The 278,788-nt window shown below is 44.8% G+C and overlaps 3 protein-coding genes across 3 annotated transcripts; all 3 read left to right on the top strand.

Annotated features, from left to right (window-relative positions):
* Positions 1-18,490: 18,490 nt before the first annotated feature.
* Positions 18,491-72,467, top strand: LOC141047804 (cytochrome P450 2K1-like). The gene is made up of 9 exons (XM_073543121.1): positions 18,491-18,887; positions 31,154-31,316; positions 42,189-42,338; positions 42,664-42,824; positions 44,162-44,335; positions 53,351-53,492; positions 54,733-54,920; positions 55,087-55,228; positions 71,263-72,467. Exons 1-9 carry the CDS (start codon positions 18,693-18,695, stop codon positions 71,448-71,450), a joined length of 1,503 nt encoding a protein of 500 aa, XP_073399222.1. The 5' UTR covers positions 18,491-18,692; the 3' UTR covers positions 71,451-72,467.
* Positions 72,468-98,137: 25,670 nt separating this feature from the next.
* On the top strand, positions 98,138-198,636 carry LOC141047806 (cytochrome P450 2K1-like). The gene is made up of 12 exons (XM_073543123.1): positions 98,138-98,388; positions 113,213-113,375; positions 118,798-118,947; positions 119,276-119,436; positions 176,628-176,790; positions 181,766-181,915; positions 182,231-182,391; positions 189,586-189,759; positions 193,253-193,394; positions 194,633-194,820; positions 194,983-195,124; positions 196,918-198,636. Exons 1-12 carry the CDS (start codon positions 98,194-98,196, stop codon positions 197,103-197,105), a joined length of 1,977 nt encoding a protein of 658 aa, XP_073399224.1. The 5' UTR covers positions 98,138-98,193; the 3' UTR covers positions 197,106-198,636.
* A 16,554-nt stretch (positions 198,637-215,190) lies between these two features.
* Positions 215,191-266,907, top strand: LOC141047805 (cytochrome P450 2K4-like). The gene is made up of 9 exons (XM_073543122.1): positions 215,191-215,581; positions 227,215-227,377; positions 253,889-254,038; positions 254,364-254,524; positions 255,858-256,031; positions 261,525-261,666; positions 262,905-263,092; positions 263,255-263,396; positions 265,189-266,907. Exons 1-9 carry the CDS (start codon positions 215,387-215,389, stop codon positions 265,374-265,376), a joined length of 1,503 nt encoding a protein of 500 aa, XP_073399223.1. The 5' UTR covers positions 215,191-215,386; the 3' UTR covers positions 265,377-266,907.
* Positions 266,908-278,788: the final 11,881 nt, after the last annotated feature.

The following is a 278,788-nucleotide window of genomic DNA, read 5'->3' on the forward strand; positions in this document are numbered from 1 at the left end:
CGTTCCCCAGAGCGGACAGAGACTCTTCGATGCGGGGCAGTGGATACGAATCCATGATGGTGCAGGTGTTTAACTTCCGGTAGTCCATGCAAAAACGCAGCGTGCCATCTTTCTTCCGAACCAGGACTATAGCGGCCGCCCAGGGGCTTTGGCTCTCCCGTATGACCCACTTCCAGAGCATTTGGGCTAATAGTCTTTACTTCCTGATATAGCTGCGGTGGTATTTGCCGATACTGCTTCCGGATGGGGGCTGCTCCTGCCGTGGGGATCCCGTGCGTGATGGCTGTGGTACATCCGAAGTCGTCCTCGTGGCTGGCGAAGACGCTGTGAAATTGCCCAATAAGTGTCTCTACTTGGAGAAGCTGGGCCAGTACTAGGCCGGAGAGTTCGGCCCGCATTCTTTCCAGGATGACCCGACCTTTTTCTTGGGACGAGGGTGTGGCAGCTTATGGATCCGTACCGCTACTGTCCAGGGGTCTTCGGGTTGCGCCCTCAGCTGGACAGCGGGGTCCGGCAGCATCTCCTCCAATGGCCTCACCAGCTTGGCCATTTCGGCCCGGGGCTTCAGGGTGACATCTTGATCTTCCAGGTTGACACAACGTACCAAGACAGTTCCTTCCCGCACGGTGGCCAGGGAGCGAGCCACCAGGATGCCAGGGTGTAGGCGCTCCGAGTAACATGGCTCCACCTGTACCTCCACGCCCTCCAGTGGTATCGGGGCACGGATCGGCAGAGCCACCACTGTCTGCCCGGAGGGAGCAGAAGCGGAGGGGCCGCCGGTGCGATTACCTTGCCCAGCGCCTCGCCCTCCTGACATTCCTGGAGAACTTGCGCCTCCCGCACCAACCGCTGGAAGACCTGCCCCTGGGCCGTGCGAGAACCCCACTGACTTAGGGTCTCCTGCGTGGAATCGTTGAGGAGCAGATTACCGAACTCCTGCAGTACGTTCATGCCCAAGATGACCGGATGACGGTCATTAGTCTCTCCTTGGGTCAGGACCACTCCCCGGCGGCCGAGGGGTTTACCGCATAAGGTAATTTGCAGCCACACCACTCCAGCGACCGGTACTGACAGTTGGTTTGCTGCCTCTAGTCGTGTCATGGGCCCCCACTGGGGCCTGGCCGCTTCTGGGAAATGCTGCCGGAAGTACGCTGCCAGCATGGCCGTCACCTGCGACCCCGTGTCCACCAGGCATCGCACCGCACGACCCTCAACTTCGACCCATACTATTGGGCACGTAGCGACCAGTTCTTTGGGACTTCCACCACCCCTTGTTGCGGCTTCTGGCTCCGAACGGCGTCCCCCATGCCCGGAGCCCTCTAGTTTAATGCCCGCCAAGGTGGGTATTACACTCGCTGTGGACACTCCCGGGCAAAGTGACCGAATTTCCCGCACTCATAGCATCGGGGCGGGGAGGCTCGGCCACCCCGGGTATTACGAGGCCCCCCGGGCCTGGGTTTGTAGCTGGGCCGACCGGGTGCAGGCTCCGTTCTCTTCTTTACTTCGGCCAGCTCGCCCCGGATGCTTTTCAGCTCTTGTCTCATTTCCGCAATCCATTGGGGTTCTTCGACAACACTTACGGAAGACTCCATGCTCCGGACCTTTCCCACAGGAGCCGTCATCCCCTGCTCTCGCTCTCGCACCCGGGCCTGACTCCCCACCTCTGAGAAGGCTAAACGTGGGTTCACTCGGATCTGCTCCCGCAACGCCTGCTTGATTAGCGGGTCCCGGAGTCCAGTCACTAGCGGGTTACGCAGGGTAATGTCGATGGGCCCCACCCCCATTCCATCCTTCCTTTCTATGGCGGTGTGTAACTCCTGGAGGGCGTTCATGTACTGAGTGATGGTCTCCCCCTCCCCCTGCATCCGACTAAACAACCGGGTCCTCAACTCCCCCACGTCTGTTGGGTCCCGTGGGTCTCTTCCAGAATCTGCAAGACCCTGGCGAAGGTATTACTATGCTCCGGGGGTCTCAACATTACTGACTTCCGGGCTTCTCCATCCAGCGCCATAAGGGCTACCTCAGCCTCTAAATCGGGGGTCATGGGGTGCATGCGGAAAAGGCCCCGCATCCGTTCTGTCCAGCTCCACAACAGCGCATCGGTGCCAGTAAACCGGGGCAGGTTACTTAGCATGGCCCCCAGAGAGATACTGGAGCGGGGTCCCCCGCCATCGGCAGCGGCCGCAACCCCACTCTGATCAGGCGCACCGCCGTCTGCGCTCGGAGACTGCATCCTGCCGACTACGCCAAATGTGGTACTAGCAGGTACGGAAGATGCAGCGTTGAGTCACGAGACAACTACGGTGCTTTTTAAAGATTCGTTTATGGGACTTGAGGGGACTTCCCTCAGTCACGGCCTGATCACCAAAACAGGGGTAACACAGGTTGCCCACGCAGGGGCTCTAAACAAGCAAACACGGTAATGTAGAACACAACTACTCCCGGCAATGGCCGGTCACTATAGGGCCGCGGTGTGGCCGACTACGAGTCCTTAAGTCTAAAGTCTACTTAGCTGTCCCAACGTCCTTCGCCGTTCTGCTGACCTTTCGACGGAAGAGTTGCTGGGCCCAGTTGTTGAGGCGTTGACGAAAGCTTCGCGCGTTCCGGCACATTGACACAGGGGCCCCGTGGGCCTCGGCGGAGTCTTTGGCTGGATAGGCCGCAGTCCCCGGACTGGGGCAAGCAGCGGCGGTGAGGGGTGGAAAATGGCAGGCCACCTGCGCAGCTAACGGCTGCGACGGGGAGTTCGCGATCAGCAGAGGACCGACCCCTGGTGTGGACCGGGGCGGGGCAGTGGCCGCCAACAGCATTGTACCAGCTGCGGCCACTGGTGGGAGCAGGGCGGCTGCGGTGGGCTGGAGCGTGGAGGCAGCAGCCGTGGGTGACCGCGGGTAGGCTGCAGCCGCTGGCTGAAGTGGGGAGGCGGCAGCGGCCACGGGCTGGAGCGTGGAGGCAGCGGCCGCGGGTGACCGCGGATAGGCTGCTGCCGCTGGCTGAAGTATGGAGGCGGCAGCGGCCACGGGCTGGAGCGTGGAGGCAGGTCTTGGCTGCTTGTCTTGGTGCCGTCCCCCTGAAGTCCTCGGTAAGCGTCTCGTCTCGCCCTGGTAATCTACACTTGCTGACAGTCGCTCCCACCGTCTCCAGCTGCCTCCGTGTCTGTCTGCTGACTCATTGTCCCGGGAATTCCCCTTCTGGGTTCCTATCTCTAAGTTGCTGTTGAGTCCTGAACTACTCCCCCCCTGCCATCTTGTGGTTATTTCTAGGTACTGCATCCTCTTGTCTATCCCAGCTATTACCCTTCTGTCCCTGACAGTCTCCATTCCTAGTGCACCAACCGCCGACCTGGACACTCCACGGGGACCCGTTCTCCCACATAACCGCACTGGTAAGGGCATGGGTGCTGTGCCTGGACATGTGATGTTGCAAGGAGAGGAGACCACAACGGGAGAAATAGTGGTGGCTGGGGACCGAGTACCGAGGGACCAAATTTGTACACCTGTAGTAGGACAATTTTTGTCCCAGGCTCGTTCATTTCTCAAGAATGGTTCATCATGCTCCCTTTCTTCTCAGATCACACCGATGATGTTGGCCATCCATTCTGAGAAACATAACCTTGATTCCAGTCGTCATCTTTTGCAGCTTTCGAGGCAGGTGTTTTATCTCTGCTGCCCGCTGGTGAGCGATATGTGATGACGGTTCCCAAACTCTACTATGGACCCCCATCTCCGCTGCCAGTTATATTTAACAACCTCTCACTGGGATGACAACTGTTGGTACCTTGTAGTTAGTGGGCCCACCTGCATTTCTCCAGTCCTGGTCCTGGCTCGCCTCATTCTCTCTTACGACCAGCCTAGGCCCGCATTCTGCTCACTAGTTGCTGGATCCTGGCTTTCCCATCTGCAGTCACAAGAGCCCCAGTAGTGAAGGCTGCGACCTGATTTTGGGCCTTGGTGGTTCTGAGAAATCATCCAGTTCCGGACCACATGCTACTGCCACCTCTACTGTCGGCCCAGCTTGGTCTGGCTCCAATATTCCTCTGGTCACTCCCTCTGGAGTCTCGCAGTATTCTGCCATCTTTGTCACCTTATTGCCCACTAAGCACGATACACTCTATAGATTACTCATTCAATCCAGAAAAATTTTTTGAAAACTTTTTTAGATTGTTATATACCACTGAAATGTACCCCAGAGCACATGATACTCTATTTATGAGTGATTGAATAGCAAACATTTTTCAATGCTCTTTTGGATTGTTGTATACCACAGAAATGTAACAGAAAGCACATAATACTCGTAGATGAGTAATATAATACCCAAAAAAGTCAACATTTTTTTGAGTGTTACATTCCACTGACATGTACCCCAGAGCATTTAATACTATATGGATGAGTAATTGAATGCAGAAAATTTTTGAAAAAATTTTCCACAGTTTTTTTTAAGTGTTATATACCATCGAAATGTATCAGAAAGCACATAATACACTATGGATGAGTAATTAAATACAGAAAAAAGTTTCAATGCTTTTTTGGTCTGTTATATGCCATAGAAATGTACCACAGAACATGTAATAGTATGTGGATAAATAATTGTACACAGAAACATTTATCAATTCTTTTTTGGACTGTTATAACTCCGATATGTACCACAGACCATGTAATAGTATATGGATGAGTCATTGAATATTTAAAATTGTTTCATCGCTTATTTTGAGTCTTATACAATACAGAAATGTACCACAAAGCGCCTAATACTCTATGGATAACAATATAGTCAATTTTTTCACCAAGAAAATGAAAATGTGGTCAAGTGCCGCAGCTAGCTATATATTTAGCAACAGACTGCAAAGCCCTAATCCCCGCCTAGAGACTATATTCAGCCATTATCTCTGCTTCTGCAAATCTCTGTCCCTCCCTAGGTTAAATGCAGATTGTATCTTATACAAACAGCAAAGCACAAAATTAGCCCTTGCAAAGACTGTTAGTATGATGGTTCAGCTTCAGCACCAGTATCAACCCTACAGGACTCTGATTCGTTAAACAGTGCACACACATCTGGACAAGCACTCTTTCCATCCAATAACAATTGTCACAGAACTGTGCAAAGGCATCAGTGTGCCAGGCCTGGTGGCGACTATCCTTTAATAACCCTTGATGATGTTACGCGGCTGGCCAATCACAGTAATGTCACCACCACTACCAAGATGGCTACAGCATTAAATTGATGAGCACGCAATCCCTGCATGCTAATTGGCTGTGTAACAGGCACCAAACATGCGGGGCTGAGATTCAAGTTTGAAATTGAGCACCGGCTAATGTTCGCTGCGTGACGAGCATATCCGAGCACCCAGATACTCAAGTCATATCCAAGTATGACCGCGCACGTTTGTTCATCCCTAATAGTAACCCGAAACTTATCAAAGAGCACAACACGTTATTAACGTAGGCATATATCACAAAATCTTATAAGTTATGGATTGTTACATGTGTACAGGATCAGAGAGAATAACAGCACAAGAATATATCACCATGACCATCATCAGTACAGAAACACATCACCAGAATCACTTCAAGTACAGGAGTACATCATTAAAACCTCAAACAGTACAGAAACACAACTTGACAACCCTCATCACAACAGAAATACATCACCAGAACCACCAACAGGATATGGTACATTAATTTTATTGTCAGGTCAGACCCTTGTAGAAGGGAGGACCAGGCTGCGAATGCTGCTGAAGAGCCGGGTCCAGAACTGTTGGGGCCAACCTTCGGTTGCAGGGTGAAACATATTAAGGACAAGACCCATGACCTGCAGAGAGGGGGAGTGGTGAGTCCAGAGAGTATAAAGAGGTTTGCGTGGGAAGAGAGAGGGGCTTCCTGCCAGAGGGATTAGTGAGGGAGGACCTGCACCGCTCCATGAGCAGTGACAGGCCGTGCAGCAGAGATAAGGGGCAGGGGCAGTAAGGACCCAGGGAGCATCACCGAGCACGCAGGTCAGAGTATGCCGAGCGGGAGTTTGTTGAGAAAAGCTCCCGGCAACAGAGCACAGATCCAGGACAGCTGCGTGAGAGACTTACTGGTATCGGTGGACACGCAGAGCAGCATGTGCCAGGCAGAGCATTGCAGCGCGGGCATCCGGGTGTCGGCTGGCACACTGAGGAGCACACACCGAGCAGAGCCGTGCAGAGCAGCCATTCAGGTGACGGCAGCTGCTGAGAGAGACACGTGCCACATGGAACTTTGCGGAGAGCTTTACTCTTTTGCTCTGCAATTAAATGGACTAGGGACTCAGCGGGAAAAACCGGTGACCACCCGCTACCACCAGAAGCAAGACCATGTGTTCGGCTGGGAAGCCTGCAGATGCAGTGTCGGACTCCGCTGGCAGTACGTCCTTCATTGGACCGCCAGCGACTAAAGGACTGCGGAGTAACGATAAGTTGCATTTGATAGCAAGACTGTTGTGTGGTATCACAATTACACTGTTTTCACCTGATTTTCCCCCTTCCTGTTATATTCCCTGTTATATCCCTGCGAGGAGTTTATTACTGTAAATTAAACCGCACTCTTGTTAACCCCTATTCTGCGCCTCTGTGTTATTGCATCAGTTTAACCTGCTTAATTAACTTGGACACTTTGCTTCCAGATTCCTTACCGAGAAGGATTGGTACTACTTGAAAAAAGTTTTATGGTTATGGACTGTCACGCTTGCCACTCAGTGACCATTAACCAAGCAGGGTTGGATCTACACAAGGAAGAAGACATCGGGACCAGCATTCAGTCTGATGTTTCATAATGTTTTATAGAGTTTTATAATGTCTTATCTCTGCACTACCTCTTCTTTTAAGGTCTGACATGGTCGGAGAAAAAACATAATTAAAGTGTAGGGGAATATAGGAGTGGTGCAGCTGACACTCTAAAGGGTGAAATGTATTGATGTTCATGTATGTTATAAAAGGGTAACAACTGGCTAAGACGATGGTGCAGACAACAAGGATTCGGATTCCTGGACCACGGTGTGAATTACCTGTACGGTGGACTCCTCGCCAGAGACGGACTACACCTCAACAAACCTGGGAAACACACATTCGCCAGAAGACTCGCTGCACTCATCAGGAGAGCGTTAAACTAGAAGAAGAGGGGATGGGAAGAAAAACGTTAGACACGAACATGAAACCAGATATTATACTGATGAATGATATGAGGTGTGGCAAAGAAGATCCAAGACAACATACTCAGAAGGGAGGTAAGAAAATTTCTAAAACAATCAACAGGGAGGAGATTAGAACAAAGCAAAATTCTCTAAAATGCATGCTCGCAAACGGCAGAAGCCTGACAAACAAGATGGAAGAACTAGAAGCAGAAATATCTACAGTTAACTATGACATAGTGGGAATAACCGAGACATGGTTAGATGAAAGCTATGACTGGGCAGTTAACTTACAGGATTACAGTCTGTTTAGAAAGGATCGTAAAAATCAGAGAGGAGGAGGGGTTTGTCTTTATGTAAAGTCTTGTCTAAAGCCCACTTTAAGGGAAGATATTAGCGAAGGGAATGAGGATGTCGATTCCATATGGGTCGAAATACGTGGAGAGAAAAATAGTAACAAAATTCTCTTTGGGGTCTGTTACAAACCCCCAAATCTAACAGAAATCATGGAAAGTTTACTACTAAGGCAGATAGATGAAGCTGCAACCCATAATGAGGTCCTTGTTATGACGGACTTTAACTACCCGGATATTAACTGGGAAACAGAGACCTGCGAAACCCATAAAGGCAACAGGTTTCTGCTAATAGCCAAGAATAATTATCTTTCACAATTGGTGCAGAATCCAACCAGAGGAGCAGCACTGTTAGACCTTATACTATCTAACAGACCTTACAGAATAACAAATCTGCAGGTTGTTAGGCATCTATGAAATAGCGACCTACAGTTTCACTTGTCTTTCGCTAGGGGGACATGTCAGGGAGTCACAAAAACACTGAACTTTAGGAAGGCAAAGTTTGACCAGCTTAGAGATGCCCTTAATCTGGTTGACTGGGGCAATGTCCTCAGAAATAAGAATACAGAAAATAAATGGGAAATGTTTAAGAACATCCTTAATAGGCACTGTAAGCTGTTTATACCTTGTGGGAATAAAAGGACAAGAAATAGGCAAAAACCCAATGTGGCTAAACAAAGAAGTAAGAGGGGGAATTAACAGTAAAAAGAAAGCATTTAAACTACTAAAGCAGGATGGCACCGTTGAAGCTCTAAAAAACTATAAGGAGAAAAATTCTTTATCTAAAAAAATAATTAAAGCTGCCAAAAAGGAAACAGATAAGCACATTGCTAAGGAGAGTAAAACTAATCCCAAGCTGTTCTTCAACTATATCAATAGTAAAAGAATCAAAAGTGAAAGTGTAGGCCCAATTAAAAATTGTGAGGAAAGTATGGTTGTAGATGAGGAAAAAGCTAATATATTAAACACCTTCTTCTCCACGGTATTCACGATGGAAAATGAAATGCTAGGTGAAATGCTGAGAGACAAAGAAAACCCTATATTAAGGGTCACCAATCTAACCCAAGAAGAGGTGCAAATCCAGCTAAATAAGATTAAAATGGATAAATCTCCGGATCCGGATGGCATACACCCACGAGTACTAAGAGAACTAAATAATGTAATAGACAAACCATTATTTATTATATTTAGAGACTCTATAGCGACGGGGTCTGTTCCACAGGACTGGCGCATAGCAAATGTGGTACCAATATTCAAAAAGGGCTCTAAAAGTGAACCTGGAAATTATAGGCCAGTAAGTCTAACCTCTATTGTTGGTAAAATATTTGAAGGGTTTCTGAGGGATGTTATTCTGGATTATCTCAATGAGAATAACTGTTTAACGCCATATGAGCATGGGTTTATGAGGAATCGCTCCTGTAAAACCAATCTAATCAGTTTTTATGAAGAGGTAAGCTATAGACTGGACCAAGGTGAGTCATTGGATGTGGTATATCTTGATTTTTCCAAAGCGTTTGATACCGTGCCACACAAGATGTTGGTACACAAAATGAGAATGCTGGGTCTGGGGGAAAATGTGTGTAAATGGGTAAGTAACTGGCTTAGTGATAGATAGCAGAGGTGTTTATAAATGGTATATTCTCTAACTGGGTCGCTGTGACCAGTGGGGTACCGCAGGGGTCGGTGTTGGGGCCTATTCTCTTCAACATATTTATTAACAATCTGGTGGAAGGTTTGCACAGTAAAATATCGATATTTGCAGATGATACAAAACTATGTAAAGCAGTCAATACAAGAGAAGATAGTATTCTGCTACAGATGGATCTGGATAAGTTGGGAACTTGGGCCGAAAGGTGGCAGATGCAGTTTAAAAATGATAAATGTAAGGTTATACACATGGGAAGAAGGTATCAATATCACCATTACACACTGAACGGTAAACCACTGGGTAAATCTGACATGGAGAAGGACTTGGGGATCCTAGTTAATGATAAACTTACCTGGAGCAGCCAGTGCCAGGCAGCGGCTTCCAAGGCAAACAGGATCTGGATACACATGATGAGAGCATTATACTGCCTCTGTACAAATCTCTGGTTAGACCGCACATGGAGTACTGTGTACAGTTTTGGGCACTGGTGCTCAGGAAGGATATAATGGAACTAGAGCGGGTACAAAGGAGGGCAACAAAATTAATAATGGGGATGGGGGAACTACAATACCCAGAGAGATTAGCAAAATTAGGATTATTTAGTCTAGAAAAAAGACGACTGAGGGGCGATCTATTAACCATGTATAAGTATATAAGGAGACAAAACAAATATCTCTCCGAGGATCTGTTTATACCAAGGAAGGTGATGGTCACAAGGGGGCATTCTCTGCGTCTGGAGGAGAAAAGGTTTTTCCACCAACATAGAAGAAGAGGATTCTTTACAGTTAGGGCAGTGAGAATCTGGAATTCCCTGCCTGAGGAGGTGGTGATGGCGAACTCAGTCGAAGGGTTCAAGAGAGGCCTGGGTGTCTTCCTGGAGCGTAACAATATTGTATCTTACAGTTATTGTTAGGTTCTTTAGAAGGACGTAGATCTGGGGATTTATTCTGACAGAATTTTATAGGCTGAACTGGATGGACTAATGTCTTTTTTCGGCCTTACTAACTATGTTACTATGTTACTCACAGGGGCTGCAGTTAGCTTAGACAGGGTTAACTTTAACCCCTTCCTGACATCCGACGTACTATCCCGTCCACGGTACCCGGGCCCGTATGACCGTGGACGGGATAGTACGTCAGGCCCTTTAATGCGATACCGCGACTAAAGTCGCGGTGATCGCATTAAAATTCCGACGCCATCTCACCTTACAAAAGATGGCGTCGGCATCCCGGGCTGCGATCCCGCCCCCTCGGCATCCAGAGAGCTGTGATTGGCTGTTCAATTCTGAACAGCCAATCGCAGCGTTTCTCATTGTTTCAGCCAATCAGCTTGGCTGAAACAATGATGTCCTAGGCTGGGATCGAGTACTGATGTACTCGATCCTAGAGCTGGTGCCTGGCAACAAGCACCCGGATTGGCGAGATCGCCGATCTGATCGATCGCGCCAATCGCAGTGCACAGCGGCGCTATATCGCCGCTGGGCCCTGCCAGTACCGGCCAGGATCGGTGCTATATTAGCACCGATCCTAGGCTGGAGCCTTATGCAGGCCCAGCAGGGCCTGCAGGAGTTGGCTGGCGCGATCGATTAGATCGGCGATCGCGCCAACCACAGGGCACAGCTGCGGTCACCATGTGACCGCTCTGTGCCCTGCTGGTGACCTGGGCATGACCTGCCTAGTAATCGGAGCTGTGAGCTCCGATTCTAGGCAGTTGCCATGGTCACCAGGCAGATCAAGGATTGGTGGGATCGATGTAATCATTCGATCCCACCAATGACAGGTCACAGCAGGGATGTGACCGCTCTGTGACCTGCCCCCTGACCTGCCTCTGACCTGTCTGCAGGGGTCCTCACTCTAGCTGAGGATTCCTGCAGAGAGGTCGGACGCAGCAAGAGCTCCTGTGCTGGGTATTGTGGTGCCACAGCTTGTAGCATCACAATCCCTGCAGAATGAAGAAAGAAGAAAGAAAACTACAACTGTAAGTGTTAATTGATCCCTGATCCCCTGCCCAATCTATCTTCACCCCCAATCTATCTTCACCCCCCCAATCTATCTTCATCCCCCATCCCCCCCTCCACCCCCCTCTTACCCCTTCACCCCCCTTTTACCCCCCTCCACCCCACTTTTGCGCCACCTCCGTGCGCAGCCTGCGAGCGTTGATCGGTGACGCAGTTCACCGATCAACACTCGAGCTCGCTTTTTTTTCCTTAGCCCCCTTTGCGCCACTTCCGTACACCCATCCCGCAGCCGCAAAAGTTGGATAAGTGACACACGTCACTTATCCAAGCTTGTGCCTGCCGTTTTTCATTTTTTTCACCCCCTTTGTGCCACCTAACTACAACCCTAACTGTTGATCCCTGCCCAATCTCTCTTCATCCACCCCAATCCCCCCATCCCCCTTCCCCCTATTTTTACCCCCCTCCACCCCACTTTTGCGCCACCTCCGTGCGCAGCTGCCGAGCGTTGATTGGTGACGCAGTTCACCGATCAACACTCGAGCTCGCTTTTTTTTCCTTAGCCCCCTTTGCGCCACTTCCGTACACACATCCCGCAGCCGCAAAAGTTGGATAAGTGACACACGTCACTTATCCAAGCTTGTGCCTGCCGTTTTTCATTTTTTTCACCCCCCTTTGTGCCACCTAACTACAACCCTAACTGTTGATCCCTGCCCAATCTCTCTTCATCCACCCCAATCCCCCCATCCCCCTTCCCCCTATTTTTACCCCCCTCCACCCCACTTTTGCGCCACCTCCGTGCGCAGCCGGCGAGCGTTGATTGGTGACGCAGTTCACCGATCAACACTCGAGCTCGCTTTTTTTCCTTAGCCCCTCCGTACACACATCCCGCAGCTGCGAAACTTGGATAAGTGACACAGTTCACTTATCAGAGTTTGTGCCTGCCGTTTTCCTTTTTTTTTTTTTTTTTTTTCCACCCCCCCCCCCCTGCGCCACCCCGTGCGCACATCCAGCAGCCTAGTTTTGATAAGTGACACTTATCAGCTAGGGCCTGCTGTTTTAGACTTTTTTCCACAGCTGTTTCTTTACAGAAAGTTTACACCAATCACTCCCCCCCCCTCACGTACACATACAGTTTTCAATAAAGTGTACACCCAAGCACCATATTTACACAAAAATGTCATCAAATTCATCCCAACAGCGCTATTCAGTGGAGGAGGCATATGCTTTACTTGCCTCCGACACTGATAGCGATTTGGATGACGATCCGACTTTTCTTTATTTTTCGGATTCTTCATCCTCTTCTTCCTCTTCCCCCTCCTCATCTTCCTCCTCAGGTCCTGCGGAACCGCCATGCAGACGCTCCAGGACAGGAGATGAGGCAGCGCCCACCATGCCCGCAGCTGACCCAGTGCTCCCCGTATGGACCTCGCCCCCCGAAAATTACGAGCCACTGATTCCTGATTTTGTGGCAGAATCAGGAATCAAGTTTGACACCACCGGCCTCACAGAAATTGACTTTTTCAAAGTCTTTTTCTCTGAGGATTTTGTTAACCTCATGGTGGAGCAAACTAATTTGTACGCTCGTCAATTTTTGGAGCAAAACCCGCGTTCAACATTTTCAAACTGGTCTCCTGTAGACGCAGTTGAAATGACGCAGTTTTGGGGCCTGGTCCTCCATATGGGGATACTGAAGAAGCCGGAAATTTGGCAATATTGGAGTGTTGATATTTTATACAACACTCCAGTGTTCCGAATGGTCATGGCCCGGACGCGTTTTGAGGCCATCCACAAGTTTCTGCATTATACTGATAATGCAGTGTCCCGCACAAGATGAACCCAACTTTGACCGTCTGTTCAAAGTTCGGCCGGTCATCGAACACTTCAACAAAAAGTTTGCTGAAGTGTACGTGCCCCAAAGGGACATCTACGTGGATGAGTCCTTGGTTCACTTCAAGGGAAGGCTGCGATTCCGTCAATACTTGCCCAGTAAGAGGGCCAGGTACGGAATCAAACTCTATAAGTTGTGTGAGAGTACCTCAGGGTACATCCACAAGTTTAGATTTTACGAAGGGAAGGACACCCGAATTGAACCCCCTGAGTGTCCTCCTTTCCTGGGAGTGAGTGGGAAAATTGTGTGGGATTTGGTGCACCCACTGCTGGATAAAGGTTATCACCTCTACACTGATAACTTTTATACCAGCATCCCACTCTACAAATCCCTCTCTGAGCGACGTACCGCAGCCTGCGGTACTGTCCGCAAAAATCAGAGAGGCCTCCCGAAGACGCTACTTGGGCAGATGCTCCGAAAAGGTGAGAGCAGAGCCCAATGTAGCGACCACCTGCTGGTGGTCAAGTACAAGGACAAGAGAGATGTCCATCTCTTGACCACCATACGCGGTGATGGCAGTACCCTCTGCACTGTACGGGGTACCTCTACACAGGTCCTCAAACCGACATGTGTAGTGGGGTATAACAAAAACATGGGGGGAGTTGATCTCTCCGATCAACTCCTCCAACCTTACAATGCATTGAGGAAGGCCAAGGCGTGGTACAAAAAGCTGGCCGTGCACATCGTCCAAATGGCAATGCTCAACGCATTCCTGCTGTCACAATGTGCATGCCCCAGCGATACGACGTACCTTCATTTCCAGGAGGTAGTGGTTAAGGCCCTGATGTTTGGCGCTCAGGAAGGAGCGGGCCCCAGTACTTCTGGTACTGAAGGTGCTCGTATTGTCCCAGGTCAGCATTTTCCGGGGGTGGTCCCGCCAACCCCAAGAAAAGGTAAGCCACAAAAAAGGTGTCTAGTGTGTTACAAAAAAGGAATACGCAGGGACACCACTTATCAATGCGACACCTGCCCCGAAAAACCTGGCCTGTGCATGAAGGATTGCTTCAAATTGTACCACACCTCCATGCACTACTAATTTACATTAGATTAGTTGGGGGCACATCTAGATTTGTTCCTTGGGGGTCTAGTATCCAAAATGATGTCATATGTGGGTTTTTTTTCCTGTTTAGGCACATCAGGGACTCTGCAAATGGAACATGACGCCAGCAGACCATCAAAGTCTGCATTCCAAAACAACACTACTTCCCTTTCGAGCCCCGACGTGTGCCTAAACAGTTTTTTCCCACATGTGGGGTACCAGAGTACCCAGGACTAATTGGACAACGACTTTTGGGGTCCAATTTCTCCTGTTACTCTTGGGAAAATTAAAAATTGGGGACTAAATGATCATTTATGTGGGAACAAAACAGGATTTTATATTTTCACGCCTGGGCATTATAATCTTTAGTGAAACACTTGGGGGTTCAAAGTGCTCACCACACATCTAGATAAGTTCCTTAGGGGGTCTAGTTTCCAAAATGGGGTCACTTGTGGGGGGTTTCCACTGTTTAGGCACATCAGACGCTCGTCAAACGTGACATGGCGTCCGATCTCAATTCCAGCCAATTTTAGGTTGAAAAAGTCAAACAGGGCTCCTTCCCTTCTGAGCCCTGCCATGTGCCCAAACAGTGGTTCCCCCCCACATATTGGGTATCAGCATACTCAGGACAAATTTGACAACAACCTTTGGGGTCCAAATTCTCCTGTTACCCTTGGGAAAACAAAATATTGGGGCCTAAATGATCATTTTTGTGGAAAAAATATGATTTTTTTATTTTCACGCCCGGGCGTTATAAACTTCTGTGAAGCCCTTGGGGGTTCAAAGTGGTCACCACACATCTAGATAAGTTCCTTAGGGGGTCTAGTTTCCAAAATGGGGTCACTTGTGGGGGGTTTCCACTGTTTAGGCACATCAGACGCTTGTCAAACCCGACATGGCGTCCGATCTCAATTCCAGCCAATTTTAGGTTGAAAAAGTCAAACGGGGCTCATTCCCTTCTGAGCCCTGCCATGTGCCCAAACAGTTGTTCCCCCCACATATTGGGTATCAGCGTACTCAGGACAAATTTGACAACAACTTTTGGGGTCCAATTTCTCCTGTTACCCTTGGGAAAATAAAAAAATTGTTGCTAAAATATTATTTTTGTGACTAAAAAGTTAAATGTTCATTTTTTCCTTCCACGTTGCTTCTGCTCCAGTGAAGCGCCTGAAGGGTTAATAATCTTCTTGAATGCGGTTTTGAGTAGCTTCAGGGGTGCAGTTTTTAGAATGGTGTCACTTTTGGGTATTTTCTGCCATATAGACCCCTCAAAGTGACTTCAAATGTGAGGTGGTCCCTAAAAAAATGGTTTTGTAAGTTTTGTTGTAAAAATTAGAAATCGCTGGTCAAATTTTAACCCTTATAACTTCCTAACAAAAAAAATGTTGTTTTCCAAATTGTGCTGATGTAAAGTAGACATGTGGAAATGTTATTTAGTAACTATTTTGTGTCACATATTTCTCTGTTTTAAGGGCATACAAATTCAAAGTTTGAAAATTGCAAAATTTTCAAAATTTTCGCCATATTTCTGTTTTTTTCATAAATAAACGCAAGTTATAGCGAAAAATTTTTACCACTAAAGTGAAGTACAATATGTCACAAGAAAACAATCTCAGAATCGCCTAGATCCGTTGAAGCGTTCCAGAGTTATAACCTCATAAAGGGACAGTGGTCAGAATTGTAAAAATTGGCTCGGTCATGAACGTGCAAACCACCCTTGGGGGTGAAGGGGTTAATGGCCGGCCCTGTTTGCGAGTGGGGAACTGAGAGTTAGTGTCAAGGGCAGGAAGTGACAAGGCCAGTGAGTGATGAGCAATGACAAGTAATAGGAGCAAGTCATAGGCTGCTAGGGACAGCATGAGCCTAGAACCTCAGGGCAGTGGATTGCCAGAGAACCCCTATGTACAAGTCCCCTTGCCAGCCTGGGAACCTCAAGATAGATGTCGGTGTCTGGGGGCACACTCCTGCGAAGCTGCAGTAGAAATTGGACTCAAACTATAAGAGGCAGAGTGAGATGGAATTCAGATATATGCTAGAAGAAGAGAGGATCCTCTAAGACTAGAGAAAATGGTAAGGCTATGTGCACATGCTGCGGATTGGTCTGCGGATTTGTATCTGCGGAACCGCAGGTAAAATGACCTGCGGTTTTACCAGCGGATTGGCCTGCGGTTTTGCCCTGCGTTTTATCACCTCTACAATGGAGGAGATGGTAAACCGCAGCAGAATCCGCAGTAAAGAAGTGACATGTCATTTCTTTCTGCGGATTCAAAACCGCAGCTTTTCCGCAGTTAAAAATCTGCAGCACGTGCACAGCAGATTGCAAATCACATAGATGTACATGCTACTGTACACTATTTGCAGAACTGCTGCAGATCCGCTGCAGCCAAAACCGCAGCGGATCCGCAGCAAAAAACGCAGTGTGTGCACATAGCCTAAAAGGGATTTTCTACCTATACTGAAAACCAGGGTTGAAGTTGTGTTTGGAAAATGCGTGAAAGGTGTCAACCCCTTGGGCCTTATCCTCTACACCTGCCTTTAAATTTACAGGAAGTTAGGTAAAAATGAAGGCATCAAATCAAAAAACCAAGATCCGATGTGTCAAAAAATTCTAATAAAGTGCCAAGCTAAAAGGACATATATAAGGTTCAGTACAATATAAAAGAGAAGCAAGAAGCGAAACGCGCGTAGGGGTCCCGCTGTTCACATATAATATAGGTTGGTACTTCTTATTATGAACTTTAGGCATTTGTTTATATATCTGACTATCTCTCCCCTTCACTAATTCATGCTATTCTTATACCAGCTGACAGTCTCTCACACTGGTGGTTATTAGACCCCTATTTGATGATTATAATATATTTTGTATCATATGCACTATGCACTTTATGGGAGATGTTATTTACTGTTGCATCTAAAAGATAATTGAGAGAAAGCCTATAATATCACTGTTATCTGCCTGTACTTAAGGATTAATATTTGTGCCATGACCTTCATTAATATGTGGTGATTGGATGTCACTGATTCCCTTATTTGTATTTATTGATACTTCTCTATCTACATATTGAATTTTATTCTACTGAGTATAAATAAAAAGATTTTATATTTTATACATTGCTCTTGATTCCATTTTTTTCTCTTTGGTTTGGCTATAGCTTTTATGGATGAGCCCTAGTATTGACAGCCGTTTTTGTGGTATCAATATAATAGAAGCAGAAGAACCCATAATAATAAAAAGTACAAAATTTTATTTACCAAAAAACAACAAAAAAAACAAAAAGTTATTAAGAAGTGGGAAACCAAAACGATGGCACCAACTACCCACCACACGTTATACAGAGGTTGTACATAAGAATTGATGGGATAAAATATTTCACAGGGTAATACATACAAGGAAAAAAAAAAAAAATTCCTAGTGGAAAAATGTTCTCCTGAAGGAGTGTGAAGAGCTATTAAAGGAGGTCAAGATGGTACAAACATTACCTCTGGTGGGTGAGGGTGCCTGCCCCTACGCACGTTTCAGCTATTGCCTTCTTTTGTACTTTTTATTATTATTGGCTCTTGCGTACATTTTTTTCTTTCTGAACCTGCCTGTAAATATTGTAAATACTGCCAATAACCAAGTAAAAGTTTGGTTGTTTTTATGAACCTCGTTTCTCCTTGATTTATTACTGCCCTGGTTCTGGAAGAGGAATTCCTGGAGTCAGAAAAGGATTGCGGCCCTGAAGTAAGTGTCATGTACCTGGCACAGAGCAGTACATCAGGACTGGGACACATGTTGTTTGTAGTATGCCAAAGCGAGTGGGAACAGAGCTTCGCCCACGAATACCTTGCTTGGGCATCTTACAGGAACACAATAAAAGTATTCAATTTGCCTATGGCGCCACTGCTGGGAATACAATTTTACACAAATTCAATTGAAAAAAAAATTGAGCTACCCCTAAAATACATTAACTTGATTGGTCCTATAGAATGAGAAACTGTCCATCTAATACTGTAGATGAGGGGGAACCTCAAATTATACTGGGCTAATTCTCTAAGTCATGTCCTACAAGGCAAAACCTGGCACAATTGTTGCGAAGGGGACCCATTTTTCCTGTGTAGACCAATGTTGGAGATGGTAATTTCTAGGCTTCCATAGATGTAATTGTCAGACTTGTCATAAAATGGAAAATCTTTTCAGCCTCTTGCCCACCAAGTTCTGTTTAGCTGATTACATTGGTAATTTAGTAAAACCTTCAATACACAAAATTTAATGCAAAAAAGCACAATAGATGTAAAGTTCATCCTGCTATAACTGCAAATCAATTCGTTTGTGTCCCCAAACATTAGTATGTGAACTCTACCCCTTGGCACTGGTACAGCTGCAGAACAAATAAGATAAAAAAATTGCAAAGCATATTCCTTTATCCCATTGTACACATCACATTATAATACACTTGGCAAATTAATTTGGATGAAATACATAATGTTATGTATGTAAAAATAAGATTGTGCAATCTAAGCAAAGATTGTCTGACCAAGGTAAATGGCAGTGAGCCAATCAGTTTTTTATAGGTTATTTGTGCCCTAGTAACGATTAACACATGTAGGAAAAATAAGTCCATGTGTATAAATATAAGGACAGCAGCACAATCAGAACAGACTCCTACCAGTACTTTGCTATGGCGTTTATTGCCTACTTTTTGGCTAGAGCCGATGTGTTGCTATACTTTTCAATTTTCATTGCACTATTCATCTATTGGATAAATGGAATTAAGAAGAGCACAGCAAAGATGCCCCCTGGACCTATGCCTCTGCCTGTCATTGGAAATCTCCACCTGGTGGACCTGAAGAGACCCCACGAATCTCTGATGCAGGTAGGATGCTGTACTTGCTGTATAGTCAAGAAGGGTTCAACAGTATTTAGTTGGGGGCAAAGGAATTGTGGGTGGTTTCTGAATGAGACAGGTACAGTTGGATTCATGTTGGGCATTAAGGGTCTGGAGGTCTTTTTCTTGGCTGCATTATACACAAACTATTGATGTGAATGGGCACCATTTCCCTGTGGTGGTGAGGCAGAGACAATGAATACTTACTGTCAGATTTCCCTGAAATAATAGCTTACCACTGGAGCTGTCTGCAGGTGGACAATTTATGATCAACCAATTGTCAAGATACCATCTAATAAAATATAGATGGTTCAAAGTCAAGATCCCCCTTGAAGAGACTTGTCATGTTCAGTGGCGCACCACCAATATGAAAATATCAAAGAATAACTAAATTTTTATGCATTTTTTTATATTTCGCAGGCACTTTTAATGTTTGTAGATTGGTAGGGGATTACAGTCCTGAGATCTTCTCAAAGCAGTGAAAAGTTGGCAGAGAAGTGTGCAGAGTTGAAGGCAGGAATGCAAAGCTCCTGCCCTAGTGAGCACACAGAACACAGTACGGATACATTAGAAAATGATAGGCTTTCTATTATATCCATACTCCATTTTGGGTACTCTTGTGAGCAAGAGTTGTGCACTTCTCCCTCTTGTATGGCCCACTTCTCTGCTGTGTTTTGAGCGATCGGTGAGGGTCTCAGGATCCAGGCTCCCACCGTACAGTGAAAACAAAAAGCAAAAAACACAAATATCCTGAACTAAGAGTAAAAAATATACTGCAAGTAATGCATAAAGGTAATAATAATAATAAGGGTGTTTAGTAAACATAATTTTGATCAAAATAATGTACAAGCCATCCCGCCACGTCACGGCAACCCTTGTGGGACAGTCCCTACTCTAGTATTTAAAACCTTTTCACTTGCCAAGTGGCGTGAATGTGAATAAGGGTCGAGCGGCTGAACCACTAGTAACAGCTTAGGCCAGACTGGATGGCTTTCCCAGCTCAGAAAGAGGGCGGTCACACCCATATATGCACTGAATGCACAATGAAATGAATAAAAAAACAAATCTGAACTGAGAAAAGTAAGTTAATGTGTATGCACAATGTAAGTGCATATTATCACATGACCATTAACCAGAGAAAACAAAAAGCAAAAAACACAAATATCCTGAACTAAGAGTAAAAAATATACTGCAAGTAATGCATAAAGGTAATAATAATAATAAGGGTGTTTAGTAAACATAATTTTGATCAAAATAATGTACAAGCCATCCCGCCACGTCACGGCAACCCTTTTTTTTTTTTTTTTTTTTTTTCCCACCGTACAGTGTCTACAAAATATTAAAAAATGCATAAAAGTTATGAGACTCTTTAAATAGTTGATTATCAGGATCGCTGATTACAGTTTTGACCGCAACTGAACTCAGAACAAATTGGTCTAAACTCAATACTCAATGAATGTGCTGATTCATCATGAGCCGCTAAACTGAGTTTCATGAGATACAGTTTTGTAATCTACTCAATAAAGTGTGGTTTGGACTGTATTAATGAATAAATATGTACGTTGGCCAGCAGTTGTGGGTGTCTTTGTCCTTAAACATGACTTCCGGGATGGTGCAATTATGGACACAGCAGGGTAAACTTACAACTTACTCAGTATGAGGCCGGCCAGTGTAGCACTTACAGTCTCTGAGAGCACAAGCTGAATGAATACAACACAATATGTAGTCACAACTTGTAATAACTGCGTGTTATTGAGGCACTAATCTAGGTGGTTGCACTTTGAAAATGAGGCAGAAAGTTTGGTGGTTGTGGAATAATAACACAGAGCTTCCTAGGGCTAGACAACAGTGAGCGAGGGAGGCAGTTTTGCATGGTGTATCTAGAGTGCCGACCTCCGTGGACAGGTAGGGTTGTTGAGAGTGCATTGCTTGACCTATCCAGTCCTGTAGTTCACTTGGAACTATAGTGGATATTCAAACCACTTGAGCCAATATATATTTTTATACTTTTAATTGTGAAAAATCAAGGTTATCTTTTATTGGGGGAGGATTGTTTTGACTAGTCATACCTCGTAGAGTAAATGGAAATATTTTTTTCTCTCAAATATCTGTCCACTAACAACCACAGCCCAACTACTCAGGAGTTCCAAACATCTCTCAGAGCATGCCTTGCACTGTTCTACCTATGCAAGGGACAACTGCTTCTGGAGACACATATTGTCCCTCTGCTCCAGGTGTAGGCCACAATTTCTCACCACTGCCTCAAGTCATAGAGACTCCCAGTTTAGGCGACAACTCCCCTCCATCCACAGTCCCTCAAGCTGTCTTAGACTATAGTACCATTTAATGCTCAGAACAGGAATTAAGGCGCTAAGCTTCGTTGTTGCACATTGACATCGAAGCAGAGAGCTTAATTCTTTTTCACTCTAACATCTTAACACTTACATTCACAGGCAGACTAGACTACTCTGGGGTTCCAGGCAACTATTACAGCAAACCGTGCACTATCTTACCTATGCAGGGTGCAACTACTTTAGAGCCACATATTGTTTTCTCAGGTCTACTGGTGGACACCACAGTTTCTTGTAAGACTTCCAGTTCAGGCCACTGCTTACCTCCAGCCACAGTTTCTCAAACTGTCTCTAATTGTACAGTCATATGTAAAAGTTTGGGCACCCCTATTAATGTTAACCTTTTTTCTTTATAACAATTTTGGTTTTTGCAACAGGTATTTCAGTTTCATATGTCTAATAACTGATGGACTCGGTTATATTTCTGGATTCAAATGAGGTTTATTGTACTAACAGAAAATGTGCAATCTGCATTTAAACAAAATTTGACCGGTGCAAAAGTATGGGCACCCTTATCATTTTCTTGATTTGAACACTCCTAACTACTTTTTACTGACTTCCTGAAGCACTAAATTGGTTTTGCAACCTCACTGAGCTTTGAACTTCATAGCCAGGTGTATCAAATCATGAGAAAAGGTATTTAACCCCTTCACCCCCAAGGGTGGTTTGCACGTTCATGACCGGGCCAATTTTTACAATTCTGACCACTGTACCTTTATGAGGTCATAACTCTGGAACGCTTCCATGGATCCCAGTGATTCTGACATTGTTTTCTCGTGACATATTGTACTTCATGTTAGTGGTAAAATTTCATTCAAATAACTTGCGTTTATTTGTGAGAAAAACGGAAATTTGGCGAAAATTTTGAAAATTTCGCAATTTTCCAACTTTGAATTTTTATGCCCTTAAATCACAGAGATACGGCACACAAAAAACTTGATATCTAACATTTCGCACATGTTTACTTTACATCAGCACAATTTTGGAACCAAAATTTTTTTTTGTTAGGAAGTTATAAGGGTTAAAAGTTGACCAGCGATTTCTCATTTTTACAACACCATTTTATTTTTAGGACCACATCACATTTGAAGCCACTTTGAGGGGTCTATATGATAGAAAATACCCAAAAGTGACACCATTCTAAAAACTGCACCCCTTAAAGTGCTCAAAACCACATTCAAGAAGTTTATTAACCCTTTAGGTGCGTCACAGGAATTTTTTTCAATATTTAAAAAAAAATGAACATCTAACTTTTTTTCATAAAAAAATACTTCAGGTTCAATTTTTTTTATTTTACCAAGGGTAACAGGAGAAATTGGACTGCAAAAGTTATTGTGCAATTTGTCCTGAGTACGCAGATAGCTGATATGTGGGGGGGAACCACTGTTTCGGTGCATGGCAGAGCTCAGAATGGAAGGAGCGCCGTTTGACTTTTTCAATGCAAAATTGGCTGGAATTCAGATTGGACGACATGTCACGTTTGGAGAGTCCCTGATGTACCTAAACAGTGGAAACCCCCTACAAGTGACCCCATTTTGGAAACTAGCCCCCCAAGGAACTTATCTAGATATGTGGTGAGAACTTTGAACCCACAAGGGCTTTACAGAAGTTTATAACGTACAGCGGTACAATTAAAAAATCATATTTTTTCCACAAAAATGATCTTTTCACCCCAATTTTTATTTTCCCAAGGGTAACAGGACCCTAAAAGTTATTGTGCAATTTGTTCTGAGTACGCTGATACCCCACATGTGGGGGTAAACCACTATTTGGGCGCATGGCAGAGCTCGGAAGGGAAGCAGCGCCATTTGACGTTTTTGGCTGGAATTGAGATCGGACACCATGTCGCGTTTGGAAAACCCCTGATGTACCAAAACAGTGGAAACCCCCCACAAATGACACCATTTTGGAAACTAGACCCCCTAAGGAACTTATCTAGATGTGTGGTGAGAACTTTGAACCCCCATGGGCTTCACAGAAGTTTATAACATAAAGCCATGCAATTAAAAAATCATATTTTTTCCACAAAAATGATCTTTTCACCCTCAATTCTTATTTTTCCAAGGGTAACAGGACCGTAAAAGTTATTGTGCAATTTTGTTCTGAGTACGCTGATACCCCACATGTGGGGGTAAACCACTATTTGGGCGCATGGCAGAGCTTGGAAGGGAAGCAGCGCCATTTGACGTTTTTGGCTGGAATTGAGATCGGACACCATGTCGCGTTTGGAAAACTCCTGATGTACCAAAACAGTGGAAACCCCCCACAAATGACACCATTTTGGAAACTAGACCCCCAAAGGAACTTATCTAGATGTGTGGTGAGCACTTTGACCCCCCCAGTGCTTCACAGAAGTTTATAACGCCCGGGCGTGAAAATAAAAAATTCGTATTTTTTCCACAAACATGATCTTTTAGTCACCATTTTTTTATTTTCCCAAGGGTACCAGGAGAAATTGGACCCGAAAAGTTGTTGTCCAATTTGTCCTGAGTATGCTGATACCCCATATGTGGGAGAAAACTACTGTATGGGCACACGTCGGGGCTCGGAAGGGAAGTAGTGACGTTTTGGAATGCAGACTTTGATGGAATGGTCTGCGGGTGTCATGTTGCCTTTGGAGAGCCCCTAATGTACCTAAACAGTGGAAACCCCCCACAAATGACCCCATTTTGAAAACTAGACCCACTAAGGAACTTATCTAGATGTGAGGTGAGCACTTTGAACCCCCAAGGGCTTCACTGAAGTTTATAATGCCAGGGCATGAAAATAAAAAAATCGTATTTTTTCCAGAAACATGATCAATTAGTCCCCAATTTTTTCATTTTCCCAAGGGTAACAGGAGAAATTGGACCCCCAAAAGTTGTTGTCCAATTTGGCCTGAGTACGCTGACACCCCATATGTGGGAGAAAACTACTGTATGGACACACGTCGGGGCTCGGAAGGGAAGCAGTGACGTTTTGGAATGCAGACTTTGATGGAATGGTCTGCGGGTGTCATGTGCGTTTGGAGAGCCCCTGATGTACCTAAACTATTGAAACTCCCCACAAGTGACCCCATTTTGGACACTAGACCCCCCACGGAACTTATCTAGATGTGTGGTGAGCACTTTGAACCCCCAAGTGCTTCACAGAAGTTTATAACACTCGGACGTGAAAATAAAAAAATCATTTTTTTCCACAAAAATGATATTTTTGCCCCCAATTTTTTATTTTCCTAAGGGTAACAGGAGAAATTGGACCCCAAAAATTGTTTTGCAATTTGTCCTGAGTAGGCTGATACCCTACATGTGGGTTTAAAACACTGTTTGGGCGCATGGCAGAGCTTGGAAGGGAAGGAGCACCATTTGACTTTTTCAACTCAGAATTGGCTGGAATTGAGATCAGACGCCATGTTGCATTTGGAGAGCCCCTGGTGTGCCCAAACAGTGGAAACCCCCAATTATAACTCCAACCCTAACCCCAACACACCCCTAGCCCTAACCCTAGCCCTAACCCTAGCCCTAACCCTAGCCCTAACCCTAAGGCTGTGTGCACACGCTGCGGATTTTGCTGCAGTTCCGCAGCGGTTTTGGCTGCTGCGGACCCGCAGCAGTTTCTGCTGCGGTGTACAGTACCATGATTCCCTATGGGAATCAAAACCGCAGTGCAGACGGTGCGGAATTTTCCGCGCGGATTATCTGCGGTTTTCAATCCGCAGAAAGAATTGACATGTCAATTCTTTCTGCGGATTCTCCTTCCGGTTTGCCATCTCCTATATTGAGGAGATGAAAAACCGCAGGACAAAACCGCAGAGCAATCCGCAGGTAAAACCGCAGGTCTTTTGATCTGCGGTTTCACCTGCGGATTTTACAAAATCCGCGCGGATGAATCCGCACCTAATCCGCAGCGTGTGCACACAGCCTTACCCTAACGGGAAAATGGAGATAAATACTTTTTTTTAATTTTATTATTTTTCCCTACCTAAGGGGGTGATAACGGGGGGGTTTGATTTACTATTTATGGCGGTTTTTATATTTGGCAGCTGTCATACGCTAAAAGACGCTTTTTATTGTAAAATAGTTTTTGCATCACCACATTTTGAGAGCTATAATTTTTCCGTATTTTGACCCACTGAGTCATGTGAGGTCTTATTTTTTGCGGGACGAGTTGACGTTTTTATTGGTACCATTTTCGGGCACGTGACATTTTTTGATCGCTTTTTATTCCTATTTTTGGGACGCAGAATGAACAAAAACCAGCGTTTCATGAATTTCTTTTGGGGGGGGTGCGTTTACACCGTTCCGCGTGTGGTAAAATTGATAAAGCTGTTTTATTCTTCGGGTCAGTACGGTTACAGCGATACCTCACTTAGGTCGTTTTTTTATGTTTTTGTCGGTTTTATGCAATGAAAACTATTTTATATAAAAAATAATTATTTTTGCATCGCTTTATTCTGCGAGCTATAACTTTTTTATTTTTTCGCTGATGATGCTGTGTGGCGGCTCGTTTTTTGCGGGACAAGATGACGTTTTCAGCGGTACCATGGATATTTATATGCGTCTTTTTGATCGCGCGTTATTACACTTTTTGTTTGGCGGTATGATAATAAATCATTATTTCTTGCTTCGTTTTTTATTTTTATTTTTTAAGGGGTTCGCTAAAGGGGTTAACTAATGGGACAGTTTTATAGGGCGGGTCGCTACGGACGTGGCGATACCTAATATGTGTACTTTTATTGTTTTTTTTTTTTAATTTCCAAAAAATGGATTTATTGGGGGAATATTTTTTATTTTTTTTCTAATTTATTTGGCGATTTTTTTTTTTTTAAATTATTTTAACACTTTTTTTTTTTTTTTTTTACTTTATTAAATAGTCCCAGGTGGGACATCACTGTCCTGTGACAGATCGCTGATCTGTCACATCACAGATCACTGTGACAGATCAGCGATCTAACACAGGCACTGCAAAAGGCTTCCTCATGCCTGCGCTTTGCAGGCACTGAGGAAGCCAGCTTCCTCAGGCCCCCGAAGGCCCCCGTCGCCATCTTGGATTCGGGGGCCTGGAGGAAAGGAGCCCCCCGCAGCAGCGCTGCACATTGCGCTGCCGTGGGGGGCTCAGGGAAGCACGGAGGGAGCCCCCTCCCTGCCGATGCTTCCCTTTAACCCCCGGTACACCGCGATCATGTTTGATCGCGGTGTGCAAGGGATTAACGTGTCGGGGGCGGTCCGTGACCGCCCCTGACACATTGTGCCGGGTGTCAGCTGTGATAATCAGCTGACACCCGGCCGCGATCAGCAGCGCTCACCACGTGGGCGCCGCTAATCACGGTAGACGTACTATCCCATCCACGGTCATACGGGCCCGGGTACCGTGGACGGGATAGTACGTCGGATGTCAGGAAGGGGTTAAGGTGGCCACTTGCAAGTAGTTCTCCTATTTGATTCTCCTATGAAGAGTGGCATCATGGGCTCCTCAAAACAACTCTCAAATGATCTGAAAACAAAGATTATTCAACATAGCTTTTCAGGGGAAGGATACAAAAAGTTGTCTCAGAGATTTAACCAGTCAGTTTCCACTGTGAGGAACATAGTAAGGAAATGGAAGAACACAGGTACAGTTCTTGTTAAGCCCAGAAGTGGCAGGCCAAGAAAAATATCAGAAAGGCAGAGAAGAAGAATGGTGAGAACAGTCAAGGACAATCCACAGACCACCTCCAAAGACCTGCAGCATCATCTTGCTGCAGATGGTGTCACTGTGCATCGGTCAACAATACAGCGCATGCATAACGCCTTTTTGTATGACCAAACAACTCAATCTTTGTTTCATCAGTCCACAGGATCTTCTTCCAAAATGTAACTGGCTTGTCCAAATGTGCTTTTGCATACCTCAGGCGACTCTGTTTGTGGCGTGCTTGCAGAAACGGCTTCTTTCGCATCACTCTCCCATACAGCTTCTCCTTGTGCAAAGTGCGCTGTATTGTTGACCGATGCACAGTGATACCATCTGCAGCAAGATGGTGCTGCAGGTCTTTGGAGGTGGTCTGTGGATTGTCCTTGACTGTTCTCACCATTCTTCTTCTCTGCCTTTCTGATATTTTTCTTGGCCTGCCACTTCTGGGCTTAACAAGAACTGAACCTGTGTTCTTCCATTTCCTTACTATATTCCTCACAGTGGAAACTGACAGGTTAAATCTCTGAGACAACTTTTTGTATCCTTCCCCTGAAAAGCTATGCTGAATAATCTTTGTTTTCAGATCATTTGAGAGTTGTTTTGAGGAGCCCATGATGCCACTCTTCATAGGAGAATCAAATAGGAGAACTACTTGCAAGTGGCCACTTTAAATACCTTTTCTCATGATTTGATACACCTGGCTATGAAGTTCAAAGCTCAATGAGGTTACAAAACCAATTTAGTGCTTCAGAAAGTCAGTAAAAAGTAGTTAGGAGTGTTCAAATCAAGAAAATGATAAGGGTGCCCATACTTTTGCACCGGTCAAATTTTGTTTAAATGCAGATTGCACATTTTCTGTTAGTACAATAAACCTCATTTGAATCCAGAAATATAACGGAGTCCATCAGTTATTAGATATATGAAACTGAAATACCTGTTACAAAAACCAAAATTGTTATAAAGAAAAAAGGTTAACATTAATAGGGGTGCCCAAACTTTTACATATGACTGTATTACCGCTTAGCGTCCAAGCTATGGCTCCTCTCTTACTGTCTCAGCAGCCGTTTCAAAGCAGGCAGACCTATGCATTCAATTTCCTAAGGTCACCATTGAACTTCTAAGTCCAGGTTCCATCCTTAGGTCAGGGAATCACTCCAGTTAGCTTTGATCCTTCAAACACTAGCTATTTCTAACGATCTACTGTCAGGCTTACATTTTTTGCTGTTCCGATCAAGTCTTTAGGCCTCTTGATCTCTAACTTTAGTGTTAAGGCAACATCCATCCTCCCAGTGAACGGACATGGAGCAAGGAGATTGAACAGGATTCTACAGGGGAACAACTGGCTACGTTGATGGTGCTGTCAGCAACATTTTGGGTTTCTTGACCATATGGAGTGAATTACCTGGATGAAGGAATCCTTGCTAGAGATGGGTTGCGAAAACTGGAAAATATTTATTTGGTACATGCCTTGCTACACTATTCAATAGAGCTTTAAACTAAGGCAATATGGGATAGGAAAAACTATGCAGCTAATGATTTCTAATGAGAAACCTGCTATTAAAAGTGGAAATAAAGAACAAAGACAACAAATTCTGAATGAAAATAGAGGAGCAAGTAAAAACGACTGCAAACTAAAATGTGTCTATTCAAATGCACAGAGCATGGAAAACAAACAAGCAGAATTGGAGCTGCTAACACAGGAAGAGAGATACAATGTAATAGGCATCACTGAAACTTGGTGGGATGATGCTCATGATTGGAACACAAACCTTGAAGACTACAACTTATTTATAAGAAAGAGGCTTAAAAAGGGGGAGGAGGTGATTCATTGTGTATTAGGAAAGTATATTTCTCTACAGAGATTCAAACTTCAGAGAATGGTAGCTCTGTGGAAACTGGGAAAGAATACTAGGAGAGAAGAACAGAAAGGACACTATTGTAGGTTTTTACTATAGGCCACCTGGACAGACTGAAGAATAGATGAACTCTTTTTACATCAGATGTCTTTGTTCTAAAAAAAAATGACATACTGATTGTCTGAAATTTTAACTGTCCAGATATTTGTTGGAATCTCAGGAAAAGCAATAGGTTCAGAAAATTTTTATCTTCACTCACTGACAAATTTATCTTTCAAAAGGTAGAAGAGAAAACAAGGGTATATGACATCGTGGACCTAATTCTTTTCAACAGGGAGGAAATGGTTGAGGAAGTAAAGGTCGCTTGGAATTTAAGAGGTAGCTATCATGCTATTCTCGAATTTTGAATTACAAGAGGAGGAAGACCTGCGGCTTCAAGGACTTAGACTTTAAGGTTGAACTTCAGAAAGGCCGATTTTAATAAACTCAGAAAGAGGATAGGAAAGGTCCAATGGCTGGATGTTCTAAAGGTCAGAAATTTTCAATAAGGATGGGAGATTTTGCTAAGTGAAATTTTCACTGCACAATCCGTAACAATCCCAAAAAGAAGGGAGAATTGGAAGCATTTATAGAGACCAGGATGGATGAACACAAAAGTCAAACACATGCCGAAAAGGAAAAAATAAATGTATATACAATGGAAAAAGTGGGTAATATCTAAAGAAGAACATAATGCTGTCTGCAGGGAATACAGGGCAAGCATAAGATGAGCCACAGCCAGTAATGAATTGAGGCTTGCAAGGGTGACCAAAAGCAATTTTGAGGGTATGTCAAAAGTAAAAGAAAAGTCAAAGATGCTATAGTACTTTTGCGGAATGAAAAGGTTGAAGTGATCAAAAATGTTGCGGAGAAGGCCCAACTTTTAACTTCTTATTTTGTATTTGTGTTCTCTAAGAAAGCAAATGTATCTGATCTTCATTGTGCTATGGATGAAATAAAAGAATTTGTATAAAGTTTGTATAAACAGAGAGATGATAAGGGAACACAGCTAATTTAAATTAATTCAAATCTCCTGGTCCAGATGAATTACATCCCAGGATACTCAGACTGTAAAAGGAGTTAGTGGACAATTTCAATTGATACATGTGAATTTCCTGATGAAGAAGTAACTATGTACTTCGAAACGCGTGTTACAATAAACCACCACCTTATTTTACCATACTGAGATATATGTCTCAATTCTGTCGGCAGCGCAAAATTGTCCACTAACTCCTTTTACAGCCTGATGTCTGATGGTCATTTGCTGACCCATGGATCTGCTGCCACTGACTCTCTACATTATTGAACAGTTTATTATTGAACAATTTAGTGAGATTCACATCCAATTAGAAGAGTGTTTCAAGTGGGGTACCACAAGTCTCTCTGTCCTGGCCCCAGTGTTATTCAACATTTTTTATAAATTATCTAGATAAGGGAACTGAAGGTAAACTAATCAAATTTGCAGATGATGCAAAGCTAGGAGGCATAGCTAGCACTAAAGAAGACAGAGATACGATTCAGAATGACCTAAATAAGCTTGAACAATGGGCAGCAACTAATAGATTCAACATCTAGGCAAGTAAAATGAAAATTACATCTACAGAATGGGAGGACTAGAACTAAGCAACAGCATCTGTGAAAAGGACTTGTGCAGTCTGTGATCTATGAGTATACACATCAGTCAACAGTGTAAAACAGCAGCAAAAAAGGCAAACACACTTCTGTGATGGATTAAGACAAGCATAGAGTCTAGAAGACGTGAAGTAATTATCCACTATAAAATCACATCCATACCACATAGTTTATCATTGTGGTTTGCCCAGATGAAGAGGTAGGATAACTTCAAAACGCATTGACAAATAAAAACAGCATCTTGTCTCCTTTTGTATATTGGATTCTCTGCAGCGTAGTTATACACCCACTTTCATCTCCAAGTTTGTCTATTATCTGTTTGTTAGATCTGCCGCAACCGTCATTGCTTAAAACTAACAAAGGGGTTGTGACTTTCACATCTCCCCTAGTTGAGCAAATCCAATTTTCTCTTTTTGTAATCTGGATAAGACTCTGTTGTTCTTATTGTCATTCCAGTTTTTATCTAGACACATAAGATGGTTTAGTGAATCCTACATTGAGTTGTGGGCTGGACACGATGACCTATGATTCTATGATGCCGTGACTGTGATCATTTCAAACTTTTTGCATATTTCCCCAGCTTTATGGTCTCAACAGCAACTGTGGCTTGTTGGAAGCTTATCTTTATTAGTTCTGTTTGAGTGACATTGTGGTATACAATTTTTGTCTCTACAGAAGTACTATTCAAATGAATGTTTTATATAACTAAAAAATTTATATTTTGCAGCTTTCTGAGAAGTATGGTGAAATATATACTTTGCACTTTGGACCGAAGAAAATGGTGATACTTTCTGGATATAAGATAATAAAAGAAGCACTTGTTACGCGAGCTGACGATTTTGGAGAACGAGCGATTGCTCCAATCTTCTATATTTTCTCTAATGAGCATGGTATTTATAGAACTATAATATTGTGCATTCTATGAATTGTAAAATTCAGCATAATGAACTGTTAGGGGAGCAAAATACTTTGAAGTCCAGTAACAATAGTTGATTCTGCTAATTGAATATTGACTAACAACATCAATAAATGTCATTTATGAGCAAAATATTATTAATTGAAGAACACTTAAACATCTATGCCAACTCTTAGAGGTTGTGTAATGACTGCAGAAAGTCGTACTGGGCGGCTAGTGTCCATAATGAATTTTACACAACACATTAGAATGAAGCTGCTTATATTTACTTGAACAAATCCAGGGGAACAAACATTCAAACATTTTTTTATCAGTCAAGTGTGAACATTAATAAGAAAGACACAAAAGAAAAAGGGAAGGGAGGGAAGCGCTCAGGTTATTCCTAGAAAGTAGCCAGCAGTCCCGTTTTTAACTTTTATCTACCTTTTTCTTCATCTCCTTCTTTAGCCTGTGCCCACTGCTAAAGAGAAATGAATATTCACTGCACTGGCAGTGAATATTCATTTCTCTTATAGTGTGCCCAGTTGCAGCCACAGCCGCCATCTTCCAGCAGCAGCTAGGCTAGCATGGGTATCCACTCAATAAAGTAATGAATATTCACCCCTCTCCACTCCCATAGGCATGGAGTGAATATTCATTGCCTTAATGAGCAGGGACATGTGATCACTCGGCTGGAAGAGCTGTTGGCACCAGAGCAAGATGCAGCGAGGGCGCGCAGGGAAGGTAAGTAGGATGTTTTTTTTATAGGACCCATGCATACAAAGACAGGGTCGGGAAGCCATGCATACAAAGACAGGGAGCCATGCGTACAAGGATGGGGCCGGGGAGACCTGCATACAATGACAGGGATGGGGAGCCATGCATATGGGGACGGGGAGACCTGCGTACAAGGATGGGGACCGGGAGCCATCCATACAAGGACAGGGATGGGGAGCCATGCATACCAGGTTAGAGATGAGGCTACAATGCATACTCGGCTTATACTCGAGTCAATAAGTTTTCCCAATTTTTCATGGCAAAATTAGGTGCCTCGGCTTATACTCGGGTTGACATACTCAAGTATATATGGTATGCATATTGCCATCTCTTATTACACAGTGCCCGCTCTTGTTATGTACACCTCTGTCCCTTACATATCGCATTATATAGAGCCCTGTCTTTCTTACATACCATCCTCTCTTGTTACACATATAATGCAATGACGGCTGATGTACCACTGTAAAGCTTCTTTTCTAATGGAGGAGCTGATGGACTGGTCGTCTGGTCACCGGCTGCTCCATCAGCAGTCATTTTATATCTAAAAGAGATGACTATGTAATAAAAGAGGGTGCTGTGAATAACAAGAATAGACTATGTAAGAGACAGTACTGTACTTTACAGCAAAGGAAGCTATATAATTAGGAACGGCACCATATATAACTAGAGAGGATGGTACGTAATAACAGACAATGTTATACATAATAAAAGAGGAAACTATGTAACTAAGGACAGCGCTATACATAATAAGTGAGTACACGATATACAAAGGGACTGTGCTATACATAAGTGAGTACACTCTATACTAAGGGACTGTGCTATACATAATAAGTGAGTACACTATATAATAAGGGACTGTGTTATACTTAATAAGTGAGTACACTATATACTAAAGGACTGTGTTATACATAATAAGTGAGTACACTATACACTAAGGGATTGTGCTATTAATAATAAGGCTACATTCCTGTATCCGCGTGCCTTGTCGGTGTGCTGGGCGCTTTTACAGACGCATTGAGCATGCCGTATGCTGATCCTTCAAATCGGATCAGAACAAAACATTCTTTGATCTGTGATTTTCATCTATGTTGGATGGACCTATAAAAACTGAGTCCATGTACAGTCAGATAAAAAAATTTGGAAGCACACAGACATTTCACACAAATATGAGAATGTAGAAAAAGGGATATTACAGATAACATTATTACTCCAAGTCACACAGAACAGATACAGAATAATATCCAGGCACTTACCGCTGACATCTCGTCTGATTAGAGCCGCTTTCTGCTGTTTCTTCTCCATTTGGTCAGACCTTCATGTCGACATCTCCCGGCCATGACTCGTCTTGTCACAATGATCATCGCAGCCCTGAAATTAACAAGGTCACTTATATTGTATATATACTTGTGTCTCTCCCCTCAATACAGATACTGTATGTACCCCAACATTAAAAATATAAAGTGTTAAGCAGCACTGTGTCCCCAATTAACTTTAATCCATGCCACCCAATAATATAAATTATTGTGTCTGTGACTCTATTCAATTACCTGTAAGGCTATGTGCACATGGAATATATGCAAGATTTTACAGTACAGGAAAAGTGATTGAGATCCCTGAAGTCTCAAGTACACGCTGCTTATTTTTTCCTTGCAGATTTGCAGAAAATTTAAATCTGCATAATGTCAATTCTTGCAGCTTATGTCACCCATACTATTAGGGGAAAAACATAACAAAAGCTTGGTAAAAACATTGGCAAAAAATAAATGTATTTTGCGCAGCGTCCTTCCTGCCAACACATCAGGATATGCAGCAGAATTTTCTCCTGCAAATCTTGAACGGGTGCACATAGCCTTATTCCCTGTCCTGTGCCCCCCCATTCATTATAAGTCCTTTATAGCATCATAACAAATTTGGGGTGGGAGAAGACATTATCAGGTACTGAGCATTCTCTGCCACCTCCCATTTTATTACAAGTCCCTGAAAGAGTCTTCTCTCACCCTTCAGTTCATTATAAAATGTCCTATGCACCTTATCACCTCCTCTCCCCAATAAATTTTAAGTCCCCGACAGCATCACAATGAATTGTGAGATGGGGGAGAACGCTATCAGAGGCTTAGCAGCCTCCTCCACTAACCAATTCATTTCACATCCATATCTTATATCTTATGTCCTTCTCCCCCTCCTCCTGTTCATAAGTCCATTATAAGTCCCCCTTATTCCCATCCCAATCCACCCAATATTGCCCGCTCCACCACCTCCATCACTGTCCTCTCCACCACCCCAATCATTGTTCTCCCCCACCACCTCCATCATTGCACTCTCCAACATCCCATTGTTCTCCCCCAATCCCATCATTGTCCTCTCCCCATCCCCATAACTTCAATCTCCACCACCCCATCATTGCCCTCCCCATCACCCCCATCATTTCCTCTCCACCACCCCAATCATTGTTCTCCCCCACCACTTCCATAATTGCCCTCCCCAGCATCCCATCATTATCCTCTCCATCACCTCCATCATTGCCTTCTCCCCTACCACCACATCAATGCCCTTTCCACCACCTCTCTCAATGCCTTCTCCCCCACCACTGCCATCATTGCCCTCTCCAGCACCCCAATCATTGTTCTTCCCCACCACTTTCATCATCATACTCTCCCCACCCCATCATTGTTCTCCCCACTACCCCATCATTGTCCTTTCCACCACCTCCATCATTGCCTTCTCCTGCACCACCCCCATCATTGCCCTTTCCACCTCCATCATTGCCTTCTCCCCCACTACCCCCATCATTGCCCTTTACACCACCACCATCATTGCCTTCTCCCCACCACCCCATCATTGCCCTTTCCACCACCTCTATCATTGCCTTCTCGCCCACCACCCCATCATTGCCCTTACTACCACCACCATCATTGCCTTCTCCCCCACCACCCCATCATTGCTCTTTCTACCACCATCATTGCCTTCTCCCCCACCACCCCCATCATTGCTCTTTCCTTCACCTACATCACTGCATGTTCCTCATCCACCCTATCATTGCCCATTAAACCACCTCCATCATTGCCTCCTCCCCCACCACCAACATTGCCCTCTTCACCACCTTCATCATTTCCTTTCCACCAACCCAATCATTGTTCTCTCCCACCACTCCCATAATTGTGCTCTCCACCACCCAATCATTGTCCTTTTCATCACCTCCATCATTGCTTTCTCCCGTACCACCCTGTTATGACTGAGTCACCGTAGGAGGCAAAAATAGAAATACTAGCTAAGTCCAGAAAACCAGAGAAGTTGGCAGCTATCAGATTGCAGACCCCTGAACCTATCAACAACAACTAGCAGTAGCCGTGGGGGGTTCCTACGGTGCCCCTTGATCACAGCCGGAGAACTAAATAGCCTAAAGACAGAAAGGGAAATCTAAACTTCCCCAGAGCAGACCCCAAAGCAATAGGCAGCCCCCAACATATAATGACGGTGAAGCAAGATAGGCTGAGCAAATGATGGGGCCCAAGCTAACTAAATAGGACAGGATAGAAAAGCTGCTGTCTGCAATCCGCAAAAACCCTATCAAAACAAGAGCCAACAGACTGATCGGAAAAAAGCCCTGAAGACGCTAGGCTTCAAAAAGACTAAATCAGTACTCAGGTATTTTCTGAAGACAGAGCAAAAAGGAATTCAGCTCACCCCAGCAGGGAATGGCAGAAATCCAGAAAAACAAGGCAAAACAAAACACAAATGCAAAAAGCAGAGCAGAAAACTTAGCTTTTGAGGAGCAGGAATCAGACTGGTGTCCTAGAATCCCTCAGAGAAATCACCAGCAAGGCAGAAGGGCGTCGGCTGCTTTATATCCAGTCAGCAATTCCCGTCACCCAGTCATCATCATCCTGCTCAGGTGCTTGGTAATCAGCCTCACTACTTTCCTTCACCAGAAGAGGGAGTTCATCAGACCTCAATGGGGAAGGGGAAAATGAACTCACAACAGTACCTCCCCCTTGAGGAGGGGTCACCGAACCCTCATCCACGCCACCAGGGTGATAAGGGTGAGCCCAATGAAAGGCACGCACCAATCTTTTGGCATGAATATCAGAGGCAGAGACCCAGGAATTCTCCTCCTGACCATAACCCTTCCACTTAACCAAATACTGGAGTCTCTGTCTAGCCAGATGGGAATCCAGTATCTTCTCTACCTCATATTCCATGTTACCTTCAACCAATACAGGGTCCGGAGGTGCCACCCCAGGAACTACTGGTTCAACAAACCTCTTCAACAAGGACTTATGAAACACATTATGGATTTTAAATGTGACAGGAAGAGCCAACCGAAAAGAGACCGGATTAATAATCTCCAAAATCTTGTAAGGTCCAATAAATCTAGGCTTAAACTTAGGAGAAGCCACCTTCATAGCGATATTTTTTGATGATAACCAAACCATATCACCAACCTTAAACTGGGGACCAATGGTCCTATGTCGGTTGGAAAACCGTTGGGCCTTTTCCTGGGAGAGAGAGAACTTATCCACCACTTGGTCCCAGATCTGGTGCATTCTCTCCACCACAGTGTCAACACTTGGGCAGGCAGAAGGCTCCACCTGCCCTGAAGAAAATCGAGGATGAAACCCAAAGTTACAAAAAAAAAGGTGACATCAAAGTGGCAGAACTAGCTCTATTATTTAAAGCAAATTCGGCCAAGGGCAAAAATGAAACCCAATCATCCTGATCAGCGGAAATAAAACATCTCAAATATGACTCCAAGGTCTGGTTTGTTCTCTCCGTCTGCCCATTGGTCTGAGGGTGAAAAGCAGAGGAGAAGGACAACTGAATTCCCAGCTTGGAACAGAAAGTCCTCCAAAATCTAGACACAAACTGAACTCCTCTGTCAGATACAATGTTCTCAGGAATCCCGTGCAAGCGAACCACCTGTTGCAAAAACAAGGGCACCAACTCTGAGGAAGATGGCAACTTAGGGAGTGGTACAAGATGAACCATCTTAGAGAACCTATCACAAATCACCCAAATAACAGTCATTCTCTGAGAGACAGGCATATCAGAGATGAAATCCATTGAAATATGGGTCCATGGCCTCCTGGGGACCGGCAAAGGCATCAACAACCCACTAGAGCGAGAACAAGATTTAGACCGGGAGCAAGTCCCACAGGACTGCACAAAATTCCTGACATCACGAGACAAGGCGGGCCACCAAAAAGACCGACTCACCAGATCTCTAGTACCAAAAATACCTGGATGACCAGCCAAAGCAGAGCAATGAACTTCAGACATCACTCTCTTCCACTGGTCAGGAACATACAACTTTCCACTGGGACAACGCTCAGGTTTGTCCTCCTGGAACTCTTCCAGAGCACGTCTCAAATCGGGCGAGATGGCAGAAAGAACTACCCCTTCGCCTAAGATGGTAGCAGGCTTGGTCACCACAGGAGAATCAGCAAAGAAGCTCCTAGAGAGAGCGTCAGCCTTGACATTCATAGTGCCAGGAAGAAAAGAGACCACAAAATCAAAACGTGTAAAAAACAAGGCCCACCTAGCCTGTCTAGGGTTCAAGCGTTTGGCCCACTCCAGGTAAATCAAATTCTTGTGGTCAGTGAGGACCACGACTTGATGTTTAGCTCCCTCCAACCAATGTCTCCACTCCTCAAATGCCTATTTGATGGCTAACAGTTCCCGATTCCCCACGTCATAGTTACGTTCAGATGGGGAGAACATTCGGGAAAAGAAAGCACAGGGATTCATTTTAGATGTTACAGGATCCTTTTGGGACAAAACGGCTCCTGCACCAATCTCAGAAGCGTCCACCTCTACCTGGAACGGGAGTGAGACATCAGGTTGCCGCAAAACCGGGGAAGAAGTGAAACTTCGCTTCAGCTCCTGAAAGGAAGAAACAGCCTCCGGAGACCAATTCAACACATCAGCACCCTTCTTAGTCAGATCAGTCAATGGCTTGGTAATACTAGAAAATTTTGCTATAAATTTCCGATAAAAATTAGCAAAACCCAAAAACTTCTGGAGGGCCTTCAAAGAAGTGGGCTGAACCCAATCATAAATGGCCCGTACCTTGGCCGGGTCCATTTCAATAGTTGACGGAGACAAAATAAATCCCAAAAATGAAATCCTCTGTACCCCAAAAAGTCATTTCGATCCTTTGACATACAGGGAATTCTCCCTCAAGATCCGGGACACAGTCCGAACATGTTCCACATGAGAATCACAATCCTTGGAGAAGATCAAAATATCATCCAGATAGATAATCAAAAATTTATCCACAAAGTCTCGGAAAATGTCGTTCATGAAGCACTGGAAGACAGAAGGGGCATTAGTGAGCCCAAAAGGCATCACCAGGTACTCAAAATGTCCCTCCGGAGTATTAAACGCCGTCTTCCATTCATCCCCATGCTTAATGCGGATAAGATTATACGCCCCCCTGAGGTCAAGCTTGGTAAACCAGCAAGCACCTTTAACTCTGGAGAATAGATCCGAAATCAGGGGTAACGGATACTGATATTTAATAGTAATTTTGTTGAGGGCACGATAATCAATACAAGGTCTTAATGATCCATCCTTTTTGGCCATGAAAAAAACCCAGCACCTAAGGGTGAAGAGGATGGTCTAATATGACCCTTCTCCAACACCTCCTTAATATAGGATCGCATAGCCTTGTGCTCGGGTACAGATAAATTGAAGAGCCGACCCTTGGGAAATTTACACCCCGGGCTCAGTTCAATTACACAGTCATAACTCCCATGAGGAGGCAAAGACGCATACTCATTCTCACTAAATACATCATAAAAGTCCGCCAAATAGTCAGGAACATCATGCGACTGAGGAGAGGTGGAAAAAACCGGAGCCTCACTAAGGGCACACCGACAACTGGATTATGAATTTGCAACCAGGGAAACCCCAGAACAATGGTATCATGCAAATTATGCAACACCAAAAATCTGCAATTTTCTTGATGTCTGGGGCGACCCGCATTACCACCTGGGTCCAAAACTGAGGTTTATTTTTCGCCAAAGGAGTAGCATCAATCCCCCTCAAAGGGATAGGCGTCCTCAGAGGTGTCATAGGAAATCCACAACGTTTAGCAAAATCCAAGTCCATTAGATTCAGTGCTGCTCCCGAATCCACAAAAGCCTTGGCGGAAAATGTGGACAGGGAGCAGATCAGAGTAATTGCCAGAAGAAACTTGGGTTGAACACCACCCACAGAAAACGTGTGTGCAAAGCGTTTCTCTCGTTTAGGACAGACAGAAATAATATGCGAGGCATCTCCACAAAAAAACACAGCTTATTACGCCTTCTGAACTCCTGACGTTGCTCCCTGGACAAAACTCTATCACATTGCATAGGTTCAGACACTTGTTCAACAGGTGGCAACACCTCTCGTGCAGTACTGCGTTCACGTAAACGCCAATCAACCTGAATGACTAATGACAGAATCGTCAAGACCAGAGGGAACAGGAAATCCCACCATAGTATCATTTATGGCTTCTGACAAACCCTTCCGAAAGAGAGCTGCCAAGGCATTATCATTCCAGGTAGTAAGGACCGCCCACTTTCGGAATTTTTGACAGTACAATTCTGCAGAATCTCGACCCTGGCTCAATGCCAACAGGGTCTTTTCAGCCTGATCAATAGCATTAGGTTCGTCATACAACAACCCCAAGGCTTGAAAAAATGCATTCACATTAGTCAGAATAGGATCATCTGGTTTCAAAGAAAACGCCCAATCCTGGGGATCGCCACGCAGCAATGAGATGACAATTTTAACCTGCTGCACGGAGCTCCCTGACGAGTTAGGCTTCAAGGCAAAAAATAATGTACAATTATTTTTGAAATTCAAAAATTTAGACCGATCCCCAAAAAACACATCACGAGTAGGGATCTTTGGTTCAGCAGCATGTGAATGAGCAAGGTAGGCGGAAATTCCCCGCACTTCCGCAGCGAGCTGCTCCACACGATCAGACAATTGCTTTATCTCCATTGAGAGAAAAAAAAAATTCCCCCTACGGCCTCAGAGATATAGAGGAAAAAATATACACACTTTTTTTTTTTAACAATTCTTTCCTGCTATTGAGTACCCTAGGATCTGCGGTATGGCTGGTGATTCTGTTATGAATGAGTCACCGTAGGAGGCAAAAACAGAAATACTAGCTAAGTCCAGAAAACCAGAGAAGTTGGCAGCCATCGGATTGCAGACCCCTGAACCTATCAACAACAACTAGCAGTAGCCGTGGGGGGTTCCTACGGTGCCCTAGACCCCTCGATCACAGCCGGAGAACTAAATAGCCTAAAGACAGAAAGGGAAATCTAAACTGCCCCAGAGCAGACCCCAAAGCAATAGGCAGCCCCAACATATAATGACGGTGAAGCAAGATGAAAAAACACTAACACAGATAGAAAGATAGGCTGAGCAAATGATGGGGCCCAAGCTAACTAAATAGGACAGGATAGAAAAGCTGCTGTCTGCAATCCGCAAAAACCCTATCAAAACAAGAGCCAACAGACTGATTGGAAAAAAGCCCTGAAGACGCTAGGCTTCAAAAAGACTAAATCAGTACTCAGGTATTTTCTGAAGACAGAGCAAAAAGGAATTCAGCTCACCCCAGCAGGGAATGGTAGAAATCCAGAAAAACAAGGCAAAACAAAACCAAAACACAAATGCAAAAAGCAGAGCAGAAAACTTAGCTTTTGAGGAGCAGGAATCAGACTGGTCTCCTAGAATCCCTCAGAGAAATCACCAGCAAGGCAGAAGGGCGTCGGCTGCCTTACATCCTGTCAGCAATTCCCGTCACCCAGTCATAATCAGCCTGCTCAGGTGCTTGGTAATCAGCCCCACTACCTTCCTTCACCAGAAGAGGGAGTTCATCAGACCTCATTGGTGAAGGGGAAAATGAACTCACAACACACCCCATCATTGCTCTTTCCACCACCTCTATCATTGCCTTCTCCCCCACCACCCCATCATTGCCCATTCAACCACATCCATCATTGCCTAATCCTTTACCACCCCCATAATTGCCTCCACCTCCACCACCATCATTGCCCTTTCCACCATCCCCCATCATTGCCCTCTCCTCCACCTACACACACACAATCACTGCTCACCTCTGCACACATACACAAAGTTAGAGCATCACTCACCTCTCTGCACACCCGGCAGCTGCAGCGCACACACACTCACAGACAGCACTATTCAACTATACACACGCATGCATACACATACACACACACTCACTCACACAGAGCACCACTCACCTCTTGGCATGTTTGCCACAGCCGCAGCATCACTGTCGCCAGCAGCCTCCTCTCTCTGGCACAGCCTCACGAATGATGATGTCATCCAGCCACGCGACTGTGACAGGAAGTGCGAGCGGGAAGCAGGACGGATCCCTGCAGCTCCACTCTGCTGCCATTTTCTTCTATAGGCAGCAGAGCTGCAGGGATTGCTCCCTGCTCACCGCACATGGGGGCAATCTGGCCAGGGCCCCCCAGAGCCTCGGGGCCGGAGAAACAGTCCAGATTGCTCTCATTATTAGCCCCCTCCAGGGACCCCCTTCCACCTCCGGGCCCCGATGCAGCCGCTCTAGCTGCACATGCGGTATGTCTGCCCATGCTTCCTTCACCTTTTTCTTCTCCATCCTTTATCATTATCATCTTCATTTTACTTTTCTTCTTCCATTTCTTCTTCCTCATTCATCAGCTTCTTCTACTTTTTTTTCCTTCATCTTTATCATAATTTTCTTAATTCTTTATTTTCCTGTTTTGTTTCCTTCTATTTAGATTTCTTTTTTTTTTGTAACCATCACATTTTTCTTTCTTATTATACTATTCTTCTTTCCTCTTAATTTTGCATAATTTTCTTCTTTCTCATTATTAGTTTAATTATTATTGTGTATGGCAACTTCAATTGTCAATTTATATGCATTTTCTTATCTGTGCTTTTCTTTTTAATCCAGTTTTTAAGTCACAGAATTAAACTACTTCATCTTACTAAAAAAACCACTTGCTGGATTGCTATTATCTATTCAGTATGATTAATTAATACTTACCAAAGTTTTTCATATTTAACTATATTTTAGGTATAATATTTGCTAATGGAGAGACATGGAAATCCATGAGGAGATTCACGATATCAACACTTCGAGACTTTGGAATGGGGAAGAAAAGTGTGGAAGCCAGAATTCAAGATGAATTAATGCCCCTTATAGAAAGTTTTAGATCTCACAATGGTAAGATACATCATTCACATTTATGGCATAGCTTTCATATACTCTTAACTTCTTGTCTGTTGCTTTCTACAACCCGGTCTACAGAATCCACATTGTCAATCTGCAACATAGTTAAACTAAAATGTTATTCAGAGGGGTTTTGCAAATCCACATTCACATATAGTAGCGGGTACGCCACAGTGTTGTTGTTTTAGTGATCTACTGTCATTACTCAAGGTAGTTTTAATCTAGGGTTACAAATGACCTTTAACATTGAGTAATTTTGTAATATTATTTAGGTTTTTTATTCGAATATTTTATTGTATATATATTTTTATTATTTTAGGAAAACCATTCGATACTCACATGCTGATAAACAGTGCAGTTTCCAATGTAATCTGCTCTATTATCTTTGGGAAAAGGTTTGAGTATGATGACCCAATGTTTCAAAAATTAATCAAAATGCTAGATGAAAATGCCAAACTGGCCGGTACACCCGCAGTGCTGGTAAGAAATCCTTCAGATCTTATATCTAACCTTTTTAGTGAATTCTCAGAAGAGTAGTTTCAGGGTCACCTTTAGGACTAATTGTAGTGCAATCATGAACTCAGGCAAATGGACCCAAACTTATCTCTTCGTTCTCACCCAATACCCTCCTGTTGTTTCATTTATGAAATAAAAGTGCCCTGTATAATAGATGATGATGCACAAACCTAGATCCCTAAAATGTTTCCTTACAATTCATGTATAATATCCAATTAGTATTCTGTTTCCCCTTTCTCAAATTTAATGGTTTACTGTACTGGAGCAGACCAGTCCTTTTCAGACATTCACCAGATATATACAGTTGGTACAAGATGAACATAATAGGGAGTTTATGGGAACTGGCCACTTTGCCCATTGGGGCGTAAAAATACCGTAATATTCTACAGCGCTCCTCAAAGACTGCAATTTCTCTTATCAGTTCTTGTTCCCAATGAGGTTCACAACCTAAATCTGTTTCTCATTCACATACACACTAGGACCAATGAGCCTACCCGTATGGTTTTTAGAGTATGGAAAGAAAGTAGAAACCCTAGAGCAGTGTTTCTCAACTCCAGTCCTCAAGACCCACCAACAGTTCAAGTTTTCAGGATATCCTTAGAATTGCACAGGTGATTTCAACACCTGCTCAATCATTAATTCCATCACCTGTGCAATACTAAGGAAATCCTGAAAACATGACCTGTTGGTGGGTCTTGAGGACTCGAGTTGAGAAACACTGCCCTAGAGGAAACTCAGGCAAACCTACAAGGAGAACATACCAACTTAGGTCCCATTTACAAAAGCTTTGCATACTGTATATGTTTTGTGTTTTTTTTATTTGCTTGTTTTATTTGCAGATAGAACACATACCTATTATAGTCTATGACCTTTATCACATACCCAAAGTTATATCTGATTTTGATCCAATTTGCGAATAAAACTTATCCATTTCAGTGAATTTGCGCACTGTCCTTTTTTAACTGACTAATGATGGTAGAAACTTATGAAACCTGAATCTGTTCTTTTTTTCTCTTATGAGAAAAATGGACAACACACATGAATGGTTGACAAAAAACATCCACAATGACCAAAAATGGAATACAAATTGGATCCACTAAACTGACAAAACTTATATAGAAAAAAAAACTGAACGGGGCCCATTTCAACGAATACACTTGGCTGGGTTCTATCCTAGGCTCCTATTGATGTAGGTTGGAGCACCGCTGACTGGTCGAACAGCTTCCATTTTGCACCATTATTGAACTGGTCTGTACTTTTTGTTGCAAGAAAAGCTAAAGAGGAATTGTTGATTTCCACAGCTGTATAACTATTATCCCTTCCTCGGACCACTCCTTGGTCTACATAAGAAAGTACAGCAGAACATACAAGATCTGAAGAATTTTATTTCCTATTGTTCGATGAATCGACGATCGGATTTTGATGCAAATGACATCACAGGATTTATCGATGCATATCTTCTAAAACAGGAACAGGTGCGTTAATATGTTACCTTCATTTTCATTTATGTAGTCAAAAGGGTGTGATAAGAATTATTTTGGGAACATCTGAGGATTTTAATATCTATTTTGTCACGGTTGGTTTTAGGCAACATGTGACCTTGTGGCTGAATGAAAAAGTAAGCTGGTAAATGTTGCACTACTACTCCCAGGAGCGGACACTGACAGCATGGGTCCCCTGTGCACGAAATGTGTCCGGGCCTCCCTCCTTTTATGGCGACAAAGCTATATATATATTTTATATATATATATATATATATATATATATATATATATATTGTGTATATGTGTGTATATATATATATATATATATGTGTATATATTGTGATAAAACACTCCGGGATCGCCTTTGCTGGGTTCAAAGGTCACGTGCGTTCAGCATGAAACTCAGGCGCACAGCCGGAGTCCGGGTATAACTGACACTGGGTCAGGTTTATTAAAGGTGAAAGCAATGCATAAAGAAAAAAAACGTAAAACAATTCCTTGCCTGTCCGGCACTAACTAAACAAAGTACAACCTAGCTACTAACTGGCGGGCTTCTCCCGTCCAACCAAACCACAGATGCAGTGGGCACTGCTTTCACTCACGTGTGTCTCTCACACAGGCAAGCTCTCTATGTTCCCAGGCTGAGACACTCACACACCCACCTGGCATCCTTTTATATCCGCCCTCCCATTATTCATTAGTAACCAGGTGAGATACTGACCAGACTAGGCCACATGGGAAAGGTATCTGGGCGAGATATACCTGCCCTCATCAACTATTCCCACATGATTCTCACATATCCCCCCCTCTGCTCAGACCACTCCGGTCGAGCAATGACACCCGCCAAACAGTGCACTCGGGACAGGGCATCTGCATGCCCCATCTGTGCCCCTGGGCGGTGCTCCACCGTAAAAGTGTAGGCCTGCAGGGCAAGGAACCACCGGGTCACCCGGCTATTCCGTTCCTTGTGCAAGTGCATCCACTTGAGAGGGGCATGGTCAGTGATCAGCCTGAACTTTCGGTCCACCAGGTAATATTTGAGGGCCTCTAGAGCCCACTTAATGGCTAGGCACTCTTTTTCTACGACTGCATACCTTTGCTCATGTTTATTCAGCTTCCTGCTGAGATAGAGGACTGGGTGTTCCACTCCGTCCCTCACTTGTGAGAGTACGGCCCCGATACCGGTATCAGAGGCATCCGTTTGTACCACAAACTCGCTGCAGAAGTCCGGAGTCACCAGTACAGGTTGAGAGCAAAGTGCCCGTTTTAGGCTATGGAAGGCTTCTTCAGCCGCTAAACTCCATTTAATCATGATGGAGTCTTTCCCTTTTGTAAGATTCGTCAGGGGGGTAGCGATGGATGCAAAATTGGGTATGAACCGGCGATCCCCAGGAAGGCTTGCACCTGCTTCTTGTTGACAGGTTGCGGCCAGTCCTGAACCACCTGAATCTTATGGAGCTGGGGTTTAACAATACCCCTCCCAATTACATACCCCATTTACCGGGCTTCTTCTAGCCCGATATGACATTTCCTGGGGTTTGCGGTTAGACCTGCCTCCCACAGGTCGTCAATCACAGCTTGTACTTTCTGAAGATGAGTCTCCCAGTCCAAGCTGTAAATGACAATGTCATCCAAATAGGCCGAAGTGTACTGCATATGTGGCCTCAGGACTCGATCCATCAGTCTCTGGAAGGTCGCCGGTGCCCCGTGCAGTCCAAACGGCATATACACATACTGAAATAAACTTTCCGGCGTAGCAAATGCCGTCTTTTCTCTGGCGGCCTCCGCCAGAGGGATCTGTCAATACCCCTTTGTTAGATCTAGGGTCGTAATATACCAGGCTTTTCCTAACCGATCTATTAACTCGTTGACCCGGGGCATAGGGTAGGCATCAAATTTTGAGACCACATTCAGTTTCCTGAAGTCATTGCAGAACCGGATGGTGCCGTCCGGTTTAGGAATTAACACAATCGGGCTGGACCAAGCACTGTGCGATTCCTCAATGACACCTAACTCTATCATTGCCTTCACTTCTCGGGAAATGGCTTCACGGCGCGCTTCCTGAATTCTGTAGGGTTTCACGTGAACTGTGACACCAGGTTCCGTTACAATGTCATGTTTCATTAGCGTAGTCTGCCCGGGTTTTTCTGAGAAAAACTTTGGGTTGTGAAGTAGAAACTGCCTGACCTCAGTCTTTTGCCGCTCCGAGAGTCTCTGCAACCCGTACCTCTGGTATGGTATGCGAGCAGACGGGACGGGCCAGGTCCGCTGACAAGGCAGACCGATCTTTCCAGGGTTTTATCAGATTTACATGATAAACCTGTTCAGGTTTCCGTTTACCTGCCTGGTATACTTTGTAGTTTACTTCACCAACTCTTTCCTTTATCTCAAAGGGGTTCTGCCACTTTGCTAGGAACTTACTGTCCACCGTGGGAACCAGGATCAACACCCTATCCCCGGGTGCAAACGTATGGATCTTGGCACCCCTATCATAGATTCTTTTTTGGGCTCCTTGAGCCTGCATCATGTGTTCTCTGACGATAGGCATAACAGCCGCAATCCGGTCCTGCATTTGGGATACGTGATCTATCACCGTTTTAAACAGAGTGACCTGACCCTCCCAGGTTTCTTTTGCGACGTCTAACAGTCCGCGAAGACGTCGGACGTACAATAACTCGAAAGGCGAGAATCCCGTGGAAGACTGGGGTACTTCCCTGATGGCAAAAAGCAAATACGGAAGTAAATAGTCCCAGTTCTTCCCATCCTTGTCTATCACCTTTCTCAGCATCTGCTTCAGAGTTTTATTGAACCGTTCGACCAACCCGTCTGTTTGAGGGTGATACACGGATGTGCGTAACGGTTCGATTTGTAACAACCGGCAGAGCTTCTTGATTACCCTGGACATAAAGGGGGTACCCTGGTCGGTGAGTATCTGTTTTGGTATACCGACCCAACTAAACACATGCACCAGTTCCTTGGCAAACGTCTTGGTGGCCGTGTTACGCAAAGGGATGGCCTCCGGGTAACGAGTGGCATAATTCAAGATGACCAGGATATGTTGGTGTCCACGTGCAGACCGTGGAAGGGGCCAACTAAATCCATCCCAATCCTCTCAAACAGGACCTTAATAATAGGTAGGGGTACCAAAGGGCTACAGAACCGGGGCTTAGGCGCAGTGGCTTGGCAGTCAGGACAAGACTCACAATATACACGAATATCGTGATGCATGCCTGGCCAAACAAAACAGTGTAATATCCTTTCGGTGGTTTTCTGGACTCCCAGGTGACCTCCCATCACATGTCCGTGGGCCAGGTCCAGCACCTGCCGCCGGTAGGGTTTTTGCACGACTAATAGTTGCACCGTGTCTTCCCCCTTTTTCTCTATCTGATAGAGTAAATCATTCTCCAGGACCATGTAAGGATATGCCAGCCTAGAGCCAGGTTCTACGGGTACCCCATTTATCACTTTTACATTTGTCCTAGCCTGAGAAAGGGTAGGATCCTTGATTTGCTCGCTTTGGAAGGCATCTTTCTGAACTTCCAAATCCGGCAAACGGGGAGGTGGGCGGCTGTCGGCCTCCTCCTCTTCCCCGGTCTCCTCCGTATCACCCGCCATGACTGAAAACGGGAACTGCAGGTCATTTCCAGCAGACTCTTCCCCCGAGTCTTCCGGGGAGACCTCTTCCAGGGGTTCGGGACCCACACGCGCCCTGGGAGAAGAATCATGTACACTTTTACCCTGGGGTATCAACTGATTCTCCCACAATTGCCAGAAGTGGGGAAAATCCTGGCCCAAGATAACATCATGCAATAACGCAGGGACGAGTCCCACTTTATGTTGCACAGACCCATAGGAAGTAGTAATGCATATGACCGTGGTGAGGTATGAGCAGGTGTCTCCATGCACACACGTTACAGAAAATTTGTCTGATGGTCCAGTCGGGCTGACACCAGACTGGCCTTCACCAGAGTCCCCACACTACCCGAGTCTAACAATGCCACCACATTTTTTCCATGAATAGTTAAATCACACAAGTGTTTTTCCACATCCTTCTGACCAGCATTCACACTCACTACCCGTGCAACCATAGACATGCGGTTTTTAGAGTCTGTGACGTCGCACTGCATGGGTTCAGTAGTGACCGAACAGTTCACAGCAATGTGTCCCATCTCTTGGCAGCGGAAACACCTAACGGGCCCCTTGCTTAGACCATAGTTCGTTACTCTCGGCCTTGCAGTGCGGGCAGTCCCGTTTTCCTCCCCCACTGTCTTAGGGATTTTTCCTTCTCCCCTACTCCCTGGAACAGTCTTACCGGTTCCACGTGGAGATGATGAAGAACGAGGTGGGGTAGCGTCGTCTCGGAGTCCTTCCGCCATGGAGTAACGTTCAACCAGATCCACCAGTTGATCTGCCGTCGTAGGATTTCCATGGCTTACCCACTTCCTCAGGGCTGGCGGTAGAGCTCTCAGGTACTTGTCCATGACAACTCTCTGGATTATCTCTGGCACTGTCAACACCTCGGGTTGTAGCCACTTCTTCGTCACGTGGATCAGGTCGAACATCTGTGACCGCGGTGGTTTGTCTGGCTGATAAGTCCATTGATGCACTCTCTGTGTACGGACAGCGGTCATCACTCCCAGCCGGGCCAAGATCTCGGCTTTCAGTTTGTCAAAGTCCTGCGCGGCTTCAGGTTCTAAGTCATAATAAGCCTTTTGGGCCTCACCGAAAAGAAACGGGGCAATCAGGCCAGCCCATCGTGCCTTCGGCCATTTTTCTCGCACCGCCGTCCGTTCAAACGTGGTCAGGTATGCCTCGACGTCCTCTTCGGTCGTCATCTTCTGCCAGTACCGACTCGCGTGAATCACTCTTGACTCGGCTTCCAGGTTAACCTCAGGTAAGCTTGCCAGACGCTGCGCCACCTGCTGGAGAAGCGAACGATCGGTAGCTGTCATGTCCATCAACTCCTTCAGCTGGGCCATCATCACCCGATTAGCTTCTTGCTGGACGGCGGTGGACTGTACCAGCGCTTTCACCACGTCCTCCATGCTCATGCTTCCCACGTGATGCCCGCGTCCTCCATCACAATGTGATAAAACACTCCGGGATCGCCTTTGCTGGGGTCAAAGGTCACGTGCGTTCAGCATGAAACTCAGGCGCACAGCCGGGGACCAGGTATAACTGACACTGGGTCAGGTTTATTAAAGGTGAAAGCAATGCATAAAGAAAAAAAACTTAAAACAAATCCTTGCCTGTCCGGCACTAACTAAACAAAATACAACCTAGCTACCAACTGGCGGGCTTCTCCCGTCCAGCCAATACAACAGATGCAGTGGGCACTGCTTTCACTCACATGTATCTCTCACACAGACAAGCTCTCTGTGTTCCCAGGCTGAGACACTCACACACCCACCTGGCATCCTTTTTTATCCGCCCTTCCATTATTCATTAGTAACCAGGTGAGATACTGACCAGACTAGGCCACATAGGAAAGGTATCTGGGCGAGATATACGTGCCCTCATCCACTATTCCCACATGATTCTCAATATATATATATATATATATATATATATATATATATATATATATATATATATCTACAGTCTATATATATATATATATATCTGATCCAGGTTCTGATATAATGGAATTGATATCCATAATGAACACTAAGTTGGGAAAATGGATACAGCAGATATCTATACCGTCCTCTTTTGTTAGATGTACAGCTGGTACAGAAAGTACTCATACCCCTTTAAATCTTTCACTCTTTGTTTCGTTGCAGCCATTTGGTAAATTCAAAAAAGTTCATTTTTTTCTCATTAATGTACACTCTGCACCCCATCCAGACTGAAAAAAACAGAAATGTAGAAATTTTTGTAAATTTATTAAAAAAGAAAAACTGAAATATCACATGGTCATATGCTCAGTATTGAGTAGAAGCACCCTTTTGAGCTAGTAAAGCCATGAGTCGTCTTGGGAATTCTGCAACAAGCTTTTCACACCTGGATTTGGGGATCCTCTGCCATTCTTGCAGATCCCTTCTAGTTCCGTCAGGTTGAATGGTGAACGTTGGTGGACAGCCATTTTCAGGTCTCTTCAGAGATGCTCAATTGGGTTTAGGTCAAGGCTCTGGCTGAGCCAGTGAAGAATGGTCACAGAGTTGTTCTGAAGCCACTCTTTTGTTATTTTAGCTGTGTGCATAGGGTCATTGTCTTGTTGGAAGGTGAGTCTTTGGCCAAGTCTGAGGTCCAGAGCACTCTGGAAGAGTTTTTCATCCAGGATATCTCTCTACCTGGCCGAATTCATGTTTCCTTCAATTGCAACCAGTCATCCTGTCTCTGCAGCTGAAAAACATCCCCAATAGCTTGATGCTGCCACCGCCATATTTCACTGTTGGGATTGTATTGGGCAGGTGATGAGCAGTGCCTGGTTTTCTCCACAGATACCGCTTAGAATTATCACCAAAAAGTTCTGTTTTTGTCTCATTACACCAGAGAATCTTATTTCTCATAGTCTGGGAGTCCTTCATGTGTTTTTTTTAACAAACTCTATGTGGGCTTTCAAATGTTTGGCACTGAGGAGAGGCTTCCGTCGGGCCACTCTGCCATAAAGGCCCGACTGGAGGAGAGCTGCAGTGATAGTTGACTTTGTGGAACTTTCTCCCATCTCCCTACTGCATCTTTGGAGCTCAGCCACGGTGATCTTGGGGTTCTTCTTTACCTTTCTCACCAAGGCTCTTCTCCCACGATTGCTCAGTTTGGCTGGATGGCCAGGTCTAAGTAGACTTCTGGTGGTCCAAAACTTCTTCCAGTTAAGGATTATGGAGGCCACTGTGCTCTTAGGAACCTTGAGTACTGCAGAAATTCTTTTGTAACCTTGGTGCAGTGCCTCCACCCGAATCTTGCTGCAAGCTGTAGTGGGATGCAGGAGGATCTTCCTATTCTGCCAGTTGTTAACTCTGGAAACCCCTGTCCATGCTCCGTACACACTCACAAGAGATGGTGTTGAAATAATTAGCAGGTTTATTTACAGAAGAATAAATACTGGTAAATTCAGAGGGCATAACAAGGCACAGTAAAGCATATACGTATCATCACACTATCTATGAAAGAGGTTCAAAATGTACTTTGTAGTAGGTTTGAATGTTAATGACAAGCAAAGTTGCACTCTGTAGTGCTACAGCATGTAAACTTAAAATATATGAAACTTGAATTTCTTTATTGCTGTATATAATAAGAGACGTTTAGCACATAATTTGGCCAATTCATGCATGCCCAGCAACCAACGACAATGCGATCCAATTGTGGAGCTTATTTTTATTACAAGATCTGTTGATTAAACTATACTCTGTTTGATAACCCTTTAAGTAACACAACTTTCATGACAAAGGCCCTAAAGTAACACTACAGTTAAACAAGTAAGAAATTCTTTTGTGATTTTTCATAGTTTTTCTTACGTAACAGAAGTGTACTTAAGAAACCTGAGGTACTATAGAAAAGGGCAGGGAAACACTTTTTCAGAGATACCTTGCTGTCATTACCTGATGCTCTGTTACAAAAAAACTCATGTTGTATTCATATGTAAATTAAACTTACAAGTTCAGTGGTAGGCGTATCAGTGCACTTGCAGTCCTTGACTCCTCTTTGCGTCTCTGCGCCAGCTCTACCCCTGCTTCTTGAATGATTAACAGTAGAGACATGCTCTGCTGCCGGATGTCACCTCTGCTCTCCACTCAGGGGTGGCACCAGCAGAAAGAATCAAGGAGGAACCAAGGACTGCAAGTGCAATGATACGCCCACTGATGCACTTGTGAGCCCAATTTGCATATAAATAAAACATGAATTTTGACAAAACAGGGCACCAGATAAGGACAGAATAGGTAAAGTTGGAAATGTATTTCCCTGCACTGTCCTCCAATGTGGGAATACCAGCTGGTTTGACCACTTGGTTTGAAATGTGTAACTGCCGCTGGTTTCTCTCCTTTTTTTTTTCCTTTATGTGAGGTGGTTTCTAAGACACAATACTAGAAACATCCAGAGAACAGTTAATCTGGATATTAAGTTGTGTGTTTAAAAATTATGTGTAAATCAGTATCTTTAGTTACTCATTATGTGCTGTTTACGTCGTATTTGCTGTTTTTATTTTTTTGCTCCAATCTATTATTTCACAGTCATGATCAGTGACTACTTGCAAGGAGAGTCTGAAATTCAGTGCCAACCTTGGCAGGAACATGTCGCTACTTTGTCCTTCCTCTTTTTTTTTCTGGTAGCTCTCCGGCCTTGATTGACCTCAGGGGAACAGCAGAGTCCATGTTGAGGTGAAAGTAGGTCACAGTCCCCTGTTGCTGAATTTCTTTGCTTAACAGCCTTTTAACAGCTCCCATGTTCTATGCTAACAATGGGTCCTCCTTGAGAAAGCCACGGTAGGCGAAACGTACGTTGGAGGGAGCTGGAGACGCATGTAGCCATTGATCACGGGTATCTTTGATCTTATTACATTTCCTATGCACTTTATTTGAGTTTTTATACTCTTTACCCGCTCATTATATGCACTTTGTTGCGGATGCAATTTTTATGATCACTATATTTACTTATGGCTTATGTGTTTACTATGTAACTACCTTCATACATTACGACATTTTATGGTATTGTATTATGTCTTTTTTGTCTGGTTTTGCTTTTATTGTGTAATTAATAAAACATTTTTTAAGTCTTCATAATTTGGACTTTAATTTAATTTGGTTTATTCATTTGTTGAGTAGGTTTTTTTTTTATGCACTTAGTTGTCAAATATGGCCTGCTTCAATGATATCACAAATTGCCTTAGCACTTCCCATTCAGACAGCTATAGTCATGAAAACATTTCTGTGACAACCTGTTTCAGGTTAAAAAAATATTAAGCAAAACAGGAAGGTGCCTACCATATAAGAAACAGAAGAAGGCTATAATTGCCGAGATGCAGCTGATTAAAGTAACATGGGGAATATTTGTGTTTTTTACTTTTAGGAGTCAACAAAAGATCATACATTATTTGATGAAGAAAATCTACTTGTTACTGTCCTGGATCTCTTCGCTGCTGGAACTGAAACTACATCTACAACGATCCGCTGGGGACTTTTATTGATGATGAAGTATCCGGAGATTCAAAGTAATTCCTTACTTTATTTCTAAAAGTTACATAAAACTGTAGGTGAAAAGCCACAGTCTATAAAGACCACCAGATCATGTCTTCATGAAGGCTATCACTTTACCCAGATTTTCTGTTATTTTTTTACTTTTGCATCATATTCCTTATACTGTATAATGGCCGCCTTTTTGGTGACCGAACCTTGTAGAAGTCAATTTTTAAATGCAATTTTACTATTTGTATAAACAAATCAATTAAGTTGAAGTAATTCTAGTATACGTTTTTTAGCATTTATTGCATGTTTTATATTTTCTAATGTTTTAGCATGATGCTACCACCAACACTAGATAGGGATATGTGATTTTTGATAGAGTGTGACATTTAGATTTCACCGAAAATACCTTTTTTCATAGCCAATAAAAATCCACGTTTTAGCCTCTTCAAGCCTTAGAACTTTGTTATATTAAGGAGTATACCAGGAATTCTTGATGTAATCTCCAGCCGTACAATAGAGAATGAATGGAGCCGCAGTGCCCATGCTTGATCTTCACTCCATTTAAAGAGAACCTGTCATGTTCCCAGATGCTATTAACCTGCAGATATAAGGTTAATCTGCAGGTTAATAGGATTCCAAAGTAAATTTTTAAGTGCAATTTTGGGTGGTTCTTTCAAATAGGTTTCACTATTATTTTTTACCCAAATTATCAAATAAGTTAAAGTAATTCTAGTATATATTTTTTTGCATTTATTATTTTGTATTTTCCAATGTTTTAGCACGATGCTGCCACCCACCCTAGACAAAGGGGACATGTGATTTTTGGTGGAGTATGACATTTAGATTTAAACTAAAATAACTTTTTTCATATCTAATAAAAATCCATGTTTTAGTCTAATCAAACTTTAGAACTTTCTTATACGAAGGAGTATACTGAAATTCTAGATATAATCTCCAACAGTCCAACAAAGAATGAATGGAGCGGCAGTGCCCATGCTTGATCCCGGCTCCATTTAAAGAGAACCTTTTATGTTCACAAATGCTATTAATCTGCAGATATAAGGTTAATCTGCAGGTTAATAGATCTCCAAAGCTGACCGGCCGCTGCACTGAAAGCTCTTCTACTGGGAGGAAAAGAAGTTTATTCCTCTCAGCAGCCTCTGGCTTTCAGTCATAGAGTCGCATCCTATAATCTGTTAAGTAAATGCATTGGTATTGTTGTGCTAGTGCAAAATGTAGCAAAATATATTTTCTTTTGCTTTATAGAGAAGGTACAGGAGGAAATTAAAACACATATTAAACCAGGACAGCTGCCGACAGCTGAAGATCGGAAGAAAATGCCTTATACTGATGCAGTAATACATGAAATACAAAGGTTTGGCAATATTGTGCCATTGAACCTGTCACACTCAACTCCAACTGATGTGTATTTGCGGGGTTACCTTATCCCAAAAGTAAGTTTATACATAAAAAAAGTCCTTAAACTCAAGTACTGTCTGTGTTTACTTATTAGTAAAAAGTACTGCTATGGGGTCTAAAGCCACCCAGTAATCTCATTTTTTTTTTTTAAATGAAATGTATGCAATAAATAAAAGATATCTGGTTATTTATTGTTCACAGGGTACAGAGGTTATTCCATCCCTGACATCAGTACTCTATGACAAGACTCAGTGGAAAACTCCCAATGATTTCAATCCCAATCACTTCTTGGATGAAAATGGGAAATTTGTTCGACATGATGCATTTATGCCGTTCTCAGCAGGTAAGTAATGAGGATCATTTAGATGAAAAAAATAAATAATTTTACATGTCACTCAACTGACAAAACACTGTATAACAGAATGACTATATTTTACCAGGAATAATATGTTTTCTAAATCTCATATTTTTCCTTCAAAAAGTTAAAAAATGTTCTATGATCTTTTTTAAGATGTTCAGCATATGCATGAACACGTTGTAATTTTCTTTTTGCAATATACCCTAGTAAAGTGGTCCCCAACCTTTTTTGCACCAGGGACCGGCTTCAAGCAAGACATGGCCCGGCAGGGAGAGGATGGAGGTGTGACAGGGGCGGGGCTTTGGTCATAAGGAGGTGGGGCTATGGACGAGGTTGTAGTTTAGCAGTGCATACTTATCATTTAATTATAACATTTAGAATGTGACTCAACTCACCATAGGTTTTGAATGAGTGGGAGTACCTGGCTTGTTTCACTGGTTCAGTGGGAGCACTGGGCTACTTCTACTGATGACCGTCACTGCTAATGATGATTGGAACCTACAAGGAAATGGAGCATTGAGCACTTAAGAAAAATTGTACTGGAGTATTGTACATGCTGATTATTTTCTAATCATCAGAAAATGTATGTGTGGCTCCCCCTGTTGTATGCATGGCTCCCCTGTCCCATCCTTGTATACATGGCTCTGCTCCCATTCTCCCATCCTTGCATTCATGGCTCCGCTCCCACTCTCCCATCCTGTATGCATGGCTCTGCTCCCACTCTCCCATCCTGTATACATGGCTTCCCTGTCCCATCCTGTATACATGGCTCCCCTCCCACTCTCCCTCCCTTGTATATATGGCTCTGCTCCCACTCTCCCTCCCTTGTATATATGGCTCCGCTCCAACTCTCCCTCCCCTGCATATATGGCTCCGCTCCCACCCTCCCTCCCCTGTATATATGGCTCCGCTCCCACTGTCCATCCCCTGTATGTATGGCTCCGCTCCCACTCTCCCTCCCATATATATATATATATATATATATATATATATATATATATATATATATATATGGCTCCGCTCCCACTCTCCCTCCCCTGTATATGGCTCCGCTCCCACTCTCCCTCCCTTGTATGCATGGCTCCGCTCCCACTCTCCCTCCCCTGTATATATGGCTCCGCTCCCACTCTCCCTCCCTTGTGTGCATGACTCCGCTCCCACTCTCCCTCCCCTGTATATATGGCTCTGCTCCCACTCTCCCTCCCTTGTATATATGGCTCCGCTCCCACTCTCCCTCCCCTGTATATATGGCTCTGCTCCCACTCTCCCTCCCCTGTATATATGGCTCTGCTCCCACTCTCCCTATCTTGTATATATGGCTCTGCTCCCACTCTCCCTCCCTTGTATATATGGCTCCGCTCCCATTCTCCCTTGTATTGTATATATGGCTCCGCTCCCACTCTCCATCCCCTGTATATATGGCTCCGCTCTCACTCTCCCTCCCTTGTATATATGGCTCCGCTCCCACTCTCCCTCCCTTGTATATATGGCTCCATTCCCACTCTCCCTCCCCTGTATATATGGCTCCGCTCCCACCCTCCCTCCCTTGTATATATGGCTCTGCTCCCACCCTTCCTCCCTTGTATATATGGCTCCGCTCCCACTCTCCCTCTCCTGTATATATGGCTCCGCTCCCACTCTCCCTCCCCTGTATATATGGCTCCGCTCCCACTCTCCCTCCCCTGTATATATGGCTCCGCTCCCACCCTCCCTCCCTTGTATATATGGCTTCGCTCCCACTCTCCCTCCCTTGTATATATGGCTCTGCTCCCATCCTCCCATCCTTGTATTCATGGCTCTGCTCCCACCCTCCCATCCCGTATACATGGCTCCCCTGTCCCATCCTGTATGCATGGCTCCCCTGTCCCATCCTGTATGCATGGCTCCGCTCCCACCCTCCCTCCCTTGTATATATGGCTCCACTCCCACCCTCCCTCCCTTGTATATATGGCTCCGCTCCCACCCTCCCTTGTATATATGGCTCTGCTCCCACTCTCCCTCCCTTGTATATATGGCTCTGCTCCCACTCTTCCTCCCTTGTATATATGGCTCTGCTCCCACTCTCCCTCCCTTGTATATATGGCTCCGCTCCCACTCTCACTCCCCTGTATATATGGCTCTGCTCCCACTCTCCCTCCCTTGTATATATGGCTCCGCTCCCACTCTCCCTCCCCTGTATATATGGCTCCGCTCCCACTCTCCCTCCCCTGTATATATGGCTCTGCTCCCACTCTCCCTCCCCTGTATATATGGCTCCGCTCCCACTCTCCCTCCCCTGTATATATGGCTCCGCTCCCACCCTCCCTCCCTTGTATATATGGCTCCACTCCCACCCTCCCTCCCTTGTATATATGGCTCCGCTCCCACCCTCCCTTGTATATATGGCTCTACTCCCACTCTCCCTACCTTGTATATATGGCTCTGCTCCCACTCTTCCTCCCTTGTATATATGGCTCTGCTCCCACCCTCCCTCCCTTGTATATATGGCTCCGCTCCCACCCTCCCTTGTATATATGGCTCTGCTCCCACTCTCCCTACCTTGTATATATGGCTCTGCTCCCACTCTTCCTCCCTTGTATATATGGCTCTGCTCCCACTCTCCCTCCCCTGTATATATGGCTCCGCTCCCACTCTCCCTCCCCTGTATATATGGCTCCGCTCCCACCCTCCCTCCCTTGTATATATGGCTTCGCTCCCACTCTCCCTCCCTTGTATATATGGCTCTGCTCCCATCCTCCCATCCTTGTATTCATGGCTCTGCTCCCACCCTCCCATCCCGTATGCATGGCTCCCCTGTCCCATCCTGTATGCATGGCTCCCCTGTCCCATCCTGTATGCATGGCTCCACTCCCACCCTCCCTCCCTTGTATATATGGCTCCACTCCCACCCTCCCTCCCTTGTATATATGGCTCCGCTCCCACCCTCCCTTGTATATATGGCTCTGCTCCCACTCTCCCTCCCTTGTATATATGGCTCTGCTCCCACTCTTCCTCCCTTGTATATATGGCTCTGCTCCCACTCTCCCTCCCTTGTATATATGGCTCCGCTCCCACTCTCACTCCCCTGTATATATGGCTCTGCTCCCACTCTCCCTCCCTTGTATATATGGCTCCGCTCCCACTCTCCCTCCCCTGTATATATGGCTCTGCTCCCACTCTCCCTCCCCTGTATATATGGCTCTGCTCCCACTCTCCCTATCTTTATATATGGCTCTGCTCCCACTCTCCCTCCCTTTTATATATATATATGGCTCCGCTCCCATTCTCCCTTGTATTGTATATTTGGCTCCGCTCCCACTCTCCCTCCCCTGTATATATGGCTCCGCTCCCACTCTCCCTCCCCTGTATATATGGCTCCGCTCCCACCCTCCCTCCCTTGTATATATGGCTCCACTCCCACCCTCCCTCCCTTGTATATATGGCTCCGCTCCCACCCTCCCTTGTATATATGGCTCTGCTCCCACTCTCCCTACCTTGTATATATGGCTCTGCTCCCACTCTTCCTCCCTTGTATATATGGCTCTGCTCCCACCCTCCCTCCCTTGTATATATGGCTCCGCTCCCACCCTCCCTTGTATATATGGCTCTGCTCCCACTCTCCCTACCTTGTATATATGGCTCTGCTCCCACTCTTCCTCCCTTGTATATATGGCTCTGCTCCCACTCTCCCTCCCCTGTATACTGTATATGGCTCCGCTCCCACTCTCCCTCCCCTGTATATATGGCTCCGCTCCCACTCTCCCTCTATTGTATATATGGCTCCGCTCGGCTCCCCCATCCTCCCCCATCATACTTACCCTCACATCGCTGACCTTCCTTCCCGTCGCTGAACTTCCCTCCCTGCATCTCGTAGCGCTTCAGCTCCTGTGCGGAGCGGTCATGTGCTACCGCTCATTAAGGTCTATGAATATGGACGCCACGCCTATGGGAGGTGAATGGCGTCCATATTCATGACCTTAAATGAGCGGTACACTTGACCGTTCAGCGCTGGATGAAGCCACAGCGCCGACAGGGACCGCTAGGTGAGTATCAGCTGCTGCACCGCAGCTGGCTCCCCTTGTGTCCGCGGACCGGCAAGGGCACTGCAACGGCCCAGTGGTTGGGGACCCCTGCCCTAGCATAATAATAATAATAATAATAGTAATAATTTCATTTATATAGCGCCAACATATTCTGCAGCACTTTACAATTATGCGGGGATGTGTACAGACAATAAAAACAATACAAAGTAATACATAGTTCAACAGTTACAGGAGGAGTGAGGGCCTTGTTAGCAAGTTTACAATGAGGAGATAGAGGGGACATAATAGGTAGTACGTGCCTGTTTTTTATGATCCAGCCATCATTATAATAAATAAGGCTTTTCATATAAAGCTGAATGATGCAGTCATCAGCCAGTATCTGTTTAAGTGCAGTTACCATGTGCTATTGGGTGTATGGAGGATATGGAGACAGCTGAATAGTAGGGAGCAGATTATGATTAACATTTAGAAGGAGGGAACAGGGGAGAGTTAGGTTGGTGAGTTGAGGTAATAGGCCTGTCTAGAGAGATTTTCTTTTAAAGCATGTTTAAAAATATGGGGGCTAGATATTAGTCGAATTGTTTAGGGTAGCGCATTCAAGAACACTGTTGCAGCATGAGAGAAGTCTTGGAAATGGAGGTGCAAGGTTTGGATTATGGCGAATGTTAGCCTTAGATCAGTTGCAGAATGGAGGGCATGGGTAGGGTGATAGACAGAAATGAGTGATGAGATGAAGGGTGGTGCAGAACTGTGGAAAGTTTTGAGGGGAAGAGAATTAAGTTTTTATTGTACTCTGTAGCGAATGGGTAAATAGTGCACAAGGCGGAGGCATTGTTGGAAGTGGCTGGATTGAAATATGACCCTGGCTGTCGCATTCAGGATGGATTATAGAGGAGGAAATTTAGTTAGAGGGAGACCAATCAGCGCAGAGTTGCAGTAGTCCAGAGGAGAATGAATACGAGCGACAGTAACTGTTTTTGCCGTTTCATTGGTGAGGAAAGGTCGAATTATAGAGATGTTTTTAAGATACACGTACCATTAGCGAGTGAGTGACTGAATATAGGGGATAAAGGGAAGTTCTGTGTTAAATATGACAGCGAGTACATTTCCCAAAATCTTCATTGTGTTTTTGTTCACCTGGGGCAAAAATTCAGTTTGTTTCTCTGACCCCTTGATAAAATACCATGACCAAGGCAGAGTTGTTTGACTGAGATCCTCCAAACATATAAAAGAGTAGGAACCGGTGGTTAAAAATGTCATGACTCATGATTAGTGTTGAGCATTCCGATACCGCAAGTATCGGGTATCGGCCGATATTAGCTGTATCGGAATTCTGATACTTAGTTCCGATACTTTTTTCATATCGAATACCGGAATCGGAAGTTTCCATAATGCTAGGAGCCCGCTCGATTTGATTCAGCCAATGGGGATCCTCAGAAGTGTGGGCATATCCTGTTAGGCATGTAGGCATGTTAACTACTGGCATGGCTGTGATTGGCTGCTGAAATGATGTCATGATGCACTATAAAAAGCGCTGCAGCCGCCATTTCTGGTCACTCTGCTGTGAATTCAGTTAGGGACAGGCTGCTGTTGAAGACTGTGAGGGACAGTTAGAAATAGCGATTCCAAAAAACAATATTGTGCTTTATCCAGGCTACATAAACCACCACTGTAGCTTGCTTTTCCCTAGCAGCGCTGTTTTCACAGCTGTCTGCAAGGGCTGTGTGAGTGCAGACCCACGCTGTGTAGTGTGTCCTGCAGGCACGTCTGCTTGTAGGCCGGCCAGCGTGTGTCTCTGCCTCATACACATTTTTCTTTTATTGCTGCTTTTTTTTTCTCCTGTATAGTGTGCTTCCATACGTATCCATATACGTTGGTTGCAAACACTAAAGGAGTGGACAGCGGAGCCTTTCAGCAGCCTTTCAGTGCTATAGCCCATTTCTCTGCACTGTTTTTGGCTGTCTGATAGGTCTCTCTGTGTGTGAGTGCAGCTCACATTGCAGTGTGTTCTACAGCCACCGCTAGCTGTAGTCCGCTCAGCGTGCGTCACTGCCTCATACATAGTCCTTTTTTTGCAGCAAATTTAGCCAGATTTTTGCTCCTATATTAGTGTGCTTCCAACCGCATCCATTGTCATTGGTTGGTTGCAAACACTATATAGGATTAGATAGAGGAGCCTTTTTGCTGGCTTGTGCCCTTCAGGGCCAGCCAGGCTAGTATCACCCTATTTTTTGGAGCCTCATCAATTGCATTGTAGGTTAGCTTCCTGCATTGTAATCGCTCCAAAAAGTTTGTGATACTATAGCTTTCAAACTTTGGTCACATCCTTTCCTTTCCCCCCACCCAAAAAAAAAAAAAAGGAAATAAAGTTCACCAAACACTCCACTTTACAGTTGTCTAGGCCACATTAGATCATATTAAAGTGTAGTACACACACTCTTAGCCAAATTAGTGTTTCTTATACTGGTTAGCAGGTGTTCAGGAATAAGAACACTAAGCCACCCCTTTTTTACTTTTCTGCCTATCTTTATCAGTCTACCAAGATGAAGAAGGCAGGGAGTAAGGCACGTGGTCGTGGCCGTGGAGTTTCAGCAGGGAGAGGACGGGGGGATTCAGCAGGGAGAGGACGTGGGGATTCGGTATCTGCTGTGGCCACCAGTGACCCGGCATCCCCCACTTTTACCAGGCAACAGTCCTTCATGCGCAGCTTTGTAGGACCTCGCCGTACCCCACTGCTGCGTGACGAACAAATTGAAGCCGTTGTCGGATAGATGGCAGCTAACGCATCCACTTCAATGACTTCCGCATCCTCCCAAGGCCAGAGCACTGAAGAGCAACCATCTGTCTCTTCACCACCTGCCAAATTGCCCAGGCAGTCTGAGAGCCCTGGACAGGAGCCATCTCAATCTTTACTTCTGTTCTCAGAATCTGTTGGCTTGGAAAGAGGTGGCCAGCCAAGCAGCATTCTAGAGCGTGAAGAAGAGGGAGTATGCAGTGATGCGCAACTGCTTTGTCCCTCTGAATCTGAAGAGGCGGGTGGGCCAGTGCCTATGGTCAGCACACCTCAGTATGCATCAGATGATGATGAGACTCAGTTGCCAATTTCTGGTGCGTACGGTGCTGGCAAGACAACCCAGGACCAGCCGGTGCTTGAAGAGGGGAGTGGAGATGATGAGGTCCTTGACCCATCATGGCGTCAGCCACAGGAAGGTGGTGGGAGCAGCTCTGAGGAAGAGATTCCCCGAACGGCCAAAAGAGGAGGGAGAGGGCGGGGGCAGACTTGGTTGCCTGTAGCCTCCACTTTGGCACCCGTGAGGAGCAATCCTCTTCCAAAACACAAGACGGGCGCTCCCAGGACTTGCAGTGCGTGGTCTTTTTTTGACACAGTTGCAGATGACATTTGCTTTGTCAAATGCAAGCTGTGTCATCAGAAAGTGAAACGAGGCAAAAATGTGACCAACCTCAATACCACAAATATGTGGAAACATGTGCGTACCAAGCACGAGGTGGAGTTACACAGACACACTGAAGATGTAGGCCAACCTTCAGCAGCACCTACCACCTCTTCAGCTCGTGTTGGGGCCTCTTCCTCCAGCTCACACACAGCTGGTTCAGCTTCCTCACTGGAATGCCATGGAAGAACCACTGCCACTGTTGTCCAGAGACCCAGTGAAATTCCACCCACTGAACCACGTTCGCAGTCATCAGCACCCTCCCAGGCCACTCACCAGCAATCGGTAGCACAGGCATGGGAGAAAAAGCGGCCATACTCGGCAAACCATCCCCGAGCACTGGCTCTGAATGCCGGCATTGCCAAACTACTGGCCCTTGAGATGCTGTCATTCAGGCTGGTGGAGACTGACACATTCCGGAACTTTATGTCATTGGCAGTTCCACAATACAATGTGCCCAGCCGCTTTTATTTCAGCAGGCAAGCTGTCCCTGCCCTGCAAAAGCATGTGGAGGGAAAAATTAAAAATGCGCTACTAAATGCCGTCAGTAGCAAGGTCCACCTGACCACCGATGCGTGGACCAGTAGCCATGGACAGGGACGATACCTTTCCCTCACTGCCCATTGGGTCAATGTTGTGGAGCCGGGTACAGATCTGGAGAGTGGCTCTGTACGTATTCTGCCAACTCCAAGGATTGCAGGAATGCAGTCTGTACATATTGAGTCCTCCTCCTACTCTAGTTCCTCGGAATCAGCACTGCGTGAGCCTGTTAGGCCAGATATGAGCACAGGTGTGGCCAAACGTCAACAGGCCGTACTTAAATTAATTTCTTTGGGGAATCGGAGCCACACAGCACAGGAGCTCTGGAATGCCATCAAGCAGGAGAGCGATGTGTGGTTTGTGCCAGCGAATCTCCAGCCAGGTTTGGTAGTGAGTGACAATGGCCGAAATCTAGTGGCAGCTCTGGGCCTAGGCAACCTCACTCACATACCATGTCTGGCACACGTGCTCAATTTGGTCGTGCAGAGCTTTCTGAGGGACTATCCGGATCTTGATGCACTGCTGCACAAGGTTCGCCTAGAGTGTGCTCACTTGCGGCGTTCCAGCATGGCAACATCGCGCATTGCATCTCTGCAACACCGATTCCGCCTGCCAGAACATCGCATCATATGTGACCTCCCCACCAGGTGGAATTCAACGTTACATATGTTGGAGCGGTTGTGTGAGCAGCAGGCAGCAGTAATGGAGTACCAGCTGCATCAGGCGCAAACAAGTCGCACTGTGCGCCGGACACACTTCACCACCACTGAGTGGGCCACTATGAGGGACATCTGCCAAGTTTTGCGTGCCTTCGATGACTCCAAGCGGATGGCCAGTGCAGATGATGCACTAATCAGCATGACTGTCCCCCTCATCTGTCTGCTTCAAAAAACCTTACAAGCACTAAGTGAGGAGGTTTTTGAAGAGGTCGAGGATGAGCAGTCAGAAATGCCATCTGCTTCTGGCAAGTCTGCGCAACGTGCTTCCACACAAAGGCCCAGGCAGGGGACACTTAGTGAGGAGGATGACGAGGAGTCAATGGAGGAGGAGGAACACATCTCTCCAGAGGAGGGAGGTACACAAGGCTCTAGTAGTCAGTGTGTACAGCGAGGGTGGGGTGATGCTGAGCAGGCAGAGATGCTGCCTCAAGCTGGGGACAGCGTTTCCGGTCCAGTTGGCAGTCTGCAGCACATGGTTGATTTCATGCTGCAGTGCTTGTTAAATGACCGCCGCATCGCCAACATTCTCCACACGGCTGATTATTGGGTGTACACCCTCCTAGATCCTCGCTACCGGGACAACTTACAAAGCCTCATACCAGAGTTGAACCGGCAGCGAAAAATGCGGGAGTACCAAGAAACACTTGTGCAGGCCATCATGTTCTCCATTCCCCCCACAAGTGTTGCTGGTAGTGCTTTTCAAAGCAGCCATGTGGGTAGAGGCAGTGGAGGAAGCTCTGCACAAAGAGGTAGCAGAGGCAGTGCCGCAGGACAAGGCAAGGCCAGTATGGCCCAAATGTGGAAAGTTTTGTGGGACCGCCACAAACGGCTACACCATCACAGACGGCTCCAGTCAGCAGGAGGCAACGTTTCCGTCAGATGGTGACAGACTACTTGTCGTGCCCTGTTAGTGTTCTCCCAGACGGCTCTTCCCCGTTCAAGTATTGGGTCTCTAAGCTGGATACATGGCCAGAGCTTAGCCAGTATGCATTGGAGGTGCTGGCTTGCCCTGCTGCCAGTGTATTATCGGAACGTGTCTTTAGTGCTGCAGGTGGTGTGGTAACAGACCGTCGCACGCGACTATCCGCTGATAATGTTGACCGGCTTACTTTTGTGAAAATGAACAAGGCCTGGATCTCACCTGAATTTGCCAATCCTCTTCCAGAATAAATAATTGGCTGGCAACAGGATCCAGGTCTCCTGTTGTGTTCATGTTTCTATGACCTGAACTTTATTTCCTGGGCTACAGCAACGCCCGTTGTTGCTCAGAAGTGCTGTCCGCACAGACAAAACACTCGCTCATGTGTAAGTGGGGTTCGGTAACGTCAGCTGATCCCCTGCTGTGTGTACGGCAAACTCTCCTGCTGCCTACAACTTCTGACTACCTCTGATTTAATATGTTCTCTGATTTGCCCTCTGTCTCCACTCTGTTTTGAGTATTTCCTCCGGCCTACAACACCGCCTGTTTCTGCTCTCAAGTGCCGTCTGCACAATCCACACTTGATCCTGTGGTACCTGGGTCCTGTAACATCTGCTCATCTCCAGAGTTGAGCACGGCAATGTCTCCTGCTTTGTCTACATTCCCACTACTTGTAGTGGAAATGTGGACAGAGCAGGAGACATTGCCTGACTCCCCTCTAGGGAGAAGCTGCTGTTACAGAACCCCAGTAACACAGGAACAAGTGTGGGTTGTGCAGACGGCATTTCAGAGCAGCAACTGGCGTGGTTGGAAGCCAGCGGAAATACTCGAAACAGAGTGAAGACAGAGGCCTAATTGGAGTACGTTGACAGTTAGTAGTAGTCTAGAAACAATCGCAAACTGCCACCAAGTAGGCCTCGGCCTACTACCTGATTTTCCCTGGGCTCCGACACCGCCAGTTGGTGCTCAGAAGTGCTGTCCGCACAGACAAAACACTCGCTCATGTGTAAGTGGGGTTAGGTAACGTCAGCTGATCCCCTGCTGTGTGTATGGCAAAGTGTCCTGCTCCCTCCACAGTCAAACAAACTCAGATTTACACCTGGCTCCAAGTAGGCCTCGGCCTACTACCTGATTTTCCCTGGGCTCCGACACCGCCAGTTGGTGCTCGGAAGTGCTGTCCACACAGAAAAACACACTCGTTCATGTGAAAGTGGGGTTCGGTAACGTCAGCTGATCCCCTGCTGTGTGGCAGGCAAACTGCTGCTGCCTCCAAATTTTAGCTACTTCAGATTTAAACATTCTCTGATTTGGCCTCTGTCTCCACTCTGTCTCTAGTATTTCCCCTGACCTCCAACACCGCCAGTTCCTGCTCACAGTTGCCATCCACGCATTCCACACGTGTTCCTGTGTTACTGGGGTTCTGTTACGTCAGCAGATCCCCCAATGTGTGTCTGCCACTGTCTCCTGCGCTGTCCACCTTCCCACTGCAAGCGGTGGGAATGTGGACAGAGCAGGAGACATTGGCAGACAAACATCAGGGGATCTGCTGACATTACAGAACACCAGTAACACAGGAACACGTGTGGATCGGGCAGACGGCTACTGTACGCATAAACTGGCGGTGTTGGTAGTCACGTGAAATCCTGGAAACAGAGTGGAGACAGATGCCTAATTGGAGCACGTTGACAGTCTGTTGTAGCCTACAAACAATCTAAAACTACCACCAAGTAGGCCTCGGCCTACACCATGATTGTCCCTGGGCTCCAACAACGCCAGTTGGTGCTCGGCAGTGTCTTTGGCACGGGGACTCCCTGTTGCCCAGCCTGGTTCCAGCACACCTGCTGTTTCCGGGTAGTGTCAAGGTCACTATGCCACCAATCCGTTGTCCTGTCGTCTTGCGGCCGGGTTAGCTGACTCTACGGTGCCTGCAGTTTAGGTGACTCCTATGTGGGCTGCGGGAACTGGCACTGAAGGCTGGATCCGTAGTGCCAATGGGACATGGACCCCCTGTAGGACTGTGGGTTTCGGTAACTGCGGCCGGCTTGCGGCCTGGCTACTTTGCTTTCAATGGGTACCTTCTGCTACCCACCCGGGTTCCAGCACTGTCTGCTGGTTCTCGCCAGAGCCTTTGGCCTAGGTGCCTCCATCTCGGTATCCGAGGTCCAGCACCGTCATCTGGTCCTTGGTAGTGCTTTCTAGCACAGATACCTCCTGCCTAGTAACCGTGGTCCAGCACCGTCAGCTGTTCCTCGGTAGTGCCATTGGCACTTGTAGCTTTTGCTACCCATCTGGGTTCCAGCACCGTCAGCTGGTTCTCGGCAGTGTCTTTGGCATGGGGACTCCCTGTTGCCCAGCCTGGTTCCAGCACGCCTACTGTTTCCGGGTAGTGTCAAGGTCACTATGCCACCAATCCGTTGTCCTGTCGTCTTGTGGACGGGTTAGCCGACTCTACGGTGCCTGCAGTTTAGGTGACTCCTATGTGGGCTGCGGGAACTGGCACTGAAGGCTGGATCCGTAGTGCCAATGGGACATGGACCCCCTGTAGGACTGTGGGTTTCGGTAACTGCGGCCGGCTTGCGGCCTGGCTACTTTGCTTTCAATGGGTACCTTCTGCTACCCACCCGGGTTCCAGCACTGTCTGCTGGTTCTCGCCAGAGCCTTTGGCCTAGGTGCCTCCATCTCGGTATCCGAGGTCCAGCACCGTCAGCTGGTCCTTGGTAGTGCTTTCTAGCACAGGTACCTCCTGCCTAGTAACCGTGGTCCAGCACCGTCAGCTGTTCCTCGGTAGTGCCATTGGCTCTTGTAGCTTTTGCTACCCATCTGGGTTCCAGCACCGTCAGCTGGTTCTCGGCAGTGTCTTTGGCACGGGGACTCCCTGTTGCCCAGCCTGGTTCCAGCACGCCTGCTGTTTCCGGGTAGTGTCAAGGTCACTATGCCACCAATCCGTTGTCCTGTCGTCTTGCGGCCGGGTTAGCCGACTCTACGGTGCCTGCAGTTTAGGTGACTCCTATGTGGGCTGCGGGAACTGGCACTGAAGGCTGGATCCGTAGTGCCAATGGGACATGGACCCCCTGTAGGACTGTGGGTTTCGGTAACTGCGGCCGGCTTGCGGCCTGGCTACTTTGCTTTCAATGGGTACCTTCTGCTACCCACCCGGGTTCCAGCACTGTCTGCTGGTTCTCGCCAGAGCCTTTGGCCTAGGTGCCTCCATCTCGGTATCCGAGGTCCAGCACCGTCAGCTGGTCCTTGGTAGTGCTTTCTAGCACAGGTACCTCCTGCCTAGTAACCGTGGTCCAGCACCGTCAGCTGTTCCTCGGTAGTGCCATTGGCTCTTGTAGCTTTTGCTACCCATCTGGGTTCTAGCACCGTCAGCTGGTTCTCGGCAGTGTCTTTGGTACGGGGACTCCCTGTTGCCCAGCCTGGTTCCAGCACGCCTGCTGTTTCCGGGTAGTGTCAAGGTCACTATGCCACCAATCCGTTGTCCTGTCGTCTTGCGGCCGGGTTAGCCGACTCTACGGTGCCTGCAGTTTAGGTGACTCCTATGTGGGCTGCGGGAACTGGCACTGAAGGCTGGATCCGTAGTGCCAATGGGACATGGACCCCCTGTAGGACTGTGGGTTTCGGTAACTGCGGCCGGCTTGCGGCCTGGCTACTTTGCTTTCAATGGGTACCTTCTGCTACCCACCCGGGTTCCAGCACTGTCTGCTGGTTCTCGCCAGAGCCTTTGGCCTAGGTGCCTCCATCTCGGTATCCGAGGTCCAGCACCGTCAGCAGGTCCTTGGTAGTGCTTTTTAGCACAGGTACCTTCTGCTTAGTAACCGTGGTCCAGCACCGTCAGCTGTTCCTCGGTAGTGCCATTGGCTCTTGTTCCTTCTGCTACCAATCCGGGTGCCAGCACTGTCTGCTGGTTCTCGCCACAGCCTTTGGCCTAGGTGCCTCCATCTCGGTATCCGAGGTCCAGCACCGTCAGCTGGTCCTTGGTAGTGCTTTTTAGCACAGGTACCTCCTGCCTAGTAACCGTGGTCCAGCACCGTCAGCTGTTCCTCGGTAGTGCCATTGGCTCTTGTAGCTTTTGCTACCCATCTGGGTTCTAGCACCGTCAGCTGGTTCTCGGCAGTGTCTTTGGTACGGGGACTCCCTGTTGCCCAGCCTGGTTCCAGCACGCCTGCTGTTTCCGGGTAGTGTCAAGGTCACTATGCCACCAATCCGTTGTCCTGTCGTCTTGCGGCCGGGTTAGCCGACTCTACGGTGCCTGCAGTTTAGGTGACTCCTATGTGGGCTGCGGGAACTGGCACTGAAGGCTGGATCCGTAGTGCCAATGGGACATGGACCCCCTGTAGGACTGTGGGTTTCGGTAACTGCGGCCGGCTTGCGGCCTGGCTACTTTGCTTTCAATGGGTACCTTCTGCTACCCACCCGGGTTCCAGCACTGTCTGCTGGTTCTCGCCAGAGCCTTTGGCCTAGGTGCCTCCATCTCGGTATCCGAGGTCCAGCACCGTCAGCAGGTCCTTGGTAGTGCTTTTTAGCACAGGTACCTTCTGCTTAGTAACCGTGGTCCAGCACCGTCAGCTGTTCCTCGGTAGTGCCATTGGCTCTTGTTCCTTCTGCTACCAATCCGGGTGCCAGCACTGTCTGCTGGTTCTCGCCACAGCCTTTGGCCTAGGTGCCTCCATCTCGGTATCCGAGGTCCAGCACCGTCAGCTGGTCCTTGGTAGTGCTTTTTAGCACAGGTACCTTCTGCTTAGTAACCGTGGTCCAGCACCGTCAGTTGGTCCTCGGTAGTGCCATTGGCTCTTGTTCCTTCTGCAACCCATCCGGGTGTCAGCACTGTCTGCTGGTTCTCGCCAGTTTCTCAGCCTTCTTGTACCTTCTGCTACATTTCCAAGATCAAGCTTTTTGAAATTGTCTTTGGTAATCCTTATTGATCTCCATGACGATGACCCTGATGATGACGACCCTGAAGACCACACCAAAGAAGACCAGAAATATGACCCTAAATAATAAGACCAAGAGGACAAAGAACATGAAGACAACCACCAAGATACAGAACAAAAGACAGAAGAACAAGAAGCAAAAGCAGAAGAACAGAAAGCAGAAGAACATTAAGCATAAGACAAAAAATCAGCATAGAAGAAATCAAAATTATAAGCAGAAGAAGACTAAGCAGTAAATGGGGGTGAGTCCGTTCCTCCTCGTGGTACCCCTGGAAAATGCCTGCTGCTGCAGGCCAAACTGAACGTGGACAAATCCTGTTGTAAATCTTTTGTGACAGGAAGAACGTAAGGTGTAATCTTATAACTTTTATAGATAAGTACTACAGGAATGCCTGTCACCATAAGAAAATGAAGAAAAAGAATAATAGGAAGAAGATGAAGAAATAGCATATGAAAATTAATAATAGCTGAATAAGAAGAATATGAAGAATGGAAAAAAAAAATTAATGGGAAGAAGGTGAAGAAGAAGATGAATAAGGTGAAGAAAAAGTTGATGAAAAAAATGCTACTGCTGCGGATCATGAAGGAGAAAGTGTGGGAGAAGTACAAAAGAAGGTGAAGAGCATGGAAGTTGCGAAACACATATCTGACTAAATATAAAAAAGTTAACATAGTCAATATCTTTTTAACACCGAACGTCTTGAAAAAAAAATTGGAATTAATGCTATGCCATGTGATTTGAATAAACCACTATGCTTTTAATGTCTCCTCCACCTCCCACAATACATTCTACATGATTCTTATTTGTTTTCAATTATGTAGAATTAGCCAACAAGGAAATAAAGGCCTTTTTTTAATTCTGATACCGGAAGTCCCATTGACTTGAATGGGACTTCCGGTATCGGAATCGGCGATACCCGATATTTTTTTTCGTATCGGGCGATACCATCCGATACGATATTTTTGGGTATCGAACGGTATCGCTCAACACTTCTCATGATATGTTGATTGTTCATGCTCTCAGGTACTTTAGCTCATGAAGATCAACATTCATTTCTAAATAGCATAACCATATCTGGGGCAAAGAAAGGGAGCAAAGTCAAACTTTTCATCCCTTTTCAAGAACTTGCTCTTCAATTGGCATCCTTGTGGAGGATGAAGTATTGTCGTAATATTCTATGTAAGCTGGGGCATGGTCTAGATATGAAACATCTTGGAGTAATGAACAAGAAACAATCAGTCAACAATGCTTTCCAGGGGGTTCTAGTAAACTTATGTGACTTCGTGGAGGTTTCCTTTTTTTATAGGCTTGTAGTCATTTAGAGAAAGTTAGAAAGTATGAATTATGTCTAATTTATTTAATTACTACAAGTGTTGGAGTCAAAATCTACTTTCAACATGATATTGTTAACTCACTTATCCAATTTCTGCAGGAAGAAGAGCTTGCGCTGGGGAAAGTTTGGCCAAGATGGAACTTTTCCTGTTTTTTACTGGACTTCTTCAAGCATTTACTCTCTATCCGCCTCCAGGAGTTTCCAGAGAAGACCTCAATCTCAAGCCTCGTGTTGGATTCACATTAGTTCCGACACCATTCATGACTTGTGCAAAGCCAAACGATTAGTTTGGTGTGAAACAGAGACAACACAGAGACTGATGTTTTTGCTTGATTATATTTTAATATATTTAATGTTGTACTTTCTTTTAAAGCTATCAAACCTTAGTAGAGTAAATCTTTCAATGATCTCTTATTATCTTAATGGTCGATTTAAACTAATGAAATCTTGTTTAGTTTTAGTAAACGCTTATAGGATTTTTTTTAGATTAGGGGTATCTTCTGGCACAAATCTAAATGTTTATGCGCTGTAACTGCGCATAGTTTATATTTTGTAAGATTTTTTTTTTGCTTTTTCCTGACTTTTTTTCTGGGACACAAAATAGAACTTTTAGGATCCCCATACACATTAGGTTAAAGTTGGACAAACATATAATCCTTAAAGGGGTCTTCGTTACCGTAAAATGATGTCAGGAGATAAAAAGTATGGTCGTAATCAAGGTAAATGCTGTAAGCCCTTCTCGTCTGTTTCCATTAAAAAGTTAAACACCAAACATACAGTACATATATTTTGGGACAACAGGAGAGATAGTTGTTGGTCGATTGAGTGTTGTCTGACCTTTTTCTAGGTTTATCGGCACTTGTAGATCACTAATCAGGGTCTTTGGGCTGTTCCCCATCCCCTTGACTAATAATAATGCAAATATTCAGGAAAGTGAAGTCCTGCAAATGGTCATTATACCCAATGGCATAAGACATAAGACAGAGGAAAGTTCTCTAAGGTGCCTCCAACTATAGGAACATATTGTAATTGCTGCTGTTATTATTGCTCAAACATGCAGGGCAATAATGTAGATATATAGAAATGTATCTCCTCATATCAGAATATTATTGTATGTAAAAAATAATAATACTATTAAGGTCTATAGCTAGAGAAAATTCTCTTATACATTATAGTTGAATCCTGGGAAAGACATTACTAAAAAATTAATTATTTAAAGGGAGTCTATCAGCCCAAACTGACATTATAAAGTAAGCATATAGCTTTGTAAAGGATATAACCCCCTATAAAAAAAATATCAAACATTTATTGTTCTAATAGCTGCTTCTGTTCTGTAGAACCTAAAGCATAAGCAATTGGGGGGCTTACTGAACCATTACACCCACTAGTTTTGCATGCTCCTGTTACTGGTGATCAATAGCGCTGGCTACATTGTCAGCAGTGAAAGCTCAAGAAAGCCTGTGCTGTAATTCAGCAGTGACAGAGGTGGGAGCATATGTAAGGTTAGTTTCACACTAGCGTTTGGCAGGGCTGCGGATGGCATCCTAATTCCTTCTTGCTGCCTCCGTTAAACGCCGCCCACTGCCGCACCTCTTCATTTTGCTCCGCCTACATCTGCATGCGTCCTGCGTACCCTATCTTTATCATTGGGTGCGCAGGCCATGCGAATGTATGCTGATGCTGTCGCATCCGCAAGCATCGTTTTGACGCATCAGCCGACCGCAACAAAATGCAGCTTGCTGCGTTCGGCGCAGCATCAAAACGACGCATGCTGATGCGTTAACATACATCCGCATGGCCTTCGTACCCATTGTTAAAGATAGGGTATGCATGACGCATGCAGATGTAGGCAAAGCTAAAGGAAGAGGTGCGGCAGTGGGCAGGGCTTAACGGAGGAAGTAGGCTGCCATCCGCAGCGCTACAAAATGCTAGTGTGAATTCAGCCTAAAGCAGGTAAACGGATGCAGTAACGCAGAGGCACAGATCAAGGGTTAACAAGAGTGCGGTTTAATTGACAATAATGAACTCCTCGCAGGGAGATAACAGGAAGGGGGAAACAGGTTAAACAGTGTAATTGTGGTTCAACACAACAGTCTTTCTATCGACTTTAACTTATCGTGACTCCGCTGTCCTTTATTTGCTTGCAGTCCGATGGATGATGGGTTGCCAGCAGAGGCCGACACTGCATCTTCAGGCTTCCCCGCCCAACACACAGTCTCGCTTCTGGCGGCAGCGGGGGTAGTCACTGGTTTTGCCCTTTGAGACCCTAGTCCACTGATCTGCAGAGCCGAAGTGTGAAGCTCTGTACAAGTCTCTGCTTGGCGTGTGCTCCCCTGCGCACTCACCGATAACTGGATGCACGCACCCCGGTGTTTCACTTGGCGCTCGTCCCTCAATACACCCGTGGGTACCTGAAAACCCACACCGCGCTGCTTCACTCGGCGCCCATCTCTCTGTGCACCCACTGGTAGCTGGGAGTCCTCCTTGAACCCTTACCGGATCTCTGCTCTGCGTTTCAACTTGCTATGCAGTGCGCAGCTGGTCCCTACTCTCTATTCCCTCCGGTAGCAACTCTCTGCCTTTTCCTGTGCTCGACTCTCCTTCCCCTTGCTTACCACACCCCTTCTCTCAAGGTCATGGGTACTGCCGGCTCACATTTCCTTCCCCCTGCAACACTGGACACGGCCTCGGCAGTTCCGGACCCCGTGTCTCATAGGTACCCACAGACTGCTCTTCTTCCTTACGCATATAAAACCAGTGGGTGGAATGGTGAACTTGGCCTCTTGGCCAAGCCACTGGTGCACTAGTCTAATCCTCGTATGTGATTGAACTTTACCACTCTATCACAACACTTGTTGCGGTAGCCTACAAGGGACATTCACAGGTTTTGCCTTATAAATATTGATAGAGACAAAAATAATGATATGCACATAAGGCCTTATTCTTAGCTCCACCTAGACCCTCTGGCTTACCATCTTCACAGTGTCAGTCTTTACTATCGCCCACTCTCCAGATAGGGTTAAGATTGCTTCCCAAAGGTGAACATATCCATCCCAGCCTAAGAACTGCACAGGCACTAAGCACGAAGTTAGCTACAAAAGTGCCAAATCGCATCAAAATTTTGGCTCAACCAAATACACGAACCAAGGGGTGGCATTAGGAAGGGGAAACTGTTTATCATGTGCAGCAAGTTTCTCTAAGTCTATCACAGGGCACAAATCAGATTATCTAAAGCTGACAATGAATTGAGGCTTGCAAAAGACGTCAAAAGCAATAATAAAGGATTTTGGGGATATGTCAAAAGTAAAAGAAAAGTCAAAGATGCTATAGGATTTTTACAGGATGAAAATGATGAAATGGTAAGACAGGATGTTGAGAAGGCCGAACTTTTAAATTCCTATTTTGCATCTGTTTTCTCTCAGAAAGGAAATGTAACAGTAACTGTTCTTCACTGTCCTATTAAGGGAATAGAAGAATCCAGGATATCTATAAACAGAAAGATAGTGAGGAAGCACTTAGCTAACCTAAATGAATTCAAGTCTCCAGGTCCAGATGAATTACACCCCAGAGTACTGAAGGAGATGGCAGAAGAAATTTTTGAACAACCTCTCCATAATCTTTGAAAATTCTTGGAGAACAGAAGTCCCAGAAGACTGGAGAAGAGCAAATGTTGTTCCTATCTTCAAAAAGGGGAAGAAGGTTGACCCAGGCAACTATAGGCTGGTGAGTCTGACTTCTATACCAGGAAAGATCTTTGAACAAATTATTAAACAACATGTATGTCAGTACCTGGATAAGAATGAAGTGATTAACCCTAGAACGCATAACCATAGAAATCTACACTTTCACTTACCTGGGGCCTTTTAGGTCTGTGTGCAAATAACATGGAATAACTCAAATAAAAATACTTTTCAAAGTTTATTTGAAAACTAGCTGAAGAGCCCGGCGCTGCCCGGGCATAGTAACTAACTGTGGTTAGTTATAACTAATTATAATTATCCTCCATCCCATAGGACCGTGCCCATATACTCATCGTACATATCCTCCATCCCATAGTCGAGTGCCCATATACCCATCACACATCCTCCATCCCATAGTCCCATGTCCATATACCCATCACACATCCTCCATCCCATAGTCACATGCCCATATACCCATCATACATATTCTCCATCCCATAGTCCCATGCCCATATACCCATCATACATATTCTCCATCCCATAGTCCCATGCCCATATACCCATCATACATATTCGCCATCCCATAGTCGAGTGCCCATATACCCATCACACATCCTTCATCTCATAGTCCCATGCCCATATACCCATCATACATATCTGCCATCCCATAGTCCCGTGCCCATATACCCATAATACATATCCTTCATCCCATAGTCGAGTGTCCATATACCCATCATACATCCTTCATCTCATAGTCCCATGCCCATATACCCATCATACATATGCTCCATCCCATAGTCCCATGCCTATATACCCATCACACATCCTCCATCCCATAGTCCCGTGCCCGTATACCCATCATACATATGCTCCATCCCATAGGCCTGTGCCCATATACCCATCATACATATCCTCCATTCCATAGTCGAGTGTCCATATACCCATCAGATATCCGCCATCCCATAGTCCCGTGCCCATATACCCGTCATGCATATCCTCCATCCCATAGTCCCGTGCCTATATACCCATCATACATATCCTCCATCCCATAGTCCCGTGCCCATATACCCATCATAGATATCCGCCATCCCATAGTCCCGTGCCCATATGCAGTACCCATCACACATCCTCCATTCCATAGTCAACCATTTTGACATCATAATGAGCGGCGGGGCTTGCAACCTATGATGAATCAGCATTGCCAAGGCAACCATTGTGACATCATAATGAGGGGCGGGGCTTGATACGCACACACTGTTTCCCCATTATGTAGATAGGGGCATTATGACATCATAATGAGGGGCGGGGCTTGACGCACACACACTTTTTCCCCAGTATGTAGACGGGGCAAAATCGTTTGGTGAATTGGAACGCGCGGGGTTAAAATTTCACCTCACAACATAGCTTAGGACGCTCTCGGGGTCCAGATGTGTGACTGTGCCAAATTTTGTGCCTGTAGCTGCGACGGTGCGGATGCCTATCCCGGACATACGGACATACATACACACACACACACACACACACACACACACACACACACACACACACACACACACATATATATACATACACACTTTGAGCTTTATATATTAGATTGCAAAGTAAGGATGCATTCCCACTAGCGCTGGAGTGACCCCAACTAAGGCTGGCGGAATCCCGGCATTCTGGCAGCCTTAACTGGAGTTACCAGGAGGTCAGATCCATTATGGATCCCCTCCTGGCGGACCCCAGCGCCAGTGGGAACACAGCCTAAGATGTGAATATTTCAAAACATTATAATTATGTGCAAAAAACAACAAAAAAGTAAGTACATGGGCTTAAAACGCCCAATATATGGATTCTATATAATTCTTTATAATAACGATTTTTTTGTCTAAACGCTTTTTATATAAAAATTGTAGTAAACATGGTGCAGGAATGTTTCTTTTCAAACTTTCCATTTCAACTTTACTGATGACCCCAACAATTTTCACATGTTATCTGTTCGAAAGAATGTTCCTTGTAGACATTTTGGCCACAAGTAGTACAGATGCGCTCAGATTTCCATTCCTTCTTTGTTGGACAAATATAACAACGCTTTCTTTTTTTCTCTCTTGGCTCTGGATGTTCCTGAAAATGTATACCACATCGGATCATAGCTTCCGTAGTTTGCCTTAGCAAGCATTTTGTGTTGCTTCGCTCCAGCATGGTAGGCATTAAAAGTTCATAGCAAAGTTCTGTCAAGAATAGACGTCTCTTGTCCTTCCTGTTGGCATGGAATTCTGGATGAGTTTCACTATAAACAATATAGGTATTGAAGACTGACACATCAAGCATATTAGAAAAAATGACTACAGGCCAACGTTTTGTCTGCCTCTTGCACGAATACTCTCTAATCATTTCGTCCATCTTGTCCACACCTCCTTTAGTTTTATTATAGTGCAGGATGATTTCTGGTTTCTGTTTCCTGTCATTGGTGTCAATACTTCCATCATGATGCATGGTACTCAGTAATATCAATGATTTTTCTTTCTTCGCTTTATAAGACACCATTGTCGCTTGATTGCAGAAACCAAAAACACTCTCAGAAAGTGTTCGCTGTGGATTGTGCTTCATGATTGGAGGAATTTCTCGGTGGTCTGGCTTCATAGTACCAACAAGTGTAAGTTGTTTCTGAAGCAAAAATTTGCCCAGTTCAAGACTGGTAAAGTAGTTGTCCATTGTTATATTTTTTCCAGAATTGAAAATTGGTACAGCAAGTGTTTTTACTCTGTCAGAACATAGGTCTTTCTGGACCGGAGCATGAACTTCTTTGCCACAGTAAATCAGACCATTCATCCCATAATAGCTTTTGAGGGAGCCTCCTTCTCAAGATCACATGACCATGTAGTCAGGCAGAATCCACACACTTCACAGCAACAGCAGAGCCATAAAGACTGAGTCGTAAAGACAAAGTCTTCCCCAGCAACAGTAAAGACAAAAAGACTGCGGATCACATGTAAACCTAGTACAGGCCTAAAAGGCCCCAGGTATGTGAATATGGGGTATTCCCAAAAAAGAGTTGTTGCACCAAAATGTCTGTAACATAAAAATATATTAACAACTGGAAATTACTAACAACTATATATCTGAGGAATACCTAGAGTTTGAGAATTCTAACTAAAGTAATCTTGCAGAAAAGAGAAAACAATTAGCCTAGCAGGCCTGTGAGGCCCCAGGTATGCGTTCTAGGGGTTAAACAGAGTCAGCATGGGTTTGTAACTAATAAGTCATGTCAGACTAACTTAATTTCCTTCTATGATGGAATCACTGATTGGGTGGATCAGGGAAATGCTGTAGATATAGTATATCTTGACTTCTGCAAAGCATCTGACAAAGTATCTCACACAATCCTTATTGAAAAAATGACTAGGTATGGAATGGACAAGGCAACTGTTAGGTGGATTCATAACTGGCTTAGCGATCGGACCCAAAGAGTGGTCGTAAATGGCTGCACATCCAGTTGGAAGAATGTCTCAAGTGGGGTACCACAGGGCTTTATCCTGGGCCCTGTATTGTTCAACATCTTTATCAACAATTTAGATGAAGGAATTGAGGGTAAACTGATTAAATTTGCTGATGACACAAAGCTAGGAGGGATAGCTAATACTAGAGAAGAGAGAGAGAGGATTCAAAAAGATATAAATAAACTGGAGCAGTGGGCAGCAACTAACAGAATGGTTTATAACAGGGAAAAATGCAAAGTACTACATCTGGGCAATAAAAATGAAAAAAGCATATACAGAATGGGAGGAATAGGGCTAAGCCACAGCACATGTGAAAAAGACTTGGGTATACTAATAGATCACAGACTGAATATGAGTCAACAGTGTGATGCAGCAGCAAAAAAGGAAAATGCAATTCTAGGATGTATTAACAGAAGCATACAGTCTAGATCACGTGAAGTCACTATTGCCCTCTACTCCTTTTTGTTCAGACCTCATCTGGAATACTGTGTCCAGTTTTGGGCGCCACATTTTAAAAAAGACATCAACAAACTGGAGCAAGTTCAGAAAAGAGCGACCAGAATGGTGACTGGTCTGCAAACCCTGTCTTATGAGGAAAGGTTGCATGATTTGGGAATGTTTAGCTTGCAAAAGAGAAGACTGAGAGGAGACTTAATAGCTGTCTACAAATATCTCAAGGGCTGTCACATTGTAGAAGGATCATATTCATTCTCATTTGCACAGGGAAAGACTGGAAGCAATGGGATGAAACTGAATAGGAGGAGACACAGATTAGATATTAGAAAAAACTTTTTGACAGTTAGAGTGATCAATGAGTGGAACAGGCTGCCACGAGAAGTGGTGAGTTCTCATTCAATGGAAGTCTTCAAACAGAGGCTGGACAGACATCTGTCTGGGATGATTTAGCGAATCCTGCTTTGAGCAGGGGGTTGGACCAGATGGCCCAGGAGGTCCCTTCCAACTCTACGATTCTATGATTCTATGATTCTACTTAGTGTAGGCCTTTGTGGTGTATTTAGCTCATAATCTGCTTCGATTGGTTTCATGCTAAGTTTAAGTCAGAAGGAATAATAAATCTGCCCCAATATATAATGATTACAAAATAAAATATAAATATTAATTTCTAATTTAAGGAGTCAACCATTTTTTTTGGTAGAAAAGTTCCCCTATTATGATCTATTCATAGTCTATGTAACTGTTGAGCTTGCAATCTGTGAACAACAATAAAAAAAATTTCCTATGATGTCACAGCTAGGAATAAAACTTAACATACTTTCAATTAAAAAAATAAATGGCCTACCACGAAAATGTATTAAAATGATTGGTGCTTCTCAAAGACAATACTGCTACTAGTGTAAAGAGGAGGAACATCAATTAATACTGGACTAATCTGTGTTAGGCGTCGGGTTCCTGCAGCTGCACAACAGGAATCCAGAGCCATGCAGCCAGCGGTCTCCCATTCCCCTCCGACCTCTCAGGGACCTGCACAGCAATCTCTGTGATCCAGACGCCCTGCTCAGACCAGTTCTCTGGGTCTGGTTGTTGTTGCTGCCACCTCTGGACCAGCAATAGTAGCGCAGCCTGCTCTGCAGCAAGCTACTCCAGAGGCTGTCCTCTCGCCGCGCTACTGGGCATGCTCACGAGATGATATCCCAGTGGATATCGGGAGTCACGTGCTCAGGTCCTCCTGATCTGATTGGTCCATCTCAGAGATCTGGAAGGTCCTGAAAGCGTACGGCTATAAAAGGCCTGCATGGCCGCTCGGCCATGCGCTAGTATAGACACTAGATGCTAAATGTGTGTATGATGATGGATGTATGGACTTGCGAATGACTCATTATGATTCCCTTCCCTCTGATATTATGTATGTGGACAGGGAACTAGTGTTAGAGTCAGGGCCAATCAGTGGCACGTTACAGGCCACGGTCTCCATCTTCACAGTGCTAGCGTCCGACGGTGTGCCTGTCCGGGCATTGTCGTATTGCGGCTAGTTTAGTCGCCGCGCTGCAGTCAGCAGCAGTAGGGGCGTTCGCGGTAGCGACGCCGCACGCACGGTAGGTCAAGACGGTCTTTGACCCAGAGTCTAGGGCCTAGTCCTGTGACCGATTATCGTGTGTGCACACCACTGAGTCCTGTGAGGTCAACAGGCTCGGTATTCACGTTTATGTTCCAAGCGTCTCTGTGGAGATAACAGAGTACGCATTCAACTCGTGTGCGATATACCGCCATATTGTGCGTCTGCCATTATCTAGCAGCGGTGTAACACCTACTATACGGTGGACCCCGGGTGGCGAACGCACTTATTATTTATTTATTAGTGCGTTCCACTGTCCCTAACATTATACTAGCGCCAGGGTCTGGCTAGTAATGGAGGACCTGCAGCAGCTACAGTGGTACATTCGGCAGCTGGAGAGCAGGTTGGCGGCTATTGAGAGCTCCACCTCAGCTGCGAATGCTACAGTGGCCGCTGCTCAGGCAGTCGCAGAGGCTGTCTCACGCGTGTCCACACCCATGCCTATGCCGACAATAACCCGCCTCCTGTTGCCCGATAAGTTTTCCGGTGACAGCACCGCCTGCAGAGGTTTCGTGAGTCAGTGCTCTATCCAGCTTGAGTTACTGGCCATGAGATTTCGTACAGAGCGGGCTAAGGTGGGGTTTATTGTTTCTCTCCTATCAGGCAGGGCGTTAGAGTGGGCTATGCCTTTATGAGAGCGTGATGATCCCGTGGTTTAGGGCGCTGCTCAGTTCCTCACGGCCCTGAAGCAGGTCTTTTTGGGACCACAGATCACGCACGACACCTCTCTTCAATTATTGGCCCTAACACAGGGGTCTCTCTCGGTCAGCCATTATGCTGTCCGATTCCGAACATTGGCTTCCGAACTGGACTGGCCTGATAAAGCTCTCGTCCCTGTGTTTTGGATAGGGTTAGCGGAGCATGTCAAAGATGCTCTAGCAACCAGAGAGGTCCCCGCAAGCCTGGAGGAATTGATTGCCATCTCCACCCACATTGATCTCCGGTTTACGGAGCGTGGGCTGGAACGTGTGCAATCCAGACCAAGGGTTAACTTGGCTCCCACCTTCTCCGAGCCACTAAGATTTCCCGCTCAGGAGCTTACACCTTCTGAACCTATGGAGGTGTCTCGCGCCGACCCAAGCCACATCTGGTGCGAAGCTCCGCATGTTGTTACTAGTGCCGGCAGTTTGGTCACTCGGCTAGCACATGTCCTCTGCGGTCGAAAAAACGATCACGTCCAGTGGTCGTAGGTGGTGGTCTAACTAATATGAAACCCTTTTCTCCCAAACCAGTATTCCGAGGGACCTTAGATAGCAGGGCTTCCACCTGGGAAGTAGAGGTCACGGTGGATTCTGGGGCAGAGGGGAAATTTATGTCCTCGACCTTCGCCCTAAAGCACGCTATTCCTCTGGTGTTACTGCCCCAACCCCTGACCATCAGGGTGGTTAATGGTGCACCTTTACCATCTCAGGTGACCCACCAGACAGCACCACTCGGTCTCTCAATCTCACCATCCCACCGTGAGATTTTGTCCTTGTTCATTTTGCCTGATGGCATCGACCAGGTGCTTCTCGGAGTTCCCTGGCTCCGTTGCCATTCCCCTCATATTGATTGGGCTTCAGGGAATATACTGGGTTGGAGCAAGGATTGCGAGGGAAGGTGCCTGAGGGGTAGTGTTCAGGTAGCTTCCACTGAAGTACCCGCGGATCTCTCCGCGCTTCCCAAACCGTAACATCAGTACGCGAACGTTTTCTCTAAAAAATCTGCGGAGACGCTTCCGCCGCACCGTCCTTACGATTGTCCGATAGATCTATTGCCAGGCACGGAACTTCCTAGAGGCTGCGTGTATCCGCTATCACTCCCCGAGACGGAGGCTATGTCTCAATATATCCAGGAGAACCTGGCAAGAGGTTTTATCAGAAAGTCGGCGTCGCCGGCTGGTGCAGGGTTCTTCTTCGTGCAGAAGAAGAGCGGAGAGTTACGTCCCTGCATTGACTACAGAGGTCTCAACGCCGTAATGGTTAAAAATAAGTACCCTCTTCCGTTGATCTCTGAGTTATTTGACAGGTTGCGAGGGGCCCAGATCTTTACAAAATTAGATCTACGGGGGGCGTACAACCTTATCTGCATTCGCGAAGGAGACGATTGGAAGACAGCATTTAACACCAGGGACGGCCATTATGAATATCTGGTCATGCCCTTCGGCCTCTGTAATGCGCCTGCTGTCTTCCAGGATTTTGTTAACGACGTCTTCCGCGATATGCTCACTACCTCGGTAGTGGTCTATCTGGATGACATCCTCATCTTTTCGCCAGATTTGACCTCCCACCGGAGAGACGTCTGCAGGGTCTTCGAACGTCTGCGGGCGAACTCTCTTTTCGCCAAGCTGGAGAAGTGCCAGTTTGAGCAGGAGTCCTTGCCGTTCCTGGGCTACATCATCTCGGCCCAGGGGTTGGCTATGGATCCGGCCAAACTGCAAGCGGTAATGGACTGGCAGGAACCACATTCACTCAAAGTGGTGTAGCACTTTTTGGGGTTCGTCAACTATTATCGCCAGTTCATCCCCCACTTCTCCACACTGGTAGCTCCTCTGGTTGCGCTCACAAAGAAAGGAGCTAATCCTAAGGCTTGGTCTGAACAAGACTCCAAGGACTTCTCGTCTCTAAAATCCCATTTTGCTGGCGCTCCCATCTTACACCGTCCCGATGTGGATAAACCTTTTATCCTAGAGGTAGATGCTTCTTACGTCGGTGCAGGAGCAGTCCTTTTCCAGAAGGATGCTCAAGGTCGGAAGTTTTAGGAACGGCGGAAAGCACTAAATAAAAATATAAATAAAGTGTGTTCGCCGAAAAGTTTTAGGAACGGCGGAAAGCACTAAATAAAAATATAAATAAAGTGTGTTCGCCACTCGAGGTCCACCGTGCGGTAGGTGGTATAACCGCTGCTAGACGGTGGCAGAGCAATATGGCGGAGGTGCGCACGGGGTTAGCCTTCACCCTGGTGCGCAGAGCAATCGCTGTTTAGTCACAGAGATGGCAAAAACATAAAGTACTGAGCCTGTTAGGGGCACAGGAGCTCAGAGCAATAACACACACGGTAAGCGGTCACAGGAATATCCCAAGATGGCGGCACTAAGTCCTTCTAGACCTACCGTGTGTCCGAGTATATAGCGTCGCAGCCGCGAACGCTCAAGTGGGCTGCTACTGCAGCGCGGCGTGAATACTGCCGCTCAACAACACTGCTATGGCACAGGCGCAATGTCGGACGCTAGCAGCTGAGTATGGAGCAATAGCGCGCTGGCACTGGTAGTAACTCAATCCCTCACACAAGCATATTATCAAAGGGAAGGGGTTTCAAATGAGTCATTCACCAGATCATGCATCCATCAAACATTCACTCAGCAGCAAGTATGTCTATACTAGCGCATGGCGGAACAGCCATGCGCGCCTTTTATAACAGCCGGGACCTTCCGCACGCCTCCAGATCTCTGAGATGGACAAATGAGATTTGGAGCAGGACCTGAGCACATGACTCCCGGGAGATCGTCCCATGAGCATGCTCAGTAAGAGGACAGAAGGACTTAGCCTCAGGAGAGATTTGAGGGTCTGGATTCCTGCATAGCGACCGCAGAAACCTGACTCTTAACAGGAAGCATCCCTGCTTCTTTTTCTCTAAGACCTTCTCACCGGCGGAAAAGAACTCCATCGGGGACAGGGAGCTGCTGGCAATGAAGTTGAGCTCTACTTGACCCGGCTTCAGGTAGTGCCAGAGCGCCCGACAAGTAGAAAATGGGTGACAGCCCCCTGTGTCACCTGCACCATTGTCTGCTCCTGCATAGGAGGTGGGGAACCCCAAGGACAGTACGATCTCTCGGGAGTTGTAGCCCCATCTTAAGCCTGCCTAGAGGTGCCTCTCCCAGGCTCGTTCATTTCTCAAGCAGGGTTCATCCTGCTCCCTTCCTTCTCAGATCACACCGATGATGTTGGCCATCCAATTTTGAGAAATATAACCTTGATTCCAGTCGTCAGCTCTTGCAGCTTTCGAGGCAAGTGTTTTATCTCTGCTGCCCGCTGGTGAGCGATATGTGATGACGGGTCCCAAACTCTACTATGGACCCCCATCTCCGCTGCTGGTCATATTTAACAACCTCCCACTGGGATGACAACTGTTGGTACCTTGTAGTTAGTGGGCCCACCTGCATTTCTCCAGCCCTGGTCCTGGCTCGCCTCGTTCTCTCTTACGACCAGCCTAGGCCCGCATTCTGCTCACTAGTTGCTGGATCCTGGCTTTCCCATCTGCAGTCACAAGAGCCCCAGTGGTTAAGGCTGCGACCTGATTTTGGGCCTTGGTGGTTCTGAGAAATCATCCAGTTCCGGACCACGTGCTACTGCCACCTCTACTGTCGGCCCAGCTTGGTCTGGCTCCAATATTCCTCTTGTCACTCCCTCTGGAGTCTCACAGTATTCTGCCATCTTTGTCGCCTTATTGCCCACTAAGCACGCTACACTCTATAGATTACTCATTCAATCCAGAAAAAAATATTTGAACTTTTTTTAGATTGTTATATACCACTGAAATGTACCCCAGAGCACATGATACTCTATTTATGAGTGATTGAATAGCAAACATTTTTCAATGCTCTTTTGGATTGTTGTATACCACAGAAATGTAACAGAAAGCACATAATACTCGATAGATGAGTAATATAATACCCAAAAAAGTCAACATTTTTTTGAGTGTTACATTCCACTGAAATGTACCCCAGAGCATTTAATACTATATGGATGAGTAATTGAATGCAGAAAATTTTTTTAAAAATTTTCAGCGCTTTTTTTTAAGTGTTATATACCATCAAAATGTAACAGAAAGCACATAATACACTTTGGATGAGTAATTAATTACAGAAAAAAGTTTCAATGATTTTTTGGTCTGTTATATGCCATAGAAATGTACCACAGAACATGTAATAGTATGTGGATAAAAAATTGTACATAAAAACATTTATCAATTCTTTTTTGGACTGTTATAACTCCGATATGTACCACAGACCACGTAATAGTATATGGATGAGTCATTGAATATTTAAAAATGTTTCAACGCTTATTTTGAGTCTTATACAATACAGAAATGTACCATGAAGCGCCTAATACTCTATGGATAACAAATGTTAGGGACGGCAGAACGCACTAAATAAAATAAATAATAAAGTGCGTTCGCCGCTCGGGGTCCACCGTGCAGAAGGTGTTATAACTGCTGCTGAGTAATGGCAGACGTGCTATATGGCGGTATAATGCGCATGGGTTCAACTTCACCCGAAGTGCGCAAAGCGGACTCTGTTAACTCACAGAGGCGCTGCAACATAAACATACAAAAGCTGAGCCTGTTAGTGTCACAGGCCTCAGGTAAATGCACACACGGTATCTGGTCACAGGAGCAGGACCCAAGGCAGAGAAGCTGTGTCCGTCTCGACCTACCGTGCGTGCGGCGTCGCTACTGCGGATGCCAAGGAGGGCTGCAACTGCAGCGCAGCGTAGGACACTGCCGCTAGTCGACAAAGCAAAGAAGCAGGCGCAATGTCGGACGCTAGCACTCTGGATGATGGTGTAGTGGCTTGAGGCGTGCCACGCGCTGGCGCTGACTCTAATCTAAGTCCCTGTACACATTCGTAATATCAGAGGGAGGGGATCTTAATGAATCATTCACAGGTTCCTACATCCATCATCATTCACACAGTAGCAACTAGAGACTATACTAGCGCATGGCCGAACGGTCATGCGTGCTTTTTATAGCCGGGACCTTCCGGAAGCTTCCAGATCTCCAAGATGGACCAATGAGATCTGGAGCAGGACCTGGGCACATGACTCCCGATCTCCAATGGGAGATCGTCTCGTGAGCATGCCCAGTAGGAGAACAGAGGGACTTAGTCTCTGGAGAGATTTGCTGCAGAGCAATCTCCTCTGCTGTAGATAAACAGTAGGAGACTGCAGAATGTGAGGCTCTGGATTCCTGCAGAGCAGATGCAGAGACCCGACGCTAAACAACAATATAGTCAATTTTTTTGCCAAAAAAATGAAAATGTGGTCAAGTGCCGCAGCTAGCTATATATTTAGCAACGGACTGCAAAGCCCTAATCCCCGCCTAGAGACTGTATTCAGCCATTATCTCTGCTTCTGCAACTCTCTGTCCCTCCCTAGGTTAAATGCAGATTGTATCTTATACAAACAGCAAAGCACAAAATTAGCCCTTGCAAAGACTGTTAGTATGATGGTTCAGCTTCAGCACCAGTATCAACCCTACAGGACTCTGATTCGTTAAACCGTGCACACACGTCTGGACAAGCACTCTTTCCATCCAATAACAATTGTCACAGCACTGTGCAATGGCATCAGTGTGCCAGGCCTGGTGGCGACTACCCTTTAATAACCCTTGATGATGTTACATGGCTGGCCAATCACAGTAATGTCACCACCACTACCAAGATGGCTATAGCATTAAATTGATGATCACGCAATCCCTGCATGCTTATTGGCTGTGTAACAGGCACCAAACATGCGGGGCTGAGATTCAAGTTTGAAATTGTGCACCGGCTAATGTTCGATGAGTGACGAGCACATCTGAGCACCCAGATACTCAAGTCATATCCAAGTATCACCGCGCACGTTTGTTCATCCCTAATAGTAACCCGAAACTTATCAGAGAGCACAACACGTTATTAACGTAGGCATGTATCACAAAATCTTACAAGTTATAGATTGTTACATGTGTACAGGATCAGAGAGAATAACAACACAAGAATATATCACCATGACCATCATCAGTACAGAAACACATCACCAGAGTCACTTCAAGTAAAGAAGTACATCATCAAAACCTCCAACAGTACAGAAACACAACCTGACAACCCTCATCACAATACATACACCAGAACCACCAACAGGATATGGTACATTAATTGTATCATCAGGTCAGACCCTTGTAGAAGGGAGGACCAGGCTGCGAATGCTGCTGAAGAGCCGGGTCCAGAACTGTTGGGGCCAACCTTCGGTTGCAGGGCGAAGCATATTAAGGACGAGACCCAAAGAAGTGACATGTCATTTCTTTCTGCGGATTCAAAACCGCAGCTTTTCCGCAGTTAAAAATCCGCAGCATGTGCACAGCAGATTGCAAATCACATAGATGTACATGCTACTGTACACTGTCTGCAGAACTGCTGCAGATCAGCTGCAGCCAAAACCGCAGCGGATCCGCAGCAAAAACCGCAGCGTGTGCACATAGCCTAAAAGGGATTTTCTACCTATACCGAAAACCAGGGGTGAAGTTGTGTTTGGAAAATGTGTGAAAGGTGACAACCCCTTGGGCCTTATCCTCTACACCTGCCTTTAAATTTACAGGAAGTTAGGTAAAAATGAAGGCATCAAATCAAAATAACCAAGATCCGATGTGTCAAAAAATACTAATAAAGTGCCAAGCTAAAAGGACATCTATAAGGTTCAGTACCATATAATAGAAGCAGAAAGAAAAAAATGTACCCAAGAACCAATAATAATAAAAAGTTCAAAATTTTATTTACCAAAAAACAACAAAAAACAGAAAAAGTTATTAAGAAGTGGGAAACCAAAACAATGGCACCAACTACCCACCACACGTTATACAGAGGTTGTACATAAGAATTGATGGGATAAAATACTTCACAAGGTAATACATACAAGGAAAAAAAAAAAAATTCCTAGTGGAAAAATGTTCTCCTGAAGGAGTGTGAAGAGCTATTAAAGAAGGTCAAGATGGTACAAACATTACCTCTGGTGGGTGAGGGTGCCTGCCCCTACGCACGTTTCAGCTATTGCCTTCTTTTGTACTTTTTATTATTATTGGCTCTTGCGTACATTTTTTTCTTTCTGAACCTGCCTTTAAATATTGTAAATACTGGCAATAACCAAGTAATAGTTTGGTTGTTTTTATGAACCTCGTTTCTCCTTGATTTATTACTTCCCTGGTTCTGGAAGAGGAATTCCTGGAGTCAGAAAAAGATTGCGGCCCTGAAGTAAGTGTCATGTACCTAGCACAGAGCAGTACATCGGGACTGGGACACATGTTGTCTGTAGTATGCCAAAGCGAGTGGGAACAGAGCCTCGTCCACGAATACCTTGCTTGGCCATCTTACAGGAACACAATAAAAGTATTCAATTTGCCTATGGTGCCACTGCTGGGAATACAATTTTACACAAATTCAATTGAAAAAAAAATTGAGCTACCCCTAAAATACATTAACTTGATTGGTCCTCTAGAATGAGAAAATGCCTCGGAGCTGTGTGCCGATCTCCGCCAATGAGCCCTGCGCCAATCACAGCGCAGGAACCATGGGCCAGCTGACGTCATCCATAGCCTCTGATTGTTCCTGCGCTGTGATTGGCCCAGGGCTCCTGCGTTCTGATTGGCTCAAGGCTCCTGCACCACCAAAGCACTGAAAGCAGCACCACGGAGGAAACCAGTAAGAAAGTGAAAGTGTGTGTGTGTGTGTCTGTGTATGGGTGTGTGTGTCTGTGTAAGGGTGTGTGTCTGTGTATGGGTGTGTGTGTGTCTGTGTAAGGGTGTGTGTGTGTGTGTGTACAGAACACACATGGGAGGCTGCAGTGGGATACCGTGATAATGGGAGGCTGCAGTGGGATACCGGGATGATGGGAGACTGCAGTGGGATGATGTGGGATGATGGGAGGCTGCAGTACTGTACTGTAGAATGATGGGGGCTGTAATGGAATGATGGGGGTGCTGTATTGGGGACTGTAAAGGGATGATGAGGGCTGCAATGGGATGATGGGAATATTTGGGGCTGCAAAATGATGATAGGGCTGCTACGGTAAAGGAACTGCTATGGGTGATTGTTACGGTAGCTGTACAGTGTCCGGTGTCAATTATTTTTCTTGAGAAAATAAGACACCCCCCCCCCCCCCCCCGAAAATGAGACATGGTGCAACTTTTGGAGCAAAAATTATTATAAGACGGTGTCTTATTTTTGGGGAAACAGGGTAGATGAGGGGGAACCTCAAATTATACTGGGCTAATTCTCTAAGTCATGTCCTACAAGGCAAAACCTGGCACAATTGTTGCGAAGGGGACCCATTTTTCCTGTGTAGACCAATGTTGGAGATGGTAATTTCTAGGCTTCCATAGATGTAATTGTCAGACTTGTCATAAAATGGAAAATCTTTTCAGTCTCTTGCCCACCAAGTTCTGTTTAGATGATTACATTGGTAATTTATTAAAACCTTCAATACACAAAATTTAATGCAAAAAAGCACAATAGATGTAAAGTTCATCCTGCTATAACTGCAAATCAATTTGTTTGTGTCCCCAAACATTAGTATGTGAACTTTACACCATGGCACTTGTACAGCTGCAGAACAAATAAGATAAAAATTGCAAAGGATATTCCTTTACCCCACTGTGCACATCACATTATAATACACTTGGCTAGAGATGAGCGACTTTGCCTTTTTTCGGGTCGAGTCGGGTTTCATGAAACCCGACTTTCTTAAAAGTCGGGTCGATCGAAATCGGCCTACTATAGGGAAAAGTCGGGGGTCGTTCCGACTGAAACACGAAACCCAATATAAGTCAATGTGGAAGAAAAGTCGGCAGTGAGAAGAGGACAGGAAACACACTTACAGTGCCCATTTGAATGTCAAAAGCATAAATTCTTATTACTGAAGCTTGTCACCCTTTATTTACTTCATAATACTAGTTACGCATTGAAAAATGGGGGTTATTTGGCTAAAGTTGTGGGGGAGTAGGGCTGGCTCCAGGTTTTCATGTGCCCTGGGCCAAAGAGCGCCCCTTTAACACATACCACAACTCATGATGCTCCGATACGGCAGAGAAATAGTGGTATACTACAATGAAAAATACTTCACTTTTTACATCTCATGACTGATATCCATTTTAAATTCTCCAATAGCTCCAAAAACGGACAATATATTACTCCATACAGTATTATGGCCAAGGCATAGTGCGCTATACAGAGTAATGAGGCCCATCTATTTCTCCATACAGAATCATTGGTGCCATATAATGTTTGAAACAGTATATGATGAGCTCCACATAATGCTACATTATATGTTGGTCCCCATGGATGACGCTCCACTGTCTTATGGGCCCAAATAATGCTCCATACATAATGGGCCCCATTTCTAATGCTCTAGTGTATAATGTGCACTGTAAATGCTGCTCCAGTGTCTGATGTCCACCTTTGGAATGTTCCAGTGTATTGTGGGCCCCATCTATCATTCTCCAGAGTATAGTGCTCCCCAAAAATTGCTGTCCCAACCTTGAAAACAATGAAATAAGTCTCCTCGCTAGGGAATCCCTGTACTAGTCTGGACTCCTCGTCGTCCCCATCTTCCATCTCACTGCACTTGGCTGTTTAGGCAGAGGGCGTACAGATGTGATGTCATTGCGCTCTCTGATCAGAATATTAGTGTCAGGAAACGCAGAAGACGTCATGGCGGTGGAGCAGGGAGAGGTAAGTATTTCAACCTTGCAAGTGCTGTGATCCTGATCAACCAGGGGGGGCCCACTCGTTGGCGACGGCACTGGCACAGGGCCCCTGATAGTACGGCGGTGTGTCTGACGGCGGGTGGGCCGAACCTGCACTTTCATCTGCAGCTTCCTCTTTGTCACCGTGTAAGGTGGAACAGTATATGGGAAGGGTAACCTGAGTTTCATCAGGGTCAGATTCAGGCTGTGTAGAGTGCGAGGGGAATGAAGTGGTCTGGGTCACTGTACCAGCAGAATCATCGAGCAGTGGCTGGGCATCAGTGCACTTGTGGCGCCCTCAGGAGTACGGTCGCCACAGTGGCATTACCTTCCTCCTAGGGAGTGTGATGTCATGCTTGGGAGCAACGAAGGATCTCTCTGGCAGGTTAACTGATTGGGCGGCGTTATTCCCACGAGTCACGACCCTCCAAACAGCGTCTATGAAGGCAAAGTGTTTGTTTTAAGTGGGCAGTATGGTTGCAAAGCTGAACCTTAAAGGAATGTCCAGAAGGGCACCACCAGGAGTGGAGCCTGCGGTGTAATTAGACTCAACACGGGCAACCTCAACCATCCAGCCACCGAAAAGATGCACACATTGCAAGCTTAATTCCGTTAACGAACTAGCCTCCGTCATGCCCCCGCGGTCCACGTCCAGCTTACTAGAGGGACACACGAGGCTCTGGCACGCGAGATTGGCCAATAACTGGTGTGTCAAGGCCTTACATGTCCGTGGCTGCATGCGCGCTACACTGAAAGGGCCAGCATGTGTCGCTTACAGGTGCAGATAACCCGCTGAACACCGTTAGTGATGGGGATCTGGGATTACAATTATTACCTGCGAATGATGATTTCCCAGGAAGTGCAGGTCAACCGCAGTTCCGGAATTAGGCCTAACCGTCCTTCCTGAAAAAATGAAAAACTTACGTGAGCAAACCACAGGTGCTGTAGCTTGCTTAACAGCTCGCCAGGCCCAGTATGGATTACACGTGATTGCACAAAGGTGAGAAAGGGTACCGTATCACCGGATAACATGTATAGATAGTATAGTTTACACATTAAAAATATATGTCTATAGATCAGGAGGCAGGCTCAGACGGTGTCAGGCCCAGTATGGATGATTTGACAGCCCAGACTACACAGCGGAGGAGCAGTGAGAGGTAAAGATTGCAAATGCTGGGGCCCTGCCCAAGCAAAGGGGGCCCACTCGTGGGCGTTGGTACTGGCACTGGGCCCCTCATAGTACGGCGGTGTGTCTGATGGTGGGTGTGCACCACCACCGTCAGAGACACTTGATTGCACTATGAGAGACCCTGTGCCAGTGCCCGCGCCCAAGAGTCGGCCTACCCACCTGTCCAGGGCAACGGCACTCGCACGGTTGTGTGCGCTAGGTGGTGACCCCGGCCATAAGGGGGAGGCAGCCCAGTTAGGGAGGTTTACAAAGTGGCATATGTTGATGTTGGACATTCAGCTGATGCAAAAGGCGAAATTGGTCAATTCCCAGGAAGAGGAGGACCAAAGCAAGCCATTTTTCTGTCAAACTATGTGTCATCAGGGGAAGGTGGGACAAAATCCTTGGAAACCCATGCATGGTTCATTTTAATGAAGGTTAGATCATCCACATTTTGGGTCGACAGACGGGTCCTTTTTTCTGTCAGGATTTATCCAGCAGCACTGAAGACTCTTTCCGACAGCACACTTGCAGCTGGGCAAGCAAGCTCCTGTAACGCATATTGTGCCAATTCAGGCCAGGTGTCCAGTTTAGCGGCCCAATAGTCAAAGGGGAATGACCTGTGTGGGAGAACATCGACATGGGAGGAAAAGTAGTTTGTAACCATAGTTGACAAGTGCTGTCTCCTGTCACTTTACATCGCTGCAGTATTACCAGTCGTTTGAGCGGGACTTGAAAAATCAGTCCACAACATGGTCATGAAACCCCTTTCTCCAACGCCACTTCTGATGTGTGCACCACAAACACCTCTTCCAAGCTGCCCCCGGCCCCTACGGCTCGTCTGAGAACCATCATCGCTGCTGTGTGCTGGGAATGCCTCAACCAACTTGTTTACCAGAGTTGCTTGTTTGTTAGCCAATATTAGGTCAAGGTTCTCCTGTGTGTTTTGGAATTTGACTTTAGAGCGTGGATCCAGGATGCTGGCCAACCAGTAGTCGTCATCGGTCATAATTTTGCCAATGCGGGGGTCCCTTTTTAGGATCTGCAAGGCATAATCTGACATGTGGGCCAATGTTCCCGGTGTCAATGATGCAGTACGACTGCAGGGTGGAGGAGCACTTTCTGGCAAATCCACATCCCTCCAGTCACGCACAAACCCTGTACCAGACCTTGCCACGCCAACATTTTCTTTTGCTCCACGAGAAGCATCCTCCTCCCCTAAATAATCATCCCCATCATCATCCTCCTCCTCTTCCTCTTCTTCCACCACCTCATCCACGACAGTTCCCTGACCAGACAATGGCTGACTGTCATCAAGGCTTCCCTCCTCCTCTTCCTCCTCTTCAACCTCGGCTGCAGACGCCTGCTCCTTAACGTGCGTCAAAGTTTGCAAGAGCAGATGCATAAGTGGGATGCTCATGCTTATGATGGCGTCGTCTGCGCTTACCAGCCGTGTGCATTCCTCAAAACACTGAAGGACTTTACAGAGGTCTTTCAGCTTCGACCACTGCACACCTGTCAACTCCATGTCTGCCCTCAAAGTGCCTGCCCGTGTATCCTCCCACAAATGCATTACGGCCTGCCTCTGTTCGCACAGCCGCTCAACCATGTGCAGGGTGGAGTTCCACCTTGTTGTAATGTTGATAATTAGCCGGTGCTTGGGAAGGTGTAGCAATCGCTGCAGCTTCTGCATACGACTGGAGTGTACGGGCGACCGGCGGATGTGCGAGCACAGTTTTCGAACCTTCTGGAGCAGCCCTGTTAACTCCGGATAATTATTGAGGAAGCACTGCACCACCAGGTTCAAGATGCGAGCCAAGCAAGGTATGTGTCTGAGTTTTGAAAGGGCTATGGCAGCCACAAAATTACAGCCGTTTTCACTAACTACCTTGCCTGCCTCAAGATGTAGACTGCCCAGCCATGACTCAGTTTGTTGCTGAAAGTAATCGGCCAGTACCTCCGCAGTGTGTCTGTCGCCCAAACTCATCATCTTCAACACAGCCTGCTGACACTTTCCACTAGCTGATTGATAGGGGGACACCTCGTGTGCAACACTGGCAGCTGCGGATGGAGTGCTACTGCGACTGCGCTCTGGGGACGAGCTTTCGCTTCTGGAGGAGTAGGAGGAGGAGGGTCAAATGCCTACAGCCAACTGTTTCCTATACCGTGGGCTAGGCAGCACTGTCCCACCACCGCTGTCCCCTGTGGGCCCTGCATCCACCACATTAACCCAGTGCGCAGTGATGGACACGTAACGGCCCTGGCCATGCCGACTGGACCATGCATCAGTTGTGAGGTGCACCTTTCCACTCACTGACTGCTTGAGTGCATGGACAATGCGGTCTTTCACATGATGGTGGAGGGCTGGGATGGCTTTGCGAGAGAAGAAGTGGCGACTGGGTAGGTCATAGCGTGGTACTGCATAGGCCATGAGTTCGCGGAAAGCTGCGCTTTCCACCAACCGATAGGGCATCATCTCTAACGAGATTAGTTTGGCTATGTAGGCGTTCAAACACAGTGTACGCGGATGAGTGGATGAGTCCAGCTCACCCTGCCAGAGACTATGAGTAGGACAAGAAAGTTTGTCCTACTCATAGTCTCTGGCAGGGTGAGCTGGACTTGAGAGCTGCCTATGGTGGAACTAGCGGTGGACAGGGCGGACTGAGAGAGAGTTGATGATGGTGATGGAGTTGGTGTTGTTTCTGATGGCCTAGATTCAGTCTTTCCTTGATATAACATTGTGATTCCCTGACAGCTTTGGCCTTGCAACGACAACATTTGCTGCTGTGCTAACCGGTGTGCTTACAGTGGGGGAAGCAATGTAGCGTTGCTGACTACCTTCTTTGGGAGCAGTTGCACATGTGGTACGTGAGGTTTGGTGTTCCGTCCACGCTTGCAAGTGCATGGTGGTTAAATGTCTAAGCATGCAACTGGTATTCAAATTTTTCAGATTTTTCCCTCGGCTAAAGATCTTTGCGCACTTCTTACAGATAACGTTGGCCTGATCATTAGGATTTTGTTCAAAAAAGTGCCACACTGCACTCTTCCTACTATGGAAGACATTTTGCGTCCTTGCACGCTGTGCTATTTTGACCGTCTGGCCAAGCAGTCCAGCAACTTTTTGCCTTTTTGTAACCCGCTTTTGGACTGCTCCGTGCCTGCCAGATAACAGCTGTTGCGATGTCGATGCCTGCTGCGGATGCTCCTCCTCCTCTTCTGAGCTATTGGCAGCGGCACCCTCTTCCCCAATGGATGCCAATCTGGGTCAACAGCTGGGTCATCCATCACCTCCTCTTCAATGTCATGTGCACCTTCCTCTGTGTCACTGTGTATGGTGGTATTGTATGCGGGAAGGGGCACCTGAGTTTCATCAGGGTCAGAATCTGGCTCAGTACACTGCGAGGACAATGTCGTGCTCTGAGTGAATGTACCAGCAGAATCATCTATCAGTGGCTGTGCATCAGTGCACTCCATGTCAGATTCATCTTGGCCTGGGTAATTCACCATTTCACTTGATAACCCAGGCATGGTATGTGAAAACAGCTCCATGGAGTAATCTGTAGTGTGGCCTGCCGCATCCTTCAATTTTGGTTGTGGTGAAGGACACAAAGAAAGGTGTGGTTCATGACCATGAGCCTCCAAAGACGACTCAGTTCTTTTATTTTTTAAAAGTTCAGAAGAGGAGGCGATAGAGCTGGAGGCCGAGTCAGCAATGTAGGTCAAAACTTGTTCCTGAAGCTCCGGCTTTAAAAGCGGTTTACCTACTCCCAGAAAATGGAGCCTTCGAGGCCTTGTGGAGCCAGACGATGACGCATGCTCAACACCTCCTGAATTAGGTGTTATTTTGCTTTTGCCACTACCAGCAGATCCAACACCAACACCATCATTACCAGCTGGCAACCGCCGCCCACTAACACGGCCTCTTACACCACACTTCCTCATTTTTTTGAAAAATGTACCCACAAGTCCACCAACGATATGGAACTGCAAAATAAGGTACAAGGTGTATATAGGACAGGGGAGAATTTAATTCTCCTACCACTTCTGGACACTGATGTATTGTGTCAGGCCCAGTGTATATCACACCGCTGTATCACAGGCTGAATTTGGCTGGTGTGAAAAAAGTTATATAGGACGGGAGAAATGGTATGTCCTTACACACTTCTGGACACTGATGTATTGTTTCAGGCCCAGTGTATATCACACCACTGGATCACAGGCTGAATTTGGCTGGTGTGAAAAATGTTATATAGGATGGGAGAAATGGTATGTCCTTACACACTTCTGGACACTGATGTATTGTGTCAGGCCCAGTGTATATCACACCGCTGTCACAGGCTGAATTTGGCTGGTGTGAAAAATGTTATATAGGACTGGACAGGATTGGAATCTCCCTAGAGTGTAGGTCTGTAAGAACGGAACAACTTCTCGACTTATCCTTACAGAGTCACACACAGCTAGCTTCACTGTGGCTGTGATAACAGCCGTTACACGGTACTGAGAGATGAGTGTGCACGTACACCGCTGTCCGGTGTATGTAAAATTGTCAAGCTCCATGTTTTTTAAGTATACGGACTGACACACGCTGTCTCTCTATAGTTTTGAATGTAATCAAACAGCAAATATACTAAACTGTTTGAAAACCAGACAAAACTATAAGGTGGAGGTCTGTAAGAACGGAACAACTCCTCGATTTATCCTTACAGAGTCACACACAGCTTCACTGTGGCCGTGATAACAGCCGTTACACGGTACTGAGAGAGGAGCGTGCACGTAAACCGCTGTCCGGTGTATGTAAAATTGTCAAGCTCCATGTTTTTTAAGTATACGGACTGACACACGCTGTCTCTCTATACTTTTGAATGTAATCAAACAGCAAATATACTAAACTGTTTGAAAACCAGACAAAACTATAAGGTGGAGGTCTGTAAGAACGGAATAACTCCTCGACTTATCCTTACAGAGTCACACACAGATAGCTTCACTGTGGCCGTGATAACAGCCGTTACACGGTACTGAGAGAGGAGCGTGCACGTAAACCGCTGTCCGGTGTATGTAAAATTGTCAAGCTCCGTGTTTTTTAAGTATACGGACTGACACACGCTGTCTCTCTATAGTTTTGAATGTAATCAAACAGCAAATATACTAAACTATTTGAAAACCAGACAAAACTATAAGGTGGAGGTCTGTAAGAACGGAACAACTCCTCGACTTATCCTTACAGAGTCACACACAGATAGCTTCACTGTGGCCGTGATAACAGCTGTTACACGGTACTGAGAGAGGAGCGTACACCGCTGTACGGTGTGTGAAAAATCAACGCTCAGTAACTCACAAGGACAAAACAATAAAATCTGGATTGCTTTGAAAAAAGCAGTTTGCTCAGCAGTGTGCACACAGCAATGCAGCTACCAGGTAGCATTAAAAGGCAGCCTAATAACCAACAGAGCTGATGCACCAAAATATAGCCTCCGCTTGCACTGCACAGTGACTGGTGTGTTGTACAGGTAAAATCGCTAGCAGCAGAATCAGTTTTGGGTATCTTCTTCCCTGCCTAACGCTCTCCCTACAGAATCAGCAGCAGCAGCAGCTCTCCCTATTCTGAGATCAGCATGAGTAACATGGCGGTCGGCATCCCCGCCCTTTTATACCCCCTGTGACACCCCACAAAGCAAGCCAATCACTTGCATGCCCTTCTCCAAGATGGTGGTGACCGCTGCCTATGTCATCACATTGCCCACAGTGTCCGTTCTTCCTGATTGGCTGCAAAAAGGGCGCTCAAGCATCTTTTGAAACGCGACTTTGGCGCTAAAGTCGCCGACCTCGTGGCTGACCTTACGCTAAGGTCGGGTTTCGTTTCATGAAACCCGACTTTGGCGAAAGTCGGCGACTTTTGAATTTTTTCGACCCGTTTCGCTCACCTCTACACTTGGCAAATTAATTTGGATGAATACATAATTTTATGTATGTAAAAACAAGATTGTGCAATCTAAGCAAAGATTGTCTGACCAAGGTAAATGGCAGTGAGCCAATCAGATTATTATAGGTTATTTGTGCCCTAGTAACGATTAACACATGTAGGAAAAATAAGTCCATGTGTATAAATATAAGGACAGCAGCACAATCAGAACAGACTCTTACCAGTACTTTGCTATGGCATTTATTGCCTACTTTTTGGCTAGAGCCGATGTGTTGGTATACTTTTCAATTTTCATTGCACTATTCATCTATTGGATAAATGGAATTAAGAAGAGCACAGCAAAGATGCCCCCTGGACCTATGCCTCTGCCTGTCATTGGAAATCTCCACCTGGTGGACCTGAATAGGCCCCACGAATCTCTGATGCAGGTAGGATACTGTACTTGCTGTATAGTCAAGAAGGGTTCAACAGTATTTAGTTAGGGGCAAAGGAATTGGGGGTGGTTTCTGAATGAGACAGGTAAAGTTGGATTCATGTTGGGCATTAAGGGTCTGGAGGTCTTTTTCTTGGCTGCATTATACACAAACTATTGATGTGAATGGGCAACATTTCCCCTGTGGTGGTGAGGCAGAGACAATGAATACTTACTGTCAGATTTCCCTGAAATAATAGCTTATCACTGGAGCTGTCTGCAGGTGGACAGTTTATGATCAACCAATTGTCAAGAGACCATCTAATAAAATATAGATGGTTCAAAGTCAAGAACCCCCTTGAAGAGACTTGTCATGTTTAGTGGCGCACCACCAATATCAGTAGACCACACGGCCTCTATGGGGCTCGTGAGTTGGGGAGCTTGGTGCCAGCATCGGACCCACCCCACCCAGCATCATACTTTCAACTGTATTTGCGATGACGATGCTGTTGTAAACAATGATGGGAGAGGGAGCCGTCCCCTGATGCTCGCTCTCCCATCATTCCCCCTTTGCGTCTGAGCTCCGTGACATCTCAGCACAGAGGGCTCTAATGATGTCACTTCAGCGTGCCCTCTGTAATGAGTCAGAAGGCCAGAGATTGCAGAGACCAAAGCAGCAGGGGAACTGGGAGAGGCGAGTATTTATTTTTTATGTATCGAGCGCTATGTGGGGCCTATTATACTGAATGAAGGAATGTATGGGCCCACAATAGTGTATGGAGCACTATGTGGAGCCTATTATCTGTATGGAGCACTATGTGGGAATTATTATATTGTATCTAGCATTATGTGGTGCCCATTATACTGTATTGAGCACTTTGTAGTGCCCATTATTCTGTATGGAGAACTATGTGGTGCCCATAATACTTTATGGTGAACTATGTAGTGGCCATAATACTGTATCAAGGACTATATGCGGCCCTTAATACTGTATTGAGGCTACATGGGGCCCATAAGACACTATGGAATGCTATGTGGTGCCCATAACACTGTATGAAGATGAAGGGCTATGTGGTGCCTATAGTACTGTATGAAAGGCTATGTGGGGCAAATAATACTGTATGAAGGGCAATGTGGGGACCTTAATAATGTATGAAGGGTTAGGTGGGGCCCATAATACTGTAAGGAGGGCTATGTGGAGTCCATTATATTGTTTGAAGGGCTATGTGGGAGCTGTTATACTGTATGTAAGCAATTATACAGTGTGAAGGTTTTTTTGGGGATCCATAATACTGTGTAGGGGGCTACGTGTGGGTCAATATTTTGTTTGTAGGGCTGGGTGAGGGCCATTATGCTATTTGGAGGGCAAGAGGGGCCATTATACAGTGTGGATTGTTGTATTGGGGCCATTATACTGTATGGAGGGCTGTGTGACGATCACCATTGAGACATCATACTGTGTGTTGGAGTCACCATATTTTATCGAGGGTCAGTAGGGTCATCATACTGTGTATGTACTGTGGAAGAATTCACTGTAAGGTATCATACTGTGTTTCAGAAGGACACTATAGTTGGCATCATACTTTATGGAAGCAATGACCACCATAAATTAGAAAAGCCAAATCTGCCCTGATCAACTTATCACTGAACCAGATTATTTGGGGTGTGCATCCTTTTTAATAAAGTTCATTGTTGGAATCAGGGTTTTTTGTTTGGTTCTTTTGCATGACACTTTGCAAAAAACTATTTTATCAGTTCCTAGAAGCTGTGGGAAATGTAATTTGTATAGATGGCGGAGGTCTTCATTGGTAGCAGGACCCTGCCTTCTGCACAAGTGGTATGTCTTCTGCTAATAGCAGAGCTTCAAAGTTCAGCTTAATTAACTTTTTCTTTCATGAGTGGCTATGCTAGTACATTTTATTGGTTAACATCTGAAAAAGTGCAAAATACGTGGCCATATGAAATTATCAAAGAATAACTCAATTTTTATGCATTTTTTATATTTCGCAGGCACTTTTCATGTTTGTAGATTGGTAGGGGATTACAGTCCTGAGATCTTCTCAAAGCAGTGAAAAGTTGGCAGAGAAGTGTGCAGAGTTGAAGGCAGGAATATATAGATAGGCATAGATTGTAAGCTTGCGAGCAGGGTCCTCATTCCTCTTGGTATCTGTTATGATCTATGTGATTATTGTTATGCTGTAATGTCTATGGTCTGTACAAGTCCCCTCTGAAATGTAAAGTGCTGCAGAATATGTCGGCGCTAAAGAAATAAAATTTATTATTATTATTATTAAAGGAATGCAAAGCTCCTGCCCGAGTGAGCACACAGAACAGAGTACGGATACATTAGAAAGCGATAGGCTTTCTATTATATCCATACTCCATTTTGGGTACTCTTGTGAGCAAGAATTGGGCACTTCTCCCTCTCGTACGGCCCACTTCTCTACTGTGTTTTGAGCGATCGGTGAGGGTCTTAGGATCCGGGCTCCCATCGTACAGTGTCTACAAAATATTAAAAAATGCATAAAAGTTATGAGACTGTTAGGAACGGCGGAACGCACTAAGTAAATATAAATAAAGTGCGTTAGCCGCTCGGGGTCCACCGTCCGGTAGATGGAAAAACCGCAGCTAGATGGTGGCAGAGCAATAAGGCGGTAGTGTGCACAGGGTTTAGACGACACCCAGGTGCACAGAGCAGCCTCTGTTGAACTCACAGAGCTGCAACCACAAAAGGAAACACAATAACGCTGAGCCTGTTAGAATCACAGGAGCTCAGCGAAACACACGCGGTAAATGGTCACAGGCGGTACTACATCTGACTAGACCTACCGTGACAACCGTGTGAATAGCGTCGCAACCGCGTATGCACAAAAGGCTGCTACTGCAGCGCAGCGTGGATAGTGCCGCAGAGTGACACCGCTGTAATGCAGGTGCGATTTAAGACGCTAGCAAGTGTGCCTGAGGAGCAATAGCGCGCTGGTACTGGCTTTAACTCAGTCCCTCACACAATCGTAATATCCAAGGAAAGGGGTTTCAAATGATTCATTCACCAGATCATGCATCCATCAACATACACACAGCAGCAAGTATGACTATACTAGCGCATGGCGGAATAGCCATGCGCGCTTTTTATAGCAAACGGGACCTTCCGGAAGTCTCCAGATCTCTGAGCTGGACCAATGGAATCTGGAGCAGGCACATGACTCCCAAACTCCAATGGAAGATCGTCCCATGAGCATGCTCAGAGGATGGAAAGAAGGACTTAGCCTCCGGAAAGAGTTGCTGCAAGGCAATCTCCTCTGCAATCTCCTCTGCAGTAGACAATGAGCAGGAGACTGCAGAATGTGAGGGTCTTGCTTCTTGCCTAGTAATGGCAGAAATATGACTCCTAACATTCCCCCCCCTCCTAGGGCCCCCACCTCCCTGAACCTTCCGACCCACCAGCCTGTGCCCGACAGTGGCATAGGCCTCAGACTCGTCCGAAGGCGAGCCTGATGTCCTGGTAGGTGACACAGAAAACCGGGACACACGGAAGGCATCAGAGGAGGCAAGGTTGCCAGGTTTCAGAAGGGACACCTGGGAGACGATGGGGGTGGGAGTTACAGTGGAACGCCGCCGTGTGTCGGCGGCCTTCGCCACACTCCGTCTGGGAAGGCTATCTCGAGCACATGAGGTGCATGCCCGAATAAATCTTTTAACGTCCCGAGCCCTGTGCGGCCACCAATACGACCCAGCCAGAAGCTTCGTGGTCTGCATATAGCCACGGTGGCCATCCGCATTGGACGCGTGTGCCCACGTGAGAATCTTAGGCCTAAGGCGAGGAGGAGCAAAGGTCTCGCCGACCGGCTCAAAATCTGACCATTGCGGGGCACTGTCATCCTGAGAAGCAGTAGGTGGTTGCACTTTGAAAATGAGGCAGAAAGTTTGGTGGTTGTGGAATAATAACACAGAGCATCCTAGGGCTAGACAACAGTGAGCGAGGGCGGCAGTTTTGCATGGTGTATCTAGAGTGCCGACCTCCGTGGACAGGTAGGGTTGTTGAGAGTGCATTGCTTGACCTATCCAGTCCTGTAGTTCACTTGGAACTATAGTGGATATTCAAACCACTTGAGCCAATATATATTTTTATACTTTTAATTGTGAAAAATCAAGGTTATCTTTTATTGGGGGAAGATTGTTTTGACTAGTCATACTTCGTAGAGTAAATGGAAATATTTTTTTCTCTCAAATATCTGTCCACTAACAACCACAGCCCAACTACTCAGGAGTTCCAAACATCTCTCAGAGCATGCCTTGCACTGTTCTACTTATGCAAGGGACAACTGCTTCTGGAGACACATATTGTCCCTTTGCTCCTGGTGCAGGCCACAATTTCTCGCCACTGCCTCAAATCACAGAGACTCCCAGTTTAGGCAACAACTCCCCTCCATCCACAGTCCCTCAAGCTGTCTTAGGGGCCTGTTACACATAGCGATATCGCTAGCAATATCGCTGTAAAGTCACCGATTTTGTGACGTAGCAGCGATATTGCTAGCGATATCGCTATGTCTGATACTTACCTCCTACCGGCTCCCCCGCTGCTCATCACTGGTCATGCGAAACGTCCTGGACCATTTCTCGTCGGGCGCTTCCTGCTGGGCTTCCTGTGGCGCCGACGAGCAACGCGTGGACGCGGGCGGGAGGACGTCAGGATCGCCGCGCCTGACAGGTAAGTAGCGACCCCCGACCCCTGCTGTGTCGCTGGTGAGATCTGCCTGTGTGGCAGCTCACTAGCGACCACTTAGCGATGCACCAGTGATCCATATCGTTGTTGGGATCGCTGGTGCATCGCTAAGTGTAACGGTACCCTTAGTCTATAGTACCATTTAGTGCTCAGAACAGGAATTTAGGCGCTAAGCTTCATTGTTGCACATTGACATTGAAGCAGAGAGCTTAATTCTTTTTCACTCTAACATCTGAACACTTGCATTCACAGGCAGACTACTCTGGGGTTCCAGGCAACTATTACAGCATGCCTTGCACTATCTTACCTATGCAGGGTGCAACTACTTTAGAGCCACACATTGTCTGTTTGCTGAGGTCTACTGGTGGAGGCCACAGTTTCTCGTAAGACTTCCAGTTCAGGCCAATGCTTACCTCCAGCCACAGTTTCTCAAACTGTCTCTAACTGTATTACCGCTTAGCGTCCAAGCTATGGCTCCTCTCTTACTGTCTCAGTAGCCGTTTCAAGGCAGGCAGACCTATACATTCAATTCCCTAAGGTCACCATTGAACTTCTATGTCCAGGTTCCATCCTTAGGTCAGAGAATCACTCCAGTTAGCTTTGATCCTTCAAACACTAGCTATTTCTAACTATCTACTGTCAGGCTTACTTTTTTGCTGTTCCGATCAAGTATTTAGGCCTCTTGATCTCTAACTTTAGTGTTAAGGCAACATCCATCCTCCCAGTGAACGGACATGGAGCAAGGAGATTGAACAGGATTCTACAGGGGAACAACTGGCTACGTTGATGGTGCTGTCAGCAACATTTTGGGTTTCTTGACCATATGGAGTGAATTACCTGGATGAAGGAATCCTTGCTAGAGATGGGTTGCGAAAACAGGAAAATATATATTTGGTACATGCCTTGCTACACTATTCAATAGAGCTTTAAACTAAGGCAATATGGGATGGGAAAAACTATGCAGCTAATGATTTCTAATGAGAACCCTGCTATTAAAAGTGGAAATAAAGAACAAAGACAACAAATTCTGAATGAAAATAGAGGAGCAAGTAAAAACGACTGCAAACTAAAATGTGTCTATTCAAATGCACAGAGCATGGGAAACAAACAAGCAGAATTGGAGTTGCTAACACAGGAAGAGAGATACAATGTTATAGGCATCACTGAAACTACGTGGGATGATGCACATGATTGGAATACAAACCTTGAAGACTACAACTTATTTATAAGAAAGAGGCTTAAAAAGGGGGAGGAGGTGTTTCATTGTATATTAGGAAAGCATATTTCTCCACAGAGATTCAAGCTTCAGAGAATGGTAGCTCTGTGGAAACTGGGTAAGAATACAAGGAGAGAAGAAAAGAAAGGACACTATTGCAGGTTTTTACTATAGGCCACCTGGACAGACTGAAGAATAGATGAACTCCTTTTACATCAGATGTCTTTGTTCTAAAAAAAAATGACATAGTGATCGTCTGAGATTTTAACTATCCAGATATTTGTTGGAATCTCTCAGGAAAAGCGATAGGTTCAGAAAATTTTTATCTTCACTCACGACAAATTTATTTTTCAAAAGGTAGAAGAGAGAACCCAAGGGTATATGACATTGTGGACCTAATTCTTTTCAACAGGGAGGAAATGGTTGAGGAAGTAAAGGTGGCTTGGAATTTAAGAGGTAGCTATCATGTTATTATTGAATTTTGAATTACAAGAGGAGGAAGACCGTCGGCTTCAAGGACTTAGACTTTAACCCCTTCACCCCCAAGGGTGGTTTGCACGTTCATGACCGGGCCAATTTTTACAATTCTGACCACTGTACCTTTATGAGGTCATAACTCTCGAACGCTTCCATGGATCCCGGTGATTCTGACATTGTTTTCTCGTGACATATTGTACTTCATGTTAGTGGTAAAATTTCATTCAAATAACTTGCGTTTATTTGTGAGAAAAACGGAAATTTGGCGAAAATTTTGAAAATTTCGCAATTTTCCAACTTTGAATTTTTATGCCCTTAAATCACAGAGATAAGGCACACAAAAAACTTGATAACTAACATTTCCCACATGTTTACTTTACATCAGCACAATTTTGGAACCAAAATTTTTTTTTGTTAGGAAGTTATAAGGGTTAAAAGTTGACCAGCGATTTCTCATTTTTACAACACCATTTTATTTTTAGGACCACATCACATTTGAAGCCACTTTGAGGGGTCTATATGATAGAAAATACACAAAAGTGACACCATTCTAAAAACTGCACCCCTTAAGGTGCTCAAAACCACATTCAAGAAGTTTATTAACCCTTTAGGTGCGTCACAGGAATTTTTTTGAATATTTAAAAAAAAATGAACATCTAACTTTTTTTCATAAAAAAAATACTTCAGGTTCAATTTTTTTTATTTTACCAAGGGTAACAGGAGAAATTGAACTGCAAAAGTTATTGTGCAATTTGTCCTGAGTACGCAGATACCTGATATGTGGGGGGGAACGACTGTTTCGGCGCATGGCAGAGCTCAGAATGGAAGGAGCGCCGTTTGACTTTTTCAATGCAAAATTGGCTGGAATTCAGATTGGACGCCATGTCACGTTTGGAGAGTCCCTGATGTACCTAAACAGTGGAAACCCCCTACAAGTGACCCCATTTTGGAAACTAGACCCCCCAAGGAACTTATCTAGATATGTGGTGAGAACTTTGAACCCACAAGGGCTTTACAGAAGTTTATAACGTACAGCGGTACAATTAAAAAATCATATTTTTTCCACAAAAATGATCTTTTCACCCCAATTTTTATTTTCCCAAGGGTAACAGGACCCTAAAAGTTATTGTGCAATTTGTCCTGAGTACGCTGATACCCCACATGTGGGGGTAAACCACTATTTGGGCGCATGGCAGAGCTCGGAAGGGAAGCAGCGCCATTTGACGTTTTTGGCTGGAATTGAGATCGGACACCATGTCGCGTTTGGAAAACCCCTGATGTACCAAAACAGTGGAAACCCCCCACAAATGACACCATTTTGGAAACTAGACCCCCTAAGGAACTTATCTAGATGTGTGGTGAGAACTTTGAACCCCCATGGGCTTCACAGAAGTTTATAACATAAAGCCATACAATTAAAAAATCATATTTTTTAAACAAAAATGATCTTTTCACCCTCAATTCTTATTTTTCCAAGGGTAACAGGACCCTAAAAGTTATTGTGCAATTTGTCCTGAGTACGCTGATACCCCACATGTGGGGGTAAACCACTATTTGGGCGCATGGCAGAGCTCGGAAGGGAAGCAGCGCCATTTGACGTTTTTGGCTGGAATTGAGATCGGACACCATGTCGCGTTTGGAAAACCCCTGATGTACCAAAACAGTGGAAACCCCCACAAATGACACCATTTTGGAAACTAGACACCCTAAGGAACTTATCTAGATGTGTGGTGAGAACTTTGAACCCCCATGGGCTTCACAGAAGTTTATAACATAAAGCCATACAATTAAAAAATCATATTTTTTCCACAAAAATGATCTTTTCACCCTCAATTCTTATTTTTCCAAGGGTAACAGGACCCTAAAAGTTATTGTGCAATTTGTCCTGAGTACGCTGATACCCCACATGTGGGGGTAAACCACTATTTGGGGGCATGGCAGAGCTCGGAAGGGAAGCAGCGCCATTTGACGTTTTTGGCTGGAATTGAGATCGGACACCATGTCGCGTTTGGAAAACTCCTGATGTACCAAAACAGTGGAACCCCCCACAAATGACACCATTTTGGAAACTAGACCCCCCATGGAACTTATCTAGATGTGTGGTGAGCACTTTGACCCCCCCAGTGCTTCACAGAAGTTTACAACGCCCGGGCGTGAAAATAAAAAATTCGTATTTTTTCCACAAACATGATCTTTTAGTCACCATTTTTTTATTTTCCCAAGGGTACCAGGAGAAATTGGACCCCAAAAGTTGTTGTCCAATTTGTCCTGAGTATGCTGATACCCCATATGTGGGAGAAAACTACTGTATGGGCACACGTCGGGGCTCGGAAGGGAAGTAGTGACGTTTTGGAATGCAGACTTTGATGGAATGGTCTGCGGGTGTGATATTGCCTTTGGAGAGCCCCTAATGTACCTAAACAGTGGAAACCCCCCACAAATGACACCATTTTGTAAACTAGACCCCCCAAGGAACTTATCTAGATGTGTGGTGAGCACTTTGACCCCCCCAGTGCTTCACAGAAGTTTACAACGCCCGGGCGTGAAAATAAAAAATTCGTATTTTTTCCACAAACATGATCTTTTAGTCACCATTTTTTTATTTTCCCAAGGGTACCAGGAGAAATTGGACCCCAAAAGTTGTTTTCCAATTTGTCCTGAGTACGCTGCTACCCCATATGTGGGAGAAAACTACTGTATGGGCACACGTCAGGGCTCGGAAGGGAAGTAGTGACGTTTTGGAATGCAGACTTTGATGGAATGGTCTGCGGGTGTCATGTTGCCTTTGGAGAGCCCCTAATGTACCTAAACAGTGGAAACCCCCCACAAATGACACCATTTTGTAAACTAGACCCCCCAAGGAACTTATCTAGATGTGTGGTGAGCACTTTGACCCCCCCAGTGCTTCACAGAAGTTTACAACGCCCGGGCGTGAAAATAAAAAATTCGTATTTTTTCCACAAACATGATCTTTTAGTCACCATTTTTTTATTTTCCCAAGGGTACCAGGAGAAATTGGACCCCAAAAGTTGTTGTCCAATTTGTCCTGAGTATGCTGATACCCCATATGTGGGAGAAAACTACTGTATGGGCACACGTCGGGGCTCGGAAGGGAAGTAGTGACGTTTTGGAATGCAGACTTTGATGGAATGGTCTGCGGGTGTGATATTGCCTTTGGAGAGCCCCTAATGTACCTAAACAGTGGAAACCCCCCACAAATGACACCATTTTGTAAACTAGACCCCCCAAGGAACTTATCTAGATGTGTGGTGAGCACTTTGACCCCCCCAGTGCTTCACAGAAGTTTACAACGCCCGGGCGTGAAAATAAAAAATTCGTATTTTTTCCACAAACATGATCTTTTAGTCACCATTTTTTTATTTTCCCAAGGGTACCAGGAGAAATTGGACCCCAAAAGTTGTTTTCCAATTTGTCCTGAGTACGCTGCTACCCCATATGTGGGAGAAAACTACTGTATGGGCACACGTCAGGGCTCGGAAGGGAAGTAGTGACGTTTTGGAATGCAGACTTTGATGGAATGGTCTGCGGGTGTCATGTTGCCTTTGGAGAGCCCCTAATGTACCTAAACAGTGGAAACCCCCCACAAATGACACCATTTTGTAAACTAGACCCCCCAAGGAACTTATCTAGATGTGTGGTGAGCACTTTGACCCCCCCAGTGCTTCACAGAAGTTTACAACGCCCGGGCGTGAAAATAAAAAATTCGTATTTTTTCCACAAACATGATCTTTTAGTCACCATTTTTTTTATTTTCCCAAGGGTACCAGGAGAAATTGGACCCCAAAAGTTGTTTTCCAATTTGTCCTGAGTACGCTGCTACCCCATATGTGGGAGAAAACTACTGTATGGGCACACGTCAGGGCTCGGAAGGGAAGTAGTGACGTTTTGGAATGCAGACTTTGATGGAATGGTCTGCGGGTGTCATGTTGCCTTTGGAGAGCCCCTAATGTACCTAAACAGTGGAAACCCCCCACAAATGACACCATTTTGTAAACTAGACCCCCCAAGGAACTTATCTAGATGTGTGGTGAGCACTTTGACCCCCCCAGTGCTTCACAGAAGTTTACAACGCCCGGGCGTGAAAATAAAAAATTCGTATTTTTTCCACAAACATGATCTTTTAGTCACCATTTTTTTTATTTTCCCAAGGGTACCAGGAGAAATTGGACCCCAAAAGTTGTTGTCCAATTTGTCCTGAGTACGCTGACACCCCATATGTGGGAGAAAACTACTGTATGGACACACGTCGGGGCTCGGAAGGGAAGCAGTGACGTTTTGGAACGCAGACTTTGATGGAATGGTCTGCGGTTGTCATGTGCGTTTGGAGAGCCCCTGATGTACCTAAACTATTGAAACTCCCCACAAGTGACCCCATTTTGGACACTAGACCCCCCACGGAACTTATCTAGATGTGTGGTGAGCACTTTGAACCCCCAAGTGCTTCACAGAAGTTTATAACACTCGGACGTGAAAATAAAAAAATCATTTTTTTTCCACAAAAATGATATTTTTGCCCCCAATTTTTTATTTTCCTAAGGGTAACAGGAGAAATTGGACCCCAAAAATTGTTTTGCAATTTGTCCTGAGTAGGCTGATACCCTACATGAGGGGGTAAAACACTGTTTGGGCGCATAGCAGAGCTTGGAAGGGAAGGAGCACCATTTGACTTTTTCAACTCAGAATTGGCTGGAATTGAGATCAGACGCCATGTTGCATTTGGAGAGCCCCTGATGTGCCCAAACAGTGGAAACCCCCAATTCTAACTCCAACCCGAACCCCAACACGCCCCTAACCCTAGCCCTAACCCTAGCCCTAACCCTAGCCCTAGCCCTAACCCTAGCCCTAGCCCTAACCCTAGCCCTAGCCCTAGCCCTAACCCTAGCCCTAACCCTAACCCTAGCCCTAACCCTACCCCAACACACCCCTAGCCCTAACCCTAGCCCTAACCCTAATGGAAAAATGGAAATAAATACATTTTTTTTATTTTATTATTTTTCCCTAACTAAAGGGGTGATAACGGGGGGTTTGATTTACTATTTATGGCGGTTTTTATGTTTGGCGGCTGTCGCACGCTAAAAGACGCTTTTTATTGTAAAAATAGTTTTTGCATCACCACATATTGAGAGCTATAATTTTTCCGTATTTTGACCCACCGAGTCATGTGAGGTCTTATTTTTTGCGGGACGAGTTGACGTTTTTATTGGTACCATTTTCGGGCACGTGAAATTTTTTGATCGCTTTTTATTCCGATTTTTGGGACGCAGAATGAACAAAAACCAGCGTTTCATGAATTTCTTTTGGGGGGGGTGCGTTTACACCGTTCCGCGTGCGGTAAAATTGATAAAGCGCTTTTATTCTTCGGGTCAGTACGGTTACAGCGATACCTCATTTAGGTCATTTTTTTATGTTTTTGTCGGTTTTATGCAATGAAAACTATTTTATATAAAAAATAATTATTTTTGCATCGCTTTATTCTGCGAGTTATAACTTTTTTATTTTTTTGCTGATGATGCTGTGTGGCGGCTTGTTTTTTGCGGGACAAGATGACGTTTTCAGCGGTACCATGGATATTTATATGCGTCTTTTTGATCTCGCGTTATTGCACTTTTTGTTTGGCGGTATGATAATAAATCATTATTTTTTGCTTCGTTTTTTATTTTTATTTTTTAAGGGGTTCGCTAAAGGGGTTAACTAATGGGACAGTTTTATAGGGCAGGTCGTTACGGACGCGGCGATACCTAATATGTGTACATTTATTGTTTTTTTTTTTTATTATTTTAAAAAAATGAATTTATTGGGGAATATTTTTTTTTTTTTTTACTAATTTATTTGGCGATTTTTTTTAATTTATTTTTACACTTTTTTTTAAATTTTTTTTTACTTTATTACATAGTCCCAGGTGGGACATCACTGTCCTGTGACAGATCGCTGATCTGTCACATCACAGATCACTGTGACAGATCAGCAATCTGTCACAGGCAGTGCACAAGGCTTCCTCATGCCTGCGCTTTGCAGGCACTGAGGAAGCCAGCTTCCCCAGGCCCCCGAAGGCCCCCGTCGCCATCTTGGATTCGGGGGCCTGGAGGATAGGAGTCCCCCGCAGCAGCGCTGCACATTGCGCTGCCGTGGGGGGCTCAGGGAAGCACGGAGGGAGCCCCCTCCCTGCCGATGCTTCCCTTTAACTCCCGGTACACCGCGATCGCGTTTGATCGCGGTGTGCAAGGGGTTAATGTGTCGGGGGCGGTCCGTGACCGCCCCTGACACATAGTGCCGGGTGTCAGCTGTGATAATCAGCTGACACCCGGCCGCGATCAGCGGCGCTCACCACGTGGGCGCCGCTGATCGCGGTAGACGTACTATCCCGTCCCCGGTCATACGGGCCCGGGTACCGTGGACGGGATAGTACGTCTCATGTCAGGAAGGGGTTAAGGTTGAACTTCAGAAAGGCCGATTTTAATAAACTCAGAAAGAGGATAGGAAAGGTCCAATGGCTGGATGTTCTAAAGGTCAGAAATTTTCAATAAGGATGGGAGATTTTGCTAAGTGAAATTTTCACTGCACAATCAGTAACAATCCCAAAAAGAAGGGAGAATTGGAAGCATTTAAAGAGACCAGGATGGATGCACACAAAAGTTAAACACATGCTGAAAAGGAAAAAATAAAAAAATAAATGTATATACAATGGAAAAAGTGGGTAATATCTAAAGAAGAACATAATGCTGTCTGCAGGGAATACAGGGCAAGCGTTAGATAAGCCACAGCCAGTAATGAAGTGAGGCTTGCAAGGGTGACCAAAAGCAATAAAAAGCAATTTTGAGGGTATGTCAAAAGTAAAAGAAAAGTCAAAGATGCTATAGGACTTTTGCGGAATGAAAAGTTTGAAGTGATCAAAAATGATGTGGAGAAGGCCCAACTTTTAAATTCTTATTTTGTATTTGTGTTCTCTAACAAAGCAAATGTAACTGATCTTCATTGTGCTATTAATGAAATAAAAGAATTTGTATAAACTTTGTATAAACAGAGAGATGATAAGGGAACACAGCTAATTTAAATTAATTAAAATCTTCTGGTCCAGATGAATTACATCCCAGGGTACTCAGACTGTAAAAGAGTTAGTGGACAATTTCAATTGATACACGTGAATTTCCTGATGAAGAAGTAACTCTGTACTTCAAAACGCATTGAAATAAACCACCACCTTATTTTACCATACTCGGATATATGTCTCAAATCTGTCGGCAGCGCAAAATTGTCCACTAACTCCTTTTACAGTCTGATGTCTGATGGTCACTTGCTGACCCATGGATCTGCTGCAACTGACTCTCTACATTATTGAACAGTTTATTATTGAACAATTTAGTGAGATTCACATCCAATTGGAAGACTGTTCCAAGTGGGGTACCACAAGTCTCTGTCCTGGCCCCAGTGTTGTTCAACATTTTTTATAAATGATCTAGATAAGGGAACTGAAGGTAAACTAATCAAATTTGCAGATGATGTAAAGCTAGGAGGCATAGCTAGCACTAAAGAAGACAGAGATAGGATTCAGAATGATCTAAATAAGCTTGAACAATGGGCAGCAACTAAAAGATTCAACATCTAGGCAAGTAAAATGAAAATTACATCTACAGAATGGGAGGACTAGAACTAAGCAACAGCATCTGTGAAAAGGACTTGTGCAGTCTGTGATCTATTAGTATACACATCAGTCAACAGTGTAATACAGCAGCCAAAAAGGCAAACACACTTCTGTGATGGATTAAGACAAGCATAGAGTCTAGAAGACGTGAAGTAATTATCCACTATAAAATCACATCCATACCACATAGTTTATCATTGTGGTTTGCCCAGATGAAGTTTGAAGATGAAGTTTGCCCAGATGAACTTCAAAACGCATTGACAAATAAAAACAGCATCTTGTCTCTTTTGTATATTGGATTCTCTGCAGTGTAGTTTTACACCCACTTTCATCTCCAAGTTTGTCTATTATCTGTTTGTTAGATCTGCAGCAACTGTCATTGCTTACAAACTAACAAAGGGGTTGTGACTTTCACATCTCCCCTAGTTGAGCAAATCCAATTTTCTCTTTCTGTTATCTGGATAAGACCCTGTTGTTCTTATTGTCATTCCAGTTTTGATCTACACACATAAGATGGTTTAGTGAATCCTGCATTGAGTTGTGGACTGGACACGATGATCTATGATTCTATGATGCCGTGACTGTGGTCATTTCAAACTTTTTGCATATTTCTCCAGCTTTATGGTCCCAACAGCAACTGTGGCTTGTTGGAAGCTTATCTTTATTAGTTCTGTTTGAGTGACATTGTGGTATACAATTTTTGTCTCTACAGAAGTACTATTCAAATGAATGTTTTATATAACTAAAAAAATTATATTTTGCAGCTTTCTGAGAAGTATGGCGAAATATATACTTTGCACTTTGGACCGAAGAAAATGGTGATACTTTCTGGATATAAGATAATAAAAGAAGCACTTGTTACGCGAGCTGACGATTTTGGAGAACGAGCGATTGCTCCAATCTTCTATATTTTCTCTAATGAGCATGGTATTTATAGAACTATAATATTGTGCATTCTATGAATTGTAAAATTCACCATAATGAACTGTTAGGGGAGCAAAATACTTTGAAGTCCAGTAACAATAGTTGATTCTGCTAATTGAATATTCACTAACAACATCAATAAATGTCATTTATGAGCAAAATATTATTAATTGAAGAACACTTAAACATCTATGCCAACTCTTAGAGGTTGTGTAATGACTGCAGAAAGTCGTAGTGGGCGGCTAGTGCCCATAATGAATTTTACACAACACATTAGAATGAAGCTGCTTATATTTACTTGAACAAATCCAGGGGAACAAACATTCAAACATTTTTTATCAGTCAAGTGTGAACATTAATAAGAAAGACACAAAAGAAAAAGGGGAAGGGAGGGAAGCGTTCAGGTTATTCCTAGAAAGTAGCCAGCAGTCCTGTTTTTAACTTCTATCTACCTTTTTCTTCATCTCCTTCTTTAGCCTGTGCCCACTGCTAAAGAGAAATGAATATTCACTGCACTGGCAGTGAATATTCATTTCTCTTATCGCGTGCCCAGTTGCAGCCACAGCCGCCGTCTTCCAGCAGCAGCTAGGCTAGCATGGGTATCCACTCATTAAAGTATTGAATATTCACCCCTCTCCACTCCCATAGGTGTGGAGTGAATATTCATTGCCTTAATGAGCAGGGACATGTGATCACTCGCCTGGAAGAGCTGTTGGCACCAGAGCAAGATGCAGTGAGGGCGAGCAGGGAAGGTAAGTAAGATTTTTTTTATAGGAACCATGCATGCAAGGACAGGGACGGGAAGCCATGCATACAAGGACAGGGATGGGGAGCCATGCATGCAAGGACGGAGACGGGGAGCCATGCGTACAAGGATGGGGCCGGGGAGACCTGCATACAAGGACAGGGATGGGGAGCCATGCATATGGGGACAGGGAGACCTGCGTACAAGGATGTGGACAGGGAGCCATCCATACAAGGACAGGGATGGGGAGCCATCCATACAAGGACAGGGATGGGGAACCATGCATACCAGGTTAGAGATGAGGCTACAATGCATACCCGGCTTATACTCGAGTCAATAAGTTTTCCCAGTTTTTCATGGCAAAATTAGGTGCCTCGGCTTATACTCGGGTCGACATACTCAAGTATATATGGTATGTATATTGCCATCTCTTATTACACAGTGCCCTCTCTTGTTATGTACACCTCTGTCCCTTACATATCGGATTATATAGAGCCCTGTCTTTCTTACATACTGTCCTCTCTTGTTACACATAAAATGCAATGACGACTGATGTACCACTGTAAAGCTTCTTTTCTAATGGAGGAGCTGATGGACTGGTCGTCTGGTCACCGGCTGCTCCATCAGCAGTCATTTTATATCTAAAAGAGATGACTATGTAATAAAAGAGGGCGCTGTGAATAACAAGAATACACTATGTAAGAGACAGTACTGTACTTTACAGCAAAGGAAGCTATATAATAAGGAACGGCACCATATATAACTAGAGAGGATGGTACGTAATAACAGACAGTGTTATACATAATAAAAGAGGAACCTATGTAACTAAGGACAGCGCTATACATAATAAGTGAGTACACTATATACAATGGGACTGTGGTATACATAAGTGACTACACTCTATACTAAGGGACTGTGCTATACATAATAAGTGAGTACACTATATAATAAGGGACTGTGTTATACTTAATAAGTGAGTACACTATACACTAAAGGACTGTGTTATACATAATAAGTGAGTACACTATATACTAAGGGACTGTGCTATATATAATAAGTGAGTACACTATACACTAAGGGATTATGCTATTAATAATAAGGCTACATTCCTGTATCCGTGTGCAGTGTCGGTGTGCTGGGCGCTTTTACAGATGCATTGAGCATGCCGTATGCTGATCCTCCAAATCGGATCAGAACAAAACATTCTTTGATCTGTGATTTTCATCTATGTTGAATGGACCTATAAAACTGAGTCCATGTACAGTCAGATAAAAAAATCTGGAAGCACACAGACATTTCACACAAATATTAGAATGTAGAAAAAGGGATATTACAGATAGCATTAATACTCCAAGTCACACAGAACAGATACAGAATAATATCCAGGCACTTACCGCTGACATCTCGTCTGATTAGAGCCGCTTTCTCCTGTTTCTTCTCCATTTGGTCAGACCTTCATGTCGACATCTCCCAGCCATGACTCGTCTTGTCACAATGATCATCGCAGCCCTGAAATTAACAAGGTCACATATATTGTATATATACTTGTGTCTCTCCCCTCAATACAGATATGTACCCCAACATTAAAAATATAAAGTGTTAAGCATCACTGTGTCCCCAATTAACTTTAATCCCTACCACCCAATAATATAAATTATTGTGTCTGTGACTCTATTCAATTACCTGTAAGGCTATGTGCACATGGAATATATGCAAGGTTTTACAGTACAGGAAAAGTGATTGTTCACGCTGCTTATTTTTTCCTTGCAGAGTTGCAGAAAATTTAAATCTGCATAATGTCAATTCTTGCAGCGTATTTAACCCATAATATTAGGGGAAAAAAACATAACAAAAGATTGGTAAAAACAATGGCAAAAAATAAATGTATTTTGCGTAGCGTCCTTCCTGCCAACACATCAGGATATGCAGCAGAATTTTCTCCTGCAAATCTTGAACGGGCGCACATAGCCTTAGTCCCTGTCCTGTGCCCCCCATTCATTATAAGTCCTTTATAGCATCATAACAAATTTGGGGTGGGAGAAGACATTATCAGGTACTGAGCATTCTCTGCCACCTCCCATTTTATTACAAGTCCCTGAAAGAGTCTTCTCTCACCCTTCAGTTCATTATAAAATGTCCTATGCACCTTATCACCTCCTCTCCCCAATACATTTTAAGTCCCCGACAGCATCACAATGAATTGTGAGATGGGGAGAACGCTCTCGGAGGCTTAGCAGCCTCCTCCACTAACCAATTAATTTCACATCAATATCTTATATCTTATGTCCTTCTCCCCCTCCTCCTTTTCATAAGTCCATTATAAGTCCCCCTTATTCCCATCCCAATCCCCCCAATATTGCCCGCTCCACCACCTCCATCACTGTCCTCTCCACCACCCCATTGTTCTCCCCCACCACCTCCATCATTGCACTCTCCAACAGCCCATTGTTCTCCCCCAATCCCATCATTGTCCTCTCCCCATCCCCATAATTTCAATCTCTACCACCCCATCATTGCCCTCCCCATCACCTCCATCATTTCCTCTCCACCACCCCAATCATTGTTCTCCCCACCACTCCCATAATTGCCCTCCCCAGCATCCCATCATTATCCTCTCCATCACCTCCATCATTGCCTTCTCCCTTACCACCCCATCAATGCCCTTTCCACCACCTCTCTCAATGCCTTCTCCCCACCACTGCCATCATTGCCCTCTCCAGCACCCCAATCATTGTTCTTCCCCACCACTTTCATCATCACACTCTCCCCACCCCATCATTGTTCTCCCCACTACCCCATCATTGCCCTTTCCACCTCCATCATTGCCTTCTCCCCCACCACCCCCATCATTGCCCTTTCTACCACCACCATCATTGCCTTTTCCCCCACCACCCCATCATTGCCCTTTCCACCACCTCTATCATTGCCTTCTCACCCACCACCCCCATCATTGCCCTTTCTAACACCACCATCATTGCCTTCTCCCCCACCACCCCATCATTTCTCTTTCTACCACCATCATTGCCTTCTCCCCCACCACCCCCATCATTGCCCTTTCTACCACAACCATCATTGCCTTTTCCCCCACCACCCCATCATTGCCCTTTCCACCACCTCTATCATTGCCTTCTCACCCACCACCCCCATCATTGCCCTTTCTACCACCACCATCATTGCCTTCTCCCCCACCACCCCATCATTGCTCTTTCTACCACCATCATTGCCTTCTCCCCCACCACCCCCATCATTGCTCTTTCCTTCACCTACATCACTGCATGTTCCTCATCCACCCTATCATTGCCCATGAAACCACCTCCATCATTGCCTACTCCCTCACCACCCCTACCATTGCCTCCTCCCCCACCACCACCATTGCCCTCTTCACCACCTTCATCATTTCCTCTCCACCAACCCAATCATTGTTCTCTCCCACCACTCCCATAATTGTGCTCTCCACCACCCCATCATTGTCCTTTTCTTCACCTCCATCATTGCTTTCTCCCGTACCACCCCATCATTGCTCTTTCCACCACCTCTATCATTGCCTTCTCCCCCACCACCCCATCATTGCCCATTCAACCACATCCATCATTGCCTCCTCCTTTACCACCCCCATAATTGCCTCATCCTCCACACCATCATTGCCCTTTCCACCATCCCCCATCATTGCGCTCTCCTAAACCTACATACACACACAATCACCGCTCACCTCTTCACACATACACAGAGTTAGAGCATCACTCACCTCTCTGCACACCCGGCAGCTGCAGCACACACACTCACAGACAGCACCATTCAACTATATGCACACATGCATACACATACACACACACTCACTCACACAGAGCACCACTCACCTCTTGGCATGTTTGCCACAGCCGCAGCATCACCGTCGCCGGCAGCCTCCTCTCTCTGGCACAGCCTCGCGAATGATGATGTCATCCAGCCACGCGACTGTGACAGGAAGTGCGCGTGGGAAGCAGGACGGATCCCTGCAGCTCCGCTCTGCTGCCATTTTCTCCTATAGGCAGCAAAGCTGCAGGGATTAATCCCTGCTCACCGCACAGGAGGGCAATCTGGCCAGGGCCCCCCCCAGAGCCTCGGGGCCAGAGAAATGGTCCAGATTTCCCTCATTATTAGCCCCCCTCCAGGGGCCCCCTTCCACCTCCGGGCCCCGATTCAGCCGCACTAGCTGCACATGCGGTATGTCTGCCCATGCTTCCTTCACCTTTTTCTTCTCCATCCTTTATCATTATCATCTTCATTTTACTTTTCTTCTTCCATTTCTTCTTCCTCATTCATCAGCTTCTTCTCCTACTTTTTTTTCTTCATTCTATCATAATTTTCTTAATTCTTTATTTTCCTGTTTTGTTTCCTTATCTTTCGATTTCTTTTTTTTTTGTAACTATCACATTTTTCTTTTTTTTATTCTCTTCTTCTTTCCTCTTAATTTTGCATCATTTTCTACTTTCTCATTATTAGTTTAATTATTATTGTGTATGGCAACTTCAATTGTCAATTTATATGCGTTTTCTTATTTTTGCTTTTCTTTTTAATCCAGTTTTTAAGTCACAGAATTAAACTACTTCATCTTACTAAAGAAACCACTTGCTGGATTGCTATTTTCTATTCAGTATGATTAATACTTACCAAAGTTTTTCATATTTAACTATATTTTAGGTATAATATTTGCTAATGGAGAAACATGGAAATCCATGAGGAGATTCACGATATCAACACTTCGAGACTTTGGAATGGGGAAGAAAAGTGTGGAAGCCAGAATTCAAGATGAATTAATGCCCCTTATAGAAAGTTTTAGATCTCACAATGGTAAGATACATCATTCACATTTATGGCATAGCTTTCATATACTCTTAACTTCTTGTCTGTTGCTTTCTACAACCCGGTCTACAGAATCCACATTGTCAATCTGCAACATAGTTAAACTACAATGTTATTCAGAGGGTTTTTGCAAATCCACATTCACATATAGTAGCGGGTACACCACAGTGTTGTTGTTTTAGTGATCAACTGTCATTACTCAAGGTAGTTTTAACCTAGGGTTACAAATGACCTTTAACATTGAGTAATTTTGTAATATTATTTAGGTTTTTTATTCGAATATTATTTTATTGTATATATATTTTTATTATTTTAGGAAAACCATTCGATACTCACATGCTGATAAACAGTGCAGTTTCCAATGTAATCTGCTCTATTATCTTTGGGAAAAGGTTTGAGTATGATGACCCAACGTTTCACAAATTAATCAAAATGTTAGATGAAAATGCCAAACTGGCCGGTACACCCGCAGTGCTGGTAAGAAAACCTTCAGATCTTATATCTAACCTTTTTAGTGAATTCTCAGAAGAGTAGTTTCAGGGTCACCTTTAGGACTAATTGTAGTGCAATCATGAGCTCAGGCAAATGGACCCAAACTTATCTCTTCGTTCTCACCCAATACCCTCCAGTTGTTTCATTTATGAAATAAAAGTGCCCTGTATAATAGATGATGATGCACAAACCTAGATCCCTAAAATGTTTCCTTACAATTCATGTATAATATCCAATTAGTATTCTGTTTCCCCTTTCTCAAATTTAATGGTTTACTGTACTGGAGCAGACCAGTCCTTCTCAGACACTCACCAGATATATACAGTTGGTACAAGATGAACATAATAGGGAGTTTATGGGAACTGGCCACTTTGCCCATTGGGGCGTAAAAATACCGTAATATTCTACAGCGCTCCTCAGAGACCGCAATTTCTCTTATCAGTTCTTGTTCCCAATGAGGTTCACAACCTAAATCTATTTCTCATTGACATACACACTAGGACCAATGAGCCTACCCGTATGGTTTTTACAGTATGGAAAGAAAGTAGAAACCCTAGAACAGTGTTTCTCAACTCCAGTCCTTAAGACCCACCAACAGGTGAAGTTTTCAGGATATCCTTCGCATTGCACAGGTGATTTCAACACCTGCTCAATCATTAATTCCATCACCTGTGCAATACTATGGAAATCCTGAAAACATGACCTGTTGGTGGGTCTTGAGGGCTGGAGTTGAGAAACACTGCCCTAGAGGAAACTCAGGCAAACCTACAAGGAGAACATACCAACTTAGGTCCCATTTACAAAAGCTTTGCATACAGTATGTTTTGTGCTTTTTTATTTGCTTGTTTTATTTGCAGATAGAACACATACCTATTATAGTCTATGACCTTTATCACATATCCAAAGTTATATCTGATTTTGATCCAATTTGCGAATAAAACTCATCCATTTCAGTGAATTTGTGCACTGTCCTTTTTTAACTGACTAATGATGGTAATGGTAATGATGGAATCTTAGGAAACCTGAATCTGTTCTTTTTTTCTCTTATGAGAAAAATGGACAACACACATGAATGGTTGAAAAAAAGATCCACGATGACCAAAAATGGAATACAAATTGGATCCACTACACTGACAAAACTTATGTAGAAAAAAAAACTGAACGGGGCCCATTTCAGAGAATACACTTGGCTGGGTTCTATCCTAGGCTCCTATTGATGTAGGTTGGAGCACCGCTGACTGGCCGAGCAGCTTCCATTATGCACCGTTATTGAACTGGTCTGTACTTTTTGTTGCAAGAAAATCTAAAGAGGAATTGTTGATTTCCACAGCTGTATAACTATTATCCCTTCCTCGGACCACTCCTTGGTCTACATAAGAAAGTACAGCAGAACATACAAGATCTGAAGAATTTTATTTCCCAATGTTCGATGAATCGACGATCGGATTTTGATGCAAATGACATCACAGGATTTATCGATGCATATCTTCTGAAACAGGAACAGGTGCGTTAATATGTTACCTTCATTTTGATTTATGCAGTCAAAAGGGTGTGATAAGAATTATTTTGGGAACATCTGAGGATTTTAATATCTATTTTGTCACGGTTGGTTTAGGCGACATGTGATCTTGTGGCTGAATGAAAAAGTAAGCCGGTAAATGTTGCACTACCACTCCCAGGTGCGGACACTGACAGCTTGGGTCCCCTGTGCAAGAAATGTGTCTGGGCCCCCCTCCTTTTATGGCGACAAAGCTATATACACTCACTGGCCACTTTATTAGGTACACCATGCTAGTAAGGGGTTGGACCCCCTTTTGCCTTCAGAACTGCCTCAATTCTTCGTGGCAGAGATTCAACAAGGTGCTGGAAGCATTCCTCAGAGATTTTGGACCATATTGACATGATGGCATCACACAGTTGGCGCAGATTTGTCGGCTGCACATCCCTGATGCGAATCTCCCGTTCCACCACATCCCAAAGATCCTCTATTGGATTGAGATCTGGTGACTGAGGAGGCCATTTGAGTACAGTAAACTCATTGTCATGTTCAAGAAACCAATCTGAGATGATTCGAGCTTTATGACATGGCGCATTATCCTGCTGAAAGTAGCCATCAGATGTTGGGTACATTGTGGTCATAAAGGGATGGACATGGTCAGCAACAATACTCAGGTAGGCTGTGGCGTTGCAATGATGCTCAATTGGTACCAAGGGGCCCAAAGAGTGCCCAGAAAAAATTCCCCACACCATGACACCACCACCACCAGCCTGAACCGTTGATACAAGGCAGGATGGATCCATGCTTTCATGTTGTTTACGCCAAATTCTGACCCTACCATCCGAATGTCGCAGCAGAAATCGAGACTCATCAGACCAGGCAACGTTTTTCCAATCTTCTACTGTCCAATTTCGATGAGCTTGTGCAAATTGTAGCCTCAGTTTCCTGTTCTTAGCTGAGAGGAGTGGTACCCAGTGTGGTCTTCTGCTGCTGTAGCCCATCTGCCTCAAAGTTCGACGCACTGTGCGTTCAGAGATGCTCTTCTGCCTACCTTGGTTGTAACGGGTGGCAATTTGAGTCACTGTTGCCTTTCTATCAGCTCGAACCAGTCTGCCCATTCTCCTCTGACCTCTGGCATCAACATGGCATTTCCGGCCACAGAACTGCCGCTCACTGGATTTTTTTTCTTTTTCGGACCATTCTCTGTAAACCCTAGAGATGGTTGTGCGTGAAAATCCCAGTAGATCAGCAGTTTCTGAAATTCTCAGACCAGCCCTTCTGGCACCAACAATCATGCCACGTTCAAAGGCACTCAAATCACCTTTCTTCCCCATACTGATGCTCGGTTTGAACTGCAGGAGATTGTCTTGACCATGTCTACATGCCTAAATGCACTGAGTTGCCGCCATGTGATTGGCTGATTAGAAATTAAGTCTTAACACACAGTTGGACAGGTGTACCTAATAAAGTGGCCAGTGAGTGTATATATATATATGCATATATATATATATATATATATATATATAAGTATCTGTATATATATATGTATATATATGTATATATATACTGTATATGTGTATATATATATATATATATATGTGTGTGTATATATATATATATATATATATCAGCAGTATATATATATATATATATATCAGATCCAGGTTCTGATATAATGGAATTGATATCCATAGTGAACACTAAGTTCAGAAAATGGATACAGCAGATATCTATACCGTCCTCTTTTGTTAGATGTACAGCTGGTACAGAAAGTACTCATACCCCTTTAAATCTTTCTCTCTTTGTTTCGTTGCAGCCATTTGGTAAATTCAAAAAAATTCATTTTTTTCTCATTAATGTACACTCTGCACCCCATCTTGACTGAAAAAAACAGAAATGTAGAAATTTTTGTAAATTTATTAAAAAAGAAAAACTGAAATATCACATGGTCCTAAGTATTCAGACCATTTGCTCAGTATTGAGTGAAAGCACCCTTTTGAGCTAGTCCAGCCATGAGTCGTCTTGGGAATTCTGCAACAAGCTTTTCACACCTGGATTTGGGGATCCTCTGCCATTCTTCCTTGCAGATCCCTTCAAGTTCTGTCAGGTTGAATGGTGAACGTTGGTGGACAGCCATTTTTAGGTCTCTTCAGAGATGCTCAATTGGGTTTAGGTCAAGGCTCTGGCTGAGCCGGTCAAGAATGGTCACAGAGTTGTTCTGAAGCCACTCTTTTGTTATTTTAGCTGTGTGCATAGGGTCATTGTCTTGTTGGAAGGTGAGTCTTTGACCAAGTTTGAGGTCCAGAGCACTCTGGAAGAGTTTTTCATCCAGGATATCTCTCTACCTGGCCGAATTCATGTTTCCTTCAATTGCAACCAGTCATCCTGTCCCTGCAGCTGAAAAACATCCCCAATAGCTTGTTGCTGCCACCACCATATTTCACTGTTGGGATTGTATTGGGCAGGTGATGAGCAGTGCCTGGCTTTCTCCACAGATACCGCTTAGAATGATCACCAAAAAATTCTGTTTTCGTCTCATTACACCAGAGAATCTTATTTCTCATAGTCTGGGAGTCCTTCATGTGTTTTCTTTTTAGCAAACTCTATATGGGCTTTCAAATGTTTGGCACTGAGGAGAGTGTTGTGATTGAGTCACCGGAGGAGGAAAACAAAATATAAGCTAAGTCCAGAAAAACCGAGAGGTTGGTAACTAGCGGATTGCAGACCCCTGATCCTAAACACACAACTAACAGCAGCCGTGGGGGGTTCCTACGGTGATCCTAGACCCCGCGATCACAGCCGGAGGACTAAATAAACCTAAAGAAAGAAAGGGGAAATCTAAACTGCACCAGAGCAGACCCCAAAGCAATAGGCAGCCCCCAACAAGTATTGACGGTGAAAACAGAAGAAAGCACAAACATAGATAGAAAGACAGACTGAGCAAACGATGGGACCCGTACTAACTGGATAGGACAGGACAGAAAAGCTGCTGTCTGCAATCACGCAAAAACCCTGCCAAAAAATCATGCCAACCGACTGATAAGAAAAAGATCCTGAAGTCACTAGACTTCCAAATACCTATATCAGCTCTCAGGTAATTCCTGCAAACAAAGCAAAAAGGGCAAGTGATCAGGGACCAAAAATGGAGTCCAGCCAGTCCTAGTCAGGGTTGGCTGAAAACATGCACTAAGTAAACCAGACAAAATCTCAAGAAACAACAGAAGAGCAAACTTAGCTTTTAGAAGACTGGAACAAACTGGAGGCCAGAGCTCAGAACAGAGAAGTATCACCAGCAACCCAGCAGGGCGTCGGCAGCCTTATATCCACTCAGAAACTCAGGATGTCCAATCACACTCCGCCTGATCTGATGACAAGTCTCTCCCAGCCTGATCAGCCTTAATACCTCCCTTCACCAGCAGAGGGAGCTCATCGGACATCAGAGGTGAAGGAGAAAATGTGCTCATAACAGGAGAGGCTTCCGTCGGGCCACTCTGCCATAAAGGCCCGACTGGAGGAGAGCTGCAGTGATAGTTGACTTTGTGGAACTTTCTCCCATCTCCCTACTGCATCTTTGGAGCTCAGCCACAGTGATCTTGGGGTTCTTCTTTACCTTTCTCACCAAGGCTCTTCTCCCACGATTGCTCAGTTTGCCTGGATGGCCAGGTCTAAGTAGACTTCTGGTGGTCCAAAACTTCTTCCAGTTAAGGATTATGGAGGCCACTGTGCTCTTAGGAACCTTGAGTACTGCAGAAATTCTTTTGTAACCTTGGTGCAGTGCCTCCTCCCGAATCTTGCTGCAAGCTGTAGTGGGATGCAGGAGGATCTTCCTCTTCTGCCAGTTGTCAACTCTGGAAACCCCTGTCCATGCTCCGTACACACTCACAAGAGATGGTGTTGAAATAATTAGCAGGTTTATTTACAGAAGAATAAATATTGGTAAATTCAGAGGGCATAACAAGGCACAGTAAAGCATATACGTATCATCACACTATCTATGAAAGAGGTTCAAAATGTACTTTGTAGTAGGTTTGAATGTTAATGACAAACAAAGTTGCACTCTGTAGTGCTACAGCATGTAAACTTAAAATATATGAAACTTGAATTTCTTTACTGCTGTAGATAATAAGAGATATTTAGCACATAATTTGGCCAATTCATGCATGCCCAGCAACCAACGACAAAGCGATCCAATTGTGGAGCTAATTTTTATTCCAAGATCTGTTGATTAAACTATACTCTGTTTGATAACCCTTTAAGTAACGCAACTTTCATGACAAAGGCCCTAAAGTAACACTACAGTTAAACAAGTAAGAAATTCTTTTGTGATTTTTCATAGTTTTTCTTACGTAAAAGAAGTGTACTTAAGAAACCTGAGGTACTGTAGAAAAGGGCAGGGAAACACTTTTTCAGAGATACCTTGCTGTCATTACCTGATGCTCTGTTACAAAAAACTCATGTTGTATTCATATGTAAATTAAACTTACAAGTTCAGTGGTAGGCGTATCAGCGCACTTGCAGTCCTTGACTCCTCTTTGCTTCTCTGCGCCAGCTCTACCCCTGCTTCTTGATCGATTAACAGTAGAGATATGCTCTGCTGCCGGATGTCACCTCTGCTCTCCACTCAGGGGTGGCACCAGCAGAAAGAATCAAGGAGGAACCAAGGACTGCAAGTGCAATGATACGCCCACTGATGCACTTGTGAGCCCAATTTGCATATAAATAAAACATGAATTTTGACAAAACAGGGCACCAGATAAGGACAGAATAGGTAAAGTTGGAAATGTATTTCCCCGCACTGTCCTCCAATGTGGGAATACCAGCTGGTGATACCACTTGGTTTGAATTGTGTAACTGCCGCTGGTTTCTCTCTTCTTTTTTTTTTTTTCCTTTATGTGAGGTGGTTTCTAAGAAACAATACTAGAAACATCCAGAGAACAGTTAATCTGGATATTAAGTTGTGTGTTTAAAAATTATGTGTAAATCAGTATCTTTAGTTACTCATTATGTGCTGTTTACGTCATACAGTCATATGTTAAAGTTTGGGCACCCCTATTAATGTTAACCTTTTTTCTTTATAACAATTTTGGTTTTTGCAACAGCTATTTCAGTTTCATATATCTAATAACTGATGGACTCAGTTATATTTCTGGATTCAAATGAGGTTTTTTGTACTAACAGAAAATGTGCAATCTGCATTTAAACAAAATTTGACCAGTGCAAAAGTATGGGCACGCTTATTATTTTCTTGATTTGAACACTCTTAACTACTTTTTACTGACTTCCTGAGGCACTAAATTGGTTTTGTAACCTCATTGAGCTTTGAACTTCATAGCCAGGTGTATCAAATCATGAGAAAAGGTATTTAAGGTGGCCACTTGCAAGTAGTTCTCCTATTTGATTCTCCTATGAAGAGTGACATCATGGGCTCCTCAAAACAACTCTCAAATGATCTGAAATTAAAGATTATTCAACATAGCTTTTCAGGGGAAGGATACAAAAAGTTGTCTCAGAGATTTAACCTGTCAATTTCCACTGTGAGGAACATAGTAAGGAAATGGAAGAACACAGGTACAGTTCTTGTTAAGCCCAGAAGTGGCAGGCCAAGAAAAATATCAGAAAGGCAGAGAAGAAGAATGGTGAGAACAGTCAAGGACAATCCACAGACCACCTCCAAAGACCTGCAGCATCATCTTGCTGCAGATGGTGTCACTGTACATCGGTCAACAATACAGCGCACTTTGCACAAGGAGAAGCTGTATGGGAGAGTGATGCGAAAGAAGCCGTTTTTGCAAGCACGCTACAAACAGAGTCGCCTAAGGTATGCAAAAGCACATTTGGACAAGCCGGTTACATTTTGAAAGAAGGTCCTGTGGACTGATGAAACAAAGATTGAGCTGTTTGGTCATACAAAAAGGCGTTATGCATGGAGGCTAAAAAAGCACAGCATTCCAAGAAAAACACTTGCTACCCACAGTAAAATTTGGTGGAGGTTCCATCATGCTTTGGGGCTGTATGGCCAATGCCGTCACCGGGAATCTTGTTAAAGTTGAGGGTTGCATGGATTCAACTCAGTATCAGCAGATTCTTGACAATAATGTGCAAGAATCAGTGACGAAATTGAAGTTACGCAGGGGATGGATATTTCAGCAAGACAATGATCCAAAACACCGCTCCAAATCTACTCAGGCATTCATGCAGAGGAACAATTACAATGTTCTGGATTGGCCATCCCAGTCCCCAGACCTGAATATCATTGAACATCTGTGGGATGATTTGAAGCGGGCTGTCCATGCTCGGCGACCATCATACTTAACTGAACTGGAATTGTTTTGTAAACAGGAATGGTCACAAATACCTTCATCCAGGATCCAGGAACTCATTAATAGCTACAGGAAGCGACTAGAGGCTGTTATTTTTGCAAAAGGAGGATCTACGAAATATTAATGTCACTTTTATGTTGAGGTGCCCATACTTTTGCACCGGTCAAATTTTGTTTAAATGCAGATTGCACATTTTCTGTTAGTACAATAAACCTCATTTGAATCCAGAAATATAACTGAGTCAATCAGTTATTAGATATATGAAACTGAAATAGCTGTTGCAAAAAACAAAATTGTTATAAAGAAAAAAGTTAACATTAATAGGGGTGCCCAAACTTTAACATATGACTGTATTTGCTGTTTTTAATTTTTTGCTCTAATCTATTATTTCACAGCCATGATCAGTGACTACTTGCAAGGAGAGTCTGAAATTCAGTGCCAACCTTGGCAGGAACATGTTGCTACTTTGTCCTTCCTCTTTCTTTTTCTGGTAGCTCTCCAGCCTTGATTGACCTCAGGGGAACAGCAGAGTCCATGTTGAGGTGAAAGTAGGTCACAGTCCCCTGTTGCAGAAATTCTTTGCTTAAAGCCCTTTTAACAGCTCCCATGTTCTATGCTAACAATGGGTGCTTTTGTTCTTTAAAAACACAGATAAAGTAACCTCGTCTTGGCCCTTCAAGTTTTGACGGACCTCATGGACGCATCCTCTGCAGGGTCCTAGACCTAACTGACTTTTCTCCACCTTATGTTCTGCCACCTGTTTTCCCTGCTTCAAGGGGGACTAAGTCACTACAGACTGGTCAGTGACTGCTACTTTTAGCTGCTACCAAAATTGTTATGACTATGACATTTTTACTAAGGCACAGGATCTGCAAGATGTAATCAGAACAAATGTTCACTGAATATAAAGCAATTCACATAATGGTTACAGCCTCCCAATGAGGCTACAATCTTGGTAGTTGCACCCAGTATTGAGGCACAGACCTTGGTGGTTACATATCTCCTGACCAATGTTTATGCTGGAGTTTGTTGATGTCTCTTCCATACTGATGCACTTAGTTGTCAAATATGGCCTGCTTCAATGATATCACAAATTGCCTTAGCACTTCCCATTCAGACAGCTATAGTCATGAGAACATTTCTGTGACAACCTGTTTCAGGTTAAAAAAATGTTAAGCAAAACGGGAAGGTGCCTACCATATAAGAAACAGAAGAAGGCTATAATTGCCAAGATGCAGCTGATTATAGTAACATGGGGAATATTTGTGTTTTTTACTTTTAGGAGTCAACAAAAGCTCATACATTATTTGATGAAGAAAATCTACTTGTTACTGTCCTGGATCTCTTCAATGCTGGAACTGAAACTACATCTACAACGATCCACTGGGGACTTTTATTGATGATGAAGTATCCGGAGATTCAAAGTAATTCTTACTTTATTTCTAAAAGTTACATAAAACTGTAGGTGAAAAGCCACAGTCTATAAAGACCACCAGATCATGCCTTCATGAAGGCTATCACTTTACCCAGATTTTCTGCTATTTTTTCACTTTTGCATCATATTCCTTATACTGTATAATGGCCGCCTTTTTGGTGACCGAACCTTGTAGAAGTCAATTTTTAAATGCAATTTTACTATTTGTATAAACAAATCAATTAAGTTGAAGTAATTCTAGTATATGTTTTTTTGCATTTATTGCATGTTTTATATTTTCTAATGTTTTAGCATGATGCTACCACCAACCCTAGACAGGGATATGTAATTTTTGATAAAGTGTGACATTTAGATTTCACCGAAAACACCTTTTTTCATAGCCAATAAAAATCCATGTTTTAGCCTCTTCAAGCCTTAGAACTTTGTTATATTAAGGAGTATACCGGGAATTCTTGATGTAATCTCCAGCCGTCCAATAGAGAATGAATGGAGCCGCAGTGCCCATGCTTGATCTTCACTCCATTTAAAGAGAACCTGTCATGTTCCCAAATGCTATTAACCTGCAGATATAAGGTTAATCTGCAGGTTAATAGGATTCCAAAGTAAATTTTTAAGTGCAATTTTGGGTGGTTCTCTCAAATAGGTTTCACTATTATTTTTTATCCAATTGTCAAATAAGTTAAAGTAATTCTAGTATAGATTTTTTTGCATTTATTATTTTGTATTTTCCAATGTTTTAGCACGATGCTGCCACCCACCCTAGACAAAGGGGACATGTGATTTTTGGTGGAGTATGACATTTAGATTTAAACTAAAATAACTTTTTTCATATCTAATAAAAGTCCATGTTTTAGTCTAATCAAACTTTAGAACTTTCTTATACGAAGTAGTATACTGAAATTCTAGATATAATCTCCAACAGTCCAACAAAGAATGAATGGAGTGGCAGTGCCCATGCTTGATCCCGGCTCCATTTAAAGAGAACCTTTTATGTTCACAAATGCTATTAATCTGCAGATATAAGGTTAATCTGCAGGTTAATTGATCTCCAAAGCTGACCGGCCGCTGCACTGAAAGCTCTTCTACTGGGAGGAAAAGAAGTTTATTCCTCTCAGCAGCCTCTGGCTTTCAGTCATAGAGTCGCATCCTATAATCTGTTAAGTAAATGCATTGGTATTGTTGTGCTATTGCAAAATGTAGCAAAATATATTTTCTTTTGCTTTATAGAGAAGGTACAGGAGGAAATTAAAACACATATTAAACCAGGACAGCTGCCGACAGCTGAAGATCGGAAGAAAATGCCTTATACTGATGCAGTAATACATGAAATACAAAGGTTTGGCAATATTGTGCCATTGAACCTGTCACACTCAACTCCAACTGATGTGTATTTGCGGGGTTACCTTATCCCAAAAGTGAGTTTATACATAAAAAAAAGCCCTTAAACTCAAGTACTGCCTGTGTTTACTTATTAGTATAAAGTACTGCTATGGGGTCTAAAGCCACCCCAATAATCTCATTTTTTTTTTAAATGAAATGTATGTAATAAATAAAAGATATCTGTTTTTTTATTGTTCACAGGGTACAGAGGTTATTCCATCCCTGACATCAGTACTCTATGACAAGACTCAGTGGAAAACTCCCAATGATTTCAATCCCAATCACTTCTTGGATGAAAATGGGAAATTTGTCCGACATGATGCATTTATGCCGTTCTCAGCAGGTAAGTAATGAGGATCATTTAGATGAAAAAAATAAATAATTTTACATGTCACTCAACTGACAAAACACTGCATAACAGAATGACTATATTTTACCAGGAATAATATGTTTTCTAAATCTCATATTTTTCCTTCAAAAAGTTAAAAAATGTTCTATGATCTTTTTAAGATGTTCAGCATATGCATGAACACGTTGTAATTTTTTTTGCAATATACCCTAGCATAATAATAATAATAGTAGTAATAATTTCATTTATATAGCGCCAACATTTTCTGCAGCACTTTACAATTATGCGGGGACGTGTACAGATAATAAAAACAATACAAAGTAACACATAGTTCAACAGTTACAGGAGGAGTGAGGGCCTTGCTAGCAAGTTTACAATGAGGAGATAGAGGGGACACAATAGGTAGAACGTGCTTGTTATGTATGATCCAGCCATCATTATAATAAATAAGGCTTTTCATATAAAGCTGAACGATCCAGTCATCAGCCAGTATCTGTTTACGTGCAGTTACTATGTGCTATTGGGTGTATGGAGGATATGGAGACAGCTGAATAGTAGGGAGCAGATTATGATTAACATTTAGAAGGAGGGAACAGGGGAGAGTTAGGTTGGTGAGTTGAGGTGATAGGCCTGTCTAGAGAGATTTTCTTTTACAGCATGTTTAAAAATATGGGGGCTAGATATTAGTCGAATTGTTTAGGGTAGCGCATTCAAGAACACTGTTGCAGCATGAGAGAAGTCTTGGAAATGGAGGTGCAAGGTTTGGATTATGGCGAATGTTAGCCTTAGATCAGTTGCAAAACGGAGGGCAAGGGTAGGGTGATAGACAGAAATGAGTGATGAGATGAAGGGTGGTGCAGAACTGTGGAGAGTTTTGAGGGGAAGAGAATTAAGTTTTTATTGTACTCTGTGGAGAATGGGTAAATAGTGCACAAGGTGGAGGCATTGTTGAAGTGGCTGGATCGAAATATGACCCTGGCTGTCACATTCAGGATGGATTATAGAGGAGAAAATTTAGTTAGGGGAGACCAATCAGCACAGAGTTGCAGTAGTCCAGAGGAGAATGAATACGAGTGACAGTAAGTGTTTTTGCCGTTTCAGTGGTGAGGAAAGGTCAAATTATAGAGATGTTTTTAAGATACACGTACCATTAGCGAGTGATTGAATATAGTGGATAAAGGAAAGTTCTGTGTTAAATATGACAGCGAGTACATTTCCCAAAATCTTCATTGTGTTTTTGTTCACCTGGGGCAACAATTCAGTTTGCTTCTCTGACCCCTTGATAAAATACCATGACCAAGGCAGAGTTGTTTGACTGAGATCCCCCAAACATATAAAAGAGTAGGAACCGGTGGTTAAAAATGTCATGACTCATGATATGTTGCTTGGTCATGCTCTCAGGTACTTTAGCTCATGAAGATCAACATTCATTTTTAAATAGCATAGCCATATCTGGGGCAAAGAAAGGGAGCAAAGTCAAACTTTTCATCCCTTTTCAAGAACTTGCTCTTCAATTGGCATCCTTGTGGAGGATGAAGTATTGTCATAATATTCTTTGTAAGCTGGGGCATGGTCTAGATATGAAACATCTTGGAGTCATGAGCAAGAAACATTCAGTCAACAATGCTTTCCAGGGGGTTCTAGTAAACTTATGTGACTTCGTGGAGGTTTCTTTTTTTTACAGGCTTGTAGTCTTTTAGAGAAAGTTAGAAAGTATGAATTATGTCTAATTTATTTAATTACTACAAGTGTTAGAGTCAAAATCTACTTTCAACATGATATTGTTAGCTCACTTATCCCATTTCTGCAGGAAGAAGAGCTTGCGCTGGGGAAAGTTTGGCCAAGATGGAACTTTTTCTGTTTTTTACTGGACTTCTTCAAGCATTTACTCTCTATCCGCCTCCAGGAGTTTCCAGAGAAGACCTCAGTCTCAAGCCTCGTGTTGGATTCACATTAGTCCCCACATCATACATGACTTGTGCAAAGCCAAATTATTAGTTTGGTGTGAAACAGAGACAACACAGAGACTGATGTTTTTGCTTGATTATATTTTAATATATTTAATGTTGCTCTTTCTTTTAAAGCTCCCAAACCTTAGAAGAGTAAATCTTTCAATGATCTCCTATTATCTTAATGGTCGATTTAAACTAATGAAATCTTGTTTAGTTTTAGTAAACGCTTATAGGATTTTTTTAGATTAGGGGTATCTTCTGGCAAAAATCTAAATGTTTATGTGCTGTAACTGCGCATAGTTTATATTTTGTAAGATTTTTTTTTTTTGCTTTTTCCTGACTTTTTTTTCTGGGACACAAAATAGAACTTTTAGGATCCCCATACACATTAGGTTAAAGTTGGACAAACATATAATCCTTAAAGGGGTCTTCGTTACCGTAAAATGATGTCAGGAGATAAAAAGTATGGTCATAATCAAGGTAAATGCTGTAAGCCCTTCTCGTCTGTTTCCATTAAAAAGTTAAACACCAAACATACAGTACATATATTTTGGGACAACAGGAGAGATAGTTGTTGGTCGATTGGGTGTTGTCTGACCTTTTTCTAGGTTTATCGGCACTTGTAGATCACTAATCAGGGTCTTTGGGCCGTTCTCCATTTGCATAATAATGCAAATATTCAGGAAAGTGAAGTCCTGCAAATGGTCATTATACCCAATGGCATAAGACATAAGACAGAGAAAAGTTCTCTAACGTGCCTCCAGCTATAGGAACATATTGTAATTGCTGCTGTTATTATTGCTCAAACATGCAGGGCAATAATGTAGATATATAGAAATGTATCTCCTCATATCAGAATATTATTGTATGTAAAAAATAATAATACTATTAAGGTCTATAGCTAGAGAAAATTCTCTTATACATTATAGTTGAATCCTGGGAAAGACATTACTAAAAAATTAATTATTTAAAGGGAGTCTATCAGCCCAAACTGACATTATAAAGTAAGCATATATCTTTGTAAAGGATATAACCCCTATAAAAAAAATCAAACATTTAATGTTCTAATAGCTGCTTCTGTTCTGTAGAACCTAAAGCATAAGCAATTGGGGGGCTTACTGAACCATTACACCCACTAGTTTTGCATGCTCCTGTTACTGGTGATCAATAGCGCTGGCTGCATTGTCTGCAGTGAAAGCTCAAGAAAGCCTGTGCTGTAATTCAGCAGTAACAGAGGTGGGAGCATATGTAAGGTTAGTTTCATACTAGCGTTTGGCAGGGCTGCGGATGGCAGCCTAATTCCTTCTTGCTGCCTCCGTTAAATGCTGCCCACCTCTTCATTTTGCTCCGCCTACATCTGCATGCGTCCTGCGTACCCTATCTTTAACATTGGGTGCGCAGGCCATGCAATGTATGGTGATGCTGTCGCATCCGCAAGCATCGTTTTGATGCATCAGCCGACCGCAACAAAATGCAGCTTGCTGCGTTGGGCGCAGCTTAGCGCAGCATCAAAACGATGCATGCTGATGCGTTAACATACATCCGCATGGCCTTTGTACCCATTGTTAAAGATAGGGTACGCAGGACGCATGCAGATGTAGGCAAAGCTAAAGGAAGAGGTGCGGCAGTGGGCGGGGCTTAGCGGAGGAAGAAAGGAAAAAGTAGGCTGCCATCCGCAGCGTTGCAAAACGCTAGCGTGAATTCAGCCTAAAGCAGGTAAACGGATGCAGTAACGCAGAGGCACAGATCAAGGGTTAACAAGAGTGCGGTTTAATTAACAATAATGAACTCCTCGCAGGGAGATAACAGGAAGGGGGAAACAGGTTAAACTGTGTAATTGTGGTTCAACACAACAGTCTTTCTATCAACTTTAACTTATTTTGACTCCGCTGTCAATTATTTGCTTGCAGTCCGATGGATGATGGGTTGCCAGCAGAGGCCGACACTGCGTCTTCAGGCTTCCCCGCCCAACACACAGTCTCATTTCTGGCGGCAGCGGGTAGTCACTGGTTTTGCCCTTTGAGACCCTAGTCCACTGAACTGCAGAGCTGAAGTGTGAAGCTCTGTACAAGTTTCTGCTCGGCGTGTGCTCCCCTGCGCACTCACCGATAACTGGATGCACGCACCCCGGTGTTTCACTTGGCGCTCGCCCCTCAATACACCCGTGGGTACCTGAATACCCACACCACACTGCTTCACTCGGGGCGCGTCTCTCTGTGCACCCACTAGTAGCTGGGAGTCCTCCTTGAACCCTTACCGGATCTCTGCTCTGCGCTTCAACTTGCTACGCAGTGCGCAGCTGGTCCCTACTCTCTATTCCCTCCGGTAGCAACTCTCTGCCTTTTCCTGTGTTCGACTCTCCTTCTTCCCCTTGCTTACCACGCCCCTTCTCTCAAGGTCGTGGGTCCTGCCCGGCTCCCATTTCCTTCCCCCTGCAACACTGGACGTGGCCTCGGCAGTTCCGGACCCCGTGTCTCATAGGTACCCACAGACTGCTCTTCTTCCTTACGCATATAAAACCAGTGGGTGGAATGGTGAACTTGGCCTCTTGACCAAGCCACTGGTGCACTAGTCTAATCCTTGTATGTGATTGAACTTTACCACTCTATCACAACACTTGTTGCGGTAGCCAACAAGGGACATTTACAGGTTTTTGTTGTGAGTTCATTTTTCCCTTCACCATTGAGGTCTGATGAACTCCCTCCTCTGGTGAAGGAAGGTAGTGAGGCTGATTACCAAACACATGGGCAGCTAGATGATGACTGGGTGGCTGGAATTGAGGACTGGATATAAGGCTGCCGACGCCCTTCTTCCTGGCTGGTGATTTTCCTGCTGGATGCTTGGAGACCAGTCTGATTCCTGCATCTCAAAGCTAAGTTTTTCTGCTCTGCTTTGTACTCTTCAGTTTGGTTTTTGTTTTGCCTTGTTTTTTGGGAGTTCTGCCATCCCCGGCCGGGGGTGAGCTGAACTCCATTTTTGTCTCTGATCTGTTGATATTTTGCTCTGTCTTCAGAATATACCTGAGTGCTGATATAGTCTTTTGAAGCCTAGCGACTTCAGGGCCTGTTTTTCCTATCAGTCGGTTGGCTCATTTTGATAGGGTTTTTGCGGATGGCAGACAGCAGCTTTCCTATCCTGTCCTATGTAGTTAGCTTGGGCCCCATCATTTTCTCAAACTATCTTTCTATCTGTGTTAGTGTTTTCAACTTGCTTCACCGTCATTATATGTTGGGGGCTGCCTTTTGCTTTGGGGTCTGCTCTGGGGCAGTTTAGTTTTTACCCTTTCTGTCTTTAGGCTATATAGTTCTCCGGCTGTGATCGAGGGGTCTAGGGCACTGTAGGAACCCCCCCACGGCTACTGCTAGTTGTTGTGGATAGGTTCAGGGGTCTGCAATCCGATAGCTGCCAACCTCTCTGGTTTTTCTGGACTTAGCTGGTATTTTGTTTTTTCCTCCTTCGGTGACTCATCATAACAGAATCACCAGCCATACCGCAGATCCTAGGGTACTCAATAGCAGGAGAGAATTGTAAGAAAAAAAAAAAAAAACAGGAAAAAAAAGTGTCAGAATTTTTTTTTTTTTTTTATGTGCATATTTTTTCCTCTATATCTCTGAGGCCGTAGGAGGAATTTTTCTCTCAATGGAGATGAAGCAATTGTCTGATCATGTGGAGCAGCTCGCTGCTGAAGTGCGGGGAATTTCCGCATATCTCGCTCATTCACATGCTGCTGAACCAAAGATTCCTACTCCTGATGTATTTTTGGGGGATCGGTCTAAATTCTTGAATTTCTAGAATAATTGTAAATTATTTTTTGCCTTGAAGCCTAACTCGTCGGGGAACTCCGTGCAGCAGGTTAAAATTGTCATCTCTTTGCTGCGCGGCGATCCCCAGGATTGGGCGTTTTCTTTGAAACCTGATGATCCTATTCTGAATAATGTGAACGCATTTTTTCAAGCCTTGGGGTTGTTGTATGATGAACCTAATGCTATTGATCAGGCTGAAAAGACCCTGTTGGCATTAAGCCAGGGTCGGGATTTGGCAGAGTTGTACTGTCAAAAATTCCAAAAGTGGGCGGTCCTTACTACCTGGAATGATGGTGCCTTGGCACCCTCTTTCGGAAGGGTTTGTCAGAAACTGTAAAAGATACTTTGGTGGGATTTCCTGTTCCCTCTGGTCTTGACGATTCTATGTCATTAGCCATTCAGGTGGATCGGCGTTTACATGAACGCAAAACTACACGAGAGATGTTGCCACCTGTTGAACAAATGTCTGAACCTATGCAATGTGATAGAGTTTTGTCTAGGGCGCAACGTCAGGAGTTCAGATGGCATAATAAGCTGTGTTTTTTTTGTGGAGATGCCTCGCATATTATTTCTGTCTGCCCTAAACGAGAGAAACGTTGTGCACACACGTTTTCTGTGGGTGGTGTTCAACCCAAGTTTCTTCTGGAAATTACTCTGATCTGCTCCCTGTCCACATTTTCCGCCAAGGCTTTTGTGGATTCAGGAGCAGCTCTTAACCTAATGGACTTGGATTTTGCTAAACGTTGTGGATTTCCTATGACACCTCTGCGGACGCCTATCCCTTTGAGGGGTATTGATGCTACTCCTTTGGCGAAGAATAAACCTCAGTTTTGGACCCAGGTGGTAATGCGGGTCGCCCCAGACTATCAAGAAAATTGCAGATTTTTGGTGTTGCATAATTTGCATGATACCATTGTTCTGGGGTTTCCCTGGTTGCAAATTCATAATCCAGTTCTGGATTGGAAATCTTTGTCTGTGGTGAGTTGGGGTTGTCGGTGTGCCCTTAGTGATGCTCCTGTTTTCTCCACCTCTCCCCAGTCGCATGATGTTCCTGACTATTTGGCTGACTTTTATGATGTATTTAGTGAGAATGAGTCTGCGTCTTTGTCTCCTCATAGGAGTTATGACTGTGCAATTGAGCTGAACCCGGGGTGTAAATTCCCCAAGGGTTGGCTTTTCAATTTATCTGTACCCGAGCACGAGGCTATGTGATCCTATATTAAGGAGGCATTGGAGAAGGGTCATATTAGACCATCCTCTTCACCCTTAGGTGCTGTTTTTTTTTTGTGGCTAAAAAGGATGGTTCATTAAGGCCTTTTACTGACTATCGTGCCCTCAACAAAATTATTGTTAAATATCAGTATCTGTTACCCCTGATTTCTGATCTATTCTCCAGAGTTAAAGGTGCTTGCTGGTTTACCAAGCTTGACCTCAGGGGGGCGTATAATCTTATTCGCATTAAGCATGGGGATGAATGGAAGACGGCGTTTAATACTCCGGAGGGACATTTTGAGTACCTGGTGATGCCTTTTGGGCTCACTAATGCCCCTTCTGTCTTCCAGTGCTTCATGAACGATATATTCCGAGACTTTGTGGATAAATTTTTGATTATCTATCTGGATGATATTTTGATCTTCTCCAAGAATTGGGACTCTCATGTGGAACATGTTCGGACTGTGTTCCGGATTTTGAGGGAGAATTCCCTGTATGTCAAGGGATCAAAATGCCTTTTTGGGGTACAGAGGATTTCATTTTTGGGATTTATTTTGTCTCCGTCAACTATTGAAATGGACCCGGCCAAGGTACAGGCCATTTATGATTGGGTTCAGCCCACTTCTTTGAAGGCCCTCCAGAAGTTTTTGGGTTTTGCTAATTTTTATCGGAAATTTATAGCTAATTTTTCTGGTATTGCCAAGCCATTGACGGATTTGACTAGGAAGGGTGCTGATGTGCTGAATTGGTCTCCAGAGGCTGTTGCTTCCTTTCAGGAGCTGAAGCGAAGATTCACTTCTGCTCCGGTTTTGCGGCAACCTGATGTCTCACTCCCGTTTCAGGTGGAGATGGACGCTTCTGAGATTGGTGCAGGAGCGTTGTTGTCCCAAAAAGATCCTGTGACATCTAAAATGAATCCTTGTGCTTTCTTTTCCCAAAAGTTCTCCCCATCCGAACGTAACTATGATGTGGGGAAACGGGAACTGTTGGCCATGAAATGGACATTTGAGGAGTGGAGACATTGGTTGGAGGGAGCCAAACACCAAGTCGTGGTCCTTACTGACCACAAGAATTTGATTTACCTTGAGTCGGCCAATCGCTTGCATCCTAGACAGGCTAGGTGGGCCTTGTTTTTCACACGTTTTGATTTTGTGGTCTCTTTTCTTCCGAGCACTAAGAATGTCAAGGCAGACGCCCTCTCTAGGAGTTTCCTTGCTGATTCTCCTGTTGTGACTAAGCCTGCTACCATCTTAGGCGAGGGGGTAGTTCTTTCTGCCATCTCGCCCGATTTGAGACGTGCACTGGAAGAGTTTCAGGAGGACAAACCTGAGCGTTGTCCCAGTGGAAAGTTGTATGTTCCTGACCAGTGGAGGAAGAGAGTGATGTCTGAAGTTCATTGCTCTGCATTGGCTGGTCATCCAGGTATTTTTGGTACTAGAGATCTGGTGAGTCGGTCTTTTTGGTGGCCCTCCTTGTCTCATGATGTCAGGAATTTTGTGCAGTCCTGTGGGACTTGCTCCCGGTCTAAACCTTGTTCTCGCTCTAGTGGCTTGTTGATGCCTTTGCCGGTGCCCAGGAGGCCATGGACCCATATTTCAATGGATTTTATCTCTGATATGCCTCTCTCTCAGAGAATGACTGTTATTTGGGTGATTTGTGATAGATTCTCTAAGATGGTCCATCTTGTACCACTCCCTAAGTTGCCATCTTCATCTGAGTTGGTGCCCTTGTTTTTGCAACAGGTGGTTCGCTTGCACGGGATTCCTGAGAACATTGTATCTGACAGAGGAGTTCAGTTTGTGTCTAGATTTTGGAGGACTTTCTGTTCCAAGCTGGGAATTCAGTTGTCCTTCTCCTCTGCGTTTCACCCTCAGACCAATGGGCAGACGGAGAGAACAAACCAGACTTTGGAGTCGTATTTGAGATGTTTTATTTCTGCCGATCAGGATTATTGGGTGTCATTTTTGCCCTTGGCCGAATTTGCTTTAAATAATAGAGCTAGTTCTGCCACTTTGATGTCACCTTTTTTTTGTAACTTTGGTTTTCACCCTTGATTTTCTTCAGGGCAGGTGGAGCCTTCTGCCTGCCCAGGTGTTGACACTGTGGTGGAGAGAATGCACCAGATCTGGGACCAAGTAGTGGATAAGTTGTCTCTCTCCCAGGAAAAGGCCCAGCGGTTTTCCAACCGGCGTAGGACCGTTGGTCCCCAGTTTAAGGTGGGTGATATGGTTTGGTTGTCATCAAAAAATATCGCTATGAAGGTGGCTTCTCCTAAGTTTAAGCCTAGATTTATTGGACCTTACAAGATTTTGGAGATTATTAATCCGGTCTCTTTTCGGTTGGCTCTTCCTGTCACATTTAAAATTCATGTGTTTCATAAGTCCTTGTTGAAGAGGTTTGTTGAACCAGTAGTTCCTGTGGTGGCACCTCCTGACCCTATATTGGTTGAAGGTAACATGGAATATGAGGTAGAGAAGATACTGGATTCCCGTCTGGCTAGACGGAGACTCCAGTATTTGGTTAAGTGTAAGGGTTATGGTCAGGAGGATAATTCCTGGGTCTCTGCCTCTGATATTCATGCCGAAAGATTGGTGCGTGCCTTTCATCGGGCTCACCCGGATCGCCCTGGTGGCATGGATGAGGGTTCGGTGACCCCTCCTCAAGGGGGAGGTACTGTTGTGAGTTCATTTTTCCCTTCACCATTGAGGTCTGATGAACTCCCTCCTCTGGTGAAGGAAGGTAGTGAGGCTGATTACCAAACACATGGGCAGCTAGATGACTGGGTGGCTGGAATTGAGGACTGGATATAAGGCTGCCGACGCCCTTCTTCCTGGCTGGTGATTTTCCTGCTGGATGCTTGGAGACCAGTCTGATTCCTGCATCTCAAAGCTAAGTTTTTCTGCTCTGCTTTGTACTCTTCAGTTTGGTTTTTGTTTTGCCTTGTTTTTTGGGAGTTCTGCCATCCCCGGCCGGGGGTGAGCTGAACTCCATTTTTGTCTCTGATCTGTTGATATTTTGCTCTGTCTTCAGAATATACCTGAGTGCTGATATAGTCTTTTGAAGCCTAGCGACTTCAGGGCCTGTTTTTCCTATCAGTCGGTTGGCTCATTTTGATAGGGTTTTTGCGGATGGCAGACAGCAGCTTTCCTATCCTGTCCTATGTAGTTAGCTTGGGCCCCATCATTTTCTCAAACTATCTTTCTATCTGTGTTAGTGTTTTCATCTTGCTTCACCGTCATTATACAGTGGGGCAAAAAAGTATTTAGTCAGTCAGCAATAGTGCAAGTTCCACCACTTAAAAAGATGAGAGGCGTCTGTAATTTACATCATAGGTAGACCTCAACTTTGGGAGACAAACTGAGAAAAAAAAATCCAGAAAATCACATTGTCTGTTTTTTTTTCATTTTATTTGCATATTATGGTGGAAAATAAGTATTTGGTCAGAAACAAAATTTCATCTCAATACTTTGTGATATATCCTTTGTTGGCAATGACAGAGGTCAAACGTTTTCTGTAAGTCTTCACAAGGTTGCCACACACTGTTGTTGTATGTTGGCCAATTCCTCCATGCAGATCTCCTCTAGAGCAGTGATGTTTTTGGCTTTTCGCTTGGCAACACGGACTTTCAACTCCCTCCAAAGGTTTTCTATAGGGTTGAGATCTGGAGACTGGCTAGGCCACTCCAGGACCTTGAAATGCTTCTTATGAAGCCACTCCTTCGTTGCCCTGGCGGTGTGCTTTGGATCATTGTCATGTTGAAAGACCCAGCCACGTTTCATCATCAATGCCCTTGCTGATGGAAGGAGGTTTGCACTCAAAATCTCACGATACATGGCCCCATTCATTCTTTCATGTACCCGGATCAGTCGTCCTGGCCCCTTTGCAGAGAAACAGCCCCAAAGCATGATGTTTCCACCACCATGCTTTACAGTAGGTATGGTGTTTGATGGATGCAACTCAGTATTCTTTTTCCTCCAAACACGACAAGTTGTGTTTCTACCAAACAGTTCCAGTTTGGTTTCATCAGACCATAGGACATTCTCCCAAAACTCCTCTGGATCATCCAAATGCTCTCTAGCAAACTTCAGACGGGCCCGGACATGTACAGGCTTAAGCAGTGGGACACGTCTGGCACTGCAGGATCTGAGTCCATGGTGGCGTAGTGTGTTACTTATGGTAGGCCTTGTTACATTGGTCCCAGCTCTCTGCAGTTCATTCACTAGGTCCCCCCGCGTGGTTCTGGGATTTTTGCTCACCGTTCTTGTGATCATTCTGACCCCACGGGGTGGGATTTTGCGTGGAGCACCAGATCGAGGGAGATTATCAGTGGTCTTGTATGTCTTCCATCTTCTAATTATTGCTCCCACAGTTGAATTCTTCACTCCAAGCTGGTTGGCTATTGCAGATTCAGTCTTCCCAGCCTGGTGCAGGGCTACAATTTTGTTTCTGGTGTCCTTTGACAGCTCTTTGGTCTTCACCATAGTGGAGTTTGGAGTCAGACTGTTTGAGGGTGTGCACAGGTGTCTTTTTATACTGATAACAAGTTTAAACAGGTGCCATTACTACAGGTAATGAGTGGAGGAAAGAGGAGACTCTTAAAGAAGAAGTTACAGGTCTGTGAGAGCCAGAAATCTTGATTGCTTGTTTCTGACCAAATACTTATTTTCCACCATAATATGCAAATAAAATGAAAAAAAAAACAGACAATGTGATTTTCTGGATTTTTTTTTCTCAGTTTGTCTCCCATAGTTGAGGTCTACCTATGATGTAAATTACAGACGCCTCTCATCTTTTTAAGTGGTGGAACTTGCACTATTGCTGACTGACTAAATACTTTTTTGCCCCACTGTATGTTGGGGGCTGCCTTTTGCTTTGGGGTCTGCTCTGGGGCAGTTTAGTTTTTACCCTTTCTGTCTTTAGGCTATATAGTTCTCCGGCTGTGATCGAGGGGTCTAGGGCACCGTAGGAACCCCCCACGGCTACTGCTAGTTGTTGTGGATAGGTTCAGGGGTCTGCAATCCGATAGCTGCCAACCTCTCTGGTTTTTCTGAACTTAGCTGGTATTTTGTTTTTTCCTCCTTCGGTGACTCATCATAACAGGTTTTGCCTTATAAATATTGATAGAGACAAAAATAATGATATGCACATAAGGCCTTATTCTTAGCTCCACCTAGACCCTCTGGCTTACCATCTTCACAGTGTCAGCCTTTACTATCGCCCACTCTCCAGATAGGGTTTAGATTGCTTCCCAAAGGTGAACATATCCATCCCAGCCTAAGAACTGCACAGACACTAAGCACGAAGTTAGCTACAAAAGTGCCAAATCGCATCAATATTTTGGCTCAACCAAATTCACGAACCAAGGGGTGGCATTAGGAAGGGGAAACTGTTTATCATGTGCAGCAAGTTTCTCTAAGTCTATCACAGGGCACAAATCAGATTATCTAAAGCTGACAATGAATTGAGGCTTGCTAAAGATGTCAAAAGCAATAATAAAGGATTTTGGGGATATGTCAAAAGTAAAAGAAAAGTCAAAGATGCTATAGGATTTTTACAGGATGAAAATGATGAAATGGTAAGACAGGATGTTGAGAAGGCCGAACTTTTAAATTCCTATTTTGCATCTGTTTTCTCTCAGAAAGGACATGTAACAGCAACTGTTCTTCACTGTCCTATTAAGGGAATAGAAGAATCCAGGATATCTATAAACAGAAAGATAGTGAGGAAGCACTTAGCTAACCTAAATGAATTCAAGTCTCCAGGTCCAGATGAATTACACCCCAGAGTACTGAAGGAGATAGCAGAAGAAATTTTTGAACAACCTCTCCATAATCTTTGAAAATTCTTGGAGAACAAGAGAAGTCCCAGAAGACTGGAGAAGAGCAAATGTTGTTCCTATCTTCAAAAAGGGGACGAAGGTTGACCCAGGCAACTATAGGCTGGTGAGTCTGACTTCTATACCAGGAAAGATCTTTGAACAAATTATTAAACAACATGTATGTCAGTACCTGGATAAGAATGAAGTGATTAACCCTAGAACGCATAACCATAGAAATCTACACTTTCACATACCTGGGGCCTTTTAGGTCTGTGTGCAAATAACATGGAATAACTCAAATAAAAATACTTTTCAAAGTTTATTTGAAAACTAGCTGAAGAGCCCGGCGCTGCCTGGGCATAGTAACTAACTGTGGTTAGTTATATCTAATTATAATTATCCTCCATCCCATAGTCCCATGCCCATATACTCATCATACATATCCTCCATCCCATAGTCGAGTGCCCATATACCCATCACACATCCTCCATCCCATAGTCCCATGCCCATATACCCATCACACATCCTCCATCCCATAGTCCCATGCCCATATACCCATCATACATATTCTCCATCCCATAGTCCCATGCTCATATACCCATCATACATATTCTCCATCCCATAATCCCATGCCCATATACCCATCATACATATTCTCCATCCCATAGTCGAGTGCCCATATACCCATCACACATCCTTCATCTCATAGTCCCATGCCCATATACCCATCATACATATCCGCCATCCCATAGTCCCGGGCCAAATATACCCATCATACATATCCTCCATCCCATAGTCGAGTGTCCATATACCCATCATACATCCTTCATCTCATAGTCCAATGCCCATATACCCATCATACATATCCTCCATCCCATAGTCCCATGCCTATATACCCATCACACATCCTCCATCCCATAGTCCCGTGCCCGTATACCCATCATACATATCCTCCATCCCATAGGCCTGTGCCCATATACCCATCAAACATATCCTCCATTCCATAGTCGAGTGTCCATATACCCATCATACATCCTTCATCTCATAGTCCCATGCCCATATACCCATCATACATATCCTCCATCCCATAGTCCCGTGCCCATATACCCATCATACATATCCTCCATCCCATAGTCCCGTGCCCATATACCCGTCATACATATCTGTTATGGTTGAGTCACCGGAGGAGGAAAACAAAAATATAAGCTAAGTCCAGAAAAACCGAGAGGTTGGTAACTAGCGGATTGCAGACCCCTGATCCTATACAGACAACTAACAGTAGCCGTGGGGGGTTCCTACGGTGGTCCTAGACCCCTCGATCACAGCCGGAGGACTAACTAAACCTAAAGAAAGAAAGGGGAAATCTAAACTGCCCCAGAGCAGACCCCAAAGCAATAGGCAGCCCCCAACATGTATTGACGGTGAAAACAGAAGAAAACACAAACCCAGATAGAAAGACAGGCTGAGCAAACAATGGGGCCCTTACTAACTAGATAGGACAGGACAGAAAAGCTGCTGTCTGCAATCACGCAAAAACCCTACCAAAAAATAATGCCAACACGTCTGATAAGAAAAATGCCCTGAAGTCACTAGACTTCCAAATACCTATATCAGCCCTCAGGTATTTTCTGCAAACAGAGCAAACAAAGAGCAATTGATCAGAGACCAAAATGGAGTCCAGCCAGTCCTGGCCAGGGCTGGCTGAACACAGGCACGAAGTAAACCAGACAAAATCTCAAGAAACAACAGAAGAACAAACTTAGCTTTTAGAACAGTGATTTTCAACCTTTTTTGAGCCGCGGCACACTTTTTATACGTAAAAAATCCCGGGGCACACCACCAACCAAAATGGCACAAAATGACACTAAAACAGTACATATTATACATATAGTTAATAATATAGATTCTAAATGTATTTTTACTAACTCAGTGTGAAACCTGGGCCTGTTTCGATAAACACAAAAGGGATATCCTGGCAGGAATGGTGGAAAGACACACACGAAGCTCTTCCTCAACAGTTCTCAGTCTCTCCCTGTTTTTAGTTTTTATCGCAGTCAAGCTTGAGAAGCCCAGCTCACATAGATATGTGGTCGAAAATGGGAGCAATGTCAAAATAGCTTTGTTGGCCAGAATGGGGAACTCCTTGGCAACAGATAACCAAAAACTGTGCAAAGGAAGATCAGCAAACTTTAGCTTTAAACCGCGGTCTTGCTTCAGTTCAATGAGTTCCTCTTGCTCCTTTAAAGTCATGTCCTTTCCAGCAACGGATAATGAGCTGTATGGGTCCCTAACCCAGTCAAGGCATTCTGTGAAGGTTGAAGAGAAATAAAACGATAACTTCTCCTCAAGAGTTTTCAAATGTCTGCCAATCACCTCGCACATTGCAGCAGTGTTGTCATCATGCAGTTTCTCGGTGAGCGGGAACATCTGAAAGTTGCCACCCTGCACATGTTGCTGCCAGAGCTGCACCTTTAAACGGAATCCGTTCATTTTATCAGTGCTTGTAAGCAGGTTTTCATTTCGGCCTTGCATCCGTGTGTTTAGTTCATTCAGATATTGAAATATATCAGCCAGGTATGCTAGCTTTGCACACCACTCATCACTTGCAAGCAGCTTTGAATAATCGGACCTCTCGTTTGTCAGAAATATTTTAAGTTCCTCTCGCAACTCATACACACGGGCCAGCACTTTGCCGCGTGACAGCCACCTGACCTCCGTGTGGAGCAATAAGATTTTATGTTCCGCTCCCATTTCTGTACACAAAGACGCAAATAAGCGACATCTCAAAGGTCGCGTCTTCACAAAGTTCACTATGCGCACAACATCATCCAACACAGGAGCTAGATCTGCTGGTAAGGTCTTTGCAACGAGGGCCTCACGGTGCAAGAAACAGTGGGTAACAAGAACATCTGGGTTTCTTTCTTTAACCCTACTTACAAAGCCTTTGATGCGCCCGACCATGGCTGCGGCTCCATCAGTGCAGACACCTGTGCAGTTTTCCCATGTAAGCCCACTTTTATCAAGATATTCCGATGTGACCTGGAATATTACCTCTCCTGTTGATTTTTCTGGCAGTGCCTTGCAAAATAGGAAGTTTTCTCTAATGGCTTCTCCATCCACAAAACGCACATTGGCCAACAGCTGACAATGTCCACTGATATCCGTCGACTCATCAAGTTGCAAGGCAAATTTTTTACTGATGCGCACCTTTTCCAAAACAACAGTTTCAATGTCCGCAGACATGTCATCAATCCGTCTGGCAATTGTGTTATCAGAGAGAGGCACTTTAGCTATCTCTTTGGCTGCGTCAGGGCCAAGCATCTCATTTACAATAGCTTTACAAGCTGGCAGTATTAATGTTTCTGCCACAGTGTGGGACTTTTTTGATTTAGCTATGAGTTCAGCAACAAGGTAGCTAGCTTTGAGGGCTCTCTCATTTACCTTTGTGCTTTTTCTCAAAAAAGTTGCCCCTTTCTCATTGTTTGTACGTAAGCGTACAAAATACTCCATCGGCTTGTTTTGAACAGAAGGGTGTTTCGTTTGGAGATGGCGTTTAAGCTTGCTTGGCACCATGGCGCTATTGGAAAGCTTCTCACCACACACCAAGCACAGTGGTGTTGGTGCTGTCGCATCCCCAGCGGAAGTAAATCCAAATGAAAGATAGCTTTCACTGTATTGCCTTGAGCTCACTGTCTTGTCTTTTTTCTTTTGTCGACCTCTCATACTAGGGCCTTCATCTGGGTTAGAATTGTGTCCAGGGTCCTGTTCGGCATTTGCCTTTTCCATTCTCAAATACTTCTCCATCACTGCTGAGATAGTGTGCGCAGCCACACACTAAAATAGAAGAGTATTACATTATCTGCCACACTTAAACTTTAAGTCTTAAAGGACCTCTGCCAGGCATATTTCACTCTTGAGGGCTTAAAAAGCAGCTCTTGTGGTGATAAGAAGCCGATTTAAAACCCCCAAGAGTGAACTTCGTGAGAGCTGTATGTGTGTAATAATGACTTATATTACTACGGTCTGCATTTCCTGCTTGAATTGACACTAGTGACGTAGCACTCAGCTTTCTCTATAAGTAGAATAGAGCCGGCTGCAAAGTGCTACGAGCTACGCCACTAGAGTCAATTCAAGCAGGACATTACTGCTGAAGACCGGCAAAATATTATTTATTATTCCACACATACAGCTCTCACGGAGTTCACTCTTGGGGGTTTTAAATCAGCTTCTTATCACCACAAGAGCTGCTTTTTAAGCCCTCAAGAGTGAAATATGCCTAGCAGAGGTCCTTTCAATAAATTATTTATTTTAAAAAAGTTAAATAAAAAAGGATAACCCCCTCATATATACAATCCCATGTAACCTCATACATACAGTCCCATGTATTCCCATATATATATACAGTCCCATGTAAAGTCATACATACAGTCCCACGTATATGAGCCACATAATTATCAGCATATACCATATATATATAGTATATGAGCTGGCGCTTGTACTCCAGCCTCATGGCCATAGTATTTCTCATTGTACCCCTTTATATTGCAGTATATGAGCCACATAATTATCCCTTTCTTTTAGTAATATGCCCCATCATTATCCCCTTCTTTTAGTAATATGCCCCATCATTATCACCTTCTTGTAGTAATATGCCCCATCATAATCCCCTTCATGTAGAAATTGCCCATTCCACTACCTCCATCATTTCCTTCTCCCCACCACCCCATTATTGCCCTTTCGACAACCCCATCATTGCCCTCTCCCCACCACCGCCTTCTTATCACCCCCATCACCGCCTTCTCCATTGCCCTCTCCCCATCACCGCCTTCTCCATGACTCCCATCATTGCTTCTCATCACATCCATCAACTCACCTACACACGCACACAAACACACACCTCTCACCTAGACACACACACACACACACCCCTCCCCTCACCTCTCCTCACCGGCAGCTTCCTCTCACTGGCACAGCAGCCGCGGGGCTGAATGATGATGTCATCCAGCCGCGCCGCTGACTGCTGTGTCAGGGAGGAAGCGACACAGGAACACGGGACTGCTGCCTCTCCGACCCGCCACCCTGCTTGCCTCCACATGGCTAATTTGCATCGCATGTAAATTAGCCATGCGGACACGCGGCACACCCGACCATGTGTCGCGGCACACTAGTGTGCCACGGAACACTGGTTGAAAACCACTGTTTTAGAAGACTGGTACAAACTGGAGGCCAGCGCTCTGAGCAGAGAAGTATCAACAGCAACCAAGCAGGGCGTAGGCAGCCATATATCCACTCAGAGATTCCGGATGTCCAATCACACTCCACCTGATCTGATGACAAGTCTCTCCCATTCAAATCAGCCTCACCACCTCCCTTCACCAGCAGAGGGAGTTCATCGGATATCAGAGGTGAAGGAGAAAATGAGCTCATAACAGTACCTCCCCCTTGAGGAGGGGTCACCGAACGCTCATCCACGCCACCAGGGTGATCAGGATGGGCACGATGAAAAGCACAAACCAATCTGTCGGCATGAATATCGGATGCAGAGACCCAAGAATTATCCTCCTGGCCATAACCCTTCCACTTAACCAAATACTGGAGTCTCTGTCTAGCCAGACGAGAATCCAGTATCTTCTCAACCTCGTATTCCATATTACCATCAACCAATACAGGGTCAGGAGGTGCCACCACAGGAACCACTGGCTCAACAAACCTCTTTAACAGAGATTTATGAAACACGTTTTGGATCTTGAATGTAACAGGAAGAGCCAATCGAAAAGAGACCGGATTAAGAATCTCCAAAATCTTGTAAGGTCCAATAAATCTAGGTTTAAACTTTGGAGAAGCCACCTTCAAAGAGATATTCTTTGATGACAACCAAACCATATCACCCACCTTAAACCGGGAACCAATGGTCCTATGCCGGGTGGAAAACCGCTGGGCCTTTTCCTGGGAGAGAGACAACTTATCCACCACTTGGTCCCAGATCTGGTGCATTCTCTCCACCACAGTGTCAACACCTGGGCAGGCAGAAGACTCCACCTGCCCTGAAGAGAATCGAGGATGAAACCCATAGTTACAAAAAAAAGTGACATCAAAGTGGCAGAACTAGCCCTATTATTTAAAGCAAATTCGGCCAAGGGCAAAAATGAAACCCAATCGTCCTGATCAGCAGAAATAAAACATCTCAAATAAGACTCCAAAGTCTGGTTTGTTCTCTCCGTCTGCCCATTAGTCTGAGGGTGAAACGCAGAGGAGAAGGACAACTGAATTCCCAGCTTGGAACAAAAAGTCCTCCAAAATTTAGAAACAAACTGAACTCCTCTGTCAGATACAATGTTCTCAGGAACCCCATGCAAGCGAACCACTTGCTGCAAAAACAAGGGCACCAACTCTGAGGAAGATGGCAACTTAGGGAGTGGTACAAGATGGACCATCTTAGAGAATCTATCGCAAATCACCCAAATAACAGTCATTCTCTGAGAGACAGGCATATCAGAAATAAAATCCATTGAAATATGGGCCCATGGCCTCCTGGGCACCGGCAAAGGCATCAACAACCCACTAGAACGAGAGCAAGGTTTAGACCAGGAGCAAGTCCCACAGGACTGCACAAAAATCCTGACATCACGAGACAAGGCGGGCCACCAAAAAGACCGACTCACCAAATCTCTAGTACCAAAAATACCCGGATGACCAGCCAATGCGGAGCAATGAACTTCAGACATTACTCTCTTCCTCCACTGGTCAGGAACATACAATTTTCCAATGTGACAACGCTCAGGTTTGTCCTCCTGAAACTCTTCCAGAGCACATCTCAAATCAGGCGAGATGGCAGAAAGAACTACCCCCTCACCTAAGATGGTAGCAGGCTTGGTCACAATTGGAGAGTCAGCAAAGAAACTCCTAGAGAGGGCGTCTGCCTTGACATTCTTAGTGCCAGGAAGAAAAGAGACCACAAAATCAAAACGTGTGAAAAACAGGGCCCACCTAGCCTGTCTAGGATTCAAGCGTTTGGCCGACTCAAGATAAATCAAATTTTTGTGGTCAGTAAGGACCACGCCTTGATGTTTAGCTCCCTCCAACCAATGTCTCCACTCCTCAAATGCCCATTTCACGGCTAACAGTTCCCGATTCCCCACATCATAGTTGCGTTCGAATGGGGAGAACTTTCGGGAAAAGAAAGCACAGGGATTCATTTTAGATGTTACCGAATCCTTTTGGGACAAAACAGCTCCTGCGCCAATCTCAGAAGCGTCCACCTCTACCTGAAACGGGAGTGAGACATCAGGTTGCCGCAAAACCGGAGCAGAAGTGAACCTCCGCTTCAGCTCCTGAAAGGAAGAAACAGCCTCTGGAGACCAATTCAGTACATCCGCACCCTTCTTAATCAAATCAGTCAATAGTTTGGCAATACCAGAGAAATTAGCTATAAATTTGCGATAAAAATTAGCAAAACCCAAAAACTTCTGGAGGGCCTTCAAAGAAGTGGGCTGAACCCAATCATAAATGGCCTGTACTTTGGCCGGGTCCATTTCAATAGTTGACGGAGACAAAATAAACCCCAAAAATGAAATCCTCTGTACACCAAAAAGACATTTTGATCCCTTAACATACAGGGAATTCTCCCTCAAAATCCGAAACACAGTCCGAACATGTTCCACATGAGAGTCCCAATCCCTGGAAAAGATCAAAATATCATCCAGATAGATGATCAGAAATTTATCCACAAAGTCCCAGAAAATATTGTTCATGAAGCACTGGAAGACAGAAGGGGCATTAGTGAGCCCAAAAGGCATCACCAGGTACTCAAAATGTCCCTCCGGAGTATTAAACGCCGTCTTCCATTCATCCCCCTGCTTAATGCGAATAAGATTATACGCCCCCCTGAGGTCAAGCTTGGTAAACCAGCAAGCACCTTTAACTCTGGAGAATAGATCAGATATCAAGGGTAACGGATACTGATATTTAACAGTAATTTTGTTGAGAGAACGATAGTCAATACAAGGCCTTAATGAACCATCTTTCTTGGCCACGAAAAAAAACCCATCACCCAAGGGTGAAGAGGATGGTCTAATATGACCCTTCTCCAACGACTCCTTAACATAAGATCGCATAGCCTCATGCTCGGGTACAGATAAATTGAAAAGTCGACCCTTGGGAAATTTACACCCAGGGCTCAACTCAATTGCACAGTCATAACTCCTATGAGGAGGTAAAGATGCAGACTCATTCTCACTAAATACATCATAAAAATCAGCCAAATAGTCAGGAACATCATGCGACTGGGGAGAGGTGGAGAAAACAGGAGTGTCACCAATAGCACACCGGCAACCCCAACTCACCACAGACACAGATTTCCAGTCCAAAACTGGATTATGAATTTGCAACCAGGGAAATCCCAGAACAATGGAATCATGCAAATTATGCAACACCAAAAATCTGCAATTCTCCTGATGGTCTGGAGCGACCCGCATTACCACCTGGGTCCAAAACTGAGGTTTATTTTTCGCCAAAGGAGTAGCATCAATACCCCTCCAAGGGATAGGCGTCCGCAGAGGTGTCATAGGAAACCCACAACGTTTAGCAAAATCCAAGTCCATCAGGTTCAGAGTCACTTCCGAATCCACAAAAGCCTTGGCGGAAAATGTGGACAGTGAGCAGATCAGAGTAATTGCCAGAAGAAACTTAGGTTGAACACCACTCACAGCAAATGTGTGTGCAAAACGTTTTTCTCGTTTAGGGCAGACAGAAATCATATGAGAGGCATCTCCACAGAAAAAACACAGCTTATTACGCCTCCTGAACTCCTGACGTTGCGCCCTAGACAAAACTCTATCACATTGCATATGTTCAGACATTTGTTCAACAGGTGGCAACATTTCTCGTGTAATTTTACGTTCACGTAAACGCCGATCAACCTGAATGGCTAATGACATAGAATCGTCAAGACCAGAGGGAACAGGAAATCCCACCATAGTATCCTTTACGGTTTCTGACAAACCCCTCCGAAAGAGAGCCGCCAAGGCACCATCATTCCAGGTAGTAAGGACCGCCCACTTTCGGAATTTTTGACAGTATAACTCTGCAGAATCCTGACCCTGGCTCAATGCCAACAGGGCTTTCTCAGCTTGATCAATAGCATTAGGTTCATCATACAACAACCCCAAGGCTCGAAAAAATGCATCCACATTAGTCAGAATAGGATCATCAGATGTCAAAGAAAACGCCCAATCCTGGGGATCTCCGCGCAGCAAAGAGATGACAATTTTAACCTGCTGCGCAGAGCTCCCCGATGAGTTAGGCTTCAAGGCAAAAAATAATTTACAATTATTCTTAAAATTCAAGAATTTAGACCGATCCCCAAAAAACACATCATGAGTAGCAATCTTTGGTTCAGCAGTGTGTGAATGACAAGATAGGCGGAAATTCCCCGCACTTCAGCAGTCAGCTGCTCCACACGATCAGACAATTGCTTAATCTCCATTAAGAAAAATTCCTCCTACGGCCTCAGAGAGAAAGAGGAAAAAATATATCTAAAAAAATTCTGACACTTTTTTTTTCTTTTTACAATTCTTTCCTGCTATTGATTACCCTAGAATCTGCGGTTTGGCTGGTGATTCTGTTATGGTTGAGTCACCGGAGGAGGAAAACGAAAATATAAGCTAAGTCCAGAAAAACCGAGAGGTTGGTAACTAGCGGATTGCAGACCCCTGATCCTATACAGACAACTAACAGTAGCCGTGGGGGGTTCCTACGGTGGTCCTAGACCCCTCGATCACAGCCGGAGGACTAACTAAACCTAAAGAAAGAAAGGGGAAATCTAAACTGCCCCAGAGCAGACCCCAAAGCAATAGGCAGCCCCGAACATGTATTGACGGTGAAAACAGAAGAAAACACAAACCCAGATAGAAAGACAGGCTGAGCAAACGATGGGGCCCTTACTAACTAGATAGGACAGGACAGAAAAGCTGCTGTCTGCAATCATGCAAAAACCCTACCAAAAAATAATGCCAACACGTCTGATAAGAAAAATGCCCTGAAGTCACTAGACTTTCAAATACCTATATCAGCCCTCAAGTATTTTCTGCAAACAGAGCAAAAAAAAGAGCAATTGATCAGAGACCAAAATGGAGTCCAGCCAGTCCTGGCCAGGGCTGGCTGAACACAGGCATGAAGTAAACCAGACAAAATCTCAAGAAACAGAAGAGCAAACTTAGCTTTTAGAAGACTGGAACAAACTGGAGGCCAGCGCTCTGAGCAGAGAAGTATCACCAGCTACCCAGCAGGGTGTAGGCAGCCTATATCCACTCAGAGATTCCGGATGTCCTATCACACTCCACCTGATCTGATGACAAGTCTCTCCCATCCAGATCAGCCTCACCACCTCCCTTCACCAGCAGAGGGAGTTCATCGGAAATCAGAGGTGAAGGAGAAAATGAGCTCATAACACATATCCTCCATCCCATAGTCCACTGCCCATATACAGTACCCATCACACATCCTCCATTCCATAGTCAACCATTATGACATCATAATGAGCGGCGGGGCTTGCAACCTATGATGAAGCAGCGTCGCCAAGGCAACCATTGTGACATCATAATGAGGGGCGGGGCTTGATGCACACACACTGTTTCCCCATTATGTAGATAGGGCATTATGACATCATAATGAGGGGCGGGGCTTGACGCGCACACACTTTTTCCCCAGTATGTAGACGGGGCAAAATTGTTTGGTGAATTGTAGCGCGCTGGGTTAAAACATAGCTTAGGACGCTCTCGGGGTCCAGATGTGTGACTGTGCCAAATTTTGTGGCTGTAGCTGCGACAGTGCGGATGCCTATCCCGGACATACACACACACACACACATATACACACATACACACATACATACATACATACACATGTCGGGATCCCTCAGATTACTCTTTCATCTGAAGGACCGATGTTCTTAGGTGTGAAGCACCATATGTCTCTAATCAATTGCTCCGTCGAGAAGGATAACACAGACACGGCTGTATAATACCACTCGGGATGCCTCTCAAGACGCCTCTGGCTTATCAGTTAGGCTTTCGTCTTTTATAGTAAAGAATTTAAACATTTTACAGACATGCGCAGTACAAATGATTTTACAACTTGTTTTCGACAAAGAAAGTCATTTAGGCGAAAAAGCAGAGGTATTTGACCTTGGTTCACAAGGGAGATTTCTGAGACATCTCCTCGAAGAACAGATAAGGTTTTAAACAAGAGAATGCAACATAGACAGAACTCAATTTAACTCCTTCAGTTCCTATCATTCCCCCCTTTGACATCTTCATTTTCCACAATCTGGAACACTGGATCCTGCAACAACAGCGGATAGTGGCTCGTTCACCAGGTACTATCCCAGGCCGACGGGTTGCCCAAGGGAGACAGGTCTTCTACCTTCTCCATCCCCCAGATACTGAAGCCACGTCCATCATTGCAAGAGTACGCTCCTTCATGCCAGAAATGAGATGTCAATCTAGGACTCAAAGGAATAATAGTTAAATTCTTGTTGCTTACAGTCAAACTTCCTTATCTATTTCTACATCTTTTCCTGCATACAGAGATACACCAAAAAACAAGTTTCAATAGCACATATATTACGAAGATACAAACAACAATACGTAATAGACTTAGTATAATCCCAGTTATCCAGCCTCCAATACCCTTAAACCAATTAGCTGGATTAAGAAAGGAGAATGTATCTGACCACCAACTATCCTTAGTACGATCATTGTCTTTATTGTACTGATCTCTAAGTTTTTGAACATCCTCTATTTTTGATCTTAACTTTAAACTACTGTTGGGATCTATATAATGACAGCAAGCTGGTCCGATGACTTGACACATACCTCCTTGCGCTGCAGTTAAATAATCTAATACTATGGTATGCTGATTAGTGACTATAATAAGCTGATTTTGGACAGCAACGGTGGTGTTCAATATATCCAATATATCCCATATTTGGTCATCTAAGTAATCTGTAGCCCTGACTAATTTATCCCACATTTGAGTAAGCATAGGATAAATAAAAATAGAGCTGACAATTTTATTGGCCACACTCATCTGCACTATATGTGGTCTCCCAGAGAGGCGAGGTGTATTGTCAGCAGCTCTTTTGTACAACGTGTGTTTAGGTATGCTCTGAGTATTCAACTGGTCATTCGGAATAACAAAGGTAGCTGGAGTCAAACGACCCAGAGTACAAGCACCTTTTACCCCTACTGGCAACCATTTATATGCATTGTCTCCACATACCCAGTACATGTCACTAGGTAGGTCCCATAGGGCTGAATGTTGTAATACCAGTCTATGAACTAAATCTATGAACGCAGATACATTCTGAAGCATACACCAATTTGGAAGTTGTCCTAAAGGGCTACAATACCCTACATCGGGATTTCCACAGGTGGGAGTTCCTTTCTCATATCCAGATGACTCGTTGCAAGGTATATTACCTGAAATATTAAAACAAGTTTCATTATTGCCCTGGGGAAATAAATTGGAATACTCCCAGGACGTGTTATGCAACCTTCTTTCTAGCAGTATTGGTTTGAAGGCATCAGTAGAGTGGGAAGTTACATTAAAACTAACTTGTAGGCCATACATTGGAATTTGCCCCAGGTAGGTTAATCGAGTTCTATTCCTGGGTACCCAAGCCCCCCCTTTATATGCCAGATATTGAAGGTATGTATTACTTCCTGAAAGATTACCCTGCCACCAAGGGTATCCTACCCATCCCACAATAGGTATACCAACAGTTGTGTTCCATAACTTCACATTATTTGTGGCATTATTAGCAAGTGTATCAGAACAACTGGTCCAGGCAAATAATTCCTCGGGTGGCACAGGAATAACAAGGAACGGAATACTAGTGGCTGATACTGGTGAATGTGTGCAGATCCAGCAAATGATTTGACCAATCATTCAGTAATTTTTCATGATGTTGTATAAACTTATTATTCAAGGACATTGGAGAATTTAGATTGTCCCACGCAGCTACCATTATTACAGATAATGCAACAAAACCAAACCAAAACATTATGCACTCTTATGCTTTGTTAACTCCTGTGGCTAGTTTGCAATGCGATGCGTGGATCCAGGTTGGTTGTCCTTCCAACTTAACAGAAGTAGGCGTTGTTAGGAGTACTTGGTAAGGTCCTTGATATCGGGGTTCAAGGGTCTTTCTGGAGTGTTTCTTGACATATACGTAATCACCAGGTTGTAGACAATGAGTTCCTTCCACACTATCTGGATCTGGAGTGGAAGAGAAAACTAGAGAATGCATTTGAGTTAAATGCTTTTGCAACTGGATTACATAACTTGTCAAATTATCCACATTGAGTGTTAAGACCTGTGGGTAGTACAACCCTGTGTTCGGTGGTCTTCCAAACAGTATCTCGAAGGGTGACAGTTTAGCTTTCCCCGTGGGTGTGTACCTTACTGAGAATAATGCTAATGGGAGACACTCTGGCCATGGTCTATGGGTCTGCTCCATGGTTTTCTGTATTTTCAATTTCAGTGTCCCGTTCATTCTTTCTACCTTCCCTGAACTCTGTGGGTGGTAGGGTGTATGAAATGCCTGTTCTACACCTATCATTTGCATGACATTTTGCATTACCTCAGCAGTAAAGTGTGTACCTCTGTCTGATTCAATTGTTTCAGGGACACCGAATCGTGGTACTAGTTCCATCACCAGTTTCTTTGCAGTGGCTCGAGCTGTAGCCGTTTTCACCGGGTAGGCCTCTGGCCATCCAGAGAAGAGATCTACACATACTAGGATATTTGCATACACTCCTACCTTGGTAGCTGTATGTCGTCAATCTGCCGTCTCTGAAACGGGTAGAGAGGCCTAGGTGTCGCTTTCTTAGGGACTTTTACTGTTTTACCTGGGTTGTGCTGTGCACAGATGAGGCATGATTGTACAAGTTTCGCGGCTGCGCAACTGAAGCCAGGAGCGATCCAGAAGGCATCTACCATGGCACACATGTGACTTTTTGAGGTGTGATTGGGGCCATGTGCTGCTTGCGCCATGATTGGGAACAGGGACTTTGGTGGGCACATTTTATCCTTATTCTCCCATACTCCATTTGAGTTCAGCTCAGCTCCCAGTCTCCCCCGGTGTACCTTCTCTGTTTGGGCAGCCTTTTGCTGGAGGGATTTCAGGACATCTAGACCCAATGTGGCTGGAATACGCTGACTCCCCGCCACCGTCCACTGCTCTCTCTAGGCCGCCTTGTGCTATTTTAGCAGCCTCGTTCGCCCTTCTATTGCCCTCTACCTCCACGGAGTCACCTTTGTGTGTGCTTTTACCTTGACAATGCCAACCTGGACTGGTAACATCAATGCCTCCATCAATTGTTTCACCAGCTCTGCATTTTTAATGGGCTTCGAATCTGTGAAAATATTAGCGACTTTACCTGCAGCGGCTCTACACGCCTCAGTGAGTGCCTTCAACTCTGCCTCCTGCGCCGACATGTGAGGAGAGAGTGGTTCCGCTCGGATTACCTCATGTGAGGATACTACTGCATATCCAGTGTAGAATCGTCCATCCTGGTGGTATCTGGGGCCATCTACAAAAAAGAAACTCAAAGTCTGCATTAGGAACAGGTTTTTCATGAATGTGTGCAAACCCAACTGTCTCCTGACTCATCAGTTCTATGCAGACATGTTCATGCGTCATGTCAAAGTATCCTTCCTCACTTGCCAATACGGTCACCAATTCCCCCTTTTCTGAATCCACAGGCAGGAGGGTGGCTGGATTCAGAACGTTACATCTTTTGAGGAGTGACATACTCAGGAATTAGTAGAGCACACTCAAGTCGGAGCTGTCTGGCCATAGACAGATGTTTTGGTTGAACTTGTACGAGTATGGCATGGATGTCATGTGGGGAATAGATTGTCAAAAGAAACGTCAGTGTCATCTCACATGCCTTCCCTATTACGTCTCCACTTTTTTCCTTGTGCTCCAGCATACATGACAGGTCGTTTTATTGTCCTTGTTTGCTCAATTTCTTTAGCTACCTTAAGGAGGTCTTTCGGATCTACATGTCTCCATTCAGGTCTGGCTGTCTGTACTGCGTCTCGTAAGTCTTTGTTCATACCGTCAATGAATGCATTCACCAGTATTCTAACATCAAGTGGGTTTATGCAAATGTACCCCATGTCTGCCCATTTCAGCTGTAACCGTCCAAGGTATATCTCTACTCTCTCTCCTCTTTGCTGTGTCACATTAGTCAGGAGTACAGACTGCTCTGATTGTTCCACTGCAGCCCATTGTCTTAGTGACTCACAGTACGTCTCCCCAGATCGTGCAGATTTATCATCCATGCCCCAAGCCTGATTCTTTGTCACATCTGTGTGTGTCTTAATTATATGATCTAGTGCGTCACATGCCTTTAAACTCATCAACCTCTCTAGGTCTGCCCAGGTACACTTATATGTCTGCTGTACTTCCTTTATGTGTCTGTAAAACGGGAATGGTTGGTCTTCAGGGGCAGGCAGCTGCTTCAGCAAAGCTAGCTGGTCAGAGGGGCTCCAGGGATAATACACCTGTATCTTTCTTATTCTAGTCACACTTCTAGGTCCTGATGGGGTTGGCCGTCTGATGTCTACTGTCAGCTTACTCCTCAAGGGCCAATGTCCCCACTACCCACTATCCACACTATTATGTCAGCTTCTTATGATCTTGTCTGGATAAGATTTAGTGCAATTCTCTTAGGTCAGTAGCACAGGTCACACAAGTAGCTATTCAGTCTGGATTTGTCTGAGTCTGACCACAGTGTTTACAAGTCCATCTGTTTTGTCTGGGTCTCTGGTTACACTTTGTCAATCAAACATTCATAATACACCTTCCACACTGCTGCACATTCTCAAGCATCATTTATTCACTTGCTATTTTCTTCCCTTGTCTGTGCCTTTTTGTACATCCAAACATTCACACTCTGGTATTTTTGCCTTTTTCAATATTTGTCCCACTTGTTTTACTGCTTCCTTCCTTCTCTGTCTTTTGTAATTTGACACAATTTGCTATACAAATCAATCACACAACTAGAAGCAGGTTCAAACACATTAATGACCAAGCAATCACTTACAATTCCCTTCTAAATTAGGCACCATATCTTACTTTTAACTTCCAATCTTCAATTAAGTACTGTTGCTTTAAAATGCACAAATCTTTCAGCGTGTACCTTACGGATAGAATTACAGAGAATTTTGAGCACAGCTCACACTCAGCAGAGATAAGAGCGAAGGGAGAAGAAAAACTACGCAGCGCCATCCTTCACCCCTCCCGTCAGAATGCAGCGTCGTCCTTCACAGAATTCTGTAGTTCTTTAGACTTATCAAAATCAATTTCTACAAAGAAACTCAAAATCACGGGATTTCACTGTAAGGGCAGATAACTGTATAATGAGATTAACCATGTCTTGCCCTTTTTCTGGCCAAATGCATTCAGGAAACTTTACAATGTAATGCCACATATAACACGAACTATATCATTACTCAATTCATTCAGTCTCAGATGTAGATTTGAAATATCTATAACGCATCTGTCCGGGATTCCACCACAACTAGAAAGGTCACAAATCTCTTGACACAAAAATGATGTGTGATGATTCATTCATACGTGCTCATTCACTGATTTTTTTTTTTTTTTTATACTCAATTACTCATCTCTCATCTTATTCAGAGGTTCTCATAGACATATATACAAGGATTCACACAGCCTGCCTATCTTGCACTTTGGATTTGATTAATACTTTTTCCAGGTTCTTTGCTGCACTACTTCCATATCTATCCTCAATTATATCACATAACCGATTTCCTTCTTCAGGTATCTTTCCCTGACTGTTCCCCATCTTATCTTTTATTCTTATCCTGTCTCTCTTGTTGTCTTCCTGTTAGTCCCCTGCCTTAGGTGGTGTATTGGGTAAGCTCAAGACTAGGCTCTACTATACCTCGTTACCTTCTTCCTAAGGTGCTAACAGGCTAAATGGAGTGTCTGTTCCTCGGTGTACTACGTGTTTCGTGTACTTATATGCTATGTAGCATCCGAACAGAAATACTCCCACAACACACAGGATTGTAAATAAAGTGTCCATCTACTGGGGTTCTTCAGTCATATCCTGTCACAGGCTCATTTCACGGTCCTGTGCTCATTCGGTCACACTCTTATCTGTCACAAGGTTTATTCGTAAAGGGTATCTCACACAGTCCTTATTGAAAAAATGACTAAGTATGGAATGGACAAGGCAACTGTTAGGTGGATTCATAACTGGCTTAGCGATCGGACCCAAAGAGTGGTCGCAAATGGCTGCACATCCAGTTGGAAGAAGGTCTCAAGTGGGGTACCACAGGGCTCTGTCCTGGGCCCTGTATTGTTCAACATCTTTCTAACAATTTAGATGAAGGAATTGAGGGTAAACTGATTAAATTTGCTGATGACACAAAGCTAGGAGGGATAGCTAATACTAGAGAAGAGAGAGGATTCAAAAAGATATAAATAAACTGGAGCAGTGGGCAGCAACTAACAGAATGGTTTTAACAGGGAAAAATGCAAAGTACTACATCTGGGCAATAAAAATGAAAAAAGCATATACAGAATTGGAGGAATAGGGCAAAGCAACAGCACATGTGAAAAAGACTTGGGTATACTAATAGATCACAGACTGAATACGAGTCAACAGTGTGATGCAGCAGCAAAAAAGGCAAATGCAATTCTAGGATGTATTAACAGAAGCATACAGTCTAGATCACGTGAAGTCATTATTGCCCTCTACTCCTCTTTGTTCAGACCTCATCTGGAATACTGTGTCCAGTTTTGGGCACCACATTTTAAAAAAGACATCAACAAACTGGAGCAAGTTCAGAAAAGAGCGAACAGAATGGTGACTGGTCTGCAAACCATGTCTTTTGAGGAAAGGTTGCATGATTTGGGAATGTTTAGCTTGCAAAAGAGAAGACTGAGAGGAGACTTAATAGCTGTCTACAAATATCTCAAGGGCTGTCACATTGTAGAAGGATCATCTTTATTCTCATTTGCACAAGGAAAGACTAGACGCAATGGGATGAAACTGGGAGGAGACACAGATTAGATATTAGAAAAAAGTTTTTGACAGTTAGAGTGATCAGTGAGTGGAACAGGCTGCCACGGGAAGTGGTGAGTTCTCATTCAATGGAAGTCTTCAAACAGAGGCTGGACAGACATCTGTCTGGGATGATTTAGGGAATCCTGCTTTGAGCAGGGGTTGGACCAGATGGCCCAGGAGGTCCCTTCCAACTCTACGATTCTATGATTCTATGATTCTACTTAGTGTAGGCCTTTGTGGTGTATTTTGCTCATAATCTGCTTCGATTGGTTTCATGCTAAGTTTAAGTCAGAAGGAATAATAAATCTGCCCCAATATATAATGTTTACAAAATAAAATATAAATATTAATTTCTAATTTATGGAGTCAACCATTTTTTTTGGTAGAAAAGTTCCCCAATTATGATCTAATCATAGTCTATGTAACTGCTGAGCTTGCAATCTGTGAACAACAATAAAAAAAATTTCCTACGATGTCACAGCTGGGAATAAAACTTAACATACTTTCAATTAAAAAAATAAATGGCCTACCACGAAAATGTATTAAAATGATTGGTGCTTCTCAAAGACACTACTGCTACTTCTGTAAAGAGGAGGAGCAGCAATTAATACTGGACTTACCTGTGTTAGGAGTCCGATTCCTGCAGCTGCACAACAGGAATCCAGAGCCATGCAGCCAGCTGTCTCCCATTCTCCTCCGCCCTCTCAGGGTCCTGCACAGCAATCTTGGTGATCCAGACGCCCTGCTCAGACCAGTTCTCTGGGTCTGGCTGTTGCTGCCACCTCTGGACCAGCAATAGTAGCGCAGCCTGCTCTGTAGCAAGCCACTCCAGAGGCTAAGTCCTCTCGCCGCGCTACTGGGCATGCTCACGAGACGATCTCCCAGTGGAGATCGGGAGTCACGTGCTCAGGTCCTCCTGATCTGATTGGTCCATCTCAGAGATCTGGAAGGTCCCAGAAGCGCACGGCTATAAAAGGCCCGCATGGCCGCTCGGCCATTCGCTAGTATAGACACTAGATACTAGCTGTGTGTATCATGATGGATGTATGGACTTGCGAATGACTCATTATGATTCCCCTCCCTCTGATATTACGTATGTGGACAGGGAACTAGTGTTAGAGTCAGCGCCAATCTGTGGCACGTTACAGGCCACGGTCTCCATCTTCACAGTGCTAGTGTCCGACGGTGCACCTGTCCGAGCATTGTCATATTGCGGCTAGTTTAGTCGCCGCGCTGCAGTCAGCAGCAGTTGGGGCGTTCGCGGTAGCGACGCCGCACGCACGGTAGGTCAAGACGGACTTTGACCCAGAGTCTAGGGCCTAGTCCTGTGACCAATTATTGTGTGTGCACACCGCTGAGTCCTGTGAGGTCGACAGGCTCGGTATCCACGATAACAGAGTACGCTCTGTGCACACCGGGTGACGTTCAACCCGTGTGCGATATACCGCCATATTGTGCGTCTGCCATTATCTAGCAGCGGTGTAACACCTACTGCACAGTGGACCCCGGGTGGCCAACGCACTTATTATTTATTTATTAGTGCATTCCGCTGTCCCTAACATTATACTAGCGCCAGGGTCTGGCTAGTAATGGCGGACCTGCAGCAGCTACAGCGGTACATTCGGCAGCTGGAGAGCAGGTTGGCGGCTATTGAGAGCGCCACCTCAGCTGCGAATGCTACAGTGGCCGCTGCTCAGGCAGTCGCAGAGGCTGTCTCACGCGTGTCCAAACCCACGCCTATGCCGACAATAACCCACCTCCCGTTGCCCGATAAGTTTTCCGGTGACAGCACCGCCTGCAGAGGTTTCGTGAGTCAGTGCTCTATCCAGCTTGGGTTACTGGCCATGAGATTTCCTACAGAGCGGGCTAAGGTGGGGTTTATTGTTTCTCTCCTATCAGGCAGGACGTTAGAGTGGGCTATGCCATTGTGGAAGCGTGATGATCCCGTGGTTCAGGGCGCTGCTCAGTTCCTCATGGCCCTGAAGCAGGTCTTTTTGGGACCACGGATCACGCACGACACCTCTCTTCAATTATTGCCCCTAACACAGGGGTCTCTCTCGGTCAGCCATTATGCCGTCCGGACATTGGCTTCCGAACTGGAGTGGCCTGATAAAGCACTCGTCCCTGTGCTTTGGAGAGGGTTAGCGGAGCATGTCAAAGATGCTCTAGCAACCAGAGAGGTCCCCGCAAGCCTGGAGGAATTGATTGCCATCTCAACCCGCATTGATCTCCGGTTTACGGAGCGCGGGCTGGAACGTGCGCAATCCAGACGAAGGGTTAACTTGGCTCCCACCTTCCCAGAGCCGCTAAGATTTCCCGCTCAGGAGCTTACTCCTTCTGAACCTATGGAGGTGTCTCGCGCTGACCCCAAGCCACGTCCGGTGCGAAGCTCCGCATGTTGTTACTAGTGCCGGCAGTTTGGTCACTCGGCTAGCACATGTCCTCTGCAGTTGAAAAAACGATCACATCCAGTGGTCGTAGGTGGTGGTCTAACTAATATGATACCCTTTTCTCCCAAACCAGTATTCCGAGGGACCTTAGATAGCAGGGCTTCCACCTGGGAAGTAGAGGTCACGGTGTATTCTGGGGCTGAAGTATGTCCTCGACCTTCGCCCTAAAGCACGCTATTCCTCTGGTGTTACTGCCCCAACCCCTGACCATCAGGATGGTTAATGGTGCACCTTTACCATCTCAGGTGACCCACCAGACAGCACCACTCGATCTCTCCATCTCACCGTACCACCGTGAGATTTTGTCCTTGTTCATTTTGCCTGATGACATCGACCAGGTGCTTCTCAGAGTTCCCTGGATCCGTTGCCATTCCCCTCATATTGATTGGGGTTCGGGGAATATACTGGGTTGGAGCAAGGACTGTGAGGGAAGGTGCCTGAGGGGTAGTGTTCAGGTAGCTTCCACTGAAGTACCCGCGGATCTCTCCGCGCTTCCCAAACCGTACCATCAGTACGCAGACGTCTTCTCTAAAAAATCTGCGGAGACGCTTCCGCTGCACCGTCCTTACGATTGTCTGATAGATCTATTGCCAGGCACGGAACCTCCTAGAGGCTGCGTGTATCCGCTATCACTCCCCGAGAGGGAGGCTATGTCTCAATATATCCAGGAGAACCTGGCAAGAGGTTTTATCAGAAAGTCGGTGTCGCCGGCTGGTGCTGGGTTCTTCTTCGTGTAGAAGAAGAGCGGAGAGTTACGTCCCTGCATTGACTACAGAGGTCTCAACGCCATATCGGTTAAAAATAAGTACCCTCTTCTGTCGATCTCTGAGTTATTTGACAGGTTGCGAGGGACCCGGATCTTTACAAAATTAGATCTACAGGGGGTGTACAACCTTATCCGCATTCGCGAAGGAGACGATTGGAAGACCGCATTTAACACCAGGGACGGCCATTATGAATATCTGGTCATGGCCTTCGGCCTCTGTAATGCGCCTGCTGTCTTCCAGGATTTTGTTAACGACGTCTTCCGCGATATGCTCACTACCTCGGTGGTGGTCTATCTGGATGATATCCTCATCTTTTCACCAGAATTGACCTCCAACCGGAAAGACGTCTGAAGGGTCTTCGACCGTCTGCGGGCGAACTCTCCTTTCGCCAAGCTGGAGAAGTGCCAGTTTGAGCAGGAGTCCTTGCCGTTCCTGGGCTACATCATCTCGGCCCAGGGGTTGGCTATGGATCCGGCCAAACTGCAAGCGGTAATGGACTGGCAGGAACCACATTCACTCAAAGCGGTGCAGCACTTTTTGGGGTTCGTCAACTATTATTGCGAGTTCATCCCCCACGTCTCCACACTGGTAGCTCCTCTGGTTGTTTTCACAAAGAAAGGAGCTAATCCTAAGGTTTGGTCTGAACAAGACTCCAAGGACTTCTCGTCTCTAAAATCCCATTTTGCAGGCGCTCCCATCTTACACTGTCCCGATGTGGATAAACGTTTTATCCTAGAGGTAGATGCTTCCTCCGTCGGTGCAGGAGCAGTCCTTTTCCAGAAGTATGCTCAAGGTCGGAAGCATCCCTGCTTCTTCTTCTCTAAGACCTTCTCACTGGTGGAACAAAACTACTCCATCGGGGACAGGGAGCTGCTGGCAATTAATTTGGGCTCTACTTGACCCGGCTTCAGGTAGTGCCAGAGCGCCCGACAAGTAGAAAATGGGGTGACAGCCCCCTGTGTCACCTGCACCATTGTCTGCTCCTGCATAGGAGCTGGGGAACCCCAAGGACAGTACGATCTCTCAGGAGTTGTAGCCCCATCTTAAGCCTGCCTAGAGGAGCCTCTCCCAGGCTCGTTCATTTCTCAAGAAGGGTTCATCCTGCTCCCTTCCTTCTCAGATCATACCGATGATGTTGGCCATCCAATTTTGAGAAACATAACCTTGATTCCAGTCGTCAGCTCTTGCAGCTTTCGAGGCAAGTGTTTTATCTCTGCTGCCCGCTGGTGAGAGATATGTGATGACGGGTCCCAAACTCTACTATGGACCCTCATCTCCGCTGCCGGTCATATTTAACAACCTCCCACTGGGATGACAACTGTTGGTACCTTGTAGTTAGTGGGCCCACCTGCATTTCTCCAGCCCTGGTCCTGGCTCACCTCGTTCTCGGTAACGACCAGCCTAGGCCCGCATTCTGCTCACTAGTTGCTGGATCCTGGCTTTCCCATCTGCAGTCACAAGAGCCCCAGTGGTTAAGGCTGCGACCTGATTTTGGGCCTTGGTGGTTCTGAGAAATCATCCAGTTCCGGACCACATGCTACTGCCACCTCTACTGTCGGCCCAGCTTGGTCTGGCTGCAATATTCCTCTGGTCACTCCCTCTGGAGTCTCGCAGTATTCTACCATCTTTGTTGCCTTTTTGCCCACTAAGCACACTACACTCTATAGATTACTCATTCAATCTAGAAAAAAATATTTGTTATATACCACTGAAATGTACCCCAGAGCACATGATACTCTATTTATGAGTGATTGAATAGCAAACATTTTTCAATGCTCTTTTGGATTGTTGTATACCACAGAAATGTAACAGAAAGCACATAATACTCGATAGATGAGTAATATAATACCCAAAAGAGTCAACTTTTTTTGAGTTTTACATTCCACTGAAATGTACCCCAGAGTATGTAATACTATATGGATGAGTGATTGAATGCAGAAAATTTTTGAAAAAATTTTCAGTGCATTTTTTTAAGTGTTATATACCATCGAAATGTATCAGAAAGCACATAATACACTATGGATGAATAATTAAATAGAGAAAAAAGTTTCAATGCTTTTTTGGTCTGTTATATGCCATAGAAATGTACCACAAAACATGTAATAGTATGTGGATAAATAATTGCACACAGAAACATTTATCAATTCTTTTTTGGACTGTTAAAACTCCGATATGTACCACAGACCACGTAATAGTATATGGATGAGTCATTGAATATTTAAAAATGTTTCAACGCTTATTTTAAGTCCTATATAATACAGAAATGTACCACAAAGCGCCTAATACTTTATGGATAACAAATGTTAGGGACGTCGGAACGCACTAAATAAAATAAATAATAAAGTGCGTTCGCCGCTCGGGGTCCACCGTGCAGAAGGTGTTATAACTGCTGCTGAGTAATGGCAGACGTGCTATATGGCGGTATAATGCGCACAGGTTCAACTTCACCCGAAGTGCGCAAAGCGGACTCTGTTAACTCACAGAGGCGCTGCAACATAAACATACAAAAGCTGAGCCTGTTAGTGTCACAGGCCTCAGGTAAATGCACACACGGTATCTGGTCACAGGAGCAGGACCCAAGGCAGAGGAGCTGCGTCCGTCTAGACCTACCGTGCGTGCGGCATCGCTACTGCGGACGCCAAGGAGGGCTGCAACTGCAGCGCAGCGTAGGACACTGCCGCTAGTCGACAAAGCAATGAAGCAGGCGCAATGTCGGACGCTAGCACTCTGGATGATGGTGTAGTGGCTTGAGGCTTGCCACGCGCTGGCGCTGACTCTAATCTATGTCCCTGTACAGGTTCGTAATATCAGAGGGAGGGCATCTTAGTGAGTCATTCGCAGGTTCATACATCCATCATCATTCACACAGTAGCAACTAGAGACTATACTAGCGCATGGCCGAACGGTCATGCGCGCTTTTTGTAGCCGGGACCTTCTGGAAGCTTCCAGATCTCCAAGATGGACCAATGAGATCTGGAGCAGGACCTGGGCACATGACTCCCGATCTCCAATGGGAGATTGTCTCGTGAGCATGCCCAGTAGGAGAACAGAGGGACTTAGTCTCTGGAGAGATTTGCTGCAGAGCAATCTCCTTTGCTGTAGATAAACAGTAGGAGACTGCAGAATGTGAGGCTCTGGATTCCTGCAGAGCAGATGCAGAGACCCGACGCCTAACAACAATATAGTCAATTTTTTCGCCAAAAAAATGAAAATGTGGTCAAGTGCCGCAGCTAGCTATATATTTAGCAACGGACTGCAAAGCCCTAATCCCCGCCTAGAGACTGTATTCAGCCATTATCTCTGCTTCTGCAACTCTCTGTCCCTCCCTAGGTTAAATGCAGATTGTATCTTATACAAACAGCAAAGCATAAAATTAGCCCTTGCAAAGACTGTTAGTGTGATGGTTCAGCTTTAGCACCAGTATCAACCCTACAGGACTCTGATTCGTTAAACCGTGCACACACGTCTGGACAAGCACTCTTTCCATCCAATAACAATTGTCACAGAACTGTGCAATGGCATCAGTGTGCCAGGCCTGGTGGCGACTATTCTTTAATAACCCTTGATGATGTTACGCGGCTGGCCAATCACAGTAATGTCACCACCACTACCAAGATGGCTACAGCATTAAATTGATGAGCACGCAATCCCTGCATGCTTATTGGCTGTGTAACAGGCACCAAACATGCGGGGCTGAGATTCAAGTTTGACATTGAGCACCGGCTAATGTTCGCTGAGTGATGAGCACGTCCGAGCACCCAGATACTCAAGTCATATCCAAGGATCACCGCGCACGTTTGTTCATCCCTAATAGTTACCCGAAACTTATCAGAGAGCACAACACGTTATTAACGTAGGCATGTATCACAAAATCTTACAAGTTATGGATTGTTACATGTGTACAGGATCAGAGTGTCATGGTATGCCTAGGTTACTTTAGGCAAAAACCCCGGGACCCCTGCGATGTCCCTCAGACTAGGGGAACCCTGTCTGTCCCTCTACCCAGGGTTTACACTGAAGGTGTGCCTGCCTGAGCCTCCACCCTGTCCCTGTCTCCTGTCCAGCCCTAAGCTGAACCCACCTCCCTCCACCCAGTGAGGGGACCAGACACCAGACCCCACAAATACGTATGGACAGGGGTAAAAGAAACACCACACAGTTAATACACAAGGGAATACAATAATGTGCAAGGGCAACCAAATATATATATAACAGATTGGAGAAAGAACCACTGAGGGATATACTGCACCAGATATCAGACGCTCCAACACCACCACTGCTGACCGGTATTGCTAGCACTAGGCTAAAGCTATAGTCGGCGACGCCCATAGTCAGGATGAACTATTTAAAGACCAAGGGTGTGGCCCAGCCCTCAGCCAGCATGACAACCTGGTTAACCCTATCCCGACTGGAACAGAATACCCAACAGGGTATTACCGCTGTCTGCCGGACACCCTGGTGTGAACAGTGTCCGACATGACAGTACCCCGCCTTCTACGAGGGACCTCCGGAACCTCACCATGTCGAGGACCTGGCTTGTCCGGATGGCGACGATGGAACATAGTAACCAGTCGATCAGCATGAATGTCAGAGGCCGGCACCCATGTCCTCTCCTCAGGACCATAGCCATGCCAGTGGACCAAGTACTGTAGAGTGCGACGCACATCCCTAGAGTCCACCACTTTGGACACCTCAAATTCCAACGCGCCATCCACCAAGACGGGAGGTGGTGGCCCGGGGGAACCATCCACCAAACCCACGACCTTCTTTAGCAATGCTTTGTGAAATACATTATGAATCTTATACACAGCCGGCAACTCCAAACGAAATGCCATGGGGTTGATCACTGCAGAGATTCTAAATGGGCCAATGAACCTGGGACCCAACTTAAGTGACGGTATCTTGAGCTTAATGTTCCTAGTAGATATCCACACCCAATCACCCACACACAGGTCCGGACCTGGCACACGTCTGCAGTCAGCCACCCGTTTGTATCTGGAACCCACCTTCAACAAGCGCTGCTTGACTCTCCTCCAAACAGACGACAATTGAGCTCCCAACTGGTCCTCCTCAGGGACGCCAACTTAGCACCCCTGACGCAAGGTGCAAAATTGAGGATGTTGACCATACACACAAAAAAAAGGAGATTCCCCAGATGATTCCTGGCAATGGTTGTTTATTGCGAATTCTGCCAGAGGAAGAAACGCTGACCACTCTTCCTGATTGTCGGAAATAAAGCAAGTATTGCTCCAGGTTTTGGTTCATCCGCTCAGTCTGTCCATTCGACTGAGGGTGGAAAGCCGATGAATGAGATAATTTGATTCCAAGGCGAGAACAAAAAACTCTCCAAAACTTTGCCACAAACTGCGTACCTCGATCAGACACAATGTCAGACGGGACACCATGAAGTCTGACCACCTCGCGAGTAAATATCTGAGCAAGAGTCTTAGCATTGGGCAAAGACGGTAAAGCAACGAAATGTGACATTTTGGAGAACCTATCAACAATTACCAAAATGACCGAGTTCCCTGCCGAGGCGGGCAAGTCAGTAGTAAAATCCATGGAAATCTCAGTCCATGGCTTACTGGGCACCCCGAGAGGCTGCAAGCTACCAGCGGGACGGGAACGAGGAGTCTTGGCCCGTGCGCATGTGGTACAGGCAGCCACATATGAGGCCACATCCTGACGGATTTTAGGCCACCAAAAACGACGCGATACCAGTTCCAGAGTGCTCTTAACCCCTGGATGACCTGCCAGTACCGTGTCGTGATGTTCGCCCAACACTCTAGAGCGTAGATGTAGCGGCACAAAAGATTTATTAGCAGGCAACCCCGGCGGTACCACCTCCTGAGCCTCCGCAATCTCTGCCTCAATCTCTGTCGTGATGGCAGATACCACCACACCCTTTTGGAGAATAGGCACCGGCTCTTCACATAACTCTCCACCAGGAAAACACCTGGATAAAGCGTCTGCCTTAACATTCTTTGACCCAGGTCGATAGGTAACAATGAAGTTGAACCGGGTGAAGAATAATGCCCAGCGAGCCTGTCTGGAGGACAGGCGCTTAGCAGATTCTAAATAAAGCAAATTCTTATTATGGTCGGTTATCACAGTAATCTGATGAACAGCCCCCTCCAAGAAGTGTCGCCACTCCTCAAATGCCAATTTGATGGCCAATAGTTCCCTGTTGCCAATATCATAATTACGCTCCACAGGCGACAGCTTCTTGGAGAAGAAGGCACACGGATGCAACTTGGCCCAAGAAGGGCCCTGAGACAGTACAGCCCCCACTCCAACCTCCGACGCTTCCACCTCCACGACAAACGGTAAGGAGACATCGGGCTGCACCAGAATGGGTGCTGAGGCAAAACTATTCTTGAGGAATTCAAACGCCTGTACCGCAGGCTCAGACCAGTCAGAAAAGTTGGTACCCTTCTTAGTCATGTCAGTCAGTGGTTTGGCAATCATAGAGAAGTTCTTAATAAATTTCCTATAGTAATTGGAGAAGCCAAGAAATCGCTGAAGCGCCTTAAGATTATCAGGCCGATCCCAATGTAGTACCGCCTGCACCTTTGCGGTGTCCATCTTAAAACCTGAGGTGGAGATTATATAACCCAAGAACGGTAGCTCCTGTACGAAAAACACACATTTTTCAAGCTTGACATAGAGCCTGTTCTCTCTGAGCAACTGCAGAACCTGTCTAACATGCTCTATATGTGTATCATGGTCGCGAGAGAAAATGAGGATTTCGTCAAGATAAATTATAACGAACCTCCCCAACAACTGAGAGAAGACATCATTAATGAAGTGTTGAAAGACCGCCGGTGCCATAGTCAACCCAAACGGCATTACCAAACTCTCAAAGTGACCCTCAGGGGTATTGAACGCTGTCTTCCACTCATCCCCCTGACGGACTCTTATAAGATTGTACGCCCCCTGAGGTCCAGTTTGGAGAACCGCCTGGCACCAACCACTTGGTTGAATAAATCGGGTATAAGTGGCATAGGGTAAGGATCACGGACCGTAATCTGGTTGAGTTCTCTGAAATCCAGACACGGGCGTAAACCGCCATCCTTCTTTTTAACAAAGAAGAAGCCAGCAGCCAGAGGAGAAGAGGAAGGTCTAATATGACCCTTGCTCAGACTATGTACTCCTTGAGAGCTAGCCTCTCGGGACCTGAGATATTAAACATTCTAGCTTTGGGTAACTTGGCCCCTGGTTTCAACCTAATAGCACAGTCATAGGGGCGATGCGGTGGTAGTTCCGAACAACCCTTCTCAGAAAATACATCCGCATAATACAGCAACGGCTCCGGGATACTGGGGGTCAAAGCGGAAATACATGTAGCCAGGCACCTCTCCTGACACTCCCTGCTCCACTGAATTATGTCCTGGGTCTTCCAATCAATAACAGGATTATGCATTGACAACCATGGAAAGCCCAAAACCATCTGAGCCGGTAAGTTACTAAGCACCTTACAAGTTACCCGCTCTGAGTGTAATACTCCGATGTGGAGTTGTATATCCAACACACACTCTGTGATCTCCCCTTGAGACAACGGGGAAGCATTGATGGTAACCACCCGGATGGGGTTCGGCAATTTCTCCACCGGAAATCCCGCTGTATGCGCGAACCTCTCATCAATGAGATTGGCAGCTGAGCCACTATCAATAAATACTGTAATAGAGAGCATTTGCCCCCCAAGTACCACCCTAGCAGGGAGCATACACTGGGAAACCATGACGGAGGATACACAAAGGCTCAGACTAGACTCCTCCAAACCCTCTGAGCCTATCAGTTTTCCGCCGGCGCGCCCTTCTTAGGTACCAGGGGGCAAGCGTTAATAAAATGTCCTCCTTTGCCACAAAAAAAACAGAGCCCCTGCCTTCTGTGCCAAGGACGTTTAGGCTTGTTACTCGGTGACTGTGCTATACCAGCGATCTGCATGGGTTCCACGGATTCACCCGCGGCAACCTCACCGACCACTCCCCCACCTCCCTGAGGCAACGAAACCAGCGCCCCCTGACGGAGACGTCGGTCTATGCGTACTACAAGTGCCATCGCAGCCTCCAGAGAGACGGGAGTCTCGTACATTAGGAGAGTCTGTTTAACCCTTCCAGAAACCCCATGCAAAAATTGACTTCTAAGGCTAGTTTCACACTTGCTTTTTTTTGCAGCGCGTTTTTCCCGCAAAAAAACGCATTGAAAAAACGCATACAAAAGCATACAACTGCTGCGTTTTTTTCAAGCATTTTTATGAGCATGCATGAAAAAAACGCAGCGTTTTTATGCGTTTGTATGCGTTTTTAGTGCGTTTTTACCGCGTTTGCGTTTTTTTCCAACATTAGTTGGCCCCTCACACTAACCCAAACCATGACTTTACTAACCCTAACCCTAACTAACCCTAACCCTAACCCTGACCCTAACCCTAACCCTGACCCTAACCCTTAACCAAACCATACTTAACCCTAACCCAAACCCTAAACCCTAACTAACCCTAACCCTAACCCTGACCCTAACCCTAACCCTGACCCTAACCCTTAACCAAACCATACTTAACCCTAACCCAAACCCTAAACCCTAACTAACCCTAACCCTAACCCTGACCCTAACCCTAACCCTGACCCTAACCCTTAACCAAACCATACTTAACCCTAACCCAAACCCTAAACCCTAACTAACCCTAACCCTAACCCACCCTGACCCTAACCCTAACCCTGACCCTAACCCTTAACCAAACCATACTTAACCCTAACCCTGACCCTAACCCTGACCCTAACCCTAACCCTGACCCTTAACCAAACCATACTTAACCCTAACCCTGACCCTAACCCCAACCCTAACCCTGACCCTAACCCTTAACCAAACCATACTTAACCCTAACCCTGACCCTAACCCCAACCCTAACCCTGACCCTGACCCTAACCCTAACCCTAAACCCCTAAATTCCATGGTTAAAAAAAAAAAACGCATGTGCAAAAAAACGCATACATGAGCATGCCAGTGCGCATGTATGCGCATCCATAGGCTATAATGGCCATTTTTAGCGCAAAACGTGCGCATATGTGCGCATGCGCTTTTTTGCAGGGCCAAAAAATGCAACATGCTGCGTCTGGAAAATCCAAACGCACACCCCAAAAAAACGCAGCGCATGAAAATCGCATACATGCGCTTACCAGCGCGCAGGTATGCGCACCCATGTTAAATATAGGGGAAAAAACGCATGCGCAGGTATGCGTTTTTTTCCAGCGCTAAAAAACGCAAATGTGAAACCAGCCTAAGCGCAGGGTCATTCCACTGCGTGTCCACCGCCCAGCGCCGGAATTCCGTGCAGTAATCCTCAGCTGGTCGATCACACTGTAGCAGTGAGCGTATCTTAGACTCTGCTAAGTTTAATCTATCCGGATCGTCATAGATCAAACCCAGAGCAGAGAAAAAAAAATCTACAGATTCAAATGCCGGTGAGTCTGAAGGGAGTGAAAAGGCCCAGGCCTGTGGGTCACCACTCAGCAAAGAAATCACCAAGCCCACGCGTTGAGCCTCATTACCTGAGGAATGTGGACGCATACGGAAATACAATTTGCATGATTCACGAAACACCATGAACTTACCACGATCACCAGCAAATCGTTCAGGAAGGGGAAACTTGGGCTCAGCTGCCCTGGCTGCAGCCTCAGCAGGTACTGCAGGAGCTGACAGGCCTTGTTGCTGGACCGCCCCCCTAAGTTCAGTGACCTGTATGGATAGAGCCTCCAGCTGCTTGGTTAGGGAAAGTATAGGATCCATAGTAAGTAACCCCTATATTCCCTATCTATACCTTTTTTGTTTTTTTTTTCTCTCACTTTATTATTTGGGCCGACTATAATGTCATGGTATGCCTAGGTTACTTTAGGCAAAAACCCCGGGACCCCTGCGATGTCCCTCAGACTAGGGGAACCCTGTCTGTCCCTCTACCCAGGGTTTACACTGAAGGTGTGCCTGCCTGAGCCTCCACCCTGTCCCTGTCTCCTGTCCAGCCCTAAGCTGAACCCACCTCCCTCCACCCAGTGAGGGGACTAGACACCAGACCCCACAAATACATATGGACAGGGGTAAAAGAAACACCACACAGTTAATACACAAGGGAATACAATAATAAGTCAAACACATGCCGAAAAGGAAAAAATAAATGTATATAAAATGGAAAAAGTGGGTAATATCTAAAGAAGAACATAATGCTGTCTGCAGGGAATACAGGGCAAGCGTTAGATAAGCCACAGCCAGTAATGAAGTGAGGCTTGCAAGGGTGACCAAAAGCAATAAAAAGCAATTTTGAGGGTATGTCAAAAGTAAAAGAAAAGTCAAAGATGCTATAGGACTTTTGCGGAATGAAAAGTTTGAAGTGATCAAAAATGATGTGGAGAAGGCCCAACTTTTAAATTCTTATTTTGTATTTGTGTCCTCTAAGAAAGCAAATGTATCTGATCTTCATTGTGCTATTAATGAAATAAAAGAATTTGTATAAACTTTGTATAAACAGAGAGATGATAAGGGAACACAGCTAATTTAAATTAATGAAAATCTCCTGGTCCAGATGAATTACATCCCAGGGTACTCAGACTGTAAAAGGAGTTAGTGGACAATTTCAATTGATACATGTGAATTTCCTGATGAAGAAGTAACTCTGTACTTCGAAACGCGTTAAAATAAACCACCACCTTATTTTACCATACTGGGATATATGTCTCAAATCTGTCAGCAGTGCAAAATTGTCCACTAAATTCTTTTACAGTCTGATGTCTGATGGTCACTTGCTGACCCATGCATCTGCTGCCACTGACTCTCTACATTATTGAACAGTTTATTATTGAACAATTTAGTGAGATTCACATCCAATTAGAAGAGTGTTTCAAGTGGGGTACCACAAGTCTCTGTCCTGGCCCCAGTGTTATTCAACATTTTTTATAAATTATCTAGATAAGGGAACTGAAGGTAAACTAATCAAATTTGCAGATGATGCAAAGCTAGGAAGCATAGCTAGCACTAAGAAGACAGAGATAGGATTCAGAATGATCTAAATAAGCTTGAACAATGGGCAGCAACTAATAGATTCAACATCTAGGCAAGTAAAATGAAAATTACATCTACAGAATGGGAGGACTAGAACTAAGCAACAGCATCTGTGAAAAGGACTTGTGCAGTCTGTGATCTATTAGTATACACATCAGTCAACAGTGTAATACAGCAGCAAAAAGGCAAACACACTTCTGTGATGGATTAAGACAAGCATAGAGTCTAGAAGAAGTGAAGTAATTATCCACTATAAAATCACATCCATACCACATAGTTTATCATTGTGGTTTGCCCAGATGAAGAGGTAGGATAACTTCAAAGCGCATTGACAAATAAAAATAGCATCTTGTCTCCTTTTGTATATTGGATTCTCTGCAGTGTAGTTTTACACCCACTTTCATCTCCAAGTTTGTCTATTATCTGTTTGTTAGATCTGCCGCAACCGTCATTGCTTACAAACTAACAAAGGGGTTGTGACTTTCACATCTCCCCTAGTTGAGCAAATCCAATTTTCTCTTTTTTGTAATATGGATAAGACCCTGTTGTTCTTATTGTCATTCCAGTTTTTATCTACACACATAAGATGGTTTAGTGAATCCTACATTGAGTTGTGGGCTGGACACGATGACCTATGATTCTATGATGCCGTGACTGTGATCATTTCAAACTTTTGCATATTTCCCCAGCTTTATGGTCTCACCAGCAACTGTGGCTTGTTGGAAGCTTATCTTTATTAGTTCTGTTTGAGTGACATTGTGGTATACAATTTTTTTTTTTTAAATTCTTTATTTTCAAATTTAAATTACACCAAAAGACACAACACCATTTTACAAGTACAATTGGCGAAGTATTGTTTAGGAGTCGGTCCAAGGTGAAAGGGAGGGAAAGGGGGGAGGGAAAAGTGGGTGGGGAAAGGGAAAAAGAAAGAAGGGAAGGGTAAAGAGGGATAATTGTGGTATACAATTTTTGTCTCTACAGAAGTACTATTCAAATGAATGTTTTATATAACTAAAAAAATTATATTTTGCAGCTTTCTGAGAAGTATGGAGAAATATATACTTTGCACTTTGGACCGAAGAAAATGGTGATACTTTCTGGATATAAGATAATAAAAGAAGCACTTGTTACGCGAGCTGACGATTTTGGAGAACGAGCGATTTCTCCAATCTTCTATATTTTCTCTAATGAGCATGGTATTTATAGAACTATAATATTGTGCATTCTATGAATTGTAAAATTCACCATAATGAACTGTTAGGGGAGCAAAATACTTTGAAGTCCAGTAACAATAGTTGATTCTGCCAATTGAATATTCACTAACAACATCAATAAATGTCATTTATGAGCAAAATATTATTAATTGAAGAACACTTAAACATCTATGCCAACTCTTAGAGGTTGTGTAATGACTGCAGAAAGTCGTAGTGGGCGGCTAGTGTCCATAATGAATTTTACACAACACATTAGAATGAAGCTGCTTATATTTACTTGAACAAATCCAGGAGAACAAACATTCAAACATTTTTTATCAGTCAATTGTGAACATTAATAAGAAAGACACAAAAGAAAAAGGGAAGGGAGGGAAGCGCTCAGGTTATTCATAGAAAGTAGCCAGCAGTCCTGTTTTTAACTTTTATCTACCTTTTTCTTCATCTCCTTCTTTAGCCTGTGCCCACTGCTAAAGAGAAATGAATATTCACTGCACTGGCAGTTAATATTCATTTCTCTTATCTCGTGCCCAGTTGCAGCCACAGCCGCCATCTTCCAGCAGCAGCTAGGCTAGCAATAAAGTAATGAATATTCACCCCTCTCCACTCCCATAGGCGTGGAGTGAATATTCATTGCCTTAATTAGCAGGGACATGTGATCACTCAGCTGGAAGAGCTGTTGGCATCAGAGCAAGATGCAGCGAGGGCGCGCAGGGAAGGTAAGTAGGATGTTTTTTTTTATAGGAACCATGCATACAAGGACAGGGACGGGAAGCCATGCATACAAGGACAGGGACGGGGAGCCATGCATACAAGGACGGAGACGGGGAGACCTGCATACAAGGACTGGGATGGGGAGCCATGCATATCGGGACGGGGAGACCTGCGTACAAGGATGTGGACAGGGAGCCATCCATACAAGGACAGGGATGGGGAGCCATCCATACAAGGACAGGGATGGGGAACCATGCATACCAGGTTAGAGATGAGGCTACAATGCATACCCGGCTTATACTCGAGTCAATAAGTTTTCCCAGTTTTTCATGGCAAAATTAGGTGCCTCGGCTTATACTCGGGTCGACATACTCAAGTATATATGGTATGTATATTGCCATCTCTTATTACACAATGCCCTCTCTTGTTATGTATACCTCTGTCCCTTACATATCGGATTATATAGAGCCCTGTCTGTCTTACATACCGTCCTCTCTTGTTACACATATAATGCAATGACGGCTGATGTACCATTGTAAAGCTTCTTTTCTAATGGAGGAGCTGATGGACTGGTCGTCTGGTCACCGGCTGCTCCATCAGCAGTCATTTTATATCTAAAAGAGATGACTATGTAATAAAAGAGGGTGCTGTGAATAACAAGAATACACTATGTAAGAGACAGTACTGTACTTTACAGCAAAGGAAGCTATATAATAAGGAACGGCACCATATATAACTAGAGAGGATGGTACGTAATAACAGACAATGTTATACATAATAAAAGAGGAAACTATGTAACTAAGGACAGCGCTATACATAATAAGTGAGTACACTATATACAAAGGGACTGTGCTATACATAAGTGAGTACACTCTATACTAAGGGACTGTGCTATACATAATAAGTGAGTACACTATATAATAAGGGACTGTGTTCTACTTAATAAGTGAGTACACTATATACTAAAGGACTGTGTTATACATAATAAGTGAGTACACTATACACTAAGGGATTGTGCTATTAATAATAAGGCTACATTCCTGTATCCGTGTGCAGTGTCGGTGTGCTGGACGCTTTTACAGATGCATTGAGTATGCCGTATGCTGATCCTCCAAATCGGATCAGAACAAAACATTCTTTGATCTGTGATTTTCATCTATGTTGAATGGACCTATAAAACTGAGTCCATGTACAGTCAGATAAAAAAATCTGGAAGCACACAGACATTTCACACAAATATGAGAATGTAGAAAAAGGGATATTACAGATAACATTATTACTCCAAGTCACACAGAACAGATACAGAATAATATCCAGGCACTTACCGCTGACATCTCGTCTGATTAGAGCCGCTTTCTCCTGCTTCTTCTCCATTTGGTCAGACCTTCATGTCGACATCTCCCAGCCATGACTCGTCTTGTCACAAAGATCATTGCAGCCCTGAAATGAACAAGGTCACATATATTGTGTATATACTTGTGTCTCTCCCCTCAATACAGATATGTACCCCAACATTAAAAATATAAAGTGTTAAGCAGCAATGTGTCCCCAATTAACTTTAATCCCTACCACCCAATAATATAAATTATTGTGTCTGTGACTCTATTCAATTACCTGTAAGGCTATGTGCACATGGAATATATGCAAGATTTTACAGTACAGGAAAAGTGATTGAGATCCCTGAAGTCTCATGTACACGGTGCTTATTTTTTCCTTGCAGATTTGCAGAAAATTTAAATCTGCATAATGTCAATTCTTGCAGCGTATTTCACCCATACTATTAGGGGAAAAAATATAACAAAAGCTTGGTAAAAACATTGGCAAAAAATAAATGTATTTTGCGCAGCGTCCTTCCTGCCAACACATCAGGATATGCAGCAGAATTTTCTCCTGCAAATCTTGACCGGGTGCACATAGCCTTAGTCCCTGTCCTGTGCCCCCCCATTCATTATAAGTCCTTTATAGCATCATAACAAATTTGGGGTGGGAGAAGACATTATCAGGTACTGAGCATTCTCTGCCACCTCCCATTTTATTACAAGTCCCTGAAAGAGTCTTCTCTCACCCTTCAGTTCATTATAAAATGTCCTATGCACCTTATCACCTCCTCTCCCCAATAAATGTTAAGTCCCCGACAGCATCACAATGAATTGTGAGATGGGGGAGAACGCTATCAGAGGCTTAGCAGCCTCCTCCACTAACCAATTCATTCCACATCCATATCTTAAATCTTATGTCCTTCTCCCCCTCCTCCTGTTCATAAGTCCATTATAAGTCCCCCTTATTCCCATCCCAATCCCCCCAATATTGCCCGCTCCACCACCTCCATCACTGTCCTCTCCACCACGCCAATCATTGTTCTCCCCCACCACCTCCATCATTGCACTCTCCAACATCCCATTGTTCTCCCCCAATCCCATCATTGTCCTCTCCCCATCCCCATAATTTCAATCTCCACCACCCCATCATTGCCCTCCCCATCACCCACATCATTTCCTCTCCACCACCCCAATCATTGTTCTCCCCCACCACTCCCATAATTGCCCAGCATCCCATCATTATCCTCTCCATCACCTCCATCATTGCCTTCTCCCCTACCACCCCATCAATGCCCTTTCCACCACCTCTCTCAATGCCTTCTCCCCCACCACTGCCATCATTGCCCTCTCCAGCACCCCAATCATTGTTCTTCCCCACCACTTTCATCATCATACACTCCCCACCCCATCATTGTTCTCCCCACTACCCCATCATTGTCCTTTCCACCACCTCCATCATTGCCTTCTGCACCACCCCCATCATTGCCCTTTCCACCTCCATCATTGCCTTCTCCCCCACCACCCCCATCATTGCCTTTTCCACCACCACCATCATTGCCTTCTTCCCCACCACCCCATCATTGCCCTTTCCACCACCTCTATCATTGCCTTGACGCCCACCACCCCATCATTGCCCTTTCTACCACCACCATCATTGCCTTCTCCCCCACCACCCCATCATTGCTCTTTCTACGACCATCATTGCCTTCTCCTCCACCACCCCCATCATTGCTCTTTCCTTCACCTACATCACTGCATGTTCCTCATCCACCCTATCATATTGCCCATTAAACCACCTCCATCATTGACTCCTCCCTCACCACCCCTATCATTGCCTCCTCCCCCACCATCACCATTGCCCTCTTCACCACCTTCATCATTTCCTCTCCACCAACCCAATCATTGTTCTCTCCCACCACTCCCATAATTGTGCTCTCCACCACCCCATCATTGTCCTTTTCATCACCTCCATCATTGCTTTCTCCCGTACCACCCCATCATTGCTCTTTCCACCACCTCTATCATTGCCTTCTCCCCCACCACCCCATCATTGCCCATTCAACCACACCCATCATTGCCTCCTCCTTTACCACTCCCATAATTGCCTCCTCCTCCACCACCATCATTGCCTTTTCCATTGCCCTCTCCTCCACCTACACACACACAATCACCGCTCACCTTTGCACACATACACAGAGTTAGAGCATCACTCACCTCTCTGCACACCCGGCAGCTGCAGAGCACACACACTCACAGACAGCACTCCTATAGGCAGCAGAGCTGCAGGGATTGCTCCCTGCTCACCGCACATGAGGGCAAACTGGCCAGGGCCCCCCCAAGAGCCTCGGGGCCGGAGAAACGGTCCAGATTGCCCTCATTATTAGCCCCCCTCCTGGGGCACCCTTCCACCTCCGGGCCCCGATGCAGCTGCACTAGCTGCACATGCGGTATGTCTGCCCATGCTTCCTTCACCTTTTTCTTCTCCATCCTTTATCATTATCATCTTCATTTTACTTTTCTTCTTCCACTTCTTCTTCCTCATTCATCAGCTTCTTCTCCTACTTTTTTTTCTTCATCTTTATCAGAATTTTCTTAATTCTTTATTTTCCTGTTTTATTTCCTTATCTTTCGATTTCTCTTTTTTGTAGCCATCACATTTTTCTTTTTTTTATTCTCTTCTTCTTTCCTCTTAATTTTGCATCATTTTCTACTTTCTCATTATTAGTTTAATTATTATTGTGTATGGCAACTTCAATTGTCAATTTATGTGCATTTTCTTATTTGTGCTTTTCTTTTTAATCCAGTTTTTAAGTCACAGAATTAAACTACTTCATCTTACTAAAGAAACCACTTGCTGGATTGCTATTTTCTATTCAGTATGATTAATTAATACTTACCACAGTTTTTCATATTTAACTATATTTTAGGTATAATATTTGCTAATGGAGAAACATGGAAATCCATGAGGAGATTCACAATAGCAACACTTCGAAACTTTGGAATGGGGAAGAAAAGTGTGGAAGCCAGAATTCAAGATGAATTAATGCCCCTTATAGAAAGTTTTAGATCTCACAATGGTAAGATACATCATTCACATTTATGGCATAGCTTTCATATACTCTTAACTTCTTGTCTGTTGCTTTCTACAACCCGGTCTACAGAATCCACATTGTCAATCTGCAACATAGTTAAACTGCTATGTTATTCAGAGGGGTTTTGCAAATCCACATTCACATATAGTACCGGGTACGCCACAGTGTTGTTGTTTTAGTGATCTACTGTCATTACTAAGGTAGTTTTAACCTAGGGTTGCAAATTACCTTTAACATTGATATTATTTAGGTTTTTTATTCGAATATTATTTTATTGTATATATATTTTTATTATTTTAGGAAAACTATTCGATACTCACATGCTGATAAACAGTGCAGTTTCCAATGTAATCTGCTCTATTATCTTTGGGAAAAGGTTTGAGTATGATGACCCAACGTTTCACAAATTAATCAAAATGTTAGATGAAAATACCAAACTGGCCGGTACACCCGCAGTGCTGGTAAGAAATCCTTCAGATCTTATATCTAACCTTTTTAGTGAATTCTCAGAAGAGTAGTTTCAGGGACACCTTTAGGACTAATTGTAGTGCAATCATGAACTCAGGCAAATGGACCCAAACTTATCTCTTCGTTCTCACCCAATACCTTCCAGTTGTTTCATTTATGAAATAAAAGTGCCCTGTATAATAGATGATGATGCACAAACCTAGAGCCCTAAAATGTTTCCTTACAATTCATGTATAATATCCAATTAGTATTCTGTTTCCCCTTTCTCAAATTTAATGGTTTACTGTACTGGAGCAGACCAGTCCTTCTCAGACACTCACCAGATATATACAGTTGGTACAAGATGAACATAATAGGGAGTTTATGGGAACTGGCCACTTTGCCCATTGGGGCGTAAAAATACCGTAATTTCTCGTTCGCCTTATTGGGGGACACAGAGACCATGGGTGTATGCTGCTGCCATTAGGAGGCTGACACTATGCACAAAAAAAGGTTAGCTCCTCCTCCGCAGTATACACCCCATCAACCTGCAGGAATTTCCTCAGTTTAGCTTAGTGTCAGTAGGAGGTGGACACGGGTCTTTTATTAGACCCATATCTACCTCGGTGTGCGTCGTTCCCTTTCAGGTTCCGGAGGGATACAGTGTGATCAGTCACAACTGTACTCCCACACAGAGACTATGAGTACGGCGTGTACTGCCACCCGGTATCCTCATAGCTCTCCGCAGCAGGACCAGGAGCTTTGCACAGGTGCGTGCCAGCTATACGGATGGTCCTTGCCCCCCGCCTCCCACCCACTCGCCTACCAGAGCCTGTCGGTTGGACGAGGCGCGGACACGGGGGAAAATAGACTCAGACAGCGTTGGATTTATAAGGTACCTTTATTGAAGACACCACTGGAGGATTCTTCGGAGCGGCACAGGGCAGTGCCGCAGGGTCCTCAGCTGCCTGCGTCTCCCGGCAGCCGCCGCACTTTCTGTTGCGCCACATGCCAGGCCCCGGCTGCGGTGCGGGCCTTGTTCCCCCCGCCCACATTCTTATGCGGGCGTATCCTGAGGGTTTTTTTCCGGGCGGCGGTTTCTTCTTGGGTGGCCGTAGCAGCGCTGCAGGACTTCCGCGCCACCCCGCGCTGACAGGCGGCCGCCGATACTAATTTAGTCCCCGGCTTCATTTCGGGCCTACTCGGCCGTCGTGGCCACGCCCCCCGCCCTCTGTTATAGGCGGGCTGCTCTCCCGCCCGTTCTAGGACCACCCACCCTCCTAGTCTAGCTGGGCAGCGGGCGGTCTTCTCTTCGGGTCAGGCGGCTAGCTCCGCCCTTCTTCTTCTCTCCTGAACTGCACGCTCCTTTTACCTCAGGCTGCCGCCATCTTTGCAGCCTGTCAGCCGGACGCCTTTGAAGACACCGGGCAGCGGAAAGGGGTTCCTCGTTATGCTCTACTGCCGCCCTGCATCTCAGACGAGCTGGGCACATCGCCTTTCGGGCCACCGGACTGTGAGTAGCTCTGCAACTGCAGATTGACACCCTCCTCTGCCTTCTTTCCCTCAACCTTCCGGCATCTCCTCGGGGTTCTTTCTTCTTTTCTTTCATTATGTCTAACCCCAAACCGGAACGTGCCCGTCCGCCAGCACAGAGAACTTTCCCACGCCACTCAGCTTAGACTGCAGTAATCCCATTCAGCCCGATGCCGTCCAGGAACCATCTATTGCGCCACGTGAGTGTGAAACCCCCCATTCCTGGCTAGGCCTCTTCTCTATCACAATCAGTGGCGGACCTCACCAGGGTGTCTCAGTCCCTAGTGGCCGTTCTTGATAAGTTGCCCCTGGACACTTCTGCAGGGTCCAGCAGGTCGCAAGGGGTTCCATCTGAGCCAGCCAGCAGAAGCCGCAAAAGACCCAGGCAGGATCTCCAGCCGGAATCCTCTCCTGACCTGGTTTCTCCACATAGTCCTTCCCGTGCCTCCTCACCCGAGTCAGGTGAAGCGTTCTCGGACGCGTCATCCGAAGAGATTTTAGAGCTGGATTCGGACCAGGATGCGGACATGAAGATTACGGTACAGAACCTCATTGCTGCGATTAACCACACCTTCGAAATACAGACTCCCCTGCGAAACTCTCAGATCAGGAGGTTTCGTTCAGACGGTCAGAAACACCTTCCAGAGTCTTCGCCTCCCACTCTGAGTTTGGCAAGATCCTTACCAGGGAGAGAGAAAATTCGACCAGATGCTTTCAAAGAGGGAAGCGCCTCGGCGTGCTCTATCCATTTTCAATAGAGCTCACCGACAACTGGTCGGCTCCCCCCTCTGTAGACGCTCCCGTGTCCAGACTATCTTAACAACACGGTCCTCCCGATTTCAGGTGTGGCGTCGCTAAAGGATTCTAATGACAGAATTATAGAATCCCTAGCAAAGTCAGTATTCGAAGCGGCTGCGGTGGCTCTAAGCCCAGCCTTCACTTCATCTTGGGTAGCAAAGACCATAGCTACTTGGGCGGAGGATCTCTGCAAGGGCATCCTAGATAAAGCCCAACCGGAGCAATTGGATGAACTGGCTAACCAGATCTCCCATGCAGGGGATTATCTGCTCTCTGCCTCCTTGGATGCCGCGTCTTGCGCGGCTCAGGCGTCCAGCAATGTGATGACAATCTGGCGTACAATTTGGCTCAAGGCTTGGCAGGTGGATTTGTCTTCAAAAAGTCCCTTACCAATCTGCCTTTTCAGGGAGCGCGTCTCTTTGGATCCCAGCTGGACCAGATTGTTAGGAACACTACTGGAGGCACAAGTTCCTTCCTCCCTCAGTCCAAGCCTCGTAGGCCTCCGCTAAGGCGTCAGTTTCGGCCCTTTCGGTCTACCAACAGAGGCCGCAGGCACGCCAGGATAGAAAGAAGGTCTCCTTCAGACCCACTCCCTCCTGGCGATCTCACTCATCCCAGGGCAGATCCTCCAGGTCCAGATCTGGTTGGTCCACATCAGCATGACTATCAAGGAAGTCCCGAGGGTCCTTCCCAACTGGGCGGTCAACTCCTTTTCTACAGAGACGTCTGGCTTGCCTCAGTAGAGGACGCTTGGGTCAGGGAAGTTGTATCCCCAGGATACAAGATAGTTTGTTTCTCGTCCCCGGGATCGTTTCTTCAAGTCCCTCCAAAAGACCCTGCCTTAGTCCGGGTTTCTTTGCATCCATCACCTCTCTCCTCAGTTCCGGGGTGATTTTGCCCACTCCCGAATCAGAACGTTTCACAGGGTTTTATTCAAACCTGTTTGTAGTGCCGAAAAAAGATGGTGCAGTTCATCCCATCCTGGATCTCAAGTTACTGAACAAGATGGTCCGATTGCGTCATTTCAGGATGGAGTCTCTTCGGTCGGTAATCGCTTCCATGGAGGCGCAGGAGTTCATGTGACATGTGACATTCAAGATGCCTATCTACATGTTCCCATCTTTCCCGGGCATCAGTGATTCCTGCGTTTTGCGATTCACCAGGACCACTACCGGCTCGTTGCACTGCCGTTCGGTCTCGCCACCGCACCCAGAGTTTTTACAAAGATCATGGCGGCGTTGATGGCCTTGTTGAGGATCAGAGGTCTCATTCTTTTTCCGTACCTCTACGACATTCTGATTAAAGCTCCGTCTTTTCACCAGGCTCGCCAAAATCTTACCATCGTCCTCGACACCCTGTCCAATTTTGGGTGGCTCGGCAACAAAAAGAAGTCCTGCCTTGGTCCGACACAACGTCTGGTGTTTCTGGGCCTATTGTTCGACACTCGTCGATCGAGGGGTTTTCTCCCAGAGGAGAAGATAGTTTCTCTGCAGCGAGATGTACGATCACTGCAGACCGGACAACCATGAAAGTTCTAGGAAGGATGGTGGCGTCGACAGAAGCGATTCCCTTTGCTCAATTTCACTCCAGACCCCTCCAACAGGCCATCCTGTCTCGGTGGAACAGGTCTGTTCCTTCCCTGGATTGTCCAATTCGCCTTTCATACCAGGTCAGGCAGTCCCTCATTTGGTGGCGGACGTCACCTCTCATTGCCCTAGGACGGCCATTCCTTCTCATTCTCTGGCAGATTGTGACAACGGATGCCAGCCTCCTCGGCTGGGGGGGCAGTATTTCGCAATCACACTGTTCAGGGTCAGTGGTCGACTAGAGACAGCTCTGCTGATCAACGTCGTCGAGATACGGGCGATCTATCTGTCTCTCGTTCACTGGGAGAGACTTCTCAGGGGCCTGCCAATCCGTATTCAGACAAACTGCCACAGCGGTGGCAGATATCAACCACCAGGGGGGGACACGGAGTGCCTCAGCCCTAGCGGAAGTGTCCAAAATTCTTCACACGGCAGAGGTTTCAGTTCCAACAATATCCGCGGTGCACATTCCCGGCATGGACAACTGGGCCGCCGATTTTCTCAGCCACGGGGGTCCCGCGGCGGGAGAGTGGTCCTTACATCCGGATGTATTTCATCAGCTTTGCCGTCGTTGGGGAACTCCGGACGTTGACCTGCTGGCGTCTCGTCTTAACAGGAAAGTCCCACAGTTTGTATCCAGGGCTCGAGATCCTCTCGCCATGGGCGCCGATGCTCTGACCATTCCTTGGTCTTAGTTCAAGCTCCCCTTCCTGTTCCCTCCCCTTCCCCTTCTTCCCAAGCTGTTGAAGAAAATCAAAGCAGAAGGAAGTCCAGTCATCCTCATCGCCCCGAATTGGCCCAGAAGGTCTTGGTTCGTGGACATCGTCAACCTTCTCGCGGACGCCTCCTGGAAGCTTCCAGACAGGGCAGAGCTGCTGTCTCAGGGCCTGATTTGCCGCCTCAATTCTCGGCCGCTCAATTTGACGGCGTGACTATTGAGACCAAGTTTTTGAAACGATCAGGTTTTTCTGATTGGGTTATTCATACCATGATCCGGGCCAGAAAGCCTATTTCACTTGGTGTGAGGCCAATAACATTCCGCCCATGTCATTTTCTCCCCCTTCTGTCCTGGCGTTTCTTCAGGCAGGCCTTGATGTGGGCCTTGCCCTCAGCTCTTTAAAAGGTCAAGTCTCGGCGCTATCCATTTTGTTCCAGAAGACATTGGCCTCCCGTCCTCAGGTCAAGACCTTCTTTCAGGGAGTGGCTCATGCGGCTCCTCCTACCGTGCGCCCGTACATCCATTGGATCTTAATCTGGTTCTCGAGGTTCTGCAAGGTCCTCCCTTTGAACCTCTCAGGGAAGTTTCCCTATCTCTCCTTTCATGGAAAGTAGCCTTCCTAGTAGCCGTCACCTCCATCCGGCGCATGTCGGAATTGGCGGCCATTTCTTGTCGTTCCCCTTTCTTGGAGCTCCACCAGGACAAGGTAGTTCTACGGACTCCGCCTACTTTCCTTCCTAAGGTGGTGTCCACTTTCCACCTGAATGAGGATATTGTTCTCCCGTCCTCTTGTCCGGGTCCAACTCACCCTCCGGAGCGCTCCTTGAACAAGCTGGACTTGGTCAGGGCAATGAAGGTCTACCTAGCTAGAACGACTCGTTTGAGGAAGTCAGACTCTCTTTTCATCATTCCAGATGGGGCACGGAAAGGTCAGCCGGCCTCCAAAGCTACTATTGCTCGCTGGATCAGGTCGGCAATTTTGGAGGTTGGAGGCCTACCGGATCAAGCATCGAGTGGCCCCTCCGGGAATTATAGCTCACTCTACCCGGGCAGCGGGTGCCTCCTGGGCGGTGCGCCACAGAGCTTACGTGCTGCAACTTTGCAAAGCTGCAACCTGGTCATCTGTTCACACGTTTGTGACATTCTACAAGGTCCACACCTACGCTTCGGCGGAGGCCAGCCTAGGTAGAAGGATCCTGCAGGCAGCGGTGGTGAGTCCACTGGCCCGATGGAAGTTTGTTTCCCACCCCAGGGACTGCTTTGGGACGTCCCATGGTCTCTGTGTCCCCCAATAAGGCGAACGAGAAAACAGGATTTTTGGGTTGCTTACCGTAAAATCTGTTTCTCGGAGCCTTCATTGGGGGACACAGCACCCTCCCATGTTCTACAACTCCTGTTCTTATGTTGTTGATTATGTACAGTTGAGTTGTCTGTTCTGTTTCAATCTATTCTGTTACTTCTCCTACTGCTTTCTCACTAACTGAGGAAATTCCTGCCGGTTGGTGGGGTGTATACTGCGGAGGAGGAGCTAACCTTTTTTTGTGCATAGTGTCAGCCTCCTAGTGGCAGCAGTATACACCCATGGTCTCTGTGTCCCCCAATGAAGGCTCCGAGAAACAGATTTTATGGTAAGCAAACCAAAAATCCTGTTTTTCTACAGCGCTCCTCAGAGACCGCAATTTCTCTTATGAGTTCTTGTTCCCAATGAGGTTCACAACCTAAATCTGTTTCTCATTGACATACACACTAGGACCAATAAGCCTACCCGTATGGTTTTTACAGTATGGAAAGAAAGTAGAAACCCTAGAGCAGTGTTTCTCAACTCCAGTCCTCAAGACCACCAACAAGTCAAGTTTTCAGGATATCCTTAGCATTGCACAGGTGATTTCAACACCTGCTCAATCAATCATTAATTCCATCACCTGTGCAATACTAAGGAAATCCTGAAAACATGACATGTTAGTGGGTCTTGAGGACTGGAGTTGAGAAACACTGCCCTAGAGGAAACTCAAGCAAACCTACAAGGAGAACATACCAACTTAGGTCCCATTTACAAAAGCTTTGCATACAGTATATGTTTTGTGTTTTTTTATTTGCTTGTTTTATTTGCAGATAGAACACATACCTATTATAGTCTATGACCTTTATCACATACCCAAAGTTATATCTGATTTTGATCCAATTTGCGAATAAAACTCATCCATTTCAGTGAATTTGTGCACTGTCCTTTTCTAACTGACTAATGATGGTAGAAGCTTAGGAAACCTGAATCTGTTCTTTTTTTCTCTTATGAGAAAAATGAACAACACACATGAATGGTTGAAAAAAACATCCACAATGACCAAAAATGGAATACAAATTGGATCCACTACACTGACAAAACTTATGTAGAAAAAAAAACTGAACGGGGTCCATTTCAGAGAATACACTTGGCTGGGTTCCATCCTAGGCTCCTACTGATGTAGGTTGGAGCACCGCTGACTGGCCGAGCAGCTTCCATTATGCACCGTTATTGAACTGGTCTGTACTTTTTGTTGCAAGAAAATCTAAAGAGGAATTGTTGATTTCCACAGCTGTATAACTATTATCCCTTCCTCGGACCACTCCTTGGTCTACATAAGAAAGTACAGCAGAACATACAAGATCTGAAGAATTTTATTTCCCAATGTTCGATGAATCGACGATCGGATTTTGATGCAAATGACATCACAGGATTTATCGATGCATATCTTCTGAAACAGGAACAGGTGCGTTAATATGTTACCTTCATTTTCATTTATGTAGTCAAAAGGGTGTGATAAGAATTATTTTGGGAACATCTGAGGATTTTAATATCTATTTTGTCACGGTTAGATTCATAGATTCATAGAATCGTAGAGTTGGAAGGGACCTCCTGGGCCATCTGGTCCAACCCCCTGCTCAAAGCAGGATTCGCTAAATCATCCCAGTCAGATGTCTGTTCAGCCTCTGTTTGAAGACTTCCATTGAAGGAGAACTCACCACTTGGTTGGTTTTAGGCGACATGTGACCTTGTGGCTGAATGAAAAAGTAAGCCCGTAAATGTTGCACTACTACTCCCAGGGGCGGACACTGACAGCTTGGGTCCCCTGTGCAAGAAATGTGTCTGGGCCCCCCTCCTTTTATGGTGACAAAGCTATATATGTATATATATATGCATATATATATATATATATAAGTATCTGTATATATATATGTATATATATATATATATATATACTGTATATATATATCAGATCCAGGTTCTGATATAATGGAATTGATATCCATAGTGAACACTAAGTTGGGAAAATGGATACAGCAGATATCTATACCGTCTTCTTTTGTTAGATGTACAGCTGGTACAGAAAGTAGTCATACCCCTTTAAATCTTTCACTCTTTGTTTCATTGCAGCCATTTGGTAAATTCAAAAAAATTCATTTTTTTTCTCATTAATGTACCCTCTGCACCCCATCTTGACTGAAAAAAACAGAAATGTAGAAATTTTTGTAAATTTATTAAAAAAGAAAAACTGAAATATCACACAGTCATAAGTATTCAGACCATTTGCTCAGTAATGAGTAGAAGCCCCTTTTGAGCTAGTACAGCCATGAGTCATCTTGGGAATTCTGCAACAAGCTTTTCACACCTGGATTTGGGGATCCTCTGCTATTCTTCCTTGCAGATCCCTTCCAGTTCTGTCAGGTTGAATGGTGAACGTTGGTGGACAGCCATTTTCAGGTCTCTTCAGAGATGCTCAATTGGGTTTAGGTCAAGGCTCTGGCTGAGCCAGTCAAGAATGGTCACAGAGTTGTTCTGAAGCCACTCTTTTGCTATTTTAGCTGTGTGCATAGGGTCATTGTCTTGTTGGAAGGTGAGTCTTTGGCCAAGTCTGAGGTCCAGAGCACTCTGGAAGAGTTTTTCATCCAGGATATCTCTCTACCTGGCCGAATTCATGTTTCCTTCAATTGCAACCAGTCATCCTGTCCCTGCAGCTGAAAAACATCCCCAATAGCTTGATGCTTCCACCACCATATTTCACTGTTGGGATTGTATTGGGCAGGTGATGAGCAGTGCCTGGTTTTCTCCACAGATACCGCTTAGAATTATCACCAAAAAGTTCTGTTTTCGTCTCATTACACCAGAGAATCTTATTTCTCATAGTCTGGGAGTCCTTCATGTGTTTTTTTTTAGCAACCTCTATATGGGCTTTCAAATGTTTGGCACTGAGCAGAAGCTTCCGTCGGGCCACTCTGCCATAAAGGCCCGACTGGAGGAGAGCAGCAGTGATAGTTGACTTTGTGGAACTTTCTCCCATCTCCCTACTGCATCTTTGGAGCTCAGTCACAGTGATCTTGGGGTTCTTCTTTACCTTTCTCACCAAGGCTCTTCTCCAACGATTGCTCAGTTTGGCTGGATGGCCAGGTCTAGGAAGACTTCTGGTGGTCTCGAACTTCTTCTATTTAAGGATTATGGAGGCCACTGTGCTCTTAGGAACCTTGAGTACTGCAGAAATTCTTTTGTAACCTTGGTGCAGTGCCTCCACCCGAATCTTGCTGCAAGCTGTAGTGGGATGCAGGAGGATCTTCCTCTTCTGCCAGTTGTCAACTCTGGAAACCCCTGTCCATGCTCCGTACACACTCACAAGAGATGGTGTTGAAATAATTAGCAGGTTTATTTACAGAAGAATAAATATTGGTAAATTCAGAGGGCATAACAAGGCACAGTAAAGCATATACGTATCATCACACTATTTATGAAAGAGGTTCAAAATGTACTTTGTAGTAGGTTTGAATGTTAATGACAAACAAAGTTGCACTCTGTAGTGCTACAGCATGTAAACTTAAAATATATGAAACTTGAATTTCTTTACTGCTGTAGATTATAAGAGACGTTTAGCACATAATTTGGCCAATTCATGCATGCCCAGCAACCAACGACAAAGCGATCCAATTGTGGAGCTTATTTTTATTCCAAGATCTGTTGATTAAACTATACTCTGTTTGATAACCCATTTTGACAAAACAGGGCACCAGATAAGGACAGAATAGGTAAAGTTGGAAATATATTTCCCTGCACTGTCCTCCAATGTGGGATTACCAGCTGGTGATACCACTTGGTTTGAATTGTGTAACTGCCGCTGGTTTCTCTCTTCTTTTTTTTTTTTTTCCTTTATGTGAGGTGGTTTCTAAGACACAATACTAGAAACATCCAGAGAACAGTTAATCTGGATATTAAGTTGTGTGTTTAAAAATTATGTGTAAATCCATATCTTTAGTTACTCATTATGTGCTGTTTACGTCATATTTGCTGTTTTTATTTTTTTGCTCTAATCTATTATTTCACAGCCATGATCAGTGACTACTTGCAAGGAGAGTCTGAAATTCAGTGCCAACCTTGGCAGGAACATGTCACTACTTTGTCCTTCCTCTTTATTTTTCTGGTAGCTCTCCGGCCTTGATTGACCTCAGGGGAACAGCAGAGTCCACGTTGAGGTGAAAGTAGGTCACAGTCCCCTGTTGCTGAATTTCTTTGCTTAAAGCCCTTTTAACAGCTCCCATGTTCTATGCTAACAATGGGACCTTTTGTTCTTTAAAAACACAGATAAAGTAACCTCGTCTTGGCCCTTCAAGTTTTGAGGGACCTCATGGACGCATCCTCTGCAGGGTCCTAGACCTAACTGACTTTTCTCCACCTTATGTTCTGCCACCTGTTTTCCCTGCTTCAAGGGGGACTAAGTCACTACAGACTGGTCAGTGACTGCTACTTTTAGCTGCTACCAAAATTGTTATGACTATGACATTTTTTCTAAGGCACAGGATCTGCAAGATGTAATCAGAACAAATGTTCACTGAATATAAAGCAATTCACATAATGGTTACAGCCTCCCAATGAGGCTACAATCTTGGTAGTTGCACCCAGTATTGAGGCACAGACCTTGGTGGTTACATATCTCCTGAGTCCTGACCAATGTTTATGCTGAAGTTTGTTGATGTCTCTTCCATACTGATGCACTTAGTTGTCAAATATGGCCTGCTTCAATGATATCACAAATTGCCTTAGCACTTCCCATTCAGACAGCTATAGTCATGAGAACATTTCTGTGACAACCTGTTTCAGGTTAAAAAAATGTTAAGCAAAACAGGAAGGTGCCTACCATATAAGAAACAGAAGAAGGCTATAATTGCCGAGATGCAGCTGATTAAAGTAACATGGGGAATATTTGTGTTTTTTAATTTTAGGAGTCAACAAAAGCTCATACATTATTTGATGAAGAAAATCTACTTGTTACTGTCCTGGATCTCTTCGCTGCTGGAACTGAAACTACATCTACAACGATCCGCTGGGGACTTTTATTGATGATGAAGTATCCGGAGATTCAAAGTAATTCTTACTTTATTTCTAAAAGTTACATAAAACTGTAGGTGAAAAGCCACAGTCTATAAAGACCACCAGATCATGTCTTCATGAAGGCTACCACTTTACCCAGATTTTCTGTTATTTTTTCACTTTTGCATCATATTCCTTATACTGTATAATGGCCGCCTTTTTGGTGACCGAACCTTGTAGAAGTCAATTTTTAAATGCAATTTTACTATTTGTATAAACAAATCAATTAAGTTGAAGTAATTCTAGTATATGTTTTTTTGCATTTATTGCATGTTTTATATTTTCTAATGTTTTAGCATGATGCTACCACCAACCCTAGACAAGGATATGTGATTTTTGATAGAGTGTGACATTTAGATTTCACCGAAAACACCTTTTCTCATAGCCAATAAAAATCCACATTTTAGCCTCTTCAAGCATTAGAACTTTGTTATATTAAGGAGTATACCGGGAATTCTTGATGTAATCTCCAGCCGTCCAATAGAGAATGAATGGAGCCGCAGTGCCCATGCTTGATCTTCACTCCATTTAAAGAGAACCTGTCATGTTCCCAAATGCTATTAACCTGCAGATATAAGGTTAATCTGCAGGTTAATAGGATTCCAAAGTAAATTTTTAAGTGCAATTTTGGGTGGTTCTCTCAAATAGGTTTCACTATTATTTTTTTATCCAAATTATCAATTAAGTTAAGGTAATACTAGTATATTTTTTTGCATTTATTATTTTGTATTTTCCAGTGTTTTAGCACGATGCTGCCACCCACCCTAGACAGAGGGGACATGTGATTTTTGGTGGAGTATGACATTTCGATTTCAACCAAAATAACTTTTTTCATATCTAATAAAAATCCATGTTTTAGTCTAATCAAACTTTAGAACTTTCTTATACGAAGGAGTATACTGAAATTCTAGATATAATCTCCAACAGTCCAACAAGGAATGAATGGAGCGGCAGTGCCCATGCTTGATCCCGGCTCCATTTAAAGAGAACCTTTTATGTTCACAAATGCTATTAACATGCAGATATAAGGTTAATCTGCAGGTTAATAGATCTCCAAAGCTGACCGGCCGCTGCACTGAAAGCTCTTCTACTGGGAGGAAAAGAAGTTTATTCCTCTCAGCAACCTCAGGCTTTCAGTCATAGAGTCGCATCCTATAATCTGTTAAGTAAATGCATTGGTATTGTTGTGCTATTGCAAAATGTAGCAAAATATATTTTCTTTTGCTTTATAGAGAAGGTACAGGAGGAAATTAAAACACATATTAAACCAGGACAGCTGCCGACAGCTGAAGATCGGAAGAAAATGCCTTATACTGATGCAGTAATACATGAAATACAAAGGTTTGGCAATATTGTGCCATTGAACCTGTCACACTCAACTCCAACTGATGTGTATTTGCGGGGTTACCTTATCCCAAAAGTGAGTTTATACATAAAAAAAAGTCCTTAAACTCAAGTACTGTGTGTTTACTTATTAGTAAAAAGTACTGCTATGGGGTCTAAAGCCACCCCAGTAATCTCATTTTTTTTAAATGAACTGTATGCAATAAATAAAAGATATCTGGTTATTTATTGTTCACAGGGTACAGAGGTTATTCCATCCCTGACATCAGTACTCTATGACAAGACTCAGTGGAAAACTCCCAATGATTTCAATCCCAATCACTTCTTGGATGAAAATGGGAAATTTGTTCGACATGATGCATTTATGCCGTTCTCAGTGGGTAAGTAATGAGGATCATTTAGATGAAAAAAATAAATAATTTTACATGTCACTCAACTGACAAAATACGGTATAACAGAATGACTATATTTTACCAGGAATAATATGTTTTCTAAATCTCATATTTTTCCTTCAAAAAGTTAAAAAAATGTTCTATGATCTTTTTAAGATGTTTTTTGCAATATACCCTAGCATAATAATAATAATAGTAGTAGTAATTTCATTTATATAGCGCTAACATATTCTGCAGCACTTCACAATTATGCAGGGACGTGTACAGATAATAAAAACAATACAAAGTAATACATAGTTCAACAGTTACAGGAGGAGTGAGGGCCTTGCTAGCAAGTTTACAATGAGGAGATAGAGGGGACACAATAGGTAGAACGTGCTTGTTATGTATGATCCAGCCATCATTATAATAAATAAGGCTTTTCATATAAAGCTGAATGATCCAGTCATCAGCCAGTATCTGTTTAAGTGCAGTTACTATGTGCTATTGGGTGTATGGAGGATATGGAGACAGCTGAATAGTAGGGAGCAGATTATGATTAACATTTAGAAGGAGGGAACAGGGGAGAGTTAGGTTGGTGAGTTGAGGTAATAGGCCTGTCTAGAGAGATTTTCTTTTAAAGCATGTTTAAAAATATGGGAGCTAGATATTAGTCGAATTGTTTAGGGTAGCGCATTCAAGAACACTGTTGCAGCATGAGAGAAGTCTTGGAAATGGAGGTGCAAGGTTTCGATTATGGTGAATGTAAGCCTTAGATCAGTTGCAGAACGGAGGGCATAGGTAGGGTGATAGACAGAAATGAGTGATGAGATGAAGAGTGGTGCAGAACTGTGGAGAGTTTTGAGGGGAAGAGAATCAAGTTTTTATTGTACTCTGTAGCGAATGGGTAAATAGTGCACAAGGCGGAGGCATTGTTGAAGTGGCTGGATCGAAATATGACCCTGGCTGTCGCATTCAGGATGGATTATAGAGGAGAAAATTTAGTTAGGGAGAGACCAATCAGCACAGAGTTGCAGTTGTCCAGAGGAGAATGAATATGAGCGACAGTAACTGTTTTTGCTGTTTCAATGGTGAGGAAAGGTCGAATTATAGAGTTGTTTTTAAGATACACGTACCATTAGCGAGTGAGTGATTGAATATAGGGGATAAAGGGAAGTTCTGTGTTAAATATGACAGCGAGTACATTTCCCAAAATCTTCATTGTGTTTTTGTTCACCTGGGGCAACAATTCAGTTTGCTTCTCTGACCCTTTGATAAAATACCATGACCAAGGCAGAGTTGTTTGACTGAGATCCCCCAAACATATGAAAGAGTAGGGACCAGTGGTTAAAAATGTCATGACTCATGATATGTTGATTGTTCATGCTCTCGGGTACTTTAGCTCATGAAGATCAACATTCATTCTAAACAGCATAACCATATCTGGGGCAAAGAAAGGGAGCAAAGTCAAACTTTTCATCCCTTTTCAAGAACTTGCTCTTCAATTGGCATCCTTGTGGAGGATGAAGTATTGTCATAATATTCTTTGTAAGCTGGGGCATGGTCGAGATATGAAACATCTTGGAGTCATGAACAAGAAACATTCAGTCAACAATGCTTTCCCGGGGGGTTCTAGTAAACTTATGTGACTTCGTGGAGGTTTCCTTTTTTTACAGGCTTTTAGTCATTTAGAGAAAGTTAGAAAGTATGAATTATGTCTAATTTATTTAATTACTACAAGTGTTAGAGTCAAAATCTACTTTCAACATGATATTGTTAGCTCACTTATCCCATTTCTGCAGGAAGAAGAGCTTGCGCTGGGGAAAGTTTGGCCAAGATGGAACTTTTCCTGTTTTTTACTGGACTTCTTCAAGCATTTACTCTCAATCCGCCTCCAGGAGTTTCCAGAGAAGACCTCAGTCTCAAGCCTCGTGTTGGATTCACATTAGTGCCCACACCATTCATGACTTGTGCAAAGCCAAATGATTAGTTTGGTGTGAAACAGAGACAACACAGAGACTGATATTTTTGCTTGATTATATTTTAATATATTTAATGTTGTACTTTCTTTTAAAGCTCCCAAACCTTAAGGCCCCGTCTCACTAAGCAATCTCGGTAGCGAGATCGCTGCTGAGTCACAACTTTTGTGACGTAACAGCGATCTCACCAGCAAGATTGCTGAGTGTGACAGCGATCAGCGAGCGGCCCCCCTGCCGGTATCGCTGATCGCTGGAAGAAACCTCTGGACATTTCTTTGGTCGCTGGTCTCCCGCTGGCCAGCACGCATCGCTGTGTGTGACAGCGGGAGACCAGCGATCAGGTATAAAAAAATAATAAAAAAAAATAAAAAATATAGTTATTCTCACCTTCCGACGTCCTGTTCAGCCATCCTGCCTCTCTCCACGCTCCGGTCCCAGTGATACTATTTTCTACAGCGATAGCCAGCGATGCCGGGCGCTCGGCGTCGCTGTGCTGATCGCTGGTGAAGCTGTCTGTGTGACAGCTCACCAGCGATCACATAACGACTTACCAGCGATCCTGACACCTTCATATCGGTGTCGGGATCGCTGGTGAGTCGCTTAGTGAGACGGGGCCTTTAGTAGAGTAAATCTTTCAATGATCTCCTATTATCTTAATGGTCGATTTAAACTAATGAAATCTTGTTTAGTTTTAGTAAACACTGATAGGATTTTTTTAGATTAGGGGTATCTTCTGGCACAAATCTAAATGTTTATGTGCTGTAACTGCGCATAGTTTATATTTTGTAAGATATTTTTTTTTGCTTTTTCCTGACTTTTTTTCTGGGACACAAAATAGAACTTTTAGGATGCCCATACACATTAGGTTAAACTTGGACAAACATATAATCCTTAAAGGGGTCTTCGTTACCGTAAAATGATGTCAGGAGATAAAAAGTATAGTCATAATCATGGTAAATGCTGTAAGCCCTTCTCGTCTGTTGCCATTAAAAAGTTAAACACCAAACATACAGTACATATATTTTGGGACAACAGGAGAGATAGTTGTTGGTCGACTGAGTGTTGTCTGACCTTTTTCTAGGTTTATCGGCACTTGTAGATCACTAATCAGGGTTTTTGGGCCGTTCCCCATCCCCTTGACTAATAATAATGCAAATATTCAGGAAAGTGAAGTCCTGCAAATGGTCATTATACCCAATGGCATAAGACATAAGACAGAGGAAAGTTCTCTAAGGTGCCTCCAACTATAGGAACATATTGTAATTGCTGCTGTTATTATTGCTCAAACATGCAGGGCAATAATGTAGATATATAGAAATGTATCTCCTCATATCAGAATATTATTGTATGTAAAAAATAATAATACTATTAAGGTCTATAGCTAGAGAAAATTTTCTTATACATTATAGTTTAATCCTGGGAAAGACATTACTAAAAAATTAATTATTTAAAGGGAGTCTATCAGCCCAAACTGACATTATAAAGTAAGCACATAGCTTTGTAAAGGATATAACCCCTATAAAAAAAAAATCAAACATTTAATGTTCTAATAGCTGCTTCTGTTCTGTAGAACCTAAAGCATAAGCAATTGGGGGGGCTTACTGAACCATTACACCCACTAGTTTTGCATGCTCCTGTTACTGGTGATCAATAGCGCTGGCTGCATTGTCAGCAGTGAAAGCTCAAGAAAGCCTGTGTTGTAATTCAGCAGTGACAGAGGTGGGAGCATATGTAAGGTTAGTTTCACACTAGAGCTGCGGATGGCAGCCTACTTCTTGCTGCCTCCATTAAATGCCGCCCACTGCCGCACCTCTTCCTTTAGCTCCACCTACATCTGCATGCATCCTGCATACCCTATCCTATCTTTAACATTGGGTGCGCAGGCCATGCGAATGTATGCCGATGCTGTCGCATCTGCAAGCGTCATTTTGACGCATCAGCCGACTGCAACAAAATGCAGCTTGCTGCGTTCGGTGCAGCTCAGCGCAGCATCAAAACGACGCATGCGGATGCGTCAACATACATCCGCATGGCCTTCGTACCCATTGTTGAATATAGGGTACGCAGGACGCATGCAGATGTAGGCAAAGCTAAAGGAAGAGGTGTGGCAGTGGGCGGGGCTTAACAGAGGAAGAAAGGAGGAAGTAGGCTGCCATCTGCAGTGCTACAAAACGCTAGTGTGAATCCAGCCTAAAGAAGGTAAACGGATGCAGTAACGCAGAGGCACAGATCAAGGGTTAACAAGAGTGTGGTTTAATTAACAATAATGAACTCCTCGCAAGGAGATAACAGGAAGGGGGAAACAGGTTAAACAGTGTAATTGTGGTTCAACACAACAGTCTTTCTATCAACTTTAACTTATCGTGACTCCGCTGTCCTTTATTTGCTTGCAGTCCGATGGATGATGGGATGCCAACAGAGGCCGACACTGCGTCTTCAGGCTTCCCCACCCAACACACAGTCTTGCTTCTGGCAGCAGCGGGTAGTCACTGGTTTTGCCCTTTGAGACCCTAGTCCACTGAACTGCAGAGCCGAAGTGTGAAGCTCTGTACAAGTCTCTGCTCGGCGTGTGCTCCCCTGCGCACTCACCGATAACTGGATGCACGCACCCCGGTGTTTCACTTGGCGCTCGTCCCTCAATACACCTGTGGGTACCTGAATACCCACACCGCGCTGCTTCACTCAGCGCCCGTCTCTCTGTGCACCCACTGGTATCTTGGAGTCCTCCTTGAACCCATACTGGATCTCTGCTCTGCGCTTCAACTTGCTACGCAGTGCTCAGCTGGTCCCTACTCTCTATTCCCTCCGGCAGCAACTCTCTGCCTTTTTCTGTGCTCGACTCTCCTTCTTCCCCTTGCTTACCACGCCCCTTCTCTCAAGGTCATGGGTCCTGTCAGGCTCCCATTTCCTTCCCCCTGCAACACTGGACGCGGCCTCGGCAGTTCCGGACCCCGTGTCTCATAGGTACCCACAGACTGCTCTCCTTCCTTACGCATATAAAACCAGTTGGTGGAATGGTGAACTTGGCCTCTTGACCAAGCCACTGGTGCACTAGTCTAATCCTCGTATGTGATTGAACTTTACCACTCTATCACAACACTTGTTGCGGTAGCCTACAAGGGACATTCACAGGTTTTGCCTTATAAATATTGATAGAGACAAAAATAATGATGTGCACATAAGGCCTTATTCTTAGCTCCACCTAGACCCTCTGGCTTACCATCTTCACAGTGTCAGTCTTTACTATCGCCCACTCTCCGGATAGGGTTAAGATTGCTTCCCAAAGGTGAACATATCCATCCCAGCCTAAGAACTGCACAGACACTAAGCACGAAGTTAGCTACAAAAGTGCCAAATCGCATCAAAATTTTGGCTGAAGCAAATAGACGAACCAAGGGGTGGCATTGGAAGGGGAAACTGTTTATCATATGCAGCAAGTTTCTCTAAGTCTATCACAGGGCACAAATCAGATTATCTTAAGCTGACAATGAATTGAGGCTTGCAAAAGACATCAAAAGCAATAATAAAGGATTTTGGGGATATGTCAAAAGTAAAAGAAAAGTCAAAGATGCTATAGGATTTTTACAGGATGAAAATGATGAAATGGTAAGACAGGATGTTGAGAAGGCCGAACTTTTAAATTCCTATTTTGCATCTGTTTTCTCTCAGAAAGGAAGTGTAACATCAACTGTTCTTCACTGTCCTATTAAGGGAATAGAAGAATCCAGGATATCTATAAACAGAAAGATAGTGAGGAAGCACTTAGCTAACCTAAATGAATTCAAGTCTTCAGGTCCAGATGAATTACACCCCAGAGAACTGAAGGAGATAGCAGAAGAAATTTTTGAACAACCTCTCCATAATCTTTGAAAATTCTTGGAGAACAGGAGAAGTCCCAGAAGACTGGAGAAGAGCAAATGTTGTTCCTATCTTCAAAAAAGGGAAGAAGGTGGACCCAGGCAACTATAGGCTGGTGAGTCTGACTTCTATACCAGGAAAGATCTTTGAACAAATTATTAAACAACATGTATGTCAGTACCTGGATAAGAATGAAGTGATTAAACAGAGTCAGCATGGGTTTGTAACTAATAAGTCATGTCAGACTAACTTAATTTCCTTCTATAACGAAATCACTGATTGGGTGGATCAGGGAAATGCTGTAGATATAGTATATCTTGACTTCAGCAAAGCATTTGACAAAGTATCTCACACAATCCTTATTGAAAAAATGACTAGGTATGGAATAGACAAGGCAACTGTTAGGTGGATTCATAACTGGCTTAGCGATCGGACCCAAAGAGAGGTCGTAAATGGCTGCACATCCAGTTGGAAGAATGTCTCAAGTGGGGTACCACAGGGATCTGTCCTGGGCCCTGTATTGTTCAACATCTTTATCAACGATTTAGATGAAGGAATTGAGGGTAAACTGATTATATTTGCTGATGACACAAAGCTAGGAGAGATAGCTAATACTAGAGAAGAGAGAGAGAGGATTCAAAAAGATATAAATAAACTGGAGCAGTGGGCAGCAACTAACAGAATGGTTTTTAACAGGGAAAATGCAAAGTACTACATCTGGGCAATAAAAATGAAAATGTCATGATACCAGTGCTGGGTGATCGGCACTTCTGGGGTTAATGTTCGGATCGCAGTGCAGACTCTCACCTGCACACCTGGGACCTATTAGGGTGGCCTCTCATTGGTTCTGGGGAGGCTTCTTAAAGCCTCAGGAAGCTCCCATCCCCCGTCAGTTATACTTTCACCCTTGGCATTGTGTGGTGACCCCTGAGCGTGTTAGTGTTGTGTTCTGGTTGCTTGATTCCCTGTGTATGACTCGGTCTGTTCTCTGGATATCGCTTTGGATTCTGCTTGGTACCTTCTATGTCCATTTGGTTTTTGATCTCTGCTTGACCCTGACTGTCTGTTCTGTCTCATCCCTGGTACTGTATTGATATCTTGTGTATGACCTTTGGCTTTGTCTGACCTCCCGTCTGTTTATCCCTCCTGTACCTCGCTTGCCTGTATTGTGCCTGACCTCTGCTTTGCCCTACTCTGAGTTTTCTTCCTCCTCTGAAAGCAGGACGCTGAGCCCCGCCCCCTTGCAGTCACATGACCGTTCACATGACCGTAGGTCCTGTGTCGGCTTTCTAAACTTCTACATTCAGGTCCCGTGCATCTTTATTGTCCAGCTGTTCTTGTCCCCAGGGGTCCCTATGGTGCGAGTGAGTCCCTGCTTAGTGGGGGCTGTACGCCGGCGCTGTCAGGACCCTGACAGAAAAAAGCATATACAGAATGGGAGGAATAGGGCTAAGCAACAGCACATGTGAAAAAGACTTGGGCATACTAATAGATCACAGACTGAATATGAGTCAACAGTGTGATGCAGCAGCAAAAAAGGCAAATTCAATTCTAGGATGTATTAACAGAAGCATACAGTCTAGATCATGTGAAGTCATTATTGCCCTCTACTCCTCTTTGTTCAGACCTCATCTGGAATACTGTGTCCAGTTTTGGGCACCACATTTTAAAAAAGACATCAACAAACTGGAGCAAGTTCAGAAAAAAGCGACCAGAATGGTGACTGGTCTGCAAACCATGTCTTATGAGGAAAGGTTGCATGATTTGGGAATGTTTAGCTTGCAAAAGAGAAGACTGAGAGGAGACTTAATAGCTGTCTACAAATATCTCAAGGGCTGTCACATTGTAGAAGGATCATCTTTATTCTCATTTGCACAAGGAAAGACTAGAAGCAATGGGATGAAACTGAATGGGAGGAGACACAGATTAGATATTAGAAAAAACTTTTTGACAGTTAGAGTGATCAGTGAGTGGAACAGGCTGCCACGAGAAGTGGTGAGTTCTCGTTCAATGGAAGTCTTCAATCATCTGTCTGGGATGATTTAGCGAATCCTGCTTTGAGCAGGGGGTTGGACCAGATGGTCCAGGAGGTCCCTTCCAACTCTACGATTCTATGATTCTATGATTCTACTTAGTGTAGGCCTTTGTGGTGTATTTTGCTCATAATCTGCTTCGATTGGTTTCATGCTAAGTTTAAGTCAGAAGGAATAATAAATCTGCCCCAATATATAATGGTTACAAAATAAAATATAAATATTAATTTCTAATTTAAGGAGTCAACCATTTTTTTTGGTAGAAAAGTTCCCCAATTATGATCTATGCAAATAAAGTCCATGGAGCCTCATTTAAGAGTCTCAAACACGGGACTAGCCAGATCTTCCTCCAGGGAAGGACCCAGCCAAGGGGACGATCAGGTTAGTCCCGTGTTTGAGACTCTTAAATGAGGCTCCACGGACTTTATTTGCATATTCGTATTTCCCAGGGAGCATTGCACCTAGGATTTCACTGATTGAGCGCCTTTGCCGGCTGCCGCAGTGTTTTCTTTGACTGGTCTCCCTGAGGTCAGTGATTGTTTTGTGATGTTGTTCTACTAGGCATTGCTCCCACCTAGCCAGAATCCTACTCCACACTGATGAGGGGCAACACCCCGAAACAGCTGTCTGTGGATGGATACCTGGCCTTGGTATTTCCCTTGCCATATCTGTAAACTCGTAAAGAGCTGGATACTGACTTAAAGGGCCACTTAATATGGTTGAAATGGTGGTTTCTGAAAGGAGCCACCCCTTGGCTGGGTCCTTCCCTGGAGGAAGATCTGGCTAGTCCTGTGTTTGAGACTCTTAAATGAGGCTCCACAGACTTTATTTGCATATTTGTATTTCCCAGGGAGCATTGCACCTAGGATTTCACTGATTGAGCGCCTTTGCTGGCTGTCGCAGTGTTTTCTTTGACTGGTCTCCCTGAGGTCAGTGATTGTTTTCCAATTATGATCTAATCATAGTCTATGTAACTGCTGAGCTTGCAATCTATGAACAACAATAAAAAAAATTTCCTACGATGTCACAGCTGGGAATAAAGCTTAACACACTTTCAATTAAAAAAATAAATGGGCTACCACGAAAATGTATTAAAATGATTGGTGCTTCTCAAAGACAATACTGCTACTTCTGTAAAGAGGAGGGGCATCAATTAATACTGGACTAATCTGTGTTAGGTGTCGGATTCCTGCAGCTGCACAACAGGAATCCAGAGCCATGCAGCCAGCGGTCTCCCATTCCCCTCCGACCTCTCAGGGACATGCACAGCAATCTTGGTGATCCAGACGCCCTGCTCAGACCAGTCCTCTGGGTCTGGTTGTTACTGCCACCTCTGGACCAGCAATAGTAGCGCAGCCTGCTCTGCAGCAAGCCACTCCAGAGGCTAAGTCCTCTCGCCGCGCTACTGGGCATCCTCACGAGACGATCTCCCAGTGGAGATCGGGAGTCACGTGCTCAGGTCCTTCTCCTGATCTGATTGGTCCATCTCAGAGATCTGGAAGGTCCCGGAAGCGCACGGCTATAAAAGGCCCGCATGGCCGCTCGGCCATGCGCTAGTATAGACACTAGCCGCCGCACGCACGGTAGGTCAAGACGGACTTTGACCCAGAGTCTAGGGCCTAGTCCTGTGACCGATTATCGTGTGTGCACACCGCTGAGTCCTGTGAGGTCAACAGGCTCGGTATTCACGTTTATGTTACAAGCGTCTCAATGGAGATAACAGAGTACGCTCTGTGCACACCGGGTGACGTTCAACCCGTGTGCGATATACCGCCATATTGTGCGTCTGCCATTATCTAGCAGCGGTGTAACACCTACTGCACGGTGGACCCCGGGCGGCGAACGCACTTATTTATTTATTAGTGCGTTCCGCTGTCCCTAACAATATACTAGCGCCAGGGTCTGGCTAGTAATGGCGGACCTGCAGCAGCTACAGCGGTACATTCAGCAGCTGGAGAGCAGGTTGGCGGCTATTGAAAGCGCCACCTCAGCTGCGAATGCTACAGTGGCCGCTGCTCAGGCAGTCGCAGAGGCTGTCTCATGCGTATCCAAACCCACGCCTATGCCGACAATAACCCGCCTCCTGTTGCCCGATAAGTTTTCCGGTGACAGCACCGCCTGCAGAGGTTTCGTGAGTCAGTGCTCTATCCAGCTTGAGTTACTGGCCACGACATTTCCTACAGAGCGGGCTAAGGTGGGGTTTATTGTTTCTCTCCTATCAGGCAGGGCGTTAGAGTGGGCTATGCCATTGTGGGAGCGTGATTATCCCGTGGTTCAGGGCACTGCTCAGTTCCTCACGGCCCTGAAGCAGGTCTTTTTGGGACCACGGATCACGCACGACACCTCTCTTCAATTATTGGCCCTAACACAGGAGTCTCTCTCGTGTCAGCCATTATGCCGTCCGATTCCGGACATTGGCTTCCGAACTGGAGTGGCCTGATAAAGCACTCGTCCCTGTGTTTTGGAGAGGGTTAGCGGAGCGTGTCAAAGATGCTCTAGCAACGAGAGAGGTCCCCGCAAGCCTGGAGGAATTGATTGCCATCTCAACCCTCATTGATCTCTGGTTTACGGAGCGAGGGCTGGAACGTGCGCAATCCAGACAAAGGGTTAACTTGGCTCCCACCTTCTCCGAGCCGCTAAGATTTCCCGCTCAGGAGCTTACACCTTCTGAACCTATGGAGGTGTCTCGCGCTGACCACAAGCCACGTCCGGTGCGAAGCTCCGCATGTTGTTACTAGTGCCGGCAGTTTGGTCACTCGGCTAGCACATGTCCTCTTCGGGCGAAAAAACGATCACGTCCAGTGGTCGTAGGTGGTGGTCTAACTAATATGAAACCCTTTTCTCCCAAACCAGTATTCCGAGGGACCTTAGATAGCAGGGCTTCCACCTGGGAAGTAGAGGTCACGGTGGATTCTGGGGCAGAAGGGAACTTTATGTCCTCGACCTTCGCCCTAAAGCACGCTATTTCTCTGGTGTTACTACCCCAACCCCTGACCATCAGGGTGGTTAATGGTGCACCTTTACCATCTCAGGTGACCCACCAGACAGCACCACTCGGTCTCTCAATCTCACCGTCCCACCGTGAGATTTTGTCCTTGTTCATTTTGCCTGATGGCATCGACCAGGTGCTTCTCGGAGTTCCCTGGCTCCGTTGCCATACCCCTCATATTGATTGGGCTTCGGGGAATATACTGGGTTGGAGCAAGGACTGTGAGGGAAGGTGCCTGAGGGGTAGTGTTCAGGTAGCTTCCACTGAAGTACCCGCGGATCTCTCCGCGCTTCCCAAACCGTACCATCAGTACGCGGACGTCTTCTCTAAAAAAATCTGCGGAGACGCTTCCGCCGCACCGTCATTACGATTGTCCGATAGATCTATTGCTAGGCACGGAACCTCCTGGAGGCTGCGTGTATCCGCTATCACTCCCCGAGACGAAGGCTATGTCTAAATATATCCGGGAGAACCTGGCAAGAGGTTTTATCAGAAAGTCGGTGTCGCCGGCTGGTGCAGGGTTCTTCTTCGTGCAGAAGAAGAGCGGAGAGTTACGTCCCTGCATTGACTGCAGAGGTCTCAACGCCATAACAGTTAAAAATAAGTACACTCTTCCGTTGATCTCTGAGTTATTTGACAGGTTGCGAGGGGCCCGGATCTTTACAAAATTAGATCTACGAGGGGTGAACAACCTTATCCGCATTCGCGAAGGAGACGATTGGAAGACAGCATTTAACACCAGGGACGGCCATTATGAATATCTGGTCATGCCCTTCAGCCTCTGTAATGCGCCTGCTGTCTTCCAGGATTTTGTTAACGACGTCTTCTGCGATATGCTCACTACCTTGGTGGTGTTCTATCTGGATGATATCCTCATCTTTTCGCCAGAATTGACCTCCCACCGGAGAGACGTCTGCAGGGTCTTCGACCGTCTGCGGGCGAACTCTCTTTTCGCCAAGCTGGAGAAGTGCCAGTTTGAGCAGGAGTCCTTGCTGTTCCTGGGCTACATCATCTCGGCCCAGGGGTTGGCTATGGATCCCGCCAAACTACAAGCGGTAATGGACTGGCAGGAACCACATTCACTCAAAGCGGTGCAGCACTTTTTGGGATTCGTCAACTATTATCGCCAGTTCATCCCCCACTTCTCCACACTGGTAACTCCTCTGGTTGCTCTCACAAAGAAAGGAGCTAATCCTAAGGCTTGGTCTGAACAAGACTCCAAGGACTTCTCGTCTCTAAGATCCCATTTTGCTGGCGCTCCCATCTTACACCGTCCCGATGTGGATAAACTTTTTATCCTAGAGGTAGATGCTTCTTCTGTCAGTGCAGGAGCAGTCCTTTTCCAGAAGGATGCTCAAGGTCGGAAGCATCCCTGCTTCTTCTTCTCTAAGACCTTCTCACCGGCAGAAAAGAACTACTCCATCGGGGACAGGGAGCTGCTGGCAATGAAGTTGGGCTCTACTTGACCTGGCTTCAGGTAGTGCCAGAGCGCCCGACAAGTAGAAAATGGGTGACAGCCCCCTGTGTCACCTGCACCATTGTCTGCTCCTGCATAGGAGGTGGGGAACCCCAAGGACAGTACGATCTCTCAGGAGTTGTATCCCCATCTTAAGCCTGCCTAGAGTAGCCTCTCCCAGGCTCGTTCATTTCTCAAGAAGGGTTCATCCTGCTCCCTTCCTTCTCAGATCACACCGATGATGTTGGCCATCCAATTTTGAGAAGCATAAGCTTGATTCCAGTCGTCAGCTCTTGCAGCTTTCGAGGCAAGTGTTTTATCTCTGCTGCCCGCTGGTGAGCGATATGTGATGACGGGTCCTAAACTCTACTATGGACCCTCATCTCCGCTGCCGGTCATATTTATCAACCTCCCACTGGGATGACAACTGTTGGTACCTTGTAGTTAGTGGGCCCACCTGCATTTCTCCAGCCCGGGTCCTGCCTTGCCTCGTTCTCTCTTACGACCAGCCTAGGCCCGCATTCTGTTCACTAGTTGCTGGATCCTGGCTTTCCCATCTGCAGTCACAAGAGCAACAGTGGTGAAGGCTACAACCTGATTTTGGGCCTTGGTGGTTCTGAGAAATCATCCAGTTTCGGTCCACATGCTACTGCCACCTCTACTGTCGGCCCAGCTTGATCTGGCTGCAATATTCCTCTGGTCACTCCCTCTGGAGTCTCGCAGTATTCTGCCATCTTTGTTGCCTTATTGCCCACTAAGCACGCTACACTTTACAGATTACTCATTCAATCCAGAAAAAAATATTTGAACATTTTTTTAGATTGTTATATACCACTGAAATGTACCCCAGAGCACATGATATTTATGAGTGATTGAATAGCAAACATTTTTCAATGCTCTTTTGGATTGTTGTATACCACAGAAATGTAACAGAAAGCACATAATACTCGATAGATGAGTAATATAATACCCAAAAGAGTCAACTTTTTTTGAGTTTTACATTCCACTGAAATGTACCCCAGAGTACGTAATACTATATGGATGAGTAATTGAATGCAGAAAATTTTTGAAAAAAATTTCAGGGCTTTTTTTTAAGTGTTATATACCATCGAAATGTATCAGAAAGCACATAATACACTATGGATGAGTAATTAAATACAGAAAAAAGTTTCAATGCTTTTTTGGTCTGTTATATGCCATAGAAATGTACCACAGAACATGTAATAGTATGTGGATAAATAATTGTACGCAGAAACATTTATCAATTCTTTTTTGGACTGTTATAACTCCGATATGTACCACAGACCACGTAAAAATATATGGATGAGTCATTGAATATTTAAAAATGTTTCAACGCTTATTTTGAGTCTTATATAATACAGAAATGTACCACAAAGCGCCTAATACTCTATGGATAACAAATGTTAGGGACGGCAGAATGCACTAAATAAAATAAATAATAAAGTGCGTTCGCCGCTCGGGGTCCACCGTGCAGAAGGTGTTATAACTGCTGCTGAGTAATGGCAGACGTGCTATATGGCGGTATAATGCGCACGGGTTCAACTTCACCCGAAGTGCGCAAAGCGGACTCTGTTAACTCACAGAGGTGATGCAACATAAACATACAAAAGCTGAGCCTGTTAGTGTCACAGGCCTCAGGTAAATGCACACACGGTATCTGGTCACAGGAGCAGGACCCAAGGCGGAGGAGCTGCGTCCGTTTAGTCCTACTGTGTGTGCGGCGTCGCTACTGCGGACGCCAAGGAGGGCTGCAACTGCAGCGCAGCGTAGGACACTGCCGCTAGTCGACAAAGCAAAGAAGCAGGCGCAATGTCAGACGCTAACACTCCAGATGATGGTGTAGTGGCTTGAGGCGTGCCACGCACTGGCGCTGACTCTAATCTAAGTCCCTGCACACATTCATAATATCAGAGGGAGGGGATCTTAATGAGTCATTTGCAGGTTCATACATCCATCATCATTCACACAGTAGCGAGTAGAGACTATACTAGCGCATGGCCGAACGGTCATGCGTGCTTTTTATAGCCGGGACCTTCCGGAAGCTTCCAGATCTCCAAGATGGACCAATAAGATCTGGAGCAGGACCTGGGCACATGATTCCCGATCTCCAATGGGAGATTGTCTCGTGAGCATGCCCAGTAGGAGAACAGAGGGACTTAGTCTCTGGAGAGATTTGCTGCAGAGCAATCTCCTTTGCTGTAGATAAACAGTAGGAGACCGCAGAATGTGAGGCTCTGGATTCCTGCAGAGCAGATGCAGAGACCCGACGCCTAACAACAATATAGTCAATTTTTTCGCCAAAAAAATGAAAATGTGGTCAAGTGCCGCAGCTAGCTATATATTTAGCAACGGACTGCAAAGCCCTAATCCCCATCTAGAGACTGTATTCAGCCATTATCTCTGCTTCTGCAACTCTCTGTCCCTCCCTAGATTAAATGCAGATTGTATCTTATACAAACAGCAAAGCACAAAATTAGCTCTTGCAAAGACTGTTAGTATGATGGTTCAGCTTTAGCACCAGTATCAACCCTACAGGACTCTGATTCTTTCCATCCAATAACAATTGTCACAGAACTGTGCAATGGCATCAGTGTGCCAGGCCTGGTGGCGACTATCCTTTAATAACCCTTGATGATGTTATGCGGCTGGCCAATCACAGTAATGTCACCACCACTACGAAGATGGCTACAGCATTAAATTGATGAGCACGCAATCCCTGCATGCTTATTGGCTGTGTAACAGGCACCAAACATGCGGGACTGAGATTCAAGTTTGACATTGAGCACCGGCTAATGTTCGCTGAGTGATGAGCACATCCGAGCACCCAGATACTCAAGTCATATCCAAGTATCACCGCGCACGTTTGTTCATCCCTAATAGTAACCCAAAACTTATCAGAGAGCACAACACGTTATTAACGTAGGCATGTATCACAAAATCTTACAAGTTATAGATTGTTACATGTGTACAGGATCAGAGAGAATAACAGCACAAGAATATATCACCATGACCATCATCAGTACAGAAACACATCACCAGAATCACTTCAAGTACAGGAGTACATCATTAAAACCTCAAACAGTACAGAAACACAACTTGACAACCCTCATCACAACAGAAATACATCACCAGAACCACCAACAGGATATGGTACATTAATTGTATTGTCAGGTCAGACCCTTGTAGAAGGGAGGACCAGGCTGCGAATGCTGCTGAAGAGCCGGGTCCAGAACTGTTGGGGCCAACCTTCGGTTGCAGGGCGAAGCATATTAAGGACGAGACCCATGACCTGCAGTGAGGGGGCGTGGTGAGTCCAGAGAGTATAAAGAGGTTTGCGTGGGAAGAGAGAGGGGCTTCCTGTCGGAGGGATTAGTGAGGGAGGACCTGCGCCGCTCCATGAGCAGTAACAGGCGGCGCAGCAGAGATAAGGGTTAGGGGCAGTAAGGACCCAGGGAGCATCACCGAGCGCCCAGGTCAGAGTATGCGGAGCGGGAGTTTGTTGAGAAAAGCTCCCGGCCATAGAGCACAGATCCAGGACAGCTGCGTGAGAGACTTACTGGTATCGGTGGACACGCAGAGCAGCGCATGCCAGGCAGAGCATTTTAGCACGGGCATCCGGGTGTCGGCTGGCACACAGAGGAGTGCACACCGAGCAGAGCCGTGCAGTGCAGCCATTGAGGTGACGGCAGCTGTTGAGAGAGACACGTGCCACGTGGAACTTTGCGGAGAGCTTTATTCTTTTGCCCCGCAATTTAATGGACTAGGGGCTCAGCGGGAAAACCCGGTGACCACCCGCTGCCACCAGAAGCAAGACCATGTGTTCGGCGGGGAATCCTGCAGATGCAGTGTCGGACTCCATTGGCAGTACGTCCTTCATTGGACTGCCAGCGACTAAAGGACTGTGGAGTCACGATAAGCTGCATTTGATAGCAAGACTGCTGTGTGGTATCACAATTACACTGTTTTCACCTGATTTTCCCCCTTCCTGTTATATTCCCTGTTATATCCCTGCGAGGAGTTTATTACTGTAAATTAAACCGCACTCTTGTTAACCCCTATTCTGCACCTCTGTGTTATTGCATCAGTTTAACCTGCTTAATTATCTTGGACACTTTGGTTCCAGATTCCTTACCGAGAAGGATCGGTGCTACTTGAAAAAAGTTTTATGGTTATGGACTGTCATGCTTGCCACTCAGTGGCCATTAACCAAGCAGGGTCGGATCTACACAAGGAAGAAGACATCGGGACCAGCATTCAGTCTGATGTTTCATAATGTTTTATAGAGTTTTATAATGTCTTATCTCTGCACTACCTCTTCTTTTAAGGTCTGACATGGTCGGAGAAAAAACATAATTAAAGTGTAGGGGAATATAGGAGTGGTGCAGCTGATGATCTACTCCCTGACACGCTAAAGGGTGAAATGTATTGATGCTCATGTATGTTATAAAAGGGTAACACTCACAGGGGCTGCAGTTCGCTTAGACAGGGTTAAGTTTAATGGCCGGCCCTGTTTGCGAGTGGGGAACTGAGAGTTAGTGTCAAGGGCAGGAAGTGACAGGGCCAGTGAGAGATGAGCAATGACAAGTAATAGGAGCAAGTCATAGGCTGCTAGGGACAGCATGAGCCTAGAACCTCAGGGCAGTGGATTGTAAGAGAACCCCCCTATGTACAAGTCCCCTTGCCAGTCTGGGAACCTCAAGTTAGACGTCGGTGTCTGGGGGCACACTCCTGCGAAGCTGCAGTAGAAATTTGACTCAAACTATAAGAGGCAGAGTGAGGTGGAATTCAGATATATGCTAGAAGAAGAGAGGATCCTCTAAGACTAGAGAAAATGGTAAGGCTATGTGCACACGCTGCGGATTGGTCTGCGGATTTGTATCTGCGGAACCGCAGGTAAAATGACCTGAGGATTAGCCTGCGGTTTTGCCCTGTGGTTTATCACCTCTACAATGGAAGAGATGGTAAACCGCAGCAGAATCCGCAGAAAAGAAGTGACATGTCATTTCTTTCTGCGGATTTAAAACTGCAGCTTTTCCGCAGTTAAAAATCAGCAGCATGTGCACAGCAGATTGTAAATCACCTAGATTTACATGCTACTGTACACTGTCTGCAGAACTGCTGCAGATCCGATGCGGCCAAAACCGCAGCGGATCCGCAGCAAAAACCGCAGCGTGTGCACATAGCCTAAAAGGGATTTTCTACCTATACTGAAAACCAGGGTTGAAGTTGTGTTTGGAAAATGTGTGAAAGTTGACAACCCCTTGGGCCTTATCCTCTACACCTGCCTTTAAATTTACAGGAAGTTAGGTAAAAATGAAGGCATCAAATAAAAAAAAACACGATCTGATGTGTCAAAAAGTAGTAATAAAGTGCCAAGCTAAAAGGACATCTATAAGGTTCAGTAACATATAATAGAAGCAGAAAGAAAAAAATGTACCCAAGAACCAATAATAATAAAAAGTACAACATTTTATTTACCAAAAAACAACAAAAAAACAGAAAAAGTTATTAAGAAGTGGGAAACCAAAACAATGGCACCAACTACCCACCACACGTTATACAGAGGTTGTACATAAGAATTGATGGGATGAAATACTTCACAAGGTAATACATACAAGGAAAAAATAAAAAATTCCTAGTGGAAAAATGTTCTCCTGCAGGGCAAAACTGCAGGCCAATCCGCAGATCATTTTACCTGCGGTTTTACCTGCAGTTCCGCAGATACAAATCCGCAGACCAATCTGCAGCGCGTGCACATAGCCTTACCATTTTCTCTAGTCTTAGAGGATCCTCTCTTCTTCTATTAAAGGAGGTCAAGATGGTACAAACATTACCTCTGGTGGGTGAGGGTGCCTGCCCCTAGGCACGTTTCAGCTATTGCCTTCTTTTGTACTTTTTATTATTATTGGCTCTTGCGTACATTTTTTTCTTTCTGAACCTGCCTGTAAATATTGTAAATACTGCCAATAACCAAGTAAAAGTTTGGTTGTTTTTATGAACCTCGTTTCTCCTTGATTTATTACTGCCCTGGTTCTGGAAGAGGAATTCCTGGAGTCAGAAAAGGATTGCGGCCCTGAAGTAAGTGTCATGTATCTAGCACAGAGCAGTACATCGGGACTGGGACACATGTTGTCTGTAGTATGCCAAAGCAAGTGGCAACAGAGCCTCGCCCACGAATACCTTGCTTGGGCATCTTACAGGAACACAATAAAAGTATTCAATTTGCCTATGGTGCCACTGCTGGGAATACAATTTTACACAAATTCAATTGAAAAAAAAATTGAGCTACCCCTAAAATACATTAACTTGATTGGTCCTCTAGAATGAGAAACTGTCCATCTAATACTGTACCGTGTTTCCCCGTAAATGGGGCACCCCCGAAAGTAAGGCATGCTAGGGGGAGCACTGTGCCTGCTAATATAAGGCACCCCCCCGAAAATAAGGCATACCTTGTTCTGTGCATGGGGCATGCAGCTGTGTCTTGTTCCCGCTGTTCCCGCTGTCCGGTGCCCGCCACTGCAGCCGCGCTGTTCGCAGGAGTTAATCACAGCCTCGGAGCTGTGGGCCGATCTCCGCCCATGAGCCCTGCGCCAATCACAGCGCAGGAACCATGGGCCAGCTGACGTCATCCATAGCCTCTGATTGTTCCTGGGCTGTGATTGGCCCAAGGCTCCTGCACCACCAAAGCACTGAAAGCTGCACCGCGGAGGAAACCAGTAAGAAAGTGAAAGTGTGTGTGTGTTTGTGTATGGGTGTGTGTGTGTGTCTGTGTAAGGGTGTGTGTGTGTGTCTGTGTGAGGGTGTGTGTGTGTGTGTCTGTGTATGGGTGTGTCTGTGTAAGGGTGTGTGTGTGTGTGTGTACGGTACACACATGGGAGGCTGCAGTGGGATACTGTGATAATGGGAGACTGCAGTGGGATACCGGGATGACGGGAGGCTGCAGTGGGATGATGTGGGATGATGGAAGGCTGCAGTACTGTACTGTAGAATGACGGGGGCTGTAATGGAATGATGGGGGTGCTGTATTGGGGACTGTAAAGGGATGATGAGGGCTGCAATGGGATGATGGGAATATTTGGGGCTGCAAAATGATAATGGCGCTGCTACGGTAAAGGGACTGCTGTGGGTGATTGTTACGGTAGCGGTACAGTGTCCAGTGTCAATTCATTTTCTTGAGAAAATAAGACACCCCCCCCGAAAATAAGACATGGTGCAACTTTTGGAGCAAAAATTAATATAAGACGGCGTCTTATTTTCGGGGAAACAGGGTAGATGAGGGGGAACCTCAAATTATACTGGGCTAATTCTCTAAGTCATGTCCTACAAGGCAAAACCTGGCACAATTGTTGCGAAGGGGACCCATTTTTCCTGTGTAGACCAGTGTTGGAGATGGTAATTTCTAGGCTTCTATAGATGTAATTGTCAGACTTGTCATAAAATGGAAAATCTTTTCAGTCTCTTGCCCACCAAGTTCTGTTTAGATGATTACATTGGTAATTTATTAAAACCTTCAATACATAAAATTTAATGCAAAAAACCACAATAGATGTAAAGTTCATCCTGCTATAACTGCAAATCAATTTGTTTGTGTCCCCAAACATTAGTATGTGAACTTTACCCCATGGCGCTTGTACAGCTGCAGAACAAATAAGATAAAAAATTGCAAAGCATATTCCTTTATCCCACTGTAAACATCACATTATAATACACTTGGCAAATTAATTTGGATGAAATACATAATGTTATGTATGTAAAAACAAGATTGTGCAATCTAAGCAAAGATTGTCTGACCAAGGTAAATGGCAGTGAGCCAATCAGATTATTATAGGCTATTTGTGCCCTAGTAACGATTAACACATGTAGGAAAAAGAAGCCCAAGTGTATAAATATAAGGACAGCAGCACAATCAGAACAGACTCCTACCAGTACTTTGCTATGGCATTTATTGCCTACTTTTTGGCTAGAGCCGATGTGTTGGTATACTTTTCAATTTTCATTGCACTGTTCATCTATTGGATAAATGGAATTAAGAAGAGCACAGCAAAGATGCCCCCTGGACCTATGCCTCTGCCTGTCATTGGAAATCTCCACCTGGTGGACCTGAAGAGACCCCACGAATCTCTGATGCAGGTAGGATACTGTACTTGCTGTATAGTCAAGAAGGGTTCAACAGTATTTAGTTGGGGGCAAAGGAATTGGGGGTGGTTTCTGAATGAGACAGGTACAGTTGGATTCATGTTGGGCATTAAGGGTCTGGAGGTCTTTTTCTTGGCTGCATTATACACAAACTATTGATGTGACTGGGCACCATTTCCCCTGTGGTGGTGAGGCAGAGACAATGAATACTTACTGTCAGATTTCCCTGAAATAATAGCTTATCACTGGAGCTGTCTGCAGGTGGACAGTTTATGATCAACCAATTGTCAAGAGACCATCTATTGAAATATAGATGGTTCAAAGTCAAGAACCCCCTTGAAGAGACTTGTCATGTTCAGTGGCGCACCACCAATATCAGTAGACCACACAGCCTCTATGGGGCCCGTGAGTTGGGGAGCTTGGTGCCAGCATCGGACCCACCCCACCCAGCATCATACTTTCAACTGTATTTGCGATGACGCTGCTGTTGTAAACAATGATGGGAGAGGGAGCCGTCACCTGATGCTCTCTCTCCCATCATTCCCCCCTTTGCGTCTGAGCTCTGTGACATCTCAGCAAAGAGGGCTCTAATGATGTCACTTCAGCGTTCCCTCTGTAATGGGTCAGAAGGCCAGAGATTGCAGAGACCGAAGAAGCAGGGGAACTGGGAGAGGCGAGTATTTATTTTTTATGTATCGAGCGCTATGTGGGGCCTATTATACTGAATGAAGGAATGTATGGGCCAATTATAGTGTATGGAGCACTATGTGGAGCCTATTATACTGTGTGGAGCACTATGTGGGAATTATTATATTGTATGTAGCATTATGTGGTGCCTATTATACTGTATCGAGCACTTTGTAGTGCCCATTTTTCTGTATGGAGAACTATGTGGTGGCCATAATACTGGATCGAGGACTATATGCGGCCCTTAATACTGTATTGAGGGCTACATGGGGCCCATAAGACACTATGGAATGCTATGTGGTGCCCATAGTACTGTATGAAGGGCTATGTGGTGCCCATAACACTGTATGAAGGACTATGTGGTGCCTATAGTACTGTATGAAAGGCTATGTGGGGCAAATAATACTGTATGAAGGGCAATGTGGGGACCTTAATAATGTATGAAGGGTTACGTGGGGCCCATAATACTGTAAGGAGGGCTATGTGGAGTCCATTATATTGTTTGAAGGGCTATGTGGGAGCTGTTATACTGTATGTAAGCAATTATACAGTGTGAAGGTTTTTTTTGGGATCCATAATACTGTGTAGGGGGCTACGTGTGGGTCAATATTTTGCTTGTAGGGCTGGGTGAGGGCCATTATACTATTTGGAAGGCAAGAGGGGCCTTTTTGCAGTGTGGATTGTTGTATTGGGGCCATTATACTGTATGGAGGGCTGTGTGACGATCACCATTGAGACATCATACTGTGTGTTGGAGTCACCATATTTTATCGAGGGTCAGTAGGGTCATCATACTGTGTATGTACTGTGGAAGAATTCACTGTAAGGTATCATACTGTGTTTCAGGGGGACACTATAGTTGGCATCATACTTTATGGAAGCAATGACCACCATGAATTAGAAAAGCCAAATCTGCCCTGATCAACTAACTGATCACTGAACCAGAATATTTGGGGTGTGCATCCTCTTTAATAAAGTTCATTGTTGGAATCAGGGTTTTTTGTTTGGTTCTTTTTCACGACACTTTGCAAAAAACTATTTTATCAGTTCCTAGAAGCTGTGGGAAATGTAATTTGTATAGATGGCGGAGGTCTTCATTGGTAGCAGGACCCTGCCTTCTGCACAGGTGGTATGTCTTCTGCTAATAGCAGAGCTTCAAAGTTCAGCTTAATGAACTTTTTCTTTCATGAGAGGCTATGCTAGTACATTTTATTGGTTAACATCTGAAAAAGTGCAAAATACGTGGACATATGAAAATATCAAAGAATAACTAAATTTTTATGCATTTTTTTATATTTCGCAGGCACTTTTCATGTTTGTAGATTAGTAGGGGATTACAGTCCTGAGATCTTCTCAAAGCAGTGAAAAGTTGGCAGAGAAGTGTGCAGAGTTGAAGGCAGGAATGCAAAGCTCCTGCCCGAGTGAGCACACAGGACAGAGTACGGATACATTAGAAAGTGATAGGCTTTCTATTATATCCATACTCCATTTTGGGTACTCTTGTGAGCAAGAGTTGTGCACTTCTCCCTCTTGTATGGCCCACTTCTCTGCTGTGTTTTGAGCGATCGGTGAGGGTCTCAGGATTCAGGCTCCCACTGTACAGTGTCTACAAAATATTAAAAAATGCATAAAAGTTATGAGACTCTTTAAATAGTTGATTATTAGGATCGCTGATTACAGTTTTGACTGCAACTGAACTCAGAACAAATTGGTCTAAACTCAATACTCAATGAATGTGCTGATTCATCATGAGCCGCTAAACTGAGTTTCATGAGATACAGTTTTGTAATCTACTCAATAAAGTGTGGTTTGTACTGTATTAATGAATAAATATGCATGTTGGCCAGCAGTTGTGGGTGTCTTTGTCCTTTAAACATGACTGCATACCGTGCACTATCTTACCTATGCAGGGTGCAACTACTTTAGAGCCACATATTGTTTTCTCAGGTCTACTGGTGGACACCACAGTTTCTTGTAAGACTTCCAGTTCAGGCCACTGCTTACCTCCAGCCACAGTTTCTCAAACTGTCTCTAACTGTATTACCGCTTAGCGTCCAAGCTATGGCTCCTCTCTTACTGTCTCAGCAGCCGTTTCAAAGCAGGCAGACCTATGCATTCAAGTCCCTAAGGTCACGATTGAACTTCTAAGTCCAGGTTCCAGCCTTAGGTCAGGAAATCACTTCAGTTAGCTTTGATCCTTCAAACACTAGCTATTTCTAACTATCTACTGTCAGGCTTACATTTTTTGCTGTTCCGATCAAGTCTTTAGGCCTCTTGATCTCTAACTTTAGTGTTAAGGCAACATCCATCCTCCCAGTGAGTGGACATGGAGCAAGGAGATTGAACAGGATTTTACAGGGGAACAACTGGCTACGTTGATGGTGCTGTCAGCAACATTTTGGGTTTCTTGACCATATGGAGTGAATTACCTGGATGAAGGAATCCTTGCTAGAGATGGGTTGCGAAAACAGGAAAATAAATATTTGGTACATGCCTTGCTACACTATTCAATAGAGCTTTAAACTAAGGCAATATGGGATAGGAAAAACTATGCAGCTAATGATTTCTAATGAGAACCTTGCTATTAAAAGTGGAAATAATGAACAAAGACAACAAATTCTGAATGAAAATAGAGGAGCAAGTAAAAACGACTGCAAACTAAAATGTGTCTATTCAAATACACAGAGCATGGGAAACAAACAAGCAGAATTGGAAGATACAATGTTATAGGCATCACTGAAACTTGGTGAGATGATGCTCATGATTGGAATACAAACCTTGAAGACTACAACTTATTTATAAGAAAGAGGCTTGAAAAAGGGGGAGGAGGTGTTTAATTGTAAATTAGGAAAGCATATTTCTCCACAGAGATTCAAGCTTCAGAGAATGGTAGCTCTGTGGAAACTGGGTAAGAATACAAGTAGAGAAGAACAGAAAGGACACTGTTGTAGGTCTTTACTATAGGCCACCTGGACAGAATGAAGTATAGATGAACTCTTTTTACATCAGATGTCTTTGTTCTAAAAAAAATGACATAGTGATCGTCTGAGATTTTAACTATCCAGATATTTGTTGGAATCTCTCAGGAAAGGCAATAGGTTCAGAAAATTTTTATCTTCACTCACTGACAAATTTATCTTTCAAAAGGTAGAAGAGAGAACGAGGGTATATGACATCGTGCACCTAATTCTTTTCAACAGGGAGGAAATGGTTGAGGAAGTAAAGGTGGCTTGGAATTTAAGAGGTAGCTATCATTCTATTCTCGAATTTTGAATTATAAGAGGAGGAAGACCTGCGGCTTCAAGGACTTAGACTTTAACCCCTTCCTGACATCCGACGTACTATCCCGTCCATGGGACCCGGGCCCCTATGCCCATGGACGGGATAGTACGTCTACCGCGATCAGCGGCGCCCACGTGATGAGCGCCGCTGATCGCGGCCGGGTGTCAGCTGATTATCACAGCTGACACCCGGCACAATGTGTCAGGGGTGGTAACGGACCGCCCCCGACACGTTAACCCCTTGCACACCGCGATCAAACATGATCGCGGTGTACCGGGGGTTAAAGGGAAGCATCGGCAGGGAGGGGGCTCCCTCCGTGCTTCCCTGAGCCCCCCACGGCAGCGCAATGTGCAGCGCTGCTGCGAGGGGCTCCTTTCCTGCAGGCCCCCAAATCCAAGATGGCTACGGGGGCCTTCGGGGGGCCTGCAGGAAGCTGGCTTCCTCAGTGACTGCAAAGCGCAGGCATGAGGAAGCCTTCTGCACTGCCTGTGACAGATCGCTGATCTGTCACAGTGATCTGTGATGTGACAGATCAGCGATCTGTCACAGGACAGTGATGTCCCACCTGGTACTATTTAATAAAGTTAAAAAAAAATTTAAAAAAGTGTTAAAATAATTTAAAAAAAATCGCCAAATAAATTAGAAAAAGAAAAATATTCCCCCAAATAAATCCATTTTTTGGAAATAAAAAACCCAAAACAATAAAAGTACACATATTAGGTATCGCCGCGTCCGTAACGACCCGCCCTATAAAACTGTCCCATTAGTTAACCCCTTTAGTGAACCCCTTAAAAAATAAAAATAAAAAACGAAGCAAAAAATAATGATTTATTATCATACTGCCAAACAAAAAGTGTAATAACGTGCGATCAAAAACACGAATATAAATATCCATGGTACCGCTGAAAACATCATCTTGTCCCGCAAAAAATGAGCCACCACACAGCATCATCAACGAAAAAATAAAAAAGTTATAGCTCGCAGAATAAAGCAATGCAAAAATAATTATTTTTTATATATAGTTTTCATTGCATAAAACCGACAAAGCATAAAAAAACGACCTAAATGAGGTATCGCTGTAACCGTACTGACCCGAAGAATAAAACCGCTTTATCAATTTTACCGCATGCGGAACGGTGTAAATGCACCCCCCCAAAAGAAATTCATGAAATGCTCGTTTTTGTTCATTCTGCGTCCCAAAAATCGGAATAAAAAGCGATCAAAAAATGTCACGTGCCCGAAAATGGTACCAATAAAAATGTCAACTCGTCCCGCAAAAAATAAGACCTCACACGACTCGGTGGGTCAAAATACGGAAAAATTATAGCTCTCAATATGTGGTGATGCAAAAACTATTTTTACAATAAAAAGCGTCTTTTAGCGTGCGACAGCTGCCAAATATAAAAACCGCCATAAATAGTAAATCAAACCCCCCCCGTTATCACCCCTTAGTTAGGGAAAAATAATAAAATAAAAAAAAGTATTTATTTCCATTTTTCCATTATGGTTAGGGCTAGGGTTAGGGCTAGGGTTAGGGCTAGGGTTAGGGTTAGGGCTGAGATTAGGGTTAGGGGTGTGTTGGGGTTCGGGTTGGAGTAAGAATTGGGGGGTTTCCACTGTTTGGGCACAACAGGGGCTCTCCAAATGCAACATGGCGTCTGATCTCAATTCCAGCCAATTCTGAGTTGAAAAAGTCAAATGGTGCTCCTTCCCTTCCAAGCTCTGCCATGCGCCCAAACAGTGTTTTACCCCCACATGTAGGGTATCAGACTACTCAGGACAAATTGCAAAACAATTTTTGGGGTCCAATTGGGGGCAAAAATATCATCTATGTGGAAAAAAATGATTTTTTTATTTTCACGTCCGAGCGTTATAAACTTCTGTGAAGCACTTGGGGGTTCAATGTGTTCACCACACATCTAGATAAGTTCCATGGGGGGTCTAGTGTCCAAAATGGGGTCACTTGTGGGCAGTTTCAATAGTTTAGGTACATCAGGGGCTCTCCAAACGCACATGACACCTGCAGACCATTCCATCAAAGTCTGCATTCCAAAACGTCACTGCTTCCCTTCTGAGCCCCGACGTGTGTCCATACAGTAGTTTTCTCCCACATATGGGGTGTCAGCGTACTTATGACAAATTGGACAACAACTTTTGGGGTCCAATTTCTCCTGTTACCCTTGGGAAAATGAAAAAATTGGGGACTAATTGATCATGTTTGTGGAAAAAATAAGATTTTTTTATTTTCATGTCCGGGCATTATAAACTTCTGTGAAGCCCTTGGGGGTTCAAAGTGCTCACCACACATCTAGATAAGTTCCTTAGGGGGTCTCGTTTCCAAAATGGGGTCATTTGTGGGGGGTTTCCACTGTTTAGGTACATTAGGGGCTCTCCAAAGGCAACATGACACCCGCAGAACATTCCCTCAAAGTCTGCATTCCAAAACGTCACTACTTCCCTTCCGAGCCCCGACGTGTGTCCATACAATAGTTTTCTCCCACATATGGGGCGTCAGTGTACTCAGGACAAATTGGACAACAACTTTTGGGGTTCAATTTCTCCTGTTACCCTTGGGAAAATAAAATAATTGGGGACTAATTGATCATGTTTGTGGAAAAAATACGATATTTTTATTTTCATGCCCGGGCATTATAAACTTCTGTGAAGCCCTTGGGGGTTCAAAGTGCTCACCACACATCTAGATAAGTTCCTTAGGGGGTCTCGTTTCCAAAATGGTGTCATTTGTGGGGGGTTTCCACTGTTTAGGTACATTAGGGGCTCTCCGAAGGCAACATGACACCCGCAGACCATTCCATCAAAGTCTGCATTCCAAAACGTCACTACTTCCCTTCCGAGCCCCGACGTGTGCCCATACAATAGTTTTCTCCCACATATGGGGTATCAGCATACTCAGGACAAATTGGACAACAACTTTTGGGGTCCAATTTCTCCTGGTACCCTTGGGAAAATAAAAAAATGGTGACTAAAAGATCATGCTTGTGGAAAAAATACAAATTTTTTATTTTCATGCCCGGGCATTATAAACTTCTGTGAAGCACTGGGGGGTTCAAAGTGCTCACCACACATCTAGATAAGTTCCTTGGGGGGTCTAGTTTTCAAAATGGTGTCATTTGTGGGGGGTTTCCACTGTTTAGGTACATCAGGGGTTTTCCAATCGCGACATGGTGTCCGATCTCAATTCCAGCCAAAAACGTCAAATGGCGCTGCTTCCCTTCCGAGCTCTGCCATGCGCCCAAATAGTGGTTTACCCCACATGTGGGGTATCAGCGTACTCAGGACAAATTGCACAATAACTTTTAGGGTCCTGTTACCCTTGGAAAAATATGAATTGAGGCTGAAAAGATCATTTTTGTGGAAAAAATATGATTTTTTAGTTGTACGGCTGTATGTTATAAACTTCTGTGAAGCCCTTGGGGGTTCAAAGTTCTCACCACACATCTAGATAAGTTCCTTGGGGGGTCTAGTTTCCAAAATGGTGTCATTTGTGGGGGGTTTCCACTGTTTTGGTACATCAGGGGTTTTCCAATCACGACATGATGTCCGATCTCAATTCCAGCCAAAAACGTCAAATGGCGCTGCTTCCCTTCCGAGCTCTGCCATGCGCCAAAATAGTGGTTTACCCCCACATGTGGGGTATCAGCGTACTCAGGACAAATTGCACAATAACTTTTATGGTCATGTTACCCTTGGGAAAATAAAAATTGGGGTGAAAAGGTCATTTTTGTGGAAAAAATAAGATTTTTTAATTGTACCGCTGTACGTTATAAACTTCTGTAAAGCCCTTGTGGGTTCAAAGTTCTCACCACATATCTAGATAAGTTCCTTGGGGGGTCTAGTTTCCAAAATGGGGTCACTTGCAGGGTGTTTCCACTGTTTAGGTACATCAGGGACTCTCCAAACGTGACATGGCGTCCGATCTGAATTCCAGCCAATTTTGCATTGAAAAAGTCAAATGACGCTCCTTCCATTCTGAGCTCTGCCATGCGCCGAAACAGTCGTTCCCCCCCACATATCAGATATCAGCATACTTAGGACAAATTGCACAATAACTTTCGCAGGCCAATTTCTCCTGTTACCCTTGGTAAAATAAAAAAAATTGAACCTGAAGTATTTTTTTTGTGAAAAAAAGTTAGATGTTCATTTTTTTTTAAATATTCAAAAAAATTCCTGTGACGCACCTAAAGGGTTAATAAACTACTTGAATGTGGTTTTGAGCACCTTAAGGGGTGCAGTTTTTAGAATGGTGTCACTTTTGGGTATTTTTTATCATATAGACCCCTCAAAGTGGCTTCAAATGTGATGTGGTCCTAAAAATAAAATGGTGTTGTAAAAATGAGAAATCGCTGGTCAAATTTTAACACTTATAACTTCCTAACAAAAAAAAATTTTGGTTCCAAAATTGTGCTGATGTAAAGTAAACATGTGGGAAATGTTAGTTATCAAGTTTTTTGTGAGCTGTATCTCTGTGATTTAAGGGCATAAAAATTCAAAGTTGGAAAATTGCGAAATTTTCAAAATTTTCGCCAAATTTCCGTTTTTCTCACAAATAAACGCAAGTTATTTGAAAGAAATTTTACCACTAACATGAAGTACAATATGTCATGAGAAAACAATGTCAGAATCACCGGGATCCATGGAAGCGTTCCAGAGTTATGACCTCATAAAGGTACAGTGGTCAGAATTGTAAAAATTGGCCCGGTCATGAACGTGCAAACCACCCTTGGGGGTGAAGGGGTTAAGGTTAAACTTCAGAAAGGCCGATTTTAATAAGCTCAGAAAGAGGATAGGAAAGGTCCAATGACTGGATGTTCTAAATGTCAGAAATTTTCAATAAGGATGGGAGATTTTGCTAAGTGAAATTTTCACTGCACAATCAGTAACAATCCCAAAAAGAAGGGAGAATTGGAAGCATTTAAAGAGACCAGGATGGATGAACACAAAAGTCAAACACATGCCGAAAAGGAAAAAATAAATGAATATACAATGGAAAAAGTGGGTAATATCTAAAGAAGAACATAATGCTGTCTGCAGGGAATACAGGGCAAGCGTAAGATAAGCCACAGCCAGTAATGAAGTGAGGCTTGCAAGGGTGACCAAAAGCAATAAAAAGCAATTTTAAGGGTATGTCAAAAGTAAAAGAAAAGTCAAAGATGCTATAGGACTTTTGCGGAATGAAAAGGTTGAAGTGATCAAAAATGTTGCGGAGAAGGCCCAACTTTTAAATTCTTATTTTGTATTTGTGTTCTCTAAGAAAGCAAATGTATCTGATCTTCATTGTGCTATGGATGAAATAAAAGAATTTGTATAAAGTTTGTATAAACAGAGAGATGATAAGGGAACACAGCTAATTTAAATTAATTAAAATCTCCTGGTCCAGATGAATTACATCCCAGGGTACTCAGACTGTAAAAGGAGTTAGTGGACAATTTCAATTGATACACATGAATTTCCTGATGAAGAAGTAACTCTGTACTTCGAAACGCGTTAAAATAAACCACCACCTTATTTTACCATACTGGGATATATGTCTCAAATCTGTCGGCAGCGCAAAATTGTCCACTAACTTCTTTTACAGTCTGATGTCTTATGGTCACTTGCTGACCCATGGATCTGCTGCAACTGACTCTCTACATTATTGAATAGTTTATTATTGAACAATTTAGTGAGATTCACATCCAATTAGAAGAGTGTTTCAAGTGGGGTACCACAAGTCTCTGTCCTGGCCCCAGTGTTATTCAACATTTTTTATAAATTATCTAGATAAGGAAACTGAAGGTAAACTAATCAAATTTGCAGATGATGCAAAGCTAGGAGGCATAGCTAGCACTAAGGCTACTTTCACACATCAGTTTTTTACCGTCAGGCATGATCCGGCTTTTTTTAGAAAAAACGGATCCGGCATAAATTTTGGAGAACTGTAGAAACGGATCCGTTTTTTTGCTGGATCCGTCTCTGTTCCTGGAGGCTGGCCAATTGGATCTGAGCATGCGCAGACTTAAAAAAACCGGATCCGGTTGCTGGATCCGTCTTTTTCTGGATCCGGCGCATTCCGGCGCCCATAGACTTTCATTGTAGCAAAAAGCTGGAAGCGCCGGATCCGGCAAAAAACGGATGAAACGCAATGCCATCCGGCACGATCCGGCGCTAATGCAAGTCAATGGGGAAAAACCGGATCCGGCATTGCATTTTGCCGGATCCGTTTTTTCCAAAAAAAGCCGGATCGCGCCTGAAGGCAAAAAACTGATGTGTGAAAGAGGCCTAAAGAAGACAGAGATAGGATTCAGAATGATCTAAATAAGCTTGAACAATGGGCAGCAACTAATAGATTCAACATCTAGGCAAGTAAAATGAAAATTACATCTACAGAATGGGAGGGCTAGAACTAAGAAACAGCATCTGTGAAAAGGACTTGTGCAGTCTGTGATCTATTAGTATACACATCAGTCAACAGTGTAATACAGCAGCAAAAAAGGCAAACACACTTCTGTGATGGATTAAGACAAGCATAGAGTCTAGAAGACGTGAAGTAATTATCCACTATAAAATCACATCCATACCACATAGTTTATCATTGTGGTTTGCCCAGATGAAGAGGTAGGATAACTTCAAAACGCATTGACAAATAAAAATAGCATCTTGCCTCCTTTTGTATATTGGATTCTCTGCAGCGTAGTTTTACACCCACTTTCATCTCCAAGTTTGTCTATTATCTGTTTGTTAGATCTGCTGCAACCGTCATTGCTTAGGCCTCTTTCACACTTCAGTTATTTGCATCAGTTACAATCCACCAAAAAGGCAGACAAGCGGATCCGTTCTGAACTGATGTGAACGGATGGCACAGGATCCGTTTTTAGACGGATCCTGAAAATGAGGAAATTTAAAGGAACCGCTGGCTGGGAAGGAGAGAGAGAGAGAGAGAGCGAGGGAGGGATGGAGAGAGAGAGAGAGAGAGAGAGAGAGATTTTTTTTTTTCCGGCACCCAGACAGATTTTGGGGTTAATTCAGTGTCTGGAGGATCCGCCGGAAAAAGAAACGTTGCAAGCTCCGTTTAGAAATCTTTGAGGATGGTGACGGACACTAACATTGTGGTGGATCCTCAAAAAAACGGATGTAACGGACGGCAATCAGTCATGATCCGCCAATAATGAAAGTCAATGGGGAAAAAAACGGATCCGCAAAGAAAAATGGCGGATACGTTTTTTTTCTAAATTGGCGGATCTTGACTGATTGTCAAAAACGGAAGTGTGAAAGAGGCCTTACAAACTAACAAAGGGGTTGTGACTTTCACATCTCCCCAAGTTGAGCAAATCCAATTTTCTCTTTTTGTAATCTGGATAAGACCCTGTTGCTCTTATTGTCATTCCAGTTTTTATCTACACACATAAGATGGTTTATTGAATCCTGCATTGAGTTGTGGGCTGGACATGATGACCTATGATTCTATGATGCCGTGACTGTGATCATTTCAAACTTTTTGCATATTCCCCAAGCTTTATGGTCTCAACAGCAACTGTGGCTTGTTGGAAGCTTATCTTTATTAGTTCTGTTTGAGTGACATTGTGGTATACAATTTTTGTCTCTACAGAAGTACTATTCAAATGAATGTTTTATATAACTAAAAAAATTATATTTTGCAGCTTTCTGAGAAGTATGGCGAAATATATACTTTGCACTTTGGACCGAAGAAAATGGTGATACTTTCTGGATATAAGATAATAAAAGAAGCACTTGTTACGCGAGCTGACGATTTTGGAGAACGAGCGATTGCTCCAATCTTCTATATTTTCTCTAATGAGCATGGTATTTATAGAACTATAATATTGTGCATTCTATGAATTGTAAAATTCACCATAATGAACTGTTAGGGGAGCAAAATACTTTGAAGTCCAGTAACAATAGTTGATTCTGCTAATTGAATATTCACTAACAACATCAATAAATGTCATTTATGAGCAAAATATTATTAATTGAAGAACACTTAAACATCTATGCCAACTCTTAGAGGTTGTGTAATGACTGCAGAAAGTCGTAGTGGGCGGCTAGTGTCCATAATGAATTTTACACAACACATTAGAATGAAGCTGCTTATATTTACCTGAACAAATCCAGGAGAACAAACATTCAAACATTTTTTTATCAGTCAAGTGTGAACATTAATAAGAAAGACACAAAAGAAAAAGGGAAGGGAGGTTATTCCTAGAAAGTAGCCAGCAGTCCTGTTTTTAACTTTTATCTACCTTCTTCTTCATCTCCTTCTTTGGTTTCCTTCTTCTCATTCATCTTCCTCATCATCATAATCATGTTCATTCTTTCTACTTTTTCATTTTACTCTTTTCGTTGATTTCATCTTCCTTCTGTTCATTTTCTTTAATTATTCATCTACCTCATCATTCTCTTCATTTTTTGTTACCTTCAAGTCATCTCCTTCCTAGTTTCTTTTCCATCTCCTTCATCATCATTACCATTCAAATAATCACCATCTTCATTATTCTTGTGGCCACTGTGCAAGAAATGTGTCTGGGCCCCCCTTCTTTTATGGTGACATAACTACAGATATGTAAGATATGTATATATGGCCACACACATACAGTTGTGGCCAAAAGTAATGACACCCCTGCAATTCTGTCAGATAATACTCAGTTTCTTCCTGAAAATGATTGCAAACACAAATTCTTTGGTATTATTATCTTCATTTAATTTGTCTTAAATGAAAAAACACAAAAAGAATTGTCCAAAAGCCAAATTGGATATAACTCCACACCAAACATAAAAAAGAGGGTGGACAAAAGTATTGGCACTGTTCGAAAAATCATGTGATGCTTCTCTAATTTGTGTAATTAACAGCACCTGTAACTTACCTGTGGCACCTAACAGGTGTTGGCAATAACTAAATCACACTTGCAGCCAATTGACATGGATTAAAGTTGACTCAACCTCTGTCCTGTGTCCTTGTGTGTACCACATTGAGCATGGAGAAAAGAAAGAAGACCAAAGAACTGTCTGAGGACTTGAGAAACCAAATTTTGAGGAAGCATGAGCAATCTCAAGGCTTCAAGTCTTTCTCCAAAGACCTGAATGTTCCTGTGTCTACCGTGCGCAGTGTCATCAAGAAGTTTAAAGCCCATGGCACTGTGGCTAACCTCCCTAGATGTGGACGGAAAAGAAAAATTGACAAGAGATTTCAACGCAAGATTGTGCGGATGTTGGATAAAGAACCTTGACTAACATCCAAACAAGTTCAAGCTGCCCTGCAGTCCGAGGGTACAACAGTGTCAACCCGTACTATCCGTCGGCATCTGAATTAAAAGGGACTTTATGGTAGGAGACCCAGGAAGACCCCACTTCTTACCCCGAGACATAAAAAAGCCAGGCTGGAGTTTGCCAAAACTTACCTGAAAAAGCCTAAAACGTTTTGGAAGAATGTTCTCTGGTCAGATGAGACAAAAGTAGAGCTTTTTGGGCAAAGGCATCAACATAGAGTTTGCAGGAGAAAAAAAGAGGCATTCAAAGAAAAGAACACGGTCCCTACAGTCAAACATGGCGGAGGTTCCCTGATGTTTTGGGGTTGCTTTGCTGCCTCTGGCACTGGATTGCTTGACCGTATGTATGGCATTATGAAGTCTGAAGACTACCAACAAATTTTGCAGCATAATGTAGGGCCCAGTGTGAGAAAGCTGGGTCTCCCTCAGAGGTCATGGGTCTTCCAGCAGGACAATGACCCAAAACACACTTCAAAAAGCACTAGAAAATGGTTTGAGAGAAAGCATTGGAGACTTATAAGGTGGCCAGCAATGAGTCCAGACCTGAATCCCATAGAACACCTGTGGAGAGATCTAAAAATGGCAGTTTGGAGAAGGCATCCTTCAAATAACTGGTAGTAGACTATTATCATTTTGTTTCTACAGCATTGGTACACTGCGGTTCATCCCTCAATCTGGTCTGCTCCCGTATCATCTCCCAACTCAAGATAGGGACAGTCAGGCTGGAGACCCCACTGAAAATCATGGCCATCGTGTTGTGAGTTCATTTTTCCCTTCACCATTGAGGTCTGATGAACTCCCTCCTCTGGTGAAGGAAGGTAGTGAGACTGATTACCAAACACCTGGGCAGCTAGATGATAACTGGGTGGCTGGAATTGAGGACTGGATATAAGGCTGTCGACGCCCTTCTTCCTGGCTGGTGATTTTCCTGCTGGATTCTTGGAGACCAGTCTGATTCCTGCATCTCAAAGCTAAGTTTTTCTGCTCTGCTTTGTACTCTTCAGTTTTGTTTTTGTCTTGCCTTGTTTTTTGGGAATTCTGCCATCCCCGGCCGGGGATGAGCTGAATTCCATTTTTGTCTCTGATCTGTTGATCTTTTGCTCTGTCTTCAGAATATACCTGAGTGCTGATATAGTCTTTTGAAGCCTAGCGACTTCAGGGCCTGTTTTTCCTATCAGTCGGGTGGCTCATTTTGATAGGGTTTTTGCGGATGGCAGCCAGCAGCTTTCCTATCCTGTCCTATGTAGTTAGCTTGGGCCCCATCATTTGCTCAACCTATCCTTCTATCTGTGTTTGTGTTTTCATCTTGCTTCACCATCATTATATGTTGGGGGCTGCCTATTGCTTTGGGATCTGCTCTGGGGCAGTTTAGTTTTTCCCCTTTCTGTCTTTAGGCTATGTAGCTCTCCGGCTGTGATCGAGGGGTCTAGGGCACCGTAGGAACCCCCCACGGCTACTGCTAGTTGTTGTGGATAGGTTCAGGGGTCTGCAATCCGATAGCTGCCAACCTCTCTGGTTTTTCTGGACTTAGCTGTATTTTGTTTTTTCCTCCTTCGGTGACTGATCATAACACATCGACTCTTCCCCCCTCACCCGTTCAGGGATTCTTTTTGTTTCTGACAGTTTTTCCCTGCAAATCGGTGCTTCTCATCTAGAGAAGATTAAATGTTTTGTGATGGACAAATTGCCCGCAGGGCTGGTAATAGGCATGCCGTGGCTTCAACGGCACAACCCAGTGATTGATTGGGAAAAAAGGGAGATTGTCAAGTGGGGTTCTAAATGTTTTGACTGTTGCCATAAATCTGTCTTGTGTGTGTCACCCGCAAAAACTGTCTACGAGTCTTCTGTCAGTCTGGAGGGTATTTCGGAGTACCTCAAGGACTTCGAAGACGTGTTTTCTGAAAGTGAGGCCGAGGCATTACCCCCGAATAGGCTATTTGACTGAAATATTGATCTGATCCCTGGGTCCAAATTGCCCGAAGCTCATTTATTCAATTTGTCAGGCCCTGAGCGTCTAGCTATGAAGGAATACATCGCTGAAAGTCTCCGTAAAGGGCACATAAGACCTTCAGTTTCCCCAGTAGCAGCAGGAGTTTTCTTTGTTAAAAAGAAAGATGGTGGCCTACGTCCCTGCCTCGACTTTCGAGAACTCAACAAAATTACGGTCAGAAATACATACCCCTTACCCCTGATTCCAGATTTGTGTAACCAGTAGAGTTGAGCGAAACGGGTCGAAAAATTTCAAAAGTCCCCGACTTTTGGCAAAGTCGGGTTTCATGAAACGAAACCCGACCCTAGGATGAGGTCGGCCACGAGGTCAGCGACTTACGCGCCAAAGTCGCGTTTCAAAAGTTTGTTTTGCGCTCTTTTTCAGCCAATCAGGATCCACGGACACTGTGGGCAACGTGATGACATAGGCAGGGGTCACCACCATCTTTCAGAAGGGCATGCAAGTGATTGGCTTGCTTTGGTGGGCGTCACAGGGGTTATAAAAGGGCGGCAACGCCGACCGCCATCTTACTTCTGCCGATCTTAGCATAGGGAGAGGTTGCTGATTCTGTAGGGAGAGCGTTAGGCAGGGAAGAAGAAAAAAAAACTGCTTCTGCTGCTAGCGATTTTGCCTGTACAACACACCAGTCACTGTGTGTGCAGTGCAAGGGGAGGCTATATTGTGGTGGATCAGCGGTGTTGGTTGTTAGGCTGCCTTCTAAGGCTTCCTGACAGCTGCATTGCTGTTTCCTCACTGCTCTGCAAACTGCTTTTTTAAAAGCAATCCCAATATTTTTTTTTGTCCTGCTGAGGTACTGAGCGTGCATTTTTTCACACCATACAGCGGTGTACGCTCCTCACACAGTACCGTGTAACGGCTGTTATCACAGCCACAGTGAAGCTATCTGTGTGTCACTGTGGAAGGATAAGTGGAGGACTTGTTCCGTTCTTACAGACCTACACTCTAGGGAGATTCCTATTCTGCCCAATTCTACATACACCTTGTAGTTTGTGACACACTAGCCAATTTCTGCCTGTGACATAGCGCTCTGATATTCAGTGGGCCTCACACAATCCAAAAGTGTCCAGTGTCCACAAGTGTCTGCAGAAATTCAAAATCTCCCTTATCCTGTAGTCACTTTTTTCACACCTGTGCCATCGAGCCTGTGACATAGCGCTCTGATATTCAGTGGGCCTCACACAATCCAAAAGTGTCCAGTGTCCACAAGTGTCTGCAGAAATTCAAAATCTCCCTTATCCTGTAGTCACTTTTTTCACACCTGTGCCATCGAGCCTGTGACATAGCGCTCTGATATTCAGTGGGCCTCACACAATCCAAAAGTGTCCAGTGTCCACAAGTGTCTGCAGAAATTCAAAATCTCCCTTATCCTGTAGCCACTGTTTTCACACCTGTGCCATCGAGCCTGTGACATAGCGCTCTGATATTCAGTGGGCCTCACACAATCCAAAAGTGTCCAGTGTCCACAAGTGTCTGCAGAAATTCAAAATCTCCCTTATCCTGTAGTCACTTTTTTCACACCTGTGCCATCGAGCCTGTGACATAGCGCTCTGATATTCAGTGGGCCTCACACAATCCAAAAGTGTCCAGTGTCCACAAGTGTCTGTAGAAATTCAAAATCTCCCTTATCCTGTAGTCACTTTTTTCACACCTGTGCCATCGAGCCTGTGACATAGCGCTCTGATATTCAGAGGGCCTCACACAATCCAAGTGTCCAATGTCCACAAGTGTCTGCAGAAATTCCAGATCTCCCTTATCCTGTAGTCACTTTTTTCACACCTGTGCCATCGAGCCTGTGACATAGCTCTCTGATATTCAGTGGGCCTCACACAATCCAAAAGTGTCCAGTGTCCACAAGTGTCTGCAGAAATTCAAAATATCCCTTATCCTGTAGTCACTTTTTTCACACCTGTGCCATCGAGCCTGTGACATAGCGCTCTGATATTCAGTGGGCCTCACACAATCCAAAAGTGTCCAGTGTCCACAAGTGTCTGCAGAAATTCAAAATCTCCCTTATCCTGTAGTCACTTTTTTCACACCTGTGCCATCGAGCCTGTGACATAGCGCTCTGATATTCAATGGGCCTCACACAATCCAAGTGTCCAGTGTCCACAAGTGTCTGCAGAAATTCAAAATCTCCCTTATCCTGTAGTCACTTTTTTCACACCTGTGCCATCGAGCCTGTGACATAGCGCTCTGATATTCAGTGGGCCTCACACAATCCAAAAGTGTCCAGTGCCCACAAGTGTCTGCAGAAATTCAAAATCTCCCTTATGCTGTAGTCACTTTTTTCACACCTGTGCCATCGAGCCTGTGACATAGCTCTCTGATATTCAGTGGGCCTCACACAATCCAAGTGTCCAGTGTCCACAAGTGTCTGCAGAAATTCAAAATCTCCCTTATCCTGTAGTCACTTTTTTCACACCTGTGCCATCGAGCCTGTGACATAGCGCTCTGATATTCAGTGGGCCTCACACAATCCATAAGTGTCCAGTGTCCACAAGTGTGTGCAGAAATTCAAAATCTCCCCTGTCCTATAGACACCTTGTACCTTGTTTTACATTACTATATAGTTTGTTGTATGCAAATTGCCTCTTCAGAAAGAAAGAGGACTTTTACTCTACAGCGCCACCTATTGGTAGTAGCGATCCTACAAGTCACAATCAACCCTTTAACGAGTCTTGTAGTATGACTTAGGATACAAGCCAAATCAGAATCTCAATTTGCAGACACGGTGTTTCGAGCTGTTGGCTCTCGTCAGTGCAAAGTATGAGATCTGATTTGGCAAGGTGAGAGGCTCTGAACTAGGGTCTAAGAAGTAAGGTTTCTCCTTGCGGAGAGTGACATGCCAGCTGTGGCTTGTCAAGGTAAGGAGACTTATTCGCCGTGCAATGCTCCTCTGGGAAAATAATATGCAAATTGCCTCTTCAGAAAGAAAGAGGACTTTTACTCTACAGCGCCACCTATTGGTAGTAGCGATCCTACAAGTCACAATCAACCCTTTAACGAGTCTTGTAGTATGACTTAGGATACAAGCCAAATCAGAATCTCAATTTGCAGACACGGTGTTTCGAGCTGTTGGCTCTCGTCAGTGCAAAGTATGAGATCTGATTTGGCAAGGTGAGAGGCTCTGAACTAGGGTCTAAGAAGTAAGGTTTCTCCTTGCGGAGAGTGACATGCCAGCTGTGGCTTGTCAAGGTAAGGAGACTTATTCGCCGTGCAATGCTCCTCTGGGAAAATAATATGCAAATTGCCTCTTCAGAAAGAAAGAGGACTTTTACTCTACAGCGCCACCTATTGGTAGTAGCGATCCTACAAGTCACAATCAACCCTTTAACGAGTCTTGTAGTATGACTTAGGATACAAGCCAAATCAGAATCTCAATTTGCAGACACGGTGTTTCGAGCTGTTGGCTCTCGTCAGTGCAAAGTATGAGATCTGATTTGGCAAGGTGAGAGGCTCTGAACTAGGGTCTAAGAAGTAAGGTTTCTCCTTGCGGAGAGTGACATGCCAGCTGTGGCTTGTCAAGGTAAGGAGACTTATTCGCCGTGCAATGCTCCTCTGGGAAAATAATATGCAAATTGCCTCTTCAGAAAGAAAGAGGACTTTTACTCTACAGCGCCACCTATTGGTAGTAGCGATCCTACAAGTCACAATCAACCCTTTAACGAGTCTTGTAGTATGACTTAGGATACAAGCCAAATCAGAATCTCAATTTGCAGACACGGTGTTTCGAGCTGTTGGCTCTCGTCAGTGCAAAGTATGAGATCTGATTTGGCAAGGTGAGAGGCTCTGAACTAGGGTCTAAGAAGTAAGGTTTCTCCTTGCGGAGAGTGACATGCCAGCTGTGGCTTGTCAAGGTAAGGAGACTTATTCGCCGTGCAATGCTCCTCTGGGAAAATAATATGCAAATTGCCTCTTCAGAAAGAAAGAGGACTTTTACTCTACAGCGCCACCTATTGGTAGTAGCGATCCTACAAGTCACAATCAACCCTTTAACGAGTCTTGTAGTATGACTTAGGATACAAGCCAAATCAGAATCTCAATTTGCAGACACGGTGTTTCGAGCTGTTGGCTCTCGTCAGTGCAAAGTATGAGATCTGATTTGGCAAGGTGAGAGGCTCTGAACTAGGGTCTAAGAAGTAAGGTTTCTCCTTGCGGAGAGTGACATGCCAGCTGTGGCTTGTCAAGGTAAGGAGACTTATTCGCCGTGCAATGCTCCTCTGGGAAAATAATATGCAAATTGCCTCTTCAGAAAGAAAGAGGACTTTTACTCTACAGCGCCACCTATTGGTAGTAGCGATCCTACAAGTCACAATCAACCCTTTAACGAGTCTTGTAGTATGACTTAGGATACAAGCCAAATCAGAATCTCAATTTGCAGACACGGTGTTTCGAGCTGTTGGCTCTCGTCAGTGCAAAGTATGAGATCTGATTTGGCAAGGTGAGAGGCTCTGAACTAGGGTCTAAGAAGTAAGGTTTCTCCTTGCGGAGAGTGACATGCCAGCTGTGGCTTGTCAAGGTAAGGAGACTTATTCGCCGTGCAATGCTCCTCTGGGAAAATAATATGCAAATTGCCTCTTCAGAAAGAAAGAGGACTTTTACTCTACAGCGCCACCTATTGGTAGTAGCGATCCTACAAGTCACAATCAACCCTTTAACGAGTCTTGTAGTATGACTTAGGATACAAGCCAAATCAGAATCTCAATTTGCAGACACGGTGTTTCGAGCTGTTGGCTCTCGTCAGTGCAAAGTATGAGATCTGATTTGGCAAGGTGAGAGGCTCTGAACTAGGGTCTAAGAAGTAAGGTTTCTCCTTGCGGAGAGTGACATGCCAGCTGTGGCTTGTCAAGGTAAGGAGACTTATTCGCCGTGCAATGCTCCTCTGGGAAAATAATATGCAAATTGCCTCTTCAGAAAGAAAGAGGACTTTTACTCTACAGCGCCACCTATTGGTAGTAGCGATCCTACAAGTCACAATCAACCCTTTAACGAGTCTTGTAGTATGACTTAGGATACAAGCCAAATCAGAATCTCAATTTGCAGACACGGTGTTTCGAGCTGTTGGCTCTCGTCAGTGCAAAGTATGAGATCTGATTTGGCAAGGTGAGAGGCTCTGAACTAGGGTCTAAGAAGTAAGGTTTCTCCTTGCGGAGAGTGACATGCCAGCTGTGGCTTGTCAAGGTAAGGAGACTTATTCGCCGTGCAATGCTCCTCTGGGAAAATAATATGCAAATTGCCTCTTCAGAAAGAAAGAGGACTTTTACTCTACAGCGCCACCTATTGGTAGTAGCGATCCTACAAGTCACAATCAACCCTTTAACGAGTCTTGTAGTATGACTTAGGATACAAGCCAAATCAGAATCTCAATTTGCAGACACGGTGTTTCGAGCTGTTGGCTCTCGTCAGTGCAAAGTATGAGATCTGATTTGGCAAGGTGAGAGGCTCTGAACTAGGGTCTAAGAAGTAAGGTTTCTCCTTGCGGAGAGTGACATGCCAGCTGTGGCTTGTCAAGGTAAGGAGACTTATTCGCCGTGCAATGCTCCTCTGGGAAAATAATATGCAAATTGCCTCTTCAGAAAGAAAGAGGACTTTTACTCTACAGCGCCACCTATTGGTAGTAGCGATCCTACAAGTCACAATCAACCCTTTAACGAGTCTTGTAGTATGACTTAGGATACAAGCCAAATCAGAATCTCAATTTGCAGACACGGTGTTTCGAGCTGTTGGCTCTCGTCAGTGCAAAGTATGAGATCTGATTTGGCAAGGTGAGAGGCTCTGAACTAGGGTCTAAGAAGTAAGGTTTCTCCTTGCGGAGAGTGACATGCCAGCTGTGGCTTGTCAAGGTAAGGAGACTTATTCGCCGTGCAATGCTCCTCTGGGAAAATAATATGCAAATTGCCTCTTCAGAAAGAAAGAGGACTTTTACTCTACAGCGCCACCTATTGGTAGTAGCGATCCTACAAGTCACAATCAACCCTTTAACGAGTCTTGTAGTATGACTTAGGATACAAGCCAAATCAGAATCTCAATTTGCAGACACGGTGTTTCGAGCTGTTGGCTCTCGTCAGTGCAAAGTATGAGATCTGATTTGGCAAGGTGAGAGGCTCTGAACTAGGGTCTAAGAAGTAAGGTTTCTCCTTGCGGAGAGTGACATGCCAGCTGTGGCTTGTCAAGGTAAGGAGACTTATTCGCCGTGCAATGCTCCTCTGGGAAAATAATATGCAAATTGCCTCTTCAGAAAGAAAGAGGACTTTTACTCTACAGCGCCACCTATTGGTAGTAGCGATCCTACAAGTCACAATCAACCCTTTAACGAGTCTTGTAGTATGACTTAGGATACAAGCCAAATCAGAATCTCAATTTGCAGACACGGTGTTTCGAGCTGTTGGCTCTCGTCAGTGCAAAGTATGAGATCTGATTTGGCAAGGTGAGAGGCTCTGAACTAGGGTCTAAGAAGTAAGGTTTCTCCTTGCGGAGAGTGACATGCCAGCTGTGGCTTGTCAAGGTAAGGAGACTTATTCGCCGTGCAATGCTCCTCTGGGAAAATAATATGCAAATTGCCTCTTCAGAAAGAAAGAGGACTTTTACTCTACAGCGCCACCTATTGGTAGTAGCGATCCTACAAGTCACAATCAACCCTTTAACGAGTCTTGTAGTATGACTTAGGATACAAGCCAAATCAGAATCTCAATTTGCAGACACGGTGTTTCGAGCTGTTGGCTCTCGTCAGTGCAAAGTATGAGATCTGATTTGGCAAGGTGAGAGGCTCTGAACTAGGGTCTAAGAAGTAAGGTTTCTCCTTGCGGAGAGTGACATGCCAGCTGTGGCTTGTCAAGGTAAGGAGACTTATTCGCCGTGCAATGCTCCTCTGGGAAAATAATATGCAAATTGCCTCTTCAGAAAGAAAGAGGACTTTTACTCTACAGCGCCACCTATTGGTAGTAGCGATCCTACAAGTCACAATCAACCCTTTAACGAGTCTTGTAGTATGACTTAGGATACAAGCCAAATCAGAATCTCAATTTGCAGACACGGTGTTTCGTATATATAGTTTGTTGGATTTTGTCTACATTTCTACAAAAAATGAGGAAGGCTGGTGGAAGAGGCCATGGAATTGGGCGGGGGTTGGCAGCTGGTAATGATGGTGTTGGTGGTGGATCTGATGGTAGTGGCAAGAGCAAAATAGGGCCGAATACAGGAGGTGTTGAGCCTGCGTCATCGTCTGGCTCCATAAGGCTTCGAAGGCTTAGTTTTCTAGGAGTTGGCAAACCGCTTTTAAAGCCAGAGCATCAGGCAAAAGTTTTGTCTTACATTGCTGACTCAGCCTCCAGCTCTATCGCCTCCTCTTCTGAAGTTGTAAAAAGTAAAAGCACTGAGTCGTCATTGGAGGCTCATGTTCATGAACCACACCTTTCCTTGTGTCCTTCACCCCAACCAAGATTGAAGGATGACGCAGGCCATACTACTGATTACTCCATGGAGCTGTTTTCACATACCATGCCTGGATTATCAAGTGAAATGGTGAATTACCCAGGCCAAGATGAATCTGACATGGAGTGCACTGATGCACAGCTGCTGACAGATGATTCTGCTGGTACATTCACTCAGAGCACTACATTGTTCTCGCAGTGTACAGAGCCAGATTCTGACCCTGATGAGACTCAGGTGCCCCTTCCCGCACACTATACCACCATACACGGTGACACAGAGGAAGGTGCACATGACATTGAAGAGGAGGTGATGGATGACCCAGTTGTTGACCCAGATTGGCATCCATTGGGGGAAGAGGGTGCTGCTTCCAATAGCTCAGATGAGGAGCATCCACAGCAGACATCGACATCGCAACAGCTGTTATCTGGCAGGCCCGGAGCACTCCAAAGACAGGTTCCAAAAATCAAAAGAGTTGCTGGACAGCTTGTCCAGAGGGTCAAAAGATCACAGTGTGCTAGGCCGCAAAATGTCTGCCAAAGTAGGAAGAGTGCAGTGTGGCACTTTTTTGAACAAAATCCTCATGATCAGGCCAAGGTTATCTGTAAGAAGTGCGCAAAGACCTTTAGCCGAGGGAAAAATCTGAAAAATTTGAATACCAGTTGCATGCTTAGACATTTAACCACCATGCACTTGTAAACGTGGACACAACACCAAACCTCAAGTGCCACATGTGCAACTGATCACAAAGAAGGTAGTCAGCAACGCTACATTGTTTCCCCCACTGTAAGCCCACCGGTTAGCACAGCAGCAAATGTTGAGGTGTCGTTGCAAGGCCACAGCAGTCAGGGAATCCCACTGTTATATCAACGAAATACTGAATCTAGGCCATCAGAAAGAACACCAACTCCATCACCATCATCAACCCTCTCTCAGTCCGCCCTGTCCACCGCTACTTCCACCATATGCAGCTCTCAAGTCCAGCTCACCCTCCCAGACACTTTGAGTAGGTCAAGAAAGTACTCAGTCTCTCATCCGCGTACACTGGGTTTGAACGCCCACATTGCCAAACTAATCTCGTTTGAGATGATGCCCTATCGGTTGGTGGAAAGCGCAGCTTTCCGCGAACTCATGGCCTATGCAGTACCACGCTATGACCTACCCAGTCGCCACTTCTTCTCTCGCAAAGCCATCCCAGCCCTCCACCATCATGTAAAAGACCGCATTGTCCATGCACTCAAGCAGTCAGTGAGTGTAAAGGTGCACCTCACAACTGATGCATGGTCCAGTCGGCATGGCCAGGGCCGTTACGTGTCCATCACTGCGCACTGGGTTAATGTGGTGGATGCAGGGTCCACAGGGGACAGCGGTGGTGGGACAGTGCTGCCTAGCCCACGGTATAGGAAACAGTTGGCTGTAGGCGTTCGACCCTCCTCCTCCTCCTCCAGAAGCGAAAGCTCGTCCACAGAGCGCAGTCGTACGAGCACTCCATCTGCAGCTGCCACTGTTGCACATGAGGTGTCCCCCTATCGAGCAGCTAGTGGAAAGCGTCAGCAGGCTGTGTTGCAGATGATGTGTTTGGGCGACAGACACACCGCCGAGGTGCTGGCCGAGTACTTGAAGCGACAAACTGAGTCATGGGTGGGCAGTGTACATCTTGAGGCAGGCAAGGTAGTTAGTGATAACGGCCGTAATTTTGTGGCAGCCATAGCCCTTTCAAAACTCAGCCACATACCTTGCTTGGCTCACACCTTGAACCTGGTGGTGCAGTGCTTCCTCAAAAATTATCCAGAAGGTGTGAAGACTGTGCGCGCACAGCCGCCGGTCGCCTGTACACTCCGTTCGTATGCAGAAGCTGCAGCGATTGCTCCACCTTCCCAACCACCGCCTCATTATCGACATTGCAACAAGGTGGAACTCCACCCTGCACATGGTGGAGCGGCTGTGCGAGCAGAGGCAGGCCATAATGCATTTGTGGGAGGATACACGGCCAGGCACTTTGAGAGCAGACATGGAGTTGACAGGTGTGCAGTGGTCAAAGCTGAAAGACCTCTGTAAAGTCCTTCAGTGTTTTGAGGAATGCACACGGCTGGTAAGCGCAGACGATGCCATCCTAAGCATGAGCATCCCACTTATGCGTCTGCTCATGCAAACTTTGACGCACCTTAAGGAGCAGGCGTCTGCAGCCAATGTTGACGAGGAGGGAATCCTTGATGACATTCAGCCATTGTCTGCTCAGGGACCTCTCCTGGACGAGGTGGAGGAAGAAGAGGAGGAGGAGGATGATGATGGGGATGATTACTTTGGGGAGGAGGATGCATCTCGTGGGGCAAGTGAAAATGTTGGCGTGGCAAGGTCTGGTACAGGGTTTGTGCATGACTGGAGGGATGTGGATTTGCCAGAAAGTGCTCCTCCAACCAGCATTCGCAGTGCATCATTGACACCGGGAACATTGGCCCACATGTCAGATTATGCATTTCGGATCCTAAAAAGGGACCCCCGCATTGCCAAAATGATGAACGATGACGACTACTGGTTGGCCAGCATCCTGGATCCACGCTATAAAGGCAAATTACAAAACATCATGCCACAGGAGAACCTTGACCTAATATTGGCTAATAAACAAGCAACTCTGGTAAATCGGTTGCTTGAGGCATTCCCAGCACACAGCAGCGGTGATGGTTCTCACACGAGCCGTACGGGCCGGGGGCAGCTTGGTAGAGGTGTTCATGGTGCACACAGCAGAAGTGGCGTTGGAGACAGGGGTTTCATGACAATGTTGTGGACTGATTTTTCAAGTACCGCTCACACAACTGGTAATACTGCATCGATGGAAAGTGACAGGAGACAGCAGTTGTCAACTATGGTTACAAACTACTTTTCCTCCCATATCGATGTTCTCCCACACAGGTCATTCCCCTTTGACTATTGGGCCGCTAAACTGGACACCTGTTTAAACTGGACACCTGTGGACAGCTGGATCAATCCTGACAGAAAAAAGGACCCGTCTGTCAACCCAAAATGTGGATGATCTAACCTTCATTAAAATGAACCATGCATGGGTTTCCAAGGATTTTGTCCCACCTTCCCCTGATGACACATAGGGTGACAGAAAAATGGCTTGCTTTGGTCCACCTCTTCCTGGGACTTGACCTATTTCGCCTTTTGCATGAGCTGAATGTCCAACATCAACATATGCCACTTTCTAAAACTCCCTAACTGTGCTGCCTCCCCCCCCCATGGCCGGGGTCACCACCTAGCGCACGACACCGTTGCGAGTGCCGTTGCCCTGGACAGGTGGGTAGGCTGACTCTTGGGCGCGGGCACTGGCACAGGGTCCCTCATAGTGCAATCAAGTGTCTCTGACGGTGGTGGTGCACACCCGCCGTCAGACACACCGCCGTACTATGAGGGGCCCAGTGCCAGTACCGACGCCCACGAGTGGGCCCCCCTTGCTTGGGCAGGGCCCCAGCATTTGCAATCTTTACCTCTCCCTGCTCCTCCACTGTGTAGTCAGGGCCGTCAAATCCATACTGTGCCTGACACCATCTGAGCCTGCCTCCTGATGTATAGACATATATTTTGAATGTGTACGCTATCCATACATGTTATCCGGGGATACGGTACCCTTTCTCACCTTTGTGCAATCACGTGCAAGCCATACTGGGCCTAACACCATCTGAGCCTGCCTCCTGATGTATAGACATATATTTTGAATGTGTACGCTATCCATACATGTTATCCTGGGATACGGTACCCTTTCTCACCTTTGTGCAATCACGTGCAAGCCATACTGGGCCTAACACCGTCTGAGCCTGCCTTCTGATGTATAGACATATATTTTGAATGTGTACGCTATCCATACATGTTATCCTGGGATACGGTACCCTTTCTCACCTTTGTGCAATCACGTGCAATCCATACTGGGCCTAACACCGTCTGAGCCTGCCTCCTGATTTATAGACATATATTTTGAATGTGTACGCTATCCATACATGTTATCCGGGGATACGGTACCCTTTCTCACCTTTGTGCAATCACGTGTAATCCATACTGGGCGTGAGAACGGCTGGCGAGCTGTTAAGCAAGCTACAGCACCTGTGGTTTGCACACGTAAGTTTTTCATTTTTGCAGGAATGACGGTTAGGCCTAATTCCGGAACTGCGGTTGACCTGCACTTACTGGGAAATCATCGTTCGCGGGTAATAATTGTAATCAGTGATCCCCATCACTAACGTTGTTCAGCGGGTTATCTACACCTGTAAGCGACAAACGCTGGCCTTTTCAGTGTAGTTCACATGCAGCCACGGACATGTAAGGGCATGACACACCAGTTATTGGCCAATCTCATGTGCCAGAGCCTCACGTGTCCCTTTAGTAAGCCGGACTCGGACCGCGGGTCATGACGGAGTCTCGTTCGTTAACGGAATTAAGCTTGCAATGTGTGCATCTGTTCTGTAGCTGGCATGGTTGAGGTTTCCCAGGTGGAGTCGAATTTAACCGTAGGCTCCACTCCTGGTGGTGCCCTTCTGGACATTCCTTTAAGGTTCAGCTTTGCAACCATACTGCCCATGTAAAACAAGCACTTTGCCTTCATGAACGCTGTTTGGAGGGTCATGACTCGTGGGAATAACGCCGCCCAATCAGTTAACCTGCTAGAGAGATCCTTCGTTGCTCCCAAGCATGACATCACACTCCCTAGGAGGAAGGTAATGCCACTGTGGCGACCGTACTCCTGGGGGCGACACAAGTGCACTGATGCCCAGCCACTGCTCAATGAATCTGCTGGTACATTGACCCAGACCACTACATTCCCCTCGCACGCTACACGGCCTGAATCTGACCCTGATGAAACTCAGGTTACCCTTCCCATATACAGTTCCATCTTACACGGTGACAAAGAGGAAGCTGCAGATGAAAGTGCAGGTTCGGCCCACCCGCCATCAGACACACCACCGTACTATCAGGGGCCCTGTGCCAGTGCCGTCGCCAACGAGTGGGCCCCCCCTGCTTGCTCAGGATCACAGCACTTGCAAGATTGAAATACTGTGCAGTGAGATTGGAAGATGGGGACGACGAGGAGTCCAGACTAGTACAGGGATTCCCTAGCGAGGAGACTTATTTCATTGTTTTCAATGTTGGGACAGCAATTTTTGGGGAGCACTATACTCTGGAGAATGATAGATGGGGCCCACTATACACTAGAGCATTAGAAATGGGGCCCATTATGTTTGGAGCATTATTTGGGCCCATAAGACAGTGGAGCTTCATCCATGGGGACCAACATATACTGTAGCATTATGTGGAGCTCATCATATACTGTTTCAAACATTATATGGGACCAATGATTCTGTATGGAGAAATAGATGGGCGCCGTCATGAGATGTAAAAAGTGAAGTATTTTTCATTGTACTATACCGCTATTTCTCTGCCGTATCGGAGCATGATGAGTTGTGGTATGTGTTAAAGGGGCGCTCTTTCGCCCAGGGCACATAAAAACCTGGAGCCAGCCCTACCCCCCCACAACTTTAGCCAAATAACCCCCATTTTTCAGTGCGTAACTTGTATTATGAAGTTAATTAAGGTTGACAAGCTTAAGTAAGAAGAATTGATGCTTTTGGCATTCAAATGAGCACTGTAGGTGTGTTTCCTGTCCTCCTCTCACTGCCGACTTTTATTCCCCATTGACTTACATTGGGTTTCGTGTTTCGGGACGACCCCGACTTTTCCCTATAATCGGCCGATCTTGCTCGACCCGACTTTTGGAAAAGTCGGGTTTCACGAAACGAAACTCGACCCTAAAAAACCAAAAGTCGCTCAACTCTAGTAACCAGCTCTCAGGGGCTAAGTGATTTTCTAAATTGGATCTTAGAGGGGCCTATAACTTGATAAGAATCAGAGAAGGAGATGAATGGAAGACAGCGTTCCTCACGTCAGAGGGATTGTTTGAAAATTTGGTGATGCCATTTGGTCTCGCTAACGCACCAGCTGTCTTTCAAAATTTCTTTAATGTGGTATTTGTGGACCTTATTGGCCGCTTTGTTGTTGTCTATCTAGATGATATCCTAATATATTCCGCTGACAAGGATTCTCATTTATTACATGTTAAGACAGTTCTCCAAAGACTCAGAGAAAATCAACTCTTCGTCAAGCTTGAAAAATTTACATTTTTTGTCCAGGAATTGACATTTTTAGGGCTCATAATCTCGCCACAGGGGTTTTGGATGGATCCCAAGAAGGTGCAAGCCATTGTGGAGTGGGTCCAACCTCAGGACCTGAAGGGACTCCAGCGCTTCTTGGGATTCGCAAACTATTATCGCAGGTTCATTAAAGGCTTTTCACAGATAGTTAAGCCTCTCACTGACCTCACATGTAAAGCGGCTGATATTAGCAATTGATCTCCTCAAGCCAAACAATCTTTTCTTGTCCTAAAGAATTGCTTTATGTCTGCTCCGATATTGGTTCAACCGGACCCATCCTTGCCATTTGTAGTGGAGGTTGATGCTTCAGAGGTGGGGGTGGGGGCTGTATTGTCTCAGGGGTCATCTACTCTGACTAACCTTAGGCCTTGTGCCTATTTTTCAAAAAAATTTTCTCCAGCAGAGAGAAATTACGACGTTGGGAACAGAGAGCTTCTGGCAATCAAGTTGGCGTTTTGAAGAGTGGAGGCATTTTTTGGAGGGGGCAGCTCACCCTATCACAGTCATTACTGATCACAAAAATTTGGAATATATTAAAACTGCCAAAAGATTGACTCCCAGGCAGGCCTGCTGGTCACTTTTTTTCTCCAGGTTTCAATTTTCGATTACCTTTCAACCAGGGTGAAGAATGTGAAAGCGGATACATTATCACGCAGTTTTGAGCCGTTGTCCGCCCCTGACCTACCGTCCTCCATTCTTCAACCCAGGGTGGTTATAGCGGAGCTGTCTTCGGAATTGGAGCGAGAGATTGTGGGGGCTCAATCTTTAGCTCCAATGTCCAAACCCGCACATAAATTGTTTGTTCCACAGCACTTGCGCACCAATCTCCTGCTGGAGTTCCATGACTCAAAACTGGGCGCTCATCCAGGTATTGCAGCCACATGTGAAGCAGTAAAAAGAGTTTTTTGGTGGCCGTCTATATTTGCAGAGGTTAAGAGATATGTCGCAGCATGTGGGGTGTGTGCCCGTTCCAAGAGCTCTCATTGCCGGCCAGGAAATTGGTGCCTTTACCAATCCCTAGAAGACCTTGGACTCATTTGTCCATGGACTTCATTACTAATCTCCCTCCATCCCAGGGTAACACTGTGGTTTAGGTAATTGTGGACAGATTCTCCAAGTTGGCACACTTTGTACCTATGGCTAAGTTATCATCTGCTGAAGTTCTTTCTAAACATTTCCTTTCTCAGGTTGTTCGTCTTCATGGGGTGCCTATGAATATTGTGTCCGATAGGGGGACACAATTTGTAGCTAAGTTTTGGCAGGCCTTTTGCAAGAAGTTGGGGATATCTCTATCTTTTTCTTCAGCTTATCACCCAGAAAGCAATGGACAAACGGAGCGCACCAATCAGTCGCTGGAACAGATTCTCCGATGTTTGACTTCCACTTTGCAGGATGACTGATGTGATGCCTTGCCATTGGCGGAATTCGCCTTCAACAATCGTGTAAATCAATCCACTGGTAGGTCACCGTTTTTTATTAATTACGGATTAAACCCTTATTTCGGTGAATTCTCACGTCTGGATTCTAACTGTCCGGGGGCTGAGGACTGTGTCAACCGGATCAGTGATCTATGGTCAAAGGTGCGTTTGAATATCTCTAAAGCACAAGGGAGATATACATTTTTCGCTGATAATAAGAGGGGCTCTGGTCAGACGCTTCAGCATGGGGATAAGGTGTGGCTTTCCACGTGAAACATAAGCCTAAGGTTACCCTCCACCAAACTTGGGCCGAAATTCATTGGCCCTTATGAGATAACCGAAGTGATTAACCCGGTAGCGTATCGCTTACTCCTTCCTTCATCTTTGAAACTCCATAATGTTTTCCATAGGTCTTTGCTTAAACCTGTAGGTTCGGTGGTGGAGGATCCTGGTTCTCTTCCAATCCCAGTATTGGTTGACGGACATATGGAATTCGAAATTCAACATATTGTACAGTCTCGATGGGTTCGTGGGTCTTTGCAATACCTGGTGCATTGGAAGGGGTACAGTCTGGGGGACCGGTCTTGGGTACCAGCCAGATCGGTGCACGCTGATCGCCTGGATAGGGCATATCATGCTTGATATCCTGAGAGACCTGGGGGTCCGGAGGCCCCCCGTTGAAAGGGGGGTACTGTCATGGTTAACTGAGACATCAGGTTAGGGTATGTAAGAGTTAACATGGAAAGCCTCTCTGTGGATCCAGGGAGGGTTCTTATAGCCTCATGGAAAAGCCGTCCTCTGTCGTTTATAGTCTTAGCTGAGTGTGCCTGACCCTGTTCTGCCTGTGCTTCATACCTGTCGTTGTGTGTCTGTTTGGTGCTTGATCCGGTCCCGTCACAGTTTACATCTCTTGTCTGCTGATTTGGTACTTTCTTGCCCGTCATGTGTATGACCCTTGGCTACGTTATTGACCTCCTTTGGAATACCCCTCCTGTACCTCGCTGACCCTTGGCTGCGTTATTGACCTTCCTCTGTACATCCCTCCAGTACCTCGCCACCTGCCCCGGGTATGACCTTATTGCTTGTTTGACTATTGGATTACTCTTAGCCACATTATTATCAGCATAACTGTTAGCGCTACTAAAGCTTGTCTGTGACTCCGCCCAGCTTCTCTGACGTGCGGTCACGTGACCGCAGGTCCTCTAGACTTCGGGTGCCTTACTACCGCTCCGCCCTCCCCGCAGGTCCTGAAGCTGGTCTATCTATATCAGCGCTGCGCTCCTGGCTCTCACCACGGTGAGTAGGTACCCTTCTCTCTGGTAACCTGCCCTTGGCATCTGAGTGGCAGCGTTATCCAGCTGCCTCCTGACACCACCACTGCACTAAAATACACATTGAGGAAAGTGACAAACAGGGAAACACCACTTAGCTTTGCTCTGTTGCTAATGCTCCCAGCAACAGAGTCCGACACCTGAGTGCATCTTTTCCTCCAACTGGATCCAACACCTGAGTGCAGCTTTCCAGCAACAGAGTCCCGCATCTGAGTGCAGCTTTCCAGCAACAGAGTCCCGCATCTGAGTGCAGCTTTACAGCAACAGAGTCCAGCATCTGAGTGCAGCTCTCTTCCAGCAACAGAGTCCAGCATCTGAGTGCAGCCTTCACCCTAGCTGCCACTCCACCAAGCTTTGCAAGAACTCCTCGCTGACACCATAGCTGCCACTCCACCAAGCTTTGCAAGAACTCCACACTGACACCATAGCTGCCACTCCAGGATCCTGACTGAGCTGCCTGGGACTCTTCTCAAGTTCCTTCCTTCACCAAGGATGGTTGGAAAAGACCAATATCACCAACAGCGAGCGAAACCACCTGCTACACCTTTATAGGCAGGACCCAAGGAATCACACCTGCTTCATTATCATGTGCAATAACACTAACCACCACCGGGGGCAAACTAGAACAAAAGACACCACTGTGTAATAACCCTAATGGCCACCGGGGGCAAAACTAACTATAAGCAACCAGCTCAAAGGAAAAAAAGTTTACTTATTCAAAACCTGTCATATCCAACCTGGATCATGACATCTCCTTTATTATAAGCCGAGTTTTTAAGCACATTTTTTGTGTGCTGAAAATGCCCCTTTCGGCTTACACACGAGTCATTGTCACAGAAAGACGGTGGGGGAGGGGGAGCGTGGAGCATTGGGTGACAGAGGCAGGAAGCCGCAGCTGTGGCTAAAGCCTGTGCCCACTGCTAAAGAGAAATGAATATTCACTGCACTGGCAGAGAATATTTATTTCTCTTATAGCATGCCCAGTTGCAGCCACAGCCGCCATCTTCCAGCAGCAGCTAGGCTAGCATGGGTATCCACTCATTAAAGCAATGAATATTCACCCCTCTCCACTCCCATAGGCGTGGAGTGAATATTCATTGCCTTAATGAGCAGGGACATGTGATCACTCGGCTGGAAGAGCTGTTGGCACCAGAGCAAGATGCAGCGAGGGGGCGCAGGGAAGGTAAGTAGGATGGTTTTCTTTATAGGAACCATGCATCCAAGGACAGGGACGGGATGCCATGCATACAAGGACAGAGACGGGGAGCCATGCATACAAGGACGGAGACGGGGAGCAATGCGTACAAGGATTTGGCCGGGGAGACCTGCATACAAGGACAGGGATGGGGAGCCACGCATACAAGGACAGGGATGGGGAGCCATGCATATGGGGACGGGGATACCTGCGTACAAGGATGGGGACAGGGAGCCATGCATACAAGGACAGGGATGGGGAGCCATCCATACAAGGACAGGGATGGGGAGCCATCCATACAAGGACAGGGATGGGGAGCCATGCATACAAGGACAGGGATGGGGAGCCATGCTTACAAGTACAGGGATGGGGAGCCATGCATACCAGGTTAGAGATGAGGCTACAATGCATAACCGGCTTATACTCGAGTCAATAAGTTATCCTAGTTTTTCTTGGCAAAATTAGGTGCCTCGGCCTATACTCGGGTCGACTTATACTCAAGTATATACGGTATGTACATTGCCATCTCTTACTACACAGTGCCCTCTCTGGTTATGTACGCCTCTGTCCCTTACATATTGGATTATATAGAGCCCTGACTTTCTTACATACCGTCCTCTCTTGTTACACATATAAAGCACTGACGGCTGATTTACCACTGTAAAGCTTCTTTTCTAATGGAGGAGCTGATGTACTGGTCGTCTGGTCACCGGCTGCTCCATCAGCAGTCATTTTATATCTAAGAGAGATGACTATGTAATAAAAGAGGGCGCTGTGAATAACAAGAATACACTATGTAAGAGACAGTACTGCACTTTACAGCAAAGGAAGCTATATAATAAGGAACGGCACCATATATAACTAGAGAGGAAGGTACGTAATAACAGACAGTGTTATACATAATAAAAGAGGAAACTATGTAACTAAGGACAGCGCTATACATAAGTGAGTACACTATATACAAAGGGACTGTGCTATACATAAGTGAGTACACTCAATACTAAGGGACTGTGTTATACATAATAAGTGAGTACACTATATACTAAAAGACTGTGTTATACATAATAAGTGAGTACACTTTATACTAAGGGACTGTGCTATATATAATAAGTGAGTACACTATACCTCTCCAGCCGCAGAGGAGGTTGCTCAGCAAACTCGTCGGTCCCGGCGCTCTGCCCAGACCAGCTCCGTGGGTTTGCTTGCTGCTGCCACCTCTGGCACAGCTATGGCAATGCATGCTGCTCAGCAGCAAGATTCTCCAGGGACTAAGTCTCCATGTCGGGCCACTGAGCATGCCTGTGGAGTGATCTCCCACTGGAGATCGAAGGTCACGTGCTCAGGTCCTGCTCGTGTTCGGATTGGCCCATCCGAGAAGCCAGGAAGCTCCCGGACGCTCGCGGCTATAAAAGGCTTGCATGGCTGCTTGGCCATGCGCTAGGATAGACTGTATTTTCAGACTATGAGGAGTGAGTGATGTATGCATGTATGAATGTCTCTGGTGAATGACTCATTAAGAAACCCCTACCCTTGGTACTCATGTGTTGTGCAGCCTAGCCTGCTAGCGCCCAGGCTTAGGCGTAGGTAGGTCAGAGTTTGTGTCAGGCATTAGTCCTCACCAGTGACTCGGCATGCCTCAGTGCACGTGCTCCACACTCCTTAGCCAGCGTCTATAGCGGCGTACGCGATAGCGACGCCGCACGCTCAGTGGGCCTAGAGGGACTCTATCCCTGTGTCCTTGGGGTAGAGTTCTGTGGCCGTACACTGTGCGCTCTTTTGGCCGGGGTCTGTGAGCTAAACAGGACCGGCATCTACGTTCAGCGGTCGTGCGGCTCTGTGAATTAACAGAGTTCGCTCTTGCTCACATTGGGTAACGTAACTCACGTGTGACTGTTTTCACACCGCTTAATTCTTCCGCCATTATCTAGCAGCAGTGTACCACCTCTGCACGGTGGACCCCGGGCTGCGAACGCACCTATTACTATTTTATAATTTGGTGCGTTCCGCCAGCCCTAACAGCTACATTCCTGTATCCGTGTGCAGTGTCGGTGTGCTGTGCACTTTTACAGATGCATTGAGCATGCCCTATGCTGATCCTCCAAATCGGATGAGAACAAAACATTCTTAGATCTGTGATTTTCATCTATGTTGAATGGACCTATAAAACTGAGTCCATGTACAGTCAGATAAAAAAATCTGGAAGCACACGGACATTTCACACAAATATGAGAATGTAGAATAAGTGATATTACAGATAACATTATTATTCCAAGTCACACAGATCAGATACAGAACAATATCTACATCCAGGCATCTGATTAGAGCCGCTTTCTCCTGTTTCTTCTCCATTTGGTCAGACCTTCATGTCGACATCTCCCAGCCATGACTCGTCTTGTCACAATGATCATCGCAGCCCTGAAATTAACAAGGTCACATATATTGTATATATACTTGTGTCTCTCCCCTCAATACAGATATGTACCCCAACATTAAAAATATAAAGTGTTAAGCAGCACTGTGTCCCCAATTAACTTTAATCCCTGCCACCCAATAATATTAATTATTGTGTCTGTGACTCTATTCAATTACCTGTAAGGCTATGTGCACATGGAATATATGCAAGGTTTTACAGTACAGGAAAAGAGATTGATATCCCTGAAGCCTCATGTACACGCTGCTTATTTTTTCCTTGCAATTTGCAGAAAATGCAAAATCTGCATAATGTCAATTCTTGCAGCGTATTTCACCCACACTATTAGGGGAAAAAAACATAACAAAAGCATGGTAAAAACATTGGCAAAAAATAAATGTATTTTACGCAGCGTCCTTCCTGCCAACACATCAGGATATGCAGCAGAATTTTCTCCTGCAAATCTTGAACGGGCGCACATAGCCTTAGTCCCTGTCCTGTGCCCCCCATTCATTATAAGTCCTTTATAGCATCATAACAAATTTGGGGTGGGAGAAGACATTATCAGGTACTGAGCATTCTCTGCCACCAACCATTTTATAACAAGTCCCTGAAAGAGTCTTCTCTCACCCTTCAGTTCATTATAAAAAGTGCTATGCACCTTATCACCTCCTCTCCCCAATACATTTTAAGTCCCTGACAGCATCACAATGAATTGTGAGATGGGGAGAACGCTCTCAGAGGCTTAGCAGCCTCCTCCACTAACCAATTAATTTCACATCCATATCTTATATCTTATGTCCTTCTCCCCTCCACCTTTTCATAAGTCCAGTATAAGTCCCCCTTATTCCCATCCCAATCCCCCCAATATTGCCCGCTCCACCATCTCCATCACTGTCCTCTCCACCCCCCCAATCATTGTTCTCCCCCACCACCTCCATCATTGCACTCTCCAACATCCCATTGTTCTCCCCCAATCCCATCATTGTCCTCTCCCCATCCCCATAATTTCAATCTCCACCACCCCATTATTGCCCTCCCCATCACCTCCATCATTTCCTCTCCACCACCCCAATTTTTGTTCTCCCCCACCATTCCCATAATTGCCCTCCCCACTATCCCATCATTATCCTCTCCATCACCTCCATCATTGCCTTCTCCCCTACCACCCCATCAAAGCCCTTTCCACCACCTCTCTCAATGCCTTCTCCCCCACCACCGCCATCATTGCCCTCTCCAGCACCCCAATCATTGTTCTTCCCCACCACTTTCATCATCATCCTCTCCCCACCCCATCATTGTTCTCCCCACTACCCCATCATTGTCCTTTCCACCACCTCCATCATTGCCTTCTCCTGCAGAACCCTCATCATTGCCCTTTCCACCTCCATCATTGCCTTCTCCCCCACCACCCCATCATTGCCCTTTCCACCACCACCATCATTGCCTTCTCCCCCACCACCCCATCATTGCCCTTTCCACCACCTCTGTCGTTGCCTTCTCGCCCACCACCCCATCATTGCCCTTTCTATCACCACCATCATTGCCTTCTCCCTCACCACCCCATCATTACTCTTTCCACCACCATCATTGCCTTCTCCCCCACCACCCCCATCATTGCTCTTTCCTTCACCTACATCACTGCATGTTCCTCATCCACCCTATCATTGCCCATTAAACCACCTCCATTATTGCATCCTCCCTCACCACCCCTATCATTGCCTCCTCCCCCACCACCAACATTGCCCTCTTCACCACCTCAATCATTTCCTCTCCACCAACCCAATCATTGTTCTCTCCCACCACTCCCATAATTTTCCCTCCACCACCCCATCATTGTCCTTTTCATCACCTCCATTGTTGCTTTCTCCTGTACCACCCCATTATTGCTCTTTCCACCACCTCTATCATTGCCTTCTCCCCCACCACCCCATCATTGCCTATTCAACCACATCCATCATTGCCTCCTCCTTCACCACCCCCATAATTGCCTCCTCCACCACCATCATTGCCCTTTCCACCATCCCCCATCATTGCCCTCTCCTCCACTTACACACACACACACAATCACCGCTCACCTCTGCACACATACACAGAGTTAGAGCATCACTCACCTCTCTGCACACCCGGCAGATGCAGCGCACACACACTCACAGACAGCACTATTCAACTATATGCACTCATGCATATACATACACACACACTCGCTCACTCACACAGAGCACCACTCACGTCTTGGCATGGTGCCCACAGCCGCAACATCACCGTCGCTGGCAGCCTCCTCTCTCTGGCACAGCGTCGCGAATGATGATGTCATCCAGCCACGCGACTGTGACAGGAAGTGCGGGCGGGAAGCAGGATGGATCCCTGCAGCTCCACTCTGCTGCCATTTTCTCTTATAGGCAGCGGAGCTGCAGGGATTGCTCCCTTCTCACCGCACATGAGGGCAATCTGGCCAGGGCCCCCCCAGAGCCTCGGGGCCAGAGAAACGGTCCAGATTTCCCTCATTATTAGCCCCCCTCCAGGGGCCCCCTTCCACCTTTGGGCCTCGATGCAGCCGCACTAGCTGCACATGCGGTATGTCTGCCCATGCTTCCTTCACCTTTTTCTTCTCCATCTTTATCATTATCATCTTCATTTTACTTATCTTCTTCCATTTCTTCTTCCTCATTCATCAGCTTCTTCTCCTACTTTTTTTTCTTCATCTTTATCATAATTTTCTTAATTCTTTATTTTCCTGTTTTGTTTCCTTATCTTTCGACTTCTTTTTATTTTGTAACTATCACATTTTTCTTTTTTTTATTCTCTTCTTCTTTCCTCTTAATTTTGCATCATTTTCTACTTTCTCATTATTAGTTTAATTATTATTGCGTATGGCAACTTCAATTGTCAATTTATGTGCATTTTCTTATTTGTGCTTTTCTTTTTAATCCAGTTTTTAAGTCACAGAATTAAACTACTTCATCTTACTAAAGAAACCACTTGCTGGATTGCTATTTTCTATTCAGTATGATTAATTAATACTTACCAAACTTTTTCATATTTAACTATATTTTAGGTATAATATTTTCTAATGGAGAAACATGGAAATCTATGAGGAGATTCACGATATCAACACTTCGAGACTTTGGAATGGGGAAGAAAAGTGTGGAAGCCAGAATTCAAGATGAATTAATGCCCCTTATAGAAAGTTTTAGATCTCACAATGGTAAGATACATCATTCACATTTATGGCAAAGCTTTCATATACTCTTAACTTCTTGTTTGTCGCTTTCTACAACCCGGTCTACAGAATCCACATTGTCAATCTGCAACATAGTTAAACTACAATGTTATTCAGAGGAGTTTTGCAAATCCACATTCACATATAGTAGCGGGTACGCCACAGTGTTGTTTTAGTGATCTACTGTCATTACTCAAGGTAGTTTTAACCTAGGGTTACAAATGACCTTTAACATTGAGTAATTTTGTAATATTATTTAGGTTTTTTATTCGAATATTATTTTATTGTATATATATTTTTATTATTTTAGGAAAACCATTCGATACTCACATGCTGATAAACAGTGCAGTTTCCAATGTAATCTGCTCTATTATCTTTGGGAAAAGGTTTGAGTATGATGACCCAACGTTTCACAAATTAATCAAAATGTTAGATGAAAATGCCAAACTGGCCGGTACACCCGCAGTGCTGGTAAGAAAACCTTCAGATCTTATATCTAACCTTTTTAGTGAATTCTCAGAAGAGTAGTTTCAGGGTCACCTTTAGGACTAATTGTAGTGCAATCATGAGCTCAGGCAAATGGACCCAAACTTATCTCTTCGTTCTCACCCAATACCCTCCAGTTGTTTCATTTATGAAATAAAAGTGCCCTGTATAATAGATGATGATGCACAAACCTAGATCCCTAACAATTCATGTATAATATCCAATTAGTATTCTGTTTCCCCTTTCTCAAATTTAATGGTTTACTGTACTGGAGCAGACCAGTCCTTCTCAGACACTCACCAGATATATACAGTTGGTACAAGATGAACATAATAGGGAGTTTATGGGAACTGGCCACTTTGCCCATTGGTGCGTAAAAATACCGTAATATTCTACAGCGCTCCTCAGAGACCGCAATTTCTCTTATCAGTTCTTGCTCCCAATGAGGTTCACAACCTAAATCTGTTTCTCATTGACATACACACTAGGACCAATGAGCCTACCCGTATGGTTTTTACAGTATGGAAAGAAAGTAGAAACCCTAGAACAGTGTTTCTCAACTCCAGTCCTTAAGACCCACCAACAGGTGAAGTTTTCAGGATATCCTTCGCATTGCACAGGTGATTTCAACACCTGCTCAATCATTAATTCCATCACCTGTGCAATACTATGGAAATCCTGAAAACATGACCTGTTGGTGGGTCTTGAGGGCTGGAGTTGAGAAACACTGCCCTAGAGGAAACTCAGGCAAACCTACAAGGAGAACATACCAACTTAGGTCCCATTTACAAAAGCTTTGCATACAGTATGTTTTGTGCTTTTTTATTTGCTTGTTTTATTTGCAGATAGAACACATACCTATTATAGTCTATGACCTTTATCACATATCCAAAGTTATATCTGATTTTGATCCAATTTGTGAATAAAACTCATCCATTTCAGTGAATTTGTGCACTGTCCTTTTTTAACTGACTAATGATGGTAATGGTAATGATGGAATCTTAGGAAACCTGAATCTGTTCTTTTTTTCTCTTATGAGAAAAATGGACAACACACATGAATGGTTGAAAAAAAGATCCACGATGACCAAAAATGGAATACAAATTGGATCCACTACACTGACAAAACTTATGTAGAAAAAAATACTGAACGGGGCCCATTTCAGAGAATACACTTGGCTGGGTTCTATCCTAGGCTCCTACTGATGTAGGTTGGAGCACCGCTGACTGGCCGAGCAGCTTCCATTATGCACCGCTATTGAACTGGTCTGTACTTTTTGTTGCAAGAAAATCTAAAGAGGAATTGTTGATTTCCACAGCTGTATAACTATTATCCCTTCCTCGGAACACTCCTTGGTCTACATAAGAAAATACAGCAGAACATACAAGATCTGAAGAATTTTATTTCCCAATGTTCGATGAATCGACGATCGGATTTTGATGCAAATGACATCACAGGATTTATCGATGCATATCTTCTGAAACAGGAACAGGTGCGTTAATATGTTACCTTCATTTTCATTTATGCAATCAAAAGGGTGTGATAAGAATTATTTTGGGAACATCTGAGGATTTTAATATCTATTTTGTCACGGTTGGTTTAGGCGACATGTGACCTTGTGGCTGAATGAAAAAGTAAGCCGGTAAATGTTGCACTACCACTCCCAGGTGCGGACACTGACAGCTTGGGTTCCCTGTGCAAGAAATGTGTCTGGGCCCCCCTCCTTTTATGGCGACAAAGCTATATATATATATATATATATATATATATATATATGCATATATATATATAAGTATCTGTATATGTATATATATATGTATATATATGTATATATATATACTGCATATGTATATGTATATATATATGTATATATATGTGTGTATATATATATATATATAAACAGTATATATATATATCAGATCCAGGTTCTGATATAATGGAATTGATATCCATAGTGAACACTAAGTTGGGAAAATGGATACAGCAGGTATCTATACCGTCCTCTTTTGTTAGATGTACAGTTGGTACAGAAAGTACTCATACCCCTTTAAATCTTTCACTCTTTGTTTCGTTGCAGCCATTTGGTAAATTCAAAAAAATTCATTTTTTTCTCATTAATGTACACTCTGCACCCCATCTTGACTGAAAAAAACAGAAATGTAGAAATTTTTGTAAATTTATTAAAAAAGAAAAACTGAAATATCACATGGTCCTAAGTATTCAGACCATTTGCTCAGTATTGAGTGAAAGCACCCTTTTGAGCTAGTCCAGCCATGAGTCGTCTTGGGAATTCTGCAACAAGCTTTTCACACCTGGATTTGGGGATCCTTTGCCATTCTTCCTTGCAGATCCCTTCCCGTTCTGTCAGGTTGAATGGTGAACGTTGGTGGACAGCCATTTTTAGGTCTCTTCAGAGATGCTCAATTGGGTTTAGGTCAAGGCTCTGGCTGAGCCAGTCAAGAATGGTCACAGAGTTGTTCTGAAGCCACTCTTTTGTTATTTTAGCTGTGTGCATAGGGTCATTGTCTTGTTGGAAGGTGAGTCTTTGACCAAGTTTGAGGTCCAGAGCACTCTGGAAGAGTTTTTCATCCAGGATATCTCTCTACCTGGCCGAATTCATGTTTCCTTCAATTGCAACCAGTCATCCTGTCCCTGCAGCTGAAAAACATCCCCAATAGCTTGTTGCTGCCACCACCATATTTCACTGTTGGGATTGTATTGGGCAGGTGATGAGCAGTGCCTGGCTTTCTCCACAGATACCGCTTAGAATGATCACCAAAAAATTCTGTTTTCGTCTCATTACACCAGAGAATCTTATTTCTCATAGTCTGGGAGTCCTTCATGTGTTTTCTTTTTAGCAAACTCTATATGGGCTTTCAAATGTTTGGCACTGAGGAGAGTGTTGTGATTGAGTCACCGGAGGAGGAAAACAAAATATAAGCTAAGTCCAGAAAAACCGAGAGGTTGGTAACTAGCGGATTGCAGACCCCTGATCCTAAACAAACAACTAACAGCAGCCGTGGGGGGTTCCTACGGTGATCCTAGACCCTGCGATCGCAGCCGGAGGACTAAATAAACCTAAAGAAAGAAAGGGGAAATCTAAACTGCACCAGAGCAGACCCCAAAGCAATAGGCAGCCCCCAACAAGTATTGACGGTGAAAACAGAAGAAAGCACAAACACAGATAGAAAGACAGACTGAGCAAACGATGGGACCCGTACTAACTGGATAGGACAGGACAGAAAAGCTGCTGTCTGCCATCACGCAAAAACCCTGCCAAAAAATCATGCCAACCGACTGATAAGAAAAAGATCCTGAAGTCACTAGACTTCCAAATACCTATATCAGCTCTCAGGTAATTCCTGCAAACAAAGCAAAAAGGGCAAGTGATCAGGGACCAAAAATGGAGTCCAGCCAGTCCTAGTCAGGGCTGGCTGAAAACATGCACTAAGTAAACCAGACAAAATCTCAAGAAACAACAGAAGAGCAAACTTAGCTTTTAGAAGACTGGAACAAACTGGAGGCCAGAGCTCAGAACAGAGAAGTATCACCAGCAACCCAGCAGGGCGTCGGCAGCCTTATATCCACTCAGAAACTCAGGATGTCCAATCACACTCCGCCTGATCTGATGACAAGTCTCTCCCAGCCTGGTCAGCCTTAATACCTCCCTTCACCAGCAGAGGGAGCTCATCGGACATCAGAGGTGAAGGAGAAAATGTGCTCATAACAGGAGAGGCTTCCGTCGGGCCACTCTGCCATAAAGGCCCGACTGGAGGAGAGCTGCAGTGATAGTTGACTTTGTGGAACCTTCTCCCATCTCCCTACTGCATCTTTGGAGCTCAGCCACAGTGATCTTGGGGTTCTTCTTTACCTTTCTCACCAAGGCTCTTCTCCCACGATTGCTCAGTTTGGCTGGATGGCCAGGTCTAAGTAGACTTCTGGTGGTCCAAAACTTCTTCCAGTTAAGGATTATGGAGGCCACTGTGCTCTTAGGAACCTTGAGTACTGCAGAAATTCTTTTGTAACCTTGGTGCAGTGCCTCCACCCGAATCTTGCTGCAAGCTGTAGTGGGATGCAGGAGGATCTTCCTCTTCTGCCAGTTGTCAACTCTGGAAACCCCTGTCCATGCTCCGTACACACTCACAAGAGATGGTGTTGAAATAATTAGCAGGTTTATTTACAGAAGAATAAATATTGGTAAATTCAGAGGGCATAACAAGGCACAGTAAAGCATATACGTATCATCACACTATCTATGAAAGAGGTTCAAAATGTACTTTGTAGTAGGTTTGAATGTTAATGACAAACAAAGTTGCACTCTGTAGTGCTACAGCATGTAAACTTAAAATATATGAAACTTGAATTTCTTTACTGCTGTAGATAATAAGAGACGTTTAGCACATAATTTGGCCAATTCATGCATGCCCAGCAACCAACGAGAAAGCGATCCAATTGTGGAGCTAATTTTTATTCCAAGATCTGTTGATTAAACTATACTCTGTTTGATAACCCTTTAAGTAACGCAACTTTCATGACAAAGGCCCTAAAGTAACACTACATTTAAACAGGTAAGAAATTCTTTTGTGATTTTTCATAGTTTTTCTTACGTAAAAGAAGTGTACTTAAGAAACCTGAGGTACTATAGAAAAGGGCAGGGAAACACTTTTTCAGAGATACCTTGCTGTCATTACCTGATGCTCTGTTACAAAAAAACTCATGTTGTATTCATATGTAAATTAAACTTACAAGTTCAGTGGTAGGCGTATCAGTGCACTTGCAGTCCTTGACTCCTCTTTGCTTCTCTGCGCCAGCTCTACCCCTGCTTCTTGAATGATTAACAGTAGAGACATGCTCTGCTGCCGGATGTCACCTCTGCTCTCCACTCAGGGGTGGCACCAGCAGAAAGAAGCAAGGAGGAACCAAGGACTGCAAGTGCAATGATACGCCCACTGATGCACTTGTGAGCCCAATTTGCATATAAATAAAACATGAATTTTGACAAAACAGGGCACCAGATAAGGACAGAATAGGTAAAGTTGGAAATGTATTTCCCCGCACTGTCCTCCAATGTGGGAATACCAGCTGGTGATACCACTTGGTTTGAATTGTGTAACTGCCGCTGGTTTCTCTCTTCTTTTTTTTTTTTTTCCTTTATGTGAGGTGGTTTCTAAGACACAATACTAGAAACATCCAGAGAACAGTTAATCTGGATATTAAGTTGTGTGTTTAAAAATTATGTGTAAATCAGTATCTTTAGTTACTCATTATTGTCATGATCTCAGTGCGGGTTTAACTCGCACACGTGGGGTTAATGTTTGGAACCAGTGCTGATGACTGGCATTTCTGGGGTTAAAGGTTGTGATCCTGATGCAGGCTTACCTGCACACCTGGGGCTATGATTGTGGCCTCTCCCTGGTTCTGGGGAGGCTTCTTATAGCTTCAGGACGCTCCCATCCCTGTCAGTTATACTCTTGCCCTTGGCATTGTGTGGTGACCCCTGAGTGTGTTTGTGCTGTGTTCTGGTTACTTGATTCTCTGTGTATGACTCGGTCTGTTCCCTGGATATCGCTTTGGATTCTGCCTGGTACCTCCTATGTCTGTTTGGTTTTGATCTCTGCTTGGCCCTGATTATCCGCTCTTTCTCATCCCTGGTACTGTACTGTGATCCTGTGTATGACCTTTGGCTTTGTCTGACCTCCCGTCTGTTTGTCCCTCCTGTACTCCGTTTGCCTGTACTGTTGTGACCTCCGTTTTGCCTGACTCTGAGTTGTACTGTCATATCTGAAAGCAGGACGCTAAGCCACGCCCCCTTGCAGTCACATGACCATAGGTCCCGTGCAAACTTGTTTATTTTCAGTGTCCGCAGGTCCCGTGCCTCTTTACGTTCCAGCGCTGACTGGACCCTAACACTATTAGCTTGTAGCACGCATTGTCACCTCTGCTGCCCTGCTCCCCAGGTAACTCTTAGCACTGCTTCTGTACTCAGGACACGCGCACTGGCTTTATGAGCAAGTGTAGTGCGGTGTCTCTGACAATTATGTGCTTTTTACGTCATATTTGCTGTTTTTATCTTTTTGCTCCAATCTATTATTTCACAGCCATGATCAGTGACTACTTGCAAGGAGAGTCTGAAATTCAGTGCCAACCTTGGCAGGAACATGTTGCTACTTTGTCCTTCCTCTTTCTTTTTCTGGTAGCTCTCCGGCCTTGATTGACCTCAGGGGAACAGCAGAGTCAATGTTGAGGTGAAAGTAGGTCACAGTCCCCTGTTGCCGAAATTCTTTGCTTAAAGCCCTTTTAACAGCTCCCATGTTCTATGCTAACAATGGGTGCTTTTGTTCTTTATAAACACAGATAAAGTAACCTCGTCTTGGCCCTTTAAGTTTTGACGGACCTCATGGACGCATCCTCTGCAGGGTCCTAGACCTAACTGACTTTTCTCCACCTTATGTTCTGCCACCTGTTTTCCCTGCTTCAAGGGGGACTAAGTCACTACAGACTGGTCAGTGACTGCTACTTTTAGCTGCTACCAAAATTGTTATGACTATGACATTTTTGCTAAGGCACAGGATCTGCAAGATGTAATCAGAACAAATGTTCACTGAATATAAAGCAATTCACATAATGGTTACAGCCTCCCAATGAGGCTACAATCTTGGTAGTTGCACCCAGTATTGAGGCACAGACCTTGGTGGTTACATATCTCCTGACCAATGTTTATGCTGGAGTTTGTTGATGTCTCTTCCATACTGATGCACTTAGTTGTCAAATATGGCCTGCTTCAATGATATCACAAATTGCCTTAGTACTTCCCATTCAGACAGCTATAGTCATGAGAACATTTCTGTGACAACCTGTTTCAGGTTAAAAAAATGTTAAGCAAAACAGGAAGGTGCCTACCATATAAGATACAGAAGAAGGTTATAATTGCCGAGATGCAGCTGATTAAAGTAACGTAGGGAATATTTGTGTTTTTTACTTTTAGGAGTCAACAAAAGCTCATACATTATTTGATGAAGAAAATCTACTTGTTACTGTCCTGGATCTCTTCGGTGCTGGAACTGAAACTACATCTACAACGATCCGCTGGGGACTTTTATTGATGATGAAGTATCCGGAGATTCAAAGTAATTCTTACTTTATTTCTAAAAGTTACATAAAACTGTAGGTGAAAAGCCACAGTCTATAAAGACCACCAGATCATGCCTTCATGAAGGCTATCACTTTACCCAGATTTTCTGCTATTTTTTCATTTTTGCATCATATTCCTTATACTGTATAATGGCCGCCTTTTTGGTGACCGAACCTTGTAGAAGTCAATTTTTAAATGCAATTTTACTATTTGTATAAACAAATCAATTAAGTTGAAGTAATTCTAGTATATGTTTATTTGCATTTATTGCATGTTTTATATTTTCTAATGTTTTAGCATGATGCTACCACCAACCCTAGACAGGGATATGTAATTTTTGATAAAGTGTGACATTTAGATTTCACCGAAAACACCTTTTTTCATAGCCAATAAAAATCCATGTTTTAGCCTCTTCAAGCCTTAGAACTTTGTTATATTAAGGAGTATACCGGGAATTCTTGATGTAATCTCCAGCCGTCCAATAGAGAATGAATGGAGCCGCAGTGCCCATGCTTGATCTTCACTCCATTTAAAGAGAACCTGTCATGTTCCCAAATGCTATTAACCTGCAGATATAAGGTTAATCTGCAGGTTAATAGGATTCCAAAGTAAATTTTTAAGTGCAATTTTGGGTGGTTCTCTCAAATAGGTTTCACTATTATTTTTTATCCAATTGTCAAATAAGTTAAAGTAATTCTAGTATAGATTTTTTTGCATTTATTATTTTGTATTTTCCAATGTTTTAGCACGATGCTGCCACCCACCCTAGACAGAGGGGACATGTGATTTTTGGTGGAGTATGACATTTAGATTTCAACTAAAATAACTTTTTTCATATCTAATAAAAGTCCATGTTTTAGTCTAATCAAACTTTAGAACTTTCTTATACGAAGGAGTATACTGAAATTCTAGATATAATCTCCAACAGTCCAACAAAGAATGAATGGAGCGGCAGTGCCCATGCTTGATCCCGGCTCCATTTAAAGAGAACCTTTTATGTTCACAAATGCTATTAACATGCAGATATAAGGTTAATCTGCAGGTTAATTGATCTCCAAAGCTGACCGGCCGCTGCACTGAAAGCTCTTCTACTGGGAGGAAAAGAAGTTTATTCCTCTCAGCAACCTCAGGCTTTCAGTCATAGAGTCGCATCCTATAATCTGTTAAGTAAATGCATTGGTATTGTTGTGCTATTGCAAAATGTAGCAAAATATATTTTCTTTTGCTTTATAGAGAAGGTACAGGAGGAAATTAAAACACATATTAAACCAGGACAGCTGCCGACAGCTGAAGATCGGAAGAAAATGCCTTATACTGATGCAGTAATACATGAAATACAAAGGTTTGGCAATATTGTGCCATTGAACCTGTCACACTCAACTCCAACTGATGTGTATTTGCGGGGTTACCTTATCCCAAAAGTGAGTTTATACATAAAAAAAGTCCTTAAACTCAAGTACTGTGTGTTTACTTATTAGTAAAAAGTACTGCTATGGGGTCTAAAGCCACCCCAGTAATCTCATTTTTTTTTAAATGAACTGTATGAAATAAATAAAAGATATCTGGTTATTTATTGTTCACAGGGTACAGAGGTTATTCCATCCCTGACATCAGTACTCTATGACAAGACTCAGTGGAAAACTCCCAATGATTTCAATCCCAATCACTTCTTGGATGAAAATGGGAAATTTGTTCGACATGATGCATTTATGCCGTTCTCAGTGGGTAAGTAATGAGGATCATTTAGATGAAAAAAATAAATAATTTTACATGTCACTCAACTGACAAAATACGGTATAACAGAATGACTATATTTTACCAGGAATAATATGTTTTCTAAATCTCATATTTTTCCTTCAAAAAGTTAAAAAAATGTTCTATGATCTTTTTAAGATGTTTTTTGCAATATACCCTAGCATAATAATAATAATAGTAGTAGTAATTTCATTTATATAGCGCTAACATATTCTGCAGCACTTCACAATTATGCGGGGACGTGTACAGATAATAAAAACAATACAAAGTAATACATAGTTCAACAGTTACAGGAGGAGTGAGGGCCTTGCTAGCAAGTTTACAATGAGGAGATAGAGGGGACACAATAGGTAGAACGTGCTTGTTATGTATGATCCAGCCATCATTATAATAAATAAGGCTTTTCATATAAAGCTGAATGATCCAGTCATCAGCCAGTATCTGTTTAAGTGCAGTTACTATGTGCTATTGGGTGTATGGAGGATATGGAGACAGCTGAATAGTAGGGAGCAGATTATGATTAACATTTAGAAGGAGGGAACAGGGGAGAGTTAGGTTGGTGAGTTGAGGTAATAGGCCTGTCTAGAGAGATTTTCTTTTAAAGCATGTTTAAAAATATGTGAGCTAGATATTAGTCGAATTGTTTAGGGTAGGGCATTCAAGAACACTGTTGCAGCATGAGAGAAGTCTTGGAAATGGAGGTGCAAGGTTTCGATTATGGTGAATGTAAGCCTTAGATCAGTTGCAGAACGGAGGGCATAGGTAGGGTGATAGACAGAAATGAGTGATGAGATGAAGAGTGGTGCAGAACTGTGGAGAGTTTTGAGGGGAAGAGAATCAAGTTTTTATTGTACTCTGTAGCGAATGGGTAAATAGTGCACAAGGCGGAGGCATTGTTGAAGTGGCTGGATCGAAATATGACCCTGGCTGTCGCATTCAGGATGGATTATAGAGGAGAAAATTTAGTTAGGGAGAGACCAATCAGCACAGAGTTGCAGTTGTCCAGAGGAGAATGAATATGAGCGACAGTAACTGTTTTTGCTGTTTCAATGGTGAGGAAAGGTCGAATTATAGAGATGTTTTTAAGATACACGTACCATTAGCGAGTGAGAGACTGAATATAGGGGATAAAGGGAAGTTCTGTGTTAAATATGACAGCGAGTATATTTCCCAAAATCTTCATTGTGTTTTTGTTCACCTGGGGCAACAATTCAGTTTGCTTCTCTGACCCTTTGATAAAATACCATGACCAAGGCAGAGTTGTTTGACTGAGATCCCCCAAACATATAAAAGAGTAGGGACCAGTGGTTAAAAATGTCATGACTCATGATATGTTGATTGTTCATGCTCTCGGGTACTTTAGCTCATGAAGATCAACATTCATTCTAAACAGCATAACCATATCTGGGGCAAAGAAAGGGAGCAAAGTCAAACTTTTCATCCCTTTTCAAGAACTTGCTCTTCAATTGGCATCCTTGTGGAGGATGAAGTATTGTCGTAATATTCTTTGTAAGCTGGGGCATGGTCTAGATATGAAACATCTTGGAGTCATGAACAAGAAACATTCAGTCAACAATGCTTTCCAGGGGGTTCTAGTAAACTTATGTGACTTCGTGGAGGTTTCCTTTTTTTACAGGCTTTTAGTCATTTAGAGAAAGTTAGAAAGTATGAATTATGTCTAATTTATTTAATTACTACAAGTGTTAGAGTCAAAATCTACTTTCAACATGATATTGTTAGCTCACTTATCCCATTTCTGCAGGAAGAAGAGCTTGCGCTGGGGAAAGTTTGGCCAAGATGGAACTTTTCCTGTTTTTTACTGGACTTCTTCAAGCATTTACTCTCAATCCGCCTCCAGGAGTTTCCAGAGAAGACCTCAGTCTCAAGCCTCGTGTTGGATTCACATTAGTGCCCACACCATTCATGACTTGTGCAAAGCCAAATGATTAGTTTGGTGTGAAACAGAGACAACACAGAGACTGATATTTTTGCTTGATTATATTTTAATATATTTAATGTTGTACTTTCTTTTAAAGCTCCCAAACCTTAAGGCCCCGTCTCACTAAGCAATCTCGGTAGCGAGATCGCTGCTGAGTCACAACTTTTGTGACGTAACAGCGATCTCACCAGCGAGATTGCTGAGTGTGACAGCGATCAGCGAGCGGCCCCCCTGCCGGTATCGCTGATCGCTGGAAGAAACCTCTGGACATTTCTTTGGTCGCTGGTCTCCCGCTGGCCAGCACGCATCGCTGTGTGTGACAGCGGGAGACCAGCGATCAGGTATAAAAAAATAATAAAAAAAAATAAAAAATATAGTTATTCTCACCTTCCGACGTCCTGTTCAGCCATCCTGCCTCTCTCCACGCTCCGGTCCCAGTGATACTATTTTCTACAGCGATAGCCAGCGATGCCGGGCGCTCGGCGTCGCTGTGCTGATCGCTGGTGAAGCTGTCTGTGTGACAGCTCACCAGCGATCACATAACGACTTACCAGCGATCCTGACACCTTCATATCGGTGTCGGGATCGCTGGTGAGTCGCTTAGTGAGACGGGGCCTTTAGTAGAGTAAATCTTTCAATGATCTCCTATTATCTTAATGGTCGATTTAAACTAATGAAATCTTGTTTAGTTTTAGTAAACACTGATAGGATTTTTTTAGATTAGGGGTATCTTCTGGCACAAATCTAAATGTTTATGTGCTGTAACTGCGCATAGTTTATATTTTGTAAGATATTTTTTTTTGCTTTTTCCTGACTTTTTTTCTGGGACACAAAATAGAACTTTTAGGATGCCCATACACATTAGGTTAAACTTGGACAAACATATAATCCTTAAAGGGGTCTTCGTTATCGTAAAATGATGTCAGGAGATAAAAAGTATAGTCATAATCATGGTAAATGCTGTAAGCCCTTCTCGTCTGTTGCCATTAAAAAGTTAAACACCAAACATACAGTACATATATTTTGGGACAACAGGAGAGATAGTTGTTGGTCGACTGAGTGTTGTCTGACCTTTTTCTAGGTTTATCGGCACTTGTAGATCACTAATCAGGGTTTTTGGGCCGTTCCCCATCCCCTTGACTAATAATAATGCAAATATTCAGGAAAGTGAAGTCCTGCAAATGGTCATTATACCCAATGGCATAAGACATAAGACAGAGGAAAGTTCTCTAAGGTGCCTCCAACTATAGGAACATATTGTAATTGCTGCTGTTATTATTGCTCAAACATGCAGGGCAATAATGTAGATATATAGAAATGTATCTCCTCATATCAGAATATTATTGTATGTAAAAAATAATAATACTATTAAGGTCTATAGCTAGAGAAAATTTTCTTATACATTATAGTTTAATCCTGGGAAAGACATTACTAAAAAATTAATTATTTAAAGGGAGTCTATCAGCCCAAACTGACATTATAAAGTAAGCACATAGCTTTGTAAAGGATATAACCCCTATAAAAAAAAAATCAAACATTTAATGTTCTAATAGCTGCTTCTGTTCTGTAGAACCTAAAGCATAAGCAATTGGGGGGGCTTACTGAACCATTACACCCACTAGTTTTGCATGCTCCTGTTACTGGTGATCAATAGCGCTGGCTGCATTGTCAGCAGTGAAAGCTCAAGAAAGCCTGTGTTGTAATTCAGCAGTGACAGAGGTGGGAGCATATGTAAGGTTAGTTTCACACTAGAGCTGCGGATGGCAGCCTACTTCTTGCTGCCTCCATTAAATGCCGCCCACTGCCGCACCTCTTCCTTTAGCTCCACCTACATCTGCATGCATCCTGCATACCCTATCCTATCTTTAACATTGGGTGCGCAGGCCATGCGAATGTATGCCGATGCTGTCGCATCTGCAAGCGTCATTTTGACGCATCAGCCGACTGCAACAAAATGCAGCTTGCTGCGTTCGGTGCAGCTCAGCGCAGCATCAAAACGACGCATGCGGATGCGTCAACATACATCCGCATGGCCTTCGTACCCATTGTTGAATATAGGGTACGCAGGACGCATGCAGATGTAGGCAAAGCTAAAGGAAGAGGTGTGGCAGTGGGCGGGGCTTAACAGAGGAAGAAAGGAGGAAGTAGGCTGCCATCTGCAGTGCTACAAAACGCTAGTGTGAATCCAGCCTAAAGAAGGTAAACGGATGCAGTAACGCAGAGGCACAGATCAAGGGTTAACAAGAGTGTGGTTTAATTAACAATAATGAACTCCTCGCAAGGAGATAACAGGAAGGGGGAAACAGGTTAAACAGTGTAATTGTGGTTCAACACAACAGTCTTTCTATCAACTTTAACTTATCGTGACTCCGCTGTCCTTTATTTGCTTGCAGTCCGATGGATGATGGGATGCCAACAGAGGCCGACACTGCGTCTTCAGGCTTCCCCACCCAACACACAGTCTTGCTTCTGGCAGCAGCGGGTAGTCACTGGTTTTGCCCTTTGAGACCCTAGTCCACTGAACTGCAGAGCCGAAGTGTGAAGCTCTGTACAAGTCTCTGCTCGGCGTGTGCTCCCCTGCGCACTCACCGATAACTGGATGCACGCACCCCGGTGTTTCACTTGGCGCTCGTCCCTCAATACACCTGTGGGTACCTGAATACCCACACCGCGCTGCTTCACTCAGCGCCCGTCTCTCTGTGCACCCACTGGTATCTTGGAGTCCTCCTTGAACCCATACTGGATCTCTGCTCTGCGCTTCAACTTGCTACGCAGTGCTCAGCTGGTCCCTACTCTCTATTCCCTCCGGCAGCAACTCTCTGCCTTTTTCTGTGCTCGACTCTCCTTCTTCCCCTTGCTTACCACGCCCCTTCTCTCAAGGTCATGGGTCCTGTCAGGCTCCCATTTCCTTCCCCCTGCAACACTGGACGCGGCCTCGGCAGTTCCGGACCCCGTGTCTCATAGGTACCCACAGACTGCTCTCCTTCCTTACGCATATAAAACCAGTTGGTGGAATGGTGAACTTGGCCTCTTGACCAAGCCACTGGTGCACTAGTCTAATCCTCGTATGTGATTGAACTTTACCACTCTATCACAACACTTGTTGCGGTAGCCTACAAGGGACATTCACAGGTTTTGCCTTATAAATATTGATAGAGACAAAAATAATGATGTGCACATAAGGCCTTATTCTTAGCTCCACCTAGACCCTCTGGCTTACCATCTTCACAGTGTCAGTCTTTACTATCGCCCACTCTCCGGATAGGGTTAAGATTGCTTCCCAAAGGTGAACATATCCATCCCAGCCTAAGAACTGCACAGACACTAAGCACGAAGTTAGCTACAAAAGTGCCAAATCGCATCAAAATTTTGGCTGAAGCAAATAGACGAACCAAGGGGTGGCATTGGAAGGGGAAACTGTTTATCATATGCAGCAAGTTTCTCTAAGTCTATCACAGGGCACAAATCAGATTATCTTAAGCTGACAATGAATTGAGGCTTGCAAAAGACATCAAAAGCAATAATAAAGGATTTTGGGGATATGTCAAAAGTAAAAGAAAAGTCAAAGATGCTATAGGATTTTTACAGGATGAAAATGATGAAATGGTAAGACAGGATGTTGAGAAGGCCGAACTTTTAAATTCCTATTTTGCATCTGTTTTCTCTCAGAAAGGAAGTGTAACATCAACTGTTCTTCACTGTCCTATTAAGGGAATAGAAGAATCCAGGATATCTATAAACAGAAAGATAGTGAGGAAGCACTTAGCTAACCTAAATGAATTCAAGTCTTCAGGTCCAGATGAATTACACCCCAGAGAACTGAAGGAGATAGCAGAAGAAATTTTTGAACAACCTCTCCATAATCTTTGAAAATTCTTGGAGAACAGGAGAAGTCCCAGAAGACTGGAGAAGAGCAAATGTTGTTCCTATCTTCAAAAAAGGGAAGAAGGTGGACCCAGGCAACTATAGACTGGTGAGTCTGACTTCTATACCAGGAAAGATCTTTGAACAAATTATTAAACAACATGTATGTCAGTACCTGGATAAGAATGAAGTGATTAAACAGAGTCAGCATGGGTTTGTAACTAATAAGTCATGTCAGACTAACTTAATTTCCTTCTATAACGAAATCACTGATTGGGTGGATCAGGGAAATGCTGTAGATATAGTATATCTTGACTTCAGCAAAGCATTTGACAAAGTATCTCACACAATCCTTATTGAAAAAATGACTAGGTATGGAATAGACAAGGCAACTGTTAGGTGGATTCATAACTGGCTTAGCGATCGGACCCAAAGAGAGGTCGTAAATGGCTGCACATCCAGTTGGAAGAATGTCTCAAGTGGGGTACCACAGGGATCTGTCCTGGGCCCTGTATTGTTCAACATCTTTATCAACGATTTAGATGAAGGAATTGAGGGTAAACTGATTATATTTGCTGATGACACAAAGCTAGGAGAGATAGCTAATACTAGAGAAGAGAGAGAGAGGATTCAAAAAGATATAAATAAACTGGAGCAGTGGGCAGCAACTAACAGAATGGTTTTTAACAGGGAAAATGCAAAGTACTACATCTGGGCAATAAAAATGAAAATGTCATGATACCAGTGCTGGGTGATCGGCACTTCTGGGGTTAATGTTCGGATCGCAGTGCAGACTCTCACCTGCACACCTGGGACCTATTAGGGTGGCCTCTCATTGGTTCTGGGGAGGCTTCTTAAAGCCTCAGGAAGCTCCCATCCCCCGTCAGTTATACTTTCACCCTTGGCATTGTGTGGTGACCCCTGAGCGTGTTAGTGTTGTGTTCTGGTTGCTTGATTCCCTGTGTATGACTCGGTCTGTTCTCTGGATATCGCTTTGGATTCTGCTTGGTACCTTCTATGTCCATTTGGTTTTTGATCTCTGCTTGACCCTGACTGTCCGTTCTGTCTCATCCCTGGTACTGTATTGATATCTTGTGTATGACCTTTGGCTTTGTCTGACCTCCCGTCTGTTTATCCCTCCTGTACCTCGCTTGCCTGTATTGTGCCTGACCTCTGCTTTGCCCTACTCTGAGTTTTCTTCCTCCTCTGAAAGCAGGACGCTGAGCCCCGCCCCCTTGCAGTCACATGACCGTTCACATGACCGTAGGTCCTGTGTCGGCTTTCTAAACTTCTACATTCAGGTCCCGTGCATCTTTATTGTCCGGCTGTTCTTGTCCCCAGGGGTCCCTATGGTGCGAGTGAGTCCCTGCTTAGTGGGGGCTGTACGCCGGCGCTGTCAGGACCCTGACAGAAAAAAGCATATACAGAATGGGAGGAATAGGGCTAAGCAACAGCACATGTGAAAAAGACTTGGGCATACTAATAGATCACAGACTGAATATGAGTCAACAGTGTGATGCAGCAGCAAAAAAGGCAAATTCAATTCTAGGATGTATTAACAGAAGCATACAGTCTAGATCATGTGAAGTCATTATTGCCCTCTACTCCTCTTTGTTCAGACCTCATCTGGAATACTGTGTCCAGTTTTGGGCACCACATTTTAAAAAAGACATCAACAAACTGGAGCAAGTTCAGAAAAAAGCGACCAGAATGGTGACTGGTCTGCAAACCATGTCTTATGAGGAAAGGTTGCATGATTTGGGAATGTTTAGCTTGCAAAAGAGAAGACTGAGAGGAGACTTAATAGCTGTCTACAAATATCTCAAGGGCTGTCACATTGTAGAAGGATCATCTTTATTCTCATTTGCACAAGGAAAGACTAGAAGCAATGGGATGAAACTGAATGGGAGGAGACACAGATTAGATATTAGAAAAAACTTTTTGACAGTTAGAGTGATCAGTGAGTGGAACAGGCTGCCACGAGAAGTTGTGAGTTCTCGTTCAATGGAAGTCTTCAAACAGAGGCTGGACAGACATCTGTCTGGGATGATTTAGCGAATCCTGCTTTGAGCAGGGGGTTGGACCAGATGGTCCAGGAGGTCCCTTCCAACTCTACGATTCTATGATTCTATGATTCTACTTAGTGTAGGCCTTTGTGGTGTATTTTGCTCATAATCTGCTTCGATTGGTTTCATGCTAAGTTTAAGTCAGAAGGAATAATAAATCTGCCCCAATATATAATGGTTACAAAATAAAATATAAATATTAATTTCTAATTTAAGGAGTCAACCATTTTTTTTGGTAGAAAAGTTCCCCAATTATGATCTATGCAAATAAAGTCCATGGAGCCTCATTTAAGAGTCTCAAACACGGGACTAGCCAGATCTTCCTCCAGGGAAGGACCCAGCCAAGGGGACGATCAGGTTAGTCCCGTGTTTGAGACTCTTAAATGAGGCTCCACGGACTTTATTTGCATATTCGTATTTCCCAGGGAGCATTGCACCTAGGATTTCACTGATTGAGCGCCTTTGCCGGCTGCCGCAGTGTTTTCTTTGACTGGTCTCCCTGAGGTCAGTGATTGTTTTGTGATGTTGTTCTACTAGGCATTGCTCCCACCTAGCCAGAATCCTACTCCACACTGATGAGGGGCAACACCCCGAAACAGCTGTCTGTGGATGGATACCTGGCCTTGGTATTTCCCTTGCCATATCTGTAAACTCGTAAAGAGCTGGATACTGACTTAAAGGGCCACTTAATATGGTTGAAATGGTGGTTTCTGAAAGGAGCCACCCCTTGGCTGGGTCCTTCCCTGGAGGAAGATCTGGCTAGTCCTGTGTTTGAGACTCTTAAATGAGGCTCCACAGACTTTATTTGCATATTTGTATTTCCCAGGGAGCATTGCACCTAGGATTTCACTGATTGAGCGCCTTTGCTGGCTGTCGCAGTGTTTTCTTTGACTGGTCTCCCTGAGGTCAGTGATTGTTTTCCAATTATGATCTAATCATAGTCTATGTAACTGCTGAGCTTGCAATCTATGAACAACAATAAAAAAAATTTCCTACGATGTCACAGCTGGGAATAAAGCTTAACACACTTTCAATTAAAAAAATAAATGGGCTACCACGAAAATGTATTAAAATGATTGGTGCTTCTCAAAGACAATACTGCTACTTCTGTAAAGAGGAGGGGCATCAATTAATACTGGACTAATCTGTGTTAGGTGTCGGATTCCTGCAGCTGCACAACAGGAATCCAGAGCCATGCAGCCAGCAGTCTCCCATTCCCCTCTGACCTCTCAGGGACATGCACAGCAATCTTGGTGATCCAGACGCCCTGCTCAGACCAGTTCTCTGGGTCTGGTTGTTACTGCCACCTCTGGACCAGCAATAGTAGCGCAGCCTGCTCTGCAGCAAGCCACTCCAGAGGCTAAGTCCTCTCGCCGCGCTACTGGGCATCCTCACGAGACGATCTCCCAGTGGAGATCGGGAGTCACGTGCTCAGGTCCTTCTCCTGATCTGATTGGTCCATCTCAGAGATCTGGAAGGTCCCGGAAGCGCACGGCTATAAAAGGCCCGCATGGCCGCTCGGCCATGCGCTAGTATAGACACTAGCCGCCGCACGCACGGTAGGTCAAGACGGACTTTGACCCAGAGTCTAGGGCCTAGTCCTGTGACCGATTATCGTGTGTGCACACCGCTGAGTCCTGTGAGGTCAACAGGCTCGGTATTCACGTTTATGTTACAAGCGTCTCAATGGAGATAACAGAGTACGCTCTGTGCACACCGGGTGACGTTCAACCCGTGTGCGATATACCGCCATATTGTGCGTCTGCCATTATCTAGCAGCGGTGTAACACCTACTGCACGGTGGACCCCGGGCGGCGAACGCACTTATTTATTTATTAGTGCGTTCCGCTGTCCCTAACAATATACTAGCGCCAGGGTCTGGCTAGTAATGGCGGACCTGCAGCAGCTACAGCGGTACATTCAGCAGCTGGAGAGCAGGTTGGCGGCTATTGAGAGCGCCACCTCAGCTGCGAATGCTACAGTGGCCGCTGCTCAGGCAGTCGCAGAGGCTGTCTCATGCGTATCCAAACCCACGCCTATGCCGACAATAACCCGCCTCCTGTTGCCCGATAAGTTTTCCGGTGACAGCACCGCCTGCAGAGGTTTCGTGAGTCAGTGCTCTATCCAGCTTGAGTTACTGGCCACGACATTTCCTACAGAGCGGGCTAAGGTGGGGTTTATTGTTTCTCTCCTATCAGGCAGGGCGTTAGAGTGGGCTATGCCATTGTGGGAGCGTGATTATCCCGTGGTTCAGGGCACTGCTCAGTTCCTCACGGCCCTGAAGCAGGTCTTTTTGGGACCACGGATCACGCACGACACCTCTCTTCAATTATTGGCCCTAACACAGGAGTCTCTCTCGTGTCAGCCATTATGCCGTCCGATTCCGGACATTGGCTTCCGAACTGGAGTGGCCTGATAAAGCACTCGTCCCTGTGTTTTGGAGAGGGTTAGCGGAGCGTGTCAAAGATGCTCTAGCAACGAGAGAGGTCCCCGCAAGCCTGGAGGAATTGATTGCCATCTCAACCCTCATTGATCTCTGGTTTACGGAGCGAGGGCTGGAACGTGCGCAATCCAGACAAAGGGTTAACTTGGCTCCCACCTTCTCCGAGCCGCTAAGATTTCCCGCTCAGGAGCTTACACCTTCTGAACCTATGGAGGTGTCTCGCGCTGACCACAAGCCACGTCCGGTGCGAAGCTCCGCATGTTGTTACTAGTGCCGGCAGTTTGGTCACTCGGCTAGCACATGTCCTCTTCGGGCGAAAAAACGATCACGTCCAGTGGTCGTAGGTGGTGGTCTAACTAATATGAAACCCTTTTCTCCCAAACCAGTATTCCGAGGGACCTTAGATAGCAGGGCTTCCACCTGGGAAGTAGAGGTCACGGTGGATTCTGGGGCAGAAGGGAACTTTATGTCCTCGACCTTCGCCCTAAAGCACGCTATTTCTCTGGTGTTACTACCCCAACCCCTGACCATCAGGGTGGTTAATGGTGCACCTTTACCATCTCAGGTGACCCACCAGACAGCACCACTCGGTCTCTCAATCTCACCGTCCCACCGTGAGATTTTGTCCTTGTTCATTTTGCCTGATGGCATCGACCAGGTGCTTCTCGGAGTTCCCTGGCTCCGTTGCCATACCCCTCATATTGATTGGGCTTCGGGGAATATACTGGGTTGGAGCAAGGACTGTGAGGGAAGGTGCCTGAGGGGTAGTGTTCAGGTAGCTTCCACTGAAGTACCCGCGGATCTCTCCGCGCTTCCCAAACCGTACCATCAGTACGCGGACGTCTTCTCTAAAAAAATCTGCGGAGACGCTTCCGCCGCACCGTCATTACGATTGTCCGATAGATCTATTGCTAGGCACGGAACCTCCTGGAGGCTGCGTGTATCCGCTATCACTCCCCGAGACGAAGGCTATGTCTCAATATATCCGGGAGAACCTGGCAAGAGGTTTTATCAGAAAGTCGGTGTCGCCGGCTGGTGCAGGGTTCTTCTTCGTGCAGAAGAAGAGCGGAGAGTTACGTCCCTGCATTGACTGCAGAGGTCTCAACGCCATAACAGTTAAAAATAAGTACACTCTTCCGTTGATCTCTGAGTTATTTGACAGGTTGCGAGGGGCCCGGATCTTTACAAAATTAGATCTACGAGGGGTGAACAACCTTATCCGCATTCGCGAAGGAGACGATTGGAAGACAGCATTTAACACCAGGGACGGCCATTATGAATATCTGGTCATGCCCTTCAGCCTCTGTAATGCGCCTGCTGTCTTCCAGGATTTTGTTAACGACGTCTTCTGCGATATGCTCACTACCTTGGTGGTGTTCTATCTGGATGATATCCTCATCTTTTCGCCAGAATTGACCTCCCACCGGAGAGACGTCTGCAGGGTCTTCGACCGTCTGCGGGCGAACTCTCTTTTCGCCAAGCTGGAGAAGTGCCAGTTTGAGCAGGAGTCCTTGCTGTTCCTGGGCTACATCATCTCGGCCCAGGGGTTGGCTATGGATCCCGCCAAACTACAAGCGGTAATGGACTGGCAGGAACCACATTCACTCAAAGCGGTGCAGCACTTTTTGGGATTCGTCAACTATTATCGCCAGTTCATCCCCCACTTCTCCACACTGGTAACTCCTCTGGTTGCTCTCACAAAGAAAGGAGCTAATCCTAAGGCTTGGTCTGAACAAGACTCCAAGGACTTCTCGTCTCTAAGATCCCATTTTGCTGGCGCTCCCATCTTACACCGTCCCGATGTGGATAAACTTTTTATCCTAGAGGTAGATGCTTCTTCCGTCAGTGCAGGAGCAGTCCTTTTCCAGAAGGATGCTCAAGGTCGGAAGCATCCCTGCTTCTTCTTCTCTAAGACCTTCTCACCGGCAGAAAAGAACTACTCCATCGGGGACAGGGAGCTGCTGGCAATGAAGTTGGGCTCTACTTGACCTGGCTTCAGGTAGTGCCAGAGCGCCCGACAAGTAGAAAATGGGTGACAGCCCCCTGTGTCACCTGCACCATTGTCTGCTCCTGCATAGGAGGTGGGGAACCCCAAGGACAGTACGATCTCTCAGGAGTTGTATCCCCATCTTAAGCCTGCCTAGAGTAGCCTCTCCCAGGCTCGTTCATTTCTCAAGAAGGGTTCATCCTGCTCCCTTCCTTCTCAGATCACACCGATGATGTTGGCCATCCAATTTTGAGAAGCATAAGCTTGATTCCAGTCGTCAGCTCTTGCAGCTTTCGAGGCAAGTGTTTTATCTCTGCTGCCCGCTGGTGAGCGATATGTGATGACGGGTCCTAAACTCTACTATGGACCCTCATCTCCGCTGCCGGTCATATTTATCAACCTCCCACTGGGATGACAACTGTTGGTACCTTGTAGTTAGTGGGCCCACCTGCATTTCTCCAGCCCGGGTCCTGCCTTGCCTCGTTCTCTCTTACGACCAGCCTAGGCCCGCATTCTGTTCACTAGTTGCTGGATCCTGGCTTTCCCATCTGCAGTCACAAGAGCAACAGTGGTGAAGGCTACAACCTGATTTTGGGCCTTGGTGGTTCTGAGAAATCATCCAGTTTCGGTCCACATGCTACTGCCACCTCTACTGTCGGCCCAGCTTGATCTGGCTGCAATATTCCTCTGGTCACTCCCTCTGGAGTCTCGCAGTATTCTGCCATCTTTGTTGCCTTATTGCCCACTAAGCACGCTACACTTTACAGATTACTCATTCAATCCAGAAAAAAATATTTGAACATTTTTTTAGATTGTTATATACCACTGAAATGTACCCCAGAGCACATGATATTTATGAGTGATTGAATAGCAAACATTTTTCAATGCTCTTTTGGATTGTTGTATACCACAGAAATGTAACAGAAAGCACATAATACTCGATAGATGAGTAATATAATACCCAAAAGAGTCAACTTTTTTTGAGTTTTACATTCCACTGAAATGTACCCCAGAGTACGTAATACTATATGGATGAGTAATTGAATGCAGAAAATTTTTGAAAAAAATTTCAGGGCTTTTTTTTAAGTGTTATATACCATCGAAATGTATCAGAAAGCACATAATACACTATGGATGAGTAATTAAATACAGAAAAAAGTTTCAATGCTTTTTTGGTCTGTTATATGCCATAGAAATGTACCACAGAACATGTAATAGTATGTGGATAAATAATTGTACGCAGAAACATTTATCAATTCTTTTTTGGACTGTTATAACTCCGATATGTACCACAGACCACGTAAAAATATATGGATGAGTCATTGAATATTTAAAAATGTTTCAACGCTTATTTTGAGTCTTATATAATACAGAAATGTACCACAAAGCGCCTAATACTCTATGGATAACAAATGTTAGGGACGGCAGAATGCACTAAATAAAATAAATAATAAAGTGCGTTCGCCGCTCGGGGTCCACCGTGCAGAAGGTGTTATAACTGCTGCTGAGTAATGGCAGACGTGCTATATGGCGGTATAATGCGCACGGGTTCAACTTCACCCGAAGTGCGCAAAGCGGACTCTGTTAACTCACAGAGGTGATGCAACATAAACATACAAAAGCTGAGCCTGTTAGTGTCACAGGCCTCAGGTAAATGCACACACGGTATCTGGTCACAGGAGCAGGACCCAAGGCAGAGGAGCTGCGTCCGTTTAGTCCTACTGTGTGTGCAGCGTCGCTACTGCGGACGCCAAGGAGGGCTGCAACTGCAGCGCAGCGTAGGACACTGCCGCTAGTCGACAAAGCAAAGAAGCAGGCGCAATGTCAGACGCTAACACTCCAGATGATGGTGTAGTGGCTTGAGGCGTGCCACGCACTGGCGCTGACTCTAATCTAAGTCCCTGCACACATTCATAATATCAGAGGGAGGGGATCTTAATGAGTCATTTGCAGGTTCATACATCCATCATCATTCACACAGTAGCAACTAGAGTAGAGACTATACTAGCGCATGGCCGAACGGTCATGCGTGCTTTTTATAGCCGGGACCTTCCGGAAGCTTCCAGATCTCCAAGATGGACCAATGAGATCTGGAGCAGGACCTGGGCACATGATTCCCGATCTCCAATGGGAGATTGTCTCGTGAGCATGCCCAGTAGGAGAACAGAGGGACTTAGTCTCTGGAGAGATTTGCTGCAGAGCAATCTCCTTTGCTGTAGATAAACAGTAGGAGACCGCAGAATGTGAGGCTCTGGATTCCTGCAGAGCAGATGCAGAGACCCGACGCCTAACAACAATATAGTCAATTTTTTCGCCAAAAAAATGAAAATGTGGTCAAGTGCCGCAGCTAGCTATATATTTAGCAACGGACTGCAAAGCCCTAATCCCCATCTAGAGACTGTATTCAGCCATTATCTCTGCTTCTGCAACTCTCTGTCCCTCCCTAGATTAAATGCAGATTGTATCTTATACAAACAGCAAAGCACAAAATTAGCTCTTGCAAAGACTGTTAGTATGATGGTTCAGCTTTAGCACCAGTATCAACCCTACAGGACTCTGATTCTTTCCATCCAATAACAATTGTCACAGAACTGTGCAATGGCATCAGTGTGCCAGGCCTGGTGGCGACTATCCTTTAATAACCCTTGATGATGTTATGCGGCTGGCCAATCACAGTAATGTCACCACCACTACGAAGATGGCTACAGCATTAAATTGATGAGCACGCAATCCCTGCATGCTTATTGGCTGTGTAACAGGCACCAAACATGCGGGACTGAGATTCAAGTTTGACATTGAGCACCGGCTAATGTTCGCTGAGTGATGAGCACATCTGAGCACCCAGATACTCAAGTCATATCCAAGTATCACCGCGCACGTTTGTTCATCCCTAATAGTAACCCAAAACTTATCAGAGAGCACAACACGTTATTAACGTAGGCATGTATCACAAAATCTTACAAGTTATAGATTGTTACATGTGTACAGGATCAGAGAGAATAACAGCACAAGAATATATCACCATGACCATCATCAGTACAGAAACACATCACCAGAATCACT

Source organism: Dendrobates tinctorius, unplaced genomic scaffold, assembly GCF_039654945.1.
Source record: "Dendrobates tinctorius isolate UK_male_01 unplaced genomic scaffold, ASM3965494v1 ptg000129l, whole genome shotgun sequence".
Classification (NCBI taxonomy): Eukaryota; Metazoa; Chordata; class Amphibia; order Anura; family Dendrobatidae; genus Dendrobates; species Dendrobates tinctorius.

Coding starts and splice junctions, on each gene's coding strand:
- LOC141047806 (XM_073543123.1), top strand. CDS start 98,194: ATGGCATTTATTGCCTACTTTTTGGCTAGAGCCGATGTGTTGGTATAC. Junction 118,948..119,275: donor AAGTTTTAGATCTCACAATG/GTAAGATACATC, acceptor TTATTATTTTAG/GAAAACCATTCGATACTCAC. Junction 193,395..194,632: donor GAAGTATCCGGAGATTCAAA/GTAATTCTTACT, acceptor TTTGCTTTATAG/AGAAGGTACAGGAGGAAATT.
- LOC141047804 (XM_073543121.1), top strand. CDS start 18,693: ATGGCGTTTATTGCCTACTTTTTGGCTAGAGCCGATGTGTTGCTATAC. Junction 31,317..42,188: donor TATTTTCTCTAATGAGCATG/GTATTTATAGAA, acceptor ACTATATTTTAG/GTATAATATTTGCTAATGGA. Junction 44,336..53,350: donor ATCTTCTAAAACAGGAACAG/GTGCGTTAATAT, acceptor TTTTACTTTTAG/GAGTCAACAAAAGATCATAC.
- LOC141047805 (XM_073543122.1), top strand. CDS start 215,387: ATGGCATTTATTGCCTACTTTTTGGCTAGAGCCGATGTGTTGGTATAC. Junction 254,039..254,363: donor AAGTTTTAGATCTCACAATG/GTAAGATACATC, acceptor TTATTATTTTAG/GAAAACCATTCGATACTCAC. Junction 254,525..255,857: donor CCGGTACACCCGCAGTGCTG/GTAAGAAAACCT, acceptor TGATTTCCACAG/CTGTATAACTATTATCCCTT.